This window comes from Bos indicus, chromosome 2 (genome assembly GCF_029378745.1).
Source record: "Bos indicus isolate NIAB-ARS_2022 breed Sahiwal x Tharparkar chromosome 2, NIAB-ARS_B.indTharparkar_mat_pri_1.0, whole genome shotgun sequence".
In the NCBI taxonomy this organism is placed as follows: Eukaryota; Metazoa; Chordata; class Mammalia; order Artiodactyla; family Bovidae; genus Bos; species Bos indicus.
The window spans coordinates 46,591,312-46,879,669 of NC_091761.1; the positions used below are offsets into that span (position 1 = coordinate 46,591,312).

The 288,358-nt window shown below is 41.4% G+C and overlaps 1 protein-coding gene, 1 long non-coding RNA gene and 1 other non-coding gene across 4 annotated transcripts; 2 read left to right on the forward strand and 1 right to left on the reverse strand.

The window, feature by feature from the left end:
* Positions 1 to 17,485: 17,485 nt before the first annotated feature.
* Positions 17,486 to 150,068, reverse strand: LYPD6 (LY6/PLAUR domain containing 6). 2 transcript variants are annotated; one of them, XM_070768152.1, is made up of 5 exons: positions 149,881 to 150,068; positions 55,916 to 56,104; positions 42,791 to 42,889; positions 22,719 to 22,849; positions 17,486 to 20,637 (listed from the first exon to the last, which is right to left on the reverse strand). In XM_070768152.1, exons 2-5 carry the CDS (start codon positions 56,031 to 56,033, stop codon positions 20,470 to 20,472), a joined length of 516 nt encoding a protein of 171 aa, XP_070624253.1. In that variant the 5' UTR covers positions 56,034 to 56,104; positions 149,881 to 150,068; the 3' UTR covers positions 17,486 to 20,469. The 2 variants fall into 2 exon arrangements, with proteins under 2 accessions (XP_070624253.1, XP_070624264.1); XM_070768163.1 differs by lacking the exon at positions 149,881 to 150,068 and adding an exon at positions 147,974 to 148,012.
* A 139-nt stretch (positions 150,069 to 150,207) lies between these two features.
* Positions 150,208 to 182,708, forward strand: LOC139176377 (uncharacterized). Its single transcript, XR_011560790.1, has 3 exons — positions 150,208 to 150,421; positions 175,537 to 176,144; positions 181,687 to 182,708. It is a non-coding gene; the product is annotated as an uncharacterized lncRNA (long non-coding RNA).
* A 4,621-nt stretch (positions 182,709 to 187,329) lies between these two features.
* Positions 187,330 to 187,401, forward strand: TRNAS-GGA (transfer RNA serine (anticodon GGA)). The gene has a single exon. It is a non-coding gene; the product is annotated as a tRNA-Ser (tRNA).
* The last annotated feature ends 100,957 nt before the right edge of the window (positions 187,402 to 288,358 follow it).

Genomic DNA, 288,358 nt, shown 5'->3' on the forward strand with positions numbered 1-288,358 from the left:
CTTCACTTTCACTCTCTCGTTTCATGGCCCTCTCCGTGAAAGTTCTTCAGGTTTTACACGTGGTACACCACACTGTACACATTGATCTAGGTGTGATGTGATTGGTGGAACTATCCTCCCCAACCCCCAAGAGCCAGTCTTTCCATGAACACAGCCTGCTGCTGCTGCTGCTGCTGCTAAGTTGCTTCAGTTGTGTCTGACTCTGTGTGACCCCATAGTCGGCAGCCCACCAGGCTCCCCTGTCCCTGGGATTCTCCAGGCAAGAACACTGGAGTGGGTTGCCATTTCCTTCTCCAATGCATGAAAGTGAAAAGTGAAAGTGAAGTCTCTCAGTAGTGTCCGACTCTTAGCGAACCCATGGACTGCAGACTACCAGGCTCCTCCATCCCTGGGATTTTCCAGGCAAGAGTACTGGAGTGGGGTGCCATTGCCTTCTCCGGAACACAGCCTAGGACCTTATTAAATTGTTTTAATGATGGTGATGCTGGTACTCATGATGGTGGTTGAGGTAGTGGTGGTGGTGATGGTAGTGATGGTTTCAGGGATCATGTAATACTGTTAGTTCATCACAGTCAACTAATTAAACCTAGAAAATTATTTTACTGCTGCTAAGTAACCTCTCAACCATCTTTTTCACATGCTGTTGACCTTTTGGATCCAGATCAAAACTACTGAGCTTTATCTTAGTATATCTGAGTCATCATTTCAACCTGCTGCTGCTGCTGCTGCTGCTAAGTCACTTCAGTCATGTCTGACTCTGTGCGACCCCATAGACGGCAACCCACCAGGCTCCCCCATCCCTGGGATTCTCCAGGCAAGAACATTGGAGTGGGTTGCCATTTCCTTCTCCAATGCATGAAAGTGAGAAGTGAAAATGAAGTCACTCAGTCGTGTCCTACTCTTCGTGACCCCATGGACGGCAGCCCACCAGGCTCCTCCATGCTTGGGATTTTCCAGGCAAGAGTACTGGAGTGGGGGTGCCATTGCCTTCTCCACATTTCAACCTGATGAAGATCTTTTTCGATCCTGATTTTGTCAATATTTGTTTGCCATTCTTCCCAGCTCCAGGTCACGTGCAGATTAATGAATGTGTCTTCTATATCTTTATCCAAGTTTTTTTTATTAAATATGAATACAACAGTGTAAAAGTTAGAGACTTATGAAAAGACACTAAAGAGCATCCTTCAGAGTAACATCTCTGTTAATTAGCATCTTTTGAATACAATTGTTCAATTCATCTATTTAAATGTACCTCAGTTTTCTTCTGTTTTGTCCCCAGGCCTATCTTGCAACCTGGCTGCTCTGTATGTATCACATTTTTCACTTTTGTCAATTTAATAACCATGACAACCTGAAAAAAAAAAAGATTCATTTGACATTACCTCTTCAATGATATTTATTAATCACCAGATTCCTCCCATGTATAAGTTCTCTCTTGTTAAGTCGTGTCCAACTCTTTGCAACCCCATGACTTGTAGGTCTTCAGGCTCCTCTGTCCATGGGATTCTTCAGGCAAGAGTACTGGAGTGGGTTGCCGTTTCTTTCTCCAGAGGATCTTCCCAATCCAGAGAGTGAACCCTTATCTCCTCCGTTGCAGGTGTATCTTTACTACTGAGCCACCAGGGAAGCCTATCAGCTCTCCCTACCATCCTGTTAATAAGTAATCCTAGAATCTTACTTAGAATCATATTTCCAAGAAAGTGTAGGGAAAAAAATGCCTCATCCTCTTCATTTTGAGAACCAGTATCCCACTTGCCCATCACCAGCCTTTCAACAACTCTCCTTCTCTCCATAATTTCCTCATTGGATAAACAATCTGTTTCTGAGAATCTCAGGATTCATTGAAACCTCGTGAAACGAATCTTAGCCTCCCTTATGTTAGGGTTATTTGTGTAACATCTTACTCCCTCCACCCCCACCCTCAAGATCGTCAAACTTGATTATGAACTCCTTGGCAACAAGGGATGGTGCTTATTTTTCTTGTTGTCCCTGCCGTGCCTTGCACTGTATATTTGAAGGTTTGAATTGAACTGAATCACACAAAGGAAGAAACTTAGTTTGATCTATACAGTCTCAAAATCATTTTCTTGGTCAAATTGGATTCTTTTCATCTATCTTAACATCTAATTTGTGCATAGCTGAATTAGTCTTGCAGTTAATCTGATGTGGTTTTCTGTCTACTGAAGACAGTAAATTCATTTTCCTGATCTGGTGATTTTTAATCATATAGTCATAGCCCACTCACATGGAAAAATAAAACAACAGATTAAATAGCAAACTAATAGAATGATGAATGGAATTATCCCTAAACACAAAGGCTTTTACATATAATCTATAGTTTTTGCCAAGTCATTTGTTCAGTTTTGATCCAACACCCTTTTGTTAAAGTGATAATAATAGTCACAAATTTGTGAGTGCTTCCTAGGGGTGAAGCAGTTAACTGAGGCAGATTAATGTGATGGTTAAGCTTGTGGGGCTTGGTTTGAGTCCTGGATGTGTTGTTGTTGTTTAGTCACTAAATCATGTCCAAATCTTTACAGCCCCATGGACTGTAGCCCACCAGGCTCCTCTGTCCATGGGCTTTTCCAAATAAGAATACTGCAGTGGGTTGCCATTTCCTTCTCCAGGGGATCTTCCTGACCCGGGGCTCAAACCTACATCTCTTATGTTGTACCCATTACTATTTGTGTGACTTTAAGCCAATTAATTCAACTGTAGAACAAAGTTTAATAAAGGTTAGTTATACCATCATTATTTAAATGTATTATCTCATTTAATCCTCACAACAACCTTGTCAGCCACTATTATTTTCTCCTACTTTACAAACTTGCTAGGTACTAGCTGCTGGATGATGTAGGATTCATAGAAATGGTCATGTCAGAATCAGTCAAGGTCTTGCCCCCAAGAACTTCACAATTAAGAAAAGAGGACTTAATTTTGAATAATTAACTGTAATCAAAGAGAAGAATCATATATTTGCTATAGCAGCATGAATGAAAAATGTGTGTGAGCTCAGAGGGTTTAATAGCTAACTTTATATAAAAGAGATTCTGCCCTTGGGTGTCTCTTCAACTCCCTTTTCACCTCTCTCAGCCTGGCTAACTCTGCCACACTGGTTTCCTTTCATTCCTTGAACAAATCATGCTCTTTCCTGTGACAGAGCCTTTGAAACTTCTCTTTCCTCTACCTGGATGCTCTTTCCTCCACCTCACTTACTACTCTCATAGGACTGTCTCATCCTTTGAATCTCACCTTAAAAGTTCATGCCCACTTAAGGTATTCTCTCTCTTCACTCATATCCTTTCTCAGTCCTTCACTGGATTCCTTCATATATATTTATACTTCACAACTTATCAGATATTTTATTTCCATACTTGTTTTTATCAGTCTCTGCCTTTGATAAAGAAGAGCCCCCTTGGGAATCATCTTTTACCTCTACACCATTGCATTCCCAGGACATAACAAAGAGTAAATATTCTTTAAATATTTGTTGAGAGAATTGATGACTATACCACTGGATGACTTTGGTAGGATTTTCAAAAGCTAAACTTCATTTCTCCTCACTCCCCAAAACAAAATTTAAAGGTATACAGAAAAGAGTAGGCTTTCATTGGATAGATAATCAAATCTGATCATAATAGATTCTTTATCTTCCAACATCAAAATTGAGTGTGTATATTGAACTGAATAACCACGTCATTGTTTCCTTTTTTGTACTACTTGTTATCTAAATGTTTAGACTTGTGTTTACAAAGTTCCTTTTGTTTTTTTCATTGTTTCAGTTCATATTTTGCAGGTATCTCATCCCAGAGTTCTTATGATGTTTAGTAAATTCCCACATGCAGATAACATTATCTTCCAAGAACCAGGGAATCGCCTTCTCCTGGAATTAGTGGCTACAGAACTGGCTTGATGGTGAAGCTGGGAACCCTCTTCTGACAGTTACATGCCCCCTCCACCCCTTCAACAGTTCAGTACCATTGGGGAGGAAAGAGAAAGGCAGACAGCAAGAGGTTGAAAGCTCCCAGCTTGTTTCTGCCAAGACACATCAGTTTCAGGTCATGTTTCTGCAGCGCACGTGTCATGGAGCGAGCATAAGCTGTCAGCATGGAGAACAGAGAAGTTCCTTTGACAGATCCCACGTCTACATTCCAAACCCATTACAACAGAACTTGTTCCCCTCCAATGAGCTGCCCCCTCCCTCAACTGGACGCCCAGCTGCAGAAAGGCACCCATGGCTGGAGAGCCATGTCTTGAGGCCTGGAAGAACCGCATCTCTAATTGTCATATGTATTTACAGGGCAGAGCTGCTATATTCATAGCTGGGGCTAGGGGTGAGGAGGGACAAGCAGGCCGAAACACAGCCTGTCTCTATAGAAAGGGCTGCCTGTCATTTCACATTCTCACTAAATGTGTTCCATTCATATCTAGAATCATAAAAATGTGAGCTTCAGATTTAACTTTCTTTTAGTGTAAACCTCACACTTTCAAAGGTAGCTTTCAAGAAATGACTAAATAAACACTATAATGAAAATTATAGACTCTGCCTAATTACTCATTACCTTTGCGTTCTAGTTTCCAGATATAAGAGGGCCGGGGAGAAAGGCAAAAACATATTCATTGACCGGGGTTACACATTTTAAAATAATGGGAGAGAGGAAGTGCCATTTGACAACAGAATGTGGTTTGAAGACAACCCCCCACCCCCACTGCATTTCTCTCCCAACTTTCCACTAAATCTCATAAAACCCAGAAATAGATGTAAACTTTTTACACTGTCTAGAGCTAGTACTAATAGTCGAGCTATTGCCAGAATCTAGGAGGAATTCCCATGAACTACAAGGATGGTGGAATTGGATTGAGAAACACATTCTGTGGTCTTCTAATTCTTCATCTCTAGAAAGAGAGCAAATCTGAACAACCTTCTACCACCCTCCCTGTTGTCCCTGGCCCAGCAGGTAAAAGCTGAATCACCCAGAGATACGGGAACTGTCTCTGTACCACGCAGGTGGTGGAGAGAGATGGGTTGGGATGGACTGATGATGCTGATGGCAGGATATGAGTGTGTGAAGGCAATAAGAGCATTGCATGCTGGGAGAGGTACATTTCCACCTATTTTGGATGTTCTGAGTGTCAGAGCATCTTGCCACAGTTCAGTTGAGCCACACTGGATGAAAATGTGTGGGGTATGAGGAACTGGTCTTGGAGCTATGCATAAAATCCTTCAAGGGCAAAATCATTCATTCATTCAGCCAGTGTTTACTGAGTACCTACTATATGCCAGACACTAGTCTTGGCACTGGGTAAATAATTGGCTTTCAAGGAACTTACTTGCAAAGTGGGAAATAAAATAAATAAAAAACAAATGTTGTTACTCAAGAGCAAGTGCTATGAAGAAAGTTATATCTGAATAAGAGTAGAGATGGGAGTGTAGGAAGGCCTGAGGAGGAAGTCCTCCTGAGGACTTGAAAGTGAGATAGGAAGCCAGTGTGAAGGGTAGGGGAAAGCTTTCTTGAGATCAACAAAATTAAAAATGCACTTTCCTTTTTACAACACAGATTCTCATTGCATTTTAACTCAGTAGAGAAATTAGGATGTTTCATAGTATAAAGAGCATTTATTAACATGGGTGATATCATAGCACCACCATCAACTGCTGGGGGGTAAACTCAGTCAGTCTGGAGAATTTATTAATGACTGGAATGGATAAGCTACTGTTGCCAGCCTGATCAGATGTCTGCCTACATTTACAAATAAAGTTCCTTTGGAAAAACATTAGGCCCATGAAACCTAAAATGCATACTATCTGGCTCTTTACAGGAAATGTATGCTGAATCTTATTATAAAAGATAAGGAAAAAATTTGAGGAATAATGGACCTGAAGACAAGAGCTGGAAGCTAGGTTCCAAGTGGAGGTGCCAGCCTGAAGGAGGAACGGGGACATTTTCCATGTGTCACTGGGGTAAAGGCAGGTAGGATATACACACACGGGACATCAGCAAAGCTGGAGACGGTTTACCAGGTCGTTCTCCTCTAATTATTTCTATTTCTTCCATGAAGAAAAGAAGCGAAGTCATCCACATGGAGTGTGGAGAGGAGAGAGTGCTGGATCTACAGATATGAGAAATGAATTCAAAAAAGCCAGAGGGACCAGAGGTGAGAAGGGACGCATCCAATCATTTAACAGAGTGTATCTGCAGAGTTCTTCCCTCATTTGAGAATTTTCAAATTAAATAGAATTTGCAAATTAAATAAAATTAACATGGGACTTTCAAACAATCACCGAGGATCAGGAGAAAAGAAATATCCTCACCAAGGCTTCAGAAAGGAAATAGCTACAAACTGATAGTTCATTATAAGAGATATTAATTTCTAGCAAAATTTAAAACATGATTTCAATGGCCAAGCAACTGCATTTTCAGGTAAGTACCTTAGTGAAATGTGTAAACATAAACAAATAGATAAATAAACCTCATACAAAGGCTTTTATTGCAGTCCTTCTAGTCAGAGCCAAAAATTGAAGCCAACCTATATGTTCATAGCAGTGGTATAGCCAAAATAACTTTGGTATATTTACATGATTGACTTCATTCATATAAAAATGACCTTGAAAACACAATGTTGAGAAATATTCAAGTTGCAGAAGATTATTTATAGTCCAGTCAATCATTTACATAAAATTTACACACTCATAAAATAATGTGTTGTTTATTAATCTATATTTAGAAAACATAAAAACAAGAACTGGGATCACAAAATTCATGACAGCAGTTACCTGTAAAGAGAGGAATAAGGAGAAATTGTGTTGAGGGAAAGATTTATAGAAGACATTAACTTTATGATAATAAAATTAAGTGTGACACAGATAAAATGTGACATAATATTAATATTTGTTAATTCTAGGTAGGCATGTGCATGGGTATCTTATTATCTTTTTGAAAAACTTTTTGGTTAGATTATTTTTCAAAATAAAAATGAATTATTAAAGTTTATAAGTATTTTTTGAAAACACTAAAACTGGAATTGAGATTTTTTTTTAATGCTGTAACAGGGCACAGCCACCCATAAGCTCAGCACAAGGACTTCCCCAGCAGTCCAGTGGTTAGGACCTTGCACTTTCACTTCTGGGGCCCCCGGTTCAATAGTTAGTTGGGTAACTAAGATCCCAAATGCTGCTCAAAACCTTAGCACTGATGGTAGGTGGGCGGGGAGGCACATTGGCCCTTCACCATTTCACTCCATCTTCTCGACATCTGCAGCTGGAAGCCCCATCACCTGTCTATCTCCACCTCACCTTTCATTTCTCACCTTACACCTCCTTCTCTCAGGACCTCTTTTCCTACTTTGCACGAGTGAGTCCTACTCCCCTCCATTGCACTTGACAAGCTGTCTGTGTGTTCCACCTTGCTGCAGTTAGCACTCTAGAACAACTTCCCACTTACTTGTTTGTTCCCACTCTGGCATCGCTGACTCCTTAGGGAGAGGCTATGTGAAACCATCAAGAGCTCTCCAGCTGGCACAGTTCCCAGCCCTGTCTACATGCTTCCTACATTTTTGATGATTTTATAGATTTTGGGTCCAGACTGGTGCTGTAGAGGGCTCTCTGCTGGCAGAGAGCAGAATAAAGGTGCTGAATGCCTGAAGATGCCAGAGGGAAATAATCTACTAGTAGGCAAATTGTCTACTGAAAATCTTTTGCCTGGAGTTGGATTTGCATTTCAGAATCATTGATGTCTGAAGCTGATCTTCATTTTTAAAAAAATGTAAACTCAATTTTTTAAAAGCAGCTGATCTTCAGGCTTGCTTTTCCTCTTTGCTTTATCTAAACATATGTGTAGGGAAAGTTGGCTCAGAAATCATTCAAAATTGGATTTTTCTTTTATAGTTACCACTCAAAATCCCCCATGTTTTCCACATAAAATAGCCAAGCCTCAGCCCTACAGAAAACATCCTACAGATATTTTCCTATTTTGCCATCTTGTCCAATTTTGGAAAATGTTGGAACCACATCAGACCCACCCATTGTAAGTAATGGTGAAAAGATGGATGGGGAAAAAACCTCTCTTCCACACTCCTGTCAAGCTTGACCTTAACTCATTTCTAGTTTTTAAATTATAACTTAATAGTGATGCCCTCAGCTTGAAAACTACTGGTCAGAACATGTTAAAAGGCATAAACTCAGGGACTTCCCTGGTGGTTCAGTGATTAAGACTCCGTGCTCCCATTGCAGCGGCCACAGTTTCGATCCTTGGCAGGGGAACTAGAACCCAGAGGGCCATGAACTCTGTTCTGATTTTTGAGTAATGCGATGTTGTTTCCAGAACTCAGACAAACAGCTGAGTCTGCGACCATGTGGTAGGTTGTGTAGTCCTTCCTGAGTGTTCACTGTCCCTCCCTACACTCCGCCTGCCCTGTCCATGACTTGGAGCCCCCATGGAGGAGAGCCCTGCCCTCCCGGGTGGGCAGCAGCTTGGCCAGGGAACATGAGTGGAGGCAAAAGGTGCCAATCCCCAAAGAAAGCTCCAAGAGGCATTGGTCTTTCCTCTAGTCAGCTTGTTCACCTTTCCTGCCTCCAAGAGAACAGCATATTACAGAAAGAGGCTGCCCTTTTAGCCTGAATTCCAGAATAAAGAAAATCCAGGGAGCTAACTTGCAGCTGATACATAATGTGAGCAAGGAGAAAAACCGAACAAAATGAAACAAAAACCCTTTGTTTATGAAGCCACTAAGATTTTAGGGTTTTTGCTTACCACGTCATAACCTATTAAAAGATGACAGATGGTGAATTTAAAATTAGAATAAATTAAAAATATGTCCCCATGCAGTAGGTACCAGGTCAAACTCCTCTCTGCTACCAACAGCAAGGTCTCTGTAGAAGGTGAGAGGGAATTTTGCTATAGCCGGGCCTCTTTTTTTTCTGGAAGTTAGCTGCAGCACATATTCTCTTTCTGGTACGCAAGTTGACAAGTAGTCTCTTGTTTATTGTTGTTGTTGTTTTTTTTTTTCAATTCATCTCAAAGGTCCAGAATTTTCTGAGTCTGGAACCAGCTCCAGGGTCCCCCTAACTTCTAGGCAACTCTTTAACATTTCTAGCCTGGTTGCGAATCACTATTGCTGTTTGAACTGAGCAGATTATTTCCTGTCTTCTCTGTATCACTGGTTGGAGAAACCAGAATTTCCCAAATTAGAGTAATTTTTTTCCTATTGATTTTGCCATTAGTGACCTGCAACGGTCTCTCCAGGAAAATAGAAAGACTTTCATTAAATATTTCTTGAATGTGGGTGTAGCCCAAAGTCTGCCTATGGCTATCCTGTGGTTTAGGAGCAAGACCAGGGTATCACAGGTACAGAGAGGAAAAAGGCTGAGCTTCATGGGAACGTGGTTCTTGGCAGGGGTGATTTTCCAGAGGAAACAGAAGCTGACTAGGGACGACAACACAAATGCTGGATACAATACAATAGAAAGTAAACCCTGGAACCGTGAAATGAGCGGTATCCGTTTAATTTTAGTAGAATCAGTGCATTGTTTTATTCAGCACACATAGGAACACTCTGTTTATCAAAATAGCTTTCTCAATACCAAACATGCATATGCTGCTGAGAATTCTACATATTATCCTTACTTCCAATTATCATAGGTCCACATTTTAAAGTAGGAACAGAAATACATGACTACAATGACTGCTTTTAATTTTTAGAACCTTAGTTAATATTATTGGAACATTAGTGACAAACAGCATCTCAGCTTCTTTAGAAGAAATTCTTCTTTAGGTAGGATGTGCTCTTTTACAGTATATCATCTGCCTTTGGCATGAATGCTCTCTTTTGGTTTCTCCCACCCAAATTCTTTGCCTCCTTTTTCCTCCTTTCTTCTTTCCTTTCCTTCTCTCTTGTTCCCCACCCTTTGCTCTAAACAGCTTTACCCCTTTTTTGCCTGGTGTCTATTTCCCATTTTCACCATCCACCTGATGACCTTAACCCTGGGAGGGGTTGTATCGCAGCAGGAGGGGGAACTGAACTTAGAGTCAAGGGGGTTAGGGCTGAGTCCTAGTGCTGAGTCCACAGTCCCACGTACTGTGTGATGTGGGGTAAGTGACATAACTTTGCTGTGTATCCATGACCTCATCCATAACATGAACTGAGGAAACGATTCAGGACAGAAGGAGTAGTCCAAGTGCTGAGCGATGCTGAGAAGTTGGGTGAGGAGGGGACTGGGGCATGACACCAGGTTGAGCGGCTTTTTCCTCATTGGTGGGTTCAGTGGATTCACTGTGGGCTCAGAAGACAGATGCAAATGTGATGAGGAGTGAGTGGGTAACAGGGAAATGAAGACAATGAGCATCACCATCTTTCAAGAAGTTTGGCTTGTGGGACACAGCAAAGAGAGAGGGGGTAGCTGCAGGGGGAAGTAGGGTCCAAGTGAACTCTGCTTTGCGTTGCTTTTATGATATTGAGTGTGGATGGGAGAGACACAATGAAGTGGAAGAACCTGAAGATGGGGGCTAGGGAGTGGTCTATTCAGCGAGGTCCTTGAGGATCCTGTGCACAGATGGGGTATTAACCCTGTCCACAACACATAATGGGAGGGACAGAGACCATCAGTGTGGACGGAATGAGGTGCCTGGTTTGGTGGCAGTAAGTTGAGGTGTTCCCTATTGCTCATTTTTCTTTTTCATGTAAAGTAGGAGGAGAATCTCACCTGTGGAGGACGAGGAGAAAGCTGGAGGTTTGAAAAGAGTAAATACTTTATGAAGTTCTCCAGCAGAGAGTGCCCGAGAGTTCCAAGATACAGATAAAGCACAGTGTTGTAGGAAGCTGAGAGTTGAGGTGGCTCTACAGCCTGGTCCTGGTAAGGCAAGGACCTCTAGGTCAAGATCTTTGCACCAGATGAAAATAAACATCTTTAATCCTCCCTGCCTATGTCTTAGGTCTGTTGCTCAATAACTCAGTTTAAATGAATTACTTCTTCCTTGTGGGCTAGGCTGATATCACTGGACAGGATCAGCTGGTGGAAGAAAACCCTCCAACTCCTATGCATAAACTTGGCCAAGATCGGGCTTTTTCAGAGGCATAACATCCACAGCGAATACTGTATAGGCAAGGTCCTTTTGTATCAGTTTGATCTGGTTAAGTAATAAATGTCTCTTCTGTGTCCCATAGGTGCCAGATACTAAGAAAAGAGCTGAGAATGAAAAGGAGATATTACCCATTTCCATGGAGTTTACAGTATAGTGGGGACTCATAATAATAACTAATTAAATAATTATAAGTGAGCCAAGTATCATAAGGGAGTTTAGTTCTGTGGCAATCAGTGGGCTTCCCAGGTGGCACTAGTGGTAAAGAATCCACCTCCCAATACAGGAGCCTCAGGAGATGCAGGCCCGACTCATGGGTTGGGAAGATCCTCTGGAGAAGGGAATGGCAACCCACTCCAGTATTATTGCCTGGAGAATCCCACGGACAGAGGAACCAGGCAAGCTACAGTCCCTGGGGTCGCAGAGTCGGACACAACGGAAACCACTGACCGTGCGCGCATGCATAGCAATCAGTAGAAAGAGGGCTCCACTTTATGTTAGAGGTGAATATGTTATCGAAACGTATGTTTGTGGGGTCCAGCTGCTCACCATTCAAAAGCTAATAAACAGGCCAAGTTGGTGGAAAGGAAAGTTTGCTTTATTTCAGATGCCAGTAACTACAAGAGGAGGGGTGGCAGACATCTGTCCAAAGGCTGATTCCCCTGCACTGACAACCAGTGAGGGAAAGAGCTTTTATATATGAAAGTGTGTGGGGTGGGGGGCAGGGGGAGAGAACTACATGCAGAAACAGCACAGTCATCTCTAACAGTCATCTTCAAATTGGTCATCGGTGGTCTGACCAGCCTCATCTTTGTTGTTTTAGATACAGTTAATCTTCAGTTCCAGGGCTTCCCTCATAGCTCAGTTGGTAAAAAATCTGCCTGCAATGCAGGAGACCTGGGTTCGATTCCTGGGTCAGGAAGACCCCCTGGGAGAAGGAAATGGCAACCCACTCCAGTATTCTAGCCTGGAGAATCCATGGACAGAGGAGCCTGGCAGGCTACAGTCCATGGAGTCACAAGAGTTGGACATGACTTAGCGAGTAAACCACCACCAATCTTCAGTTCTAGAGTCCATTTGTTCCCATTTCTCTGAGGCCAATTCTTGGAATTGTGGCAGCTCACATCCTGGGTACAGTCTGGTCATCATGCAATTAACTTTTCCACCTGGTATTTTATTTTAGTATCTATAAGGATATGGCTCTGAATATTATCTCTAGCTCCTGAGAAAACACTAAAGGTCCTTGACTATGCTTAATGACTACAGTATTATTGTTTAGTCTTCTGTGACAGTTTTCCTTTGTTTCCCCATTTCTTGCTTCTCTGATTAAACTTATTCTTTGACTAAAGTTTTCCACAGACAAAAGGCAGGCAGAGGTCATGGTGGAGGCTCAAGGACCATAAGGCCCTGCTGTTTCAAGAGAAGACGCCAGGGATGCGTCTAAGACATGAAAAATGAGTAGGTGAAAAGAGTTAGCTGGTAGGGAGGGGTGAGCATCAAAGGGTCATGGACATTACATCTTAAGAAAGGTATGAGGTCAATCTTGGGAGAGGTTGGTAATTAGCTGTAAGTGACTCTAACTTGGAAAGTTTTGTGGTCATGATTTCTTTTCCCAGACTCACCTTCACTAAGGCTGCTTCTGTGATTATGGATCATCCCTGATGGATGTTTAGCCTTTCAAGTCCTTTGGATTCCAGACCAGCTACATCAGAATCACTCCATGTGGAGCCTGGCAATTATTTAGAAAGCTTCCAGGTGATTCTAATGTGGAGCTGGCAATGAGGCCCACCCCCCCACCCCCACTCCCCAACCCCCCTTATCCCCCGCCCCCTCTGCCATGGGGAGACGTGGGTGCACTGGTGCAAACCCTCAGGACGGCCAACCTCAGGTCTCAGAATTAGGGCAGGAGCATTTGTATCCCTCAGCTCCACCCTCTTCCTTCAAACGCCTCAGGGAATTCCTGCTTCCACCAGGTCTGAGAAATTGAATTCTTACATGCGTTTGAGTCTGAACAGGCTCTTGCTTCTTCCTTTTATGACATTTGCATGCATCTCAGTAATTTGGGCCTCATATCCTAGTCTAGTTCGTTTACAGGTACTCCGCCCGTCCATCCACCTACCCTCCTTGCCGAGGCCTTTGTGGCTGTTCTGGCCAGTGGGGCAGCAGGCAGTGTGTTCTCAGCTGCTCTCTCAATGCTTCTTCCCCGCTGCTCACAGCATTGGAAGAATTTTGTGTCTGCAGAGATCTACAATCATTCATTCAATCTGCTCTCTTGAGCTTTCCAAACTTTGTCCTGTTCTTTCCACTTTAAATACCAGGGATAAAGTGCCCCAGGTACCAGGCTACACATACCAAAGTAGAAGTGTCCATGCTCATGCTCAAAAGAAGCATTTCCCAGCTAAGTCGAACGTTCACCTCTGTGTACCAAAGGGTGAGTTCAAATTCTGAGAATTTGAGGCAGTATTTGTCTACCCTATTTGCTCAGTGGGTAGGACTTCTGAACCAGGTACCTGGGGACCCTAGTGCAAATCAGATTCCTAGTAGTCCACCTAGGTGGCTTGAAGGTCCTGAGGTGGGTGAGCAGCAAGAATTCCCTGTCCCCTTCTCAGAAAATAAAAATGATGAGAGGCCAGCTAATTGGACTGGATGCTCATGTTGGCTAGTCTCAACACATTCAACTCTAACCTTGCCTAAACACTACCATTAGGCTTTTCTCCCAGACTTCTCATACTCCAAATAGACCTTCTGGTAAATTACCTGGCTTTGAGGACAGAGATCTGGGAGGACAGAGACCTTCCTGGGAGGTCTGATTGCACATTGTGTGTTGATCTTGGCTGTCTTGCATGGAGGAGGGTGCGTCTCTACATGGTTACACTTGGTATTTAGGTCATGCACACGCAGGGTCATTAATTAATTAAATATGATAATAAAGCTAGGGATGGGCCCAATCCTTTACGCACTGAGAAAGACTTTCAAGGTAGGGATACTCCCAGGTCTGAATGTTTCCCGGGGCCAAGCGTGAGTCATGAGTGAGCCCAAATGTGTTCTCTCTGAACCTTTTCACCCAGATACCTCAATGCAAAGTACCTTAAGCATGGCCCCTGTCCTCAAACAACTTGTCTTCACACACCACCATGTGTGATACCTCGTTGCTCACTCAGGCCTGTGTTATTATTGCTGGGAGAGGCTGGGGTCAAGGCAAAGCTAAACTGATGGGCAGCTAGGAAGCTGGGCCAGTAGGAGCCTTGGGCCGGTGAACACCAGGGAGAAGGCAGGCAGGGTGTGGGGAAGGCAAAGCTCTGGGCGCAGACTCCCCATGACCCAGATAGTGCCGCTCCTCTCTAGAGAGATTAGAGGCCGGACAGTAAGTCGCTTTTGAATGCTTCTTGAAAGATGAATGGATGTGTTGAGAGTATGACTTATTTTTAGCCCTTCTTTTTTGCCTCATGGCTATTTCTGACAGTATTTTTTCCATTTTGCCTAGCTTCAACAGAGTTTCTTGTCACACACATTTCCCCACATTCACAGAATGATCCTATCCCTTCCATAGGAGGACTTCAGTGGAGGCCTCAATTCCTAGCCTGAACGTGGCTTTGGAAGCTGGTTTTTGACACTTGATGTGCTGAAAACCCTGAGAAAACTGTTTCTGAATAAATTATTATCTCTAATTTAGAAAAATAATCCTACATTTTTAGGCCATGATTCTGAAAATGATTATTCCCACTGAACATTTTTTCTTCTCAAGTGAGAATGAACAGTCTATGTTTCCATCAGGTTAGCTTGCTTTTTTGGTTAAAATTTGCTACCTCTAAATTTATTCTCTGCCTTTCCCTAGGTTGGTAATCGTAGTGGCCCTGGCCATCTCACAGCTGAATGAAGGAAGAGGAGACCTCTAAAAGCTGTTCTCCATTACCTATGTCATACTTTGAGCAGCAAAGAAGGAACATTTTGATGAGTTTACCTTTTCTCTAACTCAAGCATGGAGAAGGCAATGGCACTCCACTCCAGTACTCTTGCCTGGAAAATCCCATAGATGGAGGAGCCTGGTAGGCTGCAGTCCATGGGGTCGCTAAGAGTCGGATATGACTGAGTGACTTCACTTTCACTTTTCACTTTCATGCATTGGAGAAGGAAATGGCAATCCACTCCAGTGTTCTTGCCTGGAGAATCCCAGGGATGGGGGAGCCTGGTGGGCTGCCGTCTACGGGGTCGCGCAGAGTTGGACACGACTGAAGTGACTTAGCATTAGCATTAGCATTAACTCAAGCACAAGCAATATAGCTTTCTCAGAGACTAATGGTCTGGGTTCTTTTCCCCTCCTGTATACAAAGAAGTGGGCTTCCCTGAAGGCTTAGACGGTAAAGAATCTGCCTGCAATGTGGGAGACCTGGGTTCAATATTTGGGTCGGGAAGACCCCCTGTAGGAGGGCAGGGCAACCCACTCCAGTATTCTTGTTTGGAGCATCCCATGGACAGAGGAGCCTGGCTGACTATAGTCCCCGGGGTCGCCAAGAGTTGGACACGATTGAGCAACTAACACCTATACAATAAAGGGGGTGGATTAGATGTTTTCTAAGTTCCCAGTCATCTCTAACTTTGTGACCTGAGAGATGGCTTTTTAGTAAAAGTGCCGGATAAAGGTAGAGCTATCACTCATGACATCCTGGTGACAAGTGTGTGTGGAAGAGAGTCCTGGATCAGGAGCAAAGTCCTTGTGGTAGAAACTACCAGCTGGACCTCCCTTAGCTACTCTAAAGTCTTAGCTGTAAAAAGCTGTAAGTGAGGTCATGTTGACTAACTGAAGCAATGATTTGTTGGAAGTGCTTTGACGATAAACTAAAATACAAAGAATCAGGAGTTGCTATTAAGAGAAGAGCAAAAAGTCTCTTTCAGAAACCATTTCTCAGCTTCTGAATTTTAAGTCTCTAGTCAGCTTAAACTATAACTATATAGATATTCCTCCTCCCACCCACTGCCCCCCATCCAATTTCAACAACTGCAATGAATTAAAATTTGTGAAAGGAAATAACAAAACAATAGTAATTTGCTAATGGGAAAAGCCATGATTCTAAAATGAGCTACGGAGAGTAACCCCTGAAAATGAAGGCTTGATTTGAAAGTCACTTTGGAAATCTGCCTTGGTTTTGTAATGTTAAGTTGTAAGTTAGAAATTTTATGTTCAAAAAATTCAGAGACCTGTTTTTCAGCAGATTCCAGTGAAGAACACACCAGGCTAAAGTCATACTGGCTCATGTTCATGCTTTAGTCCTGCTCCCGAGTTGCTATGCAAGCTTAGAAAATTGGCTGAATCTCTTAAGATCAAGTTCTCCTAGTCACAATGTGGATTGATAGCAGACGCTCAGAGTTTTCACATATTTCACTCTAGTTATGAAAGTTAAAGGTAATTTATTTTAAAATATTTGTGAAAGCCCTTTTGGTATTTCAGATAAAAGTGACCATAATGCAACTAAGATACCACATCTAGCTTTACATACCTGATACGCCCTGAACATTATTTGTAAATAAAATCTTATACATGTGTTACGAAGGGGATATAAAAGGCCTTTATAAAGCAAAGGATCCTTTTTGGAACTCCAAATTGGGTTACCACGTAAACCTATGTTTTCAAAACCAGATTTTCTATAAAAGCACAGCCTACCTACAGCGCTGTTAACCTTAAACCCGCAGAGCCTTTCACAGAGGTTAGTAATAAGAGCTATATTCATGTAAGTGTGACACCTTAATAAGCACCAATCACATCACCAGTCCAGAGCCTAGTAGAAAATCTCTAACTTTGCGGAAAACATGTATTTTCCTGGAAATTTCAAAGTAAAGGGTGCTAAAGAATAACCAGGAATCATAAATGAGCTGGAGTTTTTCAAGGTCATTTTCAATGTCTATCATTTTACTTAAGAAAAATGCAATAAAAGTGTTGCATAGCTAAAAATGACATTTTTACTATTTAAATATTTGTTTCCTGTTGCAGAAGATACTGTCAAGGGAAAATGTTTTCTATTGCATCATCACTAATATAATCAACCCCAAGAATAAAATAAAATTTGAAAATAAAGAGGTAATGGGATAGCACTTAAATATATAGATACACACACACACACCTTTTTCTATTTCCTGATTTAACAAAGAAATTGTCTAGGGAAACTGCACATCTGATTGAAGGGTCTGGTAATCTTTCCTTCTTTGATTTTCTGCAGCACTTACTGTCTGTATGAAACATTTGGCATGGGTGAATTGTCTTGTGTCTTTTCGTGCATGTATTTCTTGTCTATACAACTAAGTGAGCTCCTGGAAGGAAGTTCCCTTCAACACCGAGCCCAGTCAATGCCTTGTACGTAACCCGGGTGCCTTAGTCATTGGTTGGCATGTGCATTGCAGGGAGGAGCCTGGTGAGATACACTTAAAATCTTTATTCATTGATTTACAATATGTACAATATTTACAAAATTTAGGCATTAAATCCCATATTGACGTGAATGCTGTGAGAAGTCTAAAAATAAATAAATGGCACGTAGGTTCATAGACACATCGCGGCTCTTTGCACTTCATCACCAACTGTAGGGTTTAATGAGATTTAAGGTGGTAGAAAATTCAGATGGATGACTGGTCCTGGACCTTCCACATGAATAGCCCTTCCTTGGCTCCTCGAGGCTGGGGTTGGTGAGTAAACTACTTTCTTTGAAGAGAGTGAAATACCAGCCATTCTATAGGCACATGGGTGCACAAAGCCACACCATGTGGAGTTTGCAGTGACCCCTTGGGCAGCAGGTAAGTTTGCACCATTGCGGACCCGGTTCCTCCACACCAGTCAGGGAGGCTTTGGAGAGGCGCCTTCTTATGAAGAACCAAGATTTGGACTTTCTCTCTTATTCTAATCACATGCAGTACATGGAAGGTGTCAGTGGAGAGTGACCCATGCATGAAAATGTATTTGTAGGTATATACAACATCAAACTGTCATTGTCTTATGCCATCTTCAGATGTAGGACCAACCTGCCTCCTCTTTGACAGCAAAAGGAATGAATGAAGAAGCTATACCTCACCCCCCAAAGAAGAAACACTGTCTGGGGTCACACACAAATGACATCCTGTAGAAGCAGGACTAAACAAATTCCACATATAAGATGAAAAAATATCCATGATGTTAGGCCTGGAAGTTTTCCTAGGGGTGGCAATTCTATCTTCCCTTTCTCTTCCATCCTGCCTCATCCCACATAACCTAAACCAGAAGGAAAAGCTTCTTAGAGCCTCAGTACCTTCATCTGTCAAGTGTAAATACTAGTAACATTCCTTACAGGGTTCTCACAGGGCTTATATGACCCAGCTCACGTAAAGTGCTTAGCCTAGCGTCTGGCACCTAAGAGGTGCTTAGTAAATAAATGTCTTGCTTTCTCTCCCTCTACTTCCCCTACCCCAACTGTAAGCAACATATTGATAAGCCTACCAAACTCAGAATTAAGGCCATTTGATGCAATTAAAATGATTTTGTATCAGAGTTTCTGATGTCAGTTTCCATTTGGTCCCTTCGGGGGTGAGGGGTATCTCATTTCATGAGTCCAAGATCTCTTCCTGTGCAGGGCAGATGGCCCCCAACAACTGTCCTCCTAATCAGTAATGATTCCACCGAAGTCCATGCCAAGATATGCCCTAACCCTGCTGAGAAACTCATACCAGTGATGGTCACCACCTGAATACTTCTCGGACAGCACCACTGAGGAAACCATGAGCAAAAACCCTGAGGCCAACACGTTACTCTTTTTCATAAGTTTTTTCAATACTGGTGCAAGTATTATAGGTAACTTTCAACGAACATATATTACAAGCTCTACCACTGTTGAAAAATAGGCATTCTGATTTGATTGTTTTGTTCAGAATAAAGAATCTTTTACAATATACCTTAGTTTCTAGTTATGCCATACAAAAATAAATATTATATAAGTGATTTATAAGGAAGAAGAAAAAATTGTAACTTGAGGTGCCAAAAAAATAGGAAGGATGGTGAAAGTTCTACCATTTACTTCAAAAGCAATCATCTGAAACCAAGAAAAACTTCTCTCTGGGTTTTTGTACTATTCTCATCATGAACCTACTGGCCCACCTGCTTCTCATCCTGGGATATTACAACTTCTTTCCCTATCAATCTGGAGACAACATAATGCAGAAACCTCTCCCTGAAGTCATGGGGGATTTGGAAGAGAAAGAACAAAGGAGGCTCTTGGGCAGTGTAAATTGCAGATGAAAGGTTTGGCAGAGACACTGACTGGCCACTCACAAACGAATCAATTCCACACGTCTTCCTTTCATTCTGAAATCATTTCTCTGTCTCAATTAGCCATGCCTGAATAGAAGCTGACGCTTGGAGGAAATAAGCCCATCTTGCTGTCAGCCACTTTGGATACCTATTAGTCCAAGTAGAATCCAGAATTTCATGGAGCAAAATTAGGTGCCAGTCAAGGCTAATCTCACCAATTTTATGAAGGGATAAACAGCCACCTTATGAATGCTAATTCAATTAAGTTGGGAAAAATCCTTTTCCAGCCACCTCTCCTCTCATACAAAAAACCTTATGATTGCCTTTTTTTATCCCATGCAGAAAAAAGGGAGTATGATTCCTATCACTGGGAGAAGAATATTGGGACAATTAGATTGGACAAACTGCTTACTATTTTTCTAGGGACTTAGATCAGAATTGCCAAGGAAACTGTCCATTCATTTGGGAATCAAAGTTTTTAAAACTCTAAAGCTATAAGTGAATTCATGGTTGGACCACCTAAATCAGTGGTCATTGACCTTTCTCCTGAAGAACACAGATCTATATGCGTCCATATAACATATTGGGGCTTCCCAGGTGGCACTAATGGTAAACAATCCACCTGCCAATGCAGGAGACAAGAGACTCAGGTTCAATCCCTGGGTTGCAAAGATCCCCTGGAGTAGGAAATGGCACCCCACTCCAGTATTCTTGCCTAGGAAATTCCATGGACAGAAGAGCCTGGTGGGTTATAGTCCATGGGATCACAAAGCGTTAGACACAACAGAGCGACTGAGCACACACATCTCAGAGGGTCCCAGGACTTCTGTGGTTTGTGCATGTATTGCAAATTAAGAGCCCCAGATCTCAGTCTATGTTTTGGAGTGAAAACAAATGCTTATGGCATAGAATTCAGACGTTGTTTGGGGGCAGGCTGCTTTGACGAGGTCTTGAAATGACTACATTGAAGCAATGCTTGTTCCTTGTGGCAAGTAGAAGTGCTTGGCTGTGAAGACATCTGGAGTGCTGTGTTTTCACATATGTGACTACTGTCAGGCCAAGGCCTCATGCATGACTATGGACCCTCAAGGCCCCCAGGGATTGCTACTACAGGGTGCCTCTGAGCTGCTATAAGGTGAGTCCCAACCACACCCACAAGCAGGACACTATCACGGACATGCAGTGTGGGTGCCCATTCGTCTGATTTATGGGTGATGTTGTAGCAAATGTGGCATCAGTTTCATTTCGGGGGAGCGGCAAGTTACAGATATTTCCTTCACAACAGGAAGTGCAGACCTGAAAGAAAGGAAGAGAAAAAGAAGGGGGATGAGGAGCTGGCAGATGAAGGGGGCAGAGAGTTTTGAAGGAATTGGCTCCTTCACAGCAAGATGCAAATGAAAATTACCTGTTCTACAAAGGAAACACCAACTCTGTGTTTAAGTGGGTGGGATGAAATTTCACCTGGAAGCGTTGTGATCAAAATAAAACCTCCTGCCCAGACTAAACTTCTAGGGATATGCGTTCTGTTTTTCACATCCTACCAAGTGGTTCTTATGGGTTTCCCTTGTGGCTCAGATGGTAATAGAATCTGTGTGCAATGCAGGAAACCCGGGTTCAATCCTGGTGTGGAAGATCCCCCTGGAGAAGGGAATGGCAACCCACTCCATTATTCTAGCCTGGAGAATTCCATGGACTGAGTAGCCTGGCAAGCTACAGTCCACGGGATCGCAAAGAGTCGGACACAACTGAGCACAACATGTGGCTATTATACCATTTTACAGCCTTCCAAGGCCTCAGTTATTCCATCTGTGAAATGGGAATTGTAAAACTTATGTTTGTCAGAGAGGCTCTCTGACTACTTGAGGAAGCTGTTAAGATAGTAATTAATTTGCCACGTTTTCACAGTGAAAGTGAAATGCCTACAACCGAGTTAATTTAAAATTATTTAACTTTCATTAGAACTGTCTGCATGATTATCTCCACTCCCATGGGTAAGTTAAAATTTGAAGGGCTTTCATTTATGCAGTTACTCCTGCTTTATACTGCTTTCCTCATGCAGCATAAGAAAAAAAACCCAAAAGATTATTGACAGAAATTATTTTAGGCCATGGCTCCCAACATACAGGAATCTCAGCTTCAACTGCAAAGTTACTAGAAATGCAAAATCTCACACTTCACCCAAAATTTAGCAATTTAGAATCTGTATTTGAACAAGATCCCCAAGTGATTCACATGCACAGTAATGTTTGAAAAGCTCTTTGATGTTTAATATCTTACACAGTTGTTATCTTAAAGAGATCTGAGTTTGGTCATAGGTGACATGGACTAGGAAGACATGATGTTGAAGAGAGAGACCAAAGGTCAGAAGTGAGTTTGGATTCTTTCTGTCACTAATTCACCTGAGCACATGAATCACTTCTCTGACCTACAGCTTCCTTCTTGGTAAAGTGTCACCATAATATCTGAAAGCCAAACTTAGCTTGGAGTGGGATAGAGGGGTCTGGTCAAGTAAAACCCTTGGGTTTATGTTTCATATTTCAATTATTATTTATGACCATAATTTCTCAATAAACCAAAAAAAAGAAAAGAATTCCTAGTGTATTTCACAAGTCACTTGAAAACTGAGTGTTGTCTTAGGAGAAAGAAGCCCCCACTAATAGTGAGAGTGGGGGCTGCCTCAAGCCACCAGGAAGGTGGCCCAGTGGGGAGAAAAGGGCAGCCTCCAAGGTCAAGGACTGACATACAAGACCTGTACAGCTAGCTTGGCATGAATGGCGGGAGAGTCAGGGGTGTTCCCCAACTCCAATCCTGAGCCTGGCTGCCCTTCTCTGAGTCTTGCCATTTTCCTTCAAGGCTGCCTTTGAAGTCTGTTCTACACTGAGTGCTTCTGTCCAGGGACCAGATGGAGTTTAAGGAAAGTAAACCCACAGGAAACGGCAGGGTCTCCTGTCACCGGCTCAAACGACTCAGGAGCCAATGTCTTAGTGTTAGTCACTCAATCATGTCCGACACTTTGTGACCCCAGGAGCCAGCAGATAACTTCCAAATCATCGTCCCAATAAAGATATGAGCTCCACTTTACAGAAAGTTATCAAAGCTAAATTGCCTTGTCCATCTTCAGTTAAATGAACTTAATAATTTTCAATACTTTCCTGGTGTTGTGTTTATATAATTTATACTGGTTACCCTATACCCTGATATAAGTTTTTATTCTTTTAGCACCAACATGAAAGGAAGCATCTTTTCATAATGGTATGAAGACTGTCAAAAGTCAGCCTACATGGGGGAGTAGGCTCATGGAGCTCATGAGCCCTAGTGGGCATCTGGATAGGAGGAAGCCTGACTATGGTGTCCCGTCATTTGCTTGGTTGCCAGACCTTGTGGCCTTCATGCTCGGAGTCTCTGCAGCCAGTGGACAAGCAGTCTTCCAGTGGAACACAGCGCTTGGTGACAGAGATGCTATTTCCTGTGACTTCCATGGTGTGCTGAGTGTAGCAGTATCTAGTCTCTGTCAATAGGGAAAACAGGTGTTAATTGAGATGGGAAACATTAGCCCAACCTGGATGAAAATGAAACAATAGGAATGTCAACACTAAGATCTAATGGCACCCTGAACATACACTGCGTTAAGTTGATATCCAATCCCAAGACCTCCTTGGAGACATCCACTTCACTGTGACAGAAGGAGACCTTCTGAATAACACTGCTCTCCCATAAAATCCTCATACTCCAAGACCTTGTGGTATTACTCTGTCTTCCAACAAATTTTGCCACTGCCAAACTTTGCCACGGTACTGATTTTTATTTTTAGGGCACGAGAGGTTTGGAGGAATGATTTAGGATGTGGGAATCATATAATTTTCAGGAAGACGAAGGGGTGGAAAGTCCAAAGAAACCAAGGTTAAAAGAAAAAAAGTGAGACAGGTAATGAAGATCTTCAAGGAAAGAAAAGACTATAGCAGAGACTGGTGTGTGTGTGTGTGTGTGTCCATCCAAGTGTGTGTATAAGTGTCCTTATGTGTGTGCCCATATACAAGATTGGGAAACAGCTATTCCCAAGTATGACAGAATGATTAAAAACACACTCATTGTATCTGGAGAAAATGATTTCATCCAAAAGAAAGAACTTCTAGCCTATGAGCACAGTTGAATCCTACAATTCATGACAGGAGAAAACTAATCCAGCAGTAAGAGTCATCTTTCCCCAGGGCGATTTCAGTTTCTTTCCAAAAAGGCAGATGGACACCATGAAGTGAGTTTTCAGAGTCCCTCTAAACTTAGGAGTCTGAAAACTTGAGATTTCCTCCAAAATTCCATGGAGAATTGTTTAACTTGGAATTTAAAGAATAAAGAAAAATGACTTTGTCAATGTAATTCTTTAAGGCCTCTAGGCAGTGTTCAGCTTTCTAAGCCTGGGATTTAGGAGAATGTTCCTGCTTCACTGTCAGATTGAAAAAAATAATAATAACTCAAGAAATGCCACCGAGCTGTTTTTCATCCATATCTTGGACCCAACTTTGCATGCTTTATACATTTTGGATATTTAGTGGCTAAAATAGAATTATGACCTTCTGTGATATTATTTATTAGGCAATAAAAATTCCCCTCACCAAAGTACTAAAGTCAAAAGAAGAAAGCTCAGGAATTTTAGGCCCAGAGAATGAACTAATACCACACTGACATATTCTGGGGGTCATAAAAATCAGGGGTTTAATATTCTTCCCAGACACCCTCACCCAATAGAATCTGAGTGGCCTGCTTGAGTCTTGCTAAGGGTAAAAACGTGTCCAACATCGGTGCGGGTACCTGTATTGAGTCTGTGTCAATGCCCTCCCCCAAGGGCTGTTCTCACACTGCACCCAACCAGAATTTCATCATTTGGGACCAGGTCAGGGAAGTTCCTAGTCCCAGGTCAGGGAAGCTCAGGATCTGGGGGCTCTTTGGAGTAGGTAAAACTAAGGTCACCCTATGAGCTCACAAGAAAATCTGAAAGTTTTGCAGCTGGCGATGGTTCTCTCAAAGTTCTAAAATATTTTAAAATTGAAATGGTTGCTTTTCTGATGAAGAGGAAGTGGCATGATTTTTTACTTATTTTTTAAGCCTTTAGCAGTGTTTAACAAATGGAAGCCAGTGCCCTGAGAGGTTTACCGCATCTTCCAAAGAGGACTGGCTTACTTTAGTACCAGACTTGGATGTTTATGGCCATGTTAATAGATGCCTTTCTCAGCCCCTACCCCAACTTTTAGACATTCAAGAAAGCAATAAAAACAGGAATGTTCTTATCTTCTGTCTCTTCTTCCCACAGACAACCAGGAACAGCTGCCAGAGGTTTTATTGCTCCACATGTAAATCTGAGCAGATAAGATCATACATTTATGGACTAAGTAAATCATTACATGGTTTCAGTTTGGGAAACTAGATTTTGTCCCTCAAGTATCGAATTATCTTGTTTTAAGGAAGCCTTAAAATAACAATGGGTAAACTTCATATTACTACTTTTTGTTCATATTTTTATATCTATAACAAACTCTTTTATTTATTAACTGGAATAATTAAATGAAAGTAGAGACAATTGATGAACCTGTTTGGTTTTTTTTCAGGACAATATGCAAAAGCCCAATATGTAATAAGCCAATTCTTGCCATTCTGTGGGGAAAATGGTGATCAGTGATGAGACTGGTTAAGATTTGTTTTCTTACATGTCAACAAGTCCAATCCATAAAACAAAGATACATTGAGAACACCCCATTACTTGTAGCCATAGAGACTTCAGATATGAAGTGTGAATCCCTTGGAAATATCCATTCTTAAAACACGAAATCCAAGGTGAATTGTGAAATGTTAAAAACCTATATGCAGGTCAGGAAGCAACAGTTAGAACTGGACATGGAACAACAGACTGGTTCCAAATAGGAAAAGGAGTACATCAAGGCTGTATATTGTCACCCTGCTTATTTAACTTACATGCAGAGTACATCATGAGAAACACTGGTCTGGAAGAAGCACAAGCTGGAATCAAGATTGCTGGGAGAAATATCAATAACCTCAGATATGCAGATGACACCACCCTTATGGCAGAAAGTGAAGAGGAACTAAAGAGCCTCTTGATGAAGGTGAAAGGGGAGAGTGAAAAAGTTGGCTTAAAGCTCAACATTCAGAAAACGAAGATCATGGTATCTGGTCCCATCACTTCATGGGAAATAGATTGGAAGACAGTGGAAATAGTGTCAGACTTTATTTTTTTGCTACAATCACTGCAGATGGTGATTGTAGCCATGAAATTAAAAGACGCTTACTCCTTGGAAGGAAAGTTATGACCAACATAGATAGCATATTCAAAAGCAGAGACATTACTTTGCCAACAAAGGTCTGTCTAGTCAAGGCTATGGCTTTTCCAGTGGTCATGTATGGATGTGAGAGTTGGACTATGAAGAAAGCTGAGCATCAGAGAATTGATGCTTTTGAACTGTGGTGTTGGAAAAGACTCTTGAGAGTCCCTTGGACTGCAAGGAGATCCAACCAGTCCATTCTAAAGGAGATCAGTCCTGGGTGTTCTTTGGAAGGACTGATGCTAAAGCTGAAACTCCAGTACTTTGGCCACCTCATGTGAAGAGTTGACTCACTGGAAAAGACTCTGATGCTGGGAGGAATTGGGGGTAGGAGGAGAAGGAGACAACAGAGGATGAGATGGCTGGATGGCATCACCGACTCAATGGATGTGACTTTGAGTGAACTCCAGGAGTTGGTGATGGACAGGGAGGCCTGGCGTGCTGCAATTCATGGGGTCGCAAAGAGTCGGACACGACTGAGCGACTGAACTGAACTGAACTGAACTGAGTGTGGAAAAGGATTCGGGAGTTAAATAAGTGTTGGAAATGCTCAAAGTTGAACAGCTTTCTTTAGTGGATAACTTATGAAAGCCTTGAATTTATATCGCGATCTCCAAGGAGCGAAGGGTGGGCAAGCAGGCAGAATTTCCCAAGCAGAACTAGGTGGACCACATGTGACTTATCACTGGATGGTAGGATTGATAAAAATTCAGCCCCAGAGCCCTGCTCTCTATGCATTTTGAATAATCCTTGGGTTAGTAATGAGGTTACATGAGAATCAAGCCTGCTGATAACTTCACAGTAAAAGGATTTCAAAGACTTTTATCTAAAAGATAAAAGATGGATTTGAATTTCTACCAGGTTAGTTTCAGCCTCTAAAATCTCGTATTCCACAACTGCATGGAATTCCCAGAGGTGGTGAAACAAAAGTCTTTTACTATGATACTCAAAGGCATTCAGCTAAAATCAGAAGTGGGTAAGAGAACTTGATCAACTACAGGAAAACACAAAATATAATTTTTATGAAATTCACACACACACAGTCTCTTACAGTAGCATAAAGTTGGGTTATGTATTTTAGTACACCCTGCCAATCCATTTCTTTAATTTTACATTTAATGTAATTATTTATATGGTAGCACTTAGTTCTGCCATTTAAATTTTTCTTTTCTGTTTGTTCTGCTTTGTGTTTGCTTGTTCTATTTTCTTTTTCCTCCATTCCTGTGAACACTTTCTAGAATTCCATTTTGATTTTTCTACAGTGTTTTTGGATGTATCTCTTTTTATAGCTTTTTTTTTTTTTTAAGTGGTTGCTCAGGTATTGTTACACACATAACTTATCACAGTCTGCTGGCATCATTTTATCAGTTCAAGTGAAGCATAGCAATCTTCCCTCTGTTCATGTCTTATTACTCTCTCTTGTTTGTAAGATAATTGTCTTCTATAATCCCTTACATACATTTAGAACCACATGAGACAGCACTACAAATTTTGCTTCAACCATCAAACATAATTTAGAAAACTCAAGAGTAGAAGTATGGTCATATCGTACTATCAAAGACATATTTTCGCTTACCATGTTTTTTCTTCCTTTCTGATATTCCAAGTTTCCTTCTTTCATCATTTTCTTTCTGTATAGAGAACTTACTTTGGCCATTCCTTTAGAGTAGGTCTGCTGGTGAGAAAGTTTCTTTGTTTTCTTTCATCTGAGAATGTCTTATTTCCCCTGTCTTTCCCAAACAAAATTTTCTCTGGATATGGGATTCTGCATTATTTCTTTTCTAATGCCTGAAAAACGTTGTGCCATTTCCTTCCATCCTCAATGGTTTCTGATGAGAACTTCTGTCAAATAATTTTTCTCTGACAAGGTGTTTTTTCTCTCTTCATCTTTCAGTATTTTTCTTTTAGTTTCAGAAGTTTGACTTATGTGTCTTTGTGTAGATTTCTTTAGTTTTATCCTCTTTGGCGTTCACTCAAGTTCTCAAATCTGCAGGATTTCATCTTTAGCTAAATTTGGAAAGTTTCATCCATAATTCTTTGAGTACTTTTTTTAGCTCTGCCCTTTTTCTACCTTTCTGAGACTCTAATGACACATTGTTAAATCTTTTGTTATACTCCCGCAGATCCCTGAGGCTCTGTTTTGGGAGGGAATTTTTTTTTTTTTCCTCTCTGTTATTCAGAATTTGGTAATTTCTATTGTTCCACCTTCCAGTTCACTGATTCTTTCCTCTGTTTCTTCCATTCTACTGATAAGCTCATCCACGCTGTTTTAATTTCAGCTATAGTATTAACCGTTTAGAAATTTCCATTTGGTTCTTCTTTATATTTTCTTTTTTTTTGGCTGAGATTTTATTTCTCATTTGTTTCAAGTGTGTTTGTATTTGTTCATTGAAACATTTTTGTTATGGTTACTTTAAATCTTTATTAGCTAATTCAAACATCTTTGTAGCTATCTCATTACTCAGTTCAGTTCAGTCACTCAGTCATGTTGGACTCTGTGACCCCACAGACTGTAGCACACCAGACTTCCCTGTCCATCACCAATTTCAGGAGCTTACTCAAACTCATGTCCATCACATCAGTAATGCCATCCAACCATCTCATCCTCTGTTGTCCCCTTTTCCTCCCACCTTCATTCTCTCCCAGCATCAGGGTCTCTTCCAATGAGTCATTTTTTCTTATCAGGTGGCCAAAGTGTTGAAGTTTCAGCTTCAGTATCAGTCCTTCCAATGAATATTCAGGACTGATTTCCTTTAGGATGAACTGGTTGGATCTCCTTGCAGTCCAAGGGACTCTCAAGAGTTTTCTCCAACAACACAGTTCAAAAGCATCAATTCTTCAGCACTCAGCTTTCTTTGGGAGAAGGCAATGGCACCCCACTGGGACATGACTGAGCAACTTCACTTTCACTTTTCACTTTCATGCATTGGAGGAGGAAATGGCAACCCACTCCAGTGTTCTTGCCTGGAGAATACCAGGGACGGCAGGGCCTGGTGGGCTGCCGTCTATGGGGTCGCACAGAGTCAGACACGACTGAAGCGACTTAGCAGCAGCAGCAGCAGCAGCTGCAGCAGCTTTCTTTATAGTCCAACTCTCACACCCATACATGACTACGGGAAAAACCATAGCTTTGACTAGACAAAGCTTTGTTGGTAAAGTAATGTCTCTGCTTTTTAATATGCTGTCTAGGTTGGTCATAGCTTTTCTTCCAAGGAGCAAGTGTCTTTTAATTTCATGACTGCAGTCACCATCTGCAGAGATTTTGGAGCCCAATAAAATAAAGTCTCTCACTGTTTTCATTGTTCCCCATCTATTTGCCCTGAAGTGATGGGACTGGATGTTAGTATCTATTAATTGTCATTTTTCATTTTGTTTGAGATCTTCCTGGTATGACAAGTGATTTTTTTATTGAAACCTAGACATTTTGGTATTATAACATTTCAGATCTTATTTAAACCTTATGTTTTAGCTAACTTCCTCTGACTCAGTCCCAGTAGGGGGAGGGGGTCTGCAGCCTCATTACTGCTGGCTAGCAGTCAAGTCCAGGCTCCCTACTGTCTCCTTTCACAACTGAGAGTGCTCTCCTCATTACTTCTGGGTGGGATTTCCAGCTCCCCACTAGGTCTCCTATGATACCTTCTTGACTAAGAGTGGTAGGAGTGCCTTGTTAATGATTCCCACATGGCCTCAACTGATGCCACTCTACTAATGGGAGTCTGGCCTTATTACCACACACTCCCTAGTGGAGTCCTGACTCTCCACTTGGCCTCCTCTCACATAGTCCCAACAGGGACTGGGGGGAAGAACAACGTCATTACTGTTGGATAAGGGTAGAAGCCCAGGTCCCAGACATGGTCTGTACTGACACCATGGGGGAGGCCTCATTACCACCCAAGGGGAATCTCAGGGGAGGTTAGTATGTCTCATTACAGCTTGTTCATGGTGGAAGTCTAAGCCTTTGTTACCGTGGGGGTGGTGGTAACCTACAACTGATCTCTGTGGTATTCGGCTGGAGTGGTTATTGTCTAGATTTCTGTTCTTTCCAGGCTGCCTCCTTCTTGGTCCTTTGGCTACAGAGAGATTACTTTTGTTGGAGTTTATTATTTTGGTGCCTGTGGTATTTCCAGGTTTCCAGCTTTGTCATCTCCAAGTCTGGAATGTATAGGACAAAAACAAAACCCAGAGAACTCACCTTCTTGGGTCATGAGGACCTTAGCTAATCTGCCTTTTTCTCTCTTTCTTTTCACCAATATATATAATGTTCAGGAATTTAGTTGTACTTAGCAGGAGGAATAGAAAAATACATCTGCCCTGTCTTTCCAAAAATCCTCAACATTTCTGACATTTTGAGTTAGCTAGTTCTGGGTTGGGAGACTAACTTGTACAATGTAGTATATTTATCAGCATCTGCGGCCCCTTCTTCTGAGATGCCAGTAGCATCCCCAACTGTGATAACCAAAAATGTTTCCATACATTAGTAAATGTCCTCTGAGGGGCAAAACCACTCTCAGTTAAGATAAACTGTTCAAGATTACAATCTTCTTGAGATTAAGGTGCATTCTTGAGTATGTTGGCATTCCCCACCCCCACTCCAATATACAGCACAGGACCTTGCATAATATAACAGGTGCTTAATGTATTAAGAATATAGGTGGATGGGTGGAAAGAATATATATATATATATCTGGTCTCTTCAACTCAAGGTTGAACCAAATCAACTCTTTAACTTAGTTCTATGATATCTATTGGAGAAGGCAGTGGCACCCCACTCCAGTACTCTTGCCTGGAAAATCCCATGGACGGAGGAGCCTGGTAGGCCATAGTCCACGGGGTCGCTAAGGGTCGGGCACGACTGAACGACTGCACTTTCACTTTTCATTTTCATGCATTGGAGAAGGAAATGGCAACCCATTCCAGTGTTCTTGCCTGGAGAATCCCAGGGACGGGGGAGCCTGGTGGGCTGCCGTCTATGGGGTCACACAGAGTCGGACACGACTGAAGCGACTTAGCGACTTAGCAACGATATCTATAACATCTATTCCATTTCTGTAGTTTGAGTGAGCTCTTCAAATTTGAAAGTGAAATAATAGTATATTTCAATCAGAAGCACAACCTTCACATAGTATAACTGCTTTGGGAAAATGCTTGCCAGGATTTACTAAATCTAAACTTATGCATATCTTAGGAATCAGTAATCCACCCTTAGATATACATCCAACAAAAAAGATAAGTACTAGAATGTTCATGGAAAAGTTATTTATACAAAAAAAAAAAAACCCTGGAAACTACAAAAATGCCCAGTGGTAGAATGAATAAGTTATGGCATATACTCACACAGCAATGAGAATGAATTGCCTAGAAGTAGACCTAACAAAATGAATGAATCTCCCATAATATTGAGTGAAAGAACTCAGATACAAGATGGTATATACTGTATGATTCCACTCCTATTAAAAGACTTGATAAGAAACAAAACTAATCTATGCTATTGGAAATCAGGAGGATAATTTCCTTAGTTTTCTAGGGTTGCCATAGTAAAGTAGCACAGTCTGGGGATCTTAAACCACAGAAATTTATTTTCTCACAGGTCTAGAGGCTAAACGTCCAACATCAAGATGTCTGCAAGGTTAATTTCTTCTGAGGCCTCTTTACCTTTCTTATAGATGATCACCTTCTCTCTATATCTTTACATGGTCTTCCCTTTGCATATTTGTGCCCTAATCTGTTCTTATAAGGACGCTAGTCATATTGGGTTAGAACCTACCCCAATAACACCTTCAAATACAGTTTCGTTTGGGGGTACTGGAATGAATTTGTAGACGGCATAATTCAGCCCATAACAGGGCCCTTGGTGGTAGGGACAGTGACTGAAATCAGACATGCTAGAACGTACTGGGGTGTGGAATACGGTCAATTTCTTAATCTGGGTGCCACACACATGGTAAGATCAGTTTGTAAAAATTCATCATGCTGTTCACTATTCTGTATGGATATCTCAATTTTAAGTTCCGTTAAATGAAAGTGAAAGAAAAAAAGAATCCACAATGAAGGAAAATAGACTTACGAGAAAGATGAACTACAAATGAGTTGCAGATAAGCTGAATTATTTAAGGTGTACCCTAATTAGGAATGTTCACATGCTCTCCTCTGGTGTCCAGGAATCTGATTAATCTCATGGCTTTCCTAGTCCTATCAACTGCTATCCACAGGCCTGTAAAAATATACTGTTTTCTTTTTCAAAGTAAGACATGTCTCAAGGCAGAAAGGAAAAGTAAATAAGTACTTTTCAACCAGATTGAGTCATAACTGCTCTCCTTTACCCTGCAGTCAGCATCTCTTGAAGAAACTACTAAACGGTTACTTCTCTCATTTTTAAAAACACCATCCACAGTTCTTAAGGACAAGTGACACTCTTCAGGAATCTCTGCTTTAAAGCAAATCCCTGAAACTCAGAGAGCGATGCGTTTATCTCCAACAAAGACTAAGAAGGTGACTGAAAAGGATGCAACATGAGTGAGGATAAACAGAACTTTATGGTGGACAATAGGTAAAATCAAAGCGAAACGCAAAAGCATCAAATCAATGCTTCCTATCTGAGGCAATTCTGTTAACAGAAAATATTTCGGAAAAAACACTGAGTTGGAGTAGGTCAGATACTCTTAGTTCAGTTCAGTCGCTCAGTCGTGTCCGACTCTTTGCAACTGCATGGAATGCACCACACCAGGCTTCCCTGTCCATCACCAACTCCTGGAGGTTACTCAAGTCCATGTCCATAGAGTTCATGATACCATCCAACCATCTCATCTTATGTCGTCCCCTTCTCCTCCTGCCTTCAATATTTCCCAGCATCAGGGTCTTTTCTAATGAATCAATTCTCCGCATCAGGTGGCCAAAGTATTGGAGTTTCAGCTTCAGCATCACTCCTTCCAATGAATCTTCAGGGCTATTTCCTTTAGAATTGACTGGTTTGATGTCCTTGCAGTCCAAGGGATTCTCAAGAGTCTTCTCCAACACCACAGTTCAAAAGCATCAATTCTTCGGAGCTCAGCTTTCTTTCTAGTCCAACTCTCACATCCATACATGACTACTGGAAAAACCATAGCTTTGACTACACAGACCTTTGTTGGTAAAGTAATGTCTCTGCTTTTTAATATAGTCTTAGTTTTCTGAATGTTGAGTTTTAAGCCAACTTTTTCACTCTCCTCTTTCACTTTCATCAAGAGGCCCTTTAGTTCTTCTTCACTTTCTGAAGAAGGGTGGTGTCATCTGCATATCTGAGGTTATTGATATTTCTCCTGGCAATCTTGATTCCAGCTTGTGCTTCATCAAACCCAGAATTTCTCATGATGTACTCTCAGTTCAGTTCAATTCAGTCGCTCAGTCGTGTCCGACTCTTTGCAACCCCATGAATCACAGCATGCCAGGCCTCCCTGTCCATCACCAACTCCCAGAGTTCACTCAGACTTCACGACCATCGAGTCAGTGATGCCATCTAGCCATCTCATCCTCTGTTGTCCCCTTCTCCTCCTGCCCCCAATCCCTCCCAGCATCAGAGTCTTTTCCAATGAGTCAACTCTTTGCATCAGGTGGCCAAAGTACTGGAGTTTCAGCTTTAGCATCAGTCCTTCCAAAGAAATCCCAGGGCTGATCTCCTTCAGAATGGACTGGTTGGATCTCCTTGCAGTCCAAGGGACTCTCAAGAGTCTTCTCCAACACCACAGTTCAAAAGCATCAATTCTTTGGTGCTCAGCCTTCTTCACAGTCCAACTCTCACATCCATACACGATCACAGGAAAAACCATAGCCTTGACTAGACTGACCTTTGTTGGCAAAGTAATATCTCTGCTTTTGAATATGCTGTCTAGGTTGGTCATAACTTTCCTTCCAAGGAGTAAGCGTCTTTTAATTTCATGGCTGTAGTCACCATCTGCAGTGATTTTGGAGCCCAGAAAAATAAAATCTGACACTGTTTCCACTGTTTCCCCATTTATTTCCCATGAAGTGATGGGACTGGATGCCATAATCTTCGTTTTCTGAATGTTGAGCTTTAAGCCAACTTTTTCACTCTCTACTTTCACTTTCATCAAGAGGCTTTTGAGTTCCTCTTCACTTTCTGCCATAAGGGTGGTGTCATCTGCATATCCGAGGTTATTGATATTTCTCCCGGCAATCTTGATTCCAGCTTGTGCTTCTTCTAGCCCAGCATTTCTCATGATATACTCAGCATAGAAGTTAAAGAAGCAGGGTGACAATATACAGCCTTGACGTACTCCTTTTCCTATTTGGAACCAGTCTGTTGTTCCATGTCCAGTTCTAACTGTTGCTTCCTGATCTGCATACAAATTTCTCAAGAGGCAGGTCAGGTGGTCTGGTATTCCCATCTCTTGAAGAATTTTCCACAGTTTATTGTGATCCACACAGTCAAAGGCTTTGGCATAGTCAATAAAGCAGAAATAGATGTTTTTGTGGAACTCCCTTGCTTTATCCATGATCCAGCGGATGTTGGCAATTTGATCTCTGGTTCCTCTGCCTTTTCTAAAACCAGCTTGAACATCTGGAAGTTCACGGTTCATGTATTGCTGAAGCCTGGCTTGGAGAATTTTGAGCATTACTTTGCTAGCGTGTGAGATGAGTGCAATTGTGTGGTAGTTTGAGCACTCTTTGGCATTGCCTTTCTTTGGGATTGGAATGAAAACTGACCTTTTCCAGTCCTGTGGCCACTGCTGAGTTTTCCAAATTTGCTGGCATACTGAGTGCAGCACTTTCACAGCATCATCTTTCAGGATTTGGAATAGCTCAAGTGGAATTCCATCACCTCCACTAGCTTTGTTCGTAGTGATGCTTTCTAAGCCCCACTTGACTTCACATTCCAGGATGTCTGGCTCTAGGTCAGTGATCACACCATCGTGATTATCTGGGTTGTGAAGATCTTTTTTGTACAGTTCTTCTGTGTATTCTTGCCACCTCTTCTTAATATCTTCTGCTTCTGTTAGGTCCATGCCATTTCTGTCCTTTATCGAGCCCATCTTTGCATGAAATGTTCCCTTGGTATCTCTAATTTTCTTGAAGAGATCTCTAGTCTTTCCCATTCTGTTGTTTTCCTCTATTTCTTTGCACTGATCGCTGAGGAAGGCTTTCTTATCTCTCCTTGCTATTCTTTGGAACTTAGCATTCAGATGCTTATATCTTTCCTTTTCTCCTTTGCTTTTGGCTTCTCTTCTTTTCACAGCTATTTGTAAGGCCTCCCCAGACAGCCATTTTGCTTTTTTGCATTTCTTTTCCATGGGGATGGTCTTGATCCCTGTCTCCTGTACAATGTCACGAAGCTCATTCCATAGCTCATCAGGCACTCTATCTATCAGATCTAGGCCCTTAAATCTATTTCTCATTTCCACTGTATAATCATAAGGGATTTGATTTAGGTCATACCTGAATGGTCTAGTGGTTTTCCCTACTTTCTTCAATTTAAGTCTGAATTTGTCAATATGGAGTTCATGATCTGAGCCACAGTCAGCTCCTGGTCTTGTTTTTGTTGACTGTATAGAGCTTCTCCATCTTTGGCTGCAAAGAATATAATCAATCTGATTTCGGTGTTGACCATCTGGTGATGTCCATGTGTAGAGTCTTCTCTTGTATTGTTGGAAGAGGGTACTCTGCATATAAGTTAAATAAGCAGGGTGAGAGTATACAGGCTTGATGTACTCTTTTTGCGATTTGGAATCAGTCCATTGTTCCATGTCCAGTTCTAACTGTTTCTTCTTGACCTGCATACAGATTTCTCAGGAGGCAGGTCAGGTGGCCTGGTATTCCCATCTCTTGAAGAATTTTCCACAGTTTGTTGTGATCCACACAGTCAAAGACTTTGGCGTAGTCAATGAAGCAAAAGTAGATGTTTTTCTGGAACTCTATTGCTTTTTTGATGATCCAGCAGATGTTGGCGATTTGATCTCTTGTTACTTTGCCTTTTATAAACCCAGCTTGAACATCTGGAATTTCACAGTTCACCGTTCACATACTGTTGAAACCTGGCTTGGAGAATTTTGAGCATTACTTTGCTAGTGTGTGAGATGAGTGCAATTGTGTGGTTGTTTAAACATTCTTTGGTATTGCCCCTTCTTTGGGACTGGAATGAAAACTGACCTTTTCCAGTTCTGTGGCCACTGCTGAGTTTTCCAAGTTTGCTGGCATATTGAGTGCAGCACTTTCACAGCATCATCTTTTAGGATTTGAAATAGCTCAACTGGAAGTCCATCACCTCCACTAGCTTTGTTCATAGTGATGTTTCCTAAGGCCCACTTGACTTCACATTCCAGGATGTCTGATTCTAGGTGAGTGATCACACCATCATGGTTATCTAGGTCTTGAAGATCTTTTTTTGTATAGTTCTTCTGTGTATTCTTGTCACCTTTTCTTAATATCTTGTGCTTCTGTTAGGTCCATACTATTTCTGTCCTTTATTGTGCCCATTTTGCATGAAATTTTCCCTTGGTGTCTCTAATTTTCTTGAAGAGATCTCTAGTCTTTTCCATTCTATTGTTTTACTCTATTTCTTTGCATTGATCGCTGAGTAAGGCTTTCTTATTTCTCCTTTCTTTGGAACTCTGCATTCAAATGGGTGTATCTTTCCTTTTCTCCTTTGACTTTCACTTCTCTTCTTTTCATAGCTGTTTGTAAGGCCTCCTCAGACAAGCATTTTGCCTTTTTGCATTTCTTTTTCTTGGGGATGGTCTCGATCACTGCAGCCTGCACTTTGTCACAAACCTCCATTCAGAGTTCTTAAGTGACTCTGTCTATCAGATCTAATCCCTTGAATCTATTTGTCACTTCCATTGTATAATCATAAGGGATTTGATATAGGTCATACCTGAGTGGTCTAGTGGTTTTCCCTATTTTCTTCAATTTAAGTCTGAATTTTGCAATAAGGAGTTCATGATCTGAGCCATAGTCAGCTCCCAGCCTTGTTTTTGCTGATTGTATAGAGCTTCTCCATCTTTGGCTACAAAGAATATAATCGATCTGATTTTCAGTTTGACCTCAGATGTTCTAAGGGTACAAAAAAAAAAATCTTGCTTATGCTGATAGCAGAACTTTTGGTTAAAAAGTTGCTGGAAAGTTCTAATTGAAGAGTGATTTTGAGAATTCCAATGCCACCTGAGATGAACCAAGAAATGGTAGCATAAAACTAAAATAGCTGGATAATATTAAAACAACAACCGAAATCTTGTGAAAGCATAGGTGAGCTACCAAGGCAGAGAGGATTTGATGAGTAAGATACCAGCTAAACCAACAATGCACTAAGCTTCACCTGACACTCTATACCTATTCTGCCCTCAAGGCATTTGCTAATACACAGGTGAAGAGGCTGAGAAGCCAGGCAGAAAACCCTGCTGGGAGATGGAGAAGCTAAGCAGAGCCTTTGTCTTAATTGGGAGGCACAAACAGGAATGTAGAAGGAGCCGGGCAGCCAGGAGACAAGGGAGTACAGAGGAGGGAGACTGACAGTCTTGGTATAGAATTATAGGTTGGCAGTTATGTACTTCCAGTGCTTTAGGAAATGTCATTCCATCCACTTCTAGCTTCTATTGTTTCTGTCCATATTAAGTGTTGGCAAGGTTGTGCAGCAACTGGCACTCTCACACATTGCTGGAGAGGCTGAAATTGCTACAGTGACTCTGGAAACTATTAGGCAAAATCCAGGAAAGCCAAAGCATGAGTACCGTGTGCCCAGCAACCCCATCTCCTGGGATAGACCTGGTGGAAATGCATATACAGGTGCACCAAAAGACACATGCAAAAATGCTGTGCACGGAAGCAGTCCAGATGCCTACCAACAGTGGAATGGATGGGTTTTGGTACATTCATAGAACGATCTACTGTGCTTCTGTGAGAAAGAATGACTGCTGCTCACAAAAACACAGATGGATTTCACATACAGAAGGTGGGAAAGAAAGGAGGCCATTCTGTATGGTTCCATTTATATAAAACTGCACAACACTCACAACTGTATTACCTGTGGGAGATGGACAGCAATGACTGAGGATCCTCAGTGGCCTTCTGGGCCACTATGACTTCTGTGAGTTAACATGAACAGCAGATACATTGCATGTTCATGCTGTGAAAATTCAACAAACTGCATTCTATGCACTTTCCAGAATGTATGTTAAACTAATTTTTAAAAGTTTGTTTTTAAAACAAGAATAGAAATGCAGACATATATATAGAACAGATGTGTGGACACAAAGGGCAAGGGGAGGGTGAGATGAATTGGGAGATTAGGTCTGACATAAATACACTGTCATGTGTGAAATAGCTAGCTAGTGGGAAGCTGTTTCACAGCACAGGGAGCTCAGCTTGGTGCTCTGCAATGACCGAGAAGGGTAGGATGGGGAAATGGGAGGGAGGCTCAAGAGGGAACCTATCTGTATACATATAGCCAACATACTTCATTGTACAGAAGACACTAACACAACATTGCAAAGTAATTACACTGCAATAAAAAAAGGTGGGTTTTTTTTTATTTAAAAGGATGAAATCTAAGACTTTCATTAAGCAATATGAAAACATAGATCACCTGAACACTACCTCATTACATAGCAGCCAGAAGTGTTGGATAACAGATAACCAATACCTTTTGTAAATGTACAAATGAACTCTCCAGGAAGCTAGGGAAACCCCAGGAGCCAACACAGAAAAGCACTGAATTCTCTACACTGGTGGGAGATGGGAGGGCTAAGAGATAAAAGATAAGAAGATGCAAAGCCTTGGGTCCTCAAGGGGTGTAGAGGTACAGACTCATGCATAAGGGCAGGAACCCTGAAGGGCTATGTCCTATGAATAAGACTGTCTGAAAGAGAAAAAAAAAAAAAATCCACCGTTAAGTAAACAGAAAGACTGTCTGTCTAGCCTGGGCTTGATCTGAAAAAAGTTGACCATAAGGAAGACTTTCCTGAAAATCTGTAACTGTGGGGCTTGTCTTCAGTTGAGCTGGGGATCACATTTGTATTCCCTGTTTAAACGAGATAACAGATACAGTAAGAGCTGCCAAGGGACACGCTCAGATTTTTCTTTACTTTCCCAGAAAGACAGTGAGCAGCAGAGAAGCTGGAATGAAAAGGATATGTCCCTCTATCTCAAAATTCTGGCCAGACTTTATATCAGCAGAAATTTCCAAGGAAGATTTTGCCCTCAAGGGAGGCACCTGCACTTTATAATTAAGAAGGAACATAAAATCCTTAGCGGCTTAGGTATCTCCCACAGAATAAGCCTTTTAAAAAACTGCAATGTTTTTGACTTGATATTTAATTCTACAAATTCTTAATAAACACTTAAGACAGTCCCTGTCTCAAGGAGATTTTAATCTCTCAGCACAGAGAAAAGTCACAGGCAAATACATGTGCCTCTGAGCACAGAATGCTCAATTCTTGTTTGCCTTCACCAGTTTCTTCAATTGGTCCCTCATATAATATGATCCTTTCCCATTCTGGTTCATAGAGATAAGAAAGTTACATAGATTTATAATGAGCAGTTGATGAAATTAAGGTTATTCCAAAGGAAGTGCTCAGGGACTAAAGCAAGCTGAGGGGTGAACAATGGCGGTCCATGATGGAGGCTGTCCTAAATTCTCATGTCTTGGAAAGGAACATGGTCCCATGAATCTCTAAGTGCCAAAGGCAGTACCAATGCAATTGAGGAGAAAGCACTTTTATAACACACATTTCAAAAGTCAGAATGAGAGGAACTTGAAATCCAATCAATCTCCTAAGCAATCTGGGATGTAAGTTTATTCCATAGGGATAAAATTTGATATTTATACAAACTGGGTTTTTTTTCACTTTCAACCAGTTATTTTCATATCAGGTATTAATTGAACCCTAGTTAAATAGATGACAAAATAAGCCAACAGAAAACAAGGAATGTCTCAGAAGAAACTACTGAGCTGTCCTTACCATGCCTGTTGGTAGTCCTATAGCTGTTTCAATCAAACTAATAAATGGGTGGAAAATGTAGATTTAATGAGTAGTTTTCAGTAGACATATTTTACATTTTGTGGTGCTAGTGATAAAGGACCCACCTGCCAATGCAGGAGATGTAAGAGACTCAGGTTCAATCCCTGGGTCAGGAAGATCCCCTGGAGGAGGGCATGGCAACCCACTCCAGTATTCTTGCCTGGAGAATCCCATGGACAAAGGAGCCTGCTGGGCTACAGTCTATAGGGTTGCAAAGAGTCAGACACGAGTGAAGTGACTTATCATGCACTAGTAATGATGGCATTGTTTTCATTCTTAGAAAAATCTGGAGCAAACCCAGAAAAAAGGTCGATGGTTCATGGGAATCATGGCTGCGCAAGAAAGAATCATCTTTCCTCGGGTTACAGCTCCAGTCCTCACTCCTTACCTGATGCTCAAGACCCCACAAAACAGCATGGCTCCTCTGTTCTGCTCCTACCATTCCCCAGCACATTCTGCTATACCCATTTCAGGTCTTTCAGGGTCCGCTGAGCCCACAAGGGCACACCCCATGCCTCTGCTCCGAGTGACTTCCTAGAAGTCACGCCCCCTTCACTCTTCCTCCCGCTCCTTGCTCACCTGTCAGGCTGCAGCCATATCCCCAGCCCATAACACTGTCAGCGGTCACCTCAGCCCCCCAACTGCAATTCTTCCCTTTCAACCCCCATAGCATTTAGTGCCATGCTGCCTTTGGCATTAGCCTTTGTCCTGCTATTTTTGACATTTGATATGTTCAGATTGTATCTCCTTGGCTAAACTGCCGGCTCCTTGAAAGAAGAAACCTGATTCTTATCTTTCACCATATAATCCCCCAAAGGGTTTGGCATAAGTGGTTCTGTGTCATGAACCTCAGGGCATCACTTTCCATTTAACCCTATGAATTTCAGGATAAAAAAGGGAGAAGGAGAAATTGTGTAAGGACCTGTGCTATATTCAGGTATCTGTACTTTAGAAGGATAGATTCTGACCTTGAAAGAAAGCATGAAGATGGAACTTTCTTGTGTCCGGAGAGGAATTCAAGCAGAGTTCTAGCGCTCCCTGTCTTCCCTTTGTGTCAGGAATAAACTTGTACACCTCCTGACTCAGACAGGGCCTCTGTGAAATACAGCCCACAGCCCAAGAGAGCACCAGTTCACAAGCCCTCCTTTTCCTCTGCATCGTCTCTGCCAGGGTCATCCTGAGAGAAGCACTGTTGGGTTTCCCATACAGTACCTCTGACCAGCGCCAGTGGTTTCAAAAGCTTATCTGCCAGCTTTGTCCCAGCAGGAACCAGCCCAAAGGTTATTGGCTACACAAGCAAATCATCCTGTTTTTGTCCAAAGTCACTGTTAACAGTGATTCTCCAATTTTGCTGCCTATTCGAACTACTGGGGAAGCTTTCAAAAATTCATATGCCTGGCTGCACCCACACCATCTAAATATGAATCTCTGGGAATGGGCCTAGGCATCAGTGTTTTCCCCTGATTTCAGTGTGCTGCCAAGTTTGAGAAGCCATGCTTTAACCAGGTCCATCAGCAACCCACCCAAATTCACTCTAGTAATATTAGAAAATACTGCTGATTCTGGAATGAATGCCTGACTGCAGAAGGCAGTGCAGACAGGACTTCTCTTTGATTACTTGGCTGACTAGACACCTAGCTTGTGATTAAGCTGATCTTCAGTGTTTCCATATTTTCTTCTTCCCTGTGGTCTTTTGAAACTCAACTAACATCAAAGTAAACAAGAATCTAGAAATGACAATACTACATTTTGCTCTCTGAGTGGGGAGAGGAGCTCCCAGTGGTTCTTGTGCCTGACTGTTCATTAGAATCAGCTGGGATATTTAAACACACAGATGCAAGGCCCTAACCTCAGAATTGTTGGCTCAGTTGGTCTGGAGCTGTGGTTCTGAATGCCTGACCTCCAGAACAACAGCTTTTGTAACACTGTGGATTGCTTTAGAAATGCAAACTCTCAGGCCCCATCTCAGATCTACTGAATCAGAAACTAGGAAGGAGGGGGAGGTGAAGGTGGGGGCCAAAATCTGTATTTTAATAAGTGCTCCAGCGAATGATGGTCTTGATGAAGTTTGAGAACCACTGGTCCAGGAAGGACACAGGTCCAGATGATTTTGAAAAGACCCACAGGTATTTCTGCTGGGCAGTCTGGGTAGAGACTCCTGCATCACATAAATAGCACTGGCTTGGGGAGATAACACCTGCCCTTCACTACAATCTCCATGCTCTCCTGATGCCCAGTCCTCCAGGAGAAACAGCATGCCTTCCACCGGGGTGAGTATAAGAGCTCTTGCATTACATTGAAAAAATAGCAGGTTTAGTGTTGGTATATTCAGTCATTTAAACAAGTGAATTAGATCAGCAGGGAAGTCCATCTTACTATACGCTCAAACATTTGTCAATAAAATACCCCGTCTGTATCATCTCCCCATCAAATGAACTGACTTTCCTTCAAACCTAAAAGAGCCAGTTAACAGTGACTCCATGTAAAAATATAACCATCTTATTTGATTCAATAGGATACAAGAGACCTGAATATGAAACATCTACTTCAGTTTGAAACAGGCCTTTGAGTCAAAATTTCATGCTTCCATAGGGCATCCATCTCATCCTTCAAAGAGGACTTAATAGTTTAAAAAGCTCAGGGTTTTTATTTGTGTGATGATGACACTTAGAATTCTAGCTTTCATGCAGTCTCAGGATAGAAGCCTCTGGCAAGATATGTAATAAATGGGATCTTTATATGAACAGCAATTCATATTTTTACTTAAAGGACGTTCCTATGCAATGACTAATGCTTCCAAGAGTGGATTACAGGCTGGTTTTTCTCTTCTTGTCCAGCGTTTGTTGGGCCTGGGGGTAAAAGAAGTATCACTTATCTCTTTTGGAGCTCCAACGATGCTTTATAAGAAAGGGGATAAGCCTACAGATCAGTTTATAGCTCTGACAGTGGCTGGTGATAAGTTACTGATGTGGCATAAAAGATGTACTAACAGCCTTAGACAAGAGAAGTTAAGACTGCAAGCATGCCTCTCTCATACATGCATCACACATGGTCAACAAGGCATTGCACTCGTGGACAGCTCTGGGCAGTCCAATGTGCCTACTGAGAGTTTACCTCGAGGGCAGTAGATGTCGGGAGCCCATCGGTTGCACTCATAATTGTCTGCTGCCTTTTCGCAGGTGAAGCACTTAAATCCACCAGGATATGGTGTGGCTACAAAAAAATCAAGAGAGAAGATTAAGTTTTTAGATTGAGCATAAAAGCCTACATGGTAAAGTGAGAAGTTTTTTATTTTTTACTTTTATTTGTATTTCTTATTTTCTTTTATTAAAAATAACAATAAAGGATTATTAGATCACAGATTATTTTCAAAGAGTCTGAAAGTGTTAACTGGCAACTAGCCCTATATTTGAGAATTTGTAAAATGCTGGACAAAACATAAAAAAACAGCAATGTAACAGTGTGGAGCCTGTAGTTTTAGGTGTTATATAGAAATGCACATAGGAATTAAAAAAATTTTTTTTAAAGGATTATCAAAATAGCCTGACAGTTTCTTAAAAAACTAAACATGCAACTATCATATGACTCAGCAACTGCACTCCTGGGCATCTATCCCCGAGAAATGAAAATGTACATTCACACAAAAATCTGTACACAAATGTTCACAGCAACTGTATTTGTAACATTGCCAAACTGGAAACAACCCAGATGTCCTTCAATGGGTGAAGGTTAAACAAACTGCAGTACATCCATACCATGGAACACTAGTCAGCAATAATAATGAATATTAACATAGTCAACAACCTGGGTGAATTTCTAGGAAATTATCCTGAGTGAAAGAAGTCAATTCCCCAAAGGTTATATACTGTATGATTCCATTTATGTAACATCCCATTTATGTAACATTTTTTTACATGAGAAAAGTTTAGAAGGTGGAGAAAAGATTAGTGGTGGTAAGGAGGCTGGGGATGAGAGTGGTAGGAGAGAGAGGGTCAGAGGGACATGGTGTGAATGAGGCCAACAGAAGGAATCTTTGTGCTACTGAAATTGTCTAGTGTCTAGGCTTGGTGGTGGATCCACAAACCTACATGTGATAAAATTATGTAGAACTAAATACACAAAAACACTCATGCAAAAATACACAAACGAACCCGAGTAAAATGGGGAAGTCTGAATAAAACCGGTGGATTAGTGTATTAGCATCACTAACCTGGCTGTGCTATTATTCTACAGCTTTTTAAATGCCACCATTGGGGTAAACTGGGCAAAGTACACATGGAATCTCTACTTATAATTTCTTATAAGTGCTGATGCAGCCATAATAATCTCAGTAAAAATATCGATTAACAAAGGGCACTCTAGGTTTCCTATCACTGACTTTTATATGTCAACTTAAGTAGACATATTAACATGGCAAATATAAATCCTAGGCTCAATCATTAAAACTTTATTGATGTTTGATCATCATTTCTTTAGCTCAATCTAAAATTTTTATCGGGCTGGACATGACATAACTAAGCATCCCGGGGGATAGTACGTGTCAGCTAAGAGAATAGTCTTTGTTGCTAAAATACATGCTGCCTGTGCAGAGGTGACCCTCCTAACAAGGCCTGGGAGCCCACAGCCAATGCCAGGGGCAGCGTGCTGAAGGCACAGTTGGGGTGTGGGTGCACTGTGGGATCCTAGCTCCAGCCTCAGGGATTCATGATTCCAGGAAGCTCTTCCTAGCCATCCCCTCCATTCCGCATCCCTGAGCTGCCTCTTCCTGCCTTCTGAAGGGGCTGTCCTCCAGTACGTGTATTCTTTGCCTTGCACTTGTGTTCAGGTGGGATACACCCATGAGAGTCAGGCTCTTAGAGTGCACCACACACCAGGCTCTCCTTGGCATTTAAGGAAGAGGATCCATAAGGAATGTCAGGCGAGGCTGTCTGTCCTATTCCCTGATGTATTTTCATTTGCTGCTTAGTTCTAATCATTTGCTTGCTTTGTTGCTTAGAGTTTTGCCTTTCATAGACAGAACTTGTGTGTGTGTGTGTGTGTCTGTTCTAATTTGTAAAACTACCTGGCCTCTTTGAAAGCTGCAAACACGCAAACACTTCATCTGCAGCAGCCAACTGTTCTTCCTCGCAGATGGCTGAGCCTGCATGTCCCACTGGCGGAAATAATCATCTCAGGGTAAATTGCTTTGCCCACATGGAACCAATTAAGTATGTTATCAAAAATAAATGAAGGAGGAGGCAGCAGCTTAAGGCCAGAATTATGGGCCAGATATAACTTTGATTTTCACCTTGCCTAGAATAGCTGCCCATCTTGCTTGCAATATTTCACAGAGCTGACTCTGACAATATCCAATAAGCTAACATGATCAAAAGTTATAAACTGTCTAAAAAAGACAGATAACTGGAACATTTAACAGGCCCGTTTGAGAGTTCTATGTTCCTCCTAGTGACTGGTAACTCAAGTTCATAAGCAGAATGATTCTGAGAGCATGGGTTGTCTTAAAAAAATGAGGAATGGAAGGCAGCCTAGCCATAGCCATCCAACCACTACATTCCCAGAGAGAAAATTTCACTCTGGTTAAACATGCTCTCGCTATCATGTAATTATAATAAAGCAGAAGTCAATTGTTTTGTAAAACTACATATAGAAAATTTTTCTATCTTTACATCCTACTGCCTAGATAGGTGGGTTACACTCAAGTAAAAAGATTCTGGTTTAGGTAAGTATACACCTAAAGAATTTAAAATAGATTCTCATATTCCAAAAGGCATTCAATATTCTTACAGACATTTTAACTAGATTATTTTTATAAATACCATCATTAAAAACTATACAAAGTATTTTAGGAAATTATCCTGATCGGATACATTAAATATAGTTTTGCTACCTACTTTAAGGGATTCAATATATAAAAAAGTGTAACGGGTAGAACTTTGTAAGATTTGAAGTAGAATTATTAAAGAAGGAGTTTTGGAAAAAAAGATGTAAATGATTTGTCAAAGAAGAGCATTTCTCAAAAAATGATCATATTCACCAAGGTTTATGACTGCCAAGTTAACCATAATACTTCAGCTTGCATGATTAATTCACTAGAGTATCCAATTTTATCTGTCTGTCACAGCAGCCAGTAAGATTTTTAGCTGGAATGCTGGATTAGTTATTTCTGGAAACTTTCCCATCAAAGAGATAAATTAAGAACTTGGAACGAAGACTGATGATCCAGCCATTCCAAAAATAAACTTATTGAGAGCCTAGCACTAGCGAGTTGTAGCGTCCCCAAATTTGGATTAATAGAGTCTTAAAATTATCTTTTGCAAGACTAGTGACAATATTAAACACTGCCATTTCTTATATGAGTAGGCCTAGAGTCTGAAATTAACTCAGAGCATATAAAACTTTAAACAGGAATATGAGCTAAAACACTAGGATAGCAACAGACGCTCTGTTTAAAATCATTTAGCTCTGAAAGTGTTTGACAATTAACCAAAGGATCTCATTTTTGGTGAGCTTGGTTTTTGAATCCACAACTTCATATCTGTGTGCATTCTCAACAATGACAGTCTAACATTTACTTTTAGGAACTTGTATTTATATCTTGGCAGGTAGCAGTGATCAGTGAATAATCAAATCCTTTTCGGTGACAAATCTCTGAAAACAGACTCAGCTTTCAGTCAATAATCACAGCACAATGCTATGTAATGGTTAAATTCCCCATCCTGGAAATATTTAGCTAAAACGCAAGGTCTACAGATGAACAATTATCTCCACTAACTTGCTAACTGATACTGCATCTGATAAAAAAGTTTTGTTTTCTTTTTTTTTTTTAAAAAAAAAGGACAGAAAGAGGTTCCTAAGAGATGTGCTATTTTCTTCTTTGTTACTTCAAAGCATAACAAAGCAAGTAGGGTTTCAAATTGTTGTGGTCCCAGCTGCGAATGAATCTAATTTGGCTCTTGATCACAGAGTTAATAAGCTTAGTACTCTGTATTTCAGGGCATAAGTCCTTGGTCCCTCAAGAGAAGGTGATTGTAAAGAAAAAAAGAAAAGCCAAAGTGCCCAGTTACTCCCTGTAATATAATCTGTCCATTAACTTTCCTGGTCAGCCATAGTTCAACCGCCCATAATTCATTTGTAAGGCATCAGAAAAGATTTCGTCTTTGTTTCCATCTCTTGGAAATTTTGCCTGGATACAGGCCTTAAGTTACCAAAACCATGGTGAGAAGAGAGTCTTGTTTTAAAACGTATACTGATGTATAATGTATCCAAACTTTTATTTTTCATTCTTGCTAAATTAATTACCATTGGTTTTAGAAACTGGATGCAAACACAAAATTTCTAGAAATCTAATAAACTGACCTTCTCTGTCCATGAGGCAACAACATGTTGTCAGTATAATTTAATACCACGAATATACTCCTGATAGAAATGCATTTCCTGGGACCTTTCTAAACAGTCTTCATACTCCCTAAAATTTCCCAGGCAAGCATACTGGAGTGGGTAGCTATTCCCTTCTCCAGGGGATCTTCCCAACCCAGGGACTGAACCTCAGTCTCTGTCATTGTAGTCAGATTCTTTATCTCTGAGCCACTAGGGAAGCCCTCTTGTAAAGTAGAATTATGGAAAATTTTCACTGGCTCACTATCTGGGCGTAAACAAGGCACCTGCAGAGATAGAACTCTGGTCCACATGATTAAGAAAAGCTACAGAATATGCAACCAGAGGATTTCTCTGGAAAGGTTTCTATTATAAGGACAGAAAAGAGGCCAAGAACAGGCTGAAGTCACTTAGAATGTTAAATTCTGCTATTATGTATGAGGTCTAACAACCAAATAAGTAGCTCCATGTCTCTTAAAATGAACACCTGCTTTAAAGGTTTTTATTAGGCTTGTGGTACTTTAATTATGGGCTGGGAAGAAATCCATCATTTTTCACATGAAAAAGAAAAAACATATAAATGATGAAAAAGAATGTTATTGAGGACAGTGCCTTAAGTTTGAAAGCCATTAAGTTTATTTCTTTTAAAGGCTTAGAAACTTCAAAGATTATAGGGAACCATAGAGCAAAGGAGATTAGTCATGGGAGGCTAAACTTTGCCAACCCAGGTTCCAGTCCCACACCTTGCTATCTATGAGGGCTGTTTGGGGTCTTGGAGAAAAGAGTTCGTGTTTGTCTGGTGTAGAAAACGTGTCTTCTCACATCTCAAGCATCACTGTATTTCTCCTTGGGCAGGTTCTGAGCAGTATCTAATATTAATGGAATCAGGCTCACTCACTGACCCCAAGAAAGCTATCTGTGCCTCCATCTACAAAGGGAGGTGATTATATTAATAATTCAAAATCAAAATAATCCCACACTTCCCTCATCTATTTTTTATTATCTATGTTCTATAGAAACCTGCTTATTTGTGGAGAGATAGCTTTATCTAAATTCAGTCTACTAGGTGCTGCTCAAGGGCAGACAACTATGACCATTTAAAAAAATCCAAGTGTAAAAACAAGCAAAAATACACCAAAAACTTCTGAAATAGTGCAGAGAAATGTGAAGTTAACTCTGCTTTAAAGTGTGCAGAATAAACCAAGTTCTGGGCAAGTGGGAAACATGGGCAGGAACTTGAATCCAGCACAAACTTATATTCCTTGTGACCAGTTATGGAGACTCTGAAAGAGAACCCAGGCCAGACCTGTGGGCGAATCAACATATAATGTACCTTACGAACAACTGCCTCTGCCCTTCTCCATATTCCAAAATCACATCAGAAAACTCCATCACTTCTTTCTGTATCAGTCAGTTCAGTCACTCAGTCGTGTCTGACTCTTTGTGATCCCATGGACTTTAAAACACCAGACTTCCTTGTCCATCACCAACTCCCAGAGCCCACTCAAACTCATGTCTACCATATGGTGATGCCATCCAACTATCTCATCCTCTGTCGTCCCCTTCTCCTCCCACCTTCAATCTTTCCAAGCATCAGGGTCTTTCCCAATGAGTCAGTTCTTCTCATCAGGTGGCCAAAGAATTGGAGTTTCAGCTTTAGCATCAGTCCTTCCAATGAATATTCAGGACTGATTTCCTTTAGGATTGATAGGTTGGATCTCCCTGCAGTCTAAGGGACTCTCAAGAGTCTTCTCCAACAACACAGTTCAAAAGCATCAGTTTCGTGCTCAGCTTTCCTTATACTCCAACTCTCACATCCACTCACAACTATTGGAAAAACCATAGCTTTGACTAGACAGACCTTTGTTGGCAAAGTAATGTCTCTGCTTTTTAATATGCTGTCTAGGTTGGTCATAACTTTTCTTCCAAGGAGCAAGCGTCTTTTAATTTCATGGCTGCAGTCACTCTCTGCAGTGATTTTGGAACCTAAAAAACTAAAGTCTCTCACTGTTTTCATTGTTTCCCCATCTATTTGCCATGAAGTGATGGGACCGCATGCCACAATCTTAGTTTTCTGAATGTTGAGTTTTAAGCCAACTTTTTCACTCTCCTCTTTCACTTTCATCAAGAGGCTCTTTAGTTCTTCTTCACTTTCTGACAGAAGGGTGGTGTCATCTGCGTATCTGAGGTTACTGATATTTCTCCCGGCTATCTTGATTCCAGCTTGTGCTTCATCCAGCCTGGCATTTTGCAGGATGTACTCTGCATATAAGTTAAATAAGCAGGATGGCAATATGCAGCTTTGACATACTCCTTTCACGATTTGGAATCAGTCCATTGTTCCATGTCCAGTTTTAACTGTTGCTTCTTGACCTGCACACAGATTTCAAAGGAGGCAGGTCAGGTGGCCTGGTATTCCCATCTCTTGAAGAATTTTCCACAGTTTGTTGTGATCCACACAGTCAAAGGCTTTGGAGTAGTCAATGAAACAAAAGTAGATGTTTTTCTGGAACTCTCTTGCTTTTTTGATGATCCAGCAGATGTTGGCAATTTGATCTCTGGTTCCTCTGCCTTTTCTAAATCCAGCTTGAACATCAGTAAGTCCACAGTTCACAGTTCACATACTATTGAAACCTAGCTTGGAAAATTTTAAGCATTACTTTGCTAGTGTGTGAGATGAGTGCAACTGTGCAGTTATATAAACACTCTTTGACATTGCCCCTTCTTTGGGACTGGAATGAAAACTGACCTTTTCTAGTCCTGTGGCCACTGCTGAGTTTTCCAGATATGCTGGCATATTGAGTGCAACACTTTCACAGCATCATCTTTTAAGATTTGAAATAGCTCAACTGGAATTGCATCACCTCCTGTAGCTTTGTTCGTAGTGATGTTTCCTGAGGCCCACTTGACTTCACATTCCAGGATGTCTGGCTCTAAGTGAGTGATCACACCATCGTGGTTATCTGGGTCATGAAGATCTTTTTTGTATAGTTCCTCTGTGTATTCTTGCCACCTCTTCTTAATGTCTTCTGCTTCTTTTAGGTCCATGCCATTTCTGTCCTTTATTGTACCCATCTTTGCATGAAATGTTCCCTTGGTATCTCTAATTTTCTTGAAGAGATCTCTAGTCTTTACCATTCTATTGTTTTCTTCTACTTCTTTTCATTGATCGCTGAGGAAGGCTTTCTTATATCTCCTTGCTATTCTTTAGAACTGTGCATTCAAATGGGTATATCTTTCCTTTTCTCCTTTGCCCTTAGCTTCTCTTCTTTTCTCAGCTATTTATAAGGTCTCCTCAGACAACCATTTTGCCTTTTTGCATTTCTTTCTGTATAGTGAGCTCTTTTTAATCAGGCCATGGCTCTATTCAATTAACATAGGTCAGGTCAGTTCAGTTCAGTCTCTCAGTCATGTCCAACTCTTTGGAACCCTACAGACTGCAGCATGCCAGGCCTCCCTGTCCATCACCAACTCCCAGAGTCTACTCAAACTCATGTCCATTGAAGTTGGTGATGCCTTCCAACCATCTCATCCTCTGTCATTTCCTTCTCCTCCTGCCTTCAATCTTTCCCTGCATCAGAGTCTTTTCAAATGAGTCAGTTCTTTGCATCAGGTAGCCTAAATATTGGAGTTTTAGCTTCAGCAGCAGTCCTTCCAATGAATATTCAGGACTGATTGCTTTTAGGATGGACTGGTTGGATGTCCTTGCAGCCTAAGGGACTCTCAAGAGTCTTCTCCAACACCACAGTTCAAAAGCATCAAGTAACATAGGTCACCTGAGTGGAAATTTTCCATCAATTTCTAAACAGCACAGATGGTTGCCCCTCGTGTGCTATTCAAAGGTCATCCTTCAAAGATCCCATTCTGAAATGGACTTTCCAAATATGGTCCCATTTGGGACTTCCTTGGTATCCCAGTGGTTAAGAATCTGCCTTCCAGTGCAGGGGACATGGGTTTGATCTCTAGTCTGGGAAGATCCCACATGCAGTGGAGCAACTGAGCCCAAGAGCCACAACAACTGAGCCCATGTTCCTAGAGCCCATGCTGTGCTATAAGAGAAGCCACTGCAAAAAAAAAAAAAAAAAAAAAAACCCAAGTTACAACGAAGAGTAGCCCCCCTTTGTCAGAACTAGAGAAAACCTACACACAGCAACAAAGAACCAACACAGCTAAAAAGAAACAAATAAACAGAGGTCCATCCAACACCAGCACTGACACATCATACCTCTGAAGCAGAAGCAGTGGGTAGGTTTGTCTGGTTCTTGATCACTTAAATCAACCCCTTTTAACTTTCCTTCCTACTCTGTGTACAGTCACAGCCTCAGAGAAGGCCAGGCATGGGTCTGTTATGAGGCCTAGTGACTTCTGAGTCTGCCACTGAAGCAGACAAATAATCCCACAGAAGCTTTAAGTCCTGGCAATCAAACATAAGAGACCGGAACCTAGGCTTTTTTTTTTTTTCCTCACTGACTCCAGTTAAAAAAAGCATGGCTATGACCCCATGAACTGTAGCACATCAAGCTCCTCAGTCCATGGACTTCTCCAGGCAAGAATACTGGAATGGATGGTTATTCCCTTCTCCAGGAAATCTTCCTGAGCCAAGGATTGAACCAGGGTCTCCTGCATTGCAAGCAAATTCTTTACCATTTGAGCCATTAGGGAAGCCCTTGGAGAAAATAACACAATGCAATCCTAGAAAACAGAAAAACTACCAAAGCACTCTCTTTTCATGAATGTTACTAAAATAAACTGCCTTGCAAAAACAAGCAGCCAGATAAGCTTTCCACACAATTAACTAGTAGGCATCAGTCTATACTGGTGAGAACAATAAATCTAAAGAAACTACTAGCTGCCAATCAAAAATATATTTGGAGTTAAAAAAATTAGTGATGTATATTTAGCATTCTCAGTTTACTATCTGAGTCAATTACAATAGCATAAATAATAAGCATCTGATTTCATGTTATGTATGTGCCTCAGTTCCGTTCAGTTCAGTCGCTCAGTCGTGTCCAACTCTTAGCGACCCCATGAACTGCAGCACGCCAGCCTCCCTATCCATCACCAACTCCCGGAGTTTACTCAGACTCATGTCCATCGAGTCAGTGATGCCATCCAGACTTCTCATCCTCTGTCATCCCCTTCTCCTCCTGCCCCCAATCCCTCCCAGCATCAGAGTCTTTGCCAATGAGTCAACTCTTCGTATCAGGTGTCCAAGGTACTGGAGTTTCAGCTTTAGCATCATTCCTTCCAAAGAAATCCCAGGGCTGATCTCCTTCAGAATGGACTGGTTGGATCTCCTTGCAGTCCAAGGAACTCTCAAGAGTCTTCTCCAACACCACAGTTCAAAAGCATACATTCTTCGGCGCTCAGCCTTCTTCACATACCAACTCTCACATCCATACATGACCACAGGAAAAACCATAGCCTTGACTAGATGGACCTTTGTTGGCAAAGTAATGTCTCTGCTTTTCAATATGTTATTTAGGTTGAACATAACTTTCCTTCCAAGGAGTAAGCGTCTTTGAATTTCATGGCTGCAGTCACCATCTGCAGTGATTTTGGAGCCCAGAAAAATAAAGTCTGACACTGTTTCCCCATCTATCTCACATGAAGTGATGGGATCGGATGCCATGATCTTTGTTTTCTGAATGTTGAGCTTTAAGCCAACTTTTTCACTCTCCTCTTTCACTTTCATCAAGAGGCTTTTTAGTTCCTCTTCACTTTCTGCCATAAGGGTGGTGTCATCTGCATATCTGAGGTTATTGATATTTCTCCCGGCAATCTTGATTCCAGCTTGTGTTTCTTCCAGACCAGTGTTTCTCATGATGTACTCTGCATAGAAGTTAAAGAAGCAGGGTGACAATATACAGCCTTGACGTACTCCTTTTCCTATTTGGAACCAGTCTGTTGTTCCATGTCCAGTTCTAACTGTTGCTTCCTGACCTGCATACAAATTTCTCAAGAGGCAGATCAGGTGGTCTGGTATTCCCATCTCTTTCAGAATTTTCCACAGTTTATTATGATCCACACAGTCAAAGGCTTTGGCATAGTCAATAAAGCAGAAATAGATGTTTTTCTGGAACTGCTTTTTTGATGATCCAGCGGATGTTGGCAATTTGATCTCTGGTTTCTCTGCCTTTTCTAAAACCAGCTTGAACATCAGGAAGTTCATGGTTCACATATTGCTGAAGCCTGGCTTGGAGAATTTTGAGCATTACTTTACTAGCATGTGAGATGAGTGCAATTGTGCGGTAGTTTGAGCATTCTTTGGCATTGCCTTTCTTTGGGATTGGAATGAAAACTGACCTTTTCCAGTCCTGTGGCCACTGCTGAGTTTTCCAAATTTGCTGGCATACTGAGTGCAGCACTTTCACAGCATCATCTTTCAGGATTTGAAATAGCTCAGCTGGAATTCCATCACCTCCACTAGGTTTGTTCGTAGTGATGCTTTCTAAGGCCCACTTGACTTCACATTCCAGGATGTCTGGCTCTAGGTGAGTGATCACACCATCGTGATTATCTGGGACGTGAAGATCGTTTTTGTACAGTTGTTCAGTGTATTCTTTTCACCTCTTCTTGATATCTTCTGCTTCTGTTAGGTCCATACCATTTCTGTCCTTTATCTAGCCCATCTTTGCATGAAATTTTCCCTTGGTGTCTCTAATTTTCTTGAAGAGATCTCTAGTCTTTCCCATTCTGTTGTTTTCCTCTATTTCTTTGCATTGATCGCTGAGGAAGGCTTTCTTATCTCTTCTTGCTACTCTTTGGAACTCAGCATTCAGATGCTTATATCTTTCCTTTTCTCCTTTGCTTTTCACTTCTCTTCTTTTCACAGCTATTTGTAAGGCCTCCCCAGACAGCCATTTTGCTTTTTTGCATTTCTTTTCCATGGGGATGGTGTTGATCCCTGTCTCCTGTACAATGTCACGAAGCTCATTCCATAGTTCATCAGGCACTCTATCTATCAGATCTAGGCCCTTAAATCTATTTCTCACTTCCACTGTATAATCATAAGGGATTTGATTTAGGTTATACCTGAATGGTCTAGTACTTTACAAATATTATTTCTAGTCCACAATACAATACTATAGGGTATACATCATTCTAACCATGCTAGAAATGTAGAGATCAAACTTTAAAAGATTCTCCTCATATTTACTGAGCATTTACTATGGCTCACAGGCTTCCTAGGTGGCACTAGTGGTAAAGAGCCTGCCTGTTAATGCAGGAGACGCAAGAGACATGGGTTCAATCCCTGGGTCCGGAAGGTCCACTGGAAGAGAAATGGCAACCCACTCCAGTATTCTTGGCTGGAGAATGCCATGGACAGAGGAGCCTGATGGGCTACCATCCATAGGGCTGCACAGAGCCGGACATGACTGAAGCGACTCCTCACACATACATGGCTCACAGTGCTAAGTGCTTTGTGTGTGTTCTTTTACTTACTCTTCACAAAGGTAGAGAATTTATTTCAAGTCAGAAGGCTATGAAGTAGCTGACCGAGGTGCTCACCCAAGGTCAGGTAGAGTCCAAGCCCCAGTGCATTGCTTGAACCATCTCTCATTTAACCAGAACATGAAGACATTAAATATTTTAACTATGTGGCATCAAAGGAGTCCAAGTGACTGCCTCTACCTTGCAGGCTGCAAGTTCCTCCAAAGCAAGGACTATGGTTGGTTTGCCTTTACATCTCTCCTGCCTATCACATCCCAACGCCTGACACACACAGTGCATGCTCAAGAAGTTTGTCAAACAGAACATTTGAAAAGAATGATACACCTTGAGGCAAATGCTAAAAGGTCAGCCCACAGACTAAATACCCGCCTCTCATACCACCAGTATTCTTGTCTGGAGAATTCCATGGACAGAGGAGCCTGGCTGGCTACCATCCATGGGGTCACAAAGAGTCAGACAAGACTGAGCAACTAACACACACTCACCACCACACTGGCAATCCAGTAGAGGGTCAAGCAAATATAAAAGATGAGATAAATACAGAGATGGTGACCAACAGAGGAAGCTAAGCTGCCGTGTTCCCCAAAGTGTGATTCTTAGAATATAGGCAGCAGCAGAATCACCTGAATTCTTGCTGAAAGCAAAAATCCATGGGGACCGCCCCAGATACATGCAGTCAGACACTCCGGGGAAGGGACCTGGGACACACATTATTCTGCACTCTGAAGATAACTCTTAAACACAGGAAACTGAAAGTGATAGGCAATAGGAAGTGGTGAGAGGTAATTATGCTGAAACTGAGAATTAGATGCACAGACAGGAAGGCCAGCTATTATCTTGCTTATAAAGGCCTGATCTTTTACTAACACCTTCCTCTGGGACTCGGTCATTTACTTTGATAACTGACTGAGATCTGGCAGAGTCAGAGAGAAGAGGGCTCAGAATCAGAGCCATGGTGCAGGGAACAGAGCAAACAAGCCAAATATTTTACTTAAAAACAAACACCCTGTAAAAGGGGGAGGTAAACACACACAGCATATTTTGGTGGCATGCACATGTGTGCATACTCAGTCGCTCGCTAAGTCATGTCTGACTCTTTCGCGACCCCATGGATTGTAGCCCACCAGGCTCCTCTGTTCATGGGATTTTCCCGGCAAGAATTCTGGAGTGGGTTGCCATTTCCTCCCCCAGGGGCTCTTCCTGACCCAAGGATCAAAACCTGCATCTCTTGCATTAGCAGGTGGGTTCTTTACCACGAGCGCCACCTGGGAAGCCCAGCATGTACACTCCCAACAATAAGTCACCAGGTTTCCCCCACATGGAAGGCTGCCTACTCCTGGCCAGTTTTCAGCTTTCAAATCTTATTTGAAATCAGGTGACATTTCTGCAGCGAAGAGAAGGGAGTCTTACTTGAAGGATGGAGGTAGATAATGTCTTTCACGGTGAAGTCCCGGGACTGGGCGGCTTTCAGACAGTCAGCCAGAAGACTGAGTAGCAGGAGCCAGGCCAGGGCGGGGCCAGCTTCCATGGCAGACCGAGGCTTCACTCATCCAGGGGACCTGGGAGCGGGAACTCCGGACGATGAAAGAGGATTTGCACCTGAAATACGAAGCCAGAGTCATCTCAGTGTCTACATGGGGAAAGCCACAGAGATTCGGCCCAGCTTATGCTGGCAGGATGAGCTGGGGAGAAACAGGGAGCCCAGGGCGCAAGGATGTGGGTAGACAGGGAGAGGAACTTCATAGACTGTAATTTTAGAGCACTTAGAAAATTTCAACCCAAATCCATTCTTAATTAGGTTGCTAAAGCTCCACTGCTAGCAGTCCCTTCTAATATCCAGCAGAGATGATATCAAGAGAGACTGAATTTTAATGAAATCCAGCTATTTTTGCCAGGAGGCCAGGGGATGGCTGCCAGAATCGACAATAAATAAGTAAGGTGCAGAAGCTCAGAAGCATTTCTTTGATAACAGCGAACGCCAGGGATGAGAGTACAGCCGTACTGGGTCATGCTGCCCATACAAACCTGTACAGGCTAGACTTTCAGATTAGAGAAGAAAAAAGATACGTAGGTAAACTGGCCTCTCCAATGAACCAAAATGTGTCTTTATAGCTTGAAATCTCCTTCACACAACTAACATTATTGGCTGCCTACTGTTGAAGTCCTTGGTATGTATCAGCTGATTCTCCTCATAACCCTATGAGATAGGCACCATTACCATCCCACTGTGAGGTAACAAGTCCAGCAAATATGTAGAGGAGCTGATTTAAACCCAGGCAGTCTGGTAAAGAAGCTGCATGCAAATGCAGGAGACATAAGATACCTAGATTCAATCCCTGGGTCAGGAAGATCCCCTGGAGGAAGGCATGGCAACCCACTCCAGTATTCACTCTGGGAAAATCCCATGGACAGGAGAGCCTGGTGGGTTACAGTCCACAGGGTCGCAAAGAGTTGGACATGACTGAGTGACTGAGCACACACCCAGTCTGGCCATTGAGACCACAATTAAAATTAGGTGATACTGTGTTCTTCCAAAGACTGATTCATGGTGTATAACAAAACCTGAAGAAATGAGATCAACGTGTCACTGTAACACTAAGTTTTCATCATTCTATCCTTTATTTGGACTCTATTCTTTTCAATTAAATTGATAGCAGTAAAATCTTTACTTACTTAGAATACCATCATTTGAGCACCCATGCAATGGGTCAAGTTAGATATTCACTTTATTTTAACCTGGCTAAAAGATAATTTGGACATTTTGTTCACGAATTCTGATACAAATATTCAATGATTTTTAAAACAGCATAACAAAACAATCCTAAAGTTATTCTGCCAAAACAAACAGAAAACAAGAGTAAATATATTACAAATCAAAATCAATAGAGAAAATCAATATGGATTAATCAGATATTAGAACACAGTACAGAGTAGTATTAATCAAAACAGAATGAGAGAAAGCATAAAAACGACTTCAGAAAATACAACACTCTAGGGAGCTCAGACATAGAACTATTTCACAGTACAAGCAATTTTTCAAAATCACAGAATAGGAAAATATTAAATAATAGTATGATAACTTTATTAAAAACTGTGAAAAAGATTAACTGACACCAAGCAATGCATGATACACTCAAATTAACTCCAAATGGATTGGTGTGTTTTTTTGTTTTAAATAGATGAATTGTTAGAAAATGGAGTAGAACCCTTATCACCATGTAACAGCCTGATGATGCCAGCCTTGCCAATTTCACACTCACTACACCCTCTTCCATTTATAATTTGGTTCCCCCAAACAGGTTTGCATTCAGAAAGGGAAGGAGTGGCTCATTCACTTCATAATGTGACTGCCAGGCACTGTGCTAGGCACTTGGTTAAATAATGTGATGAGAACACAAGTATCAAGGATTTCTTTTCCTCCATGGGTGACAGACACAAACGTTACCTCATAAACGGGGGTAAGAATACTTCCGTGTACATGCACTAGATCGGGTGAGGCAGCATCTGAGGGACAGATTCGCACAGCGCCCCCTGGACCCCCAGGAGGAATCGCGCTGACACCAGTCTCCTCACAATCTGGGCGCAGTTCGAGAGGGATGGTGAGGAAAGCTTTCTGGTTTTATTTTGAATAATTTAACATTAAATATCAACAAGTTGCCAATCTTAAGTTCTTTTTAATCTGAAACTTGATGTCAACACATACCAAACGCTGCAAGTGGCTCGTTTTCATTAAAGCATCTTTCAACCACAGTATTCCTTCCAGTTATTGATTTAAATTGCCTCCCTCTGCACAGTCCTTGCATAAGCATCAAGCATTACTTAATGTCATCTGAAATTAACCTTACTTCAACCTCTTTGGCATGGCTACCCAGCCAAGAGCCTTCATTTCACAGCTTGCGTTGACCATGCATGAGTAACACATAGAGGGGAAGAGTGAGACACTTGAATTTGAAACCTTACTCCAGTACTCTCTTGCTGTGCAACCTTAAGCGAGTTACTTAACAATTCTGTGCTCCAGTTTCCTCATCTGCAAAATGAGGATAAAACTACCAACCTTAAAATTGTACTATGCTGGCTCAGTGATAAGGAATCTGCCTTCCAGTGCAGGAGACATGGTTTGGTCCCTGGTCCAGGAAGATTCCCACGTGCCATGGAGCAACTAAGCCCCTGCACCACAACTAATGAGCCTGTGCTCTAGAGCCTGGGAGCCCCAACTGCTGAGTCCACGTGCCGCAACTATTGAAGCCCGTGCTCTCTAGAATCCCTGTTCCACATCAAGAGAAGCCACAGCAGTGAGAAACCAAAGCACCGCAACTAGAGAGTAGCCCCCATTCCCTGCAACCAGAGAAAAGCCCATGCATCAACAAAGACCCAGCACAGTGAAAAATAAATAAATAAATAAAATTATATTAAAAAGTGTACTACAAGTTGTCCTTAGAGAACAGACTTGGGTTTGCCAAGGGGGAGGGGGTTCTGGGAAGGATGGAGTGGGATGCTGGGGCTAGTAGATGAAAACTATTATATATAGAAAGGATAGAACAGCGAGAATGGGAGGAACAAACCCAAGACAATGAGGGTAAAGGAAAAAGAGAGAACAGGAGGGCGAAATAGACAGAGGTAAGATGACGCTAGAAAATATAAAGCAATGTGATCCTATGTTACTATGCTGCTCACCACTTCATAACAAGCCACAAAGAGATGATCCCAAGGAGCAGCTGCAGTCAGTGTGGTCCAGGGAGGAAGAAAGGAAGGAGAGTTTATCTGCCTGGTGCCGTTCTGTCTCTTGTCTCCCACCGACCAAGATTCACTCCACAAAGAACTCACTCCTCGACATCTCAGCAGTCAGAGTGGAGGGTCAACCCCATGTGGATGCACCTCTGACCAAGAAAGAGAAAGAAGGCACCAGCCATAGGAATCTAAGATAACACTCAAGGCTTGTCCCTAGTACACATGCTATTAATCCTTGTAAATGCCACAAGCTTTTGTTTCAGGGTTTGTTATTTTTATTTAAAATTTTTTCTATTGAGATGAAATTCATATCACATAAGATTCATCATTTAAAAACAATACAGTTTAGTGGGGGCTCTTAGTATGTTCATAGTACTGGGCAACCACCATCTAGTCTAGAATGTTTCCACCACCCCTGAAAGAAATCCTGCACCCATTAGCAGTCATTCCCAATTCTCTCCTCGCCCCACTCCCTGGCAACTACTAAGCTACTTTCTATCACTATGGATTTGCTTATTGGGAACATTTCATGTAAATGGAATCATACAAGATATAGTCTTTTGTATCTGGCTTCTTTCACCTGGTATAATGTTTTCAAGATTCATCCATGTTGCAATATGAATCAGCACATGATTCATTTTTATCGCTGAGTAACATTTCACTGTTATACCACTCATCATTTGATAGACGTTTGAATGGTTTCCGATTCTGGTCTATTTGTGACTAAGGCTATTATTAACATTCATGTACATTTTTTGTAAAAACATATGTTTTTATTTTTCTTGGGTATATTCTTAGGAGTGGAATTGCTAGATCTTATGGTAACTATAGAAATAGAGGAAAGAAATAGAGGAAAACAACAGAATGGGAAAGACTAGGGATCTCTTCAAGAAAATCAGAGATATCAAAGGAACATTTCATGCAAAGATGGGCTTGATAAAGGACAGAAATGGTATGGACCTAACAGAAGCAGAAGATATTAAGGAGAGGTGGCAAGAATACACTGAACAACTGTACAAAAAAGATCTTAACCACCCAGATAATCACGATGGTGTGATCACTCACCTAGAGCCCAGACATCCTGGAATGTGAAGTCAAGTGGGCCTTAGAAAGCATCACTACAAACAAAGCTAGTGGAGGTGATGGAATTCCAGCTGAGCTATTCCAAATCCTGAAAGATAATGCTGTGAAAGTGCTGCACTCAGTATGCCAGCAAATTTGGAAAACTCAGCAGTGGCCACAGGACTGGAAAAGGTCAGTTTTCATTCCAATCCCAAAGAAAGGCAATGCCAAAGAATGCTCAAACTACCGCACAATTGCACTCATCTCACACGCTAGTAAAGTAATGCTCAAAATTCTCCAAGCCAGGCTTCAGCAATATGTGAACCGTGAACTTCCTGATGTTCAAGCTGGTTTTAGAAAAAGCAGAGGAACCAGAGATCAAATTGCCAACATCCGCTGGATCATCGAAAAAGCAAGAGAGTTCCAGAAAAGCATCTATTTCTGCTTTATTGACTATGCCAAAGCCTTTGACTGTGTGGATCACAAGAAACTGTGGAAAATTCTGAAAGAGATGGGAATACCAGACCACCTGATCTGCCTCTTGAGAAATTTGTATGCAGGTCAGGAAGCAACAGTTAGAACTGGACATGGAACAACAGACTGGTTCCAAATAGGAAAAGGAGTTCGTCAAGGCTATATATTGTCACCCTGCTTATTTAACTTATATGCAGAGTACATCATGAGAAACACTGGTCTGGAAGAAACACAAGCTGGAATCAAGATTGCCGGGAGAAATATCAATAACCTCAGATATGCAGATGACACCACCCTTATGGCAGAAAGTGAAGAGGAACTAAAAAGCCTCTTGATGAAAGTGAAAGAGGAGAGTGAAAAAGTTGGCTTAAAGCTCAACATTCAGAAAACGAAGATCATGGTATCCGGTCCCATCACTTCATGTGAGATAGATGGGGAAACAGTGGAAACAGTGTCAGACTTTATTTTTCTGGGCTCCAAAATCACTGCAGATGGTGACTGCAGCCATGAAATTAAAAGACACTTACTCCTTGGAAGGAAAGTTATGACCAACCTAGATAGCATATTCAAAAGCAGAGACATTACTTTGCCAACAAAGGTCCGTCTAGTCAAGGCTATGGTTTTTCCTGTGGTCATGTATGGATGTGAGAGTTGGTATGTGAAGAAGGCTGAGCACCGAAGAACTGATGCTTTTGAACTGTGGTGCTGGAGAAGACTCTTGAGAGTCCCTTGGACTGCAAGGAGATCCAACCAGTCCTGGGATTTCTTTGGAAGGAATGATGCTAAAGCTGAAACTCCAGTACTTTGGCCACCTCATGTGAAGAGCTGACTCACTGGAAAAGACTGATGCTAGGAGGGATTGGGGGCAAGAGGAGAAGGGGATGACAGAGGATGAGATGGCTGGATGGCATCACTGACTCGATGGACATGAGTCTGAGTGAACTCCGGGAGTTGGTGATGGACAGGGAGGCCTGGCGTGCTGCGATCCATGGGGTAGCAAAGAGTCGGACACAACTGAGCAACTGATGTGATCTGATGGTAACTATGTTTACCTTTTTGAGGAACTTCCAAATGGTTTTACACTATGACTACACTATTTTACATTCCCATCAGTAAAATTTCTCTGCTTCTTCACTAACTTCACTTACTTTCACCAAAACATTTTATTACAGCCACCTTAGAGAGTATAAAGTGCACTGTGGCTTTGAGTTTCATTTCCCAAATGACTACTGAGTTGAACATATTTTCATGTGCTTACTGGTCATTTGTATATCTTCTTTGGAGTAATATTTATTCAAACACTTCACACACTTTAAATTGAGTTATCTTTTTATTGCTGAGTTATAAGAGTTCTTTCTATATGCTAGACTCTGGACCCTTTTCAGATATATGATTTGCAACTGTTTTCTCCTTTTCTCTGTGCTGACTTTTCACTTTCTTGATGACATATTTTGATAAGCAAAGGTTTTAAATTTTGATGAAGACCACACATTGCTTTCTATAAACAGAGATTGTGTTCCCTTACACAAGTCAAGTGCAACACAGTGCAACACACAAAAAAGATGTGCATACAATGCACAGTAAAAGAGCTCATCTACTTTATAGTAGCCAGAGCTATTTTTCCATCTTTTTTTCCATGAGAAAACAGGATGGGCAGGACTACCTATTAATATCACCAGCTGCTTACATTTCTGCAATAAATCATGAAGCACCACTCACTCTATTAGTATTTTCTAGGAGATGAAAAGTGAAAGATGAGCAGCAGGCATTCACAATTAGTCTAACTGCTACTGAAATATGGGCTCTGCTGACAGGGATGTATCTTTTCTATTCAGATTCTCAGTAGTTTATGGAGCTCTAATCCCTGATCCCCACAAATACCATGCTGGACATACTCATTGATATGAACGGTCATTTCTAGGACTTTGATGCTTTTCCCTAGAGTCCGCTGTGTCTTTGGAATGTTCTAGAGATTTAGAAAAGATGTTGCATCTCCATTTGGTGCACTGCTATTTGAATATGTGCTGAGGATTCATCCCTGACTACAGCTCTCTTATGAAGTACACTCTCATTTTCACAGCTCTGTGACCTTTCATTTGTTATTTATGAGCTTTTGCAAATCTAATACCATTCTGACAGATTTAATTTGTGCTCTAAATTACCTTTGCATGAGTTACTCAACTGCTGGGTTTATTCCAACAGATTACTTGCTACATTCTGAAACAGAAAAAAAAAGTTAGTTCAAGATCTATTAGACTTCCTCCACTTGGGAGAAAGTTGAAAAGAGTGACATTCTGATTTTTACTCCATGGTACTAGATGGTATTAAGGAGGATTTCTAACTCTAGTCAGAGAGTTAAAGCAACAGAGTCAGAACAGAGATCAAACTTTACAAATCTACATCCTAATTGCTATTTCATATAGAATCCATAAGAGAAGATTACTTCCTATTCCTTAAACTGATTAGTGGATAACAATGAAGCACTTCTGGAAGTTACAGATATATTAACTAAGTACCAAGTGACATGCCTCAATACTAAGTTAATATATAAGCAATTGTAAAGTAGAGAACTAACCCAATATAAATATTTTTCAATGCTACTTATATTAAAATTTGAACTGCCTTAATACAAGAACAAAATGGAATTCTAAAACCTGAAAAATCATTACAATTCTTGATCCAATTGTCAATATATATAGATTAGGCTTGGTGCCTTAATGATCTGAAAAAGTTAGTCCAGCTCCCAAAAGTATAAATTAAAGGTATGATGTCACAAAACTAAGTCCACTTAAATATTATAATTCTGACCATAGTACCTGTCTCACGATCTGGGGACTGCCCATAATATGTGGTGGTTTTAAAATATGTCTGCAAATCTGTAGACAGGTCACTGTTACAAAGTGGGATCTACTTCTTCCCTTGATTCTGGGCCAACTTCCTGACCAGTTGACCAGAGTGTGGTGGAAATGACACCATGTGACTTTCAAAGTTGGGTCATAGAAGGTGATTCAACTTCTAGCCAATCCTCTGAAACACTCATGCTGAAGCTGCACAAGCAGTCTGGGTACTTTGGGTGAGATGCTGTGAGAAAGCTCAAGTCGTCCAAACAGAGCAACTGAGAGTTCATGAAGAGAGAGAGCTGCCTGCTGGTCCCTAGCTGCTCCAGCTCCCTCTCCTCCCCTCTACCCCAGTTCCAACCACCGTCCGATTGCCACTGCATGGAGACTCCAAGCGAGAACTGCCCAGCCAAGCCCTTCCCATATTCCAGACCCACAGAAACCATGAGATAAACGAAATAATGGTTACTGCTTTATGCCACCAGGTTTTGGGTGGTTTATCATGCAGAAATAGATGTCTGGAACATAAGGAACTGGAGCAGGAGATCTAATTAGGAACTGCAGTTCTGCTCAAGAAGTCCTGCTTTTCACACTGGTTGGCAGGCACAGAAATCCAAATCAAACAAGCTGTAACCCAAATTGCAGGAAAGGGGTGAGGGGCAGAATTTTACTGTCTCACTTGACTGTTCAGCTCAGACACAGCTGGACTTTAATCTCATTATCAGAAATTTCCATCCCTCTGAGAGGACTTCTGCTTTGTCCTCTCTCTTGCCTTTATTCTTACTCAGGTCTTCTCAAACTGTAACCATCAGCAGTTTCAGAAGCATTTCCAGGGAGGCCCTTCCCCATCAGTTCCAGGCAAAGCCTGAAAAAGGAGTGAGCTTCATCTTTCAACCTTAACTGGCCAGGGCTGGGTGACTAGCACATTACTGAGACGAACACATAGCATCAACTTCATGGAAATCACATAGATATATTGGTTTCCCACAGGAAAATCTAGGTGTTACCTGAAGAAGAAAACTGGATGCTGGGCTAATAGAATTACACCAATGTCCACTACAACAAATAACACAGACTTCTAAGTAACTTCATTAGCCTAGAAGTGCAAAGTAAAATGAATGGAAGCTCACATGAACATTTCGGCAAATGCCAGAAGGTGGAGAGGTTACCTACTGACATGATTTACTTCTGTAAAAATGGAACATTACTCCATTACAACTTTCAAATCAAATATAAGGTTTAAACAGTGAAGACGGTTCATTTGGGCATATGGAATCAGTTTTGCCCTATACTTTCCCCTACTGAATGGAATGGCTCCTCGATTCACACACACCATGCGTTGCTATTGGCAAGCATAATGTTCTTTCATGAGCCATCCTACAGGACATTGTTAATCAGCCCTCTCTGAAAAAGAAGCCCCCAAGAAGCAAAACTCAGGAGCATGTGTAAGTCCTGTTCTTCCCCATGTGGAAGAACGTGGGGAAGGAGGGAGAAGAAGAGAATGAAGCTTGCTGGCCAAGAGAGACAGAGGAGAGATAGAGAAAAAAGCCAAGCTATGTACAACCCTCGCTTTTTGATCAATTTTTAACTCTTCCTTTGGATGCTTCAGTTTCCATCCAATAAAGACCACTTTGCCCAAGCTAGTTTGAAGTGGCTTTCTGTCCCTTGAAATTAGGAGCTCTGACCAACTCAAGAGTCTTCCAAAGTCCAGCCACTAGGTTAAATTTTGCTTTGCGATAAATATGCACTTTATCAACTAAAACATGCACTTATCAATTAAAAGGTTAGAGTTGGTTTTTTAAATGTCAGTAATAGAGAACTATCTCTTTCAGACTTCATAGATACTGATGTTTCATTTCCATAGCCTAAAGGGTGATAGATGTTCACATATTCCCAATTTAAATTGAGGATCTATTTGCATAAAAATCAATGCTTTGAAGAAATATGTATTTCTTTTTCAGGAACCCCTTGGCAAGAGCTTGAGTTATAGGGAAAAGCTGCCTTTCTATTTTGCCCTAAGCTGATTTAGAGGTCAATTGCATCAAAAACGCTTCAATTTTTGAAGGATAAACGATGCTGGCCAAATACATCTAGCAGTATGTTCGTGTTTCTAAAAGATGCTGTATTAAGTCTCTTTTGCTTGTTGGCCATATGCTTGTTTGCTTCCTCTACCAATTTGAAGGTACTAGAGAACTGACAAGCTGGTTTTGAAATACACACAGCCATAAGTGGATAAAGTCAAAGAACTCTCTGGGCAAGAATGGGACACTGGGTACATTTCAGCTAGTCTGCCAATTTTTTATTTACTTAGAAGGGAGTAGCAATTTGGAGAAAGTTTTGCTTTTGTGTTTTTCACTATATGTTTCTCTATGTTTAAAAATGTTGTGTTTACATTTTATTTTTTCTAGGAATTTTCATCTTAGAAACCTTCCAAAAATGTGAAAGTTCAAAATATTCTCAGAAACAATACGACAGTTATAGGGACTTCCCTGGTGGTCCAGTGGCTAAGACTCCACACTCCCAATGCATGGAGCCCGGGTTCAATCCCTACTTAGGGAACTAGAGCCCATATGCCACAACTAAAGATCCTGTATGTCATAACCAAGACCTTGTGCAGCCACATAAATAAATAAATATTTTTTCAAAAGAAAGAAACTATATGATAGTTATAAGTGGATTTAATTGCAAACGCATTTGCTCTTGGGTTCAAAATAGCCCAGTTCCACATCCAACATTTAGATCAAAGAAGAGTTACCTTGGTTCTATACAGAGGCAGTCTTCTTTGTATTTGGAGTAGTGTGTTAATCTTTCCCCTGATAATTTAGAGTGTTTCCAAAACTTCCCTAATAATCAGTTATAAAGCTGACACTGCCTACTGTGAATCCATGGGGACGTTCTGCCGTGTTTGAAGCACATTTTACTGGCAGAGACCACTGCATGATGTTTGGGGCCACTCTGCTTTGCTTTTAGAGACCTGGTGTGAGGATTCCTTCTGAGACCTTGAGGCCTATTAATTCTTCATGTCACCCCTCCCAGTTGGCTGTGGCCACTACCATGCTCACCCACATTAAGTGCTCTCTGCCTCTCTCACCTCCTTTCACACATCAGAAAGCCTGATGTAAACAAAAGACCCCACAGCTCTAACCTCTTCATGAAATATTCCTTCTATTGCTTTAAGATTGACTCAAATCTGGCTCACAGAGGGAAAAAAAAACACTTTCTTGGAGACTTCTGGTGGAAGGTGCTCATCTACCCAAGTTCCATGGATCCTGGGGCAGGAGGGAGCCAACATTCCTCTCCCTTCTACTGCAGCCTACAAAACATTGCTCTTCCTCTTCAATTGATATTCCTCCTCATCTCAAAAGCTAAACCAGCTGCCCTTGTAGCTGTTGTGAAGTGGCTGGAGAATATTAAGGATATAGCCCACCATCAACCATTAACGGCATTCGGCCTAATCTTGATTTTCATCCAAGATTCAGAAGAATCAACCAATCTTAAGTCTTATTTCCTGTCTTGCATGGAATAGAGTTTTGCCCAGGGTTCCAGGAATCCTAATCAAGTTTTTGTCAAAAAAGGCCTTGAAGACTGTTTCCATTTAGCCATGGATAACTCAAGTTCAAGAAGACTGTGTAACTGCTAGTTTGATAGGTGTGGAGAGCCTTTTCAGGATTTCTAACAGTGTAGGAAAGACAGCCTTGCTCTCTCTTCTTGTGGGAAAAATGGGGGGAAAAAAATCAAATAGCCAACATCAAAACAATGGCTTATGTAAAAACGCTATGGCTATACTTTTTTCAAATCACTGGGTTCTTTGCAGCTAATTATAGACAGCCCCACCCCCACAGTTTATAGTGGTTCAACTTAATGATTTTTCAATTTCACAATGGTGCAAAAGCAGTAAGCAATCAGTAGAATCCATTTTTAATTCTGATCTTTTCCCAGGTTGGTGATTGATTGATGGGGCTGGTGATGCACAATACAATCCATCCCGATGCTGGGCAGCAGTTGCAGTTCCCATCAGCCACGCCAACATGAGGGTAAAAAACTGAAACAACAGTCATGCTATTAATATATCCTTACAACCATTCTGTTTTCCACTTTGAGTACAGTATTCAAAAAATTCTACAAGCTATTCAACACTTTATTGTAAAGTTGTTTAGTCGCTAAGTTGTGTCCAACTCTTTTGCGATCCCATGGACTGCAGCCCACCAGGCTCCTCTGTCCATGGGATTCTCCAGGCAAAAATACTGGAGTGGGTTGCCATTTTCTTTTCCAGGGGATCTTTCCAACCCAGGGATCGAACCCACGTCTCCTGCTTGGGCAGGCAGATTCTTTATCACTGTGCCACCAGGGAAGCCCTTCATATAAAATAGGCTTTGTGTTGGATGATTTTGCCTTAATTGTAGGCTAATGCAAGTGTTCTGCTTAAGGCAGGCTGGGCTCAGCTATCATGGTCCATAGGTTGGGTGTAGTAAATGCATTTTTGACTTCAGGATATTTTAACTTATAGGTTTTTCAGGACCTAACCCCATCATAAGTCAAGGAAGACATGTACTAAATCTTACCCCATGTTTCTCATTTAATAAGTAGTATGTTTTTAAAAACAAAATTATCCATGCATTCATCCTCCAAGTTTCTGATAACCAATACCTTGAGCAACACACAGTATGTCTCTCTCCCGATGACTCAAAAATCATCCGTTTTGGTTTTGTGAAAGGGTATTGGGGTCTGCTAAAACTCAGAGTCCAAACTATAACTGGAGTTTTTAAGAACACTTAACAGATTAACACAGTCATTGTGAGGAAGGAATGATTTCCTCACTCTGGGTTTGAAGGCAAAGGAATGTATCAAATGACTCTCTAACTCTATATCATTGAGGTAGCATTCTTCCTTTGTAACACTCCATCTTCATTTATAAGTCTCCATAAATAATGGTTATTAAAGAAGTCTACTACTGTAGCAGAACAGATTCTAATAAGATTTTACATAGTATTCATTCAGACAGAAAAGGATATGGGAATTATTAATAAAAGAAAATTATCCTTGGTAACAGAAAATTTTTTTGTTTTTGCATCTAAATTAATTTTCTTCTTACTGAAAAAAATTGCTGAGTAGCTTCTTGTGTATAAGGAAATGCAGCTATCTAGACAGACTCTGCTGCCTGACTGCTGACACTGAATTCAGCCATGTGAGAGTGAGTTTCCCCTCCCTTCTCCTTATTACTGTTTTCCTATTTCTGTTCCCATTCATTCCCCTTGTTTTCTATTTCACTTGTTAACTCATTCATTCATTCACCATCCACCATAGTTATCTAAGTGGGTGTACGTAACGTTTCCTGTTACACTTGTTATTGTTAATAGCTCCAGTTTAATACACAAAATTTTCAACTCTATTAGTAAAAAATTAATGCAATTCTTAAAAGTCTTTTAAAAAAGACAGATGATGCATCTTTGAGTCATTTAGTCAAGAGTGATCACGGTGTGATGTTAACCTTCTTTCCTTACAACCAAGGCTACGTGTTTGTAAGATGCCAAGCAGAGGAGACAGGTAACAATCATTGCACCACCCGTTCACAGGCCCTCTGGGCAGGAGGTCATAAGACATTGAACAATGAAATCCAATTAGAGGTCCATATTCCTTATGGAAGCAGCTTAACTGGAAAAGGGAAGAAAGGAAGAAATGGAGACAGGTATGACACATTTCACTTTATAAAGATCCAGTTAATCTCTAGGTTCATATGAACAATCATATAAGTATACTGATAATAATAGGGCACTGGAACTAGAGGGATTGGAGAAAACAAAAGATGTTAAAATTCCCAAGTGTCATAGCCAGAGGTGAACTCATCGAGCAGTGAAGGGTAAACCTCAGGGTCCCTACTGCATGGGCCCCTGCCAAGAGTCCTTCCTAGATTTAGGATTGCAATTCATGTGTTCTATTCCTTAAGGAGAGCTCTTTGCTAAAAACCTGGCTCAGCTAGCGTAATGCTAAGTCAAAAACTTTTACTACTCCTAATAATATTCTTGCATTTTCCCTGAGGGAATTAGGTTAATGAATAAAAATACATGCTGTCATTCCGCTCTCATGGAAAGGAAAAAAAGAAAATGAAAAAGAAGGAAAGCCAACACACTCACAGAGGCAGGCCCCCTCAAAACTAGGGAAAGTGATATCAGAGCTGGAAAAAGCAATCAACCAACCAAGTAACTCCAACCTTCTGCCGGTCCTCCAGCACTTGTGTGTGCGTGTGCTAAGTCACTTCAGTTGTGTCCAATTCTTTGTGACCCCATGGACTGTAGCCCAACAGGCTCCTCTGTCCATGAGATTCTCCATGCAAGAATACTGGAATGGGTTGCCATTTCCTACTCCAGGGGATATTCCTGACCCAAAGATCGAACCCACGTCTCTTGTGTCTCCTGCAGGAGGTGCAGAGGCACTGGAACTGGAACGGAGGCCAGTCTAAGGGGAACCACCCAGCCACAGTCAGCAGGGGCGTGCAGGGCTGACCGGGCACTGGGCAACAGAGCAGAGAGGATGGTGAGTGTGTGGAGTGCCAGCTCCAGAGCCAGGAAGACCCCAGACCTCTCTACCTACCACCTTGGATTGTTCTGAGGACAAATAATGCCTGGACAGACTATGGAGCAGTTGCTGAGGGCACAGGTTCTGGAGCCAGCCCAGGTTAGGATGCTGACTCTGCTCCTGATAGTTGATTGACCATAGGCAGGTTTCTTAACATCCCTGTACTTCAGTTTCCTCATCTGCAAAATGGGGGAAATCATACTGCCCATGTCATAGGGCTCTTATGAGGACTAAACGAGATGATACACATAAAGCACTCTGAACCATGCCTGCTGGCTAATATAATTCTCAAAATCCTCCTCTAGTGGCCTAGCAAGGCATCCAATTTCTCCTTTGAGTCAACATGCTGGTTGAGAACTGTCTGATCTCCTGTCCAGAAGGGAGGTATGAAAGGTCTTCAAAAAGGCCCCTATGCAACGTTGTGTTCTATCAGGAGAAATTAAAAGCCCAGGTTGCTTGTCAGATTTGCTAGCTGATCCTGAACTATGATCCACATCCTGCCATGAGGATAAAGACACGGGGCAGGTGAATTAAATGAAGCAGACTAGGGAAGGGCTAGGGCAGGATTTCTCAAATTTGAAAAATGCTTTCTCCTTCGAATAGAAAAAGACTTATAGACAGAACCTCTCCTACCCCTACTGTCAACTAATTAATCCTCATTATAATAATTATACTGCTGCTCACATATAAACAGAAGACTGGTTTTAAGTTTTTTAAAGCCCAAGTCATAGCTTTAAAGCTAAACAAAAAGTACCAGTACAAATAAAATCACATTCAAATTAGATGACAGTTAAATAAAACAGAAAATAACATATATTGAGCACTTACAATAGGGTTGAACATTATGAACCTGCCACTATTCCATCATTCTGCCCCACAAAGATGGCAATTTCTTATCTGTAGTACCTACAGCACTGTGAAGTATATATTATTATTGTCCCATTTTCTAACCAAAGCACCAAGAAATAAGGACACACATTTTCAAATCTTCTTCAGATTTGGCAGGTGCCTGAAGACTCATCTGCAGACACTGCTCTGGGAAGCCTTGACCTAGGAGGCACGCAGCTCACCAGGGATGGGGTGATGGAGAAGAGCCAGGCCCAGAAAAGACCTGGGGCAAACTTCAGTGAGCACTTGAAGGATACCAAATCAGGGACATCTCCCGCTGGTGGGGAGGAGCCACCAAAGACCACTTCAACTTGGTGGCTTTTTGTCTTTGATCTGGGTGGGGTAGAGGGCTTGGCTTGTCTTCCCAGGAGACAGGCGCTGGCCCTCCTTGGGGATCAACAGTTAAGGTGGATACACGGAGACAGGAAGAGCCGGAGAAAGGATAATAGGAGAAAGTGTAAGGGAGAGGGAGAAGGGAGAGGTCAAAAAAGGTTTCCAAATTTGCTGCACTTTAGAATCATCCAGGATCTTTATAAACCAGGGGTCCCCAACCTCCGGGATCTAATGCCTAATGATCTGAGGTGGACCTGATGCAATAATAGAAATAAAGTGCACAATAAATATAAGGCACTTGAATCATCCCCAAACCACACCCCTGTCCTCGTCCCTGAAAAAACTGTCTTTCACGAAACAAGTCCCTAGTGAAAGAAAGGTTGGAGATCACTGTTAAACTAAACTCCTGATGCTGATTCTCACCCACTTATTGTTTAGTCACTAAGTTGTGTCTGACTCTTTTGTGATCCCATGGACTGCAGCCCGCCAGGCTCCTCTGTTCATGGGATTTCCCAGGCAAGAATATCGGAGTGGGTTGCCATTTCCTTCTCCAGGGACCTTCTTCACTCAGGGATCAAATCCGTGTCTCTTGTATTGGCAGGTGGATTTTTTTACTACTGAGCCACCTGGGAAGCCCTTCTCACCCACTAGGATGTCATTGGCATGGAGTGTAAATTTGGTATTGAGATTATAAAAACCCTCCAGGTGTTTCTAACTTGCAGCAAAACTTGAGAAACTTTATTACACTTCTTACAAGTTGCTGGTGGAAGGAAAGAGTCTTGAACATGTTCCGTTCATCCACGGGTACCAGCAAACCACGCAGAAAAGTTCCCCGTGGCACTCAGTTACAGAACTATTAAGCAGTCCAACATAATCACTGTGATTTATTCCCCTAGGTCCCCTCTCTCATTCCTTCCTGGGCTCCTAAGAGCACTGGGGATAGGAAGTGGGCAGGACATGACTTATAAAATGACCACAGCTTCCCACCTGACTTCTTCACTGCTCTGGCTCCAAAGCTGCCAGGCTTCTCTTGGCTTCCTTGGAAATCACTTCTAGAAAGTAATTTTCACTCTCTTGATGAAGGGATTGTCTCCTGTTGCCCTTGAAATGCTCCGGGGTGAAGTGCATACTACAATTCCAACTTAGCACACTTAAGTTTTTACGACAATAAAACAGACAATGTTTCAAGGCCTCTCCTAAGATCAAAATCCTCTCACAACCATTCCTCCAAAGGCAGCCAGAGAGATGTGAATTTTTGAGAAAGGAAACACTTTCAGAGTTTGCCAACATTTTCAGGGGCAGCTTGGAGTGATGGAGAGAGAATGGCTTTTGCACAAGGCAAACCTCAGGTCAAAGTCTGACTCTGCTGCAAAGAGCCGTGTGAACTTGAACAAGAAAACTGCCCTGCAGTTCAGCCTTTCATCTGCACTAACACACCAAAATACCTTCAACTCATCAGGACCCCACACCCTGACATTTCTACTGAGCGACTATGATCTTGAGGTAAAGGCTTGATTATCAAGTGGCTCCCATCTCTGGTGGTGGCAAATTTTCTATCTTCTCTGATTTTCTAGTCACTCGTTCTGATATGATTCATAGAAAGAAAGCAGGACTGAGAATAAGACAAAAGGGAACAAATACAAGTAACCTAGTTGGGAAGAAACAGGAAGAGGTGTAATACATTCATCGTAATTTCACTCTGTTAGGTGTTAGTCACTCTCAGTTGTGTCCGACTCTCTGCGACCTGTTGGACTGTAGCCTGCCAGGCTCCTCTGTCCATGGAATTCTTCAGGCAAAAATACTGGAGTGGGTTGCCATTCCCTTCTCCAAGGAATCTCCCTGACCCAGGGATCGAGTCCGGATCTCTTGCATTCCAGGCAGATTCTTAACCATCTGAGCCACCAGGGAAGCCCGGAGTGAGAACAACATAGTTGCAATATCTAAAGCAAACAATTTATGCAGTTGTGTTGTATTTTGCCAGGTCTTTACTATGGATGGAAAAACGAAACCAAGCAATTCTCTATTGTAGAGAAACAATTCTCTATTGTAGACAATTATCCTACAAGAAGCAAAGGAACTGGATCAAAGATCTTGAAAGGATTTGACATGAGATGTCAGGTTGTTCCAATTCCTGTTTTCATGATTATAGTGATGTGAAACTTCTAGCCAGCCTGTCTGTGCAAAGGAGTCTAAAAGTAGTAACAGTAAATGCTCCAACCATTCTATGTGCACAAGCAAAACTGATGGTCTAAGTCACCCTGCCAGACCCAGGTCCCTGCAATGATGGAAGTGTTGTACACTGGGGCTGCCCCACTCAGGAGTCACTACCAAGTCTGCCTACGGAGCAACTGAAATGTATGACAGAGGAAGCTCATTTTAATGTATTTAATTGTTACTGAAACTAAATAGCCACATGTGGACAGTGGCTATAGTACTAGAGGGTGGAATTCTAACTTAGCGATAAATAAATGAAAACCGGTGACTGAAGCTGTGACCTCAGAACCAATTACGGCCAGGGTAAAGCAGAACGATGATTACCCAGCTGGGTACCTTTACTACAGTGTTAATTACATCAAATAAAAAAACAGCACAGCTGCTTATATGGAGGCACTTTTGGCCTTACCATTGGTGCCAGGGTCAAAGGGGATAAAAAGGAAATAACAAAGCCCTAAGGATCCTATTTTCAGGACTGCCACAAAGTCTACTTCCTCCTGCATTTCACTTTTAGCTGACGGCTGAAAATATTAGCTTCTTATGTGACAAGATGTCAGTTACTTTATGGGGTATTTTTTAATCCCAATTTTTATAGATGAGGAAACTTAGGAAGAGAAGTCAATGGCTTCAAGGTCACCTGGGTAGAAAGTGTGGGAGTGGACACTGGATTTCATGCAATCTGGCTTCACACACCATGCTCTGAAGAGCCATCAGTAATTTAGAAGTTAGAGTAAATAAGAGAACTACCTTTGAGAGGAGGCTGGCTTGCTCTACGTATCCTGGACATACTAACTAAAACTGTGCCTTTTCAGAAAAAAGGGGTCATTTCAGCTTTAAGAAGGAAACACGAGAACAGTGCCCACAGAATGAGGAGAGCGAAGAGACAGAAGTAAACGTGGAAACCAGGGCCCCGGGAGACTCACTTTGCCATTTTCCCCAAGCCTTCTCTGAATCTACTGATTTCTTTCTAAGTAACTAATGTCAAAGGCAAGATTGTGGATGAGATGTGAAAAACAGCACAAGTCCTGAGAGAATTTGAGGAAATATTTCTATTGATGACAGCTGGTCACTAATCCAGCTTGCTTCAAATGTAAAATTTTATCCTTATGACTCAAAATGTAGGTAATTTTAAGGGACTACATTCCCCTCCTTCAATCCTCCATTATTATCCATTTTAAAGGCTTCCAGATTTTTGTATTCCAAATAATGTTGTGAGTAACATCCTTGCTGCTACATCACATGGTATATTCCCTATTATTTTCTTAGAATAAACACTGTGACATAGAAAATAAAGGAAACAAAAGGACTTTGGCTTACACTGGGCGGACCAGGAAGAAGGCTAGCTGAGGGTTTCCCTTCCCTGGAATTGTATCACAAAGTGATGAGGTAAGTACTTCCTAGGAACCTCTCTTTCCCTCTGCCTGTGTGGGGTGCTTCATAACCCCATGCTACTGCAGACTGTACTGACCTCACCAAACAGGTGACTAATTCATTGTTTTATTAAAAAAATATTTACTGAGGAGCTAGTATGCATTAAGCCCTGTGCTAAATATGGAGGTTCAGATTCGAAGGAGAGTCAGCCCTTATCCTCATGCAAATCATAACAAAGAGGAAGAGACAGAAATGTAAAGGTACATGATATATTATTTGAGGATAAGTAGATTTTTATTAGGACTTCCTTGGTGGCTCAGACAGTAAAGAATGCACCTGCAATGCAGGAGACCTGGGTTCGATCCCTGGGTTGGAATCCCTCCTCCCTGGAGGAGGACATGGCAACCCACTCCACTATTCTTGCTTGGAGAATCCCTACGGACAGTGGAGCCTGGTGGGCTACAGTCCATAGGGTCACAAAGAGTCAGACACAACTGAGTGACTAAGCACAGCACAGCACAAATTTTATTAACACGTTTATTCCCTACTTAAAGGCAAACATCTTTTTCTTTTTTCAGTTGTGTATTTCTATTTTAAGGTGAACATCTTGATTTCTCAAAAAAATTGACATCTTTCGAAGAAAAAACAAAAATTATTCCAAAAATGCCTTAGCCAGGTTAAATTATAACCTGGCTATTTGAAAGATTTTAATGCATGAGACATCTTTTTACTATAAAATTGTAGAAAGTAAATGTGGATGTAGGAAATACAGATCATGAGCATTTAAAAAATATTAATACATATTTATTAATATGTACATATTTACATAAACATAAATACATAAGTGCTTTAATAAAAGTCACATCAAAATTGCACCTCATTCCCATACTCTGAGATTTCTTTTTGAATCTGGTCAAAAAGATTCAAAAATTGAATCAGTTTTGAATACTGGCCAAAAGCACAAATTAACTTGGGAGAAGAAAACAAAGTATAATACAATTTTCTTAGCTGAACACCTACTCTATCAAAGTTCTATTGCTTATGAAATCCTATTGCTAGTGATAGAAATTCGTAAAGATACACAAATACAACACCAGCTCTTTCCAGGGAAATTTGGTCATAGAGTTTCTGATTGCCGAAGGCCCATCTATACATTATAAACAGCTGACCCTGGCTTGCCCCTGTCTCTGACTCTTGCACTTCTGCACTAACCAGGTGTAAACGTGTTCCCACTGTGCTGTAAGGTATGGGTCGGATGGGGCCCAGAGTTAGCACAGACTTGTCAGCTATTCCTAACACCTCTTTCCTCGTCCCCCTCAAGCCGACAGTCACAGTGCAAATTCAGTTTCCTGGCACCACTCCAGCCCCACAAAGCAGGTATGTGAACTTCACTTTCCTAACGACCCTGGCCAACACTTTAACGCACACAAACTGAAACTGCTCCGAGCCAGAGTACTGGGAGAATCTTAACAACCGGATTAAAAGGCCAGTCAATTGGTAAACTCCCAGGGGAAGCCCGAATGCCAGGGAATAGATTAACTGGTAACTGATTTCAAGAACAAATGGAAAGTGCAAATCTCAGAGAGATGAGGTAGGCAAGGAGAATCAAATAAACAGGATCAGAACCTCTGAAAGAATTTGGGCCATAGAAACTGGGATTTGGTAAGTCTATAACAATGTAGAAAGATGATATTCTTTTTTTCCTAATTCCTTTTTATTTTTCTAATCAAGTTTCATTTTTCTTTACACATGGCAAAATTTGGGCTGCTTCTTCTCTTCATCTGTTTTCCTGCATAATATTGTGATAAATGAAGAGCTGGAAGAAAATGTGTCCAAAAATTCACAAACTGGATCTCCTCTTCCCCCTACCCTAGTTTCGCTGGTGCAAGAAAAGGCTGTGTGGCAAGGGTGTCAGGTTAAGGGTTCCTGAGTGCTGAAGGACCCATCTGGGCAGCCCTAAATATTGTCAGTTTGCCTTGTGTTTGGATAAAAACCGTTGGATGATGCTTAACGATATGCGGCTGCTGCTAAGTCGCTTCTGTCATGTCCGACTCTGTGCGACCCCATAGACAGCAGCTCAACAGGCTCCTCTGTCCCTGGGATTCTCCAGGCAAGAATGCTGGAGTGGGTAGCCATTCCCTTCTCTAGGAGATCTTCCTGACCCAGGGATCGAATCCAGGTCTCCCACACTGCAGGCAGATTCTTTACTGTCTGAACCACCAGGGAAGTAGTTGACAAAGTATTTTGGCCTACAGTGATGGTGCCCACAATGAAATATGGAATACTTACTTCCTGTTAACTGGAAAAGAGAGCACAGATACTACCTGTGTGCACAACCTCTCGTGGACACTGTATTCACACAGTATGCTATCAGAAATAAAGTATACTGTTAGAGAAACAGACTCAGGGAGTCTGAAGCAGAACTAGAAAAACCAAACAAATCCAGGTATGAAAACTTTAGGATTAGGTCATGAAAAACATGAATGAACATCATTCCTAAATAGCACTCCACAAAAAAAGAAAATTTTACAATGTCCAATCTTATCAGTTAACAAAGGTGAATCAAAACAATGATTCAAAGAAATATAGTTTGGTCACCATAAAATTGGCAAAAACACTTTGCTGGATAATATACCATGTTAGAGAATGTGTGGGAAAAGAGACTAATTCATTTGAGAAGTAAATTCATTTCTTTTTTTTGGAAGGTAATTAAGCAGTATCTATCTACCAATTTTTTTAAATGTGCATATTCTTCAACCCCAAAATTCCATTTCTGAGAATCCACCTAGCAGCTGTATTTCAAATCTGTGCCAAGATATCATAGGTGAGAATGTTCATGATAATCTAAATGTTCAGTAATAGGAGGTAGGTTTATAAGTTAAAGTGCAACCTTATCAAAGAATATTGTATAGCTTTTAAAGACAGAAGATCCATAAGATATAAAGAAAAAAAAAGATACAGATGAGACTGTTCACTAAGGTCCTTGTGATACTGTGATTTATAATAAGAAATATATATCTGTTCTTCATCCCCCATCCCTACACAGAGCTCCTTAGACCCTCAGAATTTTTTAAGTGAAGCAGTAAAGGGGTCTTTTGTTATGCTAATTGAGCAGGCTGTCACATCTAAGGATGTCAGCTGGTTGCCAAGAGAACTAACCATCTGATTGGGAGGGTTGGGACTCCCTCAACCCCTGGGGGCGTAAAAGGGCTGAAGGGTGAATCACGTGAAATGGCCAATGAATCAATCAATTATGCCTAGGCAATGAAGCTTCTTGAACAACTTAAAAGGATGAGTTTAAAGAGCTTCAAGGTTGATGCTGGGAGAGTGGCAGGCCTGGAGGTGGCATGGAAGCTCCTGCTTTTCCCCATTCCATTCTCTGCCCTAGGCATCTCTTCTTTGGGGTTGTTCCTGATTTATACACTTTTATAATAAACCAGTATTCTGGTAAGTAAGATGTTTATTTGAATTCTGTGAGCCACTCTAGTTCAAGACGAGACAATCTTGTAGAATTGAGCCCTTAACCTGTAGGATCTCAAGCTATCTACAGGTACACAGTGTTAGAAGCGAGTTGAATCACAGGATATCATCCACCTGGTGTCAGAGCATTGCTTGTTGGTATGGGGAAACACCCACCCTCTGCATATACTCTATAACTGGTGACCAGAACTTTTAGTGCTTTTTAAAAGGAAAATGCATAAACACGTAGATATATGTAGGCCCTATAAACTTTATTTTCTATAGAAATAAACTTTGGGGGCTTCCCTGGTGGTCCAGCGGTTAAAACGTTGCACTTTCAATGCAGGGGGTGCAGGTTTGATCCCTGGTTGTGGAACTGAGCGCCCACAGGCAGCATGGTCAAAAACAAAAAACGAAACAGCCTTTCTTTTCTAAAAGATACCCAAGAGATTGTTAATGATTATTTTTGAGGAGATGGCCTTCATGGAGTGAGGGCACTTTTTACTTTTTACTTTTGCAAAGTAAACATTGTCACCTGTCATCTGGTTCTACAAGAAAGAAATCAATAGCCACCAGCAGTCACTGACCTTCAACACACCCTAAAAACAGTTCAGGACAGAGATCAGGAATAAGGCACCCTGTGTTCTGGGAAAAACTGGCCAGGACTGGCCTTCCAATAGTTAGATATTTTCTGAAAATTTTATGAGCCCAATTTCTTGCATCTTCTCATATCTAGAAAAGATCATTAACCAAGACATCTGTTCCTCACGGCTAGCAGTGACTTTCTGCCAAAATATGTGCTTGATTTCATGTACACTTTTAACTAAAATCATGTGTATACTGACCTCCCCCCTACCTTTTTGGAGCAGTTCCTCAGAGAACTGCTTCCAAGAGATTATCTCCTTGGCTATAGTCCTGATTTGGTCCCATTAAAAAACTTAACTCACAATTCTCATTCTGTGCATTTTTTTCAGCTGACACTTGCATTTTATATCTTTTTATAGTGTTTACGTTTTCTTATCACGTATAAGTAAGTATCCAAGGGCATGCATGGTGCTTTCTGCAGGATATGTTTAATTCCATGCTAGCGTCTCTTACTATCCAGTACCTTTCTTAGTCAAATACCTCACCTGTCAATCGCTGAGTGAGTCAATTTATTTCAAATTATATCTTACTCACACTCCCAACCCACTTAACTAGTAAAATGGATTTGGGGATGCCTATCATAACAGACTCTCGGTAAGACACTTAAATATAAGAAGGAAATAAAATTCATGGAAAGGAAAGGGAAATAAAAAGCCCAGACAAATGTATTGACTATGACTGAGCAACTAGCACAGTTCCAAGTTTCCCAAAGGAAAAGGCAAAAATAGAAACACAGAGGGTGATATCATTCTCCTTGTCTGGGAAATTTCCTGCCCATCTATCAAAGGAGACATTCCTACCTGGTGCTAAATTCTCAGAGATATGATACAAGACACTTTGAAAACATCTTGATTTTATGACCTTCAGTTCTCAGATTTGACCCTGCATCAGAATCACCCAGATGGCTCTTCACACACAGACTGCAGGGTCCCAGTCTCAGACTTTATGACTGAGTAGGATCAGGGTAGGGCCTGAGACTCTGTATTCCTTACTGGTTCTAGGCGATAGTAGATGCTGCTGTTCAGGGACCACAAATGTAACACTGAGATCTTAGACCAATCATTCATTCATTCATATTTAATGGTTAATGACTTCATTGGTAGTTCTATTGACAATCTGGAGATATTCCTTATATAAGCAATGCAAGACAACTTTGAAATATAACCCAGTGAAATTTTAAAGCTACCGAGGCCCAAATATATGGTTTCTTATGACCTAATCAGAAAAAAAAGATGGAACTTGGGAACAGCCATAGATATAAATGTATTACACATACCTTGGCCCTTCTTAATACAAATGTATTCCACATCACTCGATTCTGATAGGGTTGGTCAGACAGAGCTGATAATGCAAATTCATGAACTACTGACTCACATTAACAATAGTTTCATTTTACCCACACAGGAGGATGATCTCCTGCCAACATCTAAAATATATTATAATTCAGTTCCAAAATCAAGAATCAATGACCTTGAGACAATCTGTGCTCTGTTGTTGTTTTTTCTTATTGACAAGGGGAATGGAGGATTAACTATACTAGGAATTAACATGGGATCCTTCTCCTGAAGAGGTAAGAGTTCAATATACTTTTCAGGTAAGTAACCTCATTTGTCTTCCAAATCCCTGGGCAGGGGAGGAAAAGAGGGGAGGGAGACTGTACCTTCCTCATATCATGGGAATTCTGTCTGAGACCACAATCTCTAATCCCTACTTAGTTCATGGTTGTCAAAGCACTCGGTGTCACAGGAAATAACTGGTGTATTTAGTAACCGCACCCAGATACAGATCACACGTCCACACAAATACCCACACATGACAGAACCAACACACAGTATGTTTAACAAGATTTAAAAAATACCCAACAGTATTTTAAATAGACTTCATTTATAAATATACTTTAAAAAGAAGGGAAAAAAGTATTTTTAAAAAGCCAAGAGTACTCCGAGATCCCTGCATTTCAGTAAGTTTAACTTGTCATCAAAAGTTCCATTTAAGAAACTGTAATTAAGCACCTACTATGAGTCAAGCACTGTTTTAGGAGCTGGGAATTAAAGTTGGACACAAAACCTACTCTGATGTATAATGAGGAGGCATTCATATAAAGCTAGTTCCAGATGATATAGGTTAAGTTACCTGTTGTCTTAACAGTATGGCTAAAAGATGCCATCAATACTCAAAGACTGGCCATCAAGCCCCTCTTGAGGCTCCCAGGGGGCTTCCTGGAGGAGAAGACACAGATAGAACCCTGCACATGAATGGGAAACATCTGGAATGAAGACAGAGGGGACAGTGAAGAATCCTGGGGCTGGGCTGCTGGATGTATATCCAAAATCCAATCATTCCTTATGTGTTACAAATAAAAATTCAGTTTTGTTCAGGATGGCATCTAGCCTGATTCAAAATACACTTGCTAGAATTCCTTATAGCTAGGGTGACCATGTGCCGCACTCCCACCTAATGAGATAGAAGTGGAAGTCATAGGAAGGCTTCTGAGAAAGCCTCTGGCTCACATTTGGCTTTTGCTTTGCTTTCTTTGGGCTTCCCCCGTAGCTCGAAGAATAAGAATCTGCCTGCAATGTGGGAGACCTGGGTTTGACCCCTGGGTTGAGAAGATCCCTTGGAGAAGGAAATGACAACCCACTCCAGTATTCTTACCTGGAGAATTCCATGGACAAAGGACCCTGACTGGCTACAGTCCATGGGGTTGCAAAGAGTCAGACACAACTGAACAACTTTCACGTTTCCTTCTTTGCCCGTTACCCTTCTTGCTGCCTGAAATACAGATGAGAAGCCCAATGTGGGGCCACTATTTGGGGGACCAAAAAGGGTGGAAAAATGGAACGAGCCTGGTCACTTGGAGCAGACTACCTACTTCCAGTCTCCTTGGTATTAAGAAAAGCAAATCCTGGCTGAGTGCAGGAGGATGCACCCCGCTGTATGGAAACAGAAACTCATCTCATACATGTAGACAGCACTATTATACATTAGTATTTTCTTATTTTATTTGTTTGCATATTCTGGGGAAAACTCCAAATCTTAGCACAAACCCTAACATCCAAAAGCAAACTCTGAATCCCTCACTTTTATCAAAACATGAAATGAAGGCTATCCTGACACTTTTTAAAACTTCTGTGATAATGAAGTGCAAACACTATTAACAACTATGTTAGCAGAAAGTTTAAATATGATATTAATCAGGAGCTAATAAAATAACAAGCTACAATGGCCAGTTAAATTTACAGTTTCCTCTAAAAATGTTCACATGAATACATAATCTCAGAGTTTAAACAAGATTTGTTCCTCTCATCCTACAGAAAGAGAATTATGAACTATCTCCTCTCACACTCTTACACACAGAACCACCTTCTGCCATTCTTATTGTAAAGATATGACATGTTGTCCTTCACATAAACAAAGGACAATCTTCCCAAACTGGAAGATTAGAACCTAATAATAGAAAGGCAAATCTTCCCAAGAAAAGGCAGTTGGCATATCACAGTCATGCAAATAATAAGAATATTCAGAGATACAGCAGCAGATGGGGGAGAAGCAAAAACTGAAGAAATCATACAGGAAAATTTCCCTACTTTTCAAACAGACTTCAGTTGACAGGTTGAAAGAGTTTCCCCAGCTCCAAGTTAAGAATACTTATAAAAGACATATCAGTGCAAACTCTGATACATGCTAGAAGAGAGAAAAGCTATTGCTTTTGCTCATTTTATAATAAATCATCATATTCTCTTCTTAATTCTATCTAGCTTTTTTAATACAGTCTCCTGGATTTTCTAAAAGTAATTAACAGCTCAAAGAGGAAATTTCACCTTTTCTTCTTCAATATTTACTCTTTTCTTATATTTTCTAGAACCTCCAAAGTGAAAGTGAAAGTCACTCAGTTCTGTGTCCAACTCTTTGCAACCCCATGGACTATACAGTCCATGGAATTCTCCAGGCCAGAAAACTGGAGTGGATAGCCTTATCCCTTCTCCAGGGGATCTTCCCAACTCAGGTCTCCTGCATTGCAGGTGGATTCTTTATCAGCTGAGCCACAAGGGAAACCAGAACCTCCAAAAGTCTGTTAAAAATGGTTAGTGAAAAGTGAAAATGAAAGTCGCTCAGTCATGTCCTACTCTTTGCAACCCCATGGACTATACAATCCATGTAATTCTCCAGGCCAGAACACTGGAGTGGGTAGCCGTTCCCTTCTCCCAACCCAGGGACTGAACCCAGGTCTCCTGCATTGCAGGCAGATTCTTTATTAGCTGAGCCACAAGGGAAGCCCAACAATTGGTAGTAGCTTTCTTATTTCTCATTTTAGTGAAAAATCTTGAAATCATCTAGACAAAACCAAGTTACTGGCATCAGATTTCATCTGCACACTGTTGAGAGGAAAAAAAGAATTTGATTCCCAGAATTATATACTGACAAAAGATATTCAACTCCAATAGTAAAGGGAAATATTGAAGGTAATTTGATAACAATAACAATTGTATTGTTGAATTAATGCTTACATAGCACTTATTTGGTTCCAGGTTCAGTTTTAAGCATTTCATTTATTATCTTAATTTGTCTACATAGGTGGCTGTCATTAATTCCTTCCCTCTCTCTCCATTCAAGCTATTCCTCCAACTCAAGGTGGAGTCTAGCCTCTCATCTCACAGAATCTGGTAGAAGTGTTGTATCAGTTCTAAGCCAAGACTTCATGAAGACTGTCAGGTTTCTGCCTCTGGAGCCCTGTGTTCCCACGTAAGGAATCCAGGCTTCTCTGATAGAGAGTGAGGTTATATGAGAGAAGGTGAGACATGAGTGAAAAGCCATCTTGGACATCCAGTCCAGCTGTACCTTCAGGTGATTCTAGCCCCTGCTGCTGTCTGAGTCCAACTACATGAAAGACCTCAAGTAAGAATTGCCCGGCTAAGCCCGACCAACCCAGAGAACCATGAGACATAAGAACAAACTGCAGTTTATACTGTTGTTTGGGGTTAGTTCACTATATACCAACAGATAAGCAGAATGCTTATACCAATTCATTTACTCTCACAACATTCACAAGAAGTAACTATACTAATATCCTCATTTCACAAATAAAGAGATGAGGCCCAGAAAAAGTATATAACTTTCTCAAGGTTATACAGCAAGCAAGAAAAATCCTTGAAGAAATACAAGGATTCAAAAATAAATAAACCTCAGGGGAACTCTATTCAATATCCTGTAATAAACCATAATGGAAAAGAATATGAAAAAGAATATATGCATATATGTTTATATATAGGTAGATAACTGAATCACTATGCTGTACACCAGATACCAACACATTGTAAATCAACCATGCTTCAATAAGTAAATAAATAAGCCACATTCTTCATATGTAAAAAAATACTGAGAAAGACTCTAATGCTATAATAAAAATGCATCAAAGAAGAGACCTCAGGATAGAGGAAACAGAAAAAGGAGAAAAAACAGTGGTGAAAACCGCATCTTGTGACTGTATTGTGAAATCTAAGGTACTATGGATAAGATGACTGCTGCTGCTAAGTCGCTTCAGTTGTGTCCGACTCTGTGCGACCCCATAGACGGCAGCCCTCCAGGTTCCCCCCTCCCTGGGATTCTCCAGGCAAGAACACTGGAGTGGGTTGCCCTTTCCTTCTCCAATGCATGAAAGTGAAAAGTGAAAATGAAGTCGCTCAGTCGTGTCCGACCCTCAGCGACCCCATGGACTGCAGCCGTCCGGGCTCCTCCGTCCACGGGATGTTCCAGGCAAGAGTACTGGAGTGGGGTGCCATTGCCTAAGAGTATGTAAATTAAATGTTGAAGATTTCCAAAATAAGAGACAAACTACAAGGTTATAGTAACTGTCAAGAAATAAAGAAAATGTAGAAGTTGGGAAGGAGCAAGTCTGGAGGCAGGGGAAAGAGAGAGAAATGAATGCAATCTAAAGTTCTTGGTATGAATTTCTGCAAGATATAAATGAACAAAACTAATTCATGTAGAAAATCAAATAGACCAATTACCATTGGAGAGACTGGGAAAGTGGTTAAATTCCTACCATTAAAAAAGAGCAGAAACAGATGATTTCAGAGTTAGTTTCACATAACTTATAAAGAATAGAAATGTTATTTAAATTATTCATGACTACAGAAATATAAAGTTCCTAAATCCATTTTATAAAAGTGGTTTAGCCTTAAAACCAAAAGTGGTCAAAGTAGTACAATAAAAGAAAACTACAGAGCAATCCCACCTATAAATATTTGCAAAAATTCTAAATAAAATATTAGCAAGTAGATGCAAAAGGAGATGAAATGAATATTGCCAATGAACAAGTTTCTGCACCAGCAAATCCATTAGCATCATTCATGCTAACAATGAATGCAGGGAGGAAAAGCGATGGGTTATATCAATAGGTTCTAAAAAAACATTTGGTAAAATTCATTGGCCATTTTAAATAAAACTTCAAGTAAAATATAAATTGAAGAAACCTCTTGAATGTGAAAATACCTATTTTGAGTTATTGAAAACCAATTGCAAACGTCATTCCAAACAATCAAATGTCAGGAATAAAATAGGATATCTGCTCCTATTACAATTCAACAATAAACTGAGGATAAGAAAATAGTTAATATAAATAGTATATGGGGAGATAGAAGTTTCTATTTTTGATAATGATATGTTTACATAGCTAGAAATTCTAATTTCAGCTTTCAAATGAAAACTACTAGAATCAATGAAGGAGTTTGTTCAAGTGGCTGGAAAAGTTCAGAGCTTTTCTTAATATTTGCAATGGAAAATTTTAAAGCATAATAGCATTAAAATGAAAAGAAAATTTAGAGATAAGCATGTAAATTCAAAGTTCATATATATGTTAAGTCCAATGCCAATTAGAATCTCCAGTTCTTAAAGTGGATATGATAAATGTTTTGGCAAGATAAAATGTCTGAAAATTTCCAAGAAATTTGTGAAAAAGAATAGTGAGGGCCATACCAGACTTAATTCCATTAAAATCAAATCATGGCATGAGAATAAACAACAGAAGAGAACAGTTAGCTGTGCACTATCTCAAGAAGGGAAATCTGTGATGTACTGCTCTTAAGAAACAGAAAATTCGGAGAAGATATAAGAATCCCCCTATTTTTGGAATGTCTTGTCCATCACCTAGAATTGTGGATCATGAATCCTGAACACCAGGCCAACACTGCTATGGAGGATGCCTCCCTGAACAGAACAAAAGATAAATATATAAATATTCACAGATGGTTATATAATACATGGAGAGACATGTGAAGACATAAACTAGGTTGTTCAGCACTGTTTGACAGTGAAGGAGTCAGGGAGTCCTGGATATGAAGGGAGGGAAGGAACAAATACATTTTGAAAATGTTGCACGATGAACACAGACTGTGTCATGTGATCTAATTTGTGAAGATCTATTAGTATGCATACACATACACATGACAGTGTGTTTGAAAAGAGAGAGAAAGAGATGAAAGGATAAGACCTGAAATGTAATTTGTGGTTATCACAGAGGCATGAATTTTGGATGATTTTTTTCTACTTAATATGATCAGGAAAAAGTAAATTTCATTTTCAAAAAAGGGTTCAAAATTATGAAATATAAATGTATGGATATAAATTTAGTTTTAAAATACTATATTTTAAATGGATGCCAGGTAGGAGAGTCTTCAAATTCTTTTTTCTGAAGTTTAAACAATGTGGAGAGTGAAAGCCCATAGCACAAGCATGAACATAGAATAATTATCGCTCCTATTACCACTATTTCCAGGAATTTCTAGGTCACCTATTGACAGTCTAGTTGTAGCAAAAGTAAAACTTCAGCGACCCAGAGTGAAGGGAAGCTCATAGCATCACTAATGGCTCTAAAACCAACTTCCTGTAGAGGAAAATAAGATTCCCAGACGGCTCAGTAGTGAAGAATCTCCTTGGCGATTCAGGAGACACTAGAGATATAGGTTCGATTCCTAGATCAGGAACATACCCTTGAGGAGGAAATGGCAACCCACTTTAGTATTCTTGCCTGGGAAATCCCGTGGACAGAGGAGCCTGGTGGGCTACAGTCCACGGGGTCACAAAAAGTCGGACACGACCGAGTGACTGAACACATGCACACACACAGAAGAAAAGGAATATCCATTCATTTCCTTACACCAAGGAGAGACGACATCACTGTGAATTAAGACTGAAGCAAAAACACTGGCTTCTGAGTTTCCAAACAGAGGGTCTTAAGTACTCTTGTCATCCTGATGGAAATGCGGCAGTCGAAGCCGATTATCACACATTTTGTTGGAGACCGTCAGGCCACCTGATTTGTAAGCAGGCTTTGTGTAGTAACTCCCTACCTCCATGATCAGGTCTGGAGACGCCTTTCCCGTCTCATTTGGCACCTTGGTATTCAAACCCCACCACAAAGGAAAGTAAATCACTCTGCTACCACCATGAATCTAGCAGCCCATGTTTCAAAGCCCCAGTAGCTAAAAGATGGTAATAGATTCCAGGAGAATTTAGAAATCTCTGTGGTTAAAGTACTTTGTAAAATGTAACCAGTCTTTCTGGCTAGAGAAAGCTAATCTCATCTTCTCTCATGGTACACTGCAACCCAGATCCCTTAATCTTCCTCAGATGTGTGCATAATACTCTCTGATGTTCAAGCAATGCCATGTCCGAAAAGGCAGCTCCCAAAAGCCATTCTCCACCTGCAGTCTGCCAGCTGCCCACACAGTAGGAGAGAGGCACACTTGTCTCAATTCACTCCTGGTGAGGCTGCTCAGCCTGTCCTCCGTCCCCGACACCCTCTAACTTAACGGGCCTTAATTCTTCATAAATTGGTTATTCAGTGCCGTCTAATATCCTGAAAGAGCAAGTCTGAGGTTATTTTCTTTGAAAATGCATGCTTCTGTAACTGTAAGGAGGAAATAACACCATCTTCACACAGCGAAGACCTTTGACTCATTCCCTCACCATAGGCATTTATGACCAGACCGACTTGTTCTGCTGCTGAAAATACTAGAAACACAAGAATGGGCTTTAATGAAAACTCTCCAAGGTAAATTGGCCCTCAAAAATACTTCTGATGGAATCTATTTAAGTGTAAAACTGAAAAGCTGTAGATGCATAAATGTATTCAGAACTCTGATTATAATTACCATAAAAGAGGTTTTTATAGTTATCCTGGAATCATCTTGACTTCAGAAGTAAGAAAAGACTTATGCAAGGCTCTACCTGAATCAGGTGAATCAAAAGAACCTAAGACCACGCACTTTTTCATCACACACTCTGAGACAACGTGCAAGGACTATTTTTCTAGTGATGTCCCACACAAAGTTGACAGGAAACTTTCCCAGGGGGTGAAATATGGATCTAAAAGATTTCAAAAGGGTACATATTCAAGACCTTTGTATTGCCTCAAAAAATGACATACTGCCTTTTTATGGCAGCATTCTGCTTATATACATGGAATAACAGTACTATGAAACCACATGGGGCTTCCCAGGTGGCACAGTGGTAAAGAAGCCACTTGTCAATGCAGGAGATATGGGTTCTATCCCTGGATGGGAAGATCCCCTGGAGGAGGAAAGGGCAATCCACTCAAGTATTCTTGCCTGGAGAATCCCATGGACAGAGGAGCCTGGTGGGCTACAGTCCAGGGGGTCGCAAAAGAGTTGGATATGACTGAAAAGACCCTGATGCTGGGAAAGATTGAAGGTGGGAGGAGAAAGGGATGACAGAGGATGAGATGGTTGGACGGCATCACCGACTCAATGGACATGTGTATGAGTAAGCTCTGGGAGCTGGTGATGGACAGGGAAGCCTGGCGTGCTACAGTCCATGGGGTCACAAAGAGTTGGCCAGGACTGAGTGACTAAACTGACTGAGCATGCAAACACTATGCAGTCACCGCTTCCCTTTTCCTTGGGGGTTGCAGGGATTGATAATCACTGCATTAATCTGTAAGATGCTGAAAGGCTGGAGTATGCCCAGGAGTCACACATTCCACTCTCCTCCTTCTTTCAGTTCAAAGGCCCATGGAGAAATTGTTTTCTACAAGCACAGTGACTGTGCCTCTCATGCCCACACTTACACATGCACATACCACACCCTGACTGGCCTAGTTGAGCTCATCCTCTGTAAGCTCTACCTGTCCACCACCACACACCCTGCTGTGAACTGAACAGCCTTCCCCGAATTCGTATGTTGAAGCCCTAACTGCCCATGTAAATGGTGTGTGGAGATGGGCCTTTGGGAGGTGATCGGGTTTAGATGACGTTATGAGGGTGCGGCCCTTGGGTGCCATTAGTGTCCTTATAAGACACCACGGAGCTTGTTGTCCTCTCCCTCCCATATGAGGACACAGGAAGAGGTGGCCACCTACAAGCTAGGAAAAGGTCCTCGCCAGGAGCCAGATCAGCTGGCATCTTGAGCGTGGACTTCCCAGTCTCAAGAACTTTGAGAAATCAGCATCTGTTGTGTATGCCGTCCAGTATGTGGGGTCGTGTGATGGCAGCCAGAGCCGACCCCCTCCTGTGGTTTCTGTGTGCTGGGTTCTTTAATTCCAGGTGTCCTCCTGAAGCATATCCCTATATCCCTGATTCTCCACTTCCTACAGACAAGTCAAGAGGTTTATAACATTTCCTTCTAGTCGATGTCCCTTCTCTTCTTTCAGAAAGCTTCCTTTATCAGCAACACCCCCTCCTCCCACTGGAAAGCTGGTGTGTCACAGGTGAAAAACACAGGGTCACATTCAGCCCAACAAACACACTTGAGTGGCCTCTGAGAGTCACGTCTGTGAAACCGAGAGCTGCCCTTAAAAGGGCATAAAATAAAATAATGTACCTTGAAAGCATTGTGTAGTTTGTGAGGGGCCCCATGAAGGTGAAACATAATCACACAATATTAGTTTCTTTTGTGGAATCTGACTTCTATGTAAAATGTTAGTAAGAGCTTCAGTAAAAAAATTCAGTTTTTTAAAAAAGCCACATACAAACAATACAAAGATCTATAATAATCCATGTCATTCCCTAAGTCAAGTGACTTCAGGGCAAGCACTTTCATCCATAATCATTTTTTAAAGGGTTTGAATAAGAGAAAGCTTAAAGGTGAAATTTTAAGAACTTAACCTTCTATACCAGACTACTGCTGCTGCTGCTAAGTCGCTTCAGTTGTGTCTGACTCTGGGTGACCCCATAGACAGCAGCCCATCAGGCTCCCCTGTCCCTGGAATTCTCCAGGCAAAAACACTGGAATGGGTTGCCATTTCCTTCTCCAATGCATGAAAGTGAAAAGTGAAAGTGAAGTTGCTCAGTCGTGTCCAACTCTTAGTGACCCCATGGACTGCAGCCCACCAGGCTCCTGCGTCCATGGGATTTTCCAGGTAAGAGTGCTGGAGTGGGATGCCATTGTCTATACCAGACATCAGACACTAATTCAGTGACACTGAAAAAGAGGTTCCCCCACTAGATCATGAGAGTCTCAGGGTCTAAGGCTGAGTTGTATTCACCTTTAATACTCCAAAGTCCATTTTAGTATCTGGCACATAGCAAAAATCATTCATTCATTCATTCATTCAGTGAACAAATATGGTGCCACATTCAAGAGAATGCTTGAAGGTGTTTTCTCCTGCTGAGGGTGGGTGAATAAAAATCACTCACTCTAGGATTCTTCTTTGTAAATACAGAGCAACCTGGCATAATGGAAAGCTTTGGCTGTGAAGTCAGATGCACCTGCACGATGACACTGATTCTGCCACTCAACTCGGGCAAGTGCCTCAATTCTTTCATCTGTAAAATGGGGATACTGATGCTCACTATACAGGCTTGTATGAATGTTAGAGGAAAATCATGTAAGGCAACTCAAGCATTGTCCAATACAGTGTATATGCTCAACAAAGAAAGTTTATTATCGATGAGTATCTCCAAACAAGAGTGCATGTTTAAATCCAATTACATGCACTACATCATGTCACAACCTATTCATCATCTGTAAACTACATCTAACAATATTTCCATTCAATTACTGTCTACTGACTTAATGGACTGTGATACTTCGTGCTGGACATGAATGATGCACAGTACTTAGAACAGAGTCAGCTATCATATCCTGAGATTCAAAACATAAACTAGGAAATGAGGCCTGAGGTCAAGTAGTAGGACCTGCATCGCTGAGGGCAGTAGGCTTGGCTGCACCCATTCCAAATAGCAAGGTCCCAAGGAATTTTCCAGAAAAGTAGGCTGTCTCAAAGCAGGGCAGAGAGCTACTAAAGCAGCATAAAAATGAGTCAACATGAAAATCTGCAATAAAATAGGACCATGGGAAGTGCTGGGTAAGTAGAGAAGAGGAACAGTAGACAAGCGAGGCTTCCGTAAGTTTGCTGAACTGGTCCGAAGTAGCCAGCACAGCACATACCTTCACAGCTACCCTCTGTGTACACATCTCCCCTGAGGACAAGGGTGTCTCCCACCTCCCCAAAGGGCAGACAAGAGATAAGTCAAAGTATAAATGAAGTAAGAGGGTGCTGGGAGGAAGAGGTCAGAAAGCAGATTACACAGTAGAGCTGCAAGGCTAAAGATTTTCAAAACTGGCCAGAGCCTGTTTCAGATTTTCAACAGAGAGCATTCTGAAAATGACTGAAGGTCCAAAATATGAGTGAACTACCTGAATGGAATATCTTCTGACAAGGAAGTCAAAGCAAAATAATTATTATAATTGATTGCATTTGGTTAATAAGAAGCTTATGATGATTTTCAGAGTGTTTACACATATATTGTTCTGTTTGAGAGTAATGCTAGGAGGTTAAATGCTAACGAATCAAGAGCCAGGATGGGCAGGGGGTGTGCTAGCATGACCCCAAGAGAGCCACAAGTCAGGGTCTGGAGGAGGGACTAATTGGGAACCTGAAGCTGGTCCACCTCCATTCTAGATAGGCTGGCACTGGGAGAGATGAACTTTGCCTTGAACAAAAAACTTTACAAACCAAAAATAAAGACACCAAACCAAACCCCCATTGTAGTGTCAGGTCAAAACTCTACATCTGGGTGACCTTTGCTGCTATTCAAATACAGCCATTGTTATGAAAATATGCCTGGATAGAGTTTGTAAGCCCAGAAGCAGGCAGGCACAAATGTGCCTCCAGGCCATTCATTAATACATGAAGCCATTTTGGCTTCTCTGTTTCTAATTTTCATATTTCCTTAATTTGGTTCTCGTCCTCTTATTGGATCATTCTCCCTGAAGTCAGGACTATGCCTAGCTGTGATTTTTGTCCTAAAATGTTAACTTTTTCAGGTGTCTTGTTTCTGTAAACCCAGGAAAACATTAGCAAATCAATTCAAAGAGAGAGGGGTCCCCACCTTGGTCCCCCACCCCATAAAACTGGCTCCAACTCTCTCAGGCATATTCAGGATAGGGTGTCTGCTATGGAAGAGCTTCTTGGGAAAAGGATAGGGAGACTTTTATCAGAATGAAAACTAAGAAAAGTGATCAGGGCTTCCCTGAACTCAGTAGAGGTAAAGAATCCTGCCAATATCGGGGACATGCGTTCCATCCCTGATCCAGGAAGATCCCACATGCCTTGCAGCAAATAAGCATGTGCACCACAATTACTGAGCTGTGCTCTAGAGCCCAGGAACCACAACTACTGAGCCCATGTTTTGCAACTACTGAAGCCCATCCACTCTAGAGCCCGTGTTCCGCAACAAGAGAAGCCACTGCAAAGAGAAGCCCTCACACTGCAGCTAGAAAGTAGCCTCCACTCTTCCCAACTAGAAAAAAGAAGACCCAGCACGGCCAAAAATAAACCATAAATAAATTAAAAAAATGTTTTAAAGAGTGATCAGTCGAGAGTCACAAAGCAACTACAAATTCATAAGTCTTTAAAAGCCAAAGCTTAGGGTATATTTTACCTCCCAGCCACTCTCCTCTCCCCCTAAAATCATGTACAGTTGACCTTTATGTCCTGCCCTGCAACTTGATTTGACAACATCCACTGAAAAGGGTAACACAGTGTGTAGAACAGTACTAACCCATTCTGTTGGGCAAAGAACTTTCTGGAACTTTCCCAGTCCTTCAGGAAAGAAGAAAGATAATGTGCCTAGCATTAGGAAGGGTTAAGTTCACCAGGCTGTTAAGAATTTTTAATCTTCCTTTTAATATAAGTCATAGTACTTACATTATAACTTGAATGTTATTGAAAACAGATTTAGTTGAGCGGCTCATAAAGCACCAGCACAGAGAAGAAAACAGGTATTTGACTTCAGCGAAGCTAAAACTACAGTCAGCATTGTACATCCCTGGGTGCTGCCTCCATAAATACAGAGGACTGACTGTACTACACCATTTCATATAAGGGACTTAAGGACCCACATATTTTGGTATTCACTGGGGTCCTGGAACCAATCCCCCTGTGAATACAAAGGGACTATTGTATGTGAAGACCAGATTTCAAATGTAACCAATGGTCTTATAAAAAGAAACCCAAACATTCAGGCAGGAATCTCATGACTCTCCCTCTCTCCCCCTCTCTTCATCTCCCCTCTGACTAGCTCACCTCCCGACCTCCTCACACCTGCTGTTAAGTTGTGAATATTACAGAGGCATAGCCAATTCTCAGAGAGGTTCTCCTGACCTATCATTTTTGCACGAGGACTTCACTGTGTGTGAATTTCCTTAGTTCAGGAAGATGGAGCCTAGTACTTCTCAACTTTCTTCTCTTAATTACCCCCAGTTGTAAAGCAAAAAGGCCTACTCAAGGGCGTTTGAGATCCAGCCCAAGGTAGCAAGTAGAAATCTATTTGATGCCTCATGTTTTATTCTCTTGAGTGTCAATTACATTCTACTCCATAATATATGGGCTTCCCTGGTGGCGCTAATGGTAAAAAACCCGCCTGGCAATGCAGGAGATGCCAGAGACTGGTTCAACTCCTGGGTCAGGAAGATCCCCTGGAGGAGGGCATGGTAACCCACTCCAGTACTCTTGCCTGGAGAATCCCTTGGACAGAGGAGCCCGGCAGGCTACAGTCCATAGGGTCGCAAAGAGTCGGACACGACTGAAGCAACTTAGCACGCCATAATAAATGCATCTGTTCTCACATAAAGCAATGGGTTTCTGAATTTATGTAAATGAACAGTTCAGGAAGCTGCACCAGGTTAAACCTACAGCTTTGTGTATCATGGTACATTATGAGTATCGATTAATGCTATCCTCTATTTCACAGAAATTCACTCAAACTTTTAATCCTCTTTGTCTTTATATATTAGCTTTAGAAGAAAATAAGGTGAAAGGTAGTTCAACACATTTAATTATTTAAATAAAGCTGAAGCCATCATTTAGGAACATCCAGAAGAAAGAAGGGGTTTCCCTGGTTGTTCAGACAGTAAAGAATCTGCCTGCAATGAGGGAGACCAGGGTTCAATTCCTGGGTCAGGAAGATCCCCTAGAGAAGGGAATGGCCACCCACTCAAGAGTATTTCAATTTTATTCTTTTACTTGTTTTCCTCTCCATCCTTCTTCTATACTGTGGTGGTATGTGGTAGATAGAATTTTTCCTACTTTCCCATTGCCTCTTTTGTGGTTAAAGCACAGGATCCTGTGTCAAGTGGAAAGCCTATCCCAAGTAGTTTAGAAAATTTTAATTCCCCAAAGACCTATAAAAGGGGTGGCATCTGACCCAGACCAAGACAGAATACATATCCCCATAGCTACAATGATTGGTTCACAAATAGGAACGTGCTCAGTCAAAGCCAACCAGAGAACTCACAGCCAACCAGCACTTCTACCCCAAAGCTCTTTCTCCTATATTGTTAATATATATTATATATATATATATATATATATATATATATATATATATATGGAGATAGAGAATCCAAACTCCTTAGAGTGCCATCTGCAGTCTAGACCATAGGTCAAGGGTGGCTGATGGATGAGCCTTGGTTCTGTGTACTACACACAAAGATGATCCAGAAGATGCTCCAAGTCTTGATAAAAACATCTTTCAATTTTCTCAGTTTATTCCAATACTTATACTCATGGCTCCTTCTGCATTCTCTCATCTACCTAGCACCTGTCCTGTTCTCCTTGCTGGGAGTGTCTCATTCTCATTACCTGCCCAAGAGATGTTCATCATTCCATTTCAGCCCAAGCAAGTTCCCCCTTGAGAACTCTTCCCCTCTTTCCCCTCTGAGCTGCTCACTTCTTCCCGGCTTCCTTAAGGCCACTCTCAGAGCATGCGGTACTGTTGCCTCCACAGCCACCAGGAGCCCCTCCAGCCTGTGACCTCTCCTACCTACCTTTGCATCACCAGCATCTGACACAGTGCCTTCCCTGTAGTAAATCTTACATGAACATTTGTTAAATACATGAAAGAATGAGTCAACAAAATGAACTTACATTGGTTAGCACTATTTGAATAAAGGGCAAGGTGCAAAAGGGAATGCAATTCGATGCCAGTTCACTTCTTTCCATCAGCAACCCAACCAAGGATTGGGTTGATCCCAACTGATTACTCAAAATGATTTGGCCTGAGAGAGAAACAATAGGAGGCATAAATTCACAGAATTAGAAGTATTAAAACATTTTCTTCCCTCTCTTACTATCCACATTCAATCCCTACATCTGTCTTTGATTCTACTCGTTTCAAAGAAACACTCTGTCCAGATGTTCACATAGGAACTGAGTGTTAATACAAAAATAGAGAGTCTCAAATTAAAGATGTCATTGGCCTTCTGGAAGAGCACCTCAGTGTGGCTGGAGGGGCAGTGTCACTGTCACACTGGGGCTGCTGAGACTTCTCCACTTGTTCTCATCCATTGTCAGTCAGTTCTTAGCCTTTTCAGAAATACAACATCCTGAGGTTATGATGGGGTTGGAAGCAGGGAGCTATGTCTTTGTAACTGGGAAACGGCTGGTGGATAAGCCTTGATTTCCTACACTCCAAGCAAAGGTGATTGGGAGGCACCTGGAATCTTGATAAAACACATCTTTCTAAGTTCTTAATTTATTTCACTGTTTTTACTCAACATGTAGCTAACCGTCACGGACTGCATGCAGCCACTTGCTGCTTGGCAGCAGGCAGCCTTACAGAGAGGGGACATCAGCTTAGGACTAGCAGGACTCCCCAGTCATTGCTGACCGCAGTGCAACTTACATCCCTTCCCTCCCTTTTCAGAAATTACATGAGTCTTCAGAATTGTTCAAAACCGTCTATTTTCTGAGTCATGGCTCTTGCTAAAATAGAAGGTGTGGTTCTTCCCGCTGGTACCATCCTGCACTAACTGCTTCCTTCCTGTCAGCAGGTTGGAATATGTCTTTAAGCAAGGCCCGCAGTTTCCACCTGGGAAGCAGGCATCCCCGTCTCAACTCTGAGCCTGATAATAAAGGACCTGTTTCTACACTCACTGCCAAAGGCTATGCATTGCAATCAGGTTTCTCTTGGAGAAGAGTTTCTAGCAGCTGAAGGCAAGAGGATGAGATCACTGAGAAGCAGAAAATCCAGACCCTCCATGTCAATAAGCATTATTACAATTTAAAGCACAGGGTAGATGAGAAATCTGAAAATCACCTTTACAAAGAGGGGGAAATTCCTAGGCAGCTGTAATGAAAACAAAGATACTCCAAGTGTGACAGGAAGCAAAACCTCCTACCCTGCCATTACTGTTCTGAAGACCTGCCTTTCCTTATAATTATAACTAAGTTCAGGTTTGTCTTCATTCTTCAGGAAGAGCTACCTTCCCCCACATGCCATTTATCTTTTTACAGAAGATTCAAAAGGTTAAAATAGATGGCTTTGGTTTTAAGGACATTTTCATTTTTGAAAACATAGGCAATTATAATGGTTAGTTACAAGTTTGAGGGGAAATTCTTGACCTTTTGCCAAGATATATTCATTGAGCCAGGGGAACAGTGGCTTAGGGAACAGTGACAATGTTCTAGAGCCAAGTGCTGCCTTAATTGTTCAAAATCTGGAAAAGGAGCCCACCCCACCCCACTCCATAAAGCAGGTGTTTCTCCTGTTCTCTCTCTCCCCTATCCCCTCACACTCTCTGTATATATGTGAACTTTTTCCTAAGTGCCAGAGAAAAATCAACCTTTTCTTCCCACCCTTTCCCACAGCTTTTCTGTTCTGGCAAGCATACAAACAAGGCTTGATTTCTCTGTTTGGTAATCAGAGGAAAGGAAAATTTCAGTATCCGTAAAGAGCCAGTCTAATTGTTTTCACTGAATTCACTGATCATTTCAGTTTAAGAAAATAAATCTCCCCAATTGCCTTGCTGAAAAGACCAGTTAAGTCACTCAGCTCTTAACAAAAAGGTCACTAAGGTAGCCCTGTGCAGACATGATGGCTATTAGGACTCTGTTGCTAGTTATCCAAATGGCCCGTTTCTTCTCCACAACAGGGCTTATCTCTAACTAATACTGTTCAATTCAGATAAATTCAGTATGTCCTTGCTGGGCTTTTCCTCTTGGGGGCTTAGGGAAAGCAATGTGCCTTTCAGATTCATTTGCTCTGAATGCTGTACAGCAGGGCTGTAAGATTGGCAGGCCGAGTTTGTGCAAATGAAACAAAGCTTATGAATACTCGTCCTCACTTATTCACACACTCTGCCACCTAGAACCTCACGAGATCGCCTTCAGGCAAAGGAGGGATAAAAGAGAAGGAAAGTGGAGAGAGAGAAATGAGAGGATGGGTCCCCGGAAGCCACAGGAAGGCAGAGGGATTCAGTGCTTGCACTGGACACAGCCTCATGAGAAGGGAGGGAAGCCCCACTGCCTAGTCCCAGACATCCACGGTGATACCTCAAGACAGGCTGCTCCCTTTGGGCTGCAACTTCCTCTGTGGGGCCAGCTGCAAGGTCAACACTGATACCCAACTGTGGCAAGAACCATGTCATGCGGAATGCTTCCTAGTTGGTGTCCCTGACTGGGACCAGCGCTGGGCCTTCACACAGGAACAAAGCAGATGGTGGAGATGTCACACTCTGCCATAGAGGACCTGGAGGAGATATATTCCTGGCTGCTGCTTTCTCAATTCTTATGACAAACAAACACAGTCATCTAAAATTTTCTATGAAAGTGAAAGTGAAGTTGCTCAGTCATGTCCGACTCTTTGCGACCCCATGGACTGTAGCCTATGAGGCTCCCCGTCCATGGGATTTTCCAGGCAAGAGTGCTGGAGTGGATTGCCATTTCCTTCTCCAGGGGTTCTTCCCGACCCAGGAATCGAACCCAGGTCTCCTGCATTGCAGGCAGACGCTTTACCATCTGAGCCACCAGGGAAGCCTCTAGAAAATTTTCTATAGAGGATGCCATTTTGAGTTTTCTATGGTCAAGGGCAAATGTCCAAGAGTTTGTGATCAGAAAGAATATTTTGTCTTCAGTTTTGCAGTGTTTTAATTTTTTTATAAGGATTTATTGAATCTTTTATAACATCGCTTCTGTTTTATGTTTTGATGTTTTGGCCCCAAGGCATGTGGGATTTTAACTCTCCAAAAAGTGAAAAAAAGTCTCGCTCAGTTGTGTCTGACTCTGCAACCCCATGAACTGTAGCCCACCAGGCTCCTCTGTCCATGGGGATTCTCCAGGCAAGAATACTGGAGTGCGTTGCCATTTCCTTCTCCAGAGGATCTTCCCAACCTAAGGATCAAACCTGGGTCTCCCGTATTGCAAGCTGACTCTATGCCCTCTGAGCCACAGGGTCTTCCTTTAACTCTCCAACTAGGGATCAAATCTGTACCCCCTACATTAGACAGCAAAGTCTTAACCACTGGACTGCCAGGGAAGTTTCTGTCTTCAGTTTATGTCAACATATAAAATTGGATCTTATATATATTCTGCCAATTGCCTTAGTAAATAAAATATAAACATTGTAAAATCAAGGCACTGTTAAAAAATGAAAACTCCAGCATGGATGCTTAGATTGATTAGTTCACACATTCAGTCAGTCAACAAATATTCAATGGGCTTCCACTGTGCTGGAAACTGCAGTGGAAATACAAATAGGAATAAGACATGCTCCCTACCCTGAGAAGCTTATAGTGTACAGGAAATGAGAATTTAATGTGATGTTTGCTCCAACGTGGATTTTTTTCAGAGTACTGTTAGACCATAAAGAAGATTCAATGATAGTCTATGGGAGTTGGGAAAGGATTCACAAAAGAAGTAGCATTTCATTTGGATCCTTTAAGGATGAATACCTGTTTTATAAGTTGAGAAAGAAGTGTGAGTCATAGTAAGCACATCATAACTGGGAAAATTAGCCTCATTATCGACTGGCCTATGTCACCAGTTTCTAGAAAACCATCAACCCTGTTATCTAAAAGTAAATGCATCAGTGGTTTAAATTGAAAAGTTATTTATTTGCACAAAGTAGACTGAGTTCATTATAATTTAACAAATGGATTCCCTTCTATGGTATTTACACAGTTCGTGGAAGGCTTTGACCCATAATAACTGAATAAGATAAATGTTTCTCTCATTTGAGTTTCCATGCACTGCTTCCTTTGGTCATCTGTTTTACTCAGGGTCTCTAAACTGAACTGACTTTAATCTTCGAACTGTACATGTGGCAACACACATGATCGTCAAACCTCTTTGATGTTAAACTAACAGATGTCGAGTTTAATTTTGTGGCACTTTGATAAAAGGATTAGGGGGAGACCCATGAAAGCAATCACCTTACCTGAGAAGCTGAATTTTAACAATAATCAAGGAGGCCAAAGATGTGGCTAAGTTCAGCCTAGTGAGAAATGAGCATATTACAAAATGAGCACTCATATTGGATAGTTTTTGACTGACCTATTAAAACTTGAGGCATTATTCAAGGTGAGTCAGCTGGTACAGAAAGCACTTAATATTTTCATGCAATTAAAAAAAAGAAAACACTTACTGGGCTTAGGGTGACCAAAAATTTTGGTAGTAGCATAGTAGTGATGGCTGCACAATGCTGTGGATATGATTAATGTTGCTGAATTGTACACTTCAAAATGGTCAATGCTATGTTATGGATTTTTACCAAAAGAAAAAATACCCCAAAAAGCACCCACTGGGATATTTTCTTTATAAACTAGATACTGACATTCAAGATTTTTTATTCTTACCATTTTCCTTGGAGAATATTTTAAAAGATCATCAAAGACGCTCTTGCTAACAGACTCTCTTTAACTAAAAGTCTATTGCCTTGTGTCCAGGCAAAACCAATATGTAAAGTATTATCAAAATAAGAAAACCTAATTTAGCTGAAAGAATTCTAGAGGAAGTCAGTCCACAATATTCTTGTAACTGTCTCTTAAATTAACAAAGTAACAGCATTGCAACAGGTGATCAATTTGAGTATTTGCTACTCTTCTAGAGACATTCCAAAATTATTCCAATTCAATATATAGTTTTTATGTATGACTAATATTTGTGCATAGTTAACTTGTTCTGCCATTAACTAAATCTTATACAAGATGTGAATCCAGCTGTTGAAAGATTTAGAAACTCTAGTAATTTATGGTATAGTCAGTAACACTGGCCTGAGATGCTGACTGATGTCAATGTGAGTTTCACAAGTATAATTTGGTGCTGCAGATCCAGATCTAAAAGAGGGTGAAAAGAAGGTGAAGCAAAAATTCAGAAGGTGGAATATGTTGATGAGTTCGCTTTAAAGAGTTGACATTTTGAGGAGGAGATGGAGATGTCAAAATTGATTAAACCACTTCTTATACAACAGGAAAATAATCAATTCTACCTTAGAAGGTCTAATCATACCTGAGGGAAAATGAAAGATATTTTACCCTAGTATTACTTAAGCATGTGGCACAATTAGCATCATAGGAGATATGACCACAGGGTAAGAAGAAGAATTTCATACTTCCTATTTATAACAATACTTTGCACTTAAGGAAATTATAATTTCCCATGTTAACAAAAGTATTTCTAAAAATGTATTTATGATCTGGAAAGCAACCAGAATTTCCATTAACAAGGCTATGTTTTTCCTATTAAGTAGATTTCATTTTTAAGTTCTGCAAGGATTTTTCTCACCATTAAACTTGCTATATGGTGAACTTTGGCTGAAGATAATGAAACTCAACCCTTAATAGTGATAGACAAATATTATTTAATTTAATCTTTTCTCTCTAGGACTATTCACAGCAGCAAAGCACAAAAGGGTAAATACGGAGCCTGTGAAGTACTTTCCTACCTGGAAATCATCACTAATTAACACTAATTAAAAAAAACAGACGCTTTATTAAGGAAAAGAATGCTAGACTGCAGTTCAGGAGACGGACTTGTGTCTCACACTTTGACTTCAAGCTGTGTGATTTTTGCATACCTCACTCTCTCTCTGCCATTTCCTAGGGTTTCTGGGACCATCAGCATATGAGAAAGTACTCGGTAAATGGAACAGCACTGACAAATGTGTGTTGATCCTGGTAATAAAAACCAGCATCAGAAACTAGTCCACAGGATTAGATCTTAGTCCAATCCTGCTCCTATTCTCCTGAATGACAACATTATACCTTCTCTTTCTCTTCAAACATCTACCACTCCCTACTCTAGCATCACCCTCTATTGGTGACCTGGTTTCTCACTTCACTGAGAAACCCAAAGAAATCAGAAAAGAGCCTCCCCATGCTTCGTCAACACCTCTACCCACCACCAGAGTCTGTGCCAACCAACACTTAATCTTCTTCCCAGTATAGGGATGAAATGTCCCTGTTCCTAAAATAGGACATCCTCTCCAGTAGAGCCTATCATTTTCCATCTACTCAGCATCAGCATTCTGGCAATTTTCCCCTCAAAATCATTAATTGTATGCTCTCCACCAGATCAGCACTACTGGCAAACTAACCTTCTGCTGTTTTATGCATCTGAAATAACAACAAAATAAAGTCATCTTGACTCCAGTTCCCCCATGAACTACCAACCTAATGTTTTCTTCCTTTTGCAGCAAAAATCTTCAAGAGTCATTTATCCTTGTCTCCAGTTTCTTTCCTTCCATTCTGCTTACTACTCCCTCCAAAGAAGAATTTGCCCCATCATCCCACCAACACAGTTTGCATCAAGGCCACCAGGGACCTCTAGGGACCTGAATTCAATGTTCAATTTTCAGTTGTCATCTTACTTGACCAGTTCCAGCATTTGACACAACTCATCCCATCCTCCTCACAACTCTTCTTCACTTGGCTGTAGGGACACCTGCTTGTCTTGATTTTTCTTTTTTTCAGTGGTTGCTTTTTCCTTTTCTGTTTCCTCCTCATGTCCCAGACTCAGGATACTGAGTGTCCCAAAGATCAACTATTAAACCTCTCCTCTTTTCTAATATTCTCTTATCCCTTGGAGATCTCTTACAAGCAACTTTAAATACCATCTACAGGCTCACACTTGCTTGCTTGTGTGTAAGCTCAATCTTATCCAATTCTTTGCAACCCTGTGGACTGTAGCTGCTTGTCCATGGAATTTCCCAGGCAAGAACACTGGAGTGGGTTGCCATTTCCTACTCTAGGGGATCTTCCAGACTCAGAGATTGAACCTGCATCTCTTGCATCTCCTGCATTGGCAGGCGGATGCTTTATCACTAAGCCACCCGAGAAGCCCCATGACTTTAAACTAAATATTTTCAGGGCTTTCCTGGTGGCTCCGTGGTAAAGCATTTGCCTGCCAATGCAGGGGACATGGGTTCGATCTCTGGGCCTAGAAGAGCCCATATGTTACAGGACAATTAAGCCCGTGTGCCACAACTACTTAAGCCTGTGCACCTAGAGCCTGTGCTCTGCAACAGGAGAAGCCACCATGGTGAGAAGCCTGGACACCGCAACTAGATAGCAGCCCTCACTCGCCACGACTGGACAAAGCCCACATGCAGCAATGAAGACACAGTGCAGCCATAAGTAAATCATCTTGAAAAAAATATTTTCAGCTCTGATCGCTCCATTGAGCTGCATACTTCTGCATCCAGCTGTCTACTCAACATTTCCTACTAGAGGTCTTATGTACATAGGAACTTAAAAAGTCTAACATAACATGGAAGTACTGATCCAGGTGTCTAGTGTATTCTCAGGGTGCCCAACATCTATTAATGACAACTCCATCTGTCCAGCCATTCAGGCCAAAATGTGTGCAAAATCCTTCCCTCCACACTTGGTCCCACATACACAGCTTACGCATCAGCAGATCTTCAGAATATGTCCAGATTTTGATCTCTTCTCACCCCTTCCCTGACACCATCACCTCTCATCTGGAATGTAGCAATAGCCTCCCACCTGTCTCCTACCTGTCTCCCCACCTCCACCCTTGGCCTCCACAGTCTCTTCCCAGTAGGCAGTGATGCTTTAAAAGACGCCAGTTAACATCCTCCCCGTGCTTAGAACCCTCCTGGGACTCTCTTCCATCCAGAGTAAACTCCAGGGGTATTGCAAAGGCCTTCGAGACTCAGAATAATCCAGCCGCCATTACCTTTCTGATCTCACTCCCTACCACTCTGATCATTTCACGGCTTGCTATTTCTCAAACTTGACAACAGTCTCCTGACCCAGGGCATTTGCACCACCTGGAACTTCCCTTGTGGTTCAGTGGTTAAGAATCCTCCTGCCAATGCAGGGGACAGGGGTTTGATCCCTGGTCCAAGAAGATGCCACACTCCACAGGGCAACTAAGCCTGAGTGCGACAACTACTAAAGCCCTTGTGCTCTTGAGTCCATGCTCTGCAACAAGAGAAGCCAGTGCAAGAGAAGCCCACGCACTGCAACTAGAGAGTAATTCCCATTTGCCTCAACTAGAGAAAAGTCCACATGCAGCCCCAGTACAGCCAATAAATAAAAATAAAGTGACCACTTAAAAACAAGAGAACTAAAATGAAACTACAGGACAAGTACTATTATTAAAATTTGCTCAGATAAGCTCCCTTGACTCGTACTATGAATTAGACACAGTCTAATTATGAATTAGGTGAGTTGTTCCCAGGAACGAGTACAACTAGGCATCACCAGCTTAAGAAAGTGCAAGCTTTAGAAAAAAGAAGAGGCAAATTGTAGATACGAACTGTGTCTTTCTGGATCCCCAGGGGTCTGGCCCAGGGTCTGGTGCATGGCAACACCCACTGCGTGTGTGATGAGTGAATGCAAAGGCTGAGGGAGACTCCAGGGCAAAAACAACAAAGCCAGTAAAGATGACTGAAAGGACCAGAGGTGCCCTAATACAGTCTCCCTGGCTTTGCTTTTCTACACTCATATTGCTGGGCCTGGGCAAAACCAATACAATATTGTAAAGTTAAAAAAGAAAAAAGAAAAAAAAAAAGGTGAGAGCCCATGTCTGTGAGAAGTGCTTCTGCCTCCTGCAGCGCCCTTACAGTCTGATAGAGCAGCTCCGTACACAGTGCCCACTACAACCCAGAACCTGTTCAACAACTGTGGCTTTCTCTGAGGAGTTGTTATAGTAACACTTTACAGATCAAATCATCAACATCCACTGGATCAAGAAAAAGCAAGAAAATTTCAGGAAAACATCTGCTTCATTGACTAGGCTAAAACCTTTGACTGTGTGGATCACAACAAACTGTAGAAAATTCTTAGAGATGGGAATACCAGACCACATTATCTGCCTCCTGAGAAACCTATATGTGGTCAAGAAGCAAAAGTTAGAAATGAACATGGAACAATGAACTGGTTCAAAATTGGGAAAGGGGTACGTCAAGGCTGTATACTGGCACACTGCTTATTTAACTTCTATGCAGAGTATATCATGTGAAATTCTGGGCTGGATGAATCACAAGATTGCCAGGAGAAATATCAACTACCTCAGATATGCAGATGATACCACTCTAATGGCAGAAAGATAAGAGGAACTAAAGAGCCTCTTGATGAAGGTAAAAGAGGAGAGTGAAAAAGCTGACTTAAAACTCAACATTCAAAAAACAAACATCATGGCATCTGGTCCCATTACCTCATGGCAAATAGATGGGGAAACAATGGAAACAGTGGCAGATTTTATTTTCTTGGGCCCCAAAATCATCGCAGACAGTCACTGCAGCCATGAAATTAAAAGACATTTGCTCCTTGGAAGAAAAGCTATGACAAACCTAGACAGTGTATTAAAAAGCAGAGACATCACTTTGCCAACAAAGGTCTGTATAGTCAAAGCCATGATTTTTCCAATAGTCCTGTACAGATATGAGAGTTGGACCATAAAGAAGGCTGAGCACTGAAGCACTGATGCTTTTGAACTGTGGTGCTGGGGAAGACTGTTGAGAGTCCCTTGGACAGCAAGGAGATGAAACCAGTCAATCTTAAAGGAAATCAACCCTGAATATCATTGGAAGGACTGATGCTAGAGCTGAAGCTCCAATACTTGGACCACCTGATGTGAAGAGCAGACTCACTGGAAAAGACCTTGATGCTAGGCAGATTGAGGGCAGGAGGAGAAGGGGCAACAGAGAATGAGATGGTCAGATAGCATCACTGATTCAATGGACATGAGTTTGTGCAAACTCCAGGAGACAGAAGACAGGGAAGCCTGGCATGCTGCATTCCATGGGGTCTCAAGAGTTGGACAAGACTTAGCGACTGAACAACAATAACAACATTTCACAGATGGTGGTTCAGGCTCATCTGACTCAAGCCATGGTCCTTTAAACGTTCTCCCATGGGTTTTCCAAATTAGAAGGGGCTGATCTGCTAAGCAGAAGAGTCCAGAGGCAATGAAGGAAAAAGTACTGGGGTTGGTGTGGGGTAGGTGATGGCCCACAATCTCTATTTATATTAATAATATTCAGATGAAATTCGGGACCTACAAAGAGATTGCATAATGTGACTGAGCAGCCAGGAAGCTCTTCAATATTACCAAGTTAGAGAGAGCTGTTTCTATTGTACAGGTTTTGGATTGCAAATCTGGAAAGTTTATCTGTAGGGCTATTTTCCCAAGGCCTCCACAACAAAGCCAGGGTGAACGACACATCCCAGGCAAACACTGCAACCTCAGCTTCTGTTGTTTCAGCCTGAGGCGCTTTCCATGCCAGCAGGCAGCCCCTTTTCTGTTTTTGCAGCTCCGTCCTGGGCCATGTTTGTTTAGGTGTGTTCACTATCTCCAGTTCAGCTGCCTCCTCTCAGGCGACAATAACACTTGGCGTATGTACTAACAAAATGCTGCAATTGTAATTTTGCAGTGGTAGCGTTTGGGGAACCAGATGCCCAATTCTGTAGGCTTTACATATTTATGGCATTGTTCTCATTAGTAATATCCTGCATAACTCTGTCACATCTTAGCCCTAGGGCTTCTCTACACCCAGCCACATTCTCTTGTTAGAGTCCCCCCACCCCCACCTGTTAAACTCATTCCTCACCTCTCTACAATAATAGCAAGAATAACAGCAGCAATAATAATAACAAAATGATACCTTCCTGGCACTTGAGAAGGACTTTTAAAAATCTAGTGGGTCAGATGGTAAAGAATCTGCCTGCAATGCAAGAGACCTGAGTTCGATCCCTGGGTCAAGAAGAGCCCCTGGAGAAGGGGATGGCTACCCACTCCAGTATTATTGCCTGCAGAATTCCATGGACAGAGGAGCCTGGCAGGTTACAGTCCATAGGGTCACAACAAGTCAGACACAACTGAGCGACTAACACTTTCAACACTTTAAAAGTCTATCAGTTGTAGCAGATGGTCAGCAAGAAAGTATGGTGGAGAGGAGAAGAATATTAATAAGAGTATACCAAGATCACAGCATCTGGTCCCATCACTTCATGGCAAATAGATGGGTAAAAAGTGGAAACAGTGACAGATTTTATTTTCTTGGGCTCCAAAATCACTGTGGATGGTGACTGCAGCCATGAAATTAAAAGACCCCTGCTCCTTGGAAGAAAAGCTATGACAAACCAAGACAGTGTATTAAAAAGCAGAGATATTACTTTGCCGACAAAGATATTACTTTGGCGACAAAGCCATGGTTTTTCCAGTAGTCATTTACAGATATGAGAGTTGGACCATAAAGAAGGCTGAGCACCGAAGAAATGATGCTTTCAAACTGTGGTGCTAGAGAAGATACTTGAGAGCCCCTTGGACAGCAAGGAGATCAAACCAGTCAATCCTAAAAGAAATCAACCCTCAATATTCATTGGAAGGACTGAAGCTGAAGTTCCAATACTTTGGCCACCTGATGGGAAGAGCCAACTCATTGGAAAAGATGCTGATGCTGAGGGCTGGAGGAGATGGGAGTGACAGAGGGTGAGATGGTTGGATGGCATCACTGATTCAATGGACATCAGTTTGAGCAAATTCTGGGAAGTAGTGAAGGACAGGGAAGTCTGGCATGCTGTAGTTCACCAGGTCTCAAAGAGTTGGGACATGACTTAGAGACTGAACAATAACAAAATACCAAGAGCAAGCAGCAGGAGACCTCTGCTTTCCTGATTCTGGCATGTTCTAAATCTTGTTTGAGACTGTTGGAACCCCATGGGCATAGAACACACATAAATTTTCTGAGTTTTATTTTCATCATGCAAATACAGAGAACATGCCACATTTTTAACATATAATCAAAATCCAGTAGGCATCATTCTCATCATCAACTAGCTTCAGAGGAAAGGAAACCTCTCACTCAAGTTTCTCCCCATTCACACCCACAGTTACCTCCAACAGCTCCATGACTCAGCCTCACCAAGTCTCAGAACAATTTAGTTGGATACCACCTGTATGTCAAAATATCACAGTGCCATATATGTCAGTACTTAGTTACAAGGTTCTTTCACACTAATAAAAAATCTTCAAGATATCTAGACAAGTCCTGTTTGGGCCAGCTCTGAAATAAATCCACACATCCCTACCTTCATTTAAGAAAGATGTGCATTCTAATCTAAAATAAACACTGCAGTTTGTGAACCAGCTCTTCAGATGAGTTACAGACACTCCCCCAAGTCTCTCTAGATCCCTAGATGACTGAAGTTTACCCAGACCAAGCTGGACATCCAACATCCCCTGAAATTCTGCAAAGTTCCAGAACTAATGAAGCTCTTCACTACTGTCTCTCCTTGGTCATCCCAGCACATGTAAAAGAGAAAAACCAAATATACATCATTTTTACATAATTATATGGCATATCATTATATTATATAATAATTTTTTCTTTAGTTAGTATAATCAATTTTATTCATAAAAAAATAAACAGAAAGTTTTCCAACCCACACAGAAGGGTAGAGGGAGGTAGGTGTCTGTCCATCCAGCCCAGCCCACAGCCCATGTGGTTTTGGCAGCAATAAGGGGTATGGGGGGGAGTGCTGTGCTTAGTCGCTCAGTTGTGCCTGACTCTTTGTGGCCCTGTGGACTGTAGCCCACCAGGCTCCTCTGTCCATGGGGATTCTCCAGACAAGAATAGTGGACTGGGTTGCCATGCCCTCCTCCAGAGGATCTTCCTAAACCAGGGATCTCCCACATTGCAGGTGGATTCTTTACCATCTGAGCCACCAGGGAAGCCCATGGAGGGAGTAATGGATCCCAAATTAAAAATGGTATATGTGTGTGTGTATGGAAAGGAGATGTGTGTAAAAACTGTGAGGAGTAGAGGGAAGAAGACAGATAGACACACATATATATATATACAGAAGACAGATAGACACATATATATATATATATACAAACCTATATATAATATTTTACAAATATGAATATGCTATAAAATAAAATTTCATCCTAAAATATAAACCACCTATAGAAAAAGCCTAATATGTGCCACCTTTCCATTAAATAGGATGTCAAGGCTCTCCCCCTTGACATAAGTATACAAGAACCTCACTATAGTTGTGACCTTGTAGTTCTCAGCAGACCCTCCTAAGTGGAATAAAAATATTAATTTAATACATATTATTTCCCTTAAGAACCTAAGACTCAGAAAGAAAGCAAGAAAAAGGAGATTGTCAGGGGCGGGTTTTCTATTCGGAATAATATTATTCAATATATCCCTTGGGAAGCCACTACTTTCTGGGCTCTCAGTCATACTCAAATCCTTGCCTTCATTCTCAGAACTTCAGAACACCTAGGTCTGAGGCCTGTGTCACCACAACCCTCCAGGATGTAAGAGCTATACTTCTCTGCACTTTTCAATGTTATTAACTGAAGCATCTTATTCACAAACTACTTCCTACATGGAAGACCTGGGCATAATTTTGAGACATTCATTGTTCATTTTTTTTCTGGCTTCATAGGTGAATTCTATCAAACATTTAGAGATGAGTTAATGTCTACCCTTATAAAACTCCTTCAAAAAATTACAGAGGAAGGAACACTTCCAAACTCATTCTACCATCACCCTGATACCAAAACCAGACAAAGACAACACATAAAAAAGAAAATTACAGGCCAATATCAATGACGAACACAGATGCAAAAATCCTCAACAAAATTCTAGAAAATAGAATTCAACAACACATGAAAAAGATCATATACCATGATCAAGTCAGATTTATCCCAGGGATGCAGGGATTCTTCAATATATACAAATGAATCAATAAGATACATGATACTAACAAATTGAAAGATAAAAATCATATGACAATCTCAATAGATGCAGAAAAAAAGCCTTTGATAAAATTCAGCACCCATTTATGATTAAAAACGCTTCAAAAAAATGGGCTTAGAAGGACCTACCTCAAAATAGTAAATACCATATATGATAAACCCACAGGAAACATTCTTAATGGTGAAAAACTGAAAGCATTCCCCCTAAGATCAGGAACAAGACAAGGGTGCCCACACTACCACTATTATTCAACATAGTTTTGGAAGTCCTAGCTATGGGAATCAGAAAAAGGAATCCAGATCAGAAAAGAAGTAAAACTCTCACTGTTTGCAGATACATGATACTATACATAAAAAATCCTAGAGATACTATCAGAAAATTACTAGAGCTAATCAGTAAATTTATCAAAGTTGCAGGATACAAAAATCAATACACAGAAATCACTTGCATTACTATACACTATCAGTGAAAAATCAGAAAGAGAAATTAAGGAATCAATCCCATTCACCACTGCAAAAAGAATAAAATATCTAGGAATAAACCTACCTAAGGAGACAAAAGAACCGTATACAGAAAGCTGTAAGACACTAATGAAAGAAATGAAAGATGACATAAACAGATGGAGAGATATTCCATGTTCCTAGGTTGGAAGAATCAATATTGTGAAAATGACGATACTACCAAAAGCAATCTACAGATTCAATGAGATCCCTATCAAATTACCAATGGCATTTTTCACAGAACTAGAACGAAAAATTTCACAATTGATATGGAAACACAAAAGACCCCAAATAGCCAAAGCAATCTTGATAAAGAAGAATATAGCTGGAGGAATCAAACTTCCTGACTTCAGACGATACTATAAAGCTACAGTCATCAAGACAGTATGGTACTGGCACAAAAACAGAAATATAGTCCAATGGAACAAGATAGAAAACCCAGAGATAAACCCATGCACCTGTGGGTAACTTATTTTTGACAAAGAAGGCATACAGTGGGGAAAAAACAGCTTCTTCAATAAGTGGTGCTGAGAAAACTAGACAGCTATGTGTATTTTTTTCTAAGCCAAAATAGTATGTTTTGACTTCTGAAATAATGTGGCATGAGTCCTAACTTCCCTGGTTTCTTTCCTTTATCAGGACTTCCATAACTGGTTTAAGAAAAGATGCTGGTCATTTTAGCCTAGTAGGATACTTAGCCCCAATATTAGCTGGAGAAATTCTAAATGTCCAAAGAAAGTTCATTCAAGACTGTCCTTTAAAGCAACATGACTCAGATATCATGGAGTTCATTTCTGTATGTGGGCAGGAATGGACCATGCAGATAATCTCTTCAAAAACCCTACTGAGTAAATATATGGACTCCCAAATAATGTCCCACAGCATATTCTAAATTCAAATTTTCTACTAAAACAACTAAGAAAGTGGGACCATAATTAATCCTTTACATTGTGCTCTAGAATTAAACTTTAAATGTTGTTACACAATTGTTGTTGTTGTTTAGTCACTAAGTCATGTCCAACTCTTTTGCAACCCAATGGACTGTAGCCCACCAGGCTCCTCTGTCCATGGGATTTCCCAGGCAAGAATACTGGAGTGGGTTGCCATTTCCTTCTTCTGGGGAATCTTCCTGGCCCAGAGATTGAACTCTCATCCCCTGCATTGGCAGGCAGATCCTTACCACTGAACCACCAGTTGAGAACCTATCAGGGGCTTTTTGAAATTCCCATCATCTTTGGTTTTAAATATATAAAGGATATATATATATATATATATATATATATATAAATATATAAAACCTTTATATATTTAAATATATAAAGGTTTTAAATATCCATCCTTTAAATATATAAAGGATGTATATTTTGACTATTCAGCTAATGCAATAGAAGTCCTGCAGGGAAAAAGAAAAAAGTCTGTCTTTATGGTGGCTTCTGCTACTACCTATCCATGTAAGCTGTTTTTGCTGATGTGACCATGGCCTCCACGCTGCCAAGTCCACCTGAGGATGTCAATCCTCCACTTACCTGACTTTTGACAGCATCCACCACAGCTTCCCACTCCCTGCTTCTAAGAGCAGTCTTCCCTTACTAGAGGATCTCAATCTCTTTGCTGTCCTTATACCTCTTGTGCACTTCTTTTTAGATTCGTTTTTTGACTTCTCCCACACCTGACCTCTCTATGCTACAACTCCCCAGGGCAGTCTTGAAATCTCTTTTATTTCAACTCTGTGCATTCACCCAAAGTGATCTCATGCATTCCCATTGCTTTAAATACCACACCAGCAATTCACAAATTTATAACTTCAGCCTAGACCTATTTACTGGCTCCAGACTCATTTACTTAATTACCTATTTGTCATCTCTAAGGCTGGTTCACAAGCATCTGAAACTTAACCTGCCTTCAGCTGAATTCTTGATCTCTAGGCAATGGCCCCTCCATCCATACTACCTTTCTGGATTCTTGGGGGTCATCCTCAATACCTGTAGCTCCCACACCCCACCCATCACCCCATCCTTTTCTCTCCCCACCACCATTTAATCAAATGCCCACTCTCTTGCTGGACCACTGCACTAACCTCCCAAGCCCTTGTTGCTGCATTCACCCCATCTCTTTTCCAGCAACAATCAAAGAGAGCTCTTTAAAGTACAAATCTTAAACACAATCTTAAAACCTTCCAAAGGCTTACTCTGAGAGTGGTTAACAAAATCTATGAGCTTGGAGAATGATGGCATAAACTCTTAGATGAGAATTATTTTTTCTTTTGCACTGATGTATAGCTCCATGAATTTGTATATATGTATGTCCCCATGTAACTCCCACCCAGAGCAAGATATAGAACATTTCTTATACTCCAGAAAGCTCACCTTCTGCCCTGTCCCCACTCTTTCCACAGGTGATCTCTTTTCAGGCCTTTATTACAGTGGACTCATTTTGCTTGTTCTTGAACACCATACAAATTGACTTATAGAGATGATTTTTTTCCTAAACTATATGAAACTCTTCAAATGCTCCTGTATGTTAATGATTAGACCAGCTTTAAGACGGTAACATCCTGTAGTCACCTGAGTCAGGTGTTCAGCTCCAGAGTCTCAAGTCCCTACAAGAGCTTATTAATTAACAAGTGAGAATGAAATCCACACAGCATTCCAGATTAAGCTGTCCCCATGAACTGTCCCTAGGTATTTAAGACAACACAGGGATGAACATTTCTACTCATGGGCTTTGAGCCAATCTGGATAACTAATCTGCCAGGCAGATTCACTCAGGGCACTCTTTTGATCCAAAGAGAGACTTCAACCTGACAGAAGTGTGACGGCATGAGCACAGTGTACAGTTACAGTCTTCATAGTGGAGTGGGACTTTATCAGGCTTAAGGTCTTACCAGGTGAGCTGTGCTACAAGTATCAGGAATTAACAAGGATGAGCTGTGGTGGGGCAGCTTAAATCTGGATAAAGCCTCACCGGCACCCATTCACCATTGTAACTTTACCCTGGAGAAAGGTTATTAAATCTCTATTTTTAAGGCAAAATCCCTGATTTGTCTTCTGTCCAGAATAAGGGCCAATTCCAATAAAGAGCCTAGGGAAGTCAGCCCCCTGGGACGTCAGCCTCTCCTGAGACCTGAAGTCCAAAGAGACACCTTCCCAGGGTTTGGAATTTCTAAAGCCTTTTTGCACGAGAAGCAGAGTGTTTGGGGCTCATTTTTGCTCCCTCAATGGTCCAATACCATTCCCCAGGATCAAGAAGAGAAATCCCAAACCTAAATTAGGATTGACTGGGAGTATTTTGAAGATTTACTGAAGTCTTGAAGGGTTGACAAAATAAGTCTTACTAAGCATCTCTGTTACTAGAATCTTGCACTCTGCACCCTTTGGCATCTCAGCTAACATGTCAGCTGATGAGGCTTGCTGATGCTGGCTAAGTGGCAGTCATGGTTTTGTTGGAATGATTTCTGACACAAAAGGCACTCAAAAAATGTTGGTTACTGATACGAAGGAGGAATTATCATCAACCATAGTTTTACTTCCTAAACTTTAAAGAAAATTTGCTTACTCTTCAGTGTGAAGTGTTGGGAGGGTAGGAGGATAAGAAAGCCTTGTGGATAAAATCATCACCCCATCCTCCTTTGATGAACTAAACCAGAATACTTCCTACAGGGAAAGAAACCTATTTCTTTAGACTATGTAATAGCAAATAAATCTACTTTCTCTTCCTTTCTCTACATAAATGTCCCTTGAACCACTGCGCTGGTAAACTTCATTTAGCCTGGCTTAAGATGCATGGAGGGCTTCCCACATGGCTTAGTGGTAAAGAATCCACCTGCCAATGAAGTTGCTGCAGGTTCGATCCTTGGGTCAAGAAGATCCTCTAAAGAAGGAAATGGCAACCCACTCTAGTATTCCTGCCTGGGAAATCCCAATGACAGAGGAGCCTGGTGGGTTACAGTCTATAGCATTGAAAAGAGTCAGACATAACTGAGCGACTGAGTGCATACACATGCAAGATGCATGGAAAAATCTTCCAGATCCTCTGGTAAATGAAGCCATGGGTAGAAGAGAAAGCCCTAGGCAGGGCCAGACATTCTCACCTATGTTCTTCAGCAGTGATTGTTCTATAAATTGAGAGTAAACTCGTGTGAGCCAGGATCCCAACTCCTTTCTTGTCCTCTCTGACTTCAATCCTGTGAAGAAGACTGTTGATCTTGATAATTAAAATTGCTATTGTTGATATCATCCTTAAGGTATAAACTGAGTTTGCTTCTCCAGGGCAAGATGAGCCGACCTGGCCAGAGAATCGTAAGCCAGAAATATCCTGATTCCAAAAGCTGCAATTAAGAACTGTCACAGAAATATCACAAGATGTGATTAACCCCCGTTTCTTTTTTCTTCCCTTTTAAAATATCCCTAACTCCAAGACCAAGGTGGAGTGGTTCTGTGGCTTGTCTGCCTCTCCTTTGCTGGGCACCCTGCAAAAGAATCCTCAGTTCAGTTCAGTTGCTCAGTCATGTCCGATTCTTTGTGATCCCATGGACTGCAGCACGCCAGGCTTCCCTGTCCATCACCAACTCCTGAAGCATACTCAAACTCATGCCCATTAAGTCAGTGATGCCACCCAACCATCTCATTCTCTGTGGTCTGCTTCTCCTCCCACCTTCAATCTTTCCCAGCATCAGGGTCTTTTCAAATGAGTCAGTTCTTCACATCAGGTGGCCAAAGTATTGGAGTTTCAGCTTCAGCATCAGTCCTTCCAATGAATATTAAGGGCTGATTTCCTTTAGGATGGACTGGTTGGATCTCCTTGCTGTCCAAGGGTCTTTCAAGAGTCTTCTCCAATACCACAGTTCAAAAGCATCAGTTCTTCAGTGCTCAGCTTTCTTTCTAGCTCATCTCTCACATCCAAACATGACTATTGGAAAAATCATAGCTTTGATGAGATGGACCTTTGTTGGAAAAGTAATGTCTCTGCTTTTTAATAGGCTATCTAGGTTGGTCATAACTTTTTTTTCAAGAAGCAAGTGCCTTTTAATTTCATGGCTGCAGTCACCATCTTCTGTGATTTTGGAGCCCAAGAAAATAAAGTCTCTCACTGTTTCCACTGTTTCTCCATCTATTTGCCATGAAGTGACGGGACCAGTTGCCATGATCTTTGATTTCTGAATGTTGAGTTTTAAGCCAACTTTTTCACTCTCTTCTTTCACTTTCATCAAGAAGCTCTTTAGTTCTTCTTCGCTTTCTGCCATAAGGGTGGTGTCATCTGCATATCTGAGGTTATTGATATTTCTCCAGGAAATCTTGATTCCAGCTTGTATTAATCCAGCCTAGCATTTCTCACGGAGAAGGCAATGGCACCCCACTCCAGTACTCTTGCCTGGAAAATCTCACGGACGGAGGAGCCTGGTGGGCTGCAGTCCATGGGGTCACTAAGAGTCGATACGACTGCGCGACTTCACCTTCACTTTTCATTTTCCTGCATTGGAGAAGGAAATGGCAACCCACTCCAGTGTTCTTGCTTGGAGAATCCCAAGGATGGGGGAGCCTGGTGGGCTGCAGTATATGGGGTCGAACAGAGTCGGACACGACTGCAGCGACTTAGAAGCAGCAGCAGCAGCAGCATTTCTCATGATGTACTCTGCATATAGGTTAAATAAGTAGGGTGACAATATACAGCCTTGACGTACTCCTTTCCCAATTTGGAAGCAGTCTGTTGTTCCATGCCAAGTTTTAACTGTTGCTTCTTGACCTGCATACAGATTTCTCAGGAGGCAGGTGGTCTGGTATTCCCAGCTCTTTCAGAATTTTCCACAGTTTATTGTGATCCACACAGTCAAAGGCTTTGGCATAGTCAATAAAGCAGAAATAGATGTTTTTCTGGAACTCTCTTGCTTTTTCGATGATTCAGCAGATGTTGGCAATTTGATCTTTGGTTCCTCTGCCTTTTCTAAATCCAGCTTGAACATCTGGAAGCTCACAGTTCGCGTACTGTTGAAGCCTGGCTTGGAGAATTTTGAGCATTACTTTGCTAGTGTGTGAGATGAGTGCAATTGTGTGGTTGTTTAAACATTCTTTGGCATTGCCCCTTCTTTGGGATTAGAATGAAAACTGACATTTTCCAGTCCTGTGGCCACTGCTGAGTTTTCCAAGTTTGCTGGCATATTGAGTGCAGCACTTTCACAGCATCATCTTTTAGGATCTGAAATAGCTCAACTGGGATTCCATCACCTCCAGTAGCTTTGTTCATAGTGATGCTTCCTAAGGCCCACTTGACTTCACATTCCAGGATGTCTGGCTCTAGGTGAGTGATCACGCCATCGTGATTATCTGGGTCATGAAGATCTTTTTTGTATAGTTCTTCTGTGTATTCTTGCCACCTCTTCTTAGTATCTTCTGCTTCTGTTAGGTCCATACCATTTCTGTCCTTTATTGTGCCCATCTTTGCATGAAAATTTCCCTTGGTATCTCTGATTTTCTTGAAGAGATCTCTAGTCTTTTCCATTCTATTGTTTTCCTCTATTTCTTTGCACTGATCACTCAGGAAGGCTTTCTTATCTCTCCTTGCTATTCTTTGGAACTCTGCATTCAGATGCTTATATCTTTCCTTTTCTCCTTTGCCTTTTGCTTCTTTTCTTTTCATAGCTGTTTGTAAGGCCTCCTCAGACAAGCATTTTGCCTTTTTGCATTTCTTTTTCTTGGGGATGATATCAATCACTGCCTCCTGTATAATGTCATGAACCTCCATCCAGAGTTTTTCAGGGACTCGGCCTATCAGATCTAATCCCTTGAATCTATTTGTCACTTCCATTGGATAGTCATAAGGGATTTGACTTATTTTATACCTGAATGGTCTAGTGGTTTTCCTACTTTCTTCAATTTAAGTCTGAATTTGGCAATAAGGAGTTCATGATCTGAGCTACAGTCAGCTCCCAGTCTTGTTTTTGCTGATTATACAGAGCTTCTCCATCTTTGGCTGCAAAGAATATAATCAATATGATTTCGGTACTGATCATCTGGTGATGTCCATGTGTAGAGTCTTCTCTTGTGTTGTTGGAAGTGGGTGTTTGCTATGACCAGTGTGTTCTCTTGGCAAAAGTCTGTTAGTCTTTGCTCTGCTTCATTCTGTACTTCAAGGCCAATTGCCTATTACTCCAGGTTATTTTTTGAATTCCTACTTTTGCATTCCAGTCCCCTATTATGAAAAGGACATCTTTTTTGGGGTGTTCGTTCCAGAAGGTCTTGTAGGTCTTCATAGAACCTCTCAACTTCAGCTTCTTCAGTGTTACTGGTTGGGGCATAGACTTGGATTACTGTGATACTGAATGGTTTGCCTTGGAAATGAACAGACATCATTCTATCATTTTTGAGACTGCATCCAAGTACTGCATTTCAGACTCGTTTGTTGACTATGATGGCTACTCCATTTCTTCTAAGGGATTCTTGCCCACAGTAGCAGTAAACTGTCATCTGAGTTAAATTCACCCATTCCAGTCCATTTTTGTTCTCTGATTCCTAAAATATCAATGTTCACTCTTACCATCTCCTGTTTGACCACTTCCAATTTGCCTTGATTCATGGACCTAACATTCCAGGTTCCTATGCAACATTGCTCTCTACAGCATCGGACTTTATTCCATTACCAGTCACATCCACAACTGGGTATTGTTTTTGCCTTGGCTCTGTCTCTTCAGTCTTTCTGGAGTTAGTTCTCTACTGATCTCCAGTAGCATGTTGGGCACCTACCAACCTGGGGAGTTCATCTTTATCTTTTGTCTTTTCATACTGTTCCAGGTGTTCTCAAGGCAAGAATACTGAAGTGGTTTGCCATTCCCTTCTCCAGTGGTTTGCCATTCCCTTCTCTTACTTTGCCACAAACATCCACTGTTAGAGTTTGGTTACACCCCATGGGCATATGAGTCTGTTGCTCAGTATCACAACTAAAAATGAAATTTCCTCTAAAAACAAGCTTTAATGTTCTAAAAGCTGAGGCTAAAGAAGTCACAGAAGACACTGTGTAAAATGAAGAGGCGAAAAACAAAAAGGAAACCAGGTTAAAAGTTGTAAAGGGGCTCTGGAGAAAACAGCAGGCTCCATTGGTTTATTTAACCTTTAAATCTTATTAAATTTTTTAGATGCATGTTACCATTCATGGTTCACTTACTTTTATTCGGACTTCTATAAATAGGCACTCTATGAATCCTGATAAATGACTTAAAATCTTGTTGGACTTCAATAAAGAAATTAGCACGTTAATCTTGAAGATTCTACCCATAGAAATAAATGAAAGCTGATTTTCTGCCAACCTCTACTCCCTGCAAGTTACTCCTCCCTCCCCAATGCCTGGTCCCTCCCTGCCATCCTTGTTCTTTTCTTTGGCTCTGTGTTTGTAAAATCTGGCATCTTCTCAAACCTCTCAGATCTGGCTCTCTTGCAAAAACAAACAGAAGCTACCTGGAGCCCTTGATTCCCACTTACATTCTTGCCAAAGGTCAGAGGATACCAGAGCTGGTGGCAGCCAGTCAAGCCCAACATGGGACAGTCTTTATCTACCAATACAGTGTTTTCCTGTCTCTGAATATGACAGCATTTATTTCTCTGACATTATAAATGGAAACATATGTGCGTGCATGCTCAGTCATGTCCAACTCTTTGCAATCCATGGATTGCAATCCATGCAGCCTGCCAGGCTTCTCTGTCCATGGAAACATAGGTACTTGCCACAAATCTGAAACTAATAAATCTAAAAGCTGAGCCTAGAGCTGGGGCAACAGGCAGACAACAGCCCTTTCAAAGCTCATAAAAAAGTAGGCAGTGGGTGGAAAGGGAAGACATAATCTTACATGACTTAACAGCATCTGGAAAACCAAGACAAGTTTGATATCCAGGTGGTTGGATCACGTGGAATGTGTATTTAAATCATTAGCAATTCATATGAAAGCACTGCTGACTTTTAAGTGATTAGTTTGTTTGTAGTTTTCTAGCTGAAACTCCAATATTTTGGCCACCTGATGCGAAGAGCTGACTCATTTGAAAAGACTGATGCTGGGAAAGATTGAAGGCAGGAGGAGAAGGAGACGACAGAGGATGACATGGTTACATGGCATCACCGACTCGATGGACATGAGTTTGGGTAAACTCCGGGAGTTGGTGATGGACAGGGAGGCCTGTGTGGTTTATGGGGTCACAGGGAGTCAGACGACGTGACTGAACTGAACTGAACTGAAACAGACTTTGGTAAAGAGTAATGTCAGTTTAATATATGCCCCTAACAGTCGGACACGACTTAGTGACTAAACCACCACTACCAACAACACACATATGCCAGTTCCATCTGTAAGTTCCACCTCTGCCTTGACAGTCAGGGTTAAGGTCATCTAAGTTAGTTTGTCCACTAACAGTATTTCTGGGCCACCAAGATGATGAGAATTGGTTTCTAGGAGGCAAAAAAGATTTTACATATAACAATAGGTAATGGCCCTCCAAAACTTAATCCTACTTGATAAGATCTTATTCTTTAGTATTTAATTTCTCTCATTAGAAAAAATTTAAATTATTTTTCCCCTTGGTGAGAGAGAAATAATGAAAAAAGAAGCTGAGAAACACTACTCTAGATGCTTAGAATTGTAGATGATCACACAGGCAAGAAAATGAGCAAAGGACAGCACAGAGAAACCTGCAAACACTCAATAAAGTAACCTAAAACAACCCAATAACTGGATCCTGGAATAAACTAGGATCCAGTTCTGCTCCAGAACTGCTCCAGTTGTGGAGCAGAACTAGAGAAATCCCAATGGCAGGTTATGACACAGCATTAGAAACTCTGAGCTTAAAGTCAGAAGACCTGCGTTGAGTCAGCACCTAACACATGATCACCACTTGTGTGACCTTAGGGAAAAGTTACTTATTAACTATGGTCTTTCTCCTTTTCTGTAAAAAGAAAAAAATGCCAGAATCACAAGGTAATTGCAATAGTTAAATGAGATCATATTGGTGAAGCACTTTGCAAACAAGAAGCTGCTGCTCAGTTGAAAGGTAACACCATATTTGAATATTGGAAAGCTGTGTGGGCAGAGGATTATATTACTAAGCCCATAGTTGAGACTACTATGAATCTTCAAGATGATGTTAGACTGAGTATGAAAGGGCTGCTTGTAGGAATACTGTGTCCTATGTAAATAAAACAGCAATGACCTAATGAAATTGATCTATTTTAAGGGGATAGGAAGAGACATTCAGACCACAGAGAAGTGATGAGAGAAAATCTCCTTTCTTATCTTTTCCCATCAAGCAAACCAGTGGTTCTCAGCCTAGCTACACTTCAAATCACCTGCGGCACTTTTGAAAACTTTTCAAAAATATCTGAACCTGGCAGATTGTATGAACTCTATAAATATTAATTGAGTAAGTAAGCGTTGGCAAGCTTGCAGTGAGATAAGCATTCTCATACACTACTAGTGGGAATGTAAATTAATACAGTTTTTAAAGAAAGCAATCTGTTAATATGTACCAATTATTTTTTATTTTGTTTGGTTTTTACTTTGCTTTTGTTTTAAAGTTCATCCCCTTGGTTGACTAATTCTACATCTAAGAATTCATCCCAAGGAAAGAATCCAATAGAGGACAAAAATGTACACTTAAGGATGCCTATCACACTATCATTTTATGTTGGGATATTACCCCGTTCAGTATAGTTGGAATTGCCTTGAACGTGTATCAAACACTTCAGCTCTGTAGACCATACACTATGGGTGGTTTAACAAAAGAAACAATAAATCATTAAAAAATGATGCTCCTTTTTAGACAGGTATCATCTCTATCCCAACCAGACATCCTGCAGCTCATAAGTATTTCAAAAAGTTGAGAACTTGCCAAGCAGTAAGTCTGGGTAGGTCACATCTTAGCCTTTCATTGTCCTGATGATCTCAACTCACCTCAAAACCAAATGGCAGACAATGAGCAATTAAAGCACCATAAAGGAAAGTAATCTTGTAGGCAAAGGCAGGACAGGCAGAAAACAACAGTCACAGTCACCTCACCGGCTTTCTTTGTAAACTGCTGATCTCTTTGAGTTAGGATGCCCCAGGATTTGCAATTCAGCCCCAGCCTAGGATTCTCCACCACAAATGACAAGCATCCTCAATGGATTCATTGCTCCCTTATCCCTGCAATGCGGGAGACCTGGCTTCAATCCCTGGGCTGGGAAGATCCCCTGGAGAAGGGAAAGGCTACCCACTCCAGTATTCTGGCCTGGAGAATTCCACAGACTGCATAGTCTATGGGGTCACAAAGAGTCGGACACAACTGAGCAACTTTCACTTTCACTGTCCCAAAGAACCCCACTGAAAAGCTGCTGAAATCTCTATGCAAGCCTTTACCAGCCCTACCCTCCTGCAGGCTATACGATACCAACATTCCCTCAGGAGAGCAATGAGAAGGATTCATTTAAAAAAAAAAAGCTCTATGCCAGAGACTAAATTGTGAGCTCAAGGTTTTTAGTATCAATGATCCAAAATATAAGAATGATAACTCAGAGGGCAAACGGGTATTTTTATTTTTATCAAATGTGTTCATCGAGTAGGTTAAGCACATACTCATCAAATGATTCAGATATCATAGCTAATGAGCCATGTAACCCTGGTCCATGAGATGTGGACAATATACAGGCAACAAAATATGTAATGATAAACAGCATACCTGTGTGCTTGATACATCTCACAGCACTTTCACAAATTTATTATCTCTTAGTTCTGGAGGTATAAAGTCTGAACCAGGTCTCACTGAGCTAAAATCAAGGGTGAGCAGAGTTGTGTTTTTTCTGGAGGCTCTAAGGAAGAATCTTTGCCTTTTTTAGCTTCTAGGAGCCACCTGCATTCCTTGGCTGGTGGCCCCTTCCTCCATCTTCAAAGCACATCATTCCAACCTCTGCTTCTATTAATTATCTCTGCTCTCCTCTGCTTGCTCATCACACCACATTCTCTGCCCCGACCCTTCTGCCTCCTTCTTATAAGGACCCTGTGATTACACTGGGTCCACCAGGACTATGAGGACAATCACTCATCTCAGGATCCTTAATCACATCTACAGAATCCCTTCTGCCATGGAAGGTAATACTCACAGGCTCCAGGGATTAAGACGTGGACATATTTGAGGGATCACTATTTAGTCTGCCTCGGGTGCCAATGAATCCGATACAACTGCTGAGCTCAAGGAGTTCACAGACTATTGAATAAAACTTAATTTTAAAAAATATTGATAAGGCATATTTTAAAAAAAGAAAACAAATTTTAGCGCTCATCAAACACCACCACTCAGGGCTATTGCAGAAGTATAAACAAAGTGCTCTGGATTAACAGAGGACGGATCCATGTATCTCAAGCAAGAAAGGAAGAGAGGGCCTCATGAGAGTGACATATAGAATCAGGCATCAGTATGTGCTTAAATTTGTGGTTAAGGTCATCCCAGGAAAGCACATGAAAAAGCTGGAAATATTGAACAGACTGGTGTGATTAGAGCCTGGGAGACAAAAGGTGGAGAAAATGACAGAAGGAAATGTTGAAGAGAGACACTAAGGTCATATCATAGAGGGCCACAGCGAAAGAGAGGGCCTTTACGGAACTAAAAGACATTGAAAGCTGTTGAACCCATCACTCAGATGTGTGTTTACAAAAAACACTCTGCAGGCAGTGCAGAGAGTGAATCGCAGAAGGCAGACCTAGCTTACAAGCTCCTTGAATTGTCCTGAGAAGAAAAGAAGAAAGATTCAATCAAGGAAGCAATACAGGAAATGAAAGCAAAGTGGATTTCAAACACATGTCCAAAGTAAAATCAACAGGACCAAGTGAATACAAGATAGAGACAAAAGAGATGCTGAAATGACTAGCTCAGGCAGCTGGTGGATATTGACACCAATAAATGGTCAAAAAAAAAAAACAAAAAACAGAAAAAAAGAGGGCAGTTAATGGAGGGATGTGTTTCAGACGCACTGATTAGAACCTTTACGGAGGGGTAACTCTGAATGTTTACTGAAAATGGAAAGCATGCAAATACAACATCAACATGCCTGAGAGACTGAAAAGATCGGATATTTGGAGTCAGAGGACCTGGGCTCTGGTCCTTTCCCCATATTTATCAGTTCTATGAGTTTGGATAAGTTGCTCACACTCTCAGGACCTTGGTTTCCCTCTCAACAAAGTGAGAGGTGGGGGTATTAGATAATCCTTCAATTTCCTTCTCATTCTAACTTATACAGGTCTAACATCTGAGTCATTCTTTTCTTCTCAAACACTTTTCCCAGTTACTCGATATTAGCCACTAAGAGAGACTCTGATGGATTCTGATTTTTAAAAAGAAAATGGCTAGAGCTTGAAAGGGGAGGACAAGGGCACTAACAACCACTGCAGGCCTACTCTGTGCAAGGTACTGTGCCTGCCGTACTCTCCCCACACTGCCTCTCCCACTTGGCCTGGACACTCCCATAGGCATCCTAGAAATGAACCGTGTCAGGAAAATCAAAGACGGGAAACTAAATAATAGCTTCTACTTTCTGTTCCACCTTCATTTTTATATTCTGTCCCCAAAATACTCCTTTCCTATTAGTCTTAAAAATGCGTTTGTGCCAAGAGGGGAAAAATGTGTTTTCTTACTGGATATTGAAAAATTACATGGGGGATCATGAGAGCCTAGAAAGGGAGGGGGCAAGTAATTTTTAAAGTCTTTTATTCAAAGAATAATAAATTGAGATAGTACTCTAATGAGTTCACTGGTATTAAAAGGCAAAATAACTTAAAACTATTCAGCGGCTTCTATTGGGTTTAGCTGTGATTCTTAGTGGGGTGGACACAGGGATTTAGCACAGTAATCTTGTGGGTTTTTCAAACTATGGATTCACCCTTCCTTTCTACCCCACAAAATTCTTATACTTCCCCCAGGCAAGATGACAGGAGAATTCATGTCCTCTTAAGTTTAGGAACAGGTAACAAAAAGACTGAAAATATTAATATTAAAAATTAAATCAATATTCCATAATTGGATACACACAAGTATGTTCATATGTGTATATATGCATGTATACATGTGTGTGTATGTACACACATGTATGTGTGCATGTATGTATACACATGTATATGTGCATATACACACGTGTCCAAATAAGACATATATGTTATATATACTAATATATATGTAAAACCACTCCCTGGTGAGGCCTCTATGCTACTTTTTCCATGTTCCACTTATAGCCACACATGCCCTTCACCGTAATTTTGTTCAAACATATGACCTCTTTCAGTTGATCGTGCTGCTTCATGCCTGTGTCTTGACTTACATTCTTCTTTCTTCCTTCTTGTCCTCCCAGGACAGATGGCCCCCTTCAGTTGTCATCTTCTAATTAAGTCTTCCCTGATCTTCACCACTCCCTTCTTTGTGTTCTACTGCACCTTCTCTCAGGTCTGTAATTCTTTATTGGAAGTTTGTTATTCGTCCATATATCCCTAATTTTAAGTTTTCAGAAGTAAAAAAGGTAGGTACCCAATTGATATTTGTTGATTGAATGGATGCACATGATAACAGAAGAAGAAGAAACATCATGATTTGGTATCTCTAAGGCAAAGATATATTCCTTTCCTCAAAATCCATTTATAGACCCAGAGAACAATTTTGTTTATTTATTACCAATAATTAGAAGTAAGAATGTCCAGAGGTAGTGCTGTTTTTTAAATATAAAATGTTTCATAACTTTCAGGGCAAACAATGAACCATGTACACAATATGGTCAGCAAAACTTATTTGATTAATATTTTTTAATTCTAGTCATTCTGCCATTATGTAAACAAAAAAGAGTAGAAATTAAAACTGTATGTGTGTTTGTGTGTATGTGTGTGTGTGTACGCACTCAGTCGTGTCCAACGCTTTGTGACCCCATGGACTGTAACCTGCCAGGCTCCTCTGTCCGTGGGATTTTCCAGGCAAGAATACTAGAGTGGGTTGCCTAATATTCCTTCTCCAGGGGATCTTCCTGACTCAGGGATCGAATCTGTGTCTCTTGCATCTCTTGCATTGGCAGGTGAATTCTTTACCACTGTGCCGCCTGGCAAGCCCAGAATTAAACTATCACCACCTTAAATTTCATGCCACTGTTGGATGATAATTTGTAATACTAACACAGTGGGACATTTATTTTTGTTCCATCTGTGCTGAAACAGCTACAGCTTTAGCCTTCAGAGATATATTTATGGTCGTATCAGTCAACAAGCCCAGAGAAGCAGTTCTCAGGGAGTATGATCACCATTGATGGCAGAAATAAAGTGAACATGTTAACATGTGCTGGGTGAGACTATTACTAATGTGTTCACCTACAGAGCCACCCTGAAGCACACTCAACTGAACCCTGAGAGAGTCAGGGAGCTGCATCTAAACCCTCCCTCAATCTTAGGAGACAAGGCAATTTTGAGCAAAAAGTACTTACTCAGTGTCAGTTATAACGCAAACATCAGACTGTGATACAGGCACTCAAAGTTAAAGCTCATAAAGCTCCCTTTAGTAGGAGAAAAATCTAATTCAATGGTTAAAATGCCAATCAGGGCAGGATAACTAGGCAGCAGCTGAAAACACAAGATTTAGAAATCAACTGCAACTCCTTTGGGGATGCATTACTGCTGAATGGCTGTCAGAAGCAGAACATAAGTGAGCTGAGTGAGCACCATTAACTTGGAGGAACAAAAGAATGACTCTTATTTAAGTGAACACACAGAGGATCCCACTAAAATTTTGAAGAGTCACATGTTAAGTGGGTTTAGAAATTTTTCTTAGCCTAGAAAGTATGTGCAAATGAATTTGGATAATGAAAACAAATTAGGAAATATCAGTTCAGTTCAGTTCAGTCACTCAGTCATGTCCGACTCTTTGCGACCCCGTGAACTGCAGCACGCCGGGCTTCCCTGTCCATCACCAACTCCTGGAGTTTAGGAAATATAGCAAAACCAAAAGTACATTTTCTCCAACATAGATATATGATATACATACATAAAGAATCAAATATCTCCTAAGGTAGTCATGAAATTTTGGACTCATGATTGATCTATTCATCCTGAGAAAACATTTAGCCTTTAGAAAAGGACATTATCTCCTGGGCCAAAAGCACACTGTGAACTTCATCATTTGACCTTTTCATCTGCCTTCTCCTGCACTGCCACTTCTCTCGGCATTCTGAAAAGGAAGAGGGGCATCACTGGGACTCAAGGGAAAAGACCAGAAGAGACCTGCTCTAAACCACTGACCCAGGAACTCTCCTATTCCCACTATGTCTTGTCCCAGGTTATCTCCTACACCGTGAAAAACAACAGCATGCGAGGTAGATGTGACAGGAAGGAAAAGGCATCTGGAAGAGGCCAGTGGTCATGGTTGGTGAGAAAAAGGTGATGGGCCAACAAATGGGGGAAGGAAAACATCTCACGTGGTTCAAGCTTCCCCAGCCTACACTGAGTCTCCTTTTACCAACTGAAAGAAAAGGAGCCACCAATGACAAGTACAATGTGATTCTACCCAGGGCTGATTGGTCCAAGTTGACATCTGTCCCAGGCTCCACCAATCAGCTCTCTTCTTCAGGACTACTTATTCTGGGAACAGAGAGAGTATGAGTCAGTCCCACGTGGTGGCATAAACTATGAGATGTATACATCTCAGGAGCATCTGAGGTCACCTTCTCTGCACCTGGGCTGCAGTAAGAAAGAATCAAAACAAGGTGAGAGAAACCAAGAGATAGGAAGAGAATATTGGATACACTCAAATCCTTGCTGGTGAGACCCAGTTGTATAGCCTTGGTCTTTCAGCAGTTTTACTGACTGATTCTTCCTTTAATTAATCCTCCATTTATTAATTTAAGGGGGAGGTGACACAGTCCAACACCATAAAAATGCACTAGTGTCCCAGAGTGCAAAGGCAAATCCTTATAGAGTCCAAAAAGAATAAGGTAGGGATAAGAAAAAGATCCATTCTGCTCCACACACAAGATAATCCTTGAAAAATAATTTTTTCTAAATTAACTTGAGTTATTTTATTAGTTAATATTAAATATTTGAGTCAAAATTAGATATTCATTGCTTGTAAACAAGAATCAAAATATTTGATAAAAATCATAAAAAGATTTAATGCCTGAGTACCTATGAATATAATAGGAGCCTTAGAGGGATGAGTAGATTGAGAAGCAAAGACCTCTAAGATTCCAAAGCCATCTGAGTGTGCACAAGTCCTTTGTCTCGCTGATTGTGGGATTCTTTAGGAACTGATCACTCGTGTATGTATATATGCACATATATATACATGTAGGTTTATGCTTATCAAGTTTTAGCACCAGAAGTTAAACCCAACATCTCCGCTCCCTGATTCAATGCAATCTCGAGATGATGTGAGTGGACTGTGGAACAATTTTGCAGCTCTGAGAAATTTTCAGTTTTTAATTTTCTAAAACTGTATGTGAGACTTTGAGAAAGCATATAAAATGCTAATGCGATATGCATTGTAGGTGAAAGCAAATAAAATGTTGATGTGATAAGATTGATTAGAAGACGAGGTTTCATGCAAGCAATTAGAATTGACACTGGTAAGTAGATTTAATTCCTGTCATATCAATAAAAACTATGCACCTTCACAAAAGGTGACGTCATCAAAAATACATAATGATAGTAACAAGTTTTGATATTTAGAGAGAGAACATTAAGACTCACGCTAGTTTTCTTGGGTCACATCTGGGTAGCCTATTCTAGCAGTCTGAAACATTAAAAACATCCTGTATTAACATTTCAATATACCTTTGAAAAGATGAAGCCATTTACCAGGAATGAACATTGTCCCACAGGAAAAAATATAATTAATCTAGGCAACTTTTAATTAAACAAACTCTAGTTCTCTTCAGAAACGAGTTTCAACAGCTACTTCAAAACACACAAATGCCCAACATCTCACTGTCCATGGGTTCTCAAACCTCCCAAATCTGTCAATTCTCAGGGCTCAAGAGCTCCCACGGCAAACAAATCGTCACTTCCTGAGTAAATGAATGGAAGAAATAATTTTCAGCAGACTCTACCATTATAAAAGCCAACACTATCCAGAACTTCTTCTCCAGATTCAGCAGATTATTAATACTCCTGAACACCTACTTAATCTTGAAACAGACCAGTTTTTTCATAAAGTGTCAATTTCTCTTCCAGCCCCCTTAACCACAAAGTGGAGGGAAAGGATGAGCACAAGTGATTGAGGGATTCATATCACAGTTTTCCACCAACATAGAGGCATTCCTTAACAAACAAGGGACAAAGAGGCCAGAGAGAGCCAGCTGTGGCCCCATCTAGTCTCTTGTTCCTCCAGGTGCTACCTTGCCTTTTCTCTTAAAATGCCATAGGGAAGAAGTGACCCAAAATGCTTGAGCTGTCAGGAGCAACCTCCATAGCCACCCACATCACCACCTGCACCTCTCACCTCCCTTAAGCACCAGTATCATCTGTCCATAGAAATGGGGCACAAAGTGGGCAGGGAAGAGAGTGGATCAGGAGGAAAGAAGCCCAGAATCTTCTGTTTGCATCTTTCGGACACCAGTACCTACCTAGTTATACCTTCTCATGCCAGACTTCAGGATAGAACTCCTTTTAAAAATAGCAAAACACACTGCTAAATTTGAATTTGGTTTTCTGAGTGAAACTTCCGTGTCCTGCATGGAGGGCAGAACAACCGTGCCTGGTTCCTCATTAAGCAACGATCTTTATCACAAGCCCCACTGCTTTTACCATCATCTGACCAGTGCCAGAAAGTTTTGATTTACAAGCTTTAGAGTCAGGCTTGAAAAGAGCCTTTAAAATGTCTCAAGGAGCAGATTTTATTTTAATGAGCATATTTAGGTTGTTTCAAGTTCAAAATTCAAGTCACATATGAACAATTTTTATAGGGGGGAGGAGGAACCTGATGTTCAGATTCATTTGCCTCCCATTTGAAGTAATTCATCTTTAAAATTTCTGTGAAAATTCTACAGAGTTGCCCAGAAAATGGCACCAACCATCTGTAAGTAAAAACAAAAGCTCTCTATAGTATATATCACAGGTTCAAAGCACTTTGGCATCGGCAGATTGAACACGTTATTAAAAGAATTTAACTGCAAGAAGAGCTACCATAATTATACAGCAGCTGGTCTAATGTTGACAAAACAACTTTTAAAGGCTTCCAGAAGCCTTAAAGGCTAATCAATTAAAAAGGCATGAATAGTAATGTACATCCTATTCTTAACACCAGGAGCTGCATCTTCTGCCAATACAGTGAGGTTTTCATTTTAGAACAACCATTTCTCGCATCCTATGATTAAACCAAACACGTGAATAAATTCTAAGTTGTGTCTAGGTGAAACTATTATACTTAAAATAAAATAACTCCATAAAACTTGATTATAAACACTGAACTTAATGGGTATTTCCATACGGGCAAGTTCTTATCAAAATGCCAACAGCTCATGCCAGAATTTGTGCTTACTTTACCAAGAGCAGGCAAAAAATGGCTAAGTTTACTGTCTACACTGGCCAACAGCACGTTGGAGGCAAAAAGAATGAATGAACGAACAAATGAATGGATGTTGGAATGAGTCTTTTGGCAGCATCCCAGGTACACTGACTTACTCCCCTTGAGATCTGCCCAAGTGGTCATATGGAATGGCCTTCTCTGTCAATCCCTCTGCCAATCCAATGGCCTTCTCTCTCAATCCCTTACATTTGGAGAATTAGAAAGGATTTTATGTATCACTGTATCCACCCCTCTTTAGGACCCTCAAACTTTTTTTATACAGCGGCAGATAGTAAATAATCTAGGCTTTGTAGGTCACATGGTCTTGTCAGTACTCACCTCTATGGTTACAACATGAATGCAGCCCTGTCCACTTAACTGGCATGGCTGGGTCCTGATAAAAATGTATAAAAGGAGGTAGGGAAAGGATCTGGCCCAAGGTCAGTAATTTGCTGACCCCTGCTCCAGCAGCATGAGTACCCTCTTTCCCAGGCGGTAGGGTGATTAAAGAATCCACTTGCCAATGCAGGAGACACAAGAGACACAGGTTCAATCTCAGAGTCAGGAAGATCCCTGGAGAAGGAAATGGCAACCCACTCCAGTATTCTTCCCCATAAAATACCATGGACAGAGGAGCCAGGCAAGCTATGCTCCATGGGGTCTCAAAGAGTCAGACATGACTGAGCACGGACACATGCCTGCATGCTCTAGCAGCATGAATTCCCTCTTCCCCATTCAAGATGCAGGAAGTCTCTTTGGGGACCCCTCCAGCAAAGGGGACTAATCCGCTCATGTGGCCTCTTCTACTTTCTGAAGTTTTCTCTTCTCTCGACTTAAATGAGTTTCCCCACAACTGGCAGCCACAGTCACATCTTCATCTTCTGCTCAGCTTTCCACTCCTAAATCATTCTCCCTCACCAGAGGGCTCTGCACAAACAGGCCTTCAAAATCATTTAGTTAGAAAATAACCACCGGTTTTGCCTTCTGGAGCCCCAGAGGGGAAGTATGGTACCTCTTCCACCTGACGGCCCTTTATGTCTTTGAGGACAAGTGCAGGGGACACGTTCACTGCCTGACACTCATCTGGGATCTCTCTCACAGCATGTTTTATTGTTAGTTTTCTTCAGCCATCTACATAGATTTTTCCTCCTCATTTAGATAGCAACTGAAGCATAGTCCCTGGCATGTAGGCTCCATTTGGTTTTACGAGTAAGAGTGACAGAATGACCACAGAAATACCAATCAAAAAATCTGTTTTAAAACCTTTCTCCACAAATTCAAAAGGGACAGCTCCTCACTGCAGTGGGAAGACTGCTGGTATGTGGAATTCTTCTGAAGTGAGCACTGACTGTTGAGAGGCAAAAGCCCTCCTTCTCCTCTCGTCTACCACCCATCAGGACCCAGGAGTATCATTTTAACGGGGCATGCTTCGTAACACCAACATCCCAACTGACAGTTCTGAGACTGGGCCTACTGGGGTCCTGGTCACACACTCAGTCCCTCTTTTTGGCCAACAGTGGCCCTAATTTAGTCATGTTAATATCTTGTGCTCTGTATCCCTCTCCTTAATAATCCCCACCACAGAGTAATACACTACTAATTTAAAAATGAAAGTTTTAAAGAGTCGATTATTGAATGTCTACTATGTGTTTTCATATAAATACCAATGGTGTGTGTATTGCTCGATGTGGAATTTTAAAAAAGGAAAAAAAATCTGGTACAAATTGGACTTCCCTGGTGATCCGGTGGTTGAGATTCCATATTGCCAGTGCAGAGGGCATGGGTTCAATCCCTAGTTTGGGAACTGGGATCCCACATGCTATGTGGCATGGCCAAAAGATTAAAATTAATAAGTGGAATAAAAATTTTTTAATAAATAAAACATTTTAAAATAATAGAAGAAAGAAACTTCCACTGTGTAAAAAAAGAAATGGTACAGATGACTTATTTACAAAACAGAAATAGAATCACGATGTAGAAAACAAACATGATTACCAAGGGGTAGAGGGGTGGGGGATAAACTGGGGAACTGGGGTTGGCATATACAAACTGTGCTTGTGCTGTGCTTAGTCGCTCAGCCGGGTCCAACTCTTTGCGACCCCATGGACTACAGCCCACCAGGCTCTTCTGTCCATGGGGACACTACTATATATAAAATAGAAAACTAACAAGGACCTACTGTTATAGCACATGGAACTCTATTCAATGTTCTGTAGTGACCTATATGGGAACAGAATCTTAAAAAGAGTGAATATATGTATAACTGATTCACTTTGCTATGAAGTAGAAACACATCATAAATCAACTAGACTCCAATAAAAAATGTCTTAAAGAAATGTTTTATATATATATATTCTGTACATCTTATTCACAAAAGTATAATATCCATAAAGAATTATTAAAATGATTTCTTAAACATAAAAAATAAAAAATAAATTAAAATTAAAATAAAAAATGAAAAAAAAAAACTTTAAGAGCACTGCTTATAATTAAGCAGCCATCCTCAGGGAAAGAAAGTGGGTCCCCCACAGAATCCCTACTTTCAAATAACTAGTGAGATTATTATCTCACAACATTACCTCTAAATATCACCCTAGGATAATTCTCTTTCATAATCAGTTATAAAATATTTCATGATTTAAATAGGCTATTCTTAATATCATACTTTCTAGTACCAAAGGTCTTTAAGACTATAACAATGACTTATCTCTTCCAGCATCACTCTGCCTTTCTATATTCCTTCTCCCCATTTCCATGAAGGATGGGGAGGAGGTATGTCATGAAGTCCTGGCCTATTCCAGTCACTAGAAGTTATCATGGGGGCTGTGTCTGGATGAGAAAGATCTGCTTGTGTACCTCTCATCAGGGTGGTGGAGAGGCCCCAGCAAGGAAAGGGTGGGCACCTGCCCACTCCACGCTCCAGGAAGCCCAAGACCCACCATCAACTTGGCTGTGCTGTCCAATTTAGCAGACACTAGCGACGTGTGGCCACTTAAATTTAAGTAGATTAAAATTAAATAAAATTTAAAATTCAATTCCTCAGCTGCATCAGCCACATGTCAGTAACTCAGTAGCCACATGTGGTCAATGCTTCTATACTGACCGGTGCAGACACAGAATATTTCTGTCATCACAGGAGAGACTAGAACATTCTACTGGACAGTGCTCAGTCCACTGAACTGCTCACTGATCACTACTGTCCAGCCAAAACCTGTGTATGTTAGTTGCTCAATCGTGTCCGACTCTCTGCGACCCCAGGGACTGTAAGCTCTCCAGGCTCCTCTGACTACGGAATTCTCCAGGTAAGAACATCGGAGTGGGTTGCCGTTCCCTTCTCCAGGGGATCTTCCAGACCCAGGGATTGAACCTGGGTCTCCCACATTGCCAGACGATTCTTTACTGTCTGAGCCACCAAACACCTAGGGGGCTTCATGAACTGTCACAGTCTACTAGAGCTCTGCTCTGTACCTCCCTGAAACCCAAAGAAAAAGTGGGGATACAGAAATGTCACCTGGTTATGCCAAACCACTAACACCACGTTGTTTTAAAGGCATTCTTTAAGTAAAATGAACAAAGAAATGCATAACTTGCTCATTCCTCAGGGAGTTCTGCCAAAGTCCTCAGCTTTCCCAACTTCATGAGCAACTTTAACCCAGAATAAAAATGAGACCTGATCCTCATCTAGATTCTAGTAAAAAGTAGAAGGAGAGGGAACAAGAGGCAAAATTTTTCTCACCATTTGTTCTCAAATTGGCATCCTTTGTATTATTTTATGGTCACTTTTGTTTTAATTATCATTTTGCATCAAAAAAGAAGGCAGAGGTCTTTTTTTTTTCCTTTATAAAACATGACTCCAAAGTTCCAATGAAAGCATTAAAATACAAGCCTTAGATTTATCACCAGGCAAGTAAAGTCATTCAATATCTGCCTCTATGTAATGCAGCATACAATTTTTTCCAACCTACTGAAATTGCTATCTAAGATTCAAGAACAAGAGAAAGTTGCTAATAAATTTAAAATTTCCCACACAGTGACTTTGGAGAACATAAAATTATGAGAGGAACTAAATTCAGATTCCAAGCTGCTTTCTGAAAGATGAGCTGACCTCCAGATAGTCTATAAAGTCTGTGAAACATCTGTTTTGATAACATATGTACTTAAAATTCCCCACATGTCAGTTTCAAGTTATTCATAATATAAGGCAGCACCAGCTGCAAGGATAAGGGGAAGAAGCTGTTGCTTAAGTGTCAAGAAACACTCAAGATTTTAATGAGACTCAAGACTCTATCATGTGCATATTGTGGCCCTGGGAAATAGAATACAGACTGTAAGTCTCACCCCTTCCACTAGTGAGAAAATTCTACCCTGATCTTGATAAATTTCCCCTTACTACCTTCTCGCTAAGGGGCAAGTGCTTAATCCTCTTACCTTTTAACCAAATGCCCTCCCTTCGTTATTTCTAACCCTTCAAATATCACCCATTTGCAAAGACCAGTTCCATTTTCACACTTTCTATGAAAGTTGCTTCATCTCTTCTGGCCCACATATTCCTCACTCCTCTCAGTAGGTATAGCAAAAAAATAAAGGACCTTATAATGGTCACTTAATTATCCTCATTCTGCCCTGACAGACCAATCTGATCTCCTCACCCATATGGGTAGCTCACATTTCCTGGCTTTTACAGAGAGAGTGAAGCCCCTCAATTATATCTTCACCCAGATCTCTCTCCTAAACTCACAGTCATATCCCCAACCAGCAACTCACTGTCTCCATGTGGAAGCCTGATAAGCATCTCATATGTAAGGTGTCTCTGGATGATGGGCTCCTCTTGCAAATCTGCTCCTCCTCAGCCTTCCCATCTCAGTACGTGACAACCCTACCCTTTCAGTTCTCTGATCTCAAACCTTGGATCCATCTTCAACTCGGCTTCCTCACTCATGCCCCCACACCCTACCTTTCAGTAAATCCTATCTCCTCCATTCTTTTCAAACAGACAAAGGATGCCCCCTTTTACCACCTCCACAGCAACCTCCACTCCATGTTGGATCTAAACCAAAGTCACCTGTATTGTTGCAATAGCCTCCCTCAGCCTTACCCCCTCCTTCCTAATCATACATTTAATCAGGTCATTCCTTGGTAGAAATTCTTCCAATGGCCCAACTCTCTCAGTCCAAAGAAAGAAAGAAAAGGAGAGAGGGAAGGAGGAAAACATCTTCTAAGACTCTGCCTGATGGAAGGGCTGCCTTCTTATGCCTTTGACCTTATACTACTCTCTCCCTGGCTTACTCCACTCCCACCATTGGTCTCTTGCTGTTTTGAGGGCCAGTGACTTCATGATGCCAAAATAGCACCTTTGCATTTCTGCCTGGAAGGCCCTTCCTGCAGAGGTCCCTAAGGCTCTCTCCCTTACCTAGTCCAGATGCCCATGTGACACCTTCTGAGTGGGGCCTCTGGCCACCAAACTTAAAGTTACCAACTGCCTCCAGCTCACCTCTGACATACTTTCTCCCTCCCTCCACTTTAGTTTCTCCGAATCACTTAACATCATCTGGCATGCTGCATATTTTCTTATTTATGTCCTTACCTTCTGCCCCAACCCTCTAGAATGTAAGATCTATGAAGACAAGGATTTTTGTGAGAGTTATTTACTACTTTATCCCCAAAAACTTTTGCTTATTTCACTCACTATTGTGTTTTCCCTGTGAACTGTAATTGGTATGACTTGTTTCTCAAATATTTAAAGAGACAGAGAGAGAAAACACCCCGAGTTCCATGAAGACAGTTGCCCTATCTAACCCTTTCTATTTATATCTTGGGTAGGGCCCAGAAAAGAAGCACTAGTTGCCTGATTATCACCATGTTCACATTGGCAAGTATAAAATATTTAGCCATTCAAATGTTTGGACTTGTTAAATGTAGACAGTGTTGATGTAATATTAAACAATGTAACTATTTTTTAACGATTTCAACATTATTTAAACTTAAGTTTATAATCTATTCAAGTGTGAACAATTCTCAAAGTCACCAATAAGAGACAGTTTCTTAAGTGCTGTCCCCCAAATGACACAAACACCTACCCAAAAAAAGATGGGAAAGGGAACCTTAATACTGTCATTTGTTGGGTAAATTACAGCAAATAAAATCAACTTCTATACCAAGCCCCCAACAAGTCATTTGAGTTGTTATTAACTTGATTATTAAAATAAGCAGGTGATTTTAATAAATCAACTCCACTGTGCCAAGTGATGCTGTTGGTAATGTCCTAGACAAACTGTTAGGGAATTACAGATATTGGATGCAACAGAGAAAGGAGGAGTTTTTCCCCAATCCTGTTTCAAAAGAGAAGGATTATATACCCTCTCGTTTCTTTTCTTTATTGAAGTATAGTTGATGTACAATATATGTTACAGGTGTACAACACAGTGAGTGATTAGTAATTTTAAAGGTTATACTGCATTATGGTTATTATAAAATATTGCCTATATTCCCTGTGTTGAACAATATAACCTTGTAGCTTGTTTCAGTTCAGTTCAGTCATTCTTAGTCGTGTCCGACTCTTTGCGACCCCATAGACTGCAGCACACCAGGCCTCCCTGTCCATTCCCAGAGTTTACTCAAACTTATGTCCACTGAGTCCATGATGCCATCCAACCATCTCATCCTCTGTCGTCCCCTTCTCCTCCCGCCTTCAAACTTTCCAAGCATCAGGGTCTTTTCAGATGAGTCAGCTCTTTGCATCAGGTGACCAAAGTACTGGAGTTTCAGCTTTAGCATCATTCCTTCCAAAGAAATCCCGGGGCTGATCTCCTTCAGAATGGACTGGTTGGATCTCCTTGCAGTCCAAGGGACTCTCAAGAGTCTTCTCCAACACAACAGTTCAAAAGCATCAATTCTTCAGTGCTCAGCTTTCTTTATAGTCCAACTCTCACATCCATGCACAACTAGTGGAAAAACCACAGCCTTGACTATGCTTATTTATTTTATACATAATAGTTTGTACCTCTTCATTCCCTACCCCTGTCCTGCCCCTTCCCCATTCCTTCTCTCCACTGGTAACCTCTAGTATTTTTTTTTCTACATCTATGAGTTTTTTTCCTTTTTCAAACAAATAATCTTTAACAAAGGAGACTTACTAGTCAAGAAGTCTAAAAAATGCCTAGTCTTTCTACACATCCACAGCACAGACTATACAATATCAACAATCAAGTACAGACCCAATGCAAACGAGATTCTTTTTCACAAAAGATGACTCAAACTTTATGCTGAAAGCTTTATGGAAATCAGCATACCTGAACTGACTGAGCATTCCAAAGGGGAAATGCAGTAGCATGCCAAAACAAACCCTACTCAGTGGTTTGAAGGCCCTTAGGTTCAGTTCTGCAGAGAGCATCTCATTCCTATGGGGAAGACTCAGGTCTCCTCCAAACTTCACTGAGCTGCTGCAGTACAGAACCAACTACATCTGTTTGGTTTGGTGAAACCTGTACAAAACTTTTTAAGTAGAATTCTTTTATCTATGTATCTTCTGAAACAGGAAAATGAACATTAAACACTAATTAGCATTATGTTGGCAGGGTATAAAAAATTTACTTTTAATTGTTAAGAAAAACAGCCTGTATAGTAGATAATGGTTACATTACTGGCATGACAGTGGTGACAGTTACAGGAAGCACTGCTCATTAACTAATCTGTTTTATTTATTCAGCAAACACTGATAGAGTAGGGAGACTCTCTCTCTTTAGATATCTGCTGAGCATCTAGTTTTGCTAGTGCTTGCAATGTGCAATGAACTAAAGTGCTGCTCAAATGTTTAGGGAAGAGAAAAGACAGCCTCTAAATATGAGAAAGCTGAATTAAAAAATCTAGGCACAGTGCCACTTGGAATCCTCACTGAGACAACTCAAAAAGGTGAGGAAACGTGAGTCTTATGAGTCAAGCCAATATCATAATATGTATATTATCACTTGGGGAAAAAATAGTTAGAAATTCTTTACCAAATTTCAAATCTCAATTTAGAGTTTAAAAATATAATTAAATGCATACAACTAATTCCAATTCTTTTAACAAGACAAGAAAAACTAAATAGGAATATTGATGTTTCATCAGAGATAAACCTGAATTCAAATAAGAGAACATTTGACAAATATTCTTAAAATTTTTAAATAAGGGTGGAGGATAGACAAACCACATGTAAATTTAATTGTAAAAGAGAAATTATTATCCTATTTTGGCTTTTGTATCCTAACATTATCTAATAAATTATTTCTTTAAAAACACAGAAAGAAAACTAAATTCAGAGCCCACTGAAAGTTGTCTGCTGTGGGTTACCTGTAGAGGTTTGGATTAATTCTAATTTCAGAGAATTCACAAAGTGCAATGATGACAAAAAAAAAAAAAAAAAAACATTGTGAATCCTTATTACTGCTTTCTAACCCAGAATTAAGTCCTGTTTCCCCCTTCTACCCCCGACCGCTAACAACCTCTGAAAGGTGAGTTACCTCAGCACAAGGATCCAGACCCAGCCATGCTGCACCCTGGGCTCCGGCCGCCTCTGCCTCCCCAAATAACTGTGCCTTTTACCAGCTCCTCATCCAGCAAAGGAGGAACCTGGCAGGAGCCAAACAGAAAGTCCAAGACTGCTGCTGGCGAGGAGAGGTATGCTAGACGTTGCCTGTAATCCTGAAGAGGAGGGGAAGGGCAGTGTACATTTCATATACCTTCAGTATTCATTATTTCATCTTTATGCTACAACTCTGAGATTAATTGCACTGCGTTGCTCAGAAATGCCTCTGCCAGGATGAAATCTGGGTCTTTTATAAATTGTTCCTTTGTGAAATATCCCCTCTCTATTCTTCTCTATTAATAAACATTTCAATATTTTTGTTAGGGTGTGTGTACTGAGGGAATTTGTTCTTTGTGTTCTGACTGCCTGTGACTTTATGTCATCTAAAATACACAAGTTTGGGGAAAGTGCACGGCTTGCAGGTTTGCACTGTCTCAATGTGATCTTAAAGTAGATGCAGGGATTTTTCTAACAGTACATTTCTGATCAAAAGGTTTATACAACACAAAAATTCTTCAAGATGAGAGGCAAGGAGTTAGCTAGAAAAGAAACAGAAAGAAAGACATACTACATAGCTGTACATTCACAGAATTTAAAACCGAGAACAATCTCAGGCAACAGCCAGTCCAGTATTGTTGCACAGGACACTGACTCAAAAGATGCACCTTCTCAATGGGTTCCATTGGCAAACAGGTTTGGGATTCACTGAAGAGTACACCTCCTTTCAGGTATGTAGAATGATGATTTACTTACTAAAAGTTCTGAAAAGTCTTACAGTTGAAAAGCAGTTAATCCATTGTATCCCAAACATTTTTGACCATTGTACTTTTCCCCCCGCCAGATATCCCAAGGAACCAGTATCTCTTCCTGCAGACCCTGCTCTAGATGTGCATGTACAATCATATTACAAATGAGAAAAGAGACATTCAAAGAAGTTACCTGGCTTGGCCAAAACCCAGGAAGGAATTCAGTTTACTTCAGTCACTCAGTCGTGTCCAACTCTGCGACCCCATGAACTGCAGCACAACAGGCCTCCCTGTCCATCATCAACTCCCCAAGTTTACCCAAACTCATGTCCATTGAGTCAGTGATGCCATCTAACCATCTCATCCTCTGTAGTCCCCTTCTCCTCCCACCTTCAATCTTTCCCAACATCAGGGTCTTTTCAAATGAGTCAGTTTTTCGTATCAGGTGGCCAAAATATTGGAGTTTCAGCTTCAACATCAATCCTTCCAATGAACACCCAGGACTGATCTCCTTTAGGATGGACTGGTTGGATTTCCTTCCAGTCCCAAGGGACTCTCAAGAGTCTTCTCCAACACCACAGTTCAAAAGCATCAATTCTTCTGCACTCAGCTTTCTTTATAGTCCAACTCCCACATCCATACATGACTACTGGAAAAACCATAGCCTTGACAGGAAGGAATTAGTGGTTGATAATTCAGCAAATAGCCAGATGAGAGATTAAATTAAAAATGGGAAACATGCAAAGACCCCAACATCTTTTTGTTTCTACCCATACCTCACCACAAAATCATCGCCTCTTCTGTATCTCTGTCTCAATCACCTTGGACTCTTTGATTCCCTCAACTTTTATTTGTCTATTTGACCAATATGCTGGATTCATTGATTGGCCAACATGTGCTTCAGGGAAGCCATTTTTGATTTTATGGCCATGCCTTGCGACAAGTGAGATCTTAGTTCTCAGAGCAGAGATCAAACCTGTGCCCCCTGTGTTAGAAGCATGGAGTTTTAACCACTGAACCACCAGAGAAATCCTCATGGAAGCCTTTTAACAGTGATCTTTTAGACTCTAGAGTTGAGACTGACTCAGCACCAGAATTGCCCTAATGGAGGATATGGTAGGAACACAAGATAACCTAAGGCAGACAGAACTTTGTGGCTCTTTTCAATTTTATTTCTGTTTATTTTAGGACTTCCCCAGATAAGACTGGAATGAGATAAGACTGGAAAGTTTTCTTCAATTGGTTATAAAGTAGGTGATCCTTTCCTTATTGTAATTCCTCCAGCTCCTTCTTTTCTGTACTCTTTTTCTGCTTCCCATTTCCCATGTTCAACCTTATACAGTACATTGTTCCAGGAGAGATCTGAAGCCCTCGTGCAATGTCAAAACTGCCCAGAAGCTGTAGAAATGAGTTTACCCATTTGCCTACAACGTCTTGTAGGTGCTACAGCATACAACATTTCTTAAATTTGTTTAACCTAGCTGAAAATTACCCCCTTTAACAATGGTCTCTATGACATACTTTTCAAGCTAAGAAACTTCCATTACAAACAGTACCTCTCTTTAAACTGCTATTCTATTATAGGATACACATTGCCTGTCATTTAGAAAGCTGAGCTTCTAAACAGCTTTGATGGGAAAAACATTTTTTGAATCCTGTTGATTTTTACTTGCCTGGTTTGGTTCTACCAAAGAATAACACTATTGGCAGCAGTAGAAAATGAACCCTGAGCTGTTTCTCAGAACTGGGTGGAGTTGATGCTAATCCAGCCACATCTTACCTCAGTTCAGTCGCTCAGTTGTGTCCGACTCTTTGCGACCCCATGGACTGCAGCACACCAGGCCTCCCTGTCCATCACCAACTCCTGGAGTTTACTCAAACTCATGTCCATTGAGTTCCTGAAGCCATCCAACCATCTCATCTTCTGTCATCCCCTTCTCCTCCTGCCTTCAATCTTTCCCAACATCAGGGTCTTTTCCAATGAATCAGTTCTTTGGCCATCAGGTGGCCAAAGTATTGGAGTTTCAGCTTCAACATCAGTCCTTCCAATGAATATTCAGGACTGATTTCCTTTAGGATGGACTGGCTGGATCTTCTTGCAGTCCAAGGGACTCCCAAGAGTCTTCTCTAACACCACAGTTCAAAAGCATCAATTCTTCAACACTCAGCTTTCTTTATAGTCCAACTCTCACATCCATACAACTACTGGAAAAACCATAGCTTTGACTAGACGGACCTAAAACCACATTTTAAGTCAGCTGGCTGTCATTCCAACATATGACAATGGAACAGGAAGAAGAACCCTGGCTATTTGAGATTAAACAGATCTAGCCTTGTCTGGTTCTCTACTTAAAAAGTATCAGCCCTAATTATGTGTTGAAAACTCATTCAAAGAGTTTTCAATAGCTAAGAAGGATTTTGTATATCTTTACCTATATATGGCAAGTTTGATATATTGTCTTCTGTTTTATTCTATTAAGGATAAAGATCAAACACACTGAACATATGCTATATACATATAGCTAGGTAGCCACCATGTAAGCTAGAGAAAAAGAATGCTAATAAGGTAGTATGGAATTAGATATGAATAATTAAATGTGGCTGACAAGAAATGATTATTTTCTTCCTTGAACTTTTCTGTTTAGCAGAAATTAATTCTATACACTTCTAAAAAGCATGGTACAGCTTAGTGTGAAAGTGTGAAATAGCCAGCTTTTTATTTTCAGGTGAGCAGATGGCTTATCTAACTTTCTCAAGTCCTGGTCATAGTGATTGATGGCTTAGAGTCTGTTCTGTAAAGACCCTCAATACCTAGAGTGTATTCCTAGGAAACAAAAGCAAGGAAGGGTCTTTGAGGAGAACAGTCACAGTTGGCAGTATTTGTTTGCTCTTGGTAGACATTCAGGGACTAAAGGCACATGGCAATTGTCATAAACTACAAAGCCAAAGGGGCCTCCCAGGTGGCACTAGTGGTAAAGAACCCACCTGCCAATGCAGGAGACTCAAGGGAGGCTGGTTCAATCCTTGGGTTGGGAAGATCCCCTGAAGTAGGAAATGGCAACCCCCTCCAGTATTCTTGCCTGGAAAATTCCACAGACAGAGGAGCCTGATGGGATATGGTCCATGGGCTTGTAAAGAGTCAGGCATGACTGAGCACACACAGCACACACAAAACCACAACCTATCTCTTCCATCTAAATCAATCTTCTGCAATTCCCCCTCTTCCTCCTCCCTACCCCCCAGCCCATCCCTAAACTTTATAGCTTTTTCTCTATGAAAGCAGTAAGTCTCTTCAACACACTCATTGAAGGCTTACTCTGTACAAGACAATGTACTCATGCAAGCATTCAACAGAAATAAGACATGATGTATATCATAAGCTAGAATGTAAAAATCAGTACGCTATTATGAAATACAGTAAAAGAGAAAAATGTACATTGATGTAAATCAAGAGAAAAGACTTCTTTGGGAGGACTGCGTTTGAACTAGGCCTTGAAGGACTGAAAAGAACTGTCAGTTGGGAAGTAATGGACGAAAGGACACTCCTGACCAAGGACACGTCTGACCAAGGACAAGTTAGAATTGCTACAAAAGTTTCTGTGGATCCATTCAGTTGGGTGACTGGGAATATGAATTAAAAGAATTCCATCAAGGAAAATCTTTCTATGAAGTTATACATAAAAGAAAACCCATGTATTTCTAATACCATTCCTTTGATCTTGTATGGAAAGACCCTACATCAATGCAGAATATTACTTCTATTAAAGTCACTATTTTTAAGAGTTAATATTTTTAGAACACTTGAAAGTCAACTTTTCTATCTTTAAGACAAAAAAAATTTAAGAAATTAAATGTATTCTACATGGATAATCAAGTCAAAGAACAGGAAGGATCTACATAGTAAGAAAAAAACAAATTCCAGGGAGATATGTTAGATGTTTTAAATTTCTTGTTACAGATCTCCAAGAACTCTGTCTTGTTAACTCAGTTTCTTCTAAATACCAATATTAAGGCACAGTTTTATTAGATCAGTATTATTGGGTAGTTTTAAATGTCAAAAAATATATGTTGGTTCCTACTCACCTGGGAATTTAATTAGTGTAACCCCTTGATTTTATAGTTGAAGCAAATGAAGCCCAGACACTGGGTGCCTAACTTGCTAAAGGTCAGTCAGCTAGTTAATAGTAACCAGTTAAATTGGAGGAAACTATATAATTTGCCTAAGGACACACTTGCCTAAGGTCTGGCAACTGGTGGGGCTGGAATTTCAACATGGGAGATTTCTGGCTTCTAAGGTTGTTCTACACTGCTCTCTCTCCCAATGGAAAACTAACAATAATCCCTCATAAGCAGGTAGAGTCCTGTAGATGAAAAGCCATACAAATAAAAAGTAGAGTAATAAATGCTATTATTACAAGTGCAAGTAAGTGTATATTATCTAAATTGCTTTAATGGCATAAGTGACGTGAAGTGAAGTCCCGCAGTCGTGTCCGACTCTTTGCGACCCCATGGACTGTAGCCTACCAGGCTCTTCAGTCCATGGGATTTTCCAGGCAAGAATACTGGAGTGAGTTGCCATTTCCTTCTCCAGGAGATCTTTCCGACTCAGGGATTAAACCTGGGTCTCCGCATTGTAGGCAAACGCTTTACCGTCTGAGCCACCAGGGAAGTGGTGGTGGAATAAAGAAACAAGTATTTCTAGGCATCGTGATGCAAACAATGTGTACATTTGCTAGTTTATATACTATTTGGTACTTTTTAAGAAGGAGGGAAATAAGATAAGGACAATGCAATCTTTATTTATCCTGCTTTTTAGAGCATAAAAATATTAAGCAATATATTTTTGAAAATGTTCACCCCAAATACTACTGCCCAAACACACTAACTGTATTGTATTTAATCATTTAGAATGCTTAGAGATACTTGATAATTCAAGTAACATTCATGATTGTTTTTAAATGTCAGACATAGGACAATCCTGGCTTTAAGAATTCTTATACCCATGGTTTTTAAAAGGTCTATGAAAAGATGAAGATTTCACACCCAATGCTTCTGTAATGCTTCTGCTTTGCCAACAGTCCATTATGTGGTAATCATTTAGGCATACACCTCAATGTTTTTTGGAATCTATTTTTAATTTTAGCCTTCATCCTCTCTTGGCGAAAGAGAGAGTAAGGATGAGTGAGTGGGATGTAGGACAGGAGATAGAGGTATTATTAACACATAGTCTTTGAGCTTATTACTTCCTGTCTGAACCCCCTTGCTTTCAAATATCAACAGATGTGTTTTAGTTTTTTATTTTCATGAAAAATAATCCAAGTTCACTGTATTCGTAACTGTGTGCATGAGAATTTGACTTCTGGTATGTCTAGCTCTTCCTTTGCAGCAACCTCAAGAGGGTAAAAATGTCAATTAGCCTACTTATTAATGGTAACTAGTCACCAGTTATATATTATGAGTAGACTGAGAGAAAACTAAAATTATCTAATGAGGACATTATACATTGGGCTTCTTTGAGGGTCACGAGTCTGGAAACTGGACACATCCCTTATGAGATGCTGGAAGCTTTGTCAACACAACTGTTACAAGAGATATCAACTTCCATTAACTTGGTTCGTCATATCCTGACGGTGGTGGGTGGTGCAGTTGCTAAGTCATGTCTGACTCTTTGCGACCCCATGGACTGTAACCTGCCAGGCTCCTTTGTCCATGGGATTTCCCAGGCAAGAATACTGGAGTGGGTTGCCATTTCCTTCCCCCAGGGAAGAGGGTATTGTGCCTGCTTGTGTGCTAAGTCACTTCAGCCGTGTCCGACTCTTTGCAACTCCATGGACTGTAGCCCACCAGGCTCCTCTAGTCCATGGAATTCTCTAGACAAGAATACTGGAGTGGGTTGCCATGTCCTTCTCATATCCTGATAATTATGGCAAAAATGGAACGTCTTTTCATTTCCCAGTTCTCACTATCTAAAGAAAGCACAGTGTTCATCTTCAGTCATACTTTTTCTTAGTACCAAATACAAAAAAAAAAAAATTTAAACTTGCTGCCTTTCATATATAGGGAATTCATGGGGCAAATAGAGGCACTTTTTTCAACTTACAGATTTGCAGAAGACATAAAAATGATAATCAGATGAACCTTTCTTAAGACTATATGAAATCTATAGGCTACAACACTATATCTTATTTTCATAATACTTTTTTACTAAGAGCAATACACGTTCATTGAAGAAAATCTGGAAAGTACTTAAGTAAAAGAAGACAATAAAAACACTTGTAATCTCATACACACTAGTAGTGTACTGTTAGTTGCTCAGTCGTGTCTGACTCTTTGTGGCCCCATGGACTGTAGACTGCCAGGCTCCTCTGTCCATAGAATTCTGCATGAAGAATACTGGAGTGGATAGTCATTCCCTTCTCCAGGGGATCTTCCAAATCCAGGGATCAAACCCGGGTCTCCTGCATTGCAGGTAGATTCTTTACTGCCTGAGTCACCAGGGAAGCCCTATAATCTCATAATACCCAGAGACAATTACTATTAATGTATTGATGCATTTCTTTCTATATAGAAAGATGAACAGATAAGTACAGAGAATTTATACAAACTTACTCAACTACACATTTTAATAGTATCACACTAATATAAAATTTTATATCCTTCTCTTAACATTGACTTTAACTTGGTGGACATATCTTTCAAAAGAGAGCTGTGAGAATATTATCCAGCTATTTTGACTGCTGACAGGAATGGAATTTAAAACCATTTCCTACAAATGTGCTTGGGATTGCTTTTCCCAAGTACACTTATCTTCAATCTTCCATTTTGACTTTAATCTTCTATTATTTTTCTTCCCATTTAGGTTGTCTTTTAAATTATTCCTATGGTTCAACTTTATCAGCATAGTTTTCACTTACTCTTAAGAACTACATACCATCTGTAGACATTTATAAAAGTTAAAATAAAACCATCCCCAAACTAGTTCCCAGAAGAGCCTACCTGTCCACTCAGAAAAGTGTCTATTTATCTCCAGTTTGTTTCTTGTTCCTTGGCCAAACAAAAAAGTCCTGAATAGGGAGAGAACCAGGATTTGAAATCTAGTCAAGCTTTCTGAAAGCTTAAAACACATACCCTTTCTGCAACACTTTAGCTACAAATATATTCCCTTAAACTCTTAACACGTGATTTCCCCTTTCTCCAAAATAAGTTATATTACTGTAATCTATGTTCACTTTGAACACTGATCTCACAGTTGTCCATAGGGACATGGATCTGGCTTGATGGCTTCAGGGTCCTCCCTGAAACTCCTCCCCTGACAAGAGCCCCTCAAGTCTTCCAGCCAATGCCCTGGAGAGCTGTCACTTACACACTAAGGTTCAACACACTTGGATGATGACCATCTTGGAGACTTAGTATCTAGTCTGTTGATTAGGTCGAGAATATCCTTGGCACTTGCCATTTCTCAATCTATTATTTACAGTGCATTTACTGCCTGAGAAAGCCTGGGTATAGGAATATTATTCAGCAAAAGCAGAAGCTAAGAATTCATTTACATTGTGTTCTCTTTTTATATATCTGAGTGTATGTCTGGTACACTGCAAGCCAGGTACTTCTACAATTCTCATTTCACAATATATGAGTCTTTCATCATTATTTTGGGGATCCATTGCAAGAATTTGTCCGCATTCATTTTTGGCTACCTCATTTTTAGTATGTTTGGGATCTGTCACCCTCCACTGTCTTAATTTAGTAAACTGACCCTTCAAATATTTCTGCCTACATTAATGCAAACAAAATTAATACTACTCATCTTAATAAATATTATGTAACATATTATGCAATGTATCTTGAACAACAGTTGTCCAAGAAAAGATCTGCAAATGATGGATTTTTAATAAATAATCATGTAGGCAGATAACTGTAAGCTCCTTATTGCTAGCTATGCAAGTAAAAACATGATTTCTCTTTAATCAATGTCTTCTGTTGCATTTGCAAACTAGTTAATGAGGATTTCAGGACTTTTGATAAGTGGGTTCCCCACCCCCCAGAGTGGTTCTGGGTTTATTTAAGTAATGTTTTGTTCAATTCTTTTTAAAATTCAAATGACACTAACAAAACAATCATTTATTAGAGCTTCACTATAATTGTCTATTAAACGTATGAGGAGTTTCTACTTACAGAGTTGCAGACCTACATATTTCTCAAACATCTCTGCCACTGTCACTTGATTTTTCTGAAGCATTACCCTAAGTACCCGGTGGCTCAGCAGTAAAGAATCCGCCTGCAATCAAGGAGACATGGGTTCGATCCCTGTGTCGGGAAGATCTCCTGGAGGAGGACATGGCAACCCACTCCAGTATTCTTACCTAGGAAGTCCCATGGACAGAGGAGCCTGGCAGACTACAGTCCATAGGGTAAAGAAGAGGATAAAACTGAAGTGACTTAGCACACAACATAAGTACAGGGCTTCCCAGGGGGTGCAAGTGCTAAACACACACACACACACACACACACACACACACCCTGTCTGCCAATGAAGTAGACATAAGAGCCACAGGTTTGATACTTGGTTCAGAAAGATCCTCTGGAGAAGGGCATGGCAACCCATTCCAGTACTCCTGCCTGGAAGAATCCCAGGGACAGAGGAGCCTGGCAGGCTACAGCCAATGGGGTTGCAGAGTTAGACACAGCTGAAGTGACTTAGCACGAAAACACCATAAGGACATCATTCTTTAGGGTTTTGATTACTTGTATATTTAACAACTCATTAATAAAAATAATATGCCCCTTTGAAAAACATAGTTCCTTAAAACCCATTATTAGCTTTCTCCCTAAATGTTTATCAGCCCACATATCCAGTGGGAGCTAAGTGGTACTTTGCAGAGAAAAGCCTTTTGAGAATGGTACATAATGGTTCCGTAGCCATGGGTTGAATAGTAAAAAAAAAAAAAAAAGCTACAGAAATCAGAACCAGGAAATAAGGAAGCCCAGCATGAAAGAAGGAAGAGAGGGAGCAACAGAGGGAAGAACTTGGGGAAAAAACTTGAACTCTGCTATTCACCTTGGAAAAGTACTCAACTTCTGAGAGCTTCAGTTGTTCCACCTGTAAAACAGGGGTGATGAAAATATGACTTCCTCACAGATACTTTAATAGTAGATCTCAGTGTGCCTTGTGAAGTTTACAACATGATGCAAAGTATGGCTTTTTACTTGGCATCATTTGCTATAATCAGTCCCATTTATGCATTCTGTGCTATAAACATTCATCTCATAAAGACTGTGGACAGCTTCAAAAGGTAGACCCATGCATTGTAACTACCTTTTTTGGCTTGGAAGCACTTCTGACATTTTTAACTCAAAAAACTAATTCACAATTTTTAACAGCATTTGTGTGCCACAAGCTCAGAAAGCTTACTGTTTGTTCTCATGACTTGAGTCCTGCAAAATCTCTTTTTAAACAAGGAAGCCTCTTTTAAGTCCTGTTTCAGTCTGGTGCCTTTGGTCAAGGTGGAAACTAAAATTGAAAACAGATAGATGTTTTACATTTAAATGGGTTTAACATAAATGTGTATTAAGCCATTTCATGGACTATTGCACAAATATCTTTTGCAAACTTGGTACACATGAACACATATACAGTAACCATTAGTGTCTTCTAGAGAAATAAGCTGCAGATCCAAAATTTTAAAGAGCTACTTCCAGTTCCTCTCACTGAAAGAAAATGTAATGTCTTTAAGGGAATTGCTCTAATAATATCAAGGCATCTGAAATGGCTGGCCAGAGCAGAACAGAACAGAGTGGATGTCACTGTAAGTCAATTTAACAAGAAATAAGCTTCCCCCTGGAGAATCTAAACTCCCTAGTCTCCGACAAAGAAAATTGAATTTTGGAGGTCACACCTTGGGTAGGTTACCAGAGGGAGAAGCTTAACATTCTTTTTGTCATATGTTCTGGTAGATCAACACTATTCTACCAACAAATTCCCTCCTAAACATTGCTCCTTCCTCAATTTTTCCTCTCCCCCACACTCCCTCCTCCAAATTATAACAAGTCTTTGGAATCCCCTAGGAAATGGCAAATCATTGTGACACTTCAGATGCCGGGACCCACGCTGGATACAACCATGCTCAAACATCCAGTTTGGAACCTCGTGGAGATGAATAGGATCCATGCCCCATGCCGAGGGCAGGAGCTGGGGACGTGAAACTAGTGGGATTGGGGCGGGGAGTCAGAGCGAGTCAGATTCACCAGAGCTTTAGGCTAGCCTGTTTAGCCAAATGTAATCAACGGAACTGCTCTTACTGGAGAGAAAAGCAGGTCGCCAAGTCAAGCCCAGGCGAAGCTCTGGCTCCGTGGGTGAATGACCCACTCGCAAAACTCCCCCCGAGTGGGTGATCGGAGGGCCTTGGGCGTTCGCGCAACGGCTGGAAGCGCCCCACCTCACCGCCCCTTCGGCAGCTGCTCTGGATGGGCGCAAGCCGGGCCACCGCCCACCCCCATCTCCATCCCACCCCCGCCCACCCCGCAGCAACATGTGGGGTGCTGCCACTTCGCCGCCCGGGGTTCTCCCTCCGGCTGGAGTTCCTGGTGGACGCACGCTTGGCCCTGGGAAGGTGCTGAATTACTCTGGGGAAGATTCCTCCAGCGTTGAACTTGGCAGCTCCTGACATTTCCATTCCACCCCCAGCGCTCAGGGACTACACACACGCCCCTCCGGACTTGCCCAAGCTGCGCGCAGTGCGGGCTACCCACTCGGAGGCAAAACATCGGAGCGGCATGCAGAAGCGAGGATCTCAGCTCCGCCGACCAGGGGGCCGGGAGGGTGTGGGGGTAAAGGACTGTCCTAGCAGAGGGTAGTTGCAGGGACTCAGGTCACTCCGTGGTTGGTCGAGGCCCCGCAGTAGATCGGGCGGCTAGCAGGAAACCCCTCTCCTTTTGTGCTCTCCCGGGAAGCCAGCCTCTACTCACCCCGGCTGCACGCGGATTCCGGCCGCCAGCGGCAGCCCGCTGCCCCATCCCACGAACACTGCGGCGCCCCCAGAGTGTGCAATGCGGAGCCCCGCCAGCGCGCGGCCGGAGCCGGGGAGTGCAAGGAGGGAGAGAGGGAGCGAGGGAGGGAGGGGACTAGGGAGGAAGCGCGGCGGGGAGTGACAGGGCGGCGGGGGGCGCGCGCGCCACTCCCACTCGCGCCCAGCACTCGCCGCCGCCCGCCGCCGCAGCCGGCCAGCCCGGCCTCGCGGGCCGGGAGACCAATCAACGCGCGGGTGTGTGTGTTGGGGGTGGCGAGTAACCGAGCCCTCCGCGGGGCGCGCTCATTGGCCCGGGGCGCGCGACCCAACTCTGGGAGAGTCCGCCTGAGAGCCCAGTGTGCAAACTCCCGCCGACCGGAGCTGTCTCCCCGGCGCAGGTGGGGTTTCCCGGCTCCGCGCTCTGACCTGCTGGTCCAGTCCGCAGAGTTCCGCTGACGGAACCGGGAGGCTGTGAGACCTGCTCTTGAAACGCGTTCGCGGTGAGCGTTCAAAACCAGCAGTGTTTGTTCAGGTTGCACCGACCCCTTCCTGTTAAGGAACCCTTGCGCCGCTCCCTTACCCTGGCCGGTAGCTGAATGAGGGAAAGCCCGGCCGTGTAAAAATGGCCCCAGCCAAAGCCTACTCCCAGGCTTTGCGAAACCCGATGCACCTAAGAACCCGAGCTGAAAAACTTAGTCGAGCACCTAACCCAGGGCAAACCTAGACCTCTTGACGTGTGCAACAGAAGAGCAACCCCTCGGGGCGGGCGACGGAGGGGCGGAGAGCCGGGGTGGTGATGGCCGATCCTCCTGAGGAAGCGAGAGTCGCGTTCTGGGCTTTGGTGGGGAAAGCTCCCCCTCCTTTGCCAAACATTTCTCTCAGAGCCCCCCACCCCCACCCCCCCCGCCCACCTTCCCCTTGGTGGTATTGATTTTTTTCTTCCCTGGTGTAAATCATGTTTGACTCTCGGGGACTTTTCAAGCCGGAGCCTCAGAGTGGAAGCTGAGCACGGCCCCACTTCCCCCTCCTCCCCTCCGAGCTCCGCCGAGGGCTGGCGGGGACTGGGGTTTTTTTGTTTTGTTTTGTTTTGTTTTGTTTTGTTTTTTGGTGTGGGGGGAGGGGAGCTGATGGTGTCCAGGGAAGGTCTGAAGGAAGGACTCCATCTGCGAGCCGGGAGCTCGCCCCCAGCTGCCCCACCTCCGCCAGGTACCTGACCTGCAGGCTGCCTTTGCTAGGACGGCCGCCCCGGTGGCTACATTTGTTTGTCCGTCTTTCAGCCGAGCCCCCTACCCCCGCACCCCCCATATCCCCGCTTCCTTGGCCTTTCTCTTTGAGCTTCTTTTCAGGCAGACCTCCTTTGAACCTGCCTGCCTCTGCCCCTCCTCGTAATCTACTCCTGCTCAATATAAAAATATCCTTTCTTTTTCTTTTTTTTTAAACTTCCCTCCCGTTTCCCCTATTTGGAAGGGTTTTAGATAATTTTTTTTTTTATTCACAGCTTCTGGACCTCAGAAAGTTTTCTCTTACTCATAGTTGATGTGCACAGGTTCACACAAGCTCTAGATTCAAGTGGGCAAAAATAATTATCACTCCTTTAGAAAATTTGGACACGGGAGGTGATCACTACGGTGTGCTGTCTTCCTGCAGGGCTCAGCACATTGAATGAATTGAACATGAATTAATCAGGCGGAACCTGGAAATGTCCCTCAGTGACCCGGGAGGTTACCTGTGGGAATCTGGTACTAATGAGAACGTGTCCTGGATGGTCATCGCTGCCTTATTTAGTTTCCAGGGAAGAAATTCTATCTTGGGAAGTTCACATCCATGTACCTAATTCACTTTTTTTTTTTTTTAAACTGACTCAGCTCGCAGTATAGTCAAAACTTAACATTTGGGCTCAAAATTAAGTTCAATATATTAATGCTGTTCATAAGACTTAAGTTCTTTGTGGGGATAGCATCCTTAGGATCTATTTTAGAACAATAGGCACTCAAAATATTGGAAGTGGTTTATCTCTGTGAACTGCGACAACAGATGAATTTTTTTCTTCTTTATACTTTCCTGAATTTTCTAAAAAATATGTAATACTTATTAATCAGGAAAAAATATAATTTGTTAATTCCCTACATACAGTACTCTCCAGGCATCAGAAGAGCTGAAATATTAAGTTCTCCTTCTACTTCACCCTTCACATCTTTTCAGTCACCAAGTCCCATAAATTTGGTCTCCTGGAATAGCATTCAAATCTGTCTCTCCACAGCATCTCAACTGCCACTGCCACACCTATCATCTCTTATCCGGGCCTCAGCCATAGTCTTAACTGCTCTACTGATCATGTCACTTAAAAGCTTAAGATCCATCACCCTCCCCAACTCCATTGCTGTGAAGTTCAAACCTACCTTGGTTGACAAGGCCTTTCATTCCTGTCCCAATCCCTGCCTTCCATTTTGGCTTCATGCTGCCCTACACTTCCCTACCTAGGATGATTCTACCCTACTGCGACTTTTTTGTCCTTCCCACAGATGTTATGTGACTTCGAGTCCCCATGGCTAAGACTGTATAGTGCTGCAATGCCCTTCTCTTCCTCTCCAGCCCCACCCCCGCTGCACCAGTAAGTTCCTACCTCTGCTTCAAGACTCACTTCAAATGTCACCTTTTTAAATGAGATCCCAGAGCAGATTTAGCAACTCTTCCTCTCTATACTTCAATAGCAAACACTTATTTTATTCAACGATTGATTATCCAGCTCCTATTATGTTCTAGTCACTATGAAGAAAACATACATTGTATTTATACTGCTGGAACAGACTATGAGAGACAAACATTAAGGCCTGTCACACAAATAAATAATTGCAAATTGAGATAAGTGTGATGAAACTGCTACCTGTGCAAAAAGAAGCATGGTTTACTTTGAACAAATGCCAACTATAGTTCTTACCACATTGTGCTCTAACCTGTTGATTTGTTTGTCCAGAGCTCTAGTGCCCATCATATTCATCTATGTACTGACATCCAGAACACAGTGCCTGGCTCACTCTAGGTGCTCAGTAAACATTCTTAAAGAAATGAAAGGATAAATAAGTGAATGGGTATTCAAAGCCTCCACGAAGCATTTCATTTATTTACATACTACAATCGACAGAGGATGAGATGGCTGGATGGCATCACTGACTCGATGGATATGAGTCTGGGTGAACTCTGGGAGTTAGTGATGGACAGGGAGGCCTGGCGTGCTGCGATTCATGGGGTTGCAGAGTCGGACACGACTGAGTGACTGATCTGATCCGATCTGATCATGCAGAATCTAAAAGTCTTTACTTCTGTGTTTTAAAAATTAAAATTATTAGATCCTTGTCTCATCTTTTATAACTGTAATCTAGTTCTCCCAACAAAAATTATCTAATTTCTTCTTGTTTGATGTCATATTTTGGAGACATAGCTAATATACTATTTGTAGATAATCTGTTGTTGTTAGGAGGAATTTATTCTTTTGTTCTTTTTATAAATTTGGCTTTTAACATATAAATGTTCAATTTTAAGATCCAAACCACAATTTATAAAAGAATAAATAAATTGGGCTTTATCAAAATTAAAAACATTTGCTCTGCAAACAAAACTGTTGACAGAATAAAAAGATACAGACTGGGAGAAAATATTTCCAAATCATATGTCTGACACAGGACTTGTAGCAGAAGATACTAATCTATCTCAGTTCCACTAATCATTAGTAAAATGCTAATTAAAACCACAATGAGATACTATCATACACTTGATATAATGGTTGGAAAAATCTGATGATATCAAATTCTGATGAGGATGCAGAGCAACCAGAATTCTTGTATATTGTTGACGGGAGTGCATAGTGGGACTGCAACTCTCAGTTTCACAGATATTGTAAAATTCAATATACACTTCTCCATATGGCCCAATTTTCCACTAGATATTTACCAAAGTGAAATGATAGGCCTATATTCATGCAAAATCCTCTAAATAAATATTTATATCAATTTAATCACTAAAATCTTGAAACAACTCCAAAGTCCGTCAACTGGGAAAAAGCTAAATAAAAATGTAGTACATCCATAGAATGGAATACTATTTGATAATGAAAACAGACAGGCTGTTGATACAAACAGTGTTCTATATCCCAATGCACTATGTAAGTGAAAGAAAAAGACTCAAAAGCTTAATGTATATACTAGTTAGGAATGGCCGGAGAAGGCAGTGGCACCCCACTCCAGTACTCTTGCCTGGAAAATCCCATGGATGGAGGAGCCTGGTGGGCTACAGTCCATGGGGTTGCTGAGGGTCAGACACGACTGAGCGACTTCACTTTCACTTTTCACTTTCATTCATTGGAGAAGGAAATGGCAACCCACTCCAGTGTTCTTGCCTGGAGAATCCCAGGGGCGGGGGAGCCTGGTGGGCTGCCGTCTATGGGGTCTCACAGAGTCAGACACGATTGAGGCAACTTAGCAGCAGCAGTTAGGAATGGCAGAGCAGCAAGATAAAAAGACTTGAGGTTTTTATGATGATGGGCCCAAAATAATTTGAGGTCTGGATGATCTATATTTAGATGAGACAGTTGTTTAAACCATTGTTAATTCAAGTTTCCTGTCACACAGAGTTAAAGCTCATTGTACCTAATTTCATGTTATTGTTGTTCAGTTGCTAAGTCATGCCCGTGTCTTTGCGACCCCATGGACTGCCGCACACCAGGCTTCCCTGTCTTTTACCATCTCCCAGAGTTTGCTCAAAACCCAATGTAGTGAGTGCATTAATTAATCATTAATGAAAAATTCACTAAACAGTCTTAGTGAAAGAAGAAACTGTGACTGTCTTATTTACCAAAATATCAGCAATGCCTCACACAACGCCAGTACAGAGTAGGCTCTCAATAAATACCCGTTAAATGAATGAACAGATAAGAATGAAGATAAAGTTGAAATTTTACAGGACTATAACAAAATTTTCCATTCAGATGAGTATTCTCTTCTTCAAAGTAGCTACTTTGTCACATTACATTTTTCATTCCAGTGATGCAGCTCCTATTTCAAAATATATTACCTTCCTCCTTCTACTTATTAAAATATTGCCCTGTCTTTAAGTAACAATGTTTCCCTTAAATGAATTATTCACTTTTTTTCTCTCAATGAGCAAACAATAAATTTAACATGTCTTAACATTCTACTCATTTTTCAATATTCCAAGTAATGTCTGGTTTATCTTTTTTTCCTCTATAACAAATATCAGAAGTTTATATAACAGGCACACAGTAGAAATGAAAATCCAGATTTTATGCAAAGCTTGAGAGATTTGGGCTCAAAAAACCATCCTATTTCCAGATGTATCACTAAAAGTAATTTTCACTTATTGGACACTGATGGTTGACATTAAGCTCTTGAAATATCATTAAAATATTTCTACTCTAACCAGTTTGCACAGTCAAGTGACTTTTAAAAAATCATTCACAGCTAAGTAATTATGGAATTTATTAAAAGAACTCAATTTTCTCTACCAGTTTTTCTACCAGGAAACGGTAATCTTGGCTGCTAGGAAAGACCCCTCAGTTGCTTTAACCCATCAATCAGTTTTATACCTGTTTCTGTCAGGGAGCACTTTTTGCATAAACACGGAAACCACATAGAATTGACATGGTAATCCTTCCCATAAATAAGAAGTACCTAATTACCACCTGACAATGAAAATATTAGAGGTTAAGGAGAGGAAGTCGTGAGAGATGGGCAGATAGATGTAAGCTGAATGGGATATTGTAAAGAATAAATCCAAAAAGGTCTAAAAGTCTCATTATCTTTATTTTCCCCAGTGTCTGTCACTGTACCTAGGATAATTCAGGACTGGTTGAATTTTTGCTTGTGATCTTACTTCTGTGCTTAGGGCCAAGAAAAAATGAGATAAAATTTCAAGAGGTTATGTTTTCATCTTTCCTCATCCCATTGCTGATGCCTGTAATTCCACAATCAGGGCAAATTTCCTTAGCCAGATCGCGAAGAGGATTTATCTTGAATTGTGTGTTAACCTGAGTGGTGGTAGTAGTTGCCTGGAATGCAGTGCCAACAAGGATCACAAGGCCAATCTGATGGATTGATTAGCAAACCTTTGGTGAAGGAGAGCAATTGTAATTTCAATTTTGGACATATGCAGATTGGTTGTAGAATATCCTTATAACGTTACCCAGGAGCTCATTGGATATGCAGGCCCAAAGCTCAACAGAGATATACATTTCTGAGACTTAAGTATTAAGTTTAAACTCTCTCCTCTCTCCACTTGTGCACATAGCAGACATGGGCTTGTTCCTTCTGAGACCTCACTTGGCTTCAGCACCCTCTGAGCTCACTGTTCCTCCTAACCACCACCAACAGATAGTTGTTGGAACAAAAGAAGAAAAACAGTTATATCCCACAGTGTCAGATTAATCCAGGTTTAGCACCTTGTGGGTTAGGACCAAAGGGCAGTAGCTAAGGAAGTTGTTTATGCTAGTGAGGGTATTAGTCAAGTGACCAACCTTGTTGTCTAAGTTGGGTGGAAAATAAAAAATACAAAAATGAACTTAAAAGTGAAATTTTTTTCCCTCATAAATTTTTCAATGAATTTCTTTCCCTCCAATCCCAAGAATTGGAATCAATGTAATTCTCTGTCCTTGAATTAACCATGTCTTAGACCAAGCATAACTTTTCCCTCCCTATGTTAAGTATTACTGGAACCAAACAAAAATAGCTTAGCTCTTTGCTCCAGAGAATACTTCCTTCTGGAAAGCTCAGTCGTATCCGACTCATTGTGACCCCCTGAACTATACAGTCCATGGAATTCTCTATACAGGCCAGGATACTGGAGTGGGTAGCTGTTCCCTTCTCCAGGGGATCTTTCCAAACCGTGGGTTGAACCCAGGTCTCCCGCATTGCAGACAGATTCTTTACCAGCTGAGCTACCAGGTAAGCCCAGGAATACTGGAGTTGGTAGCCTATCCCTTCTCCAGGGGTTCTTCCTGACCCAGGACTCGAACCAGGGTCTCCTGCATAGCAAGTGGATTCTTTACCAGCTGACTTACCAAAGAAGCCATACCACGCACCGTGTGGGATCTTAGTTTCCTGACGAGGGATTGAACCTGTGCCCCCTGCATTGGAAGCAGAGAGGCTCAAGCACTGGACCACCAGGGAAGTCCTCTGGAAAGTAAACTGTGAGCCTATTAAACTGTTCACATTTTAAGGCTAACTTCTCATCATGTGAGTACTTCCAGACTCTCTCCTACCTGTGCCTACCAAAAATGTTATGTCATAGACTCTGCCCATTCCAACCAGTCCCTGCTTTTCAAGACTTGCCTAGAAATCCCAGCTCAGACTCTAAAAACATCGTAAATACCTATGGAAATAAGTGAAAGGAACTCAAATGAGAACAGGAGCTGTGTATTCAGAGTTTACTAGAGCAAGAGATTTCAGCCACCATCATTTGCATTTGGCAGCGACTGAACACAAACAGAAGAGTCGTAAAACTTTATAATAAAAAAAAAAAAGACAACTTCTGGTATGTGTTGCTATCATGGAGTGGCTGGAGTACTCGGGTGACCAGAAGCAGGGAATCCTGTCTGATTGGTTTGAGGATCATATTTGGCTTTCTCTAGTTAATCCTGGGTTTGGGAGACAGGGCAGAAGTAGGGGAGCTGTCAGTCGTTGACCAGGCTTGACCATTTTAGGCTAATTGCTGACAAGGTTGTGGTTTGGCTTCCTGACCTGTTAGTTGCAGAGGCTGTGGGTCAGAATTCTATTGTTATATATGATCCGGTCATTGTGCATTTGTACATTCAGTCTCCATGTCCTTTCCTATTTTTCTGATTTAGAGTCTGCACTAAGACTGCAGCAGATGTTCTCCACATTGCAGTAGAGTTCATAAATGGACCTTTGCTTCATCTGCAAGTGTTTCTGGTGGTCTTTTGAAGAGTTACCAGTGAACAGTCCATATCTACGCTTCATGTTATATAGCTATCTTCTTCCCCTTTTTTACAATGAGTGTTTACCTCCAACAAGAAGAGAGAATTCTCCCAAAAGATTTCATAGTTCTCTAGAAACATGTCTCTTCTTGGTGCACTCTAACCTTGAGAGACCCTTGAATGTCACAGGCTTTTGGGATCCCAGAAGCCATTCCTTCTTCTTTGGGGGGAAGGTACAGGGCACAGTCTTGCAAATCTAACACAAAAGTGCCCCTTTGCCAACATTCTCCATGACTGGTAGATTGGACAAATGTAGAGGTGTCCTAGGACAGACACTGTGAAAGTACATAGAATAATTAAATTAGGAAGTGTTAAAGTTTCCTGGAATCCTGTATTAAAAGAATAGCAATACATTTTGCAGACAGAGCAAACTTATTCTTTTACCAAACACATGTTCAACAAAAGGTACGTACCAGAAGCTGAAAAGACAGTGATGAGCAAAACACAAACATAGCTGATGCCATGTCTCACTGAGCTTTCAGTCTAGTGAGGGACAAAGTCATTGATCAAATAATCTAACATGTAAATGTGAAATATGAGAGTGTTAACAGAGAAAACTGGCAAGTCTCAGAAGGTGTGCGTGAGGGATCAAACACCAGTCTTCTTCATATAATGCATCCATGCAGAAGGTATCCATAACAAGACATTAAAAAACTCATCAAAAAATCATTAGTAGATCTCTGCTTCCAGCTAAGACGGAACAGGTGGGACTGAATTACCCTCCCAGTGGGAACAACCAAAAATCAGATAATATCTACACTTGTTAACCTTGTGTAGGTTTTCCAGGACTTCCATAACAAAGTACCACAAATTGAGTGTCTTAAAATAACAAATGTATTCTCTCACAGTTCTGGAGGGTAGAAGTCCAAGATCAAGGTGTCCTTCTGGCTTCAGGTGCCTCCAGCAATCCTTTCCATTCCTTGACTTGTAGATGTATCACTCTCATCTCTGCCTCCATCATCTCAAGGCATTCTTCCTGTGTGTCTTCTAAATACTTTTTCCTTCTTAGAGGACAGGACCCCAGCCATTGGATTAAGGTCCCCCCTAATTCAGTATGGCCTCATTGTAACTAATTACAAAGACCGTGTTTCCAAATGAAGTTACATTCTGGGACTTCACGGATCAAGACTTCAACAAGGGGCAGGACTCAACCTGTAACACTCCATTCTAGGAGATCAGGTGGTGGGCTTCACTGAACTCTTCCAAGCCCCTGGTTTTTCTCAAGTCAAGAAGCACTGGCACCCTGCATTTCAGGTCTATCCCTTTTTGAATCTAAACCTCTGGCAAGCATTTTCTGCAGTATTCTTTTCTATGACTACTCTTACACAGAGTAATATATTTCACCTTGAAGTACTTAATTGAAAAACATTTCCTGGTGTTGCACCCTTAACCCATATGTGTCTTTAAAATCTGCCACTCCGTTTTAAGTCTGTTTTACAGGGATTTAGGAATGTACCAACTTTCTACTTTGTCTTGAAAAGGCCAAGTTAAAACTTGAAAGAAAACCCAGAGCTTAAGGATAACCTTCCAATTACTTAGCAAATTACATTTTTGTTAAGTATCTCTCTTTTTCTTATGCAGCTACATGAGCACACATGTCTTATCGTGGATTTATAGTCTGCTGCTCTAAGCCAGGAATTGGCCATGTGTGAAGGAATGTATAGTGGCAGCGGTGACCTCACACAGATTTCACAGCCCTTTCTCTATTTTATAGTTAAAATGCTAGGACCGTCAGTTGGATAGAGTTCTGAGTAAACAGCCTTTCGAACATAAGCCACATGTCTCCTGTTGTTTTGTGAGTGAGCCCTGTGTCTGTTGGGAGGTACTGGGTGGCTCGAGTACTTGACTGTATTTCTTCTGCAGATGTCACACCTTGTCACCAGCCACCCCCGCCTCTATAAGAACACCCTGCAGGCATTTGTTCCCTTTGAGTAAATGCCACTCTCCAAAGAGCCTTTCTACAGGATAAAACATGTTTCACACAAAGTCCATTCCTAATTCAGTGAAGGAACATAAAGAGCATTCTTTTCAGAGGTAAATGAATGAGCTAAAGTATAGAGAATACATAGTTTTGCGTTTTTCCCCCACTGGCTGCGTCTTATCAAAGTAATGCCTCTTGCTGAATCGTTAACAGCTGATGGTGTACATTACACAGTGGAAAGGAAAAAAATGGAGAACTAATAAGTGTTTTGGTTGACAAATGCCGGAGCCTTTCAATACAACAGAGTGAAAGAGATTGGAAAGAGATGTGATTTTCTGTATTTCTTCACTCTTTTGCCCGGGGCAGGGCAGCCCCTGCTTTTGAACAAGGTCAGGTACATTGTGCATGCCCACAGTTTGAAGAGCACTGAAAGATTCCTGGAGGGGGTGTATCCCCAGTAACAAATGGCTCTGTTGGGGAGGAGAAGGGACCCCACGCAGGCTGCCCTTTTATCTCCCCAAAGTAGAGGCCCTGCAGGCTCTTAACTAGCTGGGGTGGGTTAACACCTGCTCAGAGAAAGAATGTACTCACCTTCTGGTCACAGGTAGCTGACTTCTTGATGGGCAGAGCTGGAGGCCCTTTTCTCTGTCTGTCTCACTGGGAATTTTTCTCTGTCACACTGGGAAACTGATAGTAGACAACTATGCACTGTTTCCAAGTTGAAAGTTTAGGAGGCACTAACTTCTTGGCAAATAGATGGGGAAACAGTGGAAACAGTGTCAGACTTTATTTTGGGGGGCTCCAAAATCACTGCAGATGGTGACTGCAGCCATGAAATTAAAAGACGCTTACTCCTTGGAAGAAAAGTTATGACCAACCTAGATAGCATATTCAAAGGCAAAGACATTACTTTGCCAACAAAAGTCCATCTAGTCAAGGCTATGGTTTTTCCAGTGGTCATATATGGATGTGAGAGTTGGACTGTAAAGAAAGCTGAGCGCCAAAGAATTGATGCTTTTGAACTGTGGTGTTGGAGAAGACTCTTGAGAGTCCCTTGGACTGCAAGGAGATCCAACCAGTCCATTCTAAAGGAGATCAGTCCTGGGTGTTCATTGGAAGGAATGATGCTAAAGCTGAAACTCCAGTACTTTGGCCACCTCATGCAAAGAGTTGACTCATTGGAAAAGACTCTGATGCTGGGAGGGATTGGGGGAAGGAGGAGAAGGGGACAACAGAAGATGAGATGGCTGGATGGCACCACTGACTCGATGGACGTGAGTCTGAGTGAACTCCAGGAGTTGGTGATGGACAGGGAAGCCTGGCATGCTGCGATTCATGGGGTCACAAAGAGTCGGACAGGACTGAGTGACTGAACTGAACTGAACTCTCAAAGCACAGAGCAGGAAAAGAAAAAACTTGAAAATATCAAATGTGTACACATTTGTATATGGAATATAGCTGTCCACTTTTGTATTTCAACATTATGTTTGGATATGTAAGTGTTTTGTTAATATCATGGTGCACTCGATGGAGGAAGTAAGGAAATTTGAAATGGGTGGGGTAAATCAGCCTGACAATTGGTATTTATTGAGGTTTTCTGTGTGTGGCTATCAGAAAGTGTTCCATTTGGGGAATACTTTAATGATAAATCATGGTCTCTGCTGTTAAGCAGTTAGCAGATTATCTTGGAGAACAGGACATGCACACACATAACATTTCTAACAAATCAATAAGTACCAAATTGTATAACAGTACAGGCATTAACAGAAGATTCAAATGCTCGGACTGTGTCAAGGGGAGGAGTAAATAAGGGTCAGTCTTGATACAGGATGTGGGTTTTACTCCAGTGACTTGGGGAAAATGTCATTTCTTTACCATTTTCAAATGAATTAATTCAGACTTTTATAATGATCAAGGGGCAGTCAGTTCACCTTTCTGCTCAGAACACATAGCAATGACAGGTGAAATATTTAAAAGGCAGGAAGAAAGAGACAGAAAAAGAAAGAAAGAAAGAAGGAAGGAAGGAAGGAGGGAAGAGAGAGAGAAAGGGGGAAAACCAGGAAGACTCAACCAGTTTCTAATACAGGATAAGATCTTGTGGACCAGACACAAAGGGAAAACACAAACTGTGGGTTGTCTAGGCTTTGGAAGTAGGCACCTGTGACTGGGAGCTTGGTCCCTGGAGGACAAGGAGTTCTAAGTGTAAATGAGACCTGGAGCAGAGCCAGGCTTCCTGTTTGATGCCAGAGGCAGACAGGGCTTTCACTCTACTCTCACTCTGCTGGGACTGTGGCTTCAGATGAAGCTGTAAGCCTGGGAGATGAAGGGCAAAGACCATGTGTTACTCTCTGAAACTGAGCCAACTACCGGCTCTGTAAATGAATCAGCCACATCCCTCAATGGCCTCCAGGGGCAGTACATCCGATAGTGAAGTAAAGTGAAGTCGCTCAGTCGTGTCCCATTCTTTGCAACCCCATGGACTGTAGCCTACCAGGTTTCTCCATCCATGGGATTTTCCAGGCAAGAATACTGGAGTGGGTTGCCATTTCCTTCTCCAGGAGATCTTCCCCACCCAGGGATTGAACCCAGGTCTCCCGCATTGTAGGCAGATCCTTTAAAGTCTGAGGTACCAGGGAAGACATCCTATGCTCAACTGTAAAATTTGGTTCTGGTTTGGGAATAGGACCGGGCTAGGCGGAGTCAACTTCTGAACTGTTTGGAAGGAAGAAATTTGAAGGGGATACTCAAAATCAGCCTGCAAACAAAAGTCCAAAGCACAGGAAGACTAATTTCTCCAAGGACAGCCAAGAAATAAGACTTGGAAGAATAGTTCACACCAAGTGAAACTCATATTAGAATCATCTGAAAAGATGTCAGCATACATTTGCTGAGATTGTTCAAAGAGATATAGAAAGGCATTTATGATTAAATAAATAAATTATAGAAATAAATAGGTACAATGAAATGAAAATGAAACAAATCAAATTATACCCTAAGCTAGAAGGGCTGAGGAGCCAACCTTGGTCATAACCAGCCTTCTGCACCTACCGAGTACTGAGAAATCTGAAGCTTCTGCAATGTCAACAATGAATGGAAGAGCTCTGGTGTGAGTCCATCCCGGTCATTGCTAATATTCTCGTTGTGCAGGCCCTTGTGTTCCCCATGATGACTCAGCTACTTGAGTTATGTGCAGGGATCTCCCTGAAGCTGAGAGCCTCCTGTCTAGGGCTGCTGACATCCCCTCAGAAGCCAAGGCATTGAACAAAATGCCACCAAGAAGAAGGACACAGGTCCAGATATTCCTATCACTTCTGTGTTTAAAAAGCACAGGTTTCCCACACCGAGGAAACCTGTGCTTTTTAAGAGACACGTGTACCCCAGTGTTCATTGCAGCACTGTTTATAATAGCCAGGACATGGAAGCAACCTAGATGTCCATCAGCAGATGAATGGATAAGAAAACTGTGGTACATATACACAATGGAGTATTACTCAGCCATTAAAAAGAATACATTTGAATCAGTTCTAATGAGGTGGATGAAACTGGAGCCAATTATACAGAGTGAAGTAAGCCAGAAGGAAAAACACTAATATAGTATACTAACGCATATATATGGAATTTAGAAAGCTGGTAACGACAACCCTGTATGCGAGACAGCAAAAGAGACAGATGTATAGGAGAGTCTTTTGGACTCTGTGGGAGAGGGAGGGGGGATGATTTGGGAGAATGGCATTAAAACATGTATAATATCATATAAGAAACGAATCACCAGGCCAGGTTCGATGCAGGATACAGGAAGCTTGGGGCCGGTGCACTGGGATGACCCAGAGGGATGGTATGGGGAGGGAGGTGGGAGGGGGGTTCAGGATGGGAAACACGTGTATACCCGTGGTGGATTCATGTTGATGTATGGCAAAACCAATATAATATTGTAAAGTAAAATAATAATAATAAATAAATAATAAAATAAAAAGCACAGGTTTTCATGCCTTACCTAGAAATTTTGATTCCCCCGATCTGGATGAAGAATCCGCCTGCCAATGCAGGAGACACTTGATATCTGGGTCGGGAAGACTCCCCTTGAGAAGAAAATGGCAACCCACTCCAGTATTCTTGCCTGGGAAATCCCATGGACAGAGGAGCCTGGTAGGCTGCAGTCCATGGAGTTGCAAAGAGTTGGACACAACTTAGCAACTAAACAACAAAATCTGGGTCATGGCTTGGAAATTAATGTTTCTAACAGGCTTGCTTATGATTCCCATGTGGCAGGCCCTGAGTTTGGTGAATACTGATATTGTTTACAGTCCTCATCTGTCAAGCAATTAAACCAGGCAAGACCAGAGAGAACAGTGCTGGCCCAGGTCCTGACACAGGGAACTTTGCTGGAAAAAAAGCCCAGTCCTTTGTTCTGCATATTTTGGGTTTAATTCCCTCTTCCTTTCTAGTTCCTTAGATAGAAGTTGAAGTCATTGCTTTGAGGTCCTTCTTCTGTACTAATATAGGGGGGTAAGTTCTATAGATTTTCTCTTTAAGTATTGCTTTAGTGGAATTGTACAAATTCTAATATGTTATGTTCATTTTTTTTCAGTTCAAAATACTTTGTAATTTCCCTTTTGAATTTTTCTCTGATCCATGGATAATGAAGAAGCATGTTTCTTCTTTTCCAAATACTTGGAGATTGTCTTGATATCCAGACAGTACCAGGATTGTCTGGTATCAGTACTTGGTTTTGTTTTCTATCTTAATTCCTTTGTGGTTAGAGAATACAGTGTATATGACCCGAATCCTTTTTCATTATTGAGATTTGTGTTACACCCAGAATATGATCTCTGCTGGCAAATATTCTGTGTGCCCTTGAGGAGAAAGTGTGCTCTGCTGTAGATGGGTGAAATGTTCTGTGAACATCAGTCAGGTTAAATGGGTTGGGGCTGGTTGATCTTCAGCCTACTTGATCTATCAGTTATAGAAAGAAGGTGGTGAAATCTGCAACCATAATTGTGGATTTGTTCATTTCTCCTTGTAGTTTATATCAGTTTAGGCTTCATGTATTTTGAAGCTTAATTATTAGGTGTAAAAATATTTAGAGTTGATATATTCTCTTGTTGAATTGATGCTTATCATTATGAAATGGAATGTTTTAAAATCCCTAGTAATATAGTTTATCTAATATTATTACTATATTACTAGGGATTTTAAAACATTCCAATATAGTTTATCTAATATTAATACCCTGATGATGGGAGAGATTGGGGGCAGGAGGAGAAGGGGATGACAGAGGATGAGATGACTGGATGGTATCACCGACTCGATGGACGTGAGTTTGAGTGAACTCCAGGAGTTGGTGATGGACAGGGAGGCCTGGCGTGCTGTGATTCATGGGGTCGCAAGAGTCGGACACAACTGAGCAACTGAACTGAACTGAACTGAATATTAATACAGCCAGCCCTGCTTTCTTTTAATTAATATGGCATATCATTTTCTACCCTTTTACTTTTAATCTGTTTGTGTCTTTATGTTCAAAATGCTTTTCTTACAGATAGCATATAGTTGGATCTTGTTTGCTTTATCCAGTCCAATCATCCCTACCTTTTAATTGGAACATTTATTTTTATTTAAGTTGATTATTGATATGGTTAGGTTTAAAATCTATAGACTTGCTATTTGCTTATTATTTGCCCCCTTTTCCTCTTTTTTTCTTTTCTGCCATCTCTCAGATTAATTTTTATGATTCCATTTTATCTTCTCTTCATTTATTTAGATATATTCCTTTGTTTCATTTTTTGAAGGTTTCTTTAGGGTTCATAGTATACATCTTTCACTTATCAAAATCTACCTTGAATTGATATAATGCTGTTTTATGTATAAGAGCCTTAACAAAAGCAGTTTTCCCCCCCTCCCAGGCTTTGTGCCATTGTTATCATATGTTGAACTTCTGCTTGTATTAAGAATGCCATATTATGTTAGTTTTGTTTAGTCAATTATTCATTTAAAATAAATAAATAATAAGAAAAAGCATTATATACTTACCCACATGGCTACCATTTTTGGTGCTCTTCAATCCTTTATGTAGATCCATATTTCTACCTAATATCATTTTCCTCTGTCTAAAAGACTTGCTGTGATATTTTCTGTGATTCTACTGGTGATGAATCTTCCCACTTTGTATGTCTCAAAGAAAAAGCTTTTATTTTGTGAAAGATATTGTCTGGTATAGAATTATTTTATTTTGTGAAAAATATTGTCTGGTATAGAATTCTAGATAGATGATTTTTCTTTTAACGCTTTAAGGATATTCCTCCACTGTCTTCTCACTTTGAGAAATTTGATTTCATCTTATCCTTGATCCTCTGTCTGTAATGTGTCTTTATTCCCTGGATGTTTCTAAGATTGTATCTTTATCACTGGTTTTGATCATTTTATTTATTATGTGCCTTCAAGTGGTTCTATTTCTTTTCTTATCATTTTCATTCTTTGAGCTCCTTCCATTTGCAGCTTTATTAGTTAGTTAGTTAGTTCAGTTGCGCAGTCGTATCCGACTCTTTGCGACTCCATGAATTGCAGCATGCCATGCCTCCCTGTCCATCACCAACTCCCAGAGTTCACTCAAACCCATGTCCATCGAGGAGGTGATACCATCCAGCCATCTCATTCTCTGTCATCCCCTTCTCCTCCTGCCCACAATCGCTCCCAGCATCAGAGTCTTTTCCAATGAGTCAACACTTCGCAAGAGGTGGCCAAAGTATTGGAGTTTCCGCTTCAACATCAGTCCTTCCAATGAACACCCAGGACTGATCTCCTTTAAGATGGACTGGATGGATCTCCTTGCAGTCCAAGGGACTCTGAAGAGTCTTCTCCAACACCACAGTTCAAAAGCATCAATTCTTTGGTGCTCAGCTTTCTTCACAGTCCAACTCTTACATCCATACATGAACACTGGAAAAACCATAGCCTTGACTAGATGGACCTTTGTTGGCAAAGTAATATCTCTGCTTTTCAATATGTTATCTAGGTTGGTCATAATTTTCCTTCTAAGGAGTAAGCGTCTTTTAATTTCATGCTACAATCATCATCTGCAGTGATTTTAGAGCCCCAAAAAATAAAGTCTGACACTGTTTCCACTGTTTCCCTATCTATCTGCCATGAAGTAATGGGACCAGATGCCATGATCTTAGTTTTCTGAATGTTGAGCTTTAAGCCAACTTTTTCCACTCTCCTCTTTCATTTTTATGAAGAGGCTTTTTAGTTCCTCTTCACTTTCTGCCATAAGGGTGGTGTCATCTGCATATCCGAGGTTATTGATATTTCTCCTGGCAATCTCAATTCCAGCTTGGGCTTCCTCCAGCCCAGCATTTCTCATGATGTACTCTGCATATAAGTCAAATAAGCAGGGTGACAATATACAGCCTTGACGTATTCCTTTTCCTATTTGGAACCAGTCTGTTGTTCCATGTCCAGTTCTAACTGTTGCTTCCTGACCTGCATATAGGTTTCTCAAGAGGCAGGTCAGGTGGTCTGGTATTCCCATCTCTTTCAGAAATTTCCACAGTTTACTGTGGTCCACAGAGTCAAAGGCTTTGGCATAGTCAATAAAGCAGAAATAGATGTTTTTTTGGAACTCTCTTACTTTTTCAATGATCCAGCGGATGTTGGCAATTTGATCTCTGGTTCCTCTGCCTTTTCTAAAACCAGCTTGAACATCTGGAAATTCACGGTTCACGCACTGCTGAAGCCTAACTTATTTTGAGGCTTATTTTGCTGAAGCCTGGAGAATTTTGAGCATTACTTTGCTAGTGAGATGAGTGCAATTGTGCAGTAGTTTGAGCATTCTTTGGCATTGCCTTTCTTTGGGATTGGAATGAAAACACCTTTTCCAGTCCTGTGGCCACTGCTGAGTTTTCCAAATTTGCTGGCATATTGAGTGCAGCACTTTCACAGCATCATCTTTCAGGATTTGAAATAGCTCAGCTGGAATTCCATCACCTCCACTAGCTTTGTTCGTAGTGATGCTTTCTAAGGCCCACTTGACTTCACATTCCAGGATGTCTGGGCTCTAGGTGAGTGATCACACCATCATGATTATCTGGGTCATGAAGCTCTTTTTTGTACTGTTCTTCTGTGTATTCTTACCACCTCTTAATATCTTCTGCTTCTGTTAGGTCCATACCATTTCTGTCCTTTATTGAGCCCATCTTTGCATGACATATTCCCTTGGTATCTCTAATTTTCTTGAAGAGATCTCTGGTCTTTCCTATTCTGTTGTTTTCCTCTATTTCTTTACAGTGATCACTGAGGAAGGCTTTTTTATCTGTCCTTGCTATTCTTTGGAACTTTGCATTCAGATGCTTATATCTTTCCTTTTCTCCTTTGCTTTTTGCTTCTCTTCTTTTCACAGCTATTTGTAAGGCCTCTTCAAACAGCCATTTTGCTTTTTTGCATTTCTTTTCCATGAGGATGGTCTTGATTCCTGTCTCCTGTACAATGTCAGGAAATTCTGTCCATAGTTCATCAGGCACTCTGTCTATCAGATCTAGTCCCTTAAATCTATTTCTCACTTCCACTGTATAATCATAAGGGATTTGATTTAGGTCATACCTGAATGGTCTAGTGGTTTTCCCTACTTTCTTCAATTTAAGTCTGAGTTTGGCAATAAGGAGTTCACGATCTGAGCCTCAGTCAGCTCCCAGTCTTGTTTTTGCTGAGTTTCTCCATCTTTGGCTACAAAGAATATAATCAATCTGATTTCAGTGTTGACCATCTGGTGATGTCCATGTGTATAGTCTTCTCTTGTGTTGTTGGAAGAGGGTGTTTGCTATGACCAGTGCATTTTCTTGGCAAAACTCTATTAGCCTTTGCCCTGCTTCATTCCGTATTCCAAGGCCAAATTTGCCTGTTACCCCAGGCGTTTCTTGACTTCCTACTTTTGCATTCCAGTCCCCTATAATGAAAAGGACATCTTTTTTGGATGTTAGCTCTAAAAGGTCTTGAAGGTCTTCATAGAACCATTCAACTTCAGCTTCTTTAGCGTTACTGGTCGAGGCATAGACTTGGCTTACCATGATATTGAATGGTTTGCCTTGGAAATCAACAGAGATCATTCTGTTGTTTTTGAGATTGCATCCAAGTACTGCATTTCAGACTCTTTTGTTGACCATGATGGCTAGTCCATTTCTTCTAAGGGACTCGTGCCCACAGTAGTAGATATAATGGTCATCTGAATTAAAGTCACCCATTCCAGTCCATTTCAGTTCACTGATTCCTAGAATGTCGATGTTCACTCTTGCCATCTCCTGTTTGACCACTTCCAATTTGCCTTGATTCATGGACCTGACATTGCAGGTTCCTATGCAATATTGCTCTTTACAGCATCAGACCTTGGTTCTATCACCAGTCACATCCATAACTGGGTATATTGTTTTTGCTTTGGCTTCATCCGTTCATTCTTTCTGGAGTTATTTCTCCACTGATCTCCAGTAGCATTTGGGCACCTACCGACCCGGGGAGTTCCTCTTTCAGTATCCTATCATTTTGCCTTTTCCTACTATTCATGAGGTTCTCAAGGCAAGAATACTGAAGTGGTTTGCCATTCCCTTCTCCAGTGGACCACATTCTGTCAGACTTATAGTTCTGACAGAACTATAATTCTGTCAGACTTGCAGCTTTATAGTTCACCCAAAATTTGGAAAATTTTCAGCCTTTATCCCTTCAAATATTTTTTGTCTCCTCCTCTGCCCTTCAGGAACTATTACTATGCACTTATTAGATGGCTTGAAGTAGTCCCACAGCTCCCTGAAGCTCTGTTCACTACTTTAATCCTTTCTCCCCTCTATGTTTCATTCAGGATGGTTTGTCTTTTTGTCTTCAGGTTCATTAGTCTTTTTTTCTGTGATGTCCAATATGCTGTTAATACTTTGCAATACATTTTTTACCTTAGTCATTGTAGTTTTCATCTCTAGGAGTTCAATTTGCATCCTTTTCATGTTTCACTTCTCTACTTAAAATCTTTAATCTTTCCTCTAGCATTTTAAACATGTGGAATATGGTCATAAGAGCTGATTTAATATCCTTGTGTACAAATTCTATAATTTGTGTCAGTTCCGGAGTGGTTTGATTGATTTTTTTTTTCCTCTTCATTTTGCTTTTTGCATTCCTGGTGGTTTTTTTTTTTTTAATTGCATATGATAAATTAGAATTCTACTTCGTTTGGTGCTGGATATAATTTCTTTTTATTTTTATTATTTTTTAAATTGATTTTTAATTGGAATAAAATTTCTCTACAATGTTGTGTTAGTTTCTGCTGTACAACAACATGAATCAGCTATATGTGTACATATATCCCCTCCCTCTTGAGCCTGCGTCCCACCTACCCCACCTTCTCACCCCTCTAGGTCAACACAGAGCACCAAGATGAGCTCCGTATTCTATATAGCACGTTCCCAGTGTCTATTTTACACATAGCAATGTATATAAGTCAATGCTACTCTCTCAATTTGTCCCACCCTCTCCTTCCCCACCATATCAACAAGTCTGTTTTTTTACTTCTGCATCTCCATTCCTACCCTGCAAATAGGTTCATCAGTACCATTTCCAAATATATATGTATTACTATATAATATTTATTTTTCTCTTTCTGACTTACTTTACTCTATATGACAGACTCTGGGTTCATCTACATCACTATAAATGACCCAATTTTCTTCCTTTTTATGGCTGAGTAGTATTCCATCATATGCATGTACCACATCTTCTTTATCCATTCATCTGTCAAAGGACATTTAGGTTGCTTCATTTTATTGCTATTGTACTAGTGCAGCAATGGACATAGGGGTATATGTGTCTATAATTTCCTTTTAAATAAATATTAATGAACTGTGTTCTAGGATGATGGGTTACTTGAAAATAAACTAACCCTCTCAAGTTTTCCTTTTAAGCTTCGTTAGGTGAAACCAGAGCAGAGTTTGGTCCAGAGCTCATGTTCCTCACTGTTGAGGCAACACCCTTCTATATACCTAATGCTCCATGAATTATAAGATCTACAAGACTAGGCCCTATTTTCTGCCCTGTATGAGCACTGCTGATTGTTATCTCTGATACTTTCAGATGGTTCTTTCCCCAGCCTGTCATAGCTTCCTCACTGCTCTGCTCAGAACTCAGTTGAATCCTGGAGGGAAACCTTCTCTAGCACTAGAGTTTTTTCTCTGTGCAGCTGTTCACTTTCCAGTCCCATGGACTTCTCTGACTCCCATTCTGTTTCCTCAACCCTGGGGAAACTTTGAGGCTCTGCTGAGATCTCCCTTCCCTGTACCACAACTGGAAACAAATGAGGTGAAACCTACAACTGCCCCCAATGTATTGCTTAGAAAGACCTAGAAACTCTCTTTGGACAATAAGATGGGGGCAATTGTAGAGTTCACTGTATTTGTTTCCTCTCTCTCATGTATCACTGCATTCATTGCCTGATGTCCAGTGCCTTGACAATTCTTGCTTTCTGACTTTTGTTTGTGTATTTAGTTGTTAATGTGGGAGGGTAAACCTGCTCCCTGTTATTTCATTTGACAGAAACAGACGTCTCCTCAAGCACAGGTTTAAAGAATGGAGTTTATACAAATGAAAATATTACAAAATTATTGGCCTGATATCACATGAATATGGCAAAAAATCATGAAAGTGCTTTGTAAATGACCAAAGTTTAGAAAATATCTATTCACTCCAGATCATTCACTACACAAGGGAAATAACTGATGCCTCCATGAGCCACAAAATGCAGTGAAGCTCACATAGTTCCTTAGTGAGAAAAGTAAAACCATATTCACTTTTTCTCTCCCCGTGTCCAGGATTCTTGCCATTATTTCATTGTTTTAAGCTACCCCAAAGCTGCTCATTAAAAAGGAGAAATTTCATCTTCTTATAAAAATATACCTGATCAAATCCTCATCCCTTTGCATTTAGAAGTCATAAAACACATCCACTAGTTCAGTTTATTTGTATCATTATAAAAACTTTTTTTTCAACCTCTTTATAGACACTTTAGGCACAAAAGTGTTCACATTCCTTCCACTGAAATGAAATACATTTGCAGTTCACCTGGTTAAGGAAAGGGTTGCTGTGTCATGTGAAGTGATAGAATCTAACACTGACTTAAAGCCATCTCCCCTTGTAAACTGCTGCTTTTATGAGGAACTGTTTTTATGAGGACAGGTCAGTTGTCACAGAAAGCATACATCTGACCACTAGCTGTCCATCTGTGCAGGTCCTTTAATACACACCATAGGTTCGATCTCCTGGGGCCTTCAAAATGTCCATGGAAATTTATCAAATATTTGTCAAATAAATATTTTGACATCTCAAAAAAATATGGGGGAAAATGAATTGGTTCCAAATATTAAAAAGAGAATCACAAAATTAAAACTAAGGGTTTTTGTTGTTGTTGTTGTTAAATGCAATATGGAACCTGTGACTGCAAGCCAACTCTTACATTTCTATATGCATTTAATTAAATATGGATATCAGTTCATTTTAATATACTTGATATGTTGTAAGTGGGACATTCACAAGAATTCTCAGGACCACCAAAGTTCTTTGAAATGCCCAATATTGAATTTGCTATATGACATAGGAAGCTCGGCCTGGTGCTCTGTGACAACCTAGAGGGGTGGGATGGGGTGAGGGGTGTCAGGGAGGTTCAAAAGGAAGGGGACATATGTGTGCTTATGGCTGATTCATATTGTTGTATGACAGAAACCAACACAACACTGTAAAGTAATTCTCCAATTAAAAAAAAAAATGCCCCATATTTAGTTACTGAAATTCCAGAGTATTCAGTGTTACTTGTCACTTTTGCTTGGAAATAGTGATGAATTCCATTATATCCAAGTTTAGTTAAGGTTTTCTTTTTTCTTTTTACCAAATAGGGGTGTGGATTTAGTAAATTCCTAATTGGCTTGCACTTTTGTTTGTTAAATTTGCTTTTTCTGTGAAACCAGTTCCCAAACAAGATTAGAGAAATCCATATGCCAACAGAAATAGGTCTCTTTTTCAGTGCTCCTCTGTTGAAGACTTGTAACAGACCTTAATTATCCCCATGGCATCTGGAATGCAATAGCATTTATATTTCTTAATTTTTCTGAATAAAATTAAATCTGCTTCCTACACTCCTTCACCAAGGCTAATGAGAAGTTTGGTTATCAGGGCTTCATTACCACTCTTGGATCTTACAAGAACCCTGGACTCCAGGAAAATAGAGACTAACCCAATTGTGGTGGAGTATTTTCCTTATTTCACAGGCCTTTAAAGACATAAAAAACCACTAGTACTGCTGACAGTACATCAAACAATCCTTCACACCCTCATCAAGCTCAGCCAAGGAAACTTTTGCTGGGACCCTCATGTTTTATCTGCATGGTTCCTAGTTTCATAGGCACAGAGTCACTCCCATCTGAGGTTCTACCACCTCTAGAATATTGCATTGAGGCTGCTTCATGCCTCTGTCCAGGTTCAGGAAAACCAACCACCCTACAGGCTCAGGCTTCTTCTTTCATCCATCCACAGGGCATCAGGTGCCCATCTGATTCTCTTTTGGGCAACGTGGCCCATCCCCTTGATGGCCCTAGTGCGGTGTTTCTCCTAGTATGATCTATAGCAAATGGTACCCCATAAATCATCTGCTTGTGCTTAACCAGTTTCATAGGAAAAACAACATCCAAGCAATTTTGTTCCCACCCATTTCACAAATTGGAAATGTAAGATTAAGTATTACTTTCACAGCAGTCCCTTTATTGAGTTCTTTGCAACAGGGGTCCCCAACCTTCGGGATCTCATGCCTGATGATCTCAGGTGGAGCTGATGTATTAATAAAAATAGAGATCAACTGCACAATAAATGTAATGCACTTGAATCGTCCACGCCCCCAGGTCTGTGGAAAAATGTCTTCCATGAAATCAGTCCCTGGTGCCAGGAAGATTGGGGACCGCTGCTTTATAATAAACCAAAGCTTACCATGAAGCCCCTGATGGAAAAGGTGCCAAAAGGGCATGAGATGAGACAGAGTCTAAGAAAAGACTAGTGTAAAAGAAAAGCCTTTGGTGGTCTCATTGGTAGCATTAACTAATGTGAACTCTTCTAACGGGCTGCCACAGGCTCATGTGTTACTCATATTGCTTTCTGTTTTTCAGCTTCCCCAATGAATAGAGTGTAAAGCAGCTGAAGAAGCAGCTTTATTACTCAAAAGGAAATGTTGACACACCTGGGGCTTTGAGTGTGTGAGATGAAGGGCCCAGCTTTACACCACTTAAAGTGATAACATGGTTGATGCTAAGTGAACTCATGTAACAAAATCTACTGTTTTTAAAAGCCCCCTGGCACTAGTCCTCATGAACATTGTGAGACATTTTAGGAAAAGCTAGGAAACATTTTTAAGAGAAAAGAGTGAGTTCAGACATGGGATAAAAGCTATCTTGTAAAACTTAAACGCATACTCTTTTCCCCGGGTAAACCTTCCCAGGAATATTCAAATTCTGCCTAACATGTTACAGAAGTATTTGTATGTTCCTTTTCTTCCAGACATTAAGGTAGCTATAACATCTGATATCAGGAATCATAAACTACCTTGCAGAGCCATTCAAGACAACCAGGAACAAGAATGATTTTTTAAAACTTTTATTTGGCTGTGCCAGGTCTTAATTGAGGCATGTGGGATCTTTAGTTGCAGCGTGCAAACTCTTAGGTGTGGTATGCAGGATCTAATTCCCTGCTCAGGGATAGAATCCAGGGCCCCTGCGTTCTAACCCCTGGGCCACCAGGGAAGTCCTCGGGACTTTTTTAATGCTCCTTTCTTCTCAGTTCCCTAGCAAGCGGCACCATAGTGGTCCCTCTGTAACTGCTTTTGCCTTTTAATCCATCCTATGCAATTAACACCTCATTCTACCCAACTCTGTTCTCTATACTTGACTCTTTGACACTTTATTTTGCCTGTATAAAATACAGTTAATTATCACGCTGTCTTCTCACTAACTGCTATTTGAGATTATTTTATTTCGCTAACTAAATTTTAAACATCTTATGAACAGAAAGTATTGAAACTCTTTGGCATACCATAATAACTAAAAGAGGCCTGTGCTCTGTGTGTTCAATCTCTCAGTCAGGTCGGACTTTTTTGTGATCCCCACGAACTATAGCCTGCCAGGCTCTGCTGTCCATGGGATTTCCCAGGCAAGAATACTGGAGTAGGTTGCAGTTTCCTTCTCCAGGGGATCTTCCCAACCCAAGGATGGAACCCACGTCTGCTGCATTGGCAGATGGTTCTTCACCACTCGTGTCACTTGAGAACGCCTATGTACCTAATACCTATACAGGTATACAATCAATAATTACTTGACTCTAAGGGTCTGTTTAATTTTTTTTTTATTTTTTTTTTATTTGACTGTGTCAGTTCTTAGTTATGGCATGTGGGATCTAGTTCCAGAACTAGGGATGGAACCCGGGCCCACTGCACTGGGAGTGAGAAGTCTTAGCCACTGGACCACCAGCAAAGACCCTGACTCTTAGGTTTAAACCATACATCAAAAATAAACAAAACTGCATTACTTCTTAGATTTTTTTTCCTTCAAAATTAGATATAGCCTCAGAGGTACTGTAAAATATTAAGATTAGTTGTTGTGGTATCTTTGTTGTGATTTTTTTTTTTCTTTTAAAAGTCTGTTTTAGAAAACATGGGTCTGGAAAGTGTCATCACCCCCAGAGAGATAATGGCATCACAGAAGAGCAAAGCTAAAATGGATATTCACATTGACATAGAATTGCTTTAGTTCTAATTTGAGTTCTTAAATTGGATTTAAGAAGGATAGAACCATTTCGCAGGCCTGCGTGGAAGAGTTAAATCTGGGGCAGGTGGAAGACTAACCATACGAAGAACAAGACCAGGTCAAAGGTCTTCCTGTGAGAGAGGCTTCCTCACCCTGCCTGATGAAACGTTCAGTGTTTGTCCCAACTTTCAAAGCACAGAAAAGTGCCCAGCTCCACACAGGCCCCGGATCCTGTCAGCTCAGTGATTAGAGACCAGATCACTGAATTGTGGGCAGATGACCTCAGCTGCTGACTGAATCTGTCAGGTTCACTTTTTGGTGTCTTCGAATTCTTTTGTGAATAGCCAGTCTCTCCTTCCTTCCCTCCTGTCTGGTTTGCATCACGGACAAATTCCACTTTTCCTCTCTTGAAAAAGACATTCTTGCTGGGCCCTGCCCCTGTGGAACAACATAAACCACTTGGAGATGAGCTGGAATGCAGCCTTCATCATAAAACAATGGTAAGTGGTTGAGATAAAGCACCCAATAAAGCAGCTGGAAGGAGAAAAGGCAGAAAGAATGTGTGCTTTCTTCTGCAGCGGAACACCGCATCCATCAGCTGAAAAGGAAATCTGGGACCTGGCTTCAGGTTTTCATTAAAATGCAATAGGGCATCCGGAAGTCGGATTTGGACCAACAACAATGAGATATTTTTCTTATAGTTCCTTTCCTCTGAACAGACTTGCTATGGGCTTTAAAGCCCTCTCTATGACCAAATTGGGTGAAGTTGCTTTTTCCTCCTCTCTTTGATTGAACCTGGAGCTTTGGGTAGGGCAGTGAAGTAAGCAGAAATGAAATTGCCAAACTTATGGTTCTCAAGTAAATGAGATTTTCTCTAATGCTTACCAACTGTCACCAGGTCAGATGGATTTTTCTGCTTGAAGTCCCTGGATGCATTAATTTCTCTGCCGTCTTAGGGTATCCTTCTGGAAGCAACCCCAGCAGTCAGAAAAACATAAGAATAAAATGCATAGCACAACAGGTGCACAAAAGGACAGTAAAGAATAAAAAGTGAGGCGAGGGCAAGAAGAAAGTCTTCGGACAAGCATGTCATTCGCTTGGTTTTTGACTCAGAGGGCAATTCACACAGAGCTCGACTCAGACCTACCAGGAAATGGCATAATGTTCTGGGGTTGGGTCGGCTGAACTAGAAATCCTGAAAGACAATGGCATGTCCTCTTTCCTTCATTCATCTAGTGTGGTGACTTTAAAAAAAAAAAAAAAAAAAAAAACTTCCTGAAGCAAAGAAACCACAATATATATAACAGCTGACAGTGACCTCTCACTGGCTGAGCTGGAGTCTCGTGAGCAGGGGGCCTCCTCTCCCCACGGAGAAGCCCATACAGGCTTCCAAAAAGGTATGGGGTTGAAGGCATGAAAGACACCATTCTAGAGGGTGTTAGTAATCCAGGAAGTGGCAACACAGGATCTCATTTTTTTGAATACAGATGACTGACATCTAAGTTTGGAGACCAAGGAGACATCCTCTGTAAGGCAGTCATGTACAATTTCTTACTCATTTTGGTTTCTTGAGCTAAAAATTAGTACCACTTTTAATAAATACCACAAGTCTTTATTACCTGCCGTCTAATTGCCATCATTTTCCTTCCTTCCTTCCTTTCAACATTTATTGAATGCCTCTAGTGTCCAGGGTGCAAGGCACTAGCTGGTTATTAAAAATATAAATAAGGACAGCATTAGTAGCAGTATTAGTAGCAGGTAGTATTAGTAGCAATAGTAGTAATAACTATAGCAAACACTTCTATAGCATTTGTTTGGTGCCAGGCACTACTCTAAGATTTTCAAATGTATTAAGTCATTCAATCATCTAAACAACATTCTAGGAAAGATGTGTATTCTTTCCAATTTACAGATGGGGAAACTGAGACACATAAAGATTAAGTAAACTGGCAGAAATCACATATCTAACAAGTGGCAGAGCAGAGACTTGAACCCAGGCAGTCTGGCTCCTGAATCTGTGCTTTAGGTATGATTGCTGCATGTGCACTATCTTTGGGATTTATTGTCTATGCTACAATATGGAAGTTTCTGCTCCTAGAGCTTTCAAAGTCTATCTCCTTTCTGGAACTTATAAAAGGACCGTGGGCATTGTATACACGAGAAAGGCTAATGACATTCAGGGACAACTGAAGGACAGTTGGAGATTCTCGACTACCAGGAGAGAAGAGAGGGTCATGGGAGGAGATCATGGAAGGATTGTGCCTTGCCAGTTAGGCAGGCAGGGGCTTTGGAGCATTGAGATTCAAGCTATTACTACAAATGTGACACACATATAACCATCCCTGTGTGAAGCGCAGGACTTACAAATTGCATATATAACATTTTGAATTTTAATCCAAATAAATGTGCAGTCTCTGTTATTTGAAAAGGAATGATGGCAGAGTTATATTTCAGTAGATAGATCTTTGGGGCCTCTGTAATTCATACTCTTCCGTCTTTCTTAAGTTGCCAAACATTTATTAAACATTGCCGTTCTTTACTTTATCTTCCTCCTAAACAACCACTAAATTATCTTGGGTACATGAGCCAGTTAAGGGTTACTGCAGGCCCAGAGAATAACAGGTCTCAGTATATTCCATGTTCCTGTTCAAACTTTTGCATATCTAATAAAAAGGGACAATTGCAGCTGACATCATCATCTCCTTCTTTCTTCCTGACATGAATGTGGAAGGGTTGTCTGGAGCAGTAGCAGCCATCTTGTAAAGAGGAGGAAATAACTATGAGGACAAAAAGAATACAAATAAATTAGATCCAAATGGCATTTCTGAGCAGTTAAAAAGAACAATGGTTCTACATCAAGCTTTCTTGTTATGGTAGATGCTACTGATATTTAGGCCACTTTTGAGTAATCTGTTCTTACAGCTAAACACCTTCTTAGCTAATACACAGGAATCATGGGAAACCCATAGCTGCTTTACCTTTCATTTCTCAATAAGAATCGTTTTTTTAAGACAACAGCATGTACTTATATAATGAGCCAATATTTTTTATTCCAGAATGACCTTGACATGTCTCTTCACAGAAATTAATGTTGCCATCACAGCTGACATACATTTGGCAAGAACAATAAGTCTGCTTCCATTCTTATCCAGTTTAGATTCTATGATCATCATTACAGTCAGCTTTGAAATGACCTTCCTCTCTAAGCCCCACTCCACTCTCATATTCAATTGACAAAACCCCAACTATATGCTTGGAGAAATCCAAGCATCCCCATCTCCTTGTGGGCAGCCAAGTTACTAAATGTAGACTGGTATCACGTTAGGTTCATACTTAAAAATCTCAAAAGGGCCCTCAACTCTGCACCCAAATTTAACTACATTTCTTTAGGGCTTACTTTTCCCCTCTCAGAGATGGCTTTTATGCCCTCTTCTCTCTTCTCCACTTTCTCATTTAAAAGCGTATCCCTTTCTGCTCCACCCTTGCTACTCAAGATGGTCTTTGGGCCAGCAGCATCAACATCACCTGGGAAACTGTTAGAAATGCAAAATCTCAGCCTCCCCCTTGGCCTGCTGAATCAGTCTGCCATTTAACAAGCTTCCCTGGGTGGGGTGAGGGGTGTAACAGGCCCATGTCCACCAACATGTGAAGAGTACTGCTCTTGACTTTACCCCTTCTTAAGAACTTTGTTCACTTTGTCATTCTCAGTCTCCTGAGTCTTCATTTACTTTTCCCTTAACTCCTTAATTCCTATCAGTAAATACCATCTAGTACTTCCTATCTAAGAAAATAACTCTCCAGTGCCCATGTTTTTTCCAATGACTACTCCCTTACCCCGCTTCCCTTTACCAAGTCCTTGAATTAATTCTCCACATTTGCTGTCTCGACTTCCTCCTGTCCCATTCACTCTTGAACCCAATCTGACTTCTGCCTCTTCTATTCCACCCAAACAACCCTTGTGAAAGTCATTCATCACCTCCATATAGCAAAACTCAATGATCACTTTTCTGATCTCACCTTTGGGATCTCACAGCTGAGCTCTCCTTAATTTTCAGATACTCTTATACTCTCCTTCCAGAGCCTGCATTCTCCCAGATTTCCCCTTAGCGGCTTCTCCATAGTCTTTTTTTTTTTTTTTTTTTTCTCCATAGTCTTTTTTGCTAACTTATCTTCCTTTGATGCTGAGTTTCTCAGTCTTGTCCAACTCTTTGTGACCCCGTGGACTGCAGCCTGCCAGGTTCCTCTATCCATGGGATTCTCTAGGCAAGAATATTGCAGTGGGTAGCCATTTCCTTCTCCAGGGGATCTTCCCAACCCAGGGATTGAACCCAGGTCTCCTGCGTTGCAGGCAGATTCCTTACCATGTGAGCCACCAGGAAAGCCACCTCTCTTCTTTTACCTCACAATTAATTATTGCAGTTTCTAAGACTTAATCCTGGGTCTCTTCTCTACCTTGTCCTCAGGTGTACTCATCCCATTTCATGGCTACAATATCACCAAATGCTAATGCTTCCCAAATAATCTTCAGGCTCTGAAACCCTTCCTAGTATATCTCCATATTGATCTCAAAATTGTCCTCCTTAAAACTGAGATTTTGATTCCTCTCCTGCCTCTCAAGGGCTTCACTCATGGCTCATTCAGTAAAGAATCTGCCTGCAATGCAGGAGACCTGTGTTCAGTCCCTGGGTTGGGAAGATCCCCTGGAGGAGGGCATGCAACCCACTCCAGTATTCTTGCCTGGAGAATCCCCATGGACAGAGGAGCCTGGTGGGTTACAGTCCATGGGGTCGCAAAGAGTCAAACACGACTGAGTGACTAAGCACAGTAAGATCAGATCAGATCAGATCAGTCGCTCAGTCGTGTCCGACTCTTTGCGACCCCATGAATTGCAGCACACCAGGCCTCCCTGTCCATCACCAACTCCCAGAGTTCACTGAGACTCACGTCCATCAAGTCAGTGATGCCATCCAGCCATCTCATCCTCTGTCATCCCCTTCTCCTCCTGCCCCCAATCCCTCCCAGTATCAGAGTCCTTTCCAATGAGTCAACTCTTTGCATGAGGTGGCCAAAGTACTGGAGTTTCAGCTTTAGCATCATTCCTTCCAAAGAAATCCCAGGGCTGATCTCCTTCAAAATGGATTGGTTGGATCTCCTTGCAGTCCAAGGGACTCTCAAGAGTCTTCTCCAACACCACAGTTCAAAAGCATCAATTCTTCGGCGCTCAGCCTGCTTCACAGTCCAACTCTCACATCCATACATGACCATAGGAAAAACCATAGCCTTGACTAGACGGACCTTTGTTGGCAAAGTAATGTCTCTGCTTTTGAATATGCTATCTAAGTTGGTCATAACTTTCCTTCCAAGGAGTAAGCGTCTTTTAATTTCATGGCTGCAATCACTATCTGCAGTGATTTTTGAGCCCAGAAAAATAAAGTCTGACACTATTTCCACTGTTTCCCCATCTATTTCCCATGAAGTGATGGGACCAGTTGCCATGATCTTCATTTTATGAATGTTGAGCTTTAAGCCAACTTTTTCACTCTCCACTTTCACTTTCATCAAGAGGCTTTTTAGTTCCTCTTCACTTTCTGCTATCAGGGTGGTGTCATCTGCATAACAACCTCTCAAAAACCTTTCCTCCCCTAGTTTTCTCCATCTTGATATATGATACCACTATCCATCTGATGATGTAAGCCAGAGACTTAGGAATCATTCTTGATGCCTCTTTTCCTCACCCCTACAACATTTATGTCAGTAAAACTACCTGAGGCTCAACCCTGTTTTTGGAGGTAAGCCTCCAAAATACATCTCACATTAGTCTTTATCTCTCTATTTCAACACCCTACCTGAGCCTCCATCATCTTTCACTTGAACCATTGCAAAAGCCTCTTAACCAGACTCCCTTCTTTACCATCTTGCCTCCTCTAATCTGTTCTCCATACAGAAACCAAACTAGTCTTTTGTTTTTTATTTACTTATTTATTTGGCTGCACTGGATCTTAGTTGTGTCATGCAGGAGTTTTTTTTTTTTTTTTTTTTAAGCTGTATACATCATGAGAAATGTTGGACTGGATGAAGCACAAGCTGGCATCAAGATTGCCGGGAGAAGTATCAATAACCTCAGATACGCAGATGACACCACCCTTATGGCAGAAAGCGAAGAACTAAAGAGCCTCTTGATGAAAGTGAAAGAGGAGAGTGAAAAAGTTGGCTTAAAGCTCAACATTCAGAAAACTAAGATCATGGCATCTGGTCCCATCACTTCATAGGAAATAGATGGGGAAACAGTGGAAGCCATAACAGACTTTATTATCTTGGGCTCTAAAATCATTGCTGATGGTGACTGCAGCCATGAAATTAAAAGATGCTTGCTCCTTGGAAGAAAAGTTATGACCAACCTAGACAGCATATTAAAAAACAGAAACATTACTTTGCCAACAAAGGTCCATCTAGTCAAAGCTATGGTTTTTCCAGTAGTCATGTATGGATGTGAGAGTTGAACTATAAAGAAAGCTGAGTACTAAAGAATTGATGTTTTTGAACTGTGGTGTTGGAGAGGACTCTTGAGAGACCCTTGGACAGCAAGGAGATCCAACCAGTCCATCCTAAAGGAAATCAGTCCTGAATATTCATTGGAAGGACTGATGCTGAAGCTGAAACTCCAATACTTTGGCCACCTGATGTGAAGAACTGACTCATTTGGAAAGACCCTGATGCTGGGAAAGATTAGAGGTGGGAGAAGGGACGACAGAGGATGAGATGGTTGGATAGCATCACTAACTCAATGGACATGAGTTTGAGTATGCTCCAAGAGTTGGTGATGGACAGGGGAGCCTGGCGTGCTGCAGTCATGGGTCGCAAAGAGTCGGACATGAGTGAGTGACTGAGCTGAACTGAACTGAACTGATGTGAGATCTTGCTCCCTGATCAGGGATCAAACACAAGCTTCCTGCATTGGGAGCTCAGAGTCTTAGCTAGTAAACCACCAGGGAAGTCCCCCAAACTAGTCTTTTAAATATATAAATTTGATAAAGCATATGACCTGTGTAGAACTCCTCAATGGCTTCTCTCGTTGCATTTAGAATAAAATTCAAATGTCTATGAACTGTCTGTATGAGGTGATGCCTGCCAACTTCTCTGCCATTCTCCCTCTCTCTCTCCTGCTGTATTTGGCTCCCCTTCACTTTTTTGGAAACCGTGAGTCTTTTGCACATCTGGGAAAATACTGTTTTCTCTTCCTGGGTCCTTCTAATCCTTTAGGAACCAGCTTAGATATCTCCCATTTATATACTCCTTCCTTGTCAACCGTACTTGAATACTTCCTGACACACATTCCCTTTACTCTCTGCACTGCACCCTCTTTCCTTTTTTTTTTTTCCTTGAACTCCATTCTATGTGGCATTAAGGAATGTGTCTGAACTAGGTAACATGAAGACTGTGGTGTGTATTAAAGGGCTGATCCCCACCTCTTGCTGGGAAAAAGGCACTGAAGGTAGCAATTCAACAGGACTGACTGGACTGGCTCTCTCCCACACGGTGTCACAGAAGGTTGAAAGCACTGGTGTTGGCCAATACACCCTGAGTCATTGTGCCACGAGGGCCAGTGAGCAAGACCTCACTCTTGTGGGGGGTAGGCTTTCTCCACACTCAGAAGGCACTGCTAACAATCTGGGTTGCTTTTGGAACAGGAAGTAAGGCTTGGAGAGGTGGGCCTTAGACTCAGGAACTAGAAATTGCATGCCTTCCTTGGGCCTTGGCTCTGACTGCTGGACACACCTACCGAACTCAGAGCCTGTGCCAGCCCACACACAGGTACATGAGGCTCTGCTCACAGAGGCAGAAAAGGCTCCTCTTTCAGGTTTGAGAAGGAATTGTAAAGGGACGAGCAGCCTCTATTCCACCTCATGAGGCCAGACTGGTGTTTGATGCAGTGACTTGAAGGAGACAGAGCCCTGAGGCTTTAAAAGTGATAAGGCACAAAAGTGCTAGGGACCCGTTTCTCAGCAGTGGTGGAAGAGCACTCAGCAGGACCCAGTGTAACTGGGGACACTGGGGCTTCTTGTCCCCAGAGGACAAGAACCTGGTCCCTCTCATTACAACGCATTACTCAATATACATGAAATTATATTTCCAGTCATAGACTAGTGAGACCTCTTGTTTAAGGTGACATTTCTTGACTTAAAACTAGCATTCTGTGGTTTAATCAAAAATTTTAGATGCTGGAACAGAAACTCAAAGTAGCTTATGCAGAAAAGGAAACTTCTTGGCCCATGTACCTGAAAAGGAGTGGCTGGGAGCCTGGGGCTCAACTCTGTCAAGGACCCAGTGCAGCCTTCTCTCTCCTGGCTTTGCTTTTCTCTGTGTTGGCTTCATTTTTAGGGAGACCCCTCCTCCTGTGACAAAGATAATACTTGCCAGTCCTAAGTTTTACTCACCTTACAGTTAACATTCTCAAAGGAAGCCTTAAAAAGGGCTATGTCCCTGAAAGCTCTCACAAATATCCTGCAGAGGACTGTGATTAGCTTAGGTCACATGCCCACACCTGAACCAATCAGGTGCAAGCTAAAGGACTGGGCCAGCCAGAGCTGGGTACCAGAGGAGGTGAGACTATGTGGTCAGAGTTGTTGTTGTTGCTCAGTCGCTAAGTCGTGTCCAACTCTTTGTAACCCCCATGGACAGCAGCACACCAGGCCTCCCTGTCCTTCACTATCTCCTGGAGTTTGCCCAAGTTCATGTTCCATTGGATCGGTGAATAGGTGGTTGCTATTCAACCATCTCATTCTCTGCCACCCTCTTCTCCTTTTGCCTTCAGTCTTTCCTGGCATCAGGGTCTTTTTCACAGCAAATAGAAAAGGGAAAAGTGCAAACAGTGGTTGGAGAGTGCCCCCCAATAGAGGAAGGGCAGCTAGCTCCTGAAATGAAAAGATGCCAGAATGACAAAAAGCAACATGTCTTTTTCAGTGAAGAGCATATAAATAGCTGAAAATTTAACCAAAAGCTTTACCAGTAGAAATGAAGATGATATACAGATATGCAGATACCTGTGCAGAGGAACTAGGAAGAAGGAAAAATAGGAAAAAAGGGGGAAAAGAAAAGGGATGACAAAAAGCAGAAAAAAATTAAAATGTTGTGATTTCAAAAATAACCAAAGAGCCAAGCATATGGTTGAAAATATACTATAGACTAAGTCGATCCCTGTGGTTTCTGAGAGGTATAAAAATGATTCCCAGAGCTGAAGCCCTGGGATATACAACTGAAGACAGTGTCACTCCCTTCAGCTCCAGGGGAGGAAAGGTGGCTATTCAGACTGGAATTTGAGATGCCGGGAGAAAAGTCTTGCATATGAAATTCACAGATTTTTAATTTGTCCTCTATTATGCCCTGAAAATTGCATTTCTATGCAGGATATCTATATTTTAAGATATTCTTAGATGTTCCAGGAATGGCAAATAGGCCAAGAGCAGCAACTTTCCCTGAAGCAAGCTACCAGCAGGATTTATAAATGATCAAACTAGCAGTGTTTTCCACCTAATACCCAGGGTGGTCACAGACTGAAAGAAAGACTCTCCACGTTGGTGATGATCTTGAGATGCAGTCTGGTGAGGTCTTACCACAAGTTTTAAATCAGGCCTCAAACTGCTACCTCACCAGTCAGTCTCTGGAACAACAGCCTGGCTGTGGAATCCTATTACAGATAAATACTTTAAATGAAGACAGATTTCATAGACCAGAAACCATCCAGTAGTGAGCGTATCTTCACTTCTGAATCCCTTAAAAATAAGGAGGGACAGACTACTAGGAAGGAATGTACAGAGAATGAAAAAGATTTTAGAATATATTACCATGGGCACCTTATTTTTTTTTAAAAAAAAACCTGCGGAAATCAACATAGCAGCACAGTAGACAGGAGACTGGCTGTCACGTGACAGAAGAATGAATGCGAAAAAGCCATCATGGCAGCAGAAAGATGTATTTTATTTTCAGCATTTCCATTCATCATCTTCCATCCACAATCCCTTGGTCCCTTGTCGACAGTCATCTTCGTGTACAGCATCTGCAGTGCTGGAGTTCTCCCTGGTCAGCAACTCTTTTGGCTGACACAACATCTAGCAATGTGAAAAAGAGCAAAAAGTCTGGAATGGGTGAGGTGTGTCCACAGGGCCATGTGAGTGGTGGAAAGGAAAAAAAGGAGAGTACAGGTGTGTCTCAGCCAACCCCTCGGGGGTCTAATCAGTTCTTTGAGAAATCATCAAAACAACTATTTGATTAAACACCAGCCATCATCACTGTTAAATCATTTTCTAGGCGCCACTCATCTTTCAACTTCAAGAGCTAGGACACTGTATCACTTGGTTCTGAAAATACAATACTAGGAAATACCACATCTTGCAGATTCAGTTTAATCAGCCCTGTCTTGAAATAGCTGTTTACCAATTTTGCATAATATAATTAAATGCCCAAACACTATATTTAAGAAACATTAAAACTATCATGTATGTTATGGGAGTTGGGAAATTCCCAATTTAGAATGTCTAATAGTGTTGCAAAAATAAGATTCTCCATGAGGACAGCAAAGTGGAATTGGGAATTATAAAGTATGGTTCCCCTGCTATTAAGTATTACAACTCATGAAGAATACAAGAGGCAGGAGCTCAAGGAGGCTTAAAAATCTGGTTCAACACTTCCTCCTTTAGTGAATCTAATCCTGAAAAACTGATTTTGGTATTAGGTTTCAGAAGCTCCTAGCTATGAGGGTTTTTCAGGAAGAGGAAGAGGATGTGGTAGAGCAAGCTGGTCATTTCTTCCACTTTCCAGACTATCCTCTGATATCTGCCATCTCCCCACTCCCTTCACCATCAGGTAGGGAACCTTGAGGTCTTTGATTTCTTCCTCTTCCCTAAAGCATATCTTTGACAGGCTCATATCTAAACATTCCCATCCATTCCATATGGCATCATCCTGGTAAGGCCCGTGTCATGTGAGGCTGTATCTTCTCTAGCCTATTACAAAGGGTCTCTCAACTAATCTCCTACCCTTCAATATCATTTTACTACAGCCTTTGCTATTCATGCTATCAAGTTAGCTTCTAAAATGTACATTTCATTCCCACCAGCCCCATCTATATACCTCAGATGCTTGTAGATGAAATGCAAGTTTCCATGCCTGTTTTTTAACGTTTTGAAGATTCTGGCCTTAAATACCCTCAGTCAAATCAATCTACTTCTTCTTCCTTAATAGAGTAGGTAATTAACCTGGCACAGTGCTTGGTGTATATAAGGGAGAACAAGAAATATTAGCTTACCCGCCCCCCCCCCCTTGGAATAAAAGAAAGCTATTATTCCTGGGCTTTCCAAGTGGTGCTAGTGGTAAAGGATCCACCTGCCAATGCAAGTGACGCAAGAGACGTAGGTTTGATCGCCGGGTCAGGAAGATCCCCTGGAGCAGGAAATGGCAACCCATTCTGGTATTCTTGCCTGGAAAATTCCATGCACAGAGGAACCTGGTGAGCTCTGGTCATGGGGCCACAAAGAGTCGGACACAATAACACACAAACACTGATGGCCTATGTGGGATCTCTCTCCTCACTCTACCTCACACTCCTAGACCTTTGCCCATATCATCCCCCTCTCTAATGTTCTCCCTTCTCTTTGCCACTTGGCAAAATTTGAACTTGCCTCTAGGGCTTCCCTGGTGGCTCAGAGGTTAAAGCATCTGCCTGGAATGCGGGAGACCCAGGTTCAATCCCTGGGTTGGGAAGATCCCCTGGAGAAGAAAATGACAACCCGCTCCAGTATTCTTGCCTGGAGAATCCATAGAGGGAGGAGCCTGGTAGGCTACAGTCCACAGGGTCACAAAGAGTTGGACACAACTGAATGACTTCACTTTCACTTTCACTAGGAGATCAAGTTCTATCTCTTCCATGAAGCCTTTTCTACTCAGACCACTGTGGTTATTCTCTCTCTAAATTTCTGCAACAACAGCTTGTTGAAAGCAATATTTGGTTCCCTCCCAAGTGAAAGGAAGCTGGTATATGTACCCACCAACTTCCATCTATCATTGGTTGAGATCTGTTCCCAGGAACATCGATGCTTGGCATTTTGACCTGCCTCATGCATGAGGTAAGAGGAAAGTCATCAGACAGAAAGCACCAGGTCTTGCAATAGAACTCTGCAGGAATATTGTGTGCCCAGGGACATCCTTTCATGGTGTTAGGTGTAGAAAAGTTTTCCCAGTGAATTTCTTGGGTTTCAGATACACCTCTGTCTGCCCCCATGTTTCTCAGTAACCATATCCCATCAAGGTGTCAGTGTAAGTATTTAACTCTAGTAACTCCTTTCTCTACCTACTGCACCACAAGCAGCAGCAGCCCTACACACTCAGCAGCAGTGCATTAGTATGATGTTCTGCGAAATATCAATACAATTGATATTTTTGGATTATATTCTGCCAGAGATCTGAACAGTGCATGTAGCCCTTGGGCAAGAATCTATTGGTTACAGTGATTTGTTTGTCCCAGGTGAATGAAATATTCTGGGTTTCTACTTCCTGATGCAGCCTGAAGGGTTTATGTACTAATAAATGGTTACATACCAAATACAAGACGCTCTGGTGCTGTGTTCTGGTAAAAACATTGTATCCCACACAGTTACTGTGATTGAGGTTATTAAGTTTGTGGAGGTCCTCCATGATTCGCCATGGTCTATCTGTTTTTTTCAAGGACTACATTAGTATATCAAATATGAAGCTACTGTAGGAAACACAGAACACCTGGGTTTATCATCTGCCTGAAACATATCTACAGAATCTTTGAAATCTTAATGGAGATACTAGGAATGAAAAATAAAGCTTCCTTCAACTGGCAGGTATTGGAGACTGGATCCACCTTGGTTCAGTCTGTGAGTTTGCTCTGGGAAAACTACCAGAATACAGACTGCACCAGAAACACAGTATCAACCCACGCAGAATAATGGAGAACTACACTGAATTGTTGTGTTTCATTTACAGTAATAAAGCTTAAAAAAGAGCAGTGATTCATGCGAATGGTAGGCACCATTACTAGAAACAAGGTCTTTGAGATTCTCTGGTTATATGTTGCTAAACTGTTAAAAGGAAAAAAAAAATGTTACCCATGTCAGAAGCAGAGAACGCTTGAAGAGATATGGGGCTGGGACCTCAAAGTATGAAGCAAAAATGGTACAAGCCTACATCCTAGTCTCACTCAGGAAGAGTATCATTTGTCACCTCTGGACCAGGCTAAAGCTTACCCTTGACTATTGATGGCGTTAGGGCTTCCCAGGCAGTGCTAGTGGTAAAGAACCTGCCTGCCAATGCAGGAGACATAAGAGACACAGATTTGATGCCTGGATCAGGAAGATCCCCTGGAGGAAGGCACGGCAACCCACTCCAGCATTCTTGCCTGGAGAATCCCGTGGACAGAGGAGCCTGGCAGGCTACAGTCCATAGGGTTGCAAAGAGTCAGAGATGACTGAAGTGACTTAGCATGCACGCACACAACTGAGACTTTGGGGAATATACTAATGGATTCTGATATCATTTTTCTGGTGGAGATAAAAGGCCAGGGTTGGGCTTTCCCTGGGGAGATATGTTGTTTCCACTGAGTGGTCCTGGGAAGAGTTAATTCCTAGGATAAAATAAAGACTAAAGAAAGAGTCAGGCTCTCAAGGAATTAATACTTTGAGAAGGAGATAAGCAAACAAACAAATGATCATTAAAATAAATAATTAAAAGCAAGAACAAGAGAACTGGGTTATTATTATTTCATTACAAGTTTGGCTGCCCAAACAGGTTTAGCCTGAAAGCCTACAAACCAGTTCCACAGAAGGGAAACATACAACCCATATCAAGGACCCATAAAACTAGGAAGCAACCATTTTACCCTGCAAAATAATTTCCAAGGTGATGAAAACTATGCCAAGAAGAAGTGAGCTAAGGAGCAAAAGAGATCAAAACAGAAGCAGTGGTTATGTTGGGTTTACACTTCACAAGATCTCTGATGATTTCTGATCACAAGATTTCTGATGGAAAAAAACAACTCTAATTGACTGTCACATATTTATATTAATGCTGCTGGAGGATTCCTGAGATGCTAAATAGCAGGTTGCTATCTGACCAGCTTTAGGGACTTGTTTGAAGGGACACATCTGTAACTAGTACTCCCCTAGTTGTATCACCATCCTACTGCTCTTAGGGCCAATGGGGGCCTCTACAAGGTATGGATTTCTGCAAGCTATTCATCAGAATAGGAAGTTTTCTCTTCACACATATTCAGTTCGGTTCAGTTGCTCAGTCATGTCCCACTCTTTGCGACCCCATGAATCGCAGCACGCCAGGCCTCCCTGTCCATCACCAACTCCCGGAGTTCACTCAAACTCACGTCCATCGAGTCGGTAATGCCATCCAACCATCTTAGGGACCTTTATTTTGCAATATTATTTGACTTGGTGTATCCATTGATTTCTAAGGCAAATATACCTACTATAGTTAGTTAGTAGGTATATGCAGATGACACCACTTAAATGGTAGAAAGCAAAGAGAAACTAAAGAGCCTCTTAATGAAGGTGAAAGAGGAGAGTGAAAAAGCTGGCTTAAAACTCAACATTCAAAAAATGAAGATCTTGGCATCCAGTCCCATCCCTTCATGGCAAATAGATGGGGGAAAAGTGGAAACAGTGACATATTTTATTTTCTTGGGCCCCAAAATCACTGCAGATGGTGACTGTAGCTATGAAATTAAAAGATACTTGCTCCTTGGAAGAAAAGCTACGACAAACCTAAACAGCATATTAGAAAGCAGAGACATCACTTTGATGACAAAGGTTCATATAGTCAAAAGCTCTGGTTTTTCCAGTAGTCATGTATGGGTGTGAGAGTTGGACCATAAAGAAGGCTGAGCACTGAAGAACTGATGGTTTTGAACTGTGGCATTGAAGAAGACTCTTCAGAGTCCCTTGGAATGCAAGGAGATCAAACCAGTCAGTCCTAAAGAAAATCAGTCCTGAATATTCATTGGAAGGACTGATGCTGAAGCTCCAATTCTTTGGCCACCTGACACGAAGAGCCAACTCATTGAAAAAGACCCTTACACTGGGAAAGGTTGAGGACAAGAGGAGTACTGGGTGACAGAGGATGAGATGGTTGGATGGCATCACTGACTCAATGGACATCAGTTTGAGCAGACTCTGGGAGATAGTGAAGGACAGGGAAGCCTGGCACACTGTAGTCCATGGGGTCACAAAGAGTCGGCCACGACTGAGTGACTGATCAACAACAACTGCCTTATGACCCAGCAATCCCATGCTGGGCATACACACTGAGGAAACCAGAATTGAAAGAGACACATGTACCCCAATGTTCATCGCAGCACTGTTTATAATAGCCAGGACATGGAAGCAACCTAGATGTCCATCAACAGATGAATGGATAAGAAAGCTGTGGTACATATACACAATGGAGTATTACTCAGCCATTAAAAAGAATACATTTGAATCAGTTCCAATGAGGTGAATGAAACTGGAGCCTATTATACAGAGTGAAGTAAGCCAGAAAGAAAAACACCAATACAGTATACTAACGCATATATATGGAATTTAGAAAGATGGTAACAATAACCGTGTATAAGAGACAGCAAAAGAGACACTGATGTATAGAACAGTCTTTTGGACTCTGTGGGAGAGGGAGAGGGTGAGATGATTTGGGAGAATGGCATTGAAATACGTATAATATCATATATGGAACGAGTCGCCAGTCGAGGTTCGATGCACGATACTGGATGCTTGGGGCTGGTGCACTGGGATGACCCAGAGAGATGGTATGGGGAGGGAGGAGGGAGGAGGGTTCAGGATGGGGAACACATGTATACCTGTCACGGATTCATTTTGATACTTGGCAAAACCAATACAATATTGTAAAGTTTAAAAATAAAATTAAAAAAAAAAAGAAAACCAACAGTTCATGCAATGGTACAGTCACCCTTACCTCCAGAGCATATGCTCATAGACCCAAAGGGCATTCCTATTATTCTACCACTATTGAATAGATCCTAATTATTGCCAAGTCTGTTATGATAGAAAGTAAGTATGTTAGCCCCATCTTTATATAACATAAAAAGGTGCTAAACATGACACCTGGGGATTTGATACCTTCTCTTCACGGTACCTTCTTTACCCCTCAGTCCACAGTTCTGTCAGATGTTATCCTCTAGTCTGAATCCAATGGATAATGCCACCACTTTGTCTACTCTCAGCAGCTGTGGCCATCATATAAAGAAAAACATGAGTTACATTAACATGCAGTGAGTGCCCACAGTGTCCTGAACTATATGAAAAATGAGGAGTGATGGCCCCAAGGAATAAGCTCTTATTTTCTTTGAAGCTCAGAATCTGTGTGAGGAATAGATTAAAACCATCTAGTACATAGTTCACCTTCCAACTGTGAACTGAAAAGATGAATAACTTATAAGAATACTTTACTTTGGTTCTGGGATTTATTTTTGTGCTAACCTGTACAGGTATGGATGAAATTCTGGGAATTCATAAAACTTGAGTCAGAATATCGAAACCACAAGGTGAAGCTCTAACTCTGCCAGGAAGGTGTTCAATTTCCCCTTCACAGGCCATTCCAGACTGAAGAGGCCATCTGTGTGTATTCAGGGGCCTCCAGGAAACAGAAGGCTTTTGGGGGGGATTCTGGAGATGATTTAGGGAAGTTTGAGTGTGGCTAAGGAAGCCTGTAGGCATGTGAAATGGTGGCACTAGTGGTAAAGAATCTGCCTGCCAGTGTAGGAGACATAAGAGACTCGGGTTTGATCCCTGGGTCGGGAATATCCTTGGAGGAGGGCACAGCAACCCACTCCAGTATTCTTGCCTGGAGAGTCCCATGGACAGAGGGGTCTGTTGGGCTACCATCTATGGGATCGCAAAGAGTCAGACACAACTGAATTGACTTAGCCCACATGCATAGGCAAACTTGAGGATCCCTAAGATAGATGGCACCAGGGGAAGTCATTACCGCCCTGAGAGCTGACCCTTGAGAAGGAAGGGTAAGTGTCACTGGAGCCTGGATGAGGTTAAAGAATGGAAGGGGATTCACTGCGGAGGAGCAATTATCATGGAAGGTTGTATCCATGAACAGACTGCAGTACCAAGCACAGCGAGAAGGAAAGAAATACTTCTCTAATCCTGCCCTTTGACCTCTTGCATTGCCTCACATTGGCCAAATACAACAAGAAGCCAGAGGTCGATAAAGCCCAGATTATGGAGGCTGTAAGGTCCCAGGTGGTGCTAGTGGTAAAGAACCCACCTTTCAATGCAGGAGATGTATGAGACACAAGTTTGGTCCCTGAGTCAGGAAGATCCCCTGGAAGAGAGCATAGCAACCCACTCCAGTATCCTTCCCTGGAGAATCCCATGAATAGAGGACCCTGGTGGACTACAGTCCATAGGGTTGCGACACAACCAACTACAGTCCATAGGGTTGGACACAACTGAAGCAACTTAGCACAGCACAAGGTCAGGGTAGAAGAAGGTGGAGAATGGATTTGGGGAAGGGGCAAAAGGTGAATGCCATCACAGTCACCATCTAGACCAAAGGCAAGGCCAAATTCCAACCTCTATTGAATTGTCTTTTCTTGCTCTAAGGTACTATTTCCCAAAATGGGGGAGAAGAGTAGGTCTGTGTATAACTTAATTTAACAAACACTGAATTAACCCATTTAAACAGGTTTCACTACTTCAAGAATTTTCAAAGCTGCAAGAGGCTAAACATAGTAATTTTTTTTTTCCAGTAAATAATTGTTCAACACTATGAGGAACCAGACATTGGGCTGGGTGCTGGTGATACAATGGTGAACAGTAGAGACACCTACCCCTGCAGTACTTACAGTCCGGCGGAGGGCAGACAATAAACAGGAAACAAGGAACTAATTAATTACAGAATGTTGATGACAAAGTTCTCAGAGCAAGATCAACTGTGTGGCATGTCTCAAAGGAAAGTTATTTAGCTTTAGAAACCCATATTTCTGGAAATTTTTTATGAAGGGAGGGGCTCTTTGAGAAAGGCAGTCTGAGTTTTGCTTCACTATTAGTTACATATTTTGGGTTTGACATTTACATAATTAAATGCCTAATGCCTAGTTTTAATGACACCTTTTTCACCCTGCTGGCCCTAGACAGTCGATCAGAGAGTAAATCAGATACTTACAGAAAATGGATAGTGGGAAGGTAACATGAAAAAGAAGAAGCAATATCTTAGTTGTCAAAGCCACTTAAATCAACTTCACATTTTCCTTTCAGTGAAGACTCTGTAAACCAAGATGGTATTGTTAGTGAAACGGCCATGGGCTAGATGTACGTGAGGAAGATAAGCCTACTTACCGGGTTCTAAGGCAAAGTCCAAAGTGATTTGACCGAGTGGTACAAAAAGCAGAAAGTGACTTTCAGGAGAATTTGTAATACACATGTATCTGACTTTCTGTCAGAGCATAGGTCTTGTTTGTTTGTTTGTTTGTTTTTCTTGGTCATGTTGGGTGGCATGCAGGATCTTAGTTCCCCAACCAGGGATTAAACCCATGCTTTTAGCAGTAGAAGCATGAAGTCTTAACCACTTGACCACCAGATAGGTCCCAAGAATAGCTTTTTGTAAAATAAGTGTGCAGCAGTTGTGGTAGATGCTGTTTGGTGCCCCACCTGGGAGCCCTTTGCTGGCTGGCTGGTGCCCACCACCCTGGCTGCTGGCAGTGTTACCCACTAAGGGCTAACAGGTGCCCCCTCTCATGTCTCACTAACCCCTTCACCGAAGGGAATAGTCATGAGGTTAGGGTTCAACTTTATAGGAACCCCATCTTGGCCAGCTTTTCCCCCTTCATACTCTCTAATAAATTTTTTCTAAAGATCACTTCATAACCATGATCCTTGTCTTCATCAAGCTTCACAGACAACTGGGAATTAGAAGGGATTTAGAAGATATCAGAACAAGAAAGGCATCTTTATCCTCTTTACTACCTACACTGTGCACTGGTCTTTCTATTGTGCCTCACTGAGTTCTAGCCACATTGGCTATTTTAGTAGTTTTCCATTTTGATTCATTTCCAGGAAGAATATGTGTAGGAAAGCTTCTTGATTTAACTCTTATTATCCACATCTATAAGAAGCTAAGTAAAGGAAATCAGTCCTGAATATTCATTGGAAGGACTGATGTGAAGCTGAAACTTCAATACTTTGGCCACCTGATGCGAAGAACTGACTCATTGGGAAAGACCCTGATGCTGGGAAAGATTGAAGGCAGGAGAAGAAGGGAACGACAGAGGATGAGATGGTTGGATGGCATCACCGACTCTATGGACATGAGTTTGAGTATGCTCCGGGAGTTGATGACGGACAGGGAAGCCTGGTGTGCTGCAGTTCATGGGGTCGCAAAGAGTCAGACATGACTGAGTGACTGAACTAAACTGAACTAGTCACTAATATCCCATAATAGACCGTTGATCCAAATTATAGGCGGAAATATCTATGAAAAAAATTTTAAATGTAACCATGGCCAGCACTCTAGTGAGCTCTTCATAGTAATAGCAAAGGTTACAGTCCTTAAAGAACGTTTGCCATGTGATGAAAAATATTGTTAGAATAGTATTTGCACTGTGCATTATGGTTTTTAAATACAATGTCATAAATATTTCACTTGTCTCCACAGTAACCCTGTGACCTGAGTAAAATTTCAGTTTCACAAATGAAGGAACTGAAGCTCAGGGATATGAAGGGACTTGCTCAGTGTCTGATAGTTATGAAGTTACATGGTGAAATTTGACAGAGTTTTATTTTTAGAAGATTTGGAGCCTTTCAACTTTATTGCCTATTTTATCCACTTTATCATGCTCTGTCATTTCTTAAATTATTGGACTTTATAACATCCGCTTATGGTTTAGTCATCATAAAACTCTATAGTACTATTTGTATTCTAGAATTTCTACAAGGCAGCAAAATAGGCTGCATAATTAAATACTTACCTAATTTTTATGAACTTGATGTGTTAAGATTTTTATTTCTCTCCACTTATAAATTTGACTTGTGGTTCTGTAAAATTAATGTCCATTGATTTCTCAGAGAGCTACACATTGGCTACACAGAGGGTTTGGTTTTTAGAAAAACCAGCAGTACATCATTATTGATTATGTATTGCCTTTCTTTAAGAGCTATTGAGAATGTGAATACTCTTCTAAATGGGTACTCAGACATGCACTTTATTTAATTCATTTTCCCAACTCAGCCTGTCTCCTAGCCAACTACAGTATAGTTTACTTTAGAAATATCAATATACTTTTTCAGCCAAAAAAAAAAAAGATAGTCAAACAAGAAAATATAGCCCCAAGCGTTAGCTTTTATACTTGGAGCAAATATATGGTTTTAGCTTAGTGGTAGAGAATAGAAATCATCTCTTTTCTGTGGCTTAAAATAATATACTCTCAATTTACCTTATCTCCTTGAGTTTGTGCAATTAAAAACGACAATGGGAATATTGATGAGGCAAAGAGGGAACACACAACTACTGAGGGGCTCAAGCATATCTTGGAAATTACCATTCCAAATGCCTGATGCACTTATTTCTAACTCTGGGAGTGTGTGACAGAGCCAAGCAGGTTTCATGTAATTGCCATACTTTAAGAGTTCCAGAGGGAAATTACTGATCACAGTTATTTACTTAAACACAAATGGAAAACTCAAGTAACCTCAGGGTCACACCAAAACAGCTCTGGACTTGGGTTACAACTTCAGAATTAATGGGGAAGAGTAAGCAGTAAGGCCACTGGGGTGCATTGAGCAGTCTCACCATAATTAAAGACCGACTTGCAGCCAAATGACATTACCCGCCGCTCTGAGAAGGGAGAGGGTTTGTCCATTCCAGAAGATCTCTAAGCATCAGGTGCTTGGCACACAGTTCTAAGCCTTTAAGACAGCACGCTTCCTTCAGTGTTGTTGATATACTGATTGTCATGGACTGTCATTTTAATTACTTCTTAATCCTCAACAGTCATGTTATCAAAGGATGCACATACCGTGCCAGCCCTGGCATGGAGCTTCAAGTGCCACACACAGAAGGTGCCCAGGTACAATTAGCTCTAATGAGTGTAGAGAGCTGAACTCTGCAAGCTGCAAACAAACATAACCTGCAAGCTGATCTAGTCAATCAGATCTGGAGATCTAACTGTTAGATTCGCAGAAGGTACAATGCTCTTGGCAAGGTTATTATAATAACAAGATGAACAAGGATTAGGGATGGAACCAGAAATACACGTGAAACCCTAGTTGAAAAAACTTTACTACTGCCAGTTGAACACATCCAAGCAATGATTTAAGCCTGTGGATGGACTGAGATCATTGTCATTGTCTGGCTATATCATTAAAGCTGGTTTGGGTCACTGTGAGGGCCAAGTTTTTCCCCAGAGATGGATCTTCACACAAGAAAATAGACAGCTCTGTTCTGTGGCCTCCATAAAACTCTACTTTGGCTACCAGTCCTTGAAGATGGAGATGCAAGGACTGACTTCCATGAAACATGTAAAAAATAAGTAAAGCAGAGGTGACATAGCAATAATAGAGAAAATTTTTTTGTAATATTTCCTTTCAAGATACCTGATGAGTTAGCTGGCAGAAATGAGGGTGTTTTTGTTTGTTGGGTTTGGGTTTTTTTTTTTTTTTTTTCTTTTTGCAGGGGCAAGGGAGAGATTAGTTTTACCTGCATAATTGTTTCTGGTTCCACCTGCCAGGTCTTGATAGCAACAGACCAGACATCCAGGCTCCCTCTCAGTATCCAAACGGATCTCATTAGAAGCCAAAGTTGACATAGTTAGTGGCAGCTAGTTTGACCATGACCAAAGCCACACACTTCCTCGTGTAATCTGGCTTGTTGCTCTTCAGTTGCTCAGTCATGTCCGACTCTTTGCGACCCTGTGGACTACAGCATGCCAGACTTCCCTGTCCTTTACCACCTCCCAGAGCTTGCTCAAAATCATGTGTATTAAGTCAGTGATACCATCCAATCATCTCATCCTCTGTCATCCCCTCTCCTCCTGCCTTCAGTCTTTCCCAGCATCAAGGTCTTTTCCTTAGGAAAAGGCTTAGGAGGAGAAATAGCAGCCCTAAAAATGAAAGATTGCATTTTCACTGCATTTTCCCATAGGGCATTTGAAAGGCATAACTATTCTGAGTAGGTGGACAATGGTGGAAACCAAGGCAGAGTTCAAGAATTACTTGCCCCAAATCAGAGCACTGAGACAGCCAACTGCCCCAGGTGCAGTGGCACATGTCAGCAGAGGCGTCTGGAATTAGTCAGTCACCCACAAAGACGCTCAGTTCAGTTAACCTGATTCTCAGACAACACCTGAAAATAATGTTTGCAAGTCTCTGTGATTTACCAATGCCTTCTTTTGTCATAGACTCCTACTTCACACTTTTTAAAAACTTTTGAAATTTATTTATTTACTTTTGGTTGCACTGGGTCTTTGTTGCTGCACGTGGGCTTTCTCTAGTTGTGGTAAGCAGGGGCTGCTCTTAGTTGTGGTGCACGGGCTTCTCATTGCGGTGGTTTCTCTTGCAGCGCACAGGCTCTAGGGCACACAGGCTTCAGTAGGTGTGACGCACGAGCTTAGTCGCTACATGGCATGTGGGATCTTCCCGGAGCAGGGATTGAACACGTGTCCCCTGCATTGGCAGGCAGATTCTTAACCGCTGAACCACGAGAGAAATCCTACTTCACACTTTATACATTATCAGATTGACTACAGATATTTAGAGAATTAGGAATATCTGGAAGACTTGAATTTGTAAAGATTCTCAAACATTAACGTTAAATCTATTTCCTGGTATAAGTCAGGACAAATTAACTCAATCAGACTATAATACAAAAGACTGGGATTTGAGGCTTTTTTTCTGGTGCAACAAAATGTTTTATATTGTTGCTCTCCAGTTATCTGGCACTGTATTAATTTCTTAAAAACTGGAAATATTTAAAATCTAACTAGATTATTAAACATGCTATTTGCTGCTGAGGAGAAAGGCTACTTTAAGGCACTACCTTGTTGGTTAAGCCATGTGTGCAGGAGACAACACACGACAAACATTTGAGATATGTTGCCTCGGGCTCGGGGTCTGCAACCACCTCTGTAGACAGCATGATCAACAGACTGATTCTTTCCAAGATCTTCTGTGGCTCTTGAAACCAAAGCTTTACCATGTCTACAAATTAAGTTATATGCACAAAAGAAGCACTTAAAGAAAAAGAACTTGAGGCTCTACCCTAATATTATTCCACCATTCTTGTTCTAAAGAAATCCATCGTATCCTTTTATGGTTTAAAAAAAAGGGGGTGAATTACTCATTTCAGAAAAGTAAGTCATCAGTATTTGTCTTCATGTGTTCATGTGCTCAGCAACTGATAGGCAGGTGTTTTTTTTTTTTTTTTATGAACATCCTTTTTGTTTTCTGAAATGAATTCGTCTATTCTAAAAGTCTAAATGTAATGCTTTGTTTTCAATTATTCCAAGAACTGAGAGCATTAATTATCCCAGCAGCAAGTCAAACTAAAACACTGGTTACAGACATTTAAACTTTGACCCTAAGTGGTAGTTGCCCTTCAAGATGATTCATTGCAGTTTTTCCCTCTAGAGGACTAATCTTTCAACCCTTCCCAGACAACCTATAATTCTGCTCCTTTGCCCTCTCTAAAATCACCCAAGTGCTGTCTGCCTTCCAGGGAGATTTACTGCCGTAATGGCAGAAGCAGTGAAGGTCAGCTGAAAACTTCGGGTCTATCTGCCCGGGGACAGGGGATTCCTAGATAATTTTAGCAGTCCCCGAAAATAATGATTGGCTTCATTAACCTGATGACAGGCCAAACTACTACCCCATTATAACAAGGAGGTTTTTTTTTTTTCTTCACTGGGAAGAATTCATTAGCTGAATCTTTGAGTATAATGATAACTAACTGCGGGGCAGAGTAAACACGTCTGGCTCTGTAGCACCATAAATAAGCCATTAAAACAACAACTGCAGGAGTTTGTGGGGTGGTTGTCTTTTGCCCTTTAAGTGCATATAGAGTTTGGTTCTCATTCCACATTGCTCACTTGCTTTCCTCAGGGGCATGCCACACAGGCGCCTCTGTTTTATCATTCATCATGAAGCCTCTTCAGACCTGGCATCCTAACTTATCTTAAAAGATTTATGAGATGATTTCAGCTAAGTTCCTTGGAGGGTTTGCTCTCAAATTCAGTTAATATCCATAAACTTAGTGAGAGCTAGAAATTGAGTCTGATTGCTAACGTCAATTCTCCATTCCCTGAAAGGGGCTTACCCCTGGCTCCTCACTACTTCTTGCCTGTGCGTCAGCCCACCCAACATCAGAAGGAGGCTTGGTGGGGGTTGAGATGAGAGTATGAAGGTCCTGGAGGTTGGTGAGTGTGCCTTTGGCTCAGTGTGTTTCTCATGTTTGCTAAGGGAGATATTGACAGCCATTCATTCAATATACACTGCACTAAGTTAATTTATGATTAACTTCTTAGTTATTTTTCTAGGTCTTTTCCCCCACTAATTACACATTTAAATTCTAAATAATAAAACTTATCACAGATAGGACACTGTATTGGTGGACAAATCCACAGATATTTGTCTATGTAATGGTCCTCCAACTCAATTTTCAATGTCAAGTGGGTAAAAAGTAGAAAGAAAAACATACCGATAGCATGGGGCAAGGATCTGGAAAATCAAAGAGTTGAGTTCCTAAGAGTTGGCTTAATTTTTTAGTTGGTGTTGTAAAAAGCATTGTTCAAATAATAGAGAAGTGGAATTTCTTTGAATTCATATCATCTCCTTTCAGGTTTCCATTTCTGGAGTTAGGATAAAAGCACCGAAGGGGAACGCCAAATACATTCCTCATGCATACTGAAGAGACATGATGTCCTCTCTCAAGGAGCACATAATTGGAAAGTTTTCCATACAACTGTCTTCAGAAATCATTCTCTTCCATTCCATGGCCCTCATTTATCTTCTCAAAAGCTGATATGGGCTCCCTCCCTTGACCTATATGAAGTCAGAGATTCTCATCTCAGTCTAAAATGTCTTCAAAGAATCGTTCCCTCTTAAATCGCCTTCCTTTGCTCCTTTTGTTTGTCTCCTTCTTTCAGGCTGGATTCATGAACAAATTAAATGATATATATGAGTTATTTGGATTTTATTTGTCCCCGTTTTAAGGTAAAACTCCAGTTTTACCAATGAGTAATTCTATATTTTTCTGTTGGGACATCTATGCCCAGAATATACACAGAAAAAAACCTATTGGTTTTCTAAATCCTAGCCCATTACCTCAGTAATGGCTATTCTTGTTTGGAGGTACTATGTGGACTTGAAAGACATAATGTAGCCTGGTTTCCTTAATAAGTTTCTGTCTCATTTTTCTTCCTTTATTCAAACTTGCTTTGTCCCTTTGTTATCCTTTCATCCTTCAGTTTGATTATTAATCACTCATCCTTGTTTTCCACCAAACTGAGATTTAATTTCTTAATAAAAATCTCCCAAATACTAAATCAGCGTTTCCTGTGCAGCCTAAGACACAATCATTCGCATTGTGAATGAGGATTTGCCATCTAGCCACAAAAACATCTGCTTCCAAAAACAAAGTCAGACGTATTTCTTTTGTTGATTTTTATATTTTCATTTTTGGCTTCCTCAGAAGCATTGGATTTATTGTCCCATTACCATGATTTGGTCCTTTCTTCACCTTTGTATTGTCGACCCTTCCATCTATTAACTGATACAATCACTTTCCTTCAAAAATGGAAATAAATCTGCTCCAACTTGGGATGGATTTATAATTGATGCCTTGGGTTGATTTCCTTGCTTAGTTTCTCACTTTTTTTTTTTTTGAAGCACCACCTCTGTCTCTGTTCTTACTTGTCTACTAGGGGCAATACCCTAAAGCAGTTTGATAAGAAGTAGCATTGGTTACCGGAGAAGGCCCTGGCACCCCACTCCAGTACTCTTGGCTGGAAACTCCCATGGATGGAGGAGCCTGGTGGACTACAGTCCATGTGGTCGCTAGGAGTCAGACATGACTGAGCGACTTTACTTTCACTTTTCACTTTCATGCATTGGAGAAGGAAATGGCAACCCACTCTGGTGTTCTTGCCTGGAGAATCCCAGGGACGACGGAGCCTGGTGGGCTGGCGTCTATGGGGTTGCACAGAGTCGGACACGACTGAAGCGACTTAGCAGTAGCAGCATTGGTTACACGTACATTTGTTCCAATCCTCAATAAACTCTGCACTAGTTCCCTAAGGTTTAATCAAGATAACCTGTCTGCTGCTGTGCTGCATGAGTGCTCAGTCATGTTCAACTCTCTGCAATCCCATAGACAGTAGCCCACCAGCCTCCTCTGTCCATGGGATTTCCCAAACAAGAATATGGGAGTGAGTTGCCATTTCTGACCCAGGAATCAAACTGAACCTGTCTAGGGCTTAGCTATGCAAACGAACCTTTCTGAAAGTTTTGCGAGGAAGGGAGTGAGTACCTTCCATACAGCAGTCATTAATACCATGTTACCTCATTGAAGTGTTGCAAACAGCCTCATGAATTATGTACCATTACCCTTATTTTGCAAATAAGAAATCAACCACCTCACTGATAAAGTGTCTTTGCCCAGATTACATAGCTGCTAAATAGCAGAGATGAAATTAGTGCCCGAGTTGGTCTGGCATTCAAAGTATCTGTTTTGTCTACAATATAGAACATCATTCTGTCTCTAAACAAATTCTACTCTTCCAAGAAACAAAATAAGACCTGCCAACCCACTCTCTCTCCAGGCCAAAAGAATAAAATTCACATTTTTTGGTTAATGGCCCACTCTATGTTATTCCCAGGTGATTGGAGGCAAGCAGGTCATTCCAGGAGTATCCATGAAAGAAATATGTTATAAAATCATTTTCAATCTTTAATTCCTGAAGTTTACTTAGGCCTCTATCCAAACTATCTTTACGATTTAGTATCACACTGACTAAGCTCTCCAGTGTAGTCAAAATTTATGAACTTTTTCCTGAATGTTGTTGACCCTGAGTATGCATGGCATGTTTGTGTTTACAAAATGTGTGTGTGTACTCACTCATGTCAGACTCTTCACAACCCCCATGGATTATAGCCCACCAGGCTCTTCCATCCATGGAATTTTCCAGGCAAGAATACTGGAATGGGTTGTCATTTCCTACTCCAGGAGATCTTCCTGACCCACGGATTGAATCTGTGTCTGTTGCATCTCCTATATCGGCAGGCAGATTCTTTACCACTGCACCATCTGGGAAACCCTCTACAAACTAACCATCAACTATCAGAAAACAAAGAACATTTTTAAAATGTGGATGTATGGCTTATCTGACTTTAAGAGTTGAATATGTATTTGAGAACATCTGGGTTTTCAACCTCATGTCTCCATCTTCTCCCAGCTATTTAGCTTTGTGAAAAGAAATGCTGTCTGTCACCATCTCTTGTTTGTTCTTCCTCCAAAGAATTCCTTGGTTTTGCCCCTTGCTATCGAAAGTAAGTGGCTATCCAAAAGTCTGTGGCTTTTCATTCTTTTGTTGCTCTAAAACCTTCCTAAATACAGTCTCTCTGCCTCAAATTCATCTGACATATCATAATAGCCAAACTAATCTTTTTAAAGCTTGTCTTTCAGTCTTTTACCCCCATGTACAATCATTTCCTGTGGTTCTACCTATTTCATCAAATATAAAATTCCTCAGTCCAATCACTGAGGCTCTCTGAAATCAAGCCGTGTCCCCAACAAAGTCCTCACTATTCTCCAGTACAAACCCATATTCCTATCGTGTCAGTTATTTCATTGGGCTCCATGTGAGCTCCAACCTGTGCTGCAAAGCCTAAGTCTTATCTTTGCACCATGTAGCTCCCTTGATCTGGAATGCCTTCTCTGCATCCTATTCATGTTTCATAACAATGTGTTATTGAAAGACTTCCTAGTGAACAACCAGAAACGAAGGGCCAAACACGAGGTAACCTGAAGAAGACCCAGGAAAAGTCATGGAAACTGTGCTGCCACAGGAACTCCGTTTCAGCGACTAACCTAGGAGGGTTGAGGAAAGGAAAGAAAGGAAGAAACTTATGGAAAAGGGTAAGCCCCAGTGCTATAGTTACTGGCATAAGGGTCAGGGAGAAACTGAGTGTTGGGAAAACAAAGTATGAGCACATTTCTGGGACATTGGGAAGAAATTGGAGATCATCGAAAGTCAGTGAACCAACTGGAGAGGTTTCATGAAAAAGCAGATTTGATTCTAAAGACAGGCTGAGCCGTAGTTGTGGGCAAAGTGACTGAAGGCTGCAAAGATCAGAAAAAGATAATATCAGGGAACCAACTAGAACATCATGACATTGAAACTCCCAGGGGTGGTTCAGCAGCTTCCAAGAGGACCTGAACCTCAGATTAATCTCTCCTTTCACAGAGGGCACATTTGTTCAACCTCACAAAGCCCAGGATCTTTCTTGTAAATCCTGGAATTCATTGTAAGCTTAAGTACAACTTATCTCTTTGCTTATTTGTATGTGTCATCAGAGGTATGGGGAGGGCTCTTTATGATAAGTCCTAAAGCTGGACTAGAAATATATCTTGGAAGTTTTTTTCTTTTTTGAAACACATGCATCTTTTCCAACTGTATGTCAGTTTGGAGATCAGTGGACAAAAATTAATCTGCCTGTGGGCTTCAGAGTGCCCAGGGTATTTTCCTTTTGGAGTAGTTGGATAGTAGCAAGGTAACCCTGAAGTTGCTATTCATATTTTTATACACCATTCTCTCTGGTAGTGGGGGAGTTGGGGTCAGAAGTTAGGCAGAAAATAATAAATACCTAACAGTAGATTTAACCAGTCTTTAGGATTGCCCTTCTTTGGGATTGGAATGAAAACTGACCTTTTCCAGTCCTGTGGCCACTGCTGAGTTTTCCAAATTTGCTGACATATTTAGTACAGCATCATCTTTTAGGATTTGAAATAGCTTAGCTGGAATTCCATCACCTCCACTAGCTTTGCTCATAGTGATACTTCTTAAGGCCCACTTGACTTTGCATTCCAAAATAGGTGAGTGATCATACCATCGTGGTTATCTGGGTCATTAAGATCTTTTTTGTGTAGTTCTTCTGTGTATTTCTGCCATCTCTTCTTAGTATCTTCTGCTTCTGTTAGGTCCATACAATTTCTGTCCTTTATTGTGCCCATTTTGCATGAAATAATGGTATCTCTAATTTTCTTGAAGAGATCTCTAGTCTTTCCCATTCTGTTGTTTTCCTCTATTTCTTTGCATTGTTCACTTAGGAAGACTTTCTTATCTCTTCTTGCTCTTCTTTGGAACTCTGCATTCAGATGGGTATATCTTTCCTTTTCTCCTTTGTCTTTCACTTTGCTTCTTTTCTCAGCTATTTGTAAGGCCTACTCAGACAACCATTTTGCCTTCTTGCATTTGCAAGTCTAGGCGTGGCCACATTCTAATGGGACAGGAGTTTTGAAGAACCCTTTGCCTGGGGAATGGGCATTGGGAATTCAGAGTTCATTTTTCAATGTGATGCTCTTAAAGAAGTATACAAGCAGCTGTCAGATTAACTTCTGTAAGTTTCAAGCTCCTCAAGTCTAAAATGTATATGTACTTACAGTACTGTAGTCTTATAGTATTGGTGTGAGGATTAACTTAAATAATACATGCAAAGTCCTAAGCATATTGCCTGGCATTCAACAGCTATATAATGGGCTATATAACCATACTGATAATGCATATAATAACTCCTTGTTTACCGGCATTGTTTGGAAATGACACATTTTGCAAATTTTGTTGTTGTTTGGTCACTAAGCTGTGTCCACTCTTTGCAACCTCATGAACTGCAGCAAGCCAGGCTTCCCTGTCCTTCGCTATCTCCTGGAGTTTCCTCAAACTCATGTCCATTGAGTTGGTGATGCCATTCAACCATCTCATCCTCTGTTGCCCCCTTCTCCTCCTGCCTTCAATCTTTCCCAGCATCAGGGTCTTTTCCAGCGATCAGGTCTTCGCATCAGGTGGCCAAAGTATAGAGCTTCAGCTTCAGCACCAGTCCTTCCAATGTATATTCAGGGTTGATTTCCTTTAGAATTGACTGGTTTGATATCCTTGCTGTCCTGGGGACTCTCAAATTTTGAAAATAACTGAAGCCTAAATCTGTATTAAACCTTAAATTTTCTGTTGTTTTAGTTGACTGTATTTCTGAAATGTGTTCAGTACATTTCTGTCTTACTTCTTTAAACTGAGACAAGTTCTCTACTAGGAACAGAGCACAGGGGACTCAGTGGGAAGAATGCTGTACTTTTAATCCTTGAATTTTCAGTTACTATTTTAGTTTTTAGAAATTAGTCCTAAAGGGTACTCTGACAAAGACTTAAGAGTCTCAAAATTAATAGCAAATTTGTTTCAGTCTGAGTCTTTATTTCCATGCCCCAAAACACCTTGCAGCCCCTAGTGGGAAGGAATTAATTTGCCTGTTTAACACATATCCACTGGGTGTCTACTGTGTTCCAGGATGCTGAATAAACAGCAGGACACAGACAAATATTCCTGTTCCATAAACAAGTGAAATATGTTTTTTTCTAAGATAGTAAAAGGTGATAACTGCTGGGGAGGAATACAATTTTAAATAAATAATCAGGTGAGACCTCACTGGTAAGGTGCCATTTGATCAAAACCATGAAGAAATATGGGGAAAGAGCATTCCAAGCAGAGGAAACAGCAACTGCTAAGACCCTGAGGTGAGAGCCACCGGCTGTCAAGCCATGGGGCAGGGGAGGCTATTGATGAGTAAGAGGAATAGGAATAGGTAGAAGATGGGGCCAGAAAGGGTTTGGAGGATATGGAAATCATTTTCACGTCCTTGAGGAGCCTGGTAGGCTGCAGTCCGTGGGGTCACTAGAGTCGGACACGACTGAGCGACTTCACTTTCACTTTTCACTTTCATGCATTGGAGAAGGAAATGGCAACCCACTCCAGTGTTCTTGCCTGGAGAATCCCAGGGACGGGGGAGCCTGGTGGGCTGCCGTCTATGGGGTTGCACAGAGTCAGACACGACTGAAGCGACTTAGCAGCAGCTTTTCTTCTGTGCAAAGGGAGAGTCCTTGGAGTGTTTTCAGCAGAGTAATTTAAGTATTCATAAGTCAAAAGTTATTGAAACTCCAACAGTTTGAAAGTAGATACTTGGGGGCAAGGGTGGAAGCAGAGATCAGTACTGTCATGATGGAGGCTACAGACGTGGAAAGTAAACTTGTACACTTTGCAAATATAAGGTGCAGGAGAGAGTGTCTACCATAACGCCAAGCTCTTTAGCCTGAATGATTAAAGAAGGGAATTATGACAAAGTGAGACAGCGAAGGCCACATGTAGAACAGGTTTGAAGGGAAAGAAGGAATTTAGTTTGGGGATACATTGAACTTGAGATGGGCTTCCCCTGTAGCTCAGCTGGTAAAGAACCTGCCTGCAATGCAGGAGACCTGAGATGTCTATTAGATATCTAAGTAGCACTGTCAAGTAAGGCATTTAGATATCTGAGTCTGGAGTTCTAGAGAAAGATCCAGAAATAGTCCAACATGTTAGCAATCAATTTTTACACAGGCATCAAGATAATTCAATAATAAAAGTAAAATATTTTCAATATTTGGAAGTAGATATTTATATGGAAAAAAGTAAACCTGGATCCCTAACTCATACCATACATATACATTAATGTGAGATGGATCATACATCTAATCAAAACTGAAAACCTTTAGAAGAAACAAACACTTTGAAATAGACAAAGTGTTCTTAGACCGGATGCATAAAAGAAGCATCAACTATGGGAGGGATTAAGAATTTAAACATCATCAGAATTTTCAAGTTCTGTTCCTAAAATGACCATTAAAAAATTTTTAAACAAGTCTCAGAATGAAGGAAAATATTTGCAATATTTCTGATAAATGACATGTGTCCAGAATATGTAAAGATTTCTCATAAACCAACAATAAAATGATAGTCAACTTTTTTAAATGGGCAAAAGTCTGAATGGGCAATAAACTCCTAAAAATGTGATCATCATAGTCATTAAGAAAGTACATTTAGGGACTTCCCTGGTGGTCCTGTGGCTAAAACCCTGAGCTCCCAATGCAGGGGGCCCAGGTTCCAACCCTGGTCAGGGAACTAGATGCTACATGCTGCAACTGAGAGTTCATATGCCACAACTAAAGAACATCCCACATGCTGCAACTAAAAAGATTCTGGAGGCCAAAACAAAGATTAAAGATCCTGAGTGCTTCAACTAGGACACAGCACAGCCAAATACATAAAACAAATTACTATTTTCAAGAAGAAAGAGCATTTATAACACTCATAAGGTGGCACTAGTGGTAAAGAACCTGCCTGCCAATGCAGGAGACATAAGAGACGTGGGTTCAGTCCCTGGGTCAGGAAGATCCCCTGAAGGAGGGCACAGCAACTCACTCTAGTATTCTTGCCTGGAGAATCCCATACGCAGAGGAGCCTGGCAGGCTACAGTCCATAGGGTTGCACTGAGTTGGATATGACTGAAGTGACTCAGCACTCATATGAGATACTACTTCAAACCAGTTAGAATAGATACAGTGAAATTAAATTTGACAGTACCAAATATTGGGAAGGATGTGCAAAACATGAATTCTCACACATTCCTTTTTAGACATTAAGATATTACAACCACTATGGGAAATCATGATGGCAGTTCATACACCTGCCCTTTAATCCAGAATGTCTACTCTCAGATATTTACCCAAGAGAAATGAAAACACATATCCACAAAAAAGCCCAAAAAACAACACATACAACAATATTCATAGGAACTTTATTGATATAACCTTTGGCTAGAAACAACCTAAATGTGTATCAACATGTGAATGGATAAAACAGCAGTGATATATTCATACAATGAACTACTGCTCAGCAATAAACAGCAAATTATTGGACTTCCCAGGTGGCACTAGTGGTAAAGAATCCACCTGCCAATGCATGGGATGCAAGAGACGCAGGTTAGATCTCTGGGTCGGGAAGATTCCCTGGAGGAGGGAATGGCAGCCCACTCCACTATTCTTGTCTGGGAAATCCACTGGACAGAGGAGCCTGGCAGGCTGCAGTCCATGGGGACACAAAGAGTTAGACATGACTGAACACACACACACTCACACACACACACACAAATTATTGACACAGGTAACCACGTGGATGCACATCAAAAACATTTGGCTGAAAGAAGCCAGCCTTTCCTTCCCAAAAAGCACATATGATAATGTGATTGCATGTATCTGAATTATAAAAATAAGCCAAACTAGCCTATAACATTAGAAAATAAGAAAAATACTTCTTTAGTGAAAGAGGGTTAACTGGGTATGACACTGAAATTCTCTAGGGTGAAAGAAATGTTCTATATCTTGATGTAAACATTGGTTACACAGGTACACATATTTGTCAAAACTTATCAAGCTACTCATGTAAGAGCTGTATGTTTTATGGAATGAGAACAATTTTTTTTATTTTAAAATAGAACTGTAAAACTGGTCTCCCCTATGGCTATAAAACTATAAGACGGGTTCCCTAAAACTATAAAAATGGGCTTCCCTGACAGCTCAGTTGGTAAAGAATCCACCTGCAATGCAGGAGACCCCAGTTCGATTCCTGGGTCAGGAAGATCCCCTGGAGAAGGGATATGCTACCCACTCCAGTATTCTTAGGCTTCCCTTGTGGCTCAGCTGGTAAAGAACCCATCTGCAATGTGGGAGATCTGGGTTCAATCCCTGGGTTGGGAAGAACGCCTGCAGAGGGAAAGGGTACCCACTCCAGTGTTCTGGCCTGGAGAATTCCATGGACTATATGGTCCATGGGATCGCAAAGAGTCAGACACAGCTGAACGACTTTCACATAAAACCGGCCATGGCCTCGGCCTCTTCCTCTTCCACATGAACATTTTAGCCCATTGTTCACTCAGCGCTATTATCAGATTTCTCCTTAGAGCGATGAAAAAGCACACAATTGTGAGTAAGAACCCCTCAAGCTCTATCAGGTGTTGCTACTTATCCTTAGACCTTGCACTGATGGGAAGAGAGAAGGGAAGAGTTTTTAGAAAAGACAGAATTAGTTGTTATGAGCATGTCAAAGCTCAGTTATTTCTTTCAGAATTCCAGTTGTCCCAGTTGTACCCTAGGTTAAAGTAACATGGTTTATCTAGGTGGCAACCCACTCCAGTACTCTTGCCTGGAAAATCCCATGGACAGAGAAGCCTGGTAGACTACAGTCCATGGGATCGCAAAGAGTCGGACATGACTGAGCGACTTCACGACTTCACAACGACGCATTCTGTAGAGTTATCTTTACAAAATTTGAATGTTACCACAAGCAGTTTTCCGAAGAGGAAAATGCACACTTGCCAAGTAATTGATTTGACTATTTTGTGAGCTGATTTAAATTTTGATTTCAGTTTACTTCTTCTATATTTTGCATATATTATAAATAGGGGCCAAAATCTATTGCATATGACAGAGCAGTGTCTGAGTTTTCCCCATTCTTCACTATGACCCAATTTAGTACAAAGACTGGATCTGAATCTGTAAATATCTGAAATTTTTTTTGTTGTTATTTTTGGCCACACAGTGCTGCTTGTGGGATCTTAGTTCCCCAACCAGTGATTGAACCCAGATTGCAGCACTAAAAGCCCAGAATCCTAACCACTAGGCAACCAGGGAACTCCTGGAATATTTTTATAACCTGAGTTCTTTATTAATATCAATCATTTAGTGGAAGTCTCAGAGGTTTTTAAGATCTTTAAAGAGTTTTGACTTATATTAAGTAATCCCAAATAACTTTGATTGGGTCTTCAAAACTACTTTGTAATGTTTTCTGCCTCCCACCTTTCAGTTAGGCTGAACATAATCATTTCTTGCTGTGTTCACAGTCCCTTTAAGAGCCTTGAGATTGCTACTTATAATTTACCAAGGACAGAGATGAGAAACCCAGTCCAGTATTGCTTAAATAAAGTACAAATTAAGTACATTCCCAACAATAATTGAAACTATTAATAGTATTATGCTGATGAAGAAATGCATTGATGAAATACCATAGAAATTGCAGATGAAATTATATGTTATCAAAAATTAGAATGTTTCAAATAAACAGAAGGGGTAGATTATTCACCAAATGATTGGATTAAAAGACTAAAAATTTGGGAATAGGGAAGTCAGTCCATTTTACCAAATGCCAAAGGTAATTCCAATTAAAGTTTTAAAAGTACAAAAGAGACACTATGAAAACCATAGAAGAAATATTTGTGAATACTAATATTTTCTTGGGATAGGAGTGTATCTTCTATCATACACAAAGCAGAAATAATAAAGAAAAGGATTGATTTTATTACATAAAACGATAACAACTTTAAGTGTAAAGAATAATAAAGTCATAAAGCAAACAATAGATAGAAAAATAGCTATACATTTATGACAGCCCAAGGATTAATAGGCTTAGTATGTAAAGAGTTCTTGCAAACAAATTTTAAAACCACTGGAGTGAAAAATAGACAAAGAACAGGCAAAAGCAATTCATGAAGGAAATGTGTCTGGAAAGAGTAAAGTATTGGATGGATTCTCCTAAATAAAGAGATGCATGGACAGAGCTTTACGATGGCTATTTGGGTACTTCTGTGGTCTCCCTATTCCCCCTTCTCAGTTCTTAAATGGTTAAATTTGTCAGTTAAACGTGCAGGGGTTATGAAGGGTTTTCACTGCTGGAGCCATCTTTTCACTGGGCTTCCATTAAGCCATGACTACCCTCACAAGACAAGTAGCTTGGATAAGAATGCTGTCTATGAACAGGGGATAGACCAAAGTTGCTTGATTTTTCCAGGCTGGAATCCATGACTCTGCCTTTATTTACATAATTGTCCTAAGTTCCTGAGGTAAGCCACCATAGACACCATACGTTATCTTCCATCTGTTTCATACAAGGATCAGGTGGTAGAGGCAATTCTGTGGAATGGTTAAAGAGGAGACCCTGGACAAGCCTAGAGTCATGGCTGCCTCATTGGGAATCCTGGCTTACAATTGACAATCTGAATTCTTAACCTCACTGAGCATGATTCCCCAGCTGTAAAACAGAGATAAGGATAGTACTTACCTTACGAAATCATTACAAATGTTTAATGAGATTGTATATATAAAGCATTATATGTATTAGCATTGGGACTATACATGGGAACTGCCCAGTCACTGTTGACTGTTACCTTTATTGTGGGCAAATAACCTTGATTCTCAACCTTCCAAATAAAAATGCACTAAGATATCAAAGGATGATTCAGTTTCCCTTTATGTGGACATTCATGTGGTACATGGGGAAAAGTATAGCACAGTTGGTGCTCTGTATCCATGAATGTGAAGAATCAACTGGTATTCATTGTGCTATGTCATTTTATATAATGGAATTCTGATACTCGTGGAGACTTCTTGAACCAATACCCTCCAGATGCCAAGGAACAATTTTACTGGCATTTGAAGATCTGATCCTAGTCTCTCACATTAGAAATCACATGACCACTCTGGACTCAGGTTCTGTATCTTTTAAATAAAACAGTTGAACTACTTACTGCTATACCCTTTTCTGTCCAACATTCTGCCCTAGAGAAATACAAACTGGCAGATAAACTGGGGTCTTTAAATATGGTTATGTGTATAGTAGGTAATTATGAGGATCTTTGAGCTAATATAAGTCATAGTTTTTAAAGGCCAAAGGAAAGTATTAACTCACCAAACACCTGGAATTATATCAGTTTATTATAGCACTGATTATGTCTTGTCAGTCAGAAGCTCCAACTGACAGTTAAGCATCTTTGATTAATTTTTTTAATTACTTAAGAAAAGGAGTTCATTTAGCATGTCACAAAAGCAGGGAGAGTTTTTTAGTGGTGAAAATTTTGTGAAGGACTATCCTATGTGCTTGGTATTGACAAAGATAATCCAACTGCTAACAGTTTTATAAAAGAGCCAAAATCCATGCTAAATTACTCTATAGAGCATGTCATGTGTTAGTCACTCAGTCGTGTCTGACTCTTTGCAATGCCATGGACTGGAGCCCACCAGGCTCCTCTGTCCATGGAATTCTTCAGGCAAGAATACTGAAGTGGGAAGCCATTCCCTTCTTGAGGGATCTTCCTGACCCAGGGATTGAACCTGGCTCTCCTGCAGTTCAGGCGAATTCTTCACTGTCTGAGCCACCAGGAAAGCCCTGTAGAGCATAGAGCTCTACAGAGCATAGAACAAGAGTAATAATGAAAACACCCAGTAGTCTTGTACGTTTGTAGTAAGCTAAGAACTAATCATCTCTTTATGTGAATTATTTATTTTAATCCTTACAGCAACCTATTTCCAACTCACAAAGAAGAAAACTAAAACTTAAGAATGGGACCTATTGTCACCTAAGGTGAATCTCCAGAATTTCAATATTTTAAAAAATAAAGGAGTCTACAGAACATAGTTTGAAAACATTTATAATTAACCTCCTCCCCTTTTATCAGACAAAGCATTGACAATGTGCAAGACATACATGAGAGGTAGTTCCTCCTTTCAAGTCTAGTTATTTGGGAGGGAGCAGGAGCTGGTGGAACACATAGGTAACACATGCTGGCATTTAGAGGAATTAACTGGATTACCCACTTAAGAATTATCACTGGAACATTTTTAGCTTACTCTTGATGTCTCCTTGCTCTGCAGCTCCCTCTAAGCTTGTAAATTCACATAATTAGTGTGAAAGCACTTAAAAACATGAGTTTCAGTATTAACCTAAGCAAAATGTAATTATAGAAGTAAATCTATAATAGAAATTAAAAAGTGTAGTTCTCTGCAATGTCCAGGAAAAGTGACTTTTGGAATTAGGAAGTATCTGCTATTAAGAAGTATTTTACTCACAAGCTCTTCTCGTCTACTTATTCATTTATTCACTCTGTAATTATAGGGAACATGCTAAATATACAGGAATTGAACCCTAATTTGAGGCAGATGATGGAAAACTGATGCTGCTGAACTGATGTTGAACAACTGTTATCACCATTCACCTGTGGGTCTCTTTCCAGAGATGTCCTTTGATGTTTAAGAACAACTGCAAAGTAAAAAAGAAAGGAAAAAGTCAACACTGGCCACACTTATGGCTTTGTCTTTTGTCCAGAGAGGTCAAGGTGGATTTACAGGTAAATCTTTCACAACCAAATGCCAATTATACATCTGAATCTCACCCTTCATGGGTATTGTCCTAATCTCTCCCGAAATACAGAGGTCCCCTTGAAAAGTGCCTCAAACACACTCTAAATTACCAGGATTACTTGCTGTTTCTTTGAAAATGACTTTCATGTGAAAATGCTTCAGAAACATAAAAGTTAATCACCCCTATCATTTTCTAGCAGCAGAATAAAGAGAAAATTAAATTCTTCTTCATTCTTTCCTACAGAATGAATTAGAACCTCACTCACTCTTCTTCACGTTGTACGTAGAAATGGAACACAACCCAATATTTCTCTCTTTCTCTCTCTCTAATGTTTCTCACTCTCTCTGTTTCAAAAAGGAAAGGGTAAAATACAGACTATTTTAAAACTGTCACAGTTGGTGAGAAATTCTAGGGGGAGTTCTGTTTTTATCAGAAGTATGTTGTGAAGGTCTGAAAATACAAGTTTATGAGAGGTTACGTCTCTAGCAAATGAGATGTACCACACTGACGTCTTCAACAGAAACCATCGAAGTCTTCATAAGTATGTTACCCTATACATTTTATCATCAGTGTTCAGCACATCCTTGATGTTTATTTTTAAAAAGAATGTCCAATCCCAACATTTCCCTTCTATTTCAAACTTTACCATAGGCTAGCCTGAATGTAAAATGGAAACCTTGTGTTTTGCTAACTTCAGGGTGCTCAGTTTGAGTTCCATGAATAAAATATGACTCTGATCATTAAAATGTAATAAAAGTCAGTGCTTTGAAACCTTAACCTAAACAAGCTTCCTCTCTGATCCTGGAGGCGAACTTCAGCTGTTCTCTCAGCAGGGCCTTTTCTGCAGAAAGCCCAGGTCTCATACAAAGCATGGGAACCTGCTAAGGCAACATGCACCGCTGAGCACACAGTCAGAGCCATTGCCACAGTAGGGATCTCCCAGGCCTCTCAGCACTTCGTCACATTCAGGCTGCCAGAGTCTTCCTATTCCCACCCTCCTCCTACAAAGAATAAATAAACAGGTAAAAGTAGGGCTCAGGTTGTAGACAGATTACATTTGTGGTTGAGTGTCCCTCACCTTGTCTCTCAGAAAATCTCTCTTCAGGAGAACAGACCAAGGTGACTTCAATCAATTTAAGAGATGGTTCAGCAAATGCTTGCCAAAATTGGCCTACAGAATTGAGAGAGAAGGCTCTCAAGTAAGAAGTGTAGAAACAGCAGTCAAACTGTGCTCTTGGAATTTCTTTTTTACTAGTGTGAATGTAACCCACACTGAAGCATGTGGGAAATAGCTGTAAACTGCTACTCCCACCAGGATTCCTGAAAAGGATGTTGAATACTCAAAGAGACCTATCCTAAGGCCCATGTTTCTATGCTGGGGTGAAAAGGTCAATTTCGACTCATACCCCAAGATGGAAGTCACTTTTTCTGCCCAAGAGAACATAGTTCAAGATTTCCCACCTATTTCCACATAACAAACAGAAAGTAAAACTGCCCAACTAGAGAAAAAAGAAATTTTATTAAGAAAAAGGAAGTAAATAACTATTAAAACTCCCAGGTAATACATAGCTAATGTCAGATTTATTAAGCAGTGCTTAATTTTATAAAGTGAATTTGGAACAATCATGTAAAACAAATGATAATTTCCTGGTGGAGAAAAAGAAAGGGACTAAAAGCTAAATTTAAAATCCCAAATATCGCTGTGCTGGGGTGGTATCACTGTAAGAAAATGGTGTGTTTTGATTCTATGGAAACACTGATTGCTGTAAATTTTTACTCATAAGACATGGCCAGCTGCAGAGGGAAAAAGTAACTGGACAAACAAAAATAAACAGACACATCAAGATTCCTACATTTGGTCAGGGCTTTTGAAGCTTAGAAACAATCTATGATCTAACCCTTAATATATACTTTTCTCAGTTCTGGAACTCCATTGAGTAAAATTTCTATAAATGAGATTTGATCAATAGCTTGAATACTTTAAAGAGAAGCAATCATCAGATAAGAAGGGGTTATGGTGCTGTTTGAACTTAGTACCGTCCCTTCTATACTCAGCTGACATATTTGTCTTAACCTCAGTTCTCTAGTGCATATAACCTAACTCCAAAATGCATATAACCTAACTCCAAAATGAAGGTTATATCTGGGAGTTGTCTGTTAGTGACTGAATTTTTCTCTTTCATGTAGGCCAGAGCTGGCCTTCAGACCACATCTAGTTCTTATTCTGGTTTCTTCCAACCTATAGGATGACAGTATTGTGATCAGTTCAACTGAAAGTGAAGTTGCTCAGTTGTGTCCAACTCTTTGTGACCCCATGGACTGTAGTCTACCAGGGTCCTCTGTCCATGGAATTTTCCAGGCAAGAATACTGGAGTGGGTTGCTATTTCTTTCTCCAGGGGATCTTCCCAACCCAGGGATCAAACCCAAGTCTCCCACATTGTGGGCAGATGCTTTACCATCTGAGCCACCTGGGAAGCCCAGCTGAAACCCACAGCATAATCCTTCTTTGCTGGGTGTGGTGACAATTCCATTAAATAGGATTATATTGAAAATGCTTGCCAACCAGTCAGCATGGAGCATGGAGGAGGGATCTGAAGATCTTTAGTTGTTGGATGGTAAGGAACTTCAGGAAGTTCCTGAAAACCAACAGAGCTGAGACATAGGGAGCAAGTGGTGATGGGGGTGACAAGTGGGAAAAGTGGTTTATGTCTCGGGGCTGAGACCATTTGGTTAAGCAATATTTTAATTGCTTCTCCACTATGCTAGTCTGTCCTGGCTGAATGCAACAGGTGGGTGGTTTATAGGTTATAGGTCAGAGCACCTAGAAAGTGAAAGTGGAAAAGTGAACGTGAAGTCACTCAGTTGTGTCCTATTCTTTGCGACCCCATGGACTGTAGTCTACCATGCTCCTCTGTCCATGGGATTTTCCAGGCAAGAGTACTGGAGTGGGTTGCCATTTCCTTCTCCAGGGGATCTTCCCGACCCAGGGATCAAACCCAGGTCTTTACCATCTGCACCACCAGGGAAGTCAAAATTGACTTTGAAAATTGAAACTCTGTAGAATGAAAGTTTTAAGAGCCTAGTTTCATGTGTCTGACAATTGACCTCAACTTAAGCTCCCTTCAAAATTCCTCTGCCTCTCTTAAATCCCCTTTCCTCTATTAACTATCTCTCATTTTTCTTCTACAGAATGCCTCAATGCTCTCATCCTTTCATTATCTCTTCCTCCTTTTCTTATCTTGTACTTTGCTCTCTCCCTCTGCTTCACCCTCTCCCATCCCACCCCCTCCCCCTCTGCCTTGCTGCTTATCACTTCTGTCCACTCCCTATAATCTTCTAGAAGTATAATGATTTTTGTAGTGTTTTTCTGTAAGTCTTTGGGGCTCACTCTATTTAAGGGCTATATATGGAAGGAAATGTTGACAAAAGGATATAAAATGAAAAATAAGTCTTATTTTCCTTGAGTGCAGAAGAAGAAACATTTCAAAATGTGTGCCTGTGTACTCAGTTGCTCAGTGGTGTCTGACTCTTTGTGACCCCATGGACTGTAGCCCATGAATTAAACTTCTCACCCTGCTCTCCTTGGATGCACTTTCACAAGGATGCTGTTCCTGATCTTGCCTAACCCATAAGCCAAGCTTGTTTCTATAAATTAACCTGGTTGCTTGTTCAGCCAAAGTCACTTTTGGCCACTGGGCTGCTCCCTCCTCCTGTGTCATCCATCTGCATTAGTCCCAGATTTTCACAGCCTTGGGCTTTCCACGTAGCTCAAATGGTAAAGAATCTGCCTGCAATTTGGGAGACCTGGGTTCAGTCCCTGGGTTGGGAAGATTCCCTGGAGAAGGACATAGCAACCCACTCTAATATTCTTGCCTGGAGAATTCCATGAACAAAGGAGCCTGGTAGGCTACAGTCCATGGAGTCACAAAAAGTCAGACATGACTGAGCAACTAACACTTTCACTTTTACATGGAGAAACCAGAGGACAGCCATAACCCTTTCAACTAATAGCAGCCTAATTCATGCAGCTGAGTCAATAGATTTCAAGGGGCACCGCTAAGCCTAGCAGGTGACATGCATATAAACAGCAGAGGTTTTCCAAATAAAGTAAAAGCGGATCTTTAGAATCCCCCACAGCACAGGTGCCCCATGTATACCTTGCTCTCTGGGGCCTATTTGTCTTAGATTGACTCCCTGCCCTTCCCAAACCCACTCTGCTCTATTTCCCAGGATCCCAGGTCTGTTGGTTTCTGTATGGGTTCAGCCAATGGGAGACACTGCCCAGAGAAAATGTGTTTCTCCTCTTTTCTTTCCTCTCTGGACTCCTTTTCCCCTACTTTTCTGCTTTAGATAAGACTCTGAGTTGGCAACTGTTCCTCAGTTGTTTGTTCAGCCTCTTGCACCTCCTGGAAAAAAACCAGTTCCCTGAATTCAATTCCCTCTGTTTCAAATTCTCACCATGATTTCCATTTTTCTGGATGGACTTTGGTTGCCCCTTTGAGGCAATCATCTTTCTAAAAGACAACATTGCTTCTGTCTAGCCCCAGCTCCTAATATCTGTACTGCACACCTGCATGCGCATGCATTTCAGCCACCACCTACACAAATCTGTGCCTTCCATTATGCCTTTCTAGTTAAATTCCTGTTCATGCAGGAACTGTAGATCTAATTTCCTTCCACCAGAAGAAATAGAGGGGTCTAGTATGTCGGGATTCAAATCACGGAATAGGAACTGTCTCCCCAGCACTCAGCATCTGTCCCTAATCCCAGCCAAGTCATCATAAACAATAGTCAAGTGATGAAAGCTTCCCTGGAGCTCCCCAGATGGATGCCAGGGAATTAGAAAACCTTATGAGATCGTACATGAGATTTTATTTGAATGCCTACTATGTTTTATTTTCCTTAGGAGACAGTCTATTTATTTCATTGATTTCTCAGAGGGAACACAATCCTAAAACTGGTAAGAAGGTGGCTACATCAAAATTTAAAACTCTGTACATCAAAGGACACAATCAACAGACTGAAAAGGCAACCCATGCAATGGGAGAAAATATTTGCAAATTATATATCTGACAAGGAGTTAATATCCAGAATACATAAAGAAATCCTTCAACTCAATAATAATAACAACAAAACCCAACTACAAATTGGCAAAAGATTTCTGTGATATATTTCTCCAAAGAAGATATATGGTTAGTCAAAAAGCACATGAAAAGATGCTCAACATCACTAATTACTGTTGCTTATTGTTCAGTCATCCAGTTGTGTCTGACTCTTTGTGACCCCATGGACTGCAGCACACTAGCCGTCCCTGCCTCTCACCATCTCCCGAAGTTTGCCCAAGTTCATGTCCATTGCATGCCATCAAGCCATCTCATCCTCCGACACCCCCTTTTCCTTCCGCCATCAATCTTTCCCAGTGTCAGGGACTTTACCAATGAGTCAGCTGTTCGCATCAGATGACCAAAATATTAGAGCTTCAGCTTCAGTATCAGTCCTTCCAATAAGTATTCAGGGTTTATTTCCCTTAAGATTGACTGATCTGATCTCCTTGCTGTCCAGGAGATTTTCAGGAGTCTTCTCCAGCACCACAGTTCAAAGGCATCAATTCTTTGGCCCTCTGCCTTCTTTACAGTCCATCTCTCACAATTGTTGACTATATGGACCTTTGTTGGCAGATTAATGTCTCTGCTTTTCAACACACTGTTGCTGCTGCTGCTGCTGCTGCTAAGTTGCCTCAGTCGTGTCCGACTCTGTGTGACCCCTAGACGGCAGCCTACCAGGCTCCTGCGTCCCTGGGATTCTCCAGGCAAGAACACTGGAATGGGTTGCCATTTCCTTCTCCAATGCATGAAAGTGAAAAGTGAAAATGAAGGCGCTCAGTCGTGTCCGACTCTGTGCGACCCCATAGACGGCAGCCCACCAGGCTCCCCTGTCCATGGGATTTTCCAGGCAAGAGTACTGGAGTGGGGTGCCATTGGGGAAAAGCAAATCAAAACCATGAGATACCATTTTACCCCCATTAGGAATAGTTACTATAAAGAGAAAAACAAAAACAAAAGTACCAAGTGTTGGTGAGGATGTAGAGAAATTAGAACCCTTGTGCACTGCTGGTGGGACTGTAAAATGGAAAAGCCACTATGGAAAAGCATACAGTGGCTCCTAAAAAAATTTTAAATAGAATTACAAAATGTTCTAGCAATTTTACTTCTAGATGTATACCCAAAAGAGTTGAAAGCAGAATCTCAAAGAGATATGTGTACACCCGTATTCATAACAGCACTAGTCATAATAGCAAAAAAGTGGAAGCAACCCAAGTGTCCATCACGGATGAACAGATGAGCAAAATGGGGTACAAACATACCATGGAATACTATTCAACCTTATAAAAGAAGGGAATTCTGACACATGTTATTCACACAATGGATGAATTTTAAAGACATTAGGGTAAGTGAAATCAGATCAGATCAGATCAGATCAGTCACTCAGTCGTGTCCAACTCTTTGTGACCCCATGAATTGCAGCACTCCAGGCCTCCCTGTCCATCACCAACTCCCGGAGTTCACTCAGACTCACGTCCATCAAGTCAGTGATGCCATCCAGCCATCTCGTCCTCTGTTGTCCCCTTCTCCTCTTGCCCACAATCCCTCCCAGCATCAGAGTCTTTTCCAGTGAGTCAACTCTTTGCATGAGGTGGCCAAAGTACTGGAGTTTCAGCTTTAGCATCATTCCTTCCAAAGAAATCCCAGGGCTGATCTCCTTCAGAATGGACTGGTTGGATCTTCTCGCAGTCCAAGGGACTCTCAAGAGTCTTCTCCAACACCACAGTTCAAAAGCATCAATTCTTCGGCACTCAGCCTTCTTCACAGTCCAACTCTCACATCCATACATGACCATGGGAAAAACCATAGCCTTGACTAGACGAACCTTTGTTGGCAAAGTAATGTCTCTGCTTTTGAATATGCTGTCTAGGTTGGTCATAACTTTCCTTCCAAGGAGTAAGTGCCTTTTAATTTCGTGGCTTCAATCACCATCTGCAGTGATTTTGGAGCCCAGAAAAATAAAGTCTGACACTGTTTCCACTGTTTCCCCATCTATTTCCCATGAAGTGATGGGACCGGATGCCATGATCTTCGTTTTCTGAATGTTGAGCTTTAAGCCAACTTTTTCACTCTCCCCTTTCACTTTCATCAATAGGCTTTTGAGTTCCTCTTCACTTTCTGTCATAGGGCGGTGTCATCTGCATATCTGAGGTTATTGATATTTCTCCAGGCAATCTTGATTCCAGCTTATGTTTCTTCCAGCCCAGCGTTTCTCATGATGTACTCTGCATATAAGTTAAATCAGCTGGGTGACAATATACAGCCTTGATGTACTCCTTTTCCTATTTGGAACCAGTCTGTTGTTCCATGTCCAGTTCTAACTGTTGCTTCCTGACCTGCATATAGGTTTCTCAAGAGGCAGGTCAGGTGGTCTGGTATTCCCATCTCTTTCAGAATTTTCCACAGTTTATTGTGATCCACACAGTCAAAGGCTTTGGCATAGTCAATAAAGCAGAAATAGATGTTTTTCTGGAACTCTCTTGCTTTTTCGATGATCCAGTGGATGTTGGCAATTTGATCTCTGGTTCCTCTGCCTTTTTAAAACCAACTTGAACATCTGGAAGTTCACGGTTCACATATTGCTGAAGCCTGGCTTGGAGAATTTTGAGCATTACTTTACTAGCGTGTGAGATGAGTGCAATTGTGCGGTAGTTTGAGCATTCTTTGGCATTGCCTTTCTTTGGGATTGGAATGAAAACTGACCTTTTCCAGTCCTGTGGCCACTGCTGAGTTTTCCAAATGTGCTGGCATATTGAGTGCAGCACTTTCACAGCATCATCTTTCAGGATTTGGAATAGCTCAACTGGAATTCCATCACCTCCACTAGCTTTGTTCGTAGAGATGCTTTCTAAGGCCCACTTGACTTCACATTCCAGGATGTCTGGCTCTAGGTGAGTGATCACACCATCGTGATTATCTGGGTCGTGAAGCTCTTTTTTGTACAGTTCTTCTGTATATTCTTGCCATCTCTTCTTAATATCTTCTGCTTCTGTTAGGTCCATACCATTTCTGTCCTTTATTGAGCCCATCTTTGCATGAAATGTTCCTTTGGTATCTCTGATTTTCTTGAAGAGATCTCTAGTCTTTCCCATTCTGTTGTTTCCCTCTATTTCTTTGCATTGATCACTGAAGAAGGCTTTCTTATCACTCCTAACTATTCTTTGGAACTCAGCATTCAGATGTTTATATCTTTCCTTTTCTCCTTTGCTTTCCACTTCTCTTCTTTTCACAGCTATTTGTAAGGCCTCTCCAGACAGCCATTTTGCTTTTTTGCATTTCTTTTCCATGGGGATGGTCTTGATCCCTGTCTCCTGTACAGTGTCACAAACCTCATTCCATAGTTCATCAGGCACTCTATCTATCAGATCTAGGCCCTTAAATCTATTTCTCACTTCCACTGTATGATCATAAGGGATTTGATTTAGGTCATACCTGAATGGTCTAGTGGTTTTCCCCACTTTCTTCAATTTAAGTCTGAATTTGGCAATGAGGAGCTCATGATCTAAGCCACAGTCTGCTCCCGGTCTTGTTTTTGCTGACTGAATAGAGCTTCTCCATCTTTGGCTGCAAAGAATATAATCAATCTGATTTTGGAGTTGACCATCTGGTGATGTCCATGTATAGAGTCTTCTCTTGTGTTGTTGGAAGAGGGTGTTTGTTATGACCAGTGCATTTTCTTGGCAAAACTCTATTAGCCTTTGCCCTGCTTCATTCCGTATTCCAAGGCCAAATTTGCCTGTTACTCCAGGTGTTTCTTGACTTCCTACTTTTGCGTTCCAGTCCCCTATAATGAAAAGGACAACTTTTTTGGGTGTTAGTTCTAAAAGGTCTTGTAGGTCTTCATAGAACCTTTCAACTTCAGCTTCTTCAGCGTTACTGGTTGGGGCATAGGCTTGGATTACCGTGATATTGAATGGTTTGCCTTGGAAACGAACAGAGATCATTCTGTCATTTTTGAGATTGCATCCAAGTACTGTATTTCGGACTCTTTTGTTGACCATCATGGCTACTCCATTTCTTCTGAGGGATTTCTGCCCACAGTAGTAGATATAATGATCATCTGAGTTAAATTCACCCATTCCAGTCCATTTCAGTTCGCTGATTCCTAGAATGTTGACATTCACTCTTGCCATCTCCTGTTTGACCACTTCCAATTTGCCTTGATTCATGGACCTGACATTCCAGATTCCTATGCAATATTGCTCTTTACAGCATCAGACCTTGCTTCTATCACCAGTCACATCCACAGCTGGGTATTTTTTTGCTTTGGCTCCATCCCTTCATTCTTTCTGGAGTTATTTCTCCACTGATCTCCAATAGCATATTGGGCAACTACTGACCTGGGGAGTTTCTCTTTCAGTATCCTATCATTTTGCCTTTTCATACTGTTCATGGGGTTCTCAAGGCAAGAATACTGAAGTGGTTTGCCATTCCCTTCTCCAGTGGACCACACACATTCTGTCAGATCTCTCCACCATGACCTGCCCGTCTTGGGTTGCCCCACGGGCATGGCTTAATTTCATTGAGTTAGACAAGGATGTGGTCCTAGTGTGATTAGATTGACTAGTTTTCTGTGAGTATGGTTTCAGTGTGTTTGCCCTCTGATGCCCTCTTGCAACACCTACCAGTCACAACAAAACAAGTACCCTATGATTCCACTTAAGTACCCAGAGTGGCCAAATTCATAGAGACAGAAAGTACAACGGTGGTTGCTTGATCACGTCTCATTCTTTTGGCTAAGACTGAGTACAGTGGTGGTTGCTTGAGGCTGGGAGAGGGGAGACTGGACATTACTGTTTAATGGATGTAGATGTTCAGTTTTTCAAAGTGAAAATAGTTCTGGAGGTTAATTGCACAGCAATGTGAATGTACTTAACACTACTGAACTGAACATTTGAAAATAATTAAGATGTTAATGTGTATTTTATCACAATTAAAAATTTTTAAACAATTTTTAAAAATGTGAAACCTACCATACACTTGAGAAACTATTTTATTGACCAAAAAGATGGGTTAAGGAAGATTGGATTCAGGTCACATTATGTCTTTTTATCTCCATAACTTAAATAATTAATTGAGTTGGGATTTTGTTCACTTTAGTTTAGAGGTATGTAACTGACCAGAATTTCTTAGATGAAGATGACTTTGAAGATGTGGTTTGAAGACATTGATTTGGTTTTAGATTTTAATGGACATCACATGATAAATGGACTTGCTGTGTAGTTAATGCCGGTAGCTCTGACATCTGGTGAAAGAAAGCAGTGTGGTAGGATAAGAGGAATTTTGACCTGAGTCATGAAATCGGGGCATCAATCTTTGTCCCATCACTGGTGACCTAGGGCAATGCAAACAACTTCTCTGAGCCTCAGATGCTCTATCTATAAAATGGGACAAATAATATATGTTTCTTATTTCCTAGTATGTTACAAGGCTCAAGTAAGAAAATAAATGCAAATACACTTTAAAAGCTCTGAAGTGTGATCCAGAAAAGGTATTTAGTCTAATTCTCATGAGCCTTGGTTATGTTCTCCTTCAATTATTGTTATGTCTCTTTTCTAAGTCAATCTGTTATTTATTAGTTTTATTGACTTATTCAGGGGCTTCCCTGGCGGCTCAGCAGTAAAGAATCCACCTGCAATGTAGGAGACGTGGGTTCAATCCCTGGGTTGGGAAGATCCCCTGGAGGAGGGTATGGCAACCCACTCCAGTATTCTTGCCTGGAGAATCCCATGGACTGAGGAACCTGGCAGGCTATAGTGTATAGGGTTGAAGAGTCAGACGTGACTAAAGCAACGCAGCACACACACGGTTGACTTAAGCAACTTAGCACACAATGAAGAATATCATAATTAATATCAGTCTTATGCAAATTATCTTCCAATCTTTATTAATGTGCAGGCATATAATTCTCTATGGAAACTAGCTGTTGTTTACCTCTTTATATTCTGTTTTTTCCATTTAACATCATATCCCATTCTCAGGTATTAATGAGAATTATGAAAGTATCTGTTACTGCAAACCAGTAATATGCCATAGTTTGTGGCATCATTCTTGGAGAGGCCCGAGTCTTAAAATGTTGGCCAATAAACAGAAGCCTCTAGAGACAAACTGATGTACTGAATATGCCTTGCACAAAAGTGCCAAACTGTAATCTGATGGAACTGAGAATGAATGGAGTGTCAGCCTTTTTGGCTGAGAGAGTTCTGAGGCAATGCCCTAAGGAAAACAGAAATGATGAATGTGGTAAATGGCAGTCCTGGGAGAGAGAGAGACTTAAATTCTGTAGAGTTATTAACCAAAGCTAGATTCATCACAAGTGAAAGACCAAAGCAGGAAACCAAGCATAGGGAGACATGGGGACATCCCTGGTGGTCCAGTGGTTAAGAATCTGCCTTGTAATGCAGAGGCCACAGGTTCAACCCTTGGTCTAGGTGCCAGGATCCCACATGCCTCGGAGCGGCTAAGCACCGGTGCTGCAAGTACTGAAGCCCAAATGCTCTGGAGTGCCAGCAACACAACTAGAGAGTACACACTGCAACAAAAGATTCTGCATGCATGACACAAGAATATCCCACATGCAACAGCCAAGACTCCATGCAGCCAAATAAATTAATTTTTTTAAATGAGTAAGGAGATGGTACATAAAGTGGTTCGTAATTGCAGTAGCAGTCCATAAAACATGGGTTTGAGTTCCGATTCTGTCACCAACTAATGTCACTGACTTATCATTGGGAAGGACAACTTAACCTCTACAAGTCTCCATTGTCCCATCTACAAGAGAGAATAGTAGTATCTAACTCATAGGATTGCTTGGAAATTGAATGAGATAATGCATGTAAAGCACTTCACACATGCTCAGAAATTGCAGATGTTAAGAGTAAATTTGGCAATCCATTTCTGTATCTTAAATACTCACAGTGTGAAGGCTAAATGAACTCTCTGTGAAGTGCTCAAGGCATACCAATCTTGTAGGAGTCAGGCATCCCTAACTGGAGGTGCCAACTCAGTCTCTTTTGAAGGATGTTAAATTTAAAAGGCAGCACTTCTGTTGCATTCAGTGACAAGATGGCATCCATGCCTCCTACTGTAAACCCTTAGCTGACGCCTGAGTACAGGGTACAGTATTTACTATTTACAAATGTCTGATCATCCAACATTAGTGATGCAGTGTGGTGGCCAGCCCTCCCTCAAGTCTCAGGTACTTGCAATTCATCCTTCATTAGATAGCAGTATCTGTTGGCAAAGAAAAAATATTGAAGTCCACTTCTAAACATTACAAATTCTGGATGAATAGAAAAGATTTCTTAAGCTGCTAATGAGAAGTAGGTTTATCCAAGTGTGAAAGCAAATCCTGTGATCTGAGGAAGGCAAGGGGCGTGAAAGCAGCAGGCAACCCACAGTTAGTAAATTCGCAGGGTCTGAAACTGCTCCTCGACAAGCCGCAACACCCAGCAGCTTCAAAAATGTGGGGTTTTGGTTTTCTTCCCCTTAAGGTTGACCCAGGAGCAACAATTGGCTCATTTGGCAGAAAAGCTGCACTTTCCAACATGCAGAAAACATCAAGGCATTGATGTAGAGGAGGCTTATGCAGTTTCCCTGTGTCCAACATTGGATTTTTCCAGGCATATCCTATGCCCCAACAAGTCCATTCCTAGGTGTATGCTCAACAGACAGCCACCTGTACGTGCGCCAAAAGCACGTACAAGACAGCGACAGCGGCTTCGTCTGTAACAGCCCCAAAGCAGAAACAACCCAAAGGTCCAATGTATTTATGGATCGATAAATTATGGTATATTCATATAAATGAATGATAATCAGCAATGAAAATGAATAAACTACTACTGCACAAAACGATATGAATGAACTCACAAACATAAAGTCCAGAAGCCAGATAGAAAAGAATATGTACCTGATGACTGCTGTTTTAAAAAGCTCAAAATCAAGCTGGCCTAATCTATGATGCAGAAGATTTTGAGAGGTGATCACCTTTGTGGATAAGGAAGGGGTCAATGAGTGCCCACTGGAAAGTGCCCACTGGGGCTTCTGGGATTTTGGTGATGTTCTATTTATTGACTATGAGGTAGTTATGTGAGTGTGTTAACTATGTACTAATTCATCAAACTGTCACTTTGACTTGTTCAGTTTTCTATATGCACACATACTTCAATTTTAAAATTTTATTAAAACAGATTTTTACTAAAATGACTAATACAAAAAAATGGAGAAATTACCTTATTGTATCAGAGTGATGGACAATTTGATCTAAGTTCCCTATAAGGAAACCAAGAGACACTCATTAAAGATGCTATATGTGCAGTCATCATTAAGTTAAACTTCTGTCTTTTGTCCAAATAACCTGCCCTGACACTTTAATCTAATAATCCATTATTACCTTCTTCAAGTTACAGTATTTTTATTTATTTGGTTTAACAAGTTCTATATATTCATAATTGCTATGAAAAATATGCCTTCTCTGTATTAAATGATCTCTTTCAAGCCTCAAGGGGTATCCCACCCATCCTAGTATGCCAGAAGTTAATGAATAAGTATACATTCATATTTTATAATTTTATCAGTACATTTTGTATAGTCTCTCCATACTCATATTCCCACATTCAATGCTTGTAAGCTTTATTCTCTGTGGGTAGACCCTCAGATTTGGACTTTGGCTTCCCGAGCATTTTAGCAGCTTTCTTTGAACCAGGTCTGTGTTCATGAAGTCTTTCCTAGTTTCATTGTCCGTGATCCTAAGGAAGGGGGTGAGCTCTACATTGCCTGAACACCCTTCTCTCGCATGCCCAGCTTCCTGAGCCTTTTGGGCAGCTTTCAGGAATATAAAAATTGCCAGCCTGGCTAACCTGCATCAAAGCTGTTAGCTCACCTTTTGTATAGTTATTGAGAAATACATTATTTGTATTTGCCACACTGCAGCTCATCTGTCTGCCTCATTCTCGGAACACTCACAGAGCCTTGCATTTGCTTTTTGAAATACATCCACTAGAGCAGCGTTACCCAACCTTTCTGGCACCAGAGATTGATTTCGTGGCAGAAAGTTTTTCCATGCACTGGGGTGGGAGGGATGGTTTCAGGATGATGCAAGAGCATTACATTTATTGTGCACTTTATTTCTAATCTAATGCTGCTGCTGATCTGACAGAAAGTACTGGTCCAAGGCCTGGAGTTTGGGGACTTCTGCACTAGAGAGTCCTCGAGTTTCTTGATTTTCTTTGTAAAATTGACATCAGTGTGTATTCTTGCCTCTAAAACAATTATAAGGAATTAAAAATATATAAGCTCAGCATCAAGTCTACATTTAGCCTTGCTGATTGAAAAAAGTACTTATGTAATTTTTAGTTGACATTTCCTGGCATTAGTCTGATTTCTTATCCTTGGTAACACATTTTCCAAAGTGAAAGTGTTAGTCGCTCAGTCGTGTCCAACTCTTTGGGACCCCATGGACTGTAGCCCACCAGGCTCCTCTCCCCATGAGATTCTCCAGGCAAGAATACTGGAGTGGGTAGCCATTCCCTTCTCCAGGGAATCTTCCCAACCCAGGGATTGAACCTAGGTCTCTTGCATTGCAGGCATATTCTCTATGTCTGAGCCACCAAGGAAGCCCACATTTCCCCAAAGTCTATATTAATAGTTTTTGGGTTTTTTCTAAGATTTTAACATGAAACCTAATCTATGGCCATTGGAAAATCCAATACATATATGTGGTAGTTGACACTTATCTGAATAATGACAACAAGTAACATCAGGAGCTTGTAATCAGAGTTGAAGACCCTGATCAGTGATTACATGCTTTTCTCTCTTTTAATCTCTTCAGATATCCCAGTGGGTGAGTACTGTCACCATTCCAAGTTTAACAAACAGGCTGAGGTCACCTATCTCTCATTGGCAGAGCCTTGCTCTGAATTCAGGTGTGATTGTTGCTGTCTACACCACTGACACATCACTACTCCCCCTTGAATGTAACTTCCTTTAGTAGTCTAACTGGATACATCACCTTCTGTGAAATATTATGAACCTTAATTATCCTATATTAAAATTAAAACACCACAATGCATTTCAAAGCGAAATTTAAGTTATTTTTGGATGAAGAAAGTTCTTAAATTATCCGCTGCCATTAGCATTAGTAATCAAGGTTTGAGTGCAAACAGAAACAATTTAAAGAAATTGTTGGTTGAATTGGTTGGAAAAAATACACACCTCAAATGTTTCGTGCAAAGGAACAGAAAAGAACCTCCCTTCTTGTCTGACTTCATTGTTGCAGGTGACTGTGACCCTGTTGCTCTGAAGATATCAGTTCTGTTCAGTTCAGTTCAGTCACTCAGTCGTGTCCGACTCTTTGTGACCCCATGAATCTCAGCACGCCAGGCCTCCCTATCCATCACCAACTCCCAGAGTTCACTCAGCCTCACGTCCATAGAGTCAGTGATGCTAGCCAGCCATCTCATCCTCTGTCGTCCCCTTCTCCTCCTGCCCCAGTCCCTCCCAGCATCAGAGTCTTTTCCAATGAGTCATCTCTTCGCATGAGGTAGCCAAAGTACTGGAGTTTCAGGAAACAAATCTGTAGGCAAGAGGATTAGGTATCTTTAATTTTCTTTGTTACTTAACTTTTTTTCTCTTATTCTTTATTCTCAAGTAAGGAGACAATTCATGAGGTTGCAAAGAGTTGGACATGACTGAAACAACTGAGCATACAAGGAGACGATGGGATTAGTGTGCCAGGCACATTTTTCATGTTAATAGTATGGCTCATACTTTGATATTAAAAATTATGACAAATACTCAGATCCATTTCCAGCAGTCTCAAGAAAGCAGTGCTTAAACTTCCAGAGAAAAAGAGATGCAAGGGGTCACTGAGGGCATTATACTAATGTATACAAACACAGGTAAACTAAGCCCAGTGCACTGGAAGATTTGAACTTCACAGGTAAGATAAGTGAGGTCACTATGAAAATGTCCAAGTAAGATTGCTCCTTGAAAACAGGCTCAAAGGAGGACAAGCAAATTTTAAACAGCTGAGTTTGAGGTGAGCTTCAAGAAGAGGTCTGATGGTGATGCTAGACAGAAGTGAACTGGCATGAATTCATTTTAGAAGAAATATTTTTATACTCTACATCATGAGCCTGTAACTGAATCAAGGAAAATGCTTCAAAATTAATTACACATCTATCAAAAAATGAGAGGAGCTAGTATACAAAGGCCAAGAAATTCTCATTCACTGAGTATGTTCATGCGAAAGCTCTGAGATCACGTCATACCCAGTGCAAATCTCAGATTATTTTTGAGAACTGAGCAATGCAGAAAGAGGGCTGATGGGACCTGAAAGATTCATTCATTGCATTGACACTGCATGAGCATGCTCAGCTGTGTATGACTCTTTGTGACCTGACGGACTGTAGCCCGCCAGGGTCCTCTGTCCATGGGATTCTCCAGGCAAGAATTCTGGAGTGGGTTGCCATTCCCTTCTCAAGGGGACCTTCCCAAACCAGGGACTGAACCTGCATCTCTTGCGTCTCCCGCACCGGCAGGTGGATTCTTTACCCCTAACACTACCTGCGAATCCCAGGTGTAAGCCAATTTCACCCAGGGAGTTTTCCAAGAACTACCTCTTTGGAAATGATACTAAAATATTCACCAGGATTAAGCTTTTCCAAGAAGAAAAAAATAATAACCACCCCAACTCTCCCCACTAAATCTGCCTTATCTATTCTAACTGCAATGGTACAGCTTGGAAGGAAGGAGGGAAGGAAAGAGGAGAGGAAGGAGGGAATTACAATTCTTCCTTCTTTGTCCAAAAGACAAGGATGATGTTCATGATGAGGCTAAGGGCATAGTATCTAAAATATCCCCACCGCTGCCCCACTGTATCCTCTTTCTCTGCTGTATTTTTCTTCACAGTGCTCATTATCACTGGACATTAGTGTCTGTCACTTGGCTATTTGCAGGTTGAGTACTGTCTCCATGGCAGTGTAAGCCGGAGGCAGCATGTGTCATCTCACGGCAGCTGTCTTCCACTCCCAGAAAGGTGTCTAGGAAACTAGGCACTCAATATATATTTGTGGAATAACAAATGGGCTAATGGATCTATTATTAGCTAATTAATCTGTGATGGGTATCAGAATATCTTCCTTTTTCAAAATATTAATATCTGGGCTTCCTATTCCCTATCAGGTATAGGATCCATCAGGTATAGGACACTGACATTGCTCCCCCAAGCCTAAGCCCAGCTTAGGGCCACTGTCTTAAGAACATACACACAAAAAATTTCACTTATGCAGAGAAATTCAAGGTAAAAAGAGAAAATAGACTCTGATAGAAAGTGAGAAGATAGAACAGGCAATTCAAAAAGATGAAAAGAAATAGGAAAAATACAGCCTGTGCAGTAATTGAAAAAATAGCTTAAAGATTGATGAGAGACTAGTTTTTTAGAATCTTTGCCATTTCAATGCAAGAAAAAACTTCATTTTTTGAAAGTGTACAGTGAAAGCACTTTTATATGTGGTTAGTGAAGTATCAAGGTTTAGACAGTCTTCACTCTGTGTAGTCTTACTGTGAGTAGGCTGCCAATTATGATGTCTATCTTGCCAGAAAGGTAAGCCCAAGGTAGATCCAACACAGGGGAGATATGGAAATTGCACTAGAAAGACTAATTCTTTAGTTCCCCTAGATCACTACATGTTGAACTCTCAGAGATGTTTAAAGATGTTGAACTCTCAGAGAAATCAATACCCAAGGACTGCCCCACTGCTCTTCAACTGACATTAGGAAGTGCAGCATCTTCTATGGACTTCCAGAGAAGGAGAAATTAAAAGAACGTTATTTTCTTGAAGAGTCAAACTTAAGAAGATCACACTGTCTAAAGCAAAGAAAACAATACTGTAAGTATCTAGTTCTTGCTAAGCCAAAACCTGTCAGAACTGCATCATTATCTAGTAACACAGTGAAGAAAAGAGTAAGAAAGGAAATGCCCCACTGAGCTGCATGCCGGGCATGGTGCTAAGACTCTACATGTTAGTCCTCTCTCCATGTGCTTCTTTCTCCCTTGGGAGCCAGGAGCTTTACTTGCCAAGGTGTAATAGACATGTATTAATCTATACGGCGGAGATCTGAGCAATCTGGCATTTGGGTTTTTGTTTTTGTTTTTATGGCTGCGTTTTGGTCTTTGTTGCAGCACATGGGCTTTACTCTAGTTATGGTGTGCAGGCTTAGTCGCTCCAAAGCATGTGGGATCTTAGTTCCCCAATCAGGGACTGAAACTGAGTCCCCTGCATTGGAAGGCAGATTGTTAACCACTGGATTACCAGGGAAGTGCCCAGGAGTTTGCTATTAATACAAGAATAGTCTTTAAATGCACTTTTTGTTTGTTTTGAGTGTATGTAGGTTAGCTAGATAATGAGTCAAAGCCAAAAAGAATTTTTGTGTTTCAGTAATCATTTTCCTAAAGTGATTTCAAATAAGTAGGTGGAACTATATTCTCTATTCTATACATTTAAAAAAACATCAACAGCAGTTTTCATAATGTCTCAACCAAATGTCTTCCTCTGAAGAATATTCACAAAGAAAATGTAAATTCTGAACACAGCTAATTTGGTGATGTAAAAGTCAAATTGTTGAGTCTCCAAAGCTCATTGGTAACAATTTTGGCCGGGGTGGTGGCTCAGTTGTGTGAAGTGAGAACCTTTATCCCTAGACTATGTGTGTGTGTGCTCACACACACATGTGTATGTGTGCGTGTGTCTGTTCAGTTGCTCAGTCATGTCTGACTCTTTTTGACCCCATGGACTATCCCACCAGGCTCCCCTGTCCATAGAATATTCCAGGCAAGAAAACTGGAACTGGTTACCATTTCCTACTCCAGGGGATCATCCCGACCTAGGGATCAAACCCATGATTCCTGCATTGTAGGCAGATTCTTTACCACTGAGCCACCTGAGAAGCCCATCCTTCAACATATTGCCACCAATTTGTATTGGTCCCCAAAAGGAACCACCATAGAGGGTAAGAAAAAGTTACTCCTTTTCAATTTCCAACCTTGTCATTGAGCAGTAAACCATGATTCTTCTACTTTCTACCACTTCCTCTCAAACAAATGTAATGTCCAGAATTTCTAAACATGGATGGAGAACATGATACTAACTAAAACTTAGAAATTTTACTGAGAGCAATTCAAAATCTTTCCCATGAAAAGGCCTCATCCTTGTTTCTCCTTTCCTTCTTACCTTTCCTTGCAGGTAACAGAGTGCTCCCCTATGTGTCTTAAGAGATACAAACTTTCATTTTTACTCTTAAATCCAGAGGCACTACAGATCCAGAATCAATTGTTTCTGGATCCGATTCTCTCTTGGTTCTTATCCTCCTAGACATAAAATTGCTGCCTCAGCTCCAAGCATCATACCCTCATTTTACATAGCCAGACACAGACCGGAAGGTGGAGCAGTGATTTCTCTCATATTCACAGGAAGACCATATAATTTATCACTTGAATTAGAATTTTTTAAAGTAAAAGAAGGTACTGTTAGAAATTTTATCAGGACAATACACATAAACCAGTACGATCTCAGGAAAACTGAGATATGTGCTTGCCTTACTTATTAGAGACGAAAGCATTTCCCAGAAGCTCTGGATGTTTGGAAGGGACTCCCCTTCCGCGAGCACACTGCCACCCATAGAGGCTTCCATTAGCCGGGAAGAAGGTGGCTTAGCTATTGAGTAAGCAACAAAACGTTGTTGTTGTTCAGTTGCCAAGTCGTGTCCAACTCTTCATGACCCCCTGGACTGTAGCACGCGAAGCTTCCCTGTCCCTTACCATCTCCTGGAGTTTGCACAAGTTCATTTCCGTTGAATCAGTGATGCCATCTAACCATCTCATGCTCTTTTCCCCTCTTCTCCTTTTGCCTTCAATCTTTCCCAGCACCAGGGTCTTTTCCAGTGAGTCGGCTCTTTGCATCAGGTGGCCAAAGTATTAGAGTTTCAGCTTCAGCATCAGTCCTTCCAAAGAGTAGTCAGGGTTGATTTCCTTTAAGATTGACTAGTTTGATCTCCTTGCTGTCCAAGGGACTCTCAAGAGTCTTCTCCAGCACCACAGTTTGAAAGCATCTATTCTTTGGTGCTCTGCCTTCTTTATTGTCCTGCTCTCATGTCCGTACATGACTACTGGAAACACCATAGCCTTGACTATATAGACCTTTGTGAGCAAAGTGATGTACCTGCCATTAATCCAGGTCCATGACAGTAAACATAAATATCCTCTTAAAGTCTTAGAAATGGAGAAGGAGAACTGCTTTTCTGAGAACACACTTACAGGAGGAGGAAGAGCTGTCATGGTAGTAACCATCCTTCCTCTAGACTTAAATCCTCACAAATCCCAATATTAGACACAAAACTCTCTACTGCCCATTTGAGTCAGTATTCTCAAAGTGCATAGCGCAGTGCCCTATACATGGGATGAGCCCGCAGTCAGTCTTTCAGTGAGTAGGCATTTCATAGCTCAAAGCAGGAGCATCCACCTACAGGCAAGGATGCTGATGTTGGGAGACATATTTCAGCCTGAATGTCGGGTTGAATGGCATTTATACTCTCAAAGTTGAGAATTCTAGAATAAATGCCTTGAGACTTTATTCTAGCTTCACTCTCCAAGTCATAACAATGAAGTATTGCCTCTTATATAATCTCTAAGCATCCCATTTTAAAAATCATTTGATGTACCTTCAAACGAAAATGCCTCAAAGTCCTGAAAGTTTATTCAGAAGGTTGGTAAGTAGTCAAAACAGATGTGCAATAAAAACCTTTGTCATCCTTTTTTGACAGTATCTGAGTCACCTGAAAACATAAAATCAACATTCTGTTCCAAGACTTTGTTTCTCATGGTGGGAATACATATGTACTATGCCTTATAGACTGTAAATGTTGAGTTAAATATGTTCTCAGCCAAAGGCGAAACACACACCTGTCAGACTTTGATTTTATAAAGTATGATGGCCAAGGTCCAAAAGCCAAGGATTTGACATTTGGCATGAAAAAATTATTTCCATTATTAAATCTTCATTTTTATCTGGAGTAATTGACAGTGGGGTAAAGAAAATTTTTTCACATTTGCATAAGTCTGATGCCTATCTTAAGTTGCTGCACCAAATGGTCTTACGAAGTTGGTCAAGGATGCATGTGCTTCAGTGTCATGTTTTAGGGGATGATGTTGGGTCACTCACGGAGAATTAGACCCAATCTTCCCACTTCCAGAAGCATCTTTCCCACATCTCTGAGGACAGGAAATTAACCTATATGTCAATTGCTGATGTTCTCAGCTTGTGAAATATTGAAAACCTCTAATTAAGTAGAAGGTAATGGAAATCAGACCAGATTCTTGGATTTTAGCATAATTATATCCCATTACAATTATAAGCAGTGACAGATTTTATTTTATTTTCTTGGGCTTCAAAATCACTGTGGATGGTAACCGCACCCATGAAACTCAAAGATGCTTGCTCCTTGGAAGGAAAGCTATGACAAACCTAGACAGTGTATTAAAAAGCCAAGACATCACTTTGCCAACAAATGTCCATATAGTCAAAGCTATGGTTTTTCCATATGGTAGTCATGTGTGGATGTGAGAGTTGGACCATAAAGAAAACTGGGCACTGAAGGATTGATGCTTTCAAATCGTGGTGCTGGAAAAGACTCTTGAGAGTCCTCCGAACTGCAAGAAGATCAAACCAGTCAATCCAAAATGAAATCAACCCTGAATATTCATTGGAAGGACAGATGCTGAAGCTAAAGCTCCGATACGTTGGCCACCTGATATGAAGAGCTGACTCATTGCAAAAGACCCTGATGTTAGGAAAGATTGAAGGCAACAGGCAAAGAAGGCGGCAGAGAATGAGATGGTTAAATAGTATCACCAACATGAACTTGAGAAAATTCCAAAAGACGGTGACGGACAGAGGGGCCTGGTATGCCGCAATCCATGGGGACTCAAAGAGTCAGACACGACTTAGCGACTGAACAACAAATCCCATTATTCTAAGTTTTTAGAATGTGTTAGGAAAGCGCCTCCCTTTCCATGAATGTATAACATGCCCAAGAAATAGAGAGACCCAGCTATATTTTTAGACTTTGGATCCTGTGACCATTTATCGAGGAGGATTGGTACTCTTACAAATGTTCTTCCCAAATGATACTGTATGTACTGTAATCAATCTAGTCTATTTGTAACCAAATCTTTAGTGTTTCATTATTATTATTATGGTCCACATTGAATTGTTCAAAAACAAACAAAAAATCAACTTAAAATTAAAAAAATTCTATTCCCCATGTAATGAATGAATAAGGGCAATCCTGACTCTTTAGCAATCCCCTTTATGGTGGACTTTTTTCATTCAATGAAAAAGAAATAATGACATAAGTAAAGATATTAGAAAAGTGCTTTGCAGAAAAAGTTATTTCTAGATTTAAATCATTGCCATTAAAGGGTGAAAAGGCAGTTTTGTACCTGTCTGATAAAAGGAATTCCATTCAGTACCTTGCAAAGTGAACTTGTCACAGTCTCCTGCTATGATCTCAGAGTGAACCCTAAATTCACTACATCTTGTGCAAAGATCACGTATCAACATGCCATCTTAAGAAAGGCACAGAAGTAAAAAGCAATCTTAGGATCCTGTCCAGGCATATGAAAAGGCTGACAAATAGTCAGACTTGCAGGTAAAATATTTCTTCTTCAATAATGGTCTCAAAAAGCCACAGGAACATGTTCTGCTTTTGAACATGTTCTGCTTTTAAACATGCGCCATTCATCTAGCCTACAATTGTATATTGCTTGGCAAACAGGCATATTATTTTAGTCTGAGGACCAACCTCATCAACTATGGCTGATTTGCTTCAAGCTTCCCAGGCAGTAGTTAGCTCAACAGGGTTCTCAGTAAAGGCATGCCTAACTCAGAATGGCCCCTGAAGAGAAAGGGATTAGAAAATAACACAATTCTAATAACTAGGTTTTTGTTCCTGAACTGTCTCTGCACTCTTATATTAAAAACAAAACCCCCTAAATCAGTCCAGCTGTTCTCATTACTCAAGTTCGCGCTGTCCTCTTCTGAATAGAAATCGTCTTCTCTATAGGATTAAAGCCTGAAATAGACTGCTGTGGCTTGAGCAGGCAGTGCCAAAATTTAATATAAGACCTTCACAGTCAAGTCACTGTTCAAACTCATGGTGCTGAAATAGTTCCCCTGCTTTTTTGTAACACTTCCATTCCAGGATTGGAGTTCTCTTTTCACCTCTGCATTATGTAGTGACTTTAAAAATATGCTCAACTTTTAAGAATTAAATGAAATCAATTAGCACAGAAATAAGATTGTAAGACAAGAATAGCTATTCTTGGTTGTAAGTTAGGAGTAGTATTTGTATTTTTATTTTTCAAGGATTCCTAGAAGTCTTCAATGTGTACTTTATTTGCATGAAGAAAAATAGATGCTTAGAAAACTAATAGTCACAATAGTTATATTGTTGATATATCCCTTTTTTTAAGATTTATGTATTTATTTTGGCTGCTCTGGGTCTTTGTCACTGTGCGTGGGTTTTCTCTAGTTAGAGTGAGTGGGGGCTCCTCTCTAGTTGTGCTGCACGGGCTTCTCGTTGTGGTGGCTTCTCTCGCTGCAGAGCATGGGCTCTAGGCTTGAGGGCTTCAGTAGCTGCAGCATGTAGGCTCAGGAATTGTGGCACACGGACTTAGTCGCTCTGCAGCACGTGGCATCTTCCTGGACCAGGGATCAAACCCAGGACCCCTGCATTGGCAGGCAGATTCTTAAACACTGAACCACCAGGGAAGCCTTTGATATATTCTTATTCTAAAATAAAGCTTCTGGACTTTAATAAATGCAAATTTTATGTAGTTCCCTTCAATAAGTTTATTTTTACTCAACTTCTTATTTCACTTTCTTCATTTCTTTAGGATTCCTAGATTTCTTTCATTTTAAGTTCGAAAGAACTGTCTCCTTAGTCCTGTTGAACAGACCTTTTAGACTTCACTTGAATACCAAGAGATTACACATACTGTGTTGCAATATATAAATACCTTCCAAGTATCTGCATATTGCTCCTTCACAGAGACATGTCCTAGGGTAGGCAAATTGTGTATCTATGGATTGTGTGTGGCTGTAACTGTGAGAGCTTAAGTGAAAAAGTATATAGGATCTAGTCTCTTAACTGAAAGAGTTTTATTTATTCATTATTTGTTCAAATGTTCCAAAAACCCATCAGCTGAAACCCCAGAGTCCCGACTGATAAGGTATGGAAGAGATGTTCTAGATCTGGGAGATTCTGAGGGCAGGGTTTATTAGATTTCTGCCTCTTCCAAAATATAACTTTAATAGTGTTCCAGTAGAATACTTGATTTTTGAGGAAGCCTGCATACCAATGAGCCTGCCAGGTTGGTTAGCTGTAAAATGCACTTCCAGGTGGATCATTTAACCATGCCCTCTGCTGCACTGCAAGAGCCCCTTTGAAGTGCAGTTTCCACATTAATTTAAAATTATTCACATGCACATCCATCACTCCAGACAGGAAGGCAGAATATGTGCTTCTCGTTCCTCTCCAGTCCCTACCAGAGTGCTTAGTGTCTAATTGATGTTTATTGAATATTTATTCAATGATTCACTTAACAGTGTATTGATTATTTGAACTTTCAGATGAATAAAGCTGTAAGAAGGAAATGCTGTTTTGAGAAAGCCTATGTGCTGACAGGTCAAGAGGCATCATGACGCTTCAGTCGCCTCCTCTGTCTAATCCTGCTCCCCTTTCTCTTCCTTTCATGGATGTTGATTCCTAATTAATATCATGCATCCCAAAGTCTGTTTCAGCATCTCCTCCCGGAGAATCCAATCCATGATGCACTGGAATACAATATAAGACAGAGCAAGACAAACACTTCAAGGCAAAACACATCGATGGCCTCTATACAGATGGCACATTCCCAAAGAGGCCTTTACTGAACCCTGTTCTTAAAGTGGGCTTCGCAGGTGACCCTAGTGGTAAAGAACCCGCCTGCCAATGCAGGAGACGCAGGTTTGATCCCTAGGTTGGGAGGATCCCCTGGAAGAGGGCATGGCAACCGACTCCAGTATTCTTGTCTTGGACAGAGGAGTCCAGCCGGCTACAGTCCATACCATTGCAAAGAGTCAGACACAACTGAAGCAGCTACCCACACACACACATCCTTAAAGAAGGTCCCCTCAATTACTCACATCCATTGCACTCCTCTTCATTCCCTGGTGCTTTCGCGGTTTCCTTCCTAAGAGTATCTCTTCCTGGTTTCCTCACTGTCTCCCTGTGCCGGAAGGTAAATTCCATAAAGCGAAGACTGACTTGTTCTTTGCTGTTTGCCCAGCCCTGAAAGTGCTGCCTGCAATACAGTAGGCATTCGATAAATATTTATTGAATGAATAAACCACTGGTAGAATTATTATCTTAGAAACATAGAGGAAAAACCTAGAAGCCAAGTTCTCTATATTGAAATTTTAATAAGAGTTTCTTCCTATGGTTAAATTTAAAAACAAAAAAAGAATCACTGAATGTACCAAATAGCCTCAGCAGTTAATTGGATTCAGCAGCTCTAACTATAAGCTTTTGTGCAATCATGGGAATAATTACTAATTCATAATCCTAAACAAATAAAAATCTGAGGCAGGCCTAAGAGGATTTTCATCCACCGTCCCCCAGCTATTGTATTTTGGTTTCCATGTAACCTCTCTCTGTTCTGTTTTGTTTAGAGAAAACTCCAAGGGTATTTGTTTCAGGAAGACCTCATTCTCTCATGGCTAAACAGGGAGATCACAATAGAGGAAAAAGCAATGGCCAGGGAGAGAAGGGCTGAACATTATTCGACACAAGTTCAGCCTATTCATTAATTTACTTTAAAAGTGGGTATTTAAAAGTACGTATTGAAGTCACCCAGGAATTCCCACTGAAATGGTCTGTAAGAAGGATCTGTCCCAGGGCAGTGTGAGGGTATGGTGTATCCTTTCAAGATTGATTTCCCTTATTTGTTTAGCAAATATTTATTAAGTGCCTTTTATAAACCAGGGACTCTTTTAAATGTTGAAGATGTGGCAATAAACCAAATAGCTCCCCCAAAAGTGTGTATTGAATGTTCCTATGATCTGAGAATAATGCTGGACTCCTTACCTCAGCTGGAGAATAGGCTAGTGGGAAAGATAGGTAATAGACAGGTAAACAGATAAGCAAACCAAATGATTGTTGCTTGTGAAAAACCCCTTAAAAGAAAAAATAGTGCTATCCATAATAAATAGGGGCCAGGTGGGGTTACTGTTGAGCTAGGATGATCCCCTTCCCTAAGGAGGTATCATTTAGGCTGAGATCTAAGGACAAGAAGGAACCTCACCTGCAGTGAGCTGGTGGATGGTTGATTCCTTGCAAAGACAAAAGGATGAGCAAAGATTATGAAGCAGAAATGAAATTGGTGGTTTGAGCAGAGAAGAGATTAATTAGGAGGGGGTATTCACCTAGGTTGTAAAATTCAAGGGGGTGCCAAAAAACTCAAAAAGTAATATTTTAATGCAAAATTTACAAAATTAAAGTAAAAATAAATCCATCTGTGATAACAAAATATCAATCTTTCAAAGAAAGATGTGTAGTATTATTGACTTTTCCTTTTGCCTCAAGCTCCAGTACAGCTTAGCATAACACCAACGCTGATCCTGTCTTTAAATTTTTTATGTTTTGTGAGTCATTCACCTCACACTGGCCTCAGCCCTGGGAGTGAGAAACAAGCAAGACAGAGTGACTTGAGTGTGGTAAGTAATAAGAGAGGGAAGTAGGGGCGATTCAGGTTGTGGTAGAAGTATGAATTTTATTCCTGGGGTCACAGGAAGTTGTTTAAGTGATTTAAACAAAGGTGTGTAAAACTTGGTTGGCATTTTTAAAAGATCATTCACACTATGAGTACTTGAGTAGAAATGGGGTGTCTAGGGAGAAGCTTAGATGGGGATTGCCCTAGATTGGTGGTAGTGGTGGAAATATGTTTTAGAGATATAACAAGGCTTACTGATGTGATAAATCAGAAAGAATGAGGGGAAAGGAGGAAACCACAATGACTCCTCCTTTCTGGTTTGAGCTGTGTGAATGGTGTGTCATTTACTGAGATAGAAAAGACTAAAGAAAGAATAGGTTGGAGGAAAGGGAGTAAATAAAAATTTCCATTTTTTTTTTAAATGCCATTGAGCCTTATGTCAAGTACACAACTGGAAATATGATTTTAGGTTTGAGAGGAGGGATTTGAAGTAGAGTTACAAATTTGAGACGCACCAACATAGAGATGATTTTCAAAGCTTTGGAAATAGATCAAACCACCTAGGAGAGAGCTTAGAACACAGCTTGTCAATCGTCACCGCTCATTAGAATTGGTATTTATCATTTCACATTTCACCTTTAAACTGCTCCACACTTGCTGTTTCCCACTCGAAAATCTAAAACTTTGTGACAGTATACTTTCGCTTTGCTTGCTCCCTCGTCTTTTGTGCCACTGTTGTCTCATCTTTTACATTAATCATAAACTCCAGCTTAAAATTTTATCATTTTTGTTCTAAAGGGTCAGATGTCCTTAGAAGGGGAAAACCCATATTCTTTTATATTTACACATTTACCATGTTATGTGCTTCTCACTCCTTTCTGTAGATCCAAGTTTCCACATAGTTTCATTTCTCTTCAATCTGAAGCATTTAGCCTTTTTTTCTTTTTTGATACGGTTTTGCTGGCTACATATTCTCTCATCTTTCATTTATCTGAAAAACTCTTTATTCCACCTTCATTTTTTAAAAAAAATCAGTATATATAAAATACAGAGCAGAGACATTTGCTTTTTCTCTGACTTTCATGTTGTTTGGTCTCCATTGTCTTGGGTTTTGTTATTGTTTTGGGGCTTCCCTGTGGATCAGACTGTAAAGAATTCACCGGCAATGCAGGAGACACGGGTTATATCCCTAGGTCGGGAAGATCCCCTGGAGGAAGGCAAAGCAACCCACTCCAGTATTCTTGCCTGGAGCTTCTCAGGGACAGAGGAGCCTGGCGGGCTACAGTCCATGTGGGTCACAAAGAGTCGGACACGACTGAGCTACTTTCACTCCATTGGTTTTGACAGGGAGTCCAGTCACCATTCATATCATCATTCTCCTCTGGAATGTGATGTCTTTTTCTGGCTCCTTTCAGCATTATCTCTTTGTCTTTGGATTTCAGCAGCTTGATCGTCATGTGCCTAAGTGTGGTTTGTTTTGTGTTTATTCTGCTGGGGACCACTGAGTTTCTTGAATATTTTTAAAAATCAAATGTGTGGAATTGAAGCCAATACTTACTCAAATACTTATTATACTACACATTCTTTCTTTTCTTAGACTCCAATCACATGGTTTGATAGGCCACCAAGGCTGTGTTCATTTCACCTCAGTCTTTTTTCTCGATGTTCTCCAGATTGAATGTTTTTTATTGACATTCAGTTTCACAGACTTCCTGTTCTACCCTCTTCTATCTGCTATTACATCCACCCAGTGAATTTTTCATTGCAATTATTATATTTTTTAGTTCTAGATTTTTCAAAAATTTCCAGGGGAAGAATATTGGAGTGGGTTGCCATTTCCTCCTCCAGGGAAGCTTCCCAAACCAGGGGTCAAACCTGCAACTCCCATATCTCCTGCATTGCAGGTGGATTCTTTATTGCTGAGTCATCAAGGAAGCCCCCAGAAAGGGAGTTGGAAGGTATAGAAAAGAAAGGAAATAAGATCTTGTGAAAAAGAGGAGAGATTTGCTGTTAACAAATCCATGATGAAAAGGGGGAAGAAGAGAAGATAGGTTCATATGAAGGTCGACTTTTAGGTTCTATCCTGAGATTTCAGAATTCTGATCAGTAGATTTTTATTTCTCTGTGAAACAGGAAGCACATTGTCAACTGGAAATTAAGAGCAGCAAATTAACTGGAAATTAAGACGGAAGATGGGAGTGAGCAGTTGTCTTCAAAAGTAGGAAAGTTTCTTTATTAAGGAAATAAGGAAGGTTTGTTACATGAAAACTATTTTCATGATTTTCTCACCATATTAGGTGACATGGATGGAGTGAACTGGGAGTTTTGCAGACAGGTAGAGAGAAGGCCCAGACTTGAGTGCACTGATATCCAGTACAGTGATGAAAATTAGGCTATGAATATGAGAGGCATTTGAGGTTGCGGAGATTGAGGAATTAAGATATTAGGGTATCAGGTGGATAATAGTGTTTGGGAAGGTGAGGAATTTTAGGAGCCCAAAGGTAAACTGGATACAGAGAAAGGACTTTGGAGAGAAGAGAGAAATTAGGAGATGTATCAAACAATATGTAGAAAAGAGTCCAGGTGATGACAGATAGTTGGGAAAGAAAGTGAGACTTTTAGAAGGATCAGAAATAAACAGGGGTGAAACATGATAGAACAAGTTTTAAAGGTCCCTTAGAGGGTGAGAACTTAGTTCTAAAGTTATGGCCTGAATATTTAGCTCCTTCCAGCTCAAAAGCATTCTGGCAGCAAAATGATTTGTGAAAATTATGAGCCATTCTTCTGAAGGTCTCTGACACAGGCTTGGGCAAGCTGATGATGAACTCTACCTCAATGGCTATATCTATTCTGCCCAAAGATTTTTTTTAACACATGTCATATATCTAGCTTTGAAGTTCCTCAGCTATCCCTAAACCAAGTTGACATAGTAAGTGTAATAAATGTACAGATGGAGATTTTGTTTTCAATTTAAAGGAGAAGTTAGTCTTATAACTATTTTAATCAATCAGCATGCATCTGAGTTTATTCAGGAGCAATGCAGCAACACATACCCAGAGCCCTTTTGAAATGAGATTATCACACTCAAATGTAATTTGTAAGTGTAGACTGAAGAGACTCTGCTCTCTTCTTATTATGGACCAGATAAAGTAATACTGAAGAGGACAGTATATGTTAGAACTTGAATTCAATGTGTCCAGCATAACTCCTTAAGCAAACAGCCCAGCCTCCTTCATGCTTGCAAGCCAAACAAGCAAACTGCAGCACGGTTTCAAATTTTAAAATCTCTTTATTACAAAAAGTAATACAATAAGGTGGTCATCTCATATACCTTTGCCCTGAAGGTGAAGCCAATCACATTTATAATATGATAGATACTGCTTGCATGTACTCTGACTTCTTGAAAATTTGTATCTTTATAGCTGTATTATTATTTTTTTGTGTCTTCTCTGCTGCTCTTAAGGTAGGACCTATTGTTACAAAGCCCAATAAAATCTTGTATACACCCTCAGTGTCTGACATATAGTAGGTACTCGGGAAGAATTTGTTGAGTGAATGGATGTAGACAATCAAAATAAGACAACTAATGTGTCTGGTAAGGAAATTAAAGCTGTAACCTCTTGAATCCAGGATCTATGACCATAATAGTTCAGTTTCTCCATCTGTTTCTCATGAAAAGTAAGAGTTAAAATAACGCCATCAGTAAGAAAAATGATCAGACCTACTCATAGAACTAAGTTTTGAATAGCAATGCCCTGAGAAAGAGTCTTAATGCTTCTATGACAAAGAAAATAAAGAGAATTAACTGGCTTGCCAAAATGTGCCAAAGAGCTGACTAGATCAAAAGGTTGTACAAGTTCTTGCAGCATTTGTAGAAATACTGAGACACTTGATAGTGGATCTCTGTTCAAGTTAGTCCTGGCTTCTACAACAAAATGCAAGAGACAGGATGACATATAAATGACAGAAATCTATTTCTCACAGACCTGAAGCCTGAAGGGCTGAGATTCAGGTGCCAATATGGTCATACTCTGGTGATGACACTCTCCTGGCTTGCGGACTGCAAACTCCTCATTGTATCCTTGTGTTTGTGCTCATTCGCTCAGTGGTGCTTGACTCTTTGCCACCCCATGGACTGCTGCTCGTCCATGGGATTTCCCAGGCAAGAACACTGGAGTGGGCTGCCATTCGCTTCTCCAGGGACTTCCTGACTCAAAGATCGAAACCACATCTCCTGTATTGGCAGACAGATTCTTTTACCACTGCACCACCTGGCAAGTCCATTACATGGCAGAAAGAGAGCAAGAGGGACCAACGTAATTTATGAAGACTCCACCCTCATGACCTACTCACCACTCATAGTGCACAACCCCCACCCCCACCAATACCATCATATTGGGGGTCGGTATTTCAACATGAATGGAGGGGAAGGGAACAGCAACATTCAGGTCATAATAGCCTCTACCAACACCAAACTGAGCATACTGTTTCTTGGCGTACTCTAGGGTGACAAATAAAACGGATATCACAGTTGGCACTACCTGCACCATTGGACGTTTCTGGTTTAGGCCTCTCCTCGTGGCTGCCACTTCGTATGACTGTATGTACTAACACTTTTCCAGTTAGTCCAATGGAAAACAAGAGTGGATAAATTGTACATCAGTTCAAGGAAGAGGAATTTGATGTACAAACATATACTTTAAAAAGAAAAAATATGGTGAATTGGCAATATGTTCAATATGTAGAAATCACAGTAGCAGAAATCTTGAAGGACAACATCCAGATTTTGCCTCAAAAAAAAAAATTATACAACTAGATTGCTTAACAGTAGCAATGGTTATCGGAGAAGGCAATGGCACCCTACTCCAGTACTCTTGCCTGGAAAATCCCATGGACGGAGGAGCCTGGTAGGCTGCAGTCCATGGGGTCGCTAAGAGTCGGACACGACTGAGCGACTTCACTTTCTCTTTTCACTTTCATGCATTGGAGAAGGAAATGGCAATCCACTCCAGTGTTCTTGCCTGGAGAATCCCAGGGATGGGGGAGCCTGGTAGGCTGCCGTCTATGGGGTCGCACAGAGTTGGACATGACTGAAGTGACTTAGCATAGCATAGCATAGCAATGGTTATATACTTCCCGTGGTCTACCACCAATCTATGATCACTGAGCAATTCCCTGTATGGTCCTCTGCAGCCACATTACTTTGCACTGATTTATGTATTTCCCTGTGAACATTAAGATATTGTCATATACATAAGCCCTCTTTTTCTCAATATAGAAAAGATTTAAAAAGACATGCTTCCTCTTTTTCTTATTTTCTCCTATGTCTCTGCCTTTCCAGCTTTCTTTCCAATTTCCAATTTTGTCTGTATTTCATCTCCAAAAGGGATGTTATCTCAGTTCATACATCTCTATCCTTATTTACTACCCACTCCTCAGCCTCACCCTTAGATCCCAGGCTCTCTCATAGTCTTAGAACTTGACTGAGTAAAGAGAAAAGTGTGCAGAAGGATCAGCAGGAGATAGTCTTGGGTAGAAGTTTACTTATTAAGTACTACCTCTTCTTCAGCGCATCTCTGGGAGAGAAGATAGAGACTTAGCCTTACAACAATGTCATTCACCCTGAGAGGCTGGGAAAGAATGTCAGTCCTTGGGACTGAAAAGCAAAGAGTCACATCTGATTTCAAAGCCTGAGATGTTGAGGACTCATTCTAGTTGTAGTCTGTAGCCAGAACTGGAAGCTCCCCGGACCCATTTACCTGCTGTGGCACCATAGGAATGCCTGGGGAATATGTGTACTTATTTAAAACCTGAAAGAGCTGGTAACTTCAGGAACCCCGTTCTGGGGAGGCTCAGAATTACATTAAATGAGCAAAACAATTGAAGAATTCTCATCTCTAACCCAGGACCTGGATCAAAATTCCCACTTTAATGGACACACGTCACCCCAGGCCGCCAGGTTATTAAACTTGAATGCTGTGCCCTTCACCACATCACTGTGGAGTTTTCAGCAATGCCTGGCATGGTGCCACGTGGCCTGATCATCAGTGTCTCAACAGCATAGAGCCAGCGACAACTACTCTCAAAATAAGAGGACTATTGATGGACTGAGGTTTCCTGGATTTCTGCCGAACATAATCAAGTTCGATCTAGATCCCTGGGGAGAGCAAACACTGTGGAAGTTCTTGGAGGAATCCCAGGAAGGAAGGAGTCCACGAAGGAGGAAAGAACACTATTTGTGACAAACGGAGGGAGAAGTGACATTGAATGAGAAAGTTACAAGTGAAGAATTGCTGTTCTATGCCTGTGCTGAAGTTGCCACTGCCCTGCCCACAGACCCTGGCTGACCCTGAGGTGACATACAGACAATTCCCACAGGAGGAAGCCTTGGGCAGCTCTCTCTGGAAGAGCAGAGGTTGTTCAGTCAATGCACAGAGCAGCCCAGAGGCATGTTTATCCCAGGAATTGGTGCATAAATGCCTCAACTTCCTCACCCCTCAAGGAGACAGTCCCGAAGTATGATCCACAAGTGTCTCTTAAGGTCCTGGGGGGACTAAGTGGCCCAAGGTAACCTGCTCATTCAAGTTCTCCTAGGGATTTGCTCCCTCCCCTGTCCTGTTCCCCCACTCCGTGAAGTGCTTCCTGGGATAGGATCTCCTCCCTTGATGGGAGAGACAGGGATATGAGAGCGAGACACACACACACACACACACACATACACACACACAGAGCCCAACTTATATTTACTTTCCTGATGATTCTCAGGCTAGCCTGGGTGGCATCGCCTACTGGGCTGGCCCAGCCAAGATCATATACACAGCAGGAGGATCCTCAGTCACAGGGGATCACACACTCCACTGACTGAAACTGAACGCAAGAAGGGCTGGATCCATTTCATGTGGGTGAGACCCAGGGGGCTCCGGAGCTCAGCCTTAACTGCTGATACAAGGGGAGATCCCAAGGGCAGGCCCCTTCACAGCCCCACCCAGGACACCAGCCTTCCCAACCTCCATGGAGGGAGTGCAGCGGAGGAGGGCACACTGGGTGGGGCATCCTCTGTGACTTTTTTCCAGGTTGGTCTTGCCCAGTGTGATGTGGTCAACTAGGCAGCACCAAATCTTAAACACCCATCTGTGCAGGCCTTACTGATGAAGGGGGATGGGGTCCCCCTTGAGAGTCTTGAGCCTATTGTTGGGGGGAGGGGTGGGCAGGTCACTTGGCCCCGACTTCACCTTAACAGACAGCCTCCCGTTACGGCTTCTGAGGTTTAATATGCAGTCATTGAAGAGTATTGAAATAGTTTGTTGTTGTTGTTGCTGTTGTTTAGTCACTGAGTCATGTCCAACCCTTTGTGACCCCATGGACTGTAGCCCACAAGGCTCCTCTGTCCATGGGATTCTCTGGGCAAGAATACTGGAGTGGGTTGCCCTTCCCTTCTCCAGGATATCTTTCTGATCCAGTGATCGAACCTGCATCTCCTGCATTGCAGGCAGATTCTTTACTACTGAGCCACCAGGGAAGCATTGACATAGTTACAAGGAAGAATAGTCTCCATGCACCTTTAAGATTGTATAGCATTTCTTACAGTAGGCCTGGAATGGATTTCTTTAATGAGTCTTGAAATTGTCTGAGTAGCAGCCTCACACATCATCTCCTGTGTGGGTGTGTGTGCACACGCATGAGTGTTTGTGTTAAGACCATTCGTTTGTTTAATGGAACATACACAAAAAATACACCACATTTGTTCTTTCCTATTTTGACACATCTTTGTTACTGAAACCGTCACAGCTTTAGTAAAAACAAATGACTCAGGTCACACCTTGTTGTAGCCACACATCCTGGCAAACAAACTTACTCAGGACAATGCAGATAGTGGAGTGCAGTTTATTACTCCGGCGGGCCCAAGGCAGAGTCTCCTCTCAGCCAAGGACCCCGACCAGTTTTTGTGAAAACCTGATATACCCTAAGTGTATAAGTTTCCCTGAAACTAGTCTGAACAAAGGAAAAAGAAAGATACAATCAAAGTTAACCAGTGATTCATATGCCTTAAGCCTAGGTAGTTAACAGTGGACAATTTCAATAGGCTTGTGGTCATACCCCAATAAGCATAATAGAATGTATGATTCTGTTCAGTTACACAGATAATTAGGGTATTCTTTTAGGCAATGGAGAGCCCTGGGGCTCTTCCTTCCGGGGGCCTGGTTTTCCAGTTGGCATGTTGTTTCCACAGATACTGGGCATATAGCTCAACACAGTCCAGCCCAAGATGGAGTCTGCTTTCAAGATTAAGCCTGTTCTGTTTCCTCCTTCAACCTGACCATTTCTACAGGTCAAGACTTCCTGTCCACAAGGCCCAGCAGCCTACCAGGGCCCCCCAGTCAGCTCTGCTATCAGCTGTGGGATGTCAGGTCAGTCGCCCAAACTGTGAGCTGTGCCTGCACAGGGTGGGGCTGGCAGGACATCATTGTATGTCCGAGTTCCTCTGCCTGTGACATCTTCAGGAGGTAAAGATTTGCCTGACAGCTTCCAAATGTGCCCAGGGTGCATAAACCTTCTAGAAGCCAGCTTCCAGATGGGCACTGGGAGGGGAGGCAAGCAGAACAGAGAGGGTAGGTGGCCTGGAAACCAGGCAGCTTGACTGGGTTGGGGGGAGGGGACCAGTAGGAGACTGGACTCAAAAGACCTCATCACACCACATTTATTGACCAGGTATTAACTCTCCTGGGATTGTTCACTGGTCTGGTGATTCATCATGGACAGGAGAGGTTCCTGCCCCACCTGGAGCTTACAGTCTTGGGGGTGGAGTATGGGGAACATCACTATCTGAAATGACTTTATTTATAGTTTAAAGCCATTATTTTTAAAAGGGGAAGAATCATTTGAAGTGGGGGTGGGGAGGGTGGAACGGTTAGACAAAGCCTTTCTGAGTTCTTCCAATTCTGACTTGCCCTTGGCCACATGAATTTGACCCTGAGGGTCTCAGTTCTTGGTTTCTACAGCCCACAATGACAGGGACTGGCCTCCCTTCTTTGGGCTGGGCAGGGTCCGGCCCCCACTCTCTGTGATCCACTTCCTCAGCAGGACAGGCTATGTGGAAACTGGCTGGCCCTGATTCCCACCATTATACGAGCACTGTCCTGGTTCAGTTCAGTTGCTCAATCGTGTCCAACTCTTTGCAACCCCATGAATCGCAGCACGCCAGGCCTCCCTGTCCATCACCAACTCCTGGACTTCACTCAAACTCATGTCCATCGAGTCTGTGATGCCATCCAGCCATCTCATCCTCTGTCGTCCCCTTCTCCTCCTGCCTCCAATCCCTCCCAGCATCAGGGTCTTTTCCAATGAGTCAAATCTTCGCATGAGGTGGCCAACGTACTGGAGTTTCAGCTTTAGCATCAGTCCTTCCAATCAACACCAGGACTGATCTCCTTTAGAATGGACTGGTTGGACCTCCTTGCAGTCCAAGGGATTCTCAAGAGTCTTCTCCAACACCACAGTTCAAAAGCATCAATTCTTCGGTGCTCGGCTTTCTTCACAGTCCAACTCTCACATCCATACATGACCACTGGAAAAACCATAGCCTTGACTAGATGGACCTTTGTTGGCAAAATAATGTCTCTGCTTTTGAATATGCTATCTAGGTTGGTCATAACTTTCCTTCCAAGGAGTAAGCGTCTTTTAATTTCATGGCTGCAATCACCATCTGCGGTGATTTTGGAGCCCCCAAAAATAAAGTCTGACACTGTTTCCACTGTTTCCCCATCTATTTCCCATGAAGTGATGGGACCAGATGCTATGATCTTTGTTTTCTGAATGTTGAGCTTTAAGCCAACTTTTTCACTCTCCTCTTTCACTTTCATCAATAGGCTTTTTAGTTCTTCTTCACTCTGCCATAAGGGTGGTGTCATCTACATATAAGAGGTTATTGATATTTCTCCCAGCAATCTTGATTCCAGCTTGTGCTTCTTCCAGCCCAGCGTTTCTCATGATGTACTCTGCATAGAAGTTAAAGAAGCAGGGTGACAATATACAGCCTTGACGTACTCCTTTTCCTATTTGGAACCAGTCTGTTGTTCCATGTCCAGTTCTAACTGTTGCTTCCTGACCTGCATACAGGTTGCTCAAGAGGCAGGTCAGGTGGTCTGGTATTCCCATCTCTTGAAGAATTTTCCACAGTTGATTGTGATCCACACAGTCAAAGGCTTTGGCATAGACAATAAAGCAGAAATAGGTGTTTTTCTGGAACTCTCTTGCTTTTTCCATGATCCAACGGAAGTTGGCAATTTGATCTCTGGTTCCTCTGCCTTTTCTAAAACCAACTTGAACATCTGGAAGTTCACGGTTCACGTATTGCTGAAGCCTGGCTTGGAGAATTTTGAGCATTACTTTACTAGCATGTGAGATGAGAACAATTGTGCGGTAGTTTGAGCATTCTTTGGCATTGTCTTTCTTTGGAATTGGGATGAAAAATGACCTTTTCCAGTCCTGTGGCCACTGCTGAGTTTTCAAAATTTGCTGGCATATTGAGTGCAGCACTTTCACAGCATCATCTTTCAGGATTTGGAATAGCTCAACTGGAATTCCATCACCTCCACTAGTTTTGTTCGTAGTGATGCTTCCTAAGGCCCATTTGACTTCATATTCCAGGATGTCTGGCTCTAGGTCATTGATCACACCATTGTGATTATCTGGGTCGTGACGCTCTTTTTTGTACAGTTCTTCTGTGTATTCTTGCCACCTCTTCTTAATATCTTCTGCTTCTGTTAGATCCATAGCATTTCTGTTCTTTATTGAGCCTATCTTTGCATGAAATGTTCCCTTGGTATCTCTAATTTTCTTGAAGAGATCTCTAGTCTTTCCCATTCTGTTGTTTTCCTCTATTTCTTTGCATTGATCGCTGAAGAAGGCTTTCTTATCTCTCCTAGCTATTCTTTGGAACTCTGCATTCAGATGCTTATATCTTTCCTTTTCTCCTTTGCTTTTTGCTTCTATTCTTTTCACAGCTATTTGTAAGGCCTCCCCAGACAGCCATTTTGCTTTTTTTGCATTTCTTTTCCATGGGGATGATCTTGATCCCTATCTCCTATACAATGTCACGAACCTCCGTCCATAGTTCATCAGGCACTCTATCAGATCTAGTCCCTTAAATCTATTTCTCACTTCCACTGTATAATCATAAGGGATTTGATTTAGGTCATACCTGAATGGTCTAGTGGTTTTCCCTAGTTTCTTCAACTTAAGTCTGAATTTGGCAATAAGGAATTCATGATCTGAGCCACAGTCAGCTCCCAGTCTTGTTTTTGCTGACTGTATAGAGCTTCTCCATCTTTGGCTGCAAAGAATAGAATCAATCTGATTTTGGTGTTGACCATCTAGTGATGTCCATGTGTAGAATCTTCTCTTGTGTTGTTGGAAGAGGGTATTTGCTATGACCAGTGCATTCTCTTGGCAAAACTCTATTAGCCTTTGCCCTGCTTCATTCCATACTTCAAGGCCATATTTACCTGTTACTCCAGGTGTTTCTTGACTTCCTACTTTTGCATTGCAGTCCCCTATAATGTAAAGGACATCTTTTTTGGGTGTTTGTTCTAAAAGGTCTCATAGGTCTTCAGAGAACCGTTCAACTTCAGCTTTTTCAGCATTACTGATTGGGGCATAGGCTTGGATTACTGTGATATTGAATGGTTTGCCTTGGAAACAAACAGAGATCATTCTGTCATTTTTGAGATTGCATCCAAGTACTGCATTTCGAACTCTTTTCTTGACCATGATGGCTACTCCATTTCTTCTAAGGGACTCCTGCCCAAAGTAGTAGATATAATGGTCATCTGAGCTAAATTCACCCATTCCAGTCCATTTTAGTTTGCTGATTCCCAGAATGTCGACGTTCATTCTTGCCATCTCCTGTTTGACCACTTCCAATTTGCCTTGATTCATGGACCTGACATTGCAGGTTCCTATGCAATATTGCTCTTTACAGCATCGGACCTTGCTTCTATTGCCAGTCACATCCACAACTGGGTATTGTTTTTGCTTTGGCTTCATCCGTTCATTCTCCACTGATCTCCAGTAGCATATTGGGCACCTACCAACCTGGGGAGTTCCTCTTTCAGTATCCTATCATTTTGCCTTTTCATACTGTTCATGGAGTTCTCAAGGCAAGAATACTGAAGTGGTTTGCCATTCCCTTCTCCAGTAAACCACATTCTGTCAGACCTCTCCACCATGACCCAATCGTCCTGGGTGGCCCCACACCATGGCATGGCTTAGTTTCATTGAGTTAGACAAGGCTGTGGTCTCTGTTATCAGATTGACTAGTTTTCTCTGATTATGCTTTCAGTGTGTCTGCCCTCTGAAGCCCTCTCGCAACACCTACTGTCTTACTTGGGTTTCTCTTACCTTCAACGTGGGGTATCTCCTCAGGGCTGCTCCAGCAAAGCGCAGCTGCTGCTCCTTACCTTGGACAAGGGGTGTCTCCTCACAGCCGCCCCTCCTAACCTTGAACGTGGAGTAGCTCCTCTCTGCACTCCTGCACCCGCGCAGGTGTCATCTATTAGACGGCTGCCCTGGCCTTCCTTCCAACCCTCCCAAGCATTAACTGTCCCAGGTGTCACTTATTACAGGGCCGCCGGGACTGCCCTTCCACCCCGCGGAGGATCTCCGAGGAGCCAGAGTCCGGCTGCTCGTGGCGGCCGGGGCCCACCTGTTCCGGCCATGTTCCGCCCCTTCGCGGGTTTCCCAGGTAGCTCGGGGCAGGGAGGAGCCGCAGGGTCGCCTGTGGGCGCCTACCGAGCCTGAATCGGGAGCCAGGACCCAGGATTGGGATCCGAGAGCTGGGAGCCGGGAACCCGGCAGGCGCGAGGACAGGCCCAGAGGGCACAGCGGCGCAGGTGAGCGGGGCGAGCGCACCGCGCTGGGGACGGCGGTCCACGGGGGACAGTGGGTCCCAAGCCCGGTTCCTGAGGGACCGCGCGGCCGCGGTGGGCAATGCTGGCACCCCCTGCCCGGCGCGCCGGGGGAGCAAGGGAGCCGGGGGCGCTGAGGGTCGGGGTCGCGTCGCTGCCTGGGGGCGAACAGATGCGAATATCTGCCCGAGGCCGGGGCTGGGATGGGCGCAGGGGCAGGACCTGGGCTGCGCGGGTCTCTGAGCGGCTTGGGCAGTGCGGAGGTAGGGTTTGCGGGGCACTGGTGGGGAGAGCAGGGGGGCTGGCTGCTGCGGAGAGCGCGGAGCTGGGCGCAGGGTTCGAGCCACGGGGGAAACCGGGGCGAGCTCCCGCCTCTCTCTCGGCGGCGCTTCCCGGGCCCGCGCAGGTGCCGCTGCTCCTTCTGCCCGAGTCTTTACTTCTGGCGCTGGTGTTGAGAATCCGACGGACACCTGGGTTAGTTACCTGCGGCTTCCAAAAAACTGGGTATGCAGGCTGCTCTGACTGCAGGGGGCTAAGGCTGTCAGTTTTCATCCCGGTCTATGTGTCCTGGGGCGCTGTCGGAGTTGCGGTGGAGGCGGAGGGTCGAGCCCCATCTCCCAAGCCCTGGCCATCAGAGCGATAAAGTGGGGAAAGTCTAGAATATAAATTCTAGTTACTAGCTGTGTGACCCCGACCAATTACTTCACTGTTTCTCAATTTGCTCAAAGATAAAAAGAGTATTATAATCATGGCATGCATGCATGCATGCTAAGTCACTTCAGTCGTGGCCGACTCTGTGTGACCCCATGGACAGCAGCCCACCAGGCTCCTCTGTCGGGGTTCTCCAGGCAAGAATACTGGAGTGGGTTGCCATTTCCTTCTCCAATTTACAACAGCCTTAAGTTATAGGGTATTCATAAAGCCCATAGCATCTTGCTTGGTGAAATTTCTCTCCATTTTCCCCCGTGTGTTAATGTAACACTCTGTGCTTCCCAGAGGTTCAAACTCATTTCTGAATTGAAGGGAGATCCAGAAAGCTCAGATTTACCCTCCTTTAGGTGGTGTTGGTGGTGATATGTGTGATGGTGTTGTTTAGTGGCTCAGTCCTGTTTGGCTCCTTGTTACCCATGGACTGTAGCCCACCAGGCTCCTCTGTCCATGGGATTTCCCAGGCAAGAATACTGGAGTGGGTTGACGTTTCCTTCTCCAGGGGGTTTTCCCTACCCAGGGATCAAACCCAAGTCTGCTGCATTGGCAGATGGATTCTCTATTATTGAGACATAAGGGAAGTCCCTGATGTGTGTGTCAGGGGCTGGCATTTTTCCGGCTCTGACCTGTTCATGGTCAGGTCTTCTCCAGGCTATCTTATTTCCTGACAGTATCCCAGAAGCCAAGTTTGAGAGGTGATAGTACACAGGTCCTGAATATAGAAGGGATGTGTTTGGTCTGCTTTCATCATTGCTGACTGCATTTGTTAGAATTCTTCTTCGAGTTGGGTTTTGGTCCCTTGAAAATTGCCTTATGCAGTATAGAAATTGACTGGGCCACATAAACGAAAAGGCTGAGGATGTTTGCTTCAGGAATAGCTTGATCTATAGGCTCACATAGGGTTGCTGGGCTTGTTCTCTCTCTCTGTCTCTCTCTATGGGGCGGCAAGTGGTTAGATAGCATGACCAACTCAATGAACAAGAATTTGAACAAACTCTGGGAGATAGGGAAGGACAGGGAAGCCTGATATGCTTCTGCCCATGGGGTCACAAAGAGTCAAACATGACTTGGTGATTGAACAACAAATATATTAAATACACACACACACACACACAATCTTGGCTCTTTTTCCTGCCATGTTGACTGGTTCTTAGTATGGAGTGATAAAAAGCACCGGCACCTTCAGGTTTATCTGCTCCTTTGGGGCGTGGGTGGGGAGACTAGTAGGGATATCTTTCACTTTTTTCATCTCCTCCATTCTTACAGCAAATCTTATTGATATACTGGACCAAAGTGGGGCCAAGCCATCTCCATGGACAGGGAGTGGTTTTCCACCATAGGAGTGAGTACTTGGCTCAGATGCCACTATGATAGACAGCCCCATCCCAGCTGCCAGGGACTGGGCAAGAATAGTTCCCAATGAGAGGTCTGCTGCTAAGTCACTTCAGTCGTGTCTGACTCTGTGTGACCCCATAGACGGCAGCCCACCAGGCCCTGCCATCCCTGGGATTCTCCAGGCAAGAACACTGGAGTGGGTTGTCATTTCCTTCTCCAATGCATGAAAGCGAAAGTGAAGTCACTCAGCCATGTCCGACTCCCGTCGACCCCATGGCCTGCAGCCTACCAGGCTTCTCCATCCATGGGATTTTCCAGGCAAGAGTACTGGAGTGGGGTGCCATCACCTTCTCTGATGAGAGGTCTGATTTCTGGGCAGATAAAATAGGACCTGTTCATTGTCCTATTTCGGCCTTTACTCACCACCACCTAAAGGAAGTCTTTGGTAGAAGATAGACGGTTTGGGTGCCATATTCCATCTGTCAGTCATCAAGTTTTATCCAAGGCATGGAAGGTGTCCTGCATGTTTATCCTTTGATTTTTTTGTTTGCTTGTTGGTTCATTCATTTATTCATCCATCTATTCATTCATTCAATATTTAATTATTCCCCAACATATAACAGTGCCTCTGCCAAGGGTGAAAATGTTTGCTTTGAGAAGCTCCCAGTCTAGTTGGAGAGGCAGATATGCAGATAACAGAGTTTGTGAATATTTAACTGGGGACAATCAAAGACTTCTCAAGGAAACTGATTGAGCTGTAAATTGAAGATGAGTAGGGCCGCTTGAGGAGGAAAAGTTGGAGGGACTTCCCAGGCCAAGCAGTATAGCTTGATCCAGGGGCACCCATAGGACTGCCAGGCTTGTTCTCTTTCTGTTGTTTGGTACTTTCTGTTCTGAGGAACATAATTTGGGTTACTTTACTGTCATGCTTAAGAAGTCTAGAGGTAGGTGGTTCAAAGTGGCCACAGCTCTGGGTTGGCTGCTTAAAGATTCTCTTGGTTTTCCTTGCCCTGACACAGGGTGACTGGAGCTCCATCATGCCTTCACATGCTAAACAGCTAAACCAAAAAGGGGAGGAGACAGCTTGCTTCTCAATGATTCTCTAGATAACAAGAGTCAAAATTTCTCAGAAGTTCCCTGTGTTGCTGGCCAGAATGGTCATATGTCCATGCTCAACCATCACTGGGAAAGGAGGAGAAAGTGCCTGTGACTGTCATGGCCAAGCCATGTTCTGGAGCTGGGGAAGGGTCACATTCCCTAAGCACATTGGTGCCCATATCTGAAAATCGGAATTCTGTTAGCCAGACAGAAAGTGAAACTGCCTGTCGGGCTGTTAGTAGGCAGTCATCCGAGTCTGCCAGAGGTGGTGACAGATGATGAAAGACATGGCCTTGTGGGCAGACAGGAGAAGCTCAGGACAACAGAAGTGTAGGATGTGACTGAGGAGGGAAGGGCCTGAGGTTGGAGGTGTAGGTAGAGACTAGAAAACCACTCTGGGCATCACTAAGAAGCCTAAATCTCGGTCCCATCCCTCAAAGAACTTACAGTCAGAACCTGGCGATGTGTTTGAGTCTTTCATATTTCCCCAGTGACAGCAACAGTAGCTCACTCTATGGGGGTAACTGTGGGTGGTTTAGGGCGGGGCTGAGTATAGGTAGAAAAAGCCTCACACCTGGTTCCACTCTGCCTCCCACCCCCCAGCATCCCCATCACTCTCTCCCTGTCCGTTATTGAGAACATCTACTCTTAGTCATGACTTTGGTGGTAGTGCTACTGCTGCTGCTAAGTTACTTCAGTCGTGTCCGACTCTGTGCAACCCCACAGATGGCAGCCCACCAGGCTCCCCTGTCCCTGGGATTCTCCAGGCAAGAACACTGGAGTGGGTTGCCATTGCCTTCTCCAATGCATGAAAGTGAAAAGTGAAAGTGAAGTCACTCAGTCGTGTCCGACTCTTAGCGACCCCATGGACTGCAGCCTACCAGGCTCCGAGGTCCATGGGATTTTCCAGGCAAGAGTACTGGAGTGGGGTGCCATTGCCTTCTCCATTGGTGGTGTTACCTGTCTTCAAACTAACAGGATGGGACTTGGTGAAGATGCAGGTAGTTGCAGGTCCTGGATTAGAGAAAGATTCTCAGTGAGTGGATACTTTATAACTGGTCAGTAGGAAACCAGCCTCTACTGTCCACTGCTTTTGGAGCATTTCGCCTGTTTTCATTGAAGTTTGAAGTGAGCTGCTGTTTGTTTCCATTTGACATGGTGGACACGGTGGGTGTTTGGCATTCGATTGGGCCACAGGGTGCTACTTCTCATGATCCTTCATCCTCAGTATCTACTTAACATAGAACTTGGCAGAAAGATCTAGTCACTAATCCTGGAAAAAAGAAGGGAGTGGAGGGCAGCATATTTTGTTGTTTCCATCAGCAGTCCTGCTCAGGGTCCCCGGAAGAGTGTGAGGGGATAAAGTAGAGAGATGCCTTGGACAGTCATTCATTCACACATATTTATTGAATACCCACTGTGTGGCAGACATTGCTCTGGGAATATAAAGAGTAGAAGGACATAGGCTCTGTTCTCATGGAGCTCACACTTTACTGGAAGGAGATATGTTTGTTTGCCTGCTGTGTCAGATGAAAAGTACTATAATGAAAAGAGAAGACTGCAGTACTTGGAAACAAGCTGGGCACAGTGTTGGAAAACATCAAAGTTTGCTCTCTCTGGTTTATAGCCGAGTAATATGGCCTGAGCCAGCATGGTATGGGGCTAAAAAAAGACCTTCACTTGGAGGAAGAGGATTACATATTGAATAACTTGATCTTAAAGGATTTCTTTTATGCAGAATTTCTTTGCTATACTTCACATTGTTCCCAAACATGATTTACAGTGACTTATGAAACATGATATATGGAGCTTCCCCAGTGGTTCAGTGGTAAAAAATCTGCCTGCAATGCAGGAGACTGCCTGCAATACAAGAGATGTGGGTTCAATCCCTGGGTTGGGAAGATCCCCTGGAAAGGGAAATGGCAACCCACTCCATTATTCTTGCCTGGACAATTTCATGGACAGAAGAGCCTGGCGGGCTACAATCCATGGGTTTGCAAAAGCTGGACATGACGTAGGAACTAAATCCCACCAGCCACCACCACAAATGATGATGAGAAATAAGTGAAGAAATATGAACGAAGAAAGGGAGAGTGGGGGTCCTTTCTTTCATCATTGTGTCCAGAATCGTTTAGATTTGGTAGCAGGGGAAGAAGGAAGTGATTAAAAATGTAGTGATTTATGCTTAGGTTTCATTATTTTAAAAGTTTCTCTGTAAATTTTTGATGCCTCAGAAAGTTATAATTTCTGGAGTGTGTGTGAAAAGAGCCAATTTTATTTGATAGGAAGAAACAGTATAGTATTTTTTTTAGATCAGTATGAAGTTCATTAAAGGTTAACAAAGATCAAAAGCCTAATTTGAGAGTCAAGTAATATGGTATAAATAAAAAATGGTGAAGATTTAAGCTTGGACTCATGACTGGCTGTGGAAATAAATAAATTCAAATGTATAGCATACAAGTGTTACCCAGAGGTAATTTTGATTGCCTATTTTTCTTGGGTTGTTTGTTTTCTTATTGTTGAGTTTTCACAGTTCTTTACATAATCTGGGTACATATTCTGTGTCATAAATGTGATTTTCAGATAAATGCTCTCAGTCTCTGCCTTATCCTTTTATTCCCATAGCAGTGTCTTTCTCGGGGCAAAAGTGCTTTTAACTTCTGTAACCCAGTGTATCAGTCTTTCTATAGATTAGACTTTTGTTGTATCTTAAGATTCTTTGCTTAACTAAGTCTTGAAACTTTTCTACATTTTCTTCCAGAAATTTCATAGTTTTGTTTTACACTTGGGTTTATGATCTGTTTGGGGTTAATTTGTATATAAGATGTAAACTACAAGTGAAGATTTTTTTTTTGACGTGTGGAATTTCAGTTGTTCCAGCACCATTTATGGAAAAGACTATCCTTTTCCTATTGAATTGTATGGACATTTTTGTAGAAAATCAATTGGCCATAATCATAAGGGTTTTTTTCCTGGATTCTCAATTTTATTCCATTGATCTATATGCCTACTTTGTGCCAGCACTACACTGTCTAGATACTATGACTTTATAATGAATTTTGAAAACAGGTAGCATAAATCCTCCAATTTTATTCCTTTTCAAAATCATCATGGCTCTCCTAGTTCCATGGACTGTTCGTGTAAATTGTAGAGTCAGCTTGTCAATATCTACGAAACATCCTTCTGGGATTTTTGAATAGGATTGCATTGAATCTATAGATTCATTTAGAAAGAGTTGACATCTTTACAATATCCAGTATTTCAATCCATGAACACAATATTGCTTATCTCTTCATGCCTTATTTCTGTTTTATTTAAATTTTTTTATCAGCATTCAGTAATTTTCAGAATATAGATCTTCTACATGTCTTGTAGATTTATAATTTAGTATTTCATTTTGGAGGTTGTTCTTGTTGCTAATGTTTAGAAATACAATCGATTTTTGCATTTTGATGTATTCTGTTACCTCGCTGAAGTCACTTATTTAAGAGGTTTACTTGTAGATTCTTTGAGGGGTTTCTACACAGACAGTCATGTTATCTGTAAATAAAGATACTTTTATTTCTTCCCTTCCAATCTGGATACCTTCTATTTCTTTTCCTTGACTTATTCTACTAAGAGTTCTAGTACAGTGTTGAATAGGAATGGTGAGAGAGAACATTCTTGCCTTTTCTTATAATAGGAGAGAAATAATCTTTCATTTTTTCATACTGTTCATGGGGTTTTCAAGGCAAGAATACTGAAGTGGTTTGCCATTCCCTTCTCCAGCAAACCACATTCTGTCAGACCTCTCCACCATGACCCAGTCGTCCTGGGTGGCCCCACACCACGGCATGACTTAGTTTCATTGAGTTAGACAAGGCTGTGGTCCTAGTGTGATTAGATTGACTAGTTTTCTGTGATTATGCTTTCAGTGTGTCTGCCCTCTGATGCCCTCTTGCAACACCTACCATCTTACTTGGGTTTCTCTTACCTTGGACGTGGGGTATCTCCTCAGGGCCGCTCCAGCAAAGCGCAGCTGCTGCTCCTTACCTTGGGGGAGGGGTATCTCCTCACAGCCGCCCCTCCTGACCTTGAATGTGGAGTAGCTCCTCTCGGCCCTCCTGCACCTGCACAGGTGTCATCTATTAGACGGCTACCCTGGCCTCCCTCCCAACCCTCCCAAGCACTAACTGTCCCAGGTGTCACTTATTACATGGCCGCCAGGACCGTGTAATAAGTAGCTCCTCTAGGCCCTCCTGCTCCCACGCAGCCGCTGCTTCTTGGACGTGGGGTTGCTCCCCTCAGTTGCCGACCCTGATCCTGGGCACGGGGTAGCTCCTCTTGGTCACCGCCCCTGACAGCAAATTTGGAAAACTCAGCAGTGGCCACAGGACTGGAAAAGGTGAGTTTTCAATCCAATCCCAAAGAAAGGCAGTGCCAAAGAATGCTCAAACCACCGCATAATTGCAGTCATCTCACACGCTAGTAAAGTAATGCTCAAAATTCTCCAAGCCAGGCTTCAGCAATATGTGAACTGTGAACTTCCAGATATTCAAGCTGGTTTTAGAAAAGGCAGAGGAACCAGAGATCTAATTGCCAACATCTGCTGGATCATCAAAAAAGCAAGAGAGTTCCAGAAAAACGTCTATTTCTGCTTTATTGACTATGCCAAAGCCTTTGACTGTGTGGATCACAATAAACTGTGGGAAATTCTGAAAGAGATGGGAATACCAGACCACCTGACCTGCCTCTTGAGAAACCTATATGCAGGTCAGGAAGCAACAGTTAGAACTGGACATGGAACAACAGACTGGTTCCAAATAGGAAAAGGAATACATCAAGGCTGTATATTGTCACCCTGCTTCTTTAACTTCTATGCAGAGTACATCATGAGAAACGCTGGGCTGGAAGAAGCACAAGCTGGAATCAAGATTGCCAGAAGAAATATCAATTACCTCAGATATGCAGATGACACCACCCTTATGGCAGAAAGTGAAGAGGAACTCAAAAGCCTCTTGATGAAAGTTAAAGTGGAGAGTGAAAAAGTTGGCTTAAAACTCAACATTCAGAAAACGAAGATCATAGCATCTGGTCCCATCAGTTCATGAGAAATAGATGGAGAAACAGTGGAAACAGTGTCAGACTTTATTTTGGGGGGCTCCAAAATCACTGCAGATGGTGACTGCAGCCATGAAATTAAAAGACGCTTACTCCTTGGAAGGAAAGTTATGACCAACCTAGACAGCATATTCAAAAGCAGAGACATTACTCTACCAACAAAGGTCCATCTAGTCAAGGCTATGGTTTTTCCAGTGGTCATGTATGGATGTGAGAGTTGGACTGTGAAGAAGACTGAGCACCGAAGAATTGATGCTTTTGAACTGTGATGTTGGAGAAGACTCTTGAGAGTCCCTTGGACTGCAAGGAGGTCCAACCAGTCCATTCTAAAGGAAATCAGTCCTGGGTGTTCATTGGAAGGACTGATGCTAAAGCTGAAACTCCAATACTTTGGCCACCTCATGCGAAGAGTTGACTCATTGGAAAATGCTCTGATGCTGGGAGGGATTGGAGGCACGTGGAGACGGGGATGACAGAGGTTGAGATGGCTGGATGGCATCACCGATTCAATGGACATGAGTTTGAGTGAACTCCGGAAGTTGATGGTGGACAGGGAGGCCTGGCGTGCTGCGGTTCATGGGGTTGCGAAGAGTCAGACACGACTGAGCAACTGAACTGAACTAAATCTTTCATTATGAAGTGTGATGTTAGCTGAGATTTTTTTGTAGATACCCCATGAAGTTAAGAAATTTCACTTGTATCTGTTATATACTGAAAGTTTTTATTGTGGATAGATTTTGAATTTTGTTAAATGCTTTTTCTCTATTGACAGGATCATGCAATTTATTCATATTTACTGTGATAAGTTACACTGATTGATTTTCAAATGTTGAACCAGCTTTGTGTTCCTAGGATAAATTCTACTTGGTTGTGGTGTATTTTTGGAAGGGACTGTGTATGATTGCTATTTTTTCTTCCTTCAGTGTTTGGTAGAATTCATTAGTGAAACCATCTCAGCCTAGAGTTTTCTTTGACGGAAGGTTTTTAAACTACAGTTTAACTTCTTGAATCCATAGAGGACAATTCAGGTCACCTATTTTTTCTTAATAAGTCTTGATAGTTTATATCTTTCTAGGAATTTGTTGTCTTAACATAAGTAGTCAAATGTATGGATATAGAATTTTTGTGGTATTCTCCTCTTATCCATTTAATGTCTTTGGGGTCTGTAGTTATGTTTCCCCTTTTATTCCTGACATTGGTAATTTGTGTCTTCAACTGTTTTCTTTGTCTGTCTAGAAGTTTATCATCATTATTGCTCTTTCAAGGATACAGATTTTGATTTCATAAAGTTTGCCTGTTCTTCTATTTTTTTTTATTTTATTTTATTTTTAAACTTTACAATATTGTATTAGTTTTGCCAAATATCGAAATGAATCCGCCACAGGTATACATGTGTTCCCCATCCTGAACCCTCCTCCCTCCTCCCTCCCCATACCCTCCCTCTGGGTCATCCCAGTGCACCAGCCCCAAGCATCCAGTACCGTGCATCGAACCTGGACTGGCGACTCGTTTCATACATGATATTATACATGTTTCAATGCCATTCTCCCAAATCTCCCCACCCTCTCCCTCTCCCATTTTTAAGTTTATTGAGTTTCTGCCCTTTTTATTTCCTTCACTTTGCTTTGGGTTTAATTAACACTCCTGTTTTTTGAGGGGTAAGCATATATTACTGATCTGAGATTTTTCCTCAGTTTTAAAAGCTACGCATTTAATGTTTTAAATTTCCCTTTAACTACTGCTTTATCCTGCATTCCACAATTTTGATATGTATATTTTCATTTTTATATATTTAAATTTTTCCTTCAGACTTCCTCTTGACCCATGTATTATTTCAAAGTGTGTCATTAACTTTTCAAGTAGTTGGGAATTTTCCAGAAGTCTTCTTGTTAGTGATTTTTAGTTTAATTCTCTTATTATTATTCCATATTATAGTTTGCATGACTTTTATTCTTTAAAATTAGTTCATGTTTGTATCATGGTCCCAAATATGGTTTATTTTGGTGAATGTTCAGTGTGCACTTGAAAAGAATGTGCTTTCTGCTACTGTTGGGTGGAATGTTCCAGAAATATTAGTTCCAGTTGTCTGATAGGGTTGTTCAAGTGTCCTGTGTCCTGACTGCCTACTTGTTTTGTCAATCACAGAGAGGCATGTTAGACTCTCCAACTACAGTTGTTGATTTTAAACTTCTGTTTTCAGTTCTAGCACTTTTTGATTCATATATTTTGACCATTTGTTTCTAAGTGCAGCTTATGTAATAGCCAGTTATTCTTCCAGTGAAGGCAAGTTTATTTGTGAATAGCCAGAGAAGTTGCAATTCAGGATATGTGAACCATGGTGGACCATAGGCAAATCCAAAGAACAAGGAAGGGGAACTTGCTTTTATGGGTAAAAGCAGGAACTTGGGAGAGACTGTAATAACCAAAGAGTCCTGTTGCAGGATGGTTCCCAGATGGTGCTAGCGGTAAAGAACCTGCCTGCCAATGTAGGAGACATAAGGGACATGAATTCAATCCCTGGGTTGGGAAGGTGCCCTGGAGGAGGGCATGGCAACTCACTTCAGTGTTCTTGCCTGAGAATCCCATGGACAGAAGAGCTTTGTGGCCTACAGTCCATGAGGTTGCAAAGAGTTGGACACGACAGAAGCAGCTTAGCATGCACACACACACCTGTCGAAGGAAGCTAGGAGTTCAGTGTATGGAGACTTCTCATCAGTTGTGCTGCTTTAGTCTCTGATTGCCTGGGCTGTCTTCCAGCGGTGGGAGCAGCAGAAGTACTTTGTTGTTTGGAGTAATTGGTACTGCATGATAGGGGCCTGAGAGCTCCCCATATGTGCCATTCCAACTTCAATTTTAGCTGAAGTTTCTTTAATTCCACAGTGCATATACATTAAGATTGTTGTGTCTTCTTGGAGAATTGATCCTGTTTTCATTAGATAATATTCATTTTTACCCTTGTTAATATTCCTTGTTCTGGGGTCTACTTTGGGTGTTAATAATATACTACTTGGAGAAGGAAATGATGACCCACTCTAGTATTCTTGCCTGGGAAATCGCGTGGACAGTGGTCACTGGTGAACCTCAGTCCATGGGGTCACAGAGGAGTCAGACACAACTTAGCAACTAAACAACCACACTTTAGCTACTTCAGCTTTCTTTTTCTTAGTGTTTGTATCCATATCTGTTCCTATTTTTTTAATTTTAACTTGTCTGTGTCTGTATATGTAAGACAGGTTCATTGTGGAACTCAGATAGTTGGGTCTTATTTTTTTAATCTGACAATATCTGTGTTTAAGTGGTGTGTTGGACCATTCACTTTTACTATGGTATTAATTTGGCTAGTTACAAACCTACCACTTGCTAGTTATGTTCTCTCTGTTTCCCTAATACCTGAGAATTTCTATGATTCCCTTTTATCTCCACTTCTTACTTATGCTTCTTTAACATTTTTAGTGATTGACTGTTCCATGTGTAGTCTAAGGAGCTTTCAGCAGTATATTTATAATCCTTTCTTTCTGCTATTGTTGTCATCATTTTTCTTCTACATATGCTATAAACAAAACATTGTTACTATTATTATTTTAGACCAGGAGTCAGCAACCCCCCCCTTTTCTGTAAAGGCCCAGAAAGTAAACATTTTGCTTTGAGGCCATATATGGTTTCTGCTACATATACTTCTTTTATTCCTAAACAGCACTTTACAAATATAAAAACCACTCTGCTCATAGGTAATACTAAAACAGATTGTAGAATGGATTTTGCTTTGCACGCCATAGTTGCTTACTGTTGGCATTAAACATTCAGTTACTTTTTTATAGCAATTTTAATATCAGAAAAAGGATTGTATTTGACTTTCATTTATTCCATTTCTAGGACTTATCATTTCTTTGTGTAGATCCAGATTTCTGTCTGGCATCATATTCTTTCTGCGTATAAAACCTTAGTATTTCGTGTAGTGTACTCTCCTGCCAGTGAATTTTCTAGTTTTTGTTTGCCTGTTGCAGTCATTTCCCCTTCATTTTTTGAAATATATTTTCACTAGGTATAGAATTATGGGTTGACAGTTTTCTTTCAGTACTTCCAAGATGTTGCTTCTTTCTCTTATTTGAATACCTTCTGACAAAGTGTCTTCTGAAATTCTTATCTTTGTTCCTTTGTATTTAACGTTTCATTTTCTCCCACTGGTTTTGAGATTCTCTTTTTGTCTTTGGTTTTCAGCCTCTGTGTGTGTGTGTGTGTGTGCGCACGCGCACGCATGTGCACATACAGGCATATTCAGTTCAGTTCAGTCACTCAGTCATGTCTGACTCTTTGCGACCCCATGAATCACAGCACGCCAGGCCTCCCTGTCTGTCACCAACTCCCAGAGTTCACTCAAACGCATGTCCATCGAGTCGGTGATGCCATCCTGCCATCTCATCCTCTGTTGTCCCCTTCTTCTCCTGCCCCCAATCCCTCCCAGCATCAGAGTCTTTTCCAATGAGTCAACTCTTCACATGAGGTGGCCAAAGTATTGGAGTTTCAGCTTTAGCATCAGTCCTTCCAATGAACACCCAAGACTGATCTCCTTTAGAATAGACTGGTTGGATCTCCTTGCAGTCCAAGGGACTCTCAAGAGTCTTCTCCAACACCACAGTTCAAAAGCATCAATTCTTTGGCACTCAGCTTTCTTCACAGTTCAAATCTCACATCCATACATGACCACTGGAAAAACCATAGCCTTAACGAGATGGACCTTTATTGGCAAAGTAATGTCTCTGCTTTTTAATATGCTATCTAGGTTGGTCATAACCTTCCTTCCAAGGAGTAAGCGTCTTTTAATTTCGTGGCTGCAGTCACCATCTGCAGTGATTTTGGAGCCCCCCAAAATAAAGTCTACCACTGTTTCCACTGTTTCCCCATCTATTTCCCATGAAGTGATGGGACCAGATGCTATGATCTTTGTTTTCTGAATGTTGAGCTTTAACCCAACTTTTTCAGTCTCCTCTTTCACTTTCATCAAGAGGCTCTTTAGTTCCTCTTCACTTTCTGCCATAAGGGTGGTGTCATCTGCATATCTGAGGTTATTGATATTTCTCCCTGCAATCTTGATTTCAGCTTGTGCTTATATGCTTGATTTTTATTCTCCATAGTGTTTTTGAGCTTCTTGGTTCTGTGGTTTGGTATCTGTCATTACTTTTAGAAAATTCTCAGTAGATATTTTTTCTGCCCTATACTCTTTTTCCTCTTCTGAAATCTTGATTATTTGTTTTTGTTTCACTCTTTTGATTCTTCTTGTTTTAGTTGTTGTAATTTCTGTTGACCTATGTTCAAGTTCACCGATTGTTTCCTTGGATGCATCAAATCTACTGAAGTATGGTGTTGGAGAAGACTCTTGAGAGTCCCTTGGACTGCAAGGAGATCCAACCAGTCCATTCTGAAGGAGATCAGCCCTGGGATTTCTTTGGAAGGAATGATGCTAAAGCTGAAACTCCAGTACTTTGGACACCTCATGCGAAGAGTTGACTCAATGGAAAAGACCCTGATGCTGGGAGGGATTGGGGGCAGGAGGAGAAGGGGACGACAGAGGATGAGATGGCTGGATGGCATCACTGACTCGATGGACGTGAGTCTGAGTGAACTCCAGGAGTTGGTGATGGGCAGGGAGGCCTGGCGTGCTGCGATTCATGGGGTTGCAGAGTCGGACACGACTGAGCTACTGAACTGAACTGATGCCTGTGGAGAATGTTTTTCATTTCTGTTACTGTGTTTAGATGTTCAAGCATTTCCTTTTGATTCTTTCTTATAGTTTTTATCTGTGTTAAAATTATACATTTGACCTTTCATGTTGTCCACTCTTCTTTCCATTAGGGTCTTTTTGTGCTAATTATGGTTATTTTAAATACTGTGTCTGATTGCTTCCCCATCTGTGTCAATTCTGAATCTGGTTCTATTAATAGCTGTGTCTCTTGGCAGTGTTTTTTCTTGCTTTTTGTATGCTGTATAATATTTTGTTAAGACATGGACATCTTCTGTAGGACATTAGAGACTGAGATAGTTTTTATGCCTGTAAATGAGAATGCCTTTGTGTTTCCACTATGCCTTTTGTGTGGGGAGTTGATCGTTCTGGTTGGGACTGGATTTGAGGTTTGTTGTGGGTGTACTTCTTCTCAATGACCCACAGACTTCAGCTTCCTCTAGTGACACCTTGAGTTTAGAGTTGGGGCTGGTTTGCAGCAGGACTTTTCTCATTGTTTCAGTGTGAGGCTTGGGTCTTCCTTGCGCCCTGTGCCTCCATGTGATGTGTGTCCACGCTCTTTCAACTCCCCCACCAGGGTTCCATTGTTATTTGTTACTTGATGCTTGTGTCCAGGCACATCTGCCTCGGGTAAAGAAGTGCCATATCTTGTCTCTTTCTTCAGGTGCCTGGTTCTCTCAGATTCTGGGCTACTTTGTTCCCCCTGTGACCTCAGCTGTCTAATAGACTCAAGAGAGTCATGAACTTGCAGTTTATCTGTTTTATTTGTGAGCATGGGAGTGATTCTCTTTTCAGCTCTCTGTATCCAGAGTAGAATCCAAAACCCTTCATTTGATGTTTTCCAGTCCTTTCTTTTCATGATCTTCATGTCCCTCTGTGCTTTATAAATCATCATCATTATGCTTTTTACATATAAATCAGTGGTTTACAACAGAGAACATGAAACAAAATACAAATTTTGGGCCCCAGTGTTTTAACTGAGATATGTTGGGATCCGAGCATGGGTACCTTTTACAAGTTCCCCAGGTGATTCTGGTGTCTGTCTAGGTTGAGAACCTCAGTCTTAAGTACCATTTACAACGTTTCCTTTCACAGAGATTCTATTCCAGTATAAATGACCAAATGAAATGTCATGCTGCATATACATTCATCCCTGTGACTTCGTGGAGTTGTTTCCCTTGTAATTGTTCCTTCAGTAGTAGTTAAGTGCCTGTGGTCTAGACTGACAGTCTCATAGCATGGGGCAGACACTGAGAATTCCTTACATTTAACTCTCCACCAACGTCAATATCCTCCTTGACAATCTATCCCTTTAGCGCTGCTTGGAGTCTTTCAGAGGCTGGAAGCTGTCTGCCATTCATAATAATAAACCCTGTTTTGAGGCAGTTTCACTTGTTTGAGGTGTTTTCCTTCTACTGTATTGAAATATGTCTTTCTAATACTACTGTGTCTATTTCACAGCCTTGCAAACTGTTTTGAAAGAAATCCATTTGCATGACACAGTGCACATGCATGTGTGCACACACACACTCACGCTTATGACAAGCATTTTATGAAACAGCACTTACTGCAAGTCTTCTGTCTTTAAATTTACCTCATGACCCCACTGTGGGCTGTTTCTTGTAGGATGAGAAATGCTTACTGAGCCCATCTTCCATTAGACAAGCTTTCAAAACGTTCATGACCGCTCTTCTGGCTCCCCAAGCGTTTACATGTGCCTGGTGCTGTACTGGTTCTTTCAGCTGTGTTCAGCTTCCTCACTGCCCTGGCCAGTGCCCTGCACCAGATGGACTTCAGCATGTGGCGTCCTCTGCAAATGAATGGCCTAGTTCAGAGGCCAGGGCCCTGCAAGTGGCAGATCAGTTCAGAGTAAAGAAGGCCCCTTGTTTTTTCGTAGATAGCACTTCTGCTCCCATGGCCCAAATTCAGTGGGATGTAAATTGAAGCCTTCTCTTGAGTAGCATTGCTTATGGCTTTTCTTTGTAGCTTTTATGTGTCCTCTTACTTTTTTTCATATTGATGACATGTTATTCTAATTAGCTGCATATGAGTCTTTAATTTCCAAGAGACTGAACTCCTGAGATGTTGAAAAGAATATTTCTTTCTTTTTCTTCATAGTAAACACACAAAATTTCATTTGCTGAGTTATTCTTAGAGGGAGAGGGCAGGATGATTTGGGATAATGACATTGAAGTATGTATAATATCATATAAGAAATGAATCACCAGTCCAGGTTCAATGCAGGATACAGGATGCTTGGGGCTGGTGCACTGGTATGACCCAGAGGGATGGTATGAGGAGAGAGGTGGGAGGGGGGTTCAGGATGGGGAGCACGTGTACACTCGTGGCGGATTCATGTTGATACATGGCAAAACCAATACAATATTGTAAAGTAATTAGCCTCCAATTAAAATAAATAAATTTAAATTTTAAAAAAATTTAAAAAAGAAAACTGTGTTCCCAGTCAATGAACTTTGGCCTTTTAGCGCCATCGCTTTGTTCACAGTTGTGCTATCAACCTTATCTCTAACCTACCAAAGGGGCGGTGGACAAAGTGGGAAATGGATGGACTGTCACCTTGGTACTCGTGCACAAGGCACTATAGCAGGTCCTGGGTGAGATGCCCAATATGTCACAGCCTGCAGCCTGATCGGGGGCACATGCCATGCAGGATGTGTGTCAGTGAGTTGTGTAGGGTTATGTTCTCTTGCAGGTCACACCACTGGTCAGGAAAGTCTTGATTTTGACCTTGAAGGTAAGCATCAGGCATATGGAATGGAAGGTATTTGGGGGTGGGGGAGCTTAGCAAGGAGAGGGACACTCTGTTAATAGTCTCCCAAGTTCTACAGCATCTTTGCTGTCTCTCAGAGTGACTTAGATCTGTAGGATCTGAGAGAAACTGTAGGTGAGATACAGAGGGAACTCTAATCTACATTGTTGTTGTAGGAAGGATAGACATCAACAGAAGGTAACAGGCTAAACTCCCCTGGCCACCGTCCCCAGTGTCTGAATCCTCAGGGACACCGATGCTGACAGATGCCGTGGGGCTTCTTGCCGTGGTGAGGGTTCAGCTTGCCAGGGGCCACTCAGGGCTGGTGGTTCAGCGCTGCCTCTCTGTGGCTTCCATCAGCTTTGGGAGCAAGCATCCATGGCCACTGACCTAATTTTTTCTACTTTCTCTCCTCAGCGGGCTCTTAAATGTTTTGTTAAGAAGCGTACATTCTTAAAATATGTCGCATCTACCACGTTTTGTGCTCCACTGCATCTGTGAGACACTCTTCTGAGTATTCTTGTGAAAGTGACACCATCAAAGTATTGCATAAAAGCTGGATATTGCATCATTATTGTCTTATGAGAGCATTCATTGTGGGACTTTTTTGCCATGGTAGGAAAATAGAACTAGAAGTATATTATGAATTTTTTTTTAAAAAAGCACTGAGTGGTGGTATTTGTTCTTTAGTGAAAGGTGAGGACCACAGCTCTTAAGCAACTACAAAAGTAGTTAGAACAAAGATGAGGACTGTGAGTAATCCCTTGCCACCTTGCACTATAGGATAGGTATTATGATGTGTTAATACATTATACCTTTCTCCTAGAATCCAGTGCCAAGATGGTAGCTTATCTCCTGAGAAGAACTGATCAGTCAAGCGTTAGAGACCTATAAAAGTCGTTATTTCCTTTTGCCCCTTGGCAGCCAGGAAGCCCAGAGCTAAATGTAAAAATCCTCAACTATATTGATGATTTTATTTCAAATTCTAAGCACAAAGATTTCTTGTCTTCAATCAGACAAGTTATTGTTTTCAAAGCACTAACATTTATTCTTTTGTTACTGCAGTGGTACATGTTCTTTGTAGAAAATGTGGAAAATAACAGATTGCCTCCGACATCAGATATTTTCCCACTGCATAGTAGTTGACACTGTTTTAATCATTTCATTTCTTCTAGGCATATGTGTGTATGTATATATTTTTGTTTAAAAATGAAATGTCTTTCACAGAATATTAAAATTTTTTTTTAAAAAGCTTAACCTTTACAAACATTTTCCATGTCTTTAACTAGTTCTGCGTGGCATTATTTTTTAACAGCTGGTATAATATTCCACTGTGAGGCCACATCTTGTACTTTTAGCTTGAATTTAGCCTTCTGCTCTCATAAACAACTCTGTCATGTACATTCCTGTAGCTAAATCTCTGAGCATATCCACGATTATATCCTTAGAAAAGAGTTTCAAGAATGTAAAGGAATGTGATTTTTTGTGTGTGCATGCCAAGTCACTTCAGTCATGTCCAGCTCTTTGCGACCGCATGAACTGTAGCCTACCAGACTTCCTCTATCCATGAGATTTTCCAGGCAAGAATACTGGAGTGGGTTGCCACTTCCTTCTCCAGGGGATCTCCCAACTTAAGGATCAAACCTGCGTCTCTTATGTCTTCTGCATTGGCAGACGGATACTTTACCACTAGCACCACAATATCCATATTTTAGACATATTTTCATATATTTAGGCATGTATTTAAATGTCTGGAAAGCACGAGCTAATCGTCTAAAGTTTGAGAGTGCCTCTTCCCCAAGTTCCAAGGTGATGATTTTTCAGAATCTCTGTCAGGAAGCAGGATTCTTTCTGGCTGTGGCCAAGTGATGAGGTTGCACATCCTCTTCCCCAGAAAGCAACTTTAAATCTGGATGAAATGAGCAGAAATAGAATTCTCATCATTCTGGTAACCCATCCATCACACCAGTCTGTCAAGCTGCCCCGCCCTGTGGTGCAGAGGTGTTGTCTGAGCAGGGGGAGGCCCCGCCCTTCGCTGCCCAGATCAGAGGGACTTGCTCCACTTGTGGTGGGCGATGCCTGCTCCCAGTGGGTGTTTCTCCAGATCCCTTCTCCCTGTTTCAGTTTACTTTGAATCTTTGAAAAATAAAAATAATGTTCTTGAATCATAAACATTTCTATTTATTACAGGAAAAGTAGAAAATAAACATAAGAAAATCAAAAGCACCCATAAGCCCTCTTGGTGTGTATTCTTCTGTAACAGCTCATTTCAGTGAAAGTTTCTGCAGGGATGGAAGTGTTCTGTGCTGTTCAGCACAGTAGCCACTGTCCTCATGTGCTTACAGAGCACCTGATGTGGCCAGTGTAAGCGAAGATCTGAATTCTTAATTTTCGTTAATCTTATGAATTTAAATTTAAATATGCACATACACTAGTGGCTATAGTTTAGGCTGCCTCATTTCTATTATTTCTCTAATACAGAGACATGAATACATACATGTATAGTTTGAAAAAGCAAAAATAGGATCATACTTCATACTGTATTTTGTATCCTTTTCCTGGTTAAAAGTATATTGGAAACAATTTTAATAGGTGACTTGTATTAAACTGAATGGCTGTACCATAATTGGTTTAACAAAATCTCTGTTGTGCCTTCAGGGTATTTCCGATAAACAACATTGCAGACAATCTTTAGAACTAAAGTTGTGACATTATTTATGGAGGATAAATTCTTATAATTTGATTTGTTAGGTAAAATTTGATAACCTTTTCCAGACCTCTCTTTCAAGAAGTTCTTCTAGTGAACATTCTTACCAGCATTATGTGAAAGTATCTTACTATTATTACTGTAACTTTATATTGAGATAAATACATGCGCCATAAAATTCACCCTTTTAAAGTATACAATTCAGTGGTTTCTAGTATATTCACAGAGTTGTACAACTATCATCACTACCTAATTCCAGAATGTTTTCATGACTCCACAAAGACATCTCATGCCATAAATAATCACTCCCCATTCCTGCCTTTGAGCTTCTCTGGTGGCTCAGATAGTATAGAATGCCTGCAATTTGGGAAGTGAAGTGAAGTCACTTCGTCGTGTCCAACTATTTGCGACCCCATGGACTGTAGCCTATAAGGCTCCTCCGTCCATGGGATTTTCCAGGCAAGAGTGCTGGAGTGGGTTGCCATTTCCTTCTCCAGGGCATCTTCCTGACCCAGGAATCGAACCTGGGTCTCCCCCATTGCAGGCAGACACTTTACCGTCTGAGCCACCAGGGAAGCAATTTGGGAAGATCAGATCAGATCAGATCAGTTGCTCAGTCGTGTCCGACTCTTTACGACCCCATGAATCGCAGCACGCCAGGCTTCCCTGTCCATCACCAACTCCCGGAGTTCACTCAGACTCACGTCCATCAAGTCAGTGATGCCATCCAGCCATCTCATCCTCTGTCATCCCCTTCTCCTCTTGCCCTCAATCCCTCCCAGCATCAGAGTCCTTTCCAATGAGTCAACTCTTCGCATGAGGTGGCCAAAGTACTGGAGTTTCAGCTTTAGCATCATTCCTTCCAAAGAAATCTCAGGGCTGATCTCCTTCAGAATGGACTGGTTGGATCTCCTTGCAGTCCAAGGGACTCTCAAGAGTCTTCTCCAACACCACAGTTCAAAAGCATCAATTCTTCAGTGCTCAGCCTTCTTCACAGTCCAACTCTCACATCCATACATGACCACAGGAAAAACCATAGCCTTGTCTCTGCTTTTGAATATGCTATCTAGGTTGGTCATAACTTTCCTTCCAAGGAGTAAGCGTCTTTTAATTTCATGGCTGCAGTCACCATCTGTAGTGATTTTGGAGCCCAAAAAAATAAAGTCTGCCACTGTTTCCACTGTTTCCCCATCTATTTGCCATGAAGTGATGGGACCGGATGCCATGACCTTCGTTTTCTGAATGTTGAGCTTTAAGCCAACTTTTTCACTCTCCACTTTCACGTTTATCAAGAGGCTTTTTCATTCCTCTTTGGGAAACCCAGGTTTAATTCCTGGGTTGGGAAGATCCCCAGGAGGAGGGCATGGCAACCCAGTCCAATAATCTTGCCTGGAGAATTCCATGAAGAGTGGAGCCTGGCAGTCTACAGTCCATGGGGTCACACAGAGTCGGAAACCACTGACCGACTAACAGTTTCACTTTTCCCTCCTTCCCTCAGCCCCTGGCAATATCTGCTCTCCTCTCTACCTTATGGATTTGCATATTCTGGGCATTTCATATTAATGGAATTATTCAGTACACAGCCTTTTGTGTCTAGCTTTCTTAACGTAATATTTTCAAGATTTAAGTTTCGTAAACCAGTACTTCATTCCTTTTTATGGCTGAAAAATATTCTGTTGCATGGATATACCATATTCTCTGTATCCATTCATCTTGATGGAGATTTGTTTTCATTTTTTGACTATTATGAATAACGTTTCTATGAACATCCATGCAAAAATTTTTATGTAGACTTTGTGTTTTCATGTCTGTTGGATATATACCTAGGAGGAGATTTGCTGGATCATGACGAAAGTCTGTATTTGACTCTTTGAGGAACTGCCAAACTGTATCCAAAGCAACTGTGCCATTTTACGTTCCCACCAGCAATGTGTGAATGTTCCAGTTTCTTCACATCGTTCACATGTTTTATTGTTCATCTTTTTGCTTATAGGCATCTTAGTGGTATGAAGTAGTATCTCTTGAGGGTTTCAGTTTGCATTTTTCTACTAATGATGTCCGGTATCTTTCATGTGCTTATTGGCCATTTAAAATCATTTTTGGAGAAATGTTTATTAAAATACTTTGCCAATTATTTGGGTTATTTGTCTTTTTATTTTAGAGTTGTAAGTGTTCTTTATATATTCTGGATATACCCTATCAGATACATGATTTACCAATATTTTTTCTCATTCTGTAGGTTATCTTTTCATTTCCTTGCTAATATCCATTGAAACACCCAAGTTTTAATTTTGACAACATCCTGTTATATATCTATTTTTTTTTTTGTTCAGTTGTGTTTTTGTTGTCATGGCTAAGAAACCAGTGACTAACCAAAGTCACAGAGGTTTACTTCAAAGGTTTTATAATTGTAACTCTTATATTTAGATATTTCATCTATTTTGAATTAATTTTTGTATATGATGTGAATTAGGGATCCAAATTTATTCTTTAGCGTGTTGCAGTCCCAGCACTATTTGTTGACAAGAGTATTCTTTCCCCCATTAATTGTCATAGCACGCTGTCAAAAATCAATATAAATATATACAATTACTTTTGTGCTTTGAATTCTAGTCTATTGATTTATATATCTGTCCTTATGCCACTACCACACAATCTTGAATGCTTTTGTAGTAATTTTGAATTCTGAAAGTATAAATCTTCTTCATTCTTCTTTTTTTTGTTGTTATTTTAGTTCCCTTATATTGCCATACAAATCTTAGGATTAGTTTGTTAATTTTTGCAATAACTCCAGTATGGATTTTGATAGGGATTACATTGAATCTGGAGATCAATTTGAGGATTAATTCATTTCAATAGTAGTGTCTTCCAGTCATGAACATAGAATATTATTCCAGTTATTTATGTCTTCTTTAATTTCTTTCAATGATGTTATTAATTTTCAGTGTTCAAGTACTGCACTTCTTTTGTTAAATTTATTACTGAGCCTCTTATTCCTTCTGCTGCAATGTATATGAAACTGTCCCGATTTTATTTTTGGATTTTCTATTGATAGTGCATAGAAATACAATTGATTCTTGTGTTTTGATTGCATATCCTGAAATCTTGAAGTTTTTCTCATTGATTGGCTCTAATGTTTTTTAGTTAGTTCTTTAGAATTTTTGATATACAAGATCATCTAAAATGGCGATGGTTTAATTTCTTTCCAACATAGATTCCTTTGTTTTTCTTGCCTAATTACCTTGGCTAGAAGTGATCATACAATGTTGAATAGAAGTGATGAGAGCAGATTCTATGTCTTGCTCCTGTCTAATGTTCCTGGTTAGCGAGATGGCCAGTATTACTTATGCTATTATTTGATGACTGTTTTTATACTCTAGGAATCTGACTGATGAGGTGGAGTTGCTGCTTGGTTCCTCCAAGGGAAGGAGGAATAATAAAAAATCAAATAAAAAAATCACACAATAAAAATTCCATTTGTCCTATGCATTGGGAGGTTTGGCATAGTAGTTACCAGATAAGACATATTTTAATTGAGGAATCTATTCATATAACATCTAGGTGCCAAGAATTTTGATTAACATCTAGTATATATGTGTTTATTATTTTAAAATAAAATTTAAATTGTCCCTACTAAATTAAATTTTTCACCCTATATTTCTACATTTTTTATCTCCCACTGTATACTTCAGGTACTGTGTAAGATCACAGAGATAAATTAAACATAGGCTGTGCCCTTAGGGTGCTTGTGGAGAAGTCTTTTGGGGAAGACAGACAGGGAACAGGAAGTTTAGTATTCTAGCAAGTGGTTCCCATCAAAGGGAAACCTTTCAGAAGAAGTGGGCTCACCGTTAGAGTTTTTGGATCTCAGTTTGGATCTCATTCACTTTCTACCCCATAGAAATCAAAGAATTTTCATACTACAGGCTTGTAAGTCCTTTTATCTGACCTCACATTTTTCGATAGGAGGAACCTCTTACCTTATTCAACAATTCTGTTGTCTCTTATTTGCAACTCTTCTCATCTTTCTCTCAAATGTTATCACACACACAGACATACACGTGCACAATATTTTCCATAGAGAGGCAATCCATGTTCAGTCCACTTCCTGGCTCCATTTGTTGTGTCTGGCTGGGGTAATATAACACCAGCCCCCATGTTCATCTTCAGGGTGACTTGTCTAGGATTCCTGCTTCACTTTGCCCTCGAAGACTATTCAGCATTGTCCTTCTGATAGGTGTTGATGACGTGGAATTGACAAGGACAGGGACATTATCTGACTCCAAATCTGAGTGGCCCAGAGGCTGTGAGAGTGTTCCTGTTCTGTTTAATTGTACATTCAACATTTTTTGTAAAGAGCATACTCCATCCATTTTAAACTTGTCAATTCAGAGGATTAACTAGGATGCATATTAAGACATACCTGTTTGCTTATTGTAGTCATCTTTCTAGAAAAGAATGCAAGTGGTGCTAACAAGAGCAATTAGATAAACACAAGTCTTAAAAATGTTTACAGAGGCTTTTAAAAAATACCTCAGTTCAGAATGGTAAGGACCATGTGCTTCCGTTTTAACTTGGATTTTTAAAATAAACCTTTATTCTGGCTTTGTTATATATTTGTTTATATATTTGTATATATATATTTGTTATATAATATATTAATATTACAATTAAAATAACATCAGGTTGATTTTTAAAATTTGTTTTATTGAAGGATAATTGCTTTACAGAATTTTGTTGTTTTCTGTCAAACATCAACATGAATCAGCCATAGGTATACAAGACCTTTTAGAACTAACACCCAAAAAAGATGTCCTTTTCATTATAGGGGACTGGAATGCAAAAGTAGGAAGTCAAGAAACACCTGGAGTAACAGGCAAATTTGGCCTTGGAATACAGAATGAAGCAGGGCAAAGACTAATAGAGTTTTGCCAAGAAAATGCACTGGTCATAACAAACACCTTCTTCCGACAACACAAGAGAAGACTCTATACATGGACATCACCAGATGGTCAACACCGAAATCAGATTGATTATATTCTTTGCAGCCAAAGATGGAGAAGCTCTATACAGTCAGCAAAAACAAGATTTGGAGCTGACTGTGGCTCAGACCATGAACTCCTTATTGCCAAATTCAGACTTAAATTGAAGAAAGTAGGGAAAACCACTAGACCATTCAGGTATGACCAAATCAAATCCCTTATGATTATACAGTGGAAATGAGAAATAGATTTAAGGGCCTAGATCTGATAGATAGAATGCCTGATGAACTATGGAATGAAGTTTGTGCCATTGTACAGGAGACAGGGATCAAGACCATCCCCATGGAAAAGAAATGCAAAAAAGCAAAATGGCTGTCTGGGGAGGCCTTACAAATAGCTGTGAAAAGAAGAGAAGTGAAAAGCAAAGGAGAAAAGGAAAGATATAAGCATCTGAATGCTGAGTTCCAAAGAATAGCAAGAAGAGATAAGAAAGCCTTCTTCAGCGATCAATGCAAAGAAATAGAGGAAAACAACAGAATGGGAAAGACTAGAGATCTCTTCAAGAAAATCAGAGATACTAAAGGAATATTTCATGCAAAGACGGGCTCGATAAAGGACAGAAATGGTATGAACCTAACAGAAGCAGAAGATATTAAGAAGAGGTGGCAAGAATACACAGAAGAACTGTACAAAAAAGAGCTTCACGACCCAGATAATCATGATGGTGTGATGACTGACCTAGAGCCAGACATCCTGGAATGTGAAGTCAAGTGGGCCTTAGAAAGCATCACTACAAACAAAGCTAGTGGAGGTGATGGAATTCCAGCTGAGCTATTCCAAATCCTGAAAGATGATGCTGTGAAAGTGCTGCACTCAATATGCCAGCACATTTGGAAAACTCAGCAGTGGCCACAGGACTGGAAAAGGTCAGTTTTCATTCCAATCCCAAAGAAAGGCAGTGCCAAAGAATGCTCAAACTACCACACAATTGCACTCATCTCACACGCTAGTAAAGTAATGCTCAAAATTCTCCAAGCCAGGCTTCAGCAATATGTGAACCATAAACTTCCTGATGTTCAAGCTGGTTTTAGAAAAGGCAGAGGAACCAGAGATCAAATTGCCAACATCCGCTGGATCATGGAAAAAGCAAGAGAGTTCCAGAAAAACATCTATTTCTGCTTTATTGACTATGCCAAAGCCTTTGACTGTGTGGATCACAATAAACTGTGGGAAATTCTGAAAGAGATGGGAATACCAGACCACCTGATCTGCCTCTTGAGAAATTTGTATGCATGTCAGGAAGCAACAGTTAGAACTGGACATGGAACAACAGACTGGTTCCAAATAGGAAAAGGAGTACGTCAAGGCTGTATATTGTCACCCTGTTTATTTAACTTATATGCAGAGTACATCATGAGAAATGCTGGACTGGAAGAAACACAAGCTGGAATCAAGATTGCCAGGAGAAATATCAATAACCTCAGATATGCAGATGACACCACCCTTATGGCAGAAAGTAAAGAGGAACTCAAAAGCCTCTTGATGAAAGTGAAAGTGGAGAGTGAAAAAGTTGGCTTAAGGCTCAACATTCAGAAAACGAAGATCATGGCATCCGGTCCCACCACTTCATGGGAAATAGATGGGGAAACAATGGAAACAGTGTCAGACTTTATTTTTCTGGGCTCCAAAATCACTATAGATGGTGACTGCAGCCATGAAATTAAAAGACGCTTACTCCTTGGAAGGAAAGTTATGACAACCTAGATAGCATATTGAAAAGCAGAGACATTACTTTGCCAACAAAGGTTCATCTAGTCAAGGCTATGGTTTTTCCTGTAGTCATGTATGGATGTGAGAGTTGGACTGTGAAGAAGGCTGAGCGCCGAAGAATTGATGCTTTTGAACTGTGGTGTTGGAGAAGACTCTTGAGAGTCCCTTGGACTGCAAGGAGATCCAACCAGTCCATTCTGAAGGAGATCACCCTGGGATTTCTTTGGAAGGAGTGATGCTAAAGCTGAAACTCCAGTACTTTGGCCACCTCATGTGAAGAGTTGACTCATTAGAAAAGACTCTGATGCTAGGAGCGATTGGGGGCAGGAGGAGAAGGGGATGACAGAGGATGAAATGGCTGGATGGCATCACTGACTCGATGGACGTGAGTCTGAGTGAACTCCAGGAGTTGCTGATGGACAGGGAGGCCTGGTGTGCTGCGATTCATGGGGTTGGAAAGAGTCGGACACGATTGAGTGACTGATCTGATCTGATCTGATGTACAGTATCATGTCATCTGCAAACAGTGAGAGCTTTACTTCTCCTTTTATGATCTGGATTTTTTTATATATATTTTTCTTCTCTGATCGCTGTAGCTAGGACTTCCAGAACTATGTTGAATAATAGTGGTGAAAGTGGACACCCTTGTCTTGTTCCTGATCATAGGGGGAATGCTTTCAGTTTCTCGCCATTGAAAATAATGTTTGCTGTAGGCTTATCATATATTGCCTTTACTATGTTGAGGTAGGTTACTTCTATGCCCATTTTTTGAAGAGTTTTAATCATAAATAGGTGCTGAATTTTGTCAAAGGCTTTTTCTGCATCTATTGAGATTATCATATGGTTTTTATATTTCAGTTTGTTAATATGGTGTATTGCATTGATTGATTTGTGTATATTGAATGATCCTTGCATTCCTGGAATAAACCCACTTGATCATGGTGTATGAGCTTTTTGATGTATTGCCGAATTCTGTTTGCTAAAATTTTCTTGAGGATTTTTGCATCTATGTTCATCAGTGATATTGGCCTCTAGTTTTCTCTTTTTGTGTTGTCTTTGTCTGGTTTTAGTATCAGAGTGATGGCGACCTTGTAGAATGAGTTTGGAAGTGTTCCTTTGCAATTTTTTGAAAGAGTTTCAGAAGGATAGGCATTAGCTCTTCTCTAAATGTTTGATAGAATTCTCCTGTGAAGCCATCTAGTCCTGGGCTTTTGTTTTTGGTGAGATTTTTGATCACAGCTTCAGTTTCAGTGCTTGTAATTGGGTTGTTCATAATCTCTATTTCTTTCTGGTTTGGTCTTGGAAGATTGAACTTTTCTAAGAATCTGTGCATTTCTTCCAGGTTATCCATTTTATTGCCATATAGTTGTTCATAATAGTCTCATATAATCCTTTGTATTTCTGCATTGTCTGTTGTAACCTCTCCTTTTTCATTTCTAATTTTGTTGACTTGATTCTTCTCTCATCATGTTACTTTTTTATCGTTCCACTGGTTAAATGGAATGTGAACTTTTTGGTCTTAGGCCGAAAGGAAATAAGTCGTCCCTATAAACCTTTCAAGTTTAATTGTTTCAAACAAATATGAAGTTCTAGTTTCCTTTTTTCTTTTTACTACAATGCATTTTATACTTGGATTATGTGAGGGTGAGATAAGGATGCAGCAGCACTTTCTGGTTCACACTGTTACTGCATATGATACAGCAGCCAATTCAATCAAAAAGGAAATAGGAAAATAAGTACTCTATTTGTGCCTCGTAAGCGGTTTGTAAAGTCCCCTCTGGTCCCTACAATTAAATGTTGGCATCTCTCCTTGCAGGCTTCTAAAATGAAATTTAAAAGTGGAGCAAACAGCATTTTAAAACCAAGCACATATACTGTGTTGGGACAAATCCAGTAAAGAATCACAGCACTGCAGGCAGTCATTTGATTCAGTGCTGTGAGAAATGCTAGAGAGAGAGAAATGGACGGGGCAGGGGATCCTGGGAAATTCCAGGCCATTGAAAGGCTCTGTTGATTTGCTCATGTTGGGGGCAGTTGTGGTGGGGAGTGGAGGAGATGGGTTGGTGGAAAGCAGAGCTTTGCCTCTTGTGTGTGACAAAGGCATCGGTAAGGCAGATTGTCACTAAGTTCCTCTTTACCTCCGTGTAAGCCCATGAGTGGCCTGGAACTTGCTCCGGGGAAGGCGTGGAGAGCCGTTTCTAGAAAAGGGGGTGGCACCGTGTGGACGAAAGAGTATTTGGTTGGGAGTCAGGAACTGGAGTCCTGAGCTTGGTCCTTCCAGCTTCCATTCTGTGACCCTGGATAAGTCACCTTACTGTGAGCTGCGGTTTCCATATTGCAACATGCAGGGTTGGCCTAAGTACGTGATTCCCAGATTCCCAAACCAGATCTCCAAGCCCCCATTTACCAGCTCAGAGGCTGTCCACGTGCCAACACTGGGGTTCCTGGCCTCTGTCTGCCAGAGAGAGCAGCCACGACTTCCTCTCGTAGCTGTGCTTCTGCAAGCTGTTGCTTGAACAAAGCCGTGACTGGAAAGTGAAAATTATTTGGTGGTTTGATCTCAAGGATCTTATTGTTCTTTCATTCCAGCTGTCTCTGTGACGTCCTGTCCCCGCTGAATTTGACAGGGGTCAGGAATACCCATTGTCCCGGCCTCTCCCATCTTGGCCAGGAAACACCAGGGACGTGTCTCCTCAGCAACAGAAACACAGCTCATTAGTGAACGTGAAGCTGCAGTGAGGAAGAGTCTGTGTTTGTGGGATTTCAGCCTCTGACTCGTGGACAGTCCAGTTCACTCTCTTTGGATGTAGTTTCCCCCTTTCTCCAAGCCTGGGGCCCGGATCCTGTCTGTGGTCATGTGGTGTTGAGGGCAGCTGCAACCTGTACCCCTCTACCCTGGTCAGCTTTCCACGGGTGCTGTCCGGGTGCTGAGTCCTGACCTTTACTGGTGTCTCTGAGATTAAGGCAATGACGGCCACCTGTCAGCTGCAAGTTGGCGTTTTGAGCACTGGGCCTCTCGCAAGAGTCACTTGCTCGTTGGTGTTAACTGTTTTTTCTCCCTTGTTAAGTCATCAGTTATCTGGTCCCTATCTTGGGACCCTTCTCCTTTCACTTATTCATTATGTGCCTCCCTCTGCAACAAACTTTGCTCCATCTCTTTTGGAATCATAGTATGTGTGCTCTTATGTTGCCAGAACTGAACATTTAGGGATTAGGCCTTCAATTTCCCTGCTGTTTTGAGCAAATATCATGCCTTTTGTTACTTATCCCAAGCTGTCCTGGTGAGAACAGAAGCCCATGAGGAAGGTTTGGCAGAGGAAACCATCATGATAGACCTATTTTAATTGAGCAATGTATAACTGGAGACCCAGGGAGTGTTAAGCAGTTTAATTAATGTTTATGAGGAATGAAGACTTCCCGTTTAAAAATGAAAATCTGGGCCTTACACCTCCATATCCATTTCTCCATTGTGTTGTTGTTCCCTTCACATGCTTTGTAACTTAGCAGACTCTCCTTGAGTACCCTGATGAGACTAAGCACCTTCCTGAGCACAGGGCTGTCGCAAGTGAATGAACCCAGGCTTTGCCCTCAAGAAGCACGTGTCTGGGCTCTGGCAGGAGCTGAGTAGTTACAGTCTGCAGTGGTCACTGCATGTTCAAGAAGGTCCTATGACCTGGGGACGCTCAGGATGGGCATTCACATGCTCCTGGCTGGGCCAGGAAGGGTTCCTGCGGGAGGTACCCCAGGGGGATGCTCCAGGAAGGAAGGGGATCATTCCAGGGAGGAGCAATGGACTTGGTGGGGTTGGTCAAGTGTAGGAACCCAGAACTGGAATGCCAAAGAAAGTTCAAACTACCACACAGTTGCACTCATTTCACATGCTAGCAAGATAATGCTTAAAATCCTTCAAGCTAGGCTTCAACAGTACATGAACTGAGAACTTCCAGATGTACATGCTGTGGAATATTCTTAAAGAGATAGGACATACCAGACCACCTTACCTGTCTCCTGAGAAATCCGTATGCAGGTCAAGAAGCAACAGTAAGAAACTTACATGCCAATTTGATCTCTGGGTCCTTTGCCTTTTCTAACTTGTACATCTGGAAGTTCTCAGTTTGGCATTGCCTTTCTTTGGGATTGGAATGAAAACTGACCTTTTGCAGTTCTGTGGCCACTGCTGAGCTTTCCAAATTTGCTGGCATATTAAGTGCAACACTTTCGTAGCATCATCTGTTAGGAGTTGAAATAGCTTTGCTGGAATTCCATCACCTCCTCTGGCTTTGTTCTTACAGATGCTTCTTAAGGCCCATTTGACTTCACACTTGAGGAAGTCTAGCTCTAGGTGAGAGACCCACAGCATCATGGTTTTCTGGGTCATTAAGACCTTTTTTGTACAGTTCTTCTGTGTATTCTTGCCACCTCTTCTTGATATCTTCTGCTTCTGTTAGGTCCCTACCATTCTTGTCCTTTTTTGTGCCTATCTTTGCATGAAATCTGAGAAGACAATGGCACCCCACTCCAGTACTCTTGTCTGGAAAACCCCATGGATGAAGGAGCCTGGTAGGCTGCAGTCCATGGGATCGCTGAGGGTCAGACACGACTGAGCGACTTCACTTTCACTTTTCACTTTCATGCATTGGAGAAGGAAATGGCAACCCGCTCCAGTGTTCTTGCCTGGAGAATCCCAGGGACGGGGGAGCCTGGTGGGCTTCTGTCTATGGGGTCGCACAGAGTCAGACACGACTGAAGTGACTTAGCAGTTGCATGAAATATACCCTTGGTATCTCTAACTTTCTTGAAGAGATCTCTAGCTTTTCCCATTCCATTGTTTTCCTCTATTTCTTTGCACTGTTCACATTGAAAAGGCAAGAAGTTAGTACACTGAAAGATGTACTCCCCAGGTTGGTATGTGTCCAATATGCTGCTGGAGAAGAGCAGAGAAATAGCTCCAGAAAGGATGAAGAGACTGAGCCAAAGCAGAAACAACACCCAGTATGGATGTGTCTGGTGGTGAAAGTTAAGTCCAATGCTGTAAAAAACAATATTGCATAGGATCCTGAAATGTTAGGTCCATGAATCAAGGTAAATTGGAAGTGGTCAAACAGCAATTGGAAAGAGTGAACATTGACATTTTAGGTATCAGTGAACTAAAAGGGACTAGAGTGGGCAAATTTAATTCAGATGACCGTTACATGTATTACTGTGAGTAAGAATCCCTTAGAAGAAATTGAGTAGCCCTCATAGTCAATAAAAGTCTGAAATGCAGTAATTGTGTGCAATCTCAGAAACAGTAGAATGATTTCAGTTCATTCCCAATGCAAACCTTTCAATATCACAGTAATCCAAGTCCCCAACCACTAATGCCAAGGAAGATGAAGTTGAACTCTGTGAAGATCTACAAGACCTTCTAGAACTAATACCAAAAAAAAGATGTCCTCTTCATCATAGAGGACTGGAATGCAAAAGTTAGGAAGTCAAGAGATACCTGGAGTAACAGGCAAGTTTGGCCTCAGAGTACAAAATGAAACAGGGCAAAAAAGCTAAAGAGTTTTGCCAAGAAAATGCACTTTCATAGCAAACCTTCTTCCAACAACACAAGAGACTACTCTATACATGATCATCACTAGATGGTCAATACCATAATCAGGTGGATTATATTCTTTGAAGCTGAAGATGAAAAAGATCTATACAGTCAGCAAAAGCAAGATTTGGAGCCGACTGCAGCTCAGATCCTGAACTCATTATTGCAAAATTCAGGCTCAAATTGAAGAAAGTAGGGAAAACCACTAGGCCATTCAGGTATGACCTAAATCAAATCCCTTCTGATTATACAGTGGAGGTGACAAATAGATTCAAGGGGCTAGATCTGGTAGACAGTGCCTGAAGAACTACGGACAGAGGTTCATAACATTTACAGGAGGCGATGATCAAGACCATCCCCAAGAAAAAGAAATACAAAAAGGAAAAATGGCTGTCTGAGGAGGCCTTACAAATAGCTGAGAAAAGAAGAGAAGCAAAGTGCAAAGGAGAAAAGGCAAGATATACCCATCTGAATGCAGAGTTCCAAAGAATAGCAAAGAAAGATAAGAAAGGCTTCTCATGTGAACAATGCAAAGAAATAGAGGGCAAAATACATTCACCTGAAGCTCTTACAAAAATGGGCCCACAGCATGCACTTACTAAGATGTAGTCATTATATTTTAGGCAAGTGGCATATTGTATTTTCTATGAGCAGTTTCTTAGACGGTGTATCAGTTAGCTGTTGGAATAATAATACTAGATAACAAATACTCTGAAATGCAGTAGCTTAGAACAATGGTTTATAATCACTTCTGCAGTGGAAGGTTGGCTAAGGAGCTTGACTGCTCCACTTTGGACTTCACTGAGCAACTGAGCTTCAAGCTTTGGCCCTGGCTGGGCCTGCAGGTTGGTTCACATCTGCTCCATGTGGGATCCAGCCTGAGGGTAGCAGCCATCCTGGGGCAGCTTCGGCAAGGCTGTGCCAGAGCTGGAAGGGGCAAGAGGAATCCTGAAAGATTTCTTAAAGCCTGGGTTCCCTGCAGTCAATGCAAGGCCAGGCCAGCAAGCCCAGGGTCAAGGGGCCAGGGATTCTGATTTTTGTTGAAGGGAGGAGCTGCAGTGTCTCTTGGGAAAGGCTGTGCACACAGGGAGCAGGGATGCTTTGGGGCCAACAGTAAGGAGCCGTGGGCGGTGCTGGCATTTCTTCCTAATGCAGCTTCTAGAGGGGAGTTTCCAGGCAGGGTGAAGCCAGCACTCACCTGAACAGGGTGACTCCAGGGGCCTGGCTTCAATTTGTGTCCTTCCTGTGCTTGTCCCAGCACCGACCTTCAGGCTTTGTAAATGCCTGCTTTCTTCTGCCTCTCAGAGTTTGGGGAAAGACTGCACATTTCAGGGAAAATGGACTGGTGTGAGTTTGAATCTTCAAAGTGGGGATGAACACAGGCTTGTAATAACCTTTTCTGGAAGGATGGGGGAGGAGGGGAGGTCCCACTGCAGGCGCACTGGGCAGCCTCTCTCAGACTCACCAGGCTGTGATGACTGTGACCTTGTGAGCAGAGGTGGACTCCACGAGGAGACTTACTGTTTAGACCCAAGGTTAAAATGTCTTCCCTTTGTTGTTGTTGTTCAATCACTAAGTTGTGTCTGACTCTGCAACCTTGTGGACTGCAGCACACCAGCCTCCTCTGTTCTTCACTATCTCCCAGAGTTTGTCAAATTCATGTCCATTGAGTTGGTGATGGTATCTAATCACCTCTTCCTCTATCACCCTCTTCTCCTGCTGCTGCTGCTAAGTCCCTTCAGTCATGACCGACTCTGTGTGACCCCATAGACAGCAGTCCACCAGGCTCCTCCATCCATGAGATTCTCTAGGCAAGAGTACTGGAGTAGGGTGCCATTGCCTTCTCTGCTTCTTCTCCTACCCTCAATCTTTCCCAGCATCAGGGTCTTTTCCAATGAGTCAGCTCTTGGCATCAGGTAGCCAAAGTATTGGGGCTTCAGCATCAGTCCTGCCAATGAATATTCAAGGTTGATTTCCTTTAGAATGGACTGGTTTGATCTCCTTGCAGTCCAAGGGACTCTCAAGAGTCTTCTCCAGCACCACAATTTGAAAGCATCAATTCTTCAGTGCTCAGCCTTTTCTATTGTCCAGCCCTCACATCCATATATGACTACGGAAAAGCCATAGCTTTGACTTTTGTCAAAGGACCTTTGTCTGCAAAGTGATGTCTTTGCTTTTTAATATGCTGTCTAGTTTTGTCATAGCTTTCCTTCCAAGAAGCAAGCGTCTTTTAATTTCATGGATGCAGTCACTGTCCATGGTGATTTTTGGAGCCAAAAAAATAAAATCTGTCAGTGCTTCCACTTTTCCCCTTCTATTTGCCATGAAGTGATGGGACCAGATGCCATGATCTTCATTTTTTGAATGTTGAATTTTAAGCCAGCTTTTTCAGTTTCCTCTTTGACCCTCATCAAGTGGCTCTTTAGTTCCTCTTTGCTTTCTGCCATTAGAGTGGTATCATCTACATATCTGAGATTGTTGATTTTTTTTCCCAGCAATCTTGATTCCAGCTTGTGATTCATCTAGCCCAGATTTCACATGTATTTCGTATGTATTCTGCATATAAGTTAAACAGGGTGAGAATATACAGCCTTGTTGTACTCCTTTCCCAATTTTGAACCAATCAGTTGTTGCATATAAGGTTCTAGCTGTTGCTTCTTGACCTGCATTCAGGTATTTTCAGGAGACAGGTAAGGTGGTCTGGTATTCCCATCTCTTTAAGAGTTTTCCACAGTTTATTCTATCCATTCAGTCAAAGGCTTTAGCATAGTCAATGAAGCAGAAGTAGATGTTTTTCTGGAA

Excerpts from the sequence above, each read along its gene's own strand:
- LYPD6 (XM_070768152.1), bottom strand. The coding sequence starts at position 56,033 with ATGGAAGCTGGCCCCGCCCTGGCCTGGCTCCTGCTACTCAGTCTTCTG. Across the intron at positions 22,850-42,790 it reads CGACATCTACTGCCCTCGAG|AGACTAGATACTGCTACACT; the intron begins GTAAACTCTCAG and ends CCCTATTGACAG. Across the intron at positions 20,638-22,718 it reads CCGAGCATGAAGGCCACAAG|GTCTGCACTTCCTGTTGTGA; the intron begins GTCTGGCAACCA and ends CCTTTCTTTCAG.